The sequence below is a fragment of the Neovison vison genome, chromosome 12 (genome assembly GCF_020171115.1).
Source record: "Neovison vison isolate M4711 chromosome 12, ASM_NN_V1, whole genome shotgun sequence".
In the NCBI taxonomy this organism is placed as follows: domain Eukaryota; kingdom Metazoa; phylum Chordata; class Mammalia; order Carnivora; family Mustelidae; genus Neogale; species Neogale vison.
In genome coordinates this window covers 65,799,678-66,088,035 of record NC_058102.1, presented here as the reverse complement: position 1 = coordinate 66,088,035, position 288,358 = coordinate 65,799,678, and the positions used below count along the sequence as shown (strand labels likewise).

General features: G+C 38.6%; 3 protein-coding genes and 1 long non-coding RNA gene across 6 annotated transcripts; 2 read left to right on the top strand and 2 right to left on the bottom strand.

The window, feature by feature from the left end:
- Positions 1-60,771: 60,771 nt before the first annotated feature.
- Positions 60,772-67,098, bottom strand: LOC122892460. Its single transcript, XR_006381408.1, has 3 exons — positions 67,021-67,098; positions 64,684-64,789; positions 60,772-60,809 (listed from the first exon to the last, which is right to left on the bottom strand). It is a non-coding gene; the product is annotated as an uncharacterized LOC122892460 (long non-coding RNA).
- A 32,452-nt stretch (positions 67,099-99,550) lies between these two features.
- Positions 99,551-240,395, top strand: FAR2 (fatty acyl-CoA reductase 2). 3 transcript variants are annotated; one of them, XM_044228287.1, is made up of 12 exons: positions 99,551-99,726; positions 195,605-195,833; positions 211,307-211,482; positions 215,355-215,534; positions 223,952-224,129; positions 225,432-225,476; positions 227,678-227,796; positions 228,656-228,723; positions 230,775-230,946; positions 235,538-235,667; positions 238,460-238,587; positions 239,516-240,395. In XM_044228287.1, the coding sequence occupies exons 2-12, from the start codon at positions 195,645-195,647 to the stop codon at positions 239,676-239,678; spliced, it is 1,548 nt and encodes a 515-aa protein (XP_044084222.1). In that variant the 5' UTR covers positions 99,551-99,726; positions 195,605-195,644; the 3' UTR covers positions 239,679-240,395. The 3 variants fall into 3 exon arrangements, with proteins under 3 accessions (XP_044084222.1, XP_044084221.1, XP_044084220.1); XM_044228286.1 differs by lacking the exon at positions 99,551-99,726 and adding an exon at positions 157,625-157,822; XM_044228285.1 differs by lacking the exon at positions 99,551-99,726 and adding an exon at positions 182,360-182,503.
- Positions 152,977-153,361, top strand: LOC122892121 (60S ribosomal protein L37a-like). Its single transcript, XM_044228289.1, has one exon. It carries the CDS (start codon positions 153,025-153,027, stop codon positions 153,301-153,303), a length of 279 nt encoding a protein of 92 aa, XP_044084224.1. The 5' UTR covers positions 152,977-153,024; the 3' UTR covers positions 153,304-153,361.
- Positions 240,396-244,441: 4,046 nt separating the features above from the next.
- ERGIC2 (ERGIC and golgi 2) lies at positions 244,442-283,390 on the bottom strand. The gene is made up of 14 exons (XM_044228288.1): positions 283,319-283,390; positions 273,520-273,662; positions 271,665-271,773; positions 269,308-269,354; positions 267,944-268,014; positions 262,002-262,042; positions 258,454-258,555; positions 257,904-257,999; positions 253,691-253,746; positions 252,519-252,617; positions 248,647-248,744; positions 247,006-247,168; positions 245,870-245,952; positions 244,442-245,703 (listed from the first exon to the last, which is right to left on the bottom strand). The coding sequence occupies exons 2-14, from the start codon at positions 273,623-273,625 to the stop codon at positions 245,641-245,643; spliced, it is 1,134 nt and encodes a 377-aa protein (XP_044084223.1). The 5' UTR covers positions 273,626-273,662; positions 283,319-283,390; the 3' UTR covers positions 244,442-245,640.
- Between the last annotated feature and the right edge of the window lie 4,968 nt (positions 283,391-288,358).

Genomic DNA, 288,358 nt, shown 5'->3' with positions numbered 1-288,358 from the left:
AAAAAAAAAAAAAAAGAAAGAAATAATAGCTGAGAATATCCCAAACCTGGGGAGAGAACTGAACACCCCAGCTTATGACTTAGTAGATAACCCTATCTTTCAATGCAAAAAAGACCTTCTCAAAGACACATTACTATGAAAATGTCAAAAATCAAAGATAATGAGAGAATTCTAAAAGCAGTCAGGGGAAAAGAGATTATAACCTACAAAAAAAAAAAAAAAAACCGTTAGGCTAACAGCAGATTTCTCAGCAGAAATTCTAAGCCAAGAGGGAGTGGAATGATATATTCAAAGTTTAGAAAGGGGAAAAAAAAGTGCCAATCAAAAATACTTAACCCAGCAAAGTTATCCTTCAGTTATTGAAAAGAAATAAATTTCCCAGACCAACAAAGACTTAGAGAGTTTCACCACTAGGCCTTTCAAGAAATGCTGAAAGGAATTCTGTGAGCTGAAATAAAAAGATACTAGTCAATGACATGAAAACATAAAAAAGTATACAGCACATTGGTAAAGGTAAATATATAATTAAACTTCGAAAGCTCTGATTTATAGTGGGATGATATATTAACCATTTAAGTAGTACAGAGGTCATAGGAAAGGAGCATTAAAAATAATTATTAAAGTAATTTCTATAATTGATTAATGAATGCAATATAAAAAGAGATGAAGAAGGACATCAAAATTATTTTCAAAGTGGGGAGTGAAAAGTGTGAAGATTTTGTAGGCAATTGAAGTTGCTATAAGCTTAAAATGGACCATTTTATTTATAAAATATCTTTTGTAAGCCTCATGGTAACCCTAAAGTAAAAAACTAGAGTATATGCACAAAAACTAAAGAAGAGAAACAGAGCATACCATCAAGGAAAATAACCAACTTATGAAGTTAGGTGAAAGCAATAGAAATATTCAAAAAACAGAAAACAATAAGGTGGCATAGTAAGTCATTACATATCAATAACAACTCTAAATGTAAATAGACTGAGTTCACCAATCAGAAGACCTAAAGAGGGGATGCCTGCATGTTTCAGTCAGTTAAATGTCTTACTCTCGATCTCAGCTCAGGCCTTGATCTCAAGATCAAGAGTTCAAGTCACACGCTGAGGTCCACGCTGGGCATGGAGCAGGAATGGAGTGACTGGATGATTAAAAAAACAAGCCCAGGTATATATTGACTACAAGAGACTCACTACAGCTTTAAGGACATACACAGACTCAAAGTGAAAGAGTGGAAAAGATATTTATGCAGGTAGAAATCAAACAAAAGCAGAGGTAGCTATACTTCTATATAGACAGGCAAAATAAACTATAAGCCAAAAATGATAACAAGGGACAAAGAAAGCCATTATATGATAATAAAATTGTCAATTCATCAAGAAGATGTAACAGCCATAAATATATAAGGCACCCGACATTGGAGCACCTAAATATATTAAGCAAATACTAACAAATCTAATGGGAACAACAAGACAATATACAATAATAGTAAGAGATGTCAATACCCCACTTTCAATAATGAATTGATTATCTAGACAGAAAATCAATAAGGAAACTTTGGACTTGAACCATACATTAGACCAAATGGACCTAACAGACATATATGGAACATTCCATCCAACAGTAGTAGAATACACATTCTTCACAAGTGCATAGAGAAAATTCTCCAGGATAGACCATATGATGGGATACAAAATGAGTCCTAGCAAATTTAAGAAGATTGAAATCATACCAGTTGTCTTTATTCACCACAGTGGTTTGAAACTAAAAATCAATGAAAGAGAAGCTAAAAAATATACATATGTGGGAATAGAACAACACACTTCTGAAAAACCAGTGAGTTATAGAAGAAAACAAAAGGGAGTTCAAAAAATATCTCAAAACGATGAGGCCCCTAGGTGGCAGAGTCAATTAAGCACCAAGGTTAAGCTTGTTTTCAGTGCAGGCTCAGGTCATGTGATTGAGCCCAGTGCTGGGCTCTGCACGCATTTAGTGCAGAGTCTGCTTGAGATTCTCTCTCTCTTTCCCTCTGCCCTTGCCACTCTCATGCTCTTTCTTGATCTCTAAAATAAATAAATAAATCCATTTTTTAAAATATCTTGAAACAAATGAAAATGGAAACACAGCATACTAATATTGATGGGATGTTCCAAAAGCAGTTCAGGGAAGGAAGTTTATAGTGATAAATGTATACCTTAAGAATAACATAGAAAGATCTCAAATAAGCAACCTAACTTTATACCTAAAAGAAACAGAAAAAGAAGAGGAATCTAAGCCCAAAATTAGCAGAAGAAAGGAAATAACAAGATCAGGGAAGTAATAAATGAAATAGAAACCAGAAAAGGAATTTTATAAATCAGCAAAACTAGGGTGCCTCCCTGGCTTAGTCAGTGGAGCATGGAGTGACTGGATGATTAATCTTGGGGTTGTGAGTTTGAGCCCCACATTGGGTGTATAGATTACTTTAATCTTCTTTTTTACATTTTTTTTAAATTAACAAAACTAAGCTGTTTTAAAAAAATAAAATGGCCACCTGAATGGCTCAGTAGGTTAAGTATCTGCCTTCAGCTCAGGTCATGATCCCAGGGTCCTGGGATCAAGTCCCACATCGGGCTCCTTGCTCAGTAGAGATCGTGCTTCTCCCTTTCCCTCTGCTCCTGTACTTCTGTTCTCTCACTCTCACTCTGTCTCTCTATCTCAAATAAATAAATAAAATCTTTTAAAAACAATAAAAAGTAAAACAAAATTGACCAAACTTTAATTAGACTATGAATATAAGAGAGAAGATACAAAACTAGAAACAAATGAGGAAACATTATAATTGATACTAAAAAAATACAAAGGATCATAAAGGCCTACTATTAAAAAATTACATATCAACATTGGAAAACCTAAAAGAAAGGAAATAAAGTCCTAGAAATACACAAACCATGAAGACTGCATGAGGAGGAAATAGAAAATCTAAACACATGGATAACAAGGGAGGAGATTGAAACAGCTTCAAAAATTCCCAACACACAGAAGTCCAAGAACAGATGGCTATACTAGCAAATTCTACCAAACATTTAAGGAAGAGCTAAAGCCAAGTCCTTCTCAAACTCCTCCAAAAAACTGAGGCACAAGGAACACTTTCAAACTCATTTTATCAGGCCATATTTACCCTGATACCAAAGCCAAATAAAGACACTACAGGAAAAGTGTAGAATAACTATCTCTAATGACTTTTTAAAAAATTTTTAAAAAGATTTTATTTATTTGTTTGACAGAGAGAGAGAGAGAGAGTGCACACATAAGTAGGCAGAGCAGTAGGCAGAAGGAGAGGGAGAAGCAGACTCTTGGTCTAGCCCAGAGCCTGATATGGGGCTTGATCCCAGTACCCTGGGATCATGACCTGAGCTGAAGGCAGCCACTTAACGACTGAACCACCCAGGGACCCCTCTAATGACTTTTGATGCAAAAAATTCTCAACAAATGTTAACAAACCAAATTCAAGGACACACTAAGGATTATACACCATGGCCAATTGGGATTTATCCACGGGGTGAAAGTATGGTTCAACATATGCAAATCAATCAATGTATGCAAATCAATCAATGTGATACATCATACTAATAGAATGAAAGATAAAAATCATAACATCTCAATGGATGCAGAAAAAGCATTGACAAAATATAACATCCTTTCCTGATAAAAACCCTCAACAAATTTGGTATAGAAGGAACATAACTTGACATAATAAATACCATATGCTACAAACCTACAGCTAACTCTACACTCAAGGTGAAAGATTGAAAGCATTTCCTCTAAGATCAGGAACAAGACAAGGGTGCCTACTCGCACCACTTTTATTCAACATTCCAGCTTCCAACAGCTAGAAGTCCTAGCTACAGCAATTAAGCAAGACAAAGAAATAAAAGTCATCCAAGTTGGAAAAAGAAATAACATTGTCATTATTTGTAGATGATATAATCTTATATATAAAAACCCTAACTACTCACCAAAAAACTGTTGGAACCATAAAAAATTTCAGAAAAGTTGCAGAATATAAAATCAACATACAGAAATCATTTGCATTTCTATACACTAACAATGAAACAATAAAAATTTTTTTCCTTGAAAAATAAAGAAAACTATTTAATTCACAATGGCATCAAAGACAATAAAATACTTTGGAATAAATTTAATCAAGGAAATGAAATATCTGTATAGTAAAAACTATAAAACTTTGATGAAAGATATTGAAGAACACATAAACAAATGGAGAGATATCTCATGTTCATGGGTTGAAAGTATTCATATTGTTAAAATGTCCATACTATCCAAGCCATCTATAGACTAAACAGAATTACTATAAAAATTTCAATGATGCTTTTGCTGAAATAAAAAAAATCCTAAAATTTTATAGAACCACAAAAGACTTTAAATACCCAAAGCAATGATGAGAATGAGCAAAGCCACAAACATTACACTTCCTGATCTCATGCTGTACTACAGAGTATAGTAATTATAACAGTATGGTATTGTCATAAAAAAAAAAAAAGACCAGTGGAACAGAATAGAGAGCCCAAAAATAGACCCCCACATTTATGGTCAATTACTACTTGACAGGGGAGCCAAGCTCACTCCATGGGGAAAGGATAATCTCTCCAATGAATGGTGCTAAGAAAACTGGATAACCCAATGCAGAAAAATGAAACTGAATCCTTATCTTACACCACTCATAAAAATTAACTCAAAACAGATTGAAGACTTAAACATAAGACCTGATATCACAAAACTCCTAGAAGAAACATGGAAAAGGAATTACTTGACATTGGTCTTGGCAATGGTTTCTTCATCTGTGATGCCAAAAACACATGGAGCAAAAATCCACAAATGCATCTCCATATAACTAAAAAGCTGTTGCATAGCAAAAGAAACAATCAAAAACTGAAAAGGCAATTTCAGGGATAGGAGAAAATATTGGCCAAGCATATATCCAATAAAGTGTTAATATTAATATCCAAAATATAGAAAAAATTCATGCAATCCAGTAAGAAACAAAAAAAAATCTGATGTTAAAAATAGGCTGTTGTCACTAAGCATAAGGGAAATGTAAACCAAATTCACAACAAAATATTACCTCATATCTGTGAAAATGGCTATCACCCCAAAAACAAATTTTCCTCTCCCAGTTTTCCCCTCGTTGTTCTCCTCAACCCTTGGCCCTGGGTCCGAAAACCTGCAAGAGCTTTCTAGTTAGAACCCTCCTCAGTGACACACCCCCACATCTGTGCAGATTCAACTTACCTTGGATTGTGCACTGTTCCATGGAGGGAAATGGAAGAGGGAGTAGTCGATGCTTTTTCTTGTTTTAGACACTTGCTTACACCATTGCAGTAAGTAATTAAAGGCTTGACCATGACTTTCACTTTGGTTTGGTTTTTGATTTTTTTTTTTCAGTGATTTGCTCTTTTTTTTTTTTGAATTCTATTATTTATTTATTTTTTTCTATATATAAAATTTTTTTAATTTATTTATTTTCAGCATAACAGTATCATTATTTTTTCACCACACCCAGTGCTCCATGCAATCCGTGCCCTCTATAATACCCACCACCTGGTACCCCGACCTCCCACCCCCCACCACTTCAAACCCCTCAGATAGTTTTTCAGAGTCCATAGTCTCTCATGATTCACCTCCCCTTCCAATTTACCCCAACCCCCTTCTCTCTAACCCCCCATGTCCTCCATGCTTTTTGTTATGCTCCACCAATAAGTGAAATCATATGATAATTGACTCTCTCTGCTTGACTTATTTCACTCAGCATAATCTCTTCGAGTCCCGTCCATGTTGCTACAAAAGTTGGGTATTCGTCCTTTCTGATGGACCACATCTTCCTTATCCATTCATCCGTTGGAGGGCATCTTGGTTCTTTCCACAGTTTGGCGACTGTGACCATTGCTGCTATAAACATTGGGGTACAGATGGCCCTTCTTTTGACAACGTCTGTATCTTTGGGGTAAATACCCAGGAGTGCAATGGCAGGGTCATAGGGAAGTTCTATTTTTAAATTCTTGAGGAATCTCCACACTGTTCTCCAGAGAGGCTGCACCAACTTGCATTCCCACCAACACATGTTGTTTCCTGTCTTGCTAATTTTGGCCATTCTAACTGGTGTAAGGTGAGATCTCAATGTACTCTGGTTTGTTTTTATTCAGCTTCTCTGACAGCTGATGTCTCCCTCAGCTTCCTATAGCTCAGCTGAACTCCTGGTGCATTACTTTTTAACTGACCAAACTCAGAGAAATGGATTCCATTTTAGAGATGAGAATTGGAAGTTCTGGGGCACCTGAGTGGCTCAGTCAGTTAAGCCTCTGCCTTCAGCTCAGGGCATGGTCCCAAGGTCCTGGGATGGAGTCCCGTATGGGGCTCTCTGCTTAGCAGGAAGTCTTCTTCTTCCTCTCCCTCTGCCTGTCGCTCCCCCTGCTTGTGCTCTCTCTCTGACAAATAAATAAAATATTAAAAAAAGAAGAAGAAAAAAAGAATTAGAAGCTCTGAGAGGTTAGTTGCTCAAGATCATTCAGCTATAGTGATCAAAGCAGGATTTGAGGGGAGGGAGGAGCAAGATGGTCGGGGAGAAGGAGACCTAAGTTGTGTCAGATCCCAGGAGTTTATCTAGATAGTTATCAAAGCATTCTGAACACCTACAAACTCGACATGAGATCAAAGAGAAGAAGAGCAGCAATCTAGGAATAGAAAAGCGACCATTTTCTGGAAGGTAGGACATGGGGAGAAGTGAATCTGAGGCGATATATGGGAAGAGAGACCACTCTCCAAGCAAGTGGTAGAGCAGCGGAGCACAAAATCAGAAGTCTGCTCCACTGAGGGATGTTGCTCCAGAGGCTAAGTGGGGGGTGGAATCCTCACAGAAACAGTATGGTCTCAGGACCCATGAGGACACAAAAAGTCCAGGGGTGTCTGAGTGTGGCAGAGCTGCCAGGTATAGGAACAGGGAAGCTGGCTACAGAGATGGAGCCAAGGAAGGGGCTCTCAGCTCAGGGTTACCTTAAACTGTGATCCAATGCACTGTTGGGACTCTGCTCTTCGAGCAGGGACCCCAAAAGAGGCATTTCCAGGGAGACTCACCTTCCTCCTCCGGGAGGGACAGCTCGGGGGCACACGGCAGGAATCTGCTGGGTTTGGAAACTCCAAATGGAGTCGTGCACCAGAGATAGAAGCTCGGTCACAGGCCAGGTGAGCACGGAGTGCAGCCGGATACCAGAGAGACAGGAAGGATTGACTGTTTCTCTCTGAGAGCGCACTGAGGAGTGGGACCCTGAGCTCTTGGCTTCTCGGGGTTGGAGATTGGGGGGTCACCATCTTCATTCCCATCCTACAAAGCTCTACAGAAAGCGTTCAGGGAACAAAAGCTCCAGAGAGCAAATCCAAGCAGATTGCTTAGCCTGGCCCTGGGCAAAGGCAGTGCAATTCCGCCTTGGACAAAGTCATTTGAGAATCACTGCAAGAGTTACCTCCTCCAGAAGATCAGCAAAAATATCCAGGCAAGACCAAGTTTACTGATCAATGAGAACTGCAGAACTCAAGAGCTAGGCGAAAACAACACAGAACTCATGGGTTTTTTCCCCCATGATCCTTTAGTCTTTAAAAGTTAAATTTTTAAATTTTTATTTTTTTCTTATTCTATTTTTTAGATTTCTATTTCTTAGATTTTCTAGATTTTTTAGATTTTCCATTTCTTTCTTATTTTAACCTTCTTTTACTATTTTATCCATCAATACCTTTTTAGAAAATCTTTTTTAATTTTCATTATTATAGTCATATTCTATCCCTTCATTGTATTTAACCTTATTTTTTGTATATATATAGGTTTTTGTTTCTTTAAAATTTTGAGACACAATTTCTTCAAACAGATCAAAATATACACTAAATCTATATACAATATATACACAAAATATACACTAAATCTCATGGCTTTTTTCTAGTCTCAGCCTAGAATGAGACATTCTTTCCTTTTTTTTTCCAACCAACTTCTTATCTTATCAATTCCTTTTTCAGAATCTTTTAAAATTTTCATCTTTATAGTCATATTCCATCACTTCATCATGTTTACACACACACATATATATATATATATATATATATATATATAAGTTTTTCTTTATTTAAAATTTTGGGAGGCAGTTTCTTCTAACAGGCCAAAATAAACCCAAAATCAAGTGTGCGGCTTTGTTCTATTCACCACTCTAATATATATATATATTATAATATGCATTAAGATACATATTATACAATATATTATAATATATAAATATATAAAATATTAATATATTTATATATCTATTTTTTTTTCCTCTCCCTGGCTTCAGGTCTCTTCTGATTTGGTTAGTGTACATCTTTTCTGGGGTCATTGCTATCCTTTTAGTATTTTGTTCTCCCATTCATCTATTCTTCTCTGGATAAAATGATAAGGCAGAAAAACTCACCTCAAAAAAAAGAACAAGAGCAGTACCAATGGGTAGGGACCTAATCAATATGGACATTAGTAATACCAGAACTAGAGTTCAGAATGATGATTATCAAAGTGCTAGCTGGGCTTGAAAAAACCATAGGAGATACTAGAGAATCCTTTCCTGGAGAAATGAAATCCCTTTCCGGAGAAATAAAAACTAAAATCTAACCAACTTAAAATAAAAAATGCTATTAATGAGGTACAATAAAAAATGGAACCATAAGATACCTAGGAATAAATCTAACCAAAGAGGCAAAGAGTCTATAATCAGAAAACTATAAAGTACTCATGAAAGAAATGGAAGAAGACACAAAGAAATGGAAAAAACTTTCCATGATCACGGACTGCAAGAACAAATATTGTGAAAATGTCCATGCTACCTGAAGCATCTGCACATTTAATGAAATACCTATCAAAATACCATCAATTTTTTTTCAAAGAAGCGGAACAAATAATCCTAAAATTTATATGGAATGACCCCAAATAGCCAGAGGAATGTTGAAAAGAAAACCAAAGTTGGCGACATCACAATTCCAGACTTCAAGCTCTGTTACAAAAGCTGTAACCATCAAGATACTATGGACTGGCACAAAAGTCACACTAGCACATAAGTCAATGGAACAGTATAGAGAGCCCAGGAATGGACCCTCAACTCTATGGTCAACTCATCTTTGACAAAGCAGGAAAGAATCTCCAATGGAAAAAAGACAGCCTCTTCAACAAATGGTGCTGGGAAAATTGGACAGCCAAATGCCAAAGAATGAAACTGGAGCATTTCCTTACACACACACAAAAATAGACTCAAAATGGATGGAAGACCTCAATGTGAGACAGGAATCCACCATCATCTTTGAGGAGAACCCAGACAGCAACCTCTTTGACCTCAGCCACAGCAACTTCTTCCTAGAAACATCACCAAAGGCAAGGGAAGCAAGGGAAAAATGAACTATTGGGACTTCAAGATAAAAAGTTTTTGCACAGCAAAGGAAACAGTCAACACAACCAAAAGACAACCAGGGGCGCCTGGGTGGCTCAGTGGGTTAAGCCGCTGCCTTCGGCTCAGGTCATGATCTCAGGGTCCTGGGATCGAGTCCCGCATCGGGCTCTCTGCTCAGCAGGGAGCCTGCTTCCCTCTCTCTCTCTCTGCCTGCCTCTCCATCTACTTGTAATTTCTCTCTCTGTCAAATAAATAAATAAAAAATCTTTAAAAAAAAATAAAAACAAAAGACAACCAACAGAATGGGAGAAGATATTTGCAAATGGCATATCAGATAAAAGGCTAGTATCGAGAATCCATAAGGAACTTATCAAACTCAACACCCTAAGAACAAATAATCCAATCTAGAAATGAGCAGAAGACATGAACAGACATTTCTGCAAAGAAGACATCCAAATGGCCAACAGACACATCACTCAGCATCAGGGAGATACAAATCAAAACCACACCACACCATTGGTGAGACACCACCTCTCACCAATCAGAATGGCTAAAATTAGCACATCAGGAAATGACAGGTGTTGGTGAGGATGTGGAGAAAGATGAACCCTCTTACACTGTTGGTGGGAATGCAAGCTGGTGCAGCCTCTCTAGAAAACAGTATGGAGATTTCTCAAAAAGTTGAAAATAGAGCTACCCTACAACCCATCAACTGCACTACTGGGTATTTACCCTAAAGATATAAAAGTAGTGATCCAAAGGAGCATTTGCACCCAAATGTTTATAACAGCAATGTCCACAATAGCCAAACTAGAAAGAACCTAGATGCCCATCAACAGACGAATGGATAAAGAAGATGTGATATAGGTATAGATATAGATATAGATATAGAATGCATATATATATATATATATATATATATATATGCATGCATGCAGTGGGATACTATGCAGCCATCAAAAAATGCAATCTTGCCATTTGCAATGATGTGGTTGGAACTAGAGGGTATTATGCTGAGCAAAATAAGTCAGAGAAAGACAATTATCACATGATTTTTCTGAAAAGAGGAATTTGAGAGTTTGAGAGGCAGGGCAGGGGGCCATGGGGGAAGAGAAGGAAAAAAAGGAAACAATATGGGACTGGGGAGGGAGACAAACTATAGGAGACTCTTAATCTCAAGAAACAAAATGGAAGGTTGTTGGGGAATGGGAGGGAAGAATAGGGTGGCTGGGTGATGGGCATTTGGGATGAACATTTGTGCTATGGTGAGTGCTGTGAATTGTGTAAGATTGATGATTCAAAGACCTATACCCCTGAAGCAAATAATACATTATATGTTAAAAAAATAAAAATAAATAAATTTTTTTTAAAAATCAGGATTTTAACCCAGATCTATGTGCTATGCCTTTCTTTACTCAGAACAGTTTTTTGTAGGTCTTCAAGTTACATGTCATGAATAATTAGTGGCTCTTAAAAATATTTTAATTGTTTCAACGAGATTTGTGGGGGGGTTGAGATTTTATTTATTTATTTGACAGAAAGAGAGAGAGAGATCATAAGTAGGCAGAGTGGCAGGCCAAGAGAGAGAAAAGCAGGCTCCCCACTGAGCAGAGAGCAGGATCCGGGGCTTGATCCCAGGACTCTGGGATCATGACCTGAGCTGAAGGCAGAGGCTTGACCTACTGAGCCACCCAGGTGCCCCAACCAGATGTTTTAAAATAAAACAAAAAAGAGAAGATTAGATTCCATTGCAGATAGTAATGGCAACGACTGTTTTTTGGACACTTTAGTATCTAATATATGCCGTATTATGGGAATAGTCAAAACTTTTCAGCACCACTAACTTCAAAGGGTTTCTTCCTTACAACTCACCCTTACAAAAACCTGACTATTCTCCTTGGAGATAATAATACCCATTGCACTAGATTTCTGAGAGGTTTAAATATGACAGTATGGGTAAAGCCCCAACACAGCGCCTGCCATCTGCAATCCATCAGGCATTGGTGTGTATCATTGTGTGGAGAGCCTCCTGTCTATCTGGATGCCTACTCAGGGCTCCAGCCCCTATGCCCTGTGCCTCCATTCTGTGCTCTCTCCCTCTCTCTCTCTCTCTCTCTCAGAGGTCTTTGGTGTAGTTTGCAAAGGATCCTTATTCCCTTTCCCCTCTAGATTCTGAATCCAAATTATTCAGATTTGGATTATTATTCAGATTCAAATTATTGGTATCAGCTAAATTGCAGGCAAAGCTTGAACCCAAGACTGCAATGGGCTTCTCATTTCTCTGGCCTGAATTGGATTAACCTAGCCCTTCTCAGACAGAGCCAGCGCCAACCTCAGCTTCTCCTCCCCCCATGCCTGCCCCAGAGAGCTTCCCATGTGGAAATGAGGAGGATGCAGATTGCCTATAGGTCTGAAGAGGGAGCTACGGAGATCTTCAGGAAAGTCAGTGTGGCAGAGACCAACACAACAGCTTCCCTCCCACAATTTCCATGAGGGCAGAAATTCCTATTATAATTCCTATATTTTTCCCAGGGCTCCTATCATTTTTGTTCTGTAACCTAATATGCTTAAGCATTCAAGCCTGCTGTTTATGGCTGATTCTGTAGGGGAGAGTTCCCACAGTCTGTCAACCATCCTTCTTCCAATGTGGCCTTCTTCCAGTTCCAAAGACTGCTACTCTGTGGACTATACTGAGACCTGAGACATACATATTGACTCTGCTCTGAAAAGAATCAGACCAGGGCATACATTAAGGCTTCCACAACGCCACTCTGTATCAGAGGCCAAAAATCCCTATCTTTCTCCTGTTGCAAATAATAGCCAGCAACATACTCCAGTATCTCAGGAGAAGTTATGTCATGAGCCTAAATGACTACATATATTGCCCCCATTTACTATTATAAATTACAATAATATAGTGCCAGCAATATTAAAATGTCCTAAAATTTGAATACAAGCACCCTTCTAGTAATAAATTCCTTGAAAGAAATGAGAGCCAAAATTTTGATATCCTTCCTACTCTTTATATTAAAGCACAAAAACTTTAAAAGTAAAAACAAACAAACAAAACAAAACTTTGTTTCCTCATTTCCCCATTTCTTACTCTATTCAGTCCCAGCCAGAATGATTTCACTTAAATGTCTGGGTAGAATTGGGGTTCCTCACATAGCTGACAAGGGGGTATTTCGCTAGAAGGGGTGATTTGTTCACCATCTCTAAAGTTGAATTAATCTAGGGGCGTCTAGGTGGCTCACTCGGTTAAATGTCTGCTTTTGGCTCAGGTCATGATCCCAGAGTCCTGGGATTGAGCCTCACTTTGGGCTCCCTGCTCAGCAGGGAGTCTGTTTCTCCCTCTCCCTCTGCCCCTCCCACCTTGTGCGATCATGTTTGAGCGCTCTCTCTCTCTCTCTCTCTGTCTCTCTCTCAAATAAATAAATAAGAATCTTAAAGTTGAATTAATCAAATCTTCAACTCTTTTTTAAAAATTTAAAGAATATATCTGATAGATGAGAGTATCAGAGGACAGCCTTATGCTAAGAAAATCTAAAAAGCTTAATAAATGCTTATTGTAACAAAACAGCATTTTCCAAACCACACATAGTAAACCTTTAATCACATGAGGAATGCCAGTCAAACACTGGAAAAGCTATTTGTTGGACTCTTGAAGATACAGCCCTGATCAATCTGTCTCAATTCATCAGCCTATCAACATGAAGTAGTTCTGCATATTTTCAATGATGATTACCATCTTTGCTTTGTCAAGATCTAAACTCTAATGGGTAATGAGGTCGCTTAAACTTTGCAATTTTTTTTTATGTTTCACATCAATGCAATCAATGCAAAAAACGTTTTTTTTTCCCAGCTTTATTTTATGGCAGTATATTGGCAAATAAAACTGTAATCCAATGACTTTTTAAAAAATCTTGTTATTAAGATCTCAGTCTCATTTGGGGTCAAAATCTCCTTCTTCTCTACCTATAAAGCTTTCCCTCACCCTCCATTCCAGGCAGTCCCGAGCCACAGAACTTTTGTTTTGGAGTATAATTTTCTCTTTCATCCTCTTTGTCTTTCTTCTCCTCTTTTCTTACTCTTGTGAAGGATGGGTCATCTAGGGGGTGACCATTATTATATATAACTGCCTGTTAAGTTTACTCTCCTTTGATTTTTTAAAAATTACTTTTTGTCTCATATTACATACTTATTTATACATTTACCTATTCATCTCTCTTAATGAATGAAAAGCAATATCTGTCTGGTTTACTGCTCTGTCCCTTTGGAAAGAACAGTTCTTTACAAATAGCAAGTACTCAATAAAGATTTTGCTGAGTGAATGGATCCCCGCTCATCTACCTCCTATGGATTCTATATGTATAGGTGGCTGAGGGATCCAATCCCTCAAAGGTTTCTTGTGAGTAATCCTCTTGACAGCTGTAGTTAGAAGTTCTATCTGGCCACCAGATGGAGGTATCATGTCTCTATTCCTCTGTTTTGTGTGCCTTTCCCCCTATACTGTGGTAGTTCCTGTCAAGCCTGCAGAGTGTTAATCCCTATCCTCTACAACCCTAAATTGGGACCTATGGATACAGGATGGAGCTACTTTCCTGTGGAGGTTTGGGCAGGATAAAAGGGGCCTCCATCCTCTCTCCTTATGATTCTTCTCTTTTGCTGTGGTACTTGCACAGGTCACCATGTCCTTCTGCTCAGCAGTCATCCTGCTAGGAAACATAAAGACAGTCTTTGTTTCCTACAGACACCTACAAATTTCACAAGGAAGGTTCTTGGGGGGTCCTTGGCACTCTACTCCACAGGGTAGTTATTATTTCCTGAACTTTGCTCTTCTTAAGCAGGTAATAGCAACTCCATTGTCTCCAGCTGTGTGTGTGTGTGTGTGTGTGTGTAAGCTAAGGGGAACACAACTTGCTATGTTGATTCTTCCAGAATTCCTCTTTGGACTATTTTCACTGAGATAACCACTGTCAGTGACTCTGGGAGAATAGGAGAGGATTATGAGAAGTAACTCATGACTTTGTAATGCACTGGAGAAGGGACATAGACAAACAATATGACAGTGGAGTTATGTCACCATTTGCAGCCATGGCCACCAATCAACATGCTCCAGTTCTGCAGAGCTCACGTATGCTCCTCCTAGTGCTGCTCCTGGAATTTCCTAAGAATTCCAGTGAGAAGCAGAAACCCAGGCTATATACTTATCCCCAAATCTTGCTTTTTCAGCATTTAGTCCTTAGACAACAAATAAACATTCCCTGTGGCTATCTGAAACTCCTTTTCTCCCACTTGTGACCCTTTGCAGCAGAACCAAAGCTTTATGGTCTGTCTCTTAGCACAAGCTTAGAAACAAGATAAATCAGCTGGGAGATTAAAAGAAAACAATCAATTTCATTTTCACATCTTCATGCTCAGTACTCCAAAACAAATGAAGAGGCGAAGTCAGAGAGTGTCTGCTGTATCTCGGTGCCCTCACAGGCCTGACAGAAATGCTGTACAGGAACCACCACCTCTTTTGAGGTGAGAAGGTTCTAGCTCTGCAAAGGTGTCTGTTTCTTCTCCCTAAGCGATTTCAAAATCGTCAAAAAATAAGCTCGTTCTCCAGATTCAAGAGAATCTTTTCTGACTCATGAGAAGAAATTGCCCTCTCTTCCTGAGTTCAAAATCTACTCAACCAATTGAAGGCCCTAATTACTTTAATCCCTAAACTGAATCCCTTTATTTGCTAAATCTAGACAGGGATCCATCCTTGAAGAGATCAGACCAAAAATTGTGTTAATCCTCCAAATCTGGCCATGCTTTTAAAAATCAATCACATGCCTGCAAACACCATCCATAAATGGCTAGAACCCACAAATTCCAAGACTGGCAAGGCCTATGTTCAAAACAACCCCCTCCCTACCATGCCACTCCAAGACACGTTTTTTTGCTGTTTTATACATTATGTTGATCTCTCGGGGTTTCCAGGCTAATGTACCATGCACCCAGTTTCAGAAAATTAGATGACTTGTACTTCCAGATTCTGATGAAAGAACACAAAATATTTAGCCACAAATATGGCAATAATTGATTTAATCAAGAATCATCTGTAGAAGCTACACCAGTACATCACAGTTTGTTGTTGAATGGGATCAAACTATCCAGGCAAAGATTGCATATTAATTGCCAAGGAAAAATGATTCCTTTATTGTGGCAACATCACACAATCAAATGATCAAAGTTAATATCTTGAATGGGACAAATGCAGTCCACTGAGAAAGACTGGTCACCTATATAGTATCTCTGGAAAAAAAAATACAAAATCTAAAACTAATCATGAGAAAACAACAGATAACAAATTAAGGGGGCATTCATTAAAAAACTGAGTTCCATTTTTCAACTATGTCAGCATTGTGAAAGACAAATAAAGACTGAGGAATTCTTCCAGATTAAAGGGTAGTAAAGACACAAATGCAATGTCAATCCTGTATTGGAACACAAATCAGGGGGAAAAAAGTTGCAGTAAAGACATTTCTGGAGTAATTGGTAAAATTTGAAGAGGGGTTGTCTATTAGGTAACAGTGTTGTATCAATAATTGAATCTGAAAATGTTGAAAAAGAAAAACAAAGCTAGGGGCATCGTGTTGCCTGATTTCAAGCTATATTACAAAGCTGTGATTACCAAGACAGCAAGGTGCTAGCACAAAAACAGACACATAGATCAATGGAATAGAATAGAGAGCCCAGAAATGGACCCTCAACTCTGTGGTCAGCTACCCTTTGACAAAGCAGGGAAAAATATCCAATGGAAAAAAGATAGTCTCTTTAATAAATGGTGCTGGGGAAACTGGACAACTACATAAAGAAAAATGAAACTCGGCCATTCTTTTACACTATATGCAAAGATAAACTCAAAATGAATGAAAGACCTCAATGTGAGACAGGAATCCATCAAAATCCCAGAGGAGAACATGGACAGTAATCTCTTTGACATAAGCCACAACAACTTCCTTCAAGACACGTCTCCAAAGGCAGAGGAAACAAAAGTGAAAAATTTGGGACTTCATCAAGATTAAAATCTTCTGCATAGCAAAGGAAATGGTCTACAAAATAAAGAGGCAATACATGAATGGGAAAAGATATTTGCAAATGACACTAAAGATAAAGGGCTGGTATCCAAGATCTATAAAGAACTTCTCAAACTCAACACCCAAAAGACAAATAATCAAGTCAAAAAATGGGGAGAAGACATGAACAGACACATCTCTAAAGAAGACATACAAATAGCTAACAGACACATGAAAAATTGTTCAACATCACTAGCCATTAGGGAAATTCAAATCAAAACCACCATGAGATACGATCTTACACAGTTAGAATGGCAAAATTTAACAAGGCATGAAATAACAAATGTTGGAGAGGATGTGGAGAAAAGGAACTCTCTTACACTGTTGGTGGGAACGCAAGTTGGTACAGCCACTTTGGAAAAGAGTATGGCGATTCCTCAAAAAGATAAAAATAGAGCTACCCTATGACCCAGCAATTGCACTACTGGTATTTACCCCAAAAATAGAGATGTAGTGAAAAGAATGGCTACATGCAACCCAAAGTTCAAAGCAGCAGTGTCTACAACAGCCAAACTGTCAAAGGAGACAAGATGCCCTTCAACAGATGAATGGATAAAGAAGATGTGGTCCATATATACAATGAATATTATGCCTCCACCAGAAAGGATGAATACCCACCATTTGCATCAACATAGATGGAACTGGAGGGGATTATGCTAACTGAAATAAGTCAAGCAGAGAAAGACAATTATCATATGGTTTCAATTATGTGTGGAGGACATTAGGAGAAGAAAGGGAAAAATGAAAAGGGGGAAATCAGAGGGGGAGACAAAACATGAGAGACCATGGGCTATGGGAAACATGCTGAGAGTTTCAGAGCAGAGGGGGCAAGGGTTAGCCTGGTGATGGATATTAAGGAGGGCATGTATTGCAATGAGCACTGAGTTTTATATGCAAACAATGAATCATGGAACACTATATCAAAAACTAATGAAGCACTGTATGGTGACTAACATAGCATAATTTAAAAAATAATAATAATTGAACCCAGTAATAATATTGCAATTATGAAGGATAATGTCTTTGTTCTCAGCATACATATATTGAAGTATTTAAGAATGATGACAATGTCTTTGTTGTCAGCATACATATTCTGAAGTATTTAAGAATGATGGTTTATGATATCATCAACATGCTAATGGTTCTAAAAGGAGTAATTATATTAATATAAACATATTTACACAGAGAGATAAAGTATATGTGAAAAATGTTAACAATTGCTGAATCTAGATAAAAAGTATTATAGGTATTTACTGCCTTCTTCTTGCCACTTTTTATAGGTTAAAATTTTTCAAAATAAAATATTAAAAAATAAATTCAAAGGATATAAAAAAGTAAATCTAAAAAACAGACCCAAGAATCACATTAAAAAATCAGTCTTATTACTGGTAAAACTGGAGTGGAGAACATGAAGAGTAAAGGACAAAAATACACATCCTTTCCAAAGTGATTTACTGCAGACAGAGCAGTTGGAGAACCTAGGCTTTCCCAAACTTTCCTCCCACTTTCTCCTCCCCTGGAAAAAGTATGTTTCTCTAATGGGTTTAACCATATACAGTGTATTCTGTAGGTTTGGGGTTTTTTTTCCCCTAAACTTCGTATACAATCACTTGACACCCATACACAATGAATTTTACTCCTAGAGTTCTTACTTGATTTTGAAAAGTCTCTCTGTTCATTGGTATTTTTGATACTCATCGTTTTAAATGCATAATTTATCGTAGTATGGGAAATATTTTCTTACATTGTTTTTCTGCATCCTGTATCTGCCAATTCTAATGTCAATCTTTAGTATTTACATGTTTTGAATCCTGTTTTTGTTGACAAGCATTCGTTATGATGGCTTGACATCTCTTTTTTTTTTTTTTTTTTTTTTTTGGCCATCTTGTTTCTGAGCTATGCTTACTTCCATCTGTGAAAGCCTTATTCTGAGCCAATTCCAAGAAACTCTCCAAATTATTGTCAAACATATAACACCCCCATGCAGGGACAATCTTACAATTTTCAATTATTTTGGCTAAGGGCAGGTGTCCCAGACTCAGCTTCCCTCTCCTTTCTTTGCTTTTTTGAAAACTGATAACCTCTCAATTTCCAGCTTTCAGGAAATTCTCACTGCCTACTAGCCCAGATAAAGTCTCTGCCACTATGCATTGGCAGTTCTCCTTCAGCTGCTCCAGCCATTGCTCCAGGCCTCTGGAACGTTGACTTTGTTCCACACTTGTCTGGCTTCCACCTCAGCTCATGGCCATAAGTATCTAGGCCCTGTTCCCTAGAAAATCCAGGCTTGTCTTTGCTACCTTTTTTTAAGTGATTACTGACTTTAGTGATGCTCCTTCAAAGTGGTACATTTCCTTGTGTGTTATTTAAACTTGGATTGTTAACTCATCGTCACTGTTTTTTCTCTTCCTATGGAAGTCCTATATGCCCTAGGTTGTGAAACTATTCCCTTCAGTGTGGTTTTGAGTTTTATTCTTCAAAAGCCCCTCAAGATTTTAACTTCTTCTGAGTAATTTTCTAATCTGGATTGCTGATGACTAGAGGTAACTTTTTTTTTCCTGTGCACATTTCCAGGTGGATAACAAGCATTCTGCAGTTTCCTGTTCCTGGGTCTGTAGGTGGAATTGTTCTAGTCTTCTTTCCCATCAATGTGTGAGTCTGAAAGGCTTCCAGCTCTATGCAGAAGCTTGGTTTCAAATTCCTCCTTGTGAGGACTGAAGACCATATTATCTTCTGTCCCATTTCTCATATCTGGGACTTGTGTTCTTTTATAATGCTGTGTTATCAGTAAAATAAGAGAGTGATACATGAGGATATCCATGAGAAGGGAATTGTGGGCAGAGGAGCAAATAGCAAAGGCCTTGGGCTAGAGGCCTGCTCATCTAGTTGGTGGAAGAGGATGGATAGTGTGATAGGACAAAACAAACACAGTTTGTATACTCTTGGACAAATAAATCAACCTCTCCTGCCTGTAGTGTCCTCTTCTATAAACAGGAGATAACTTACTTCATCCGGCAGATAAAGGGGACTACACGTAGAAAACCTCTGACACATGGTACATGTCTGGCCAAAGATGATGGCTTTCTTTTAATGCCCTTCACTGTGGGTCCAGTCTTCACTCAAGTCATCTTAGGACACTAACTAACCATATGCTCAGTTTGCCTTTATAAACCCTTTTGGTTTGAAGGCAGCGGCTGCTCTGAAGTGTTCTCTGTCCAAACCATGTGGTTTTGTGACCCTTTTGTTCATGATCCTGTTACGCTAACCACAATCCACAAAGGAGGCTGCAACAAGCTACCTTCTTCACTCTGGTGGTTTTATTTTTTTTTGTTTTTTGTTTTTTGTTTTTTTTAAGCTAAGTGGGTTGTGTGGGTGTATGATATATGAGTCAAAGGTTCCAACCAGAATATAAATAAAATCCAGCCTTTGGTCAAAAGAAGCCAGTGTCAATTGGTGTAAACCAGACCATTCGATGGACCATAAACCCTTGTAAACTATTGAAATCCATTCTCCATTGACGTTTCCAACTATATTAGGATAATATTTTCTATTTGATTTCTATGTTACTAACTTTTTCTAAATAGTCAGATCTCACTTTATGCATAAAGTTTTACATACATATATATAGCTATATGCATATGTGTGTGAATACATGTGGGATGTGTTTGTGTGTGCACGCGTGTGTGTGAATAAATATACTAGTCTATGAATATTTATTTGCCTCGGCTTTTTATAGATCCTGTTACTGCACTAGTTTTCAACTCCAGCTCCACAAATTCCTTCAGAGCTATATGGAAGAAGATGTGGGGAGTGAAAATGTGTGTGGACATGGGCCATGTGCCATCACCGTTTTAATTGGAACTTCAGCTCTTATCTATTTACATAGTTTGTAAGATTTCATTTGAATAAACAGTCCTGCTAATTTTAAAAAAACACAAAAATGTCTTAGGATACCGGAACAAAGCCAAAGCGAGGTAAGAGTGTAGATATAATTAAACAAATTATGTATGTCTTAGTATCAGATGGTGAGTAGAAGAGAGTATTAGACCTTCCTGAATTCCTTATCACTGACAAGGGAGTTTCCCCTTCTTTCTAAGTTATTGTGTTAGATACACTTTAGGTATATATGGATGAAGCATTTACGTGAAAGAAGGAAAATCTAAACCATTGTGCAATTACTGTGAGAAAAATAGTTATACATTAAATATAGAAATACGTTATAGAAAAATATTATAACATGAATGAAGTCAATTTGGTCTTCCCATTTAATATTATTTCTGATTTACCAGTTGCATTAACAGGGAAATGGCTTTGCATTTGAAAGTATCCATCATGGGGCACCTGGGTGGCTCAGTGGGTTAAGCCTCTGCCTTCAGCTCAGGTCATGATCTCAGGGTGCTGGGATCGAGCCCCACATCAGGCTCTCTGCTCAGGAAGGAGCCTGCCTCCTCGTCTCTGTCTGCCTCTCTGCCTACTTGTGATCTCTGTCTGTCAAATAAATAAATAAAATCTTTTTTAAAAAAAGTATCCATCATCCCATAAAGTTATAACTCAGTTTCAAAGTTTCAGAGTCAACATTATATCACAAATGTATATGAACTAAATGAACAAGATTTTATTAGCAATAGAATTGTTGTTAAAATTCTGAGTAGGGTTACATTTCCATACTGAAATTTAGCCACGTTTTTCTTTTTAAAACTATTAGAATATCACTTTTTAAAATGAAGTTGGAAAAAGTCATTTGATGAGAAATAAGCATTTACTTTTCTAATCCACAACATTCCAGCCTGACTACCTTCCATTCTGTTGGCCTCTTCAGAGCATCCTTATTTAAAACAAAGAACTGGTCCATTTGATCTGGGTCCCTTCCAGCTCAAAAATGCTATGGTCCTATGAAATGTTTCCTTGTGGAGTTTTCCACAGCCCCCATAATGTTTGTGTTGGAACACAACAAGGGACTGGAGAGTTTCCAGCTCTTTTTACTGATTTGTTTTTGCATTTCCTTCCACCTTGATTCTGAAAGTGGAGGGAAGCGGGGGCAGAGCAGTGTGCATGAGTTTGAATCATTTTCTTCCTAAAAAACAAAAAATCCTAGTCTTAAAAATGCTTTTCAGAAAGAATAAATTCTCATTAGGAGTTTCCTGTTCTCTTACACTCAGTGTTACCTACCTTAGGTGCCAATTTTTCAAAGCCAGGGAAGGAATGAACTGCAGGAGATATCTGAGGCTCTCTGGTGGGCCCAGCCTGTGAGTACTGAGAATGAAGAGTGTGCTTAGACCCATTTCTGGGAATATGGCCCACTGGTGAATTGGATTATGCAGCTTCCTTATCTACCCTGCTCACATTCCTTCCGAAAGGGATACTTAAAATTTTGGTTGTGTCTGGGATCCTGCATAGACTCCCCGAATGTCTAAAACCCAGAGAACTGTGTATCATATCTGCTTTCAATACTCCTCCATTGGTGTCCTCTACTAATATTTCATGTGCTTTATCATATCAACCAAGGACTTTTGTTGCCATTTTAAAGTCTTTCTCTCCATCATTTTGAATGATGTCATCATTCTGGAGGGATTGATCCCTGAACTCATCTTATGATCTTGCCTCTTTATTTATTTGTGCCACCCATGCCCCATCCTAGTCAGACTAGAATTCCAGAGAGGGCAGAAACCTTACCTATGTAGTTCAACCCCAGAAACTAGCATAGCGATTGAACATTGTAGATACACAATCACTATGTGTTGTGTTAATCAATAATTCAATGGATATGGTCTATCCATCAACTGAGTCATTCATTCAAAAAATATGCAAATGAAATTCCTGGTTAGTGCTAGAAAAACAAAGTATAGCAGTCTGGGATACATTGGGATATGTTTCTATAATAAAGGTAATGTAAAAATAATAAGAAACCTTTATCAAATATATACTACGTGCCAGTCATTGTTCCAAGTGAGTAATACATCTTGTTTAATCCTTGAAACAGCATTATGAAATAAGTAATACTACCTGCATGTTACCAACGCATGAGCTGAGACAAATGGAGGCTAAATAACTTCTCTACTTTTGGGAAGCAAGTGCAACGGCCAAAATTTGAACCTACGTACCCTGAATTAAGAATCTGTGAAATGCCAGTTTTTACTGGGTTAGAGTTGCTTCTGTGTCTATATTTCTTTCTAGACCATTAGTTTCAGAAGTGAGGATACCTTATGAAGCTCGGTTAAACAAGTGAGGTTGTCCTTAAAGCTTTCACAATCTCTGTGTGGGTGAGACATTCTCTGTGTGGGAAAGGTAGAGGGCAGACGGGCACACACACAAAAAAATCACGATTGATGTAATTGGACTGTGAACAGAGCATTCTCAAAGTTCAAAGGAGCTTGTGATTCTCTCTTCCCTTAAGAGGTGAGGAGCCAAGCAAGCCTTTACAAAAACATGTCTATTTAGCTGGGTTTTGATGCCTCATAAGCCTCTATTTCTCTCCCCACTGGGGTGACTTAAATGTAAGAGTATGAATGAGAAATGGAGAAATAGTCATAATCAGGGTAGTTGGAGCATGGGCAGCTTGGGATATTTTTATAAGCTGTGGGACGGCAAAGTAGGTTAAAGTTTTACATGCCCTGTTAGAAAGTTTCAATATCATTTTGTGGTGGTAGTAGTGAGGAGTCTGACCGAATTCTGACTCCACCACTTCCTAGATATGATACTTTAGGTATCAGGTTCCTCATCATAAAACAAGGTTGACGATGGTGTCCAGCACACAATGTTGTTGTGATATTTAAATTAGTGTATATATCTAATATATATATAATTTATGCATGTGTGTATATAGATAGATATGCACATGTCTTATTTAATCCTTGAAAAACCATTATGAAATATGTGTATGTATATATATTCATATATATGTATGTATATATATACTAGAACAGTGCTTGACAGATAGTAAGCACTATGTAAGCTACCTATGATTATGATGTAACTTTCAGATACTTCTTAAAATGAAATCTTACACAGACTCCATATGGAGAGAACAAATTCAAAGAATAAGAAAAGAAACAAGAGGTTCTTTGTTAAAGAAGCACCATGCCCTTGTATTTTTCCCTCAATTTATTGAGTTGTCCCAGGGGTGTTTCCTGGGAATTCTTCAGGAGACGGGTTTGAAGTCCTCTGTGGTAAACATTAGAAAGATGGCCTAATTGATAGGGAAGGAAAGGCTTTCTTCAGCTTACATGTCACTCTTGAAATTCGACTCCAAGATTTGGTATTGACTGAAGCTGTGGCCAGCAATGTTTAATAGCCATCTCTAACATGTCTAAATAAAACTCTTGATTTCCTTCCCTTTGCCCCCACAATCAGCAAAATCCATTTCTCTCCACCATCTCCACGTTGTCAATGTCCCTACCTTTCAAATGGTTGTGAAGCCAAAACCTTGATTCCTTCCCCTCTCTTGCCTCATATTTAGTCTGACCTGCTTAAAAACTTTCAACCCATGCTGTGTATCACAAAATTCAAACCGATCAGTATGAGCATCAGAACTGTAAATGATTCGGTCTGATCTTTGTCTTATTCTCTAGCATTGTTTTGCATCCCTCTCTGGTTGCTTTTCCTTCCTAGAACATGCCAACCTGCTTCCTTTATTGGGGCTTCTCTACTTCGTATCACGACCCATCTATTTCAGTAAGGTTTCTATTATCTGTAATGATGCATATAATATCTGGATGTCTGGAGCTCCATCACTGACCCGACATTCTAAGAACTATCCTGTCTTACATATTCATAACTGTTCTTTCAACGGGCTCTTATGGCTTATAGATTTCCCAGTCACTTCACTTTGCTGCCTTAAGAGTTTTTGGTCTAAGAGAAAGGAAAGGCCAGAGCATGGAGAGGTTTTGTGATCTACTAAAGAACTTGAACTTGATCCTGGAGACTATCAGGTTAAAGTAAGAGTGCCTTGGTTAGATTTACATTTTAGATAGATTTCTCTTGTCACTCAAATGGAGGCTAGTTTTTCTCCATTTTACAGATGAGAAGTTTTATGTTCAAAAGTTCAATAAATAGGGCCCCCTGGGTGGCTCAGTCAGTTAAGCATCTTTCTTTGACTCTGATCATGATCCCAGGATCCTGGGATTGAGCCCCACGTCAAGCAGGCTGTCCCCCTGCCCCTTCCTGCCTTTACCCTGCTCTTGTGCTCTCTCGCTTGCTCTCTCTCTTAAATAAATAAATAAAATCTTAAAAAAGAGAATTTCAATAAATATATAGCTTTTAAGGGGAAGAAGTCAGACTTGAATCCAAATTTTCTAACTTCAACTTCACTATGATTTCCTTAGTAAGTCAAAGGAATGGTATTTCTTCGGCTAAATGTCTGTTTATTCTTTCCTTTAAAATCATTTGTTAAAATGCTTACAATACACTTTTCTATATCCTGGGAATAAAGAAATAAAGAAGATCCAGTCCCTTCAGAGTTCATGATCCTTTTATGTTTTAGCTTTAATTTGATGCCTCATAAGCCTCTATTTCTCTCTCCACTGAGGAGATGTCTTCCTTTCCCCATTCTTTCCTGGTGGAACAGAACACAAAGGCACAGTTTCCTTGTGTAGCATGTATATGGAAATTGCCCACGTTTCAGTCTGTGAGGAGCCTGACCATTCTTGTGGCAGATAAATTGGGTTGGAAGACAAATAGGAATTTGACCAGCAACTACACTTGACGTTGTTCCTACATCATGAATGAGTGTTCTAAGGATTCTAGTTACACAGACCATCAGAAAGTTTCCAAGGGAAGAGAAACTGAACCAAAGAGGATATGAACCTCACCCAAAAGGAGCATTTTGTCTGGAACACTAAATGGCTCCTTTAATATTAAAATAGAGGAAAAGAAAACATTTATGCATTCTCAAAGGTTTAAGCTTTTTTTTTTCACTGTGCCATCTCTGAAAATATTGCATTAACCCAAGGGTCAAAATAACATTTTTTGGTTTGAGGACTATTTTGATTATAGGAAAGATGATCTTATACAGTGAACAGTGTGGGCTCATATAGCAGATGCATAATAAATTCAATGATGGAAACTCATGATTAATAGTGCTAAACACTTAAATAAGACTTTCAGCTTCCTCAAACCACATTCTTTTTAACCTTGTAAGAACCCTGTGGCTAAATAGAGAGCAGGTAGCCATGTGACAACTGAAGAAAACTAAAGCACAGACATCTCAGTAAATTTTTTTTTAAGATTTTATTTATTTATTTGACACAGAGAAAGAGAGATCACAAGTAGACAGAGAGGCAGGCGGAGAGAGAGGGGGGAAGCGGACTCCCTGCTGAGCAGAGAGCCCGATGCGGGGCTCGATCCCAGGACCCTGAGATCATGACCTGAGCCGAAGGCAGAGGCTCAACCCATTGAGCCACCCAGGCGCCCCTCAGTAAATTGTTTTAAGTATTGATAGCTATACTGGAATTAAAAGCCAAGTCTGTGAACTTCCAGACTGTATTTTTTCTATTAAATTATATTCATGGGGTAGAGTCAACAAAAGCACAAGCTCAGAACATGGGCAGATCTAGGTACAGTCCTTTTTGCATACCGATTTATTTGTACCTTTAATATTCAATATCCTAGTAAAAAAATAAATTATAGAAAATTTTTTAAAAAATTAAAACCCTGGTGATTTTCTATAATCTGTATCTAAGTTCAGTCTTATTAGCTTTTGATTTGTGTTAAATATTGCTTTTTTCTTTATCTGGGATAGAGAGTCAGGAATTTGGGGTCAGAGATTTTAGAATGATATTAATTCAACATTTTTAGATACGAATGGAGGGACCACTCACATGTATCTTTGAGCTACGCTGCAATGATAGAGAAGTCCTAGAGAAGAGAGTCTTGAGTTCATGTCCTGACTCATTTTTCCTCTGTGAACTTGGTCAAGTGACTTAATAGTTCCACACTTAAGTTTCCACATATATAAAAATTTTAAGTCTCTGCTGTGTGAGATTGCAAGGATTAACCAATAGAATATATGGAAGATGCTTGGGTAAGTGCCTATCATATACTTGATTCTCAATAAATGGCAGTTAATATTGTAAATATTGTATTTATATTAAAGTAGCTATTACCCTCACATGTGACATAGCCACATAACTCTAGTAACTGGAAGTTTTCTTTTAATTTTAATTATTTTTGTCATATTTAATTATTTCCCAAGTAAAACCACACAATGGCAGCTAGTCCTCAGATAGTCCGTCTTCTATTCACCTGTCCATATAACTACCCCTGCCTTATAGACTTTAGACAATTGACAATAGTAAAGTCAGTCGACTTTGTTTTAGGAAGTAATCTTCCTTTTTAAAACAAATTCAATTTCCTTGGACATTTTCGCTTTACTCTGTTATGAGAATAAATCATGCCAAGGCCATACTGGGAAAATATTTATGCATGCTGAGTTTTTCTTGATTCAGTTCATTCAGTAAACAACAACTGAGCACCTGATGGTCCCTTCCCTAAAGAAATTAATAGTCCAACCGGGAGCAAAGCATATCAATAAACAATTCTAACATGTATTTCCCTCTTAAAACTGACTTTGTGATAAAGCCTTGCATGCAAGTGGTTTGTGAATATGAACCAGGAAGTAGGGTGAAGGACAGAGGGACTGAACAGGGGAGGAGAAAAAAAAAATGAAGCATGTATTAGAAAGTTGGCCATTGCTTCACGCACATCTTGCTTGATTTTGGGGATGGTCCAAAAAATTTTATGAAATAATGTCTCAGACCTATCTGCTCAGAAATCTAAAGGGAGATGCATTTTTGTCCATTAGCTCCTATATTACATTTGTCAAGAGTATCCCCAGCAACCTGAGTGTCCTGCAGTTTTTAATTGTACGCTGTGGGTGTAGAGCAAATATCCACGGATATTCCATACTCTTGTGTCGGAGGAACCATGGAGCCAAATGCAGGAAGTACATATCATGAAGTCCAAAATGAGTCACTGTCAAATTTCAACTCCATGGAGCTTGCCAAAATCTATGCAAATCTGCTTGCCACTACAATGGCTGTTGTACAATGTGAGGCTTAGAATGTATGAAACTGTGCACGAGGGTTGTCTGATACAATCCACCTCTTGCATCCCTCCAATCTGCTCAAGCTCTTCATTTAATCCAGTGTGTCACAAGGTCTGCCAGCCACAAGAGCTGCAAAGACTTAATACAAGGGAATTAGGTGGGAAAAAACTGAAGTCCTAGTTATTGCAACTGGCCCCAAGGCAATTCGCTATCTCCCTCCTCCACTATTTGTTTTATATTTTTCTTGCCTTTGTCATCTCCCCCAGCTTATGTATATTTCCTGGAGAAGTGATCTAGATTAGCATCCTTGAGACATCTAAACCCTTGTCTTTCTCTTGTTAGTAAGTGAATGCTATCATCGCTCATTCATTTCTAATGCTGGGCAGAGAAAGAGCACAAGGGTCACCTGATGAGTGAGTTCCAGACATCCTCTTCTCTGTCTACATTTTGTAGAAACAGCTAACCTTAACTCTCTCTAGAAATCAAGCTCACCACTGCCATCTTTTTAGTCATTTTGTTCTTTGCCTGCTGGTCTGATGGCATGTAGAACCAATGGAATTCTCATTCTGTCTTCTGGTAAAAGCCTCTATCCCTTGGGAACTAGGGCTTTTGATCAAGCAGGTTTTAAAGGTAATACAAGTTCCACAAGTGGTATCCAAAAGTGAGAAGGACCAATCTTCTCCCGTTTCTTGGTTATTTGACCTGTCTAGTCAACCTACTGAAGATATAGCCCCCCATACACTTACTGTTGATTCAACACACATACTATATCCTAGAAGACAGCACTCCAACCCAATACCCAACACCTGGTAGCACCAAGCTGGCACCAAAGTTGAACTTTGAATTGGACATTCCACAATTCTGATATGCCGTTTGGTTCAGGATGATGAGCTATATGGCTAGATAAGTAGTCCATTGCCATATACTAAGTATTGTACCTCTCTTACCATAAAAGAGGCCACTGTGTCTAAAACATGTGTGGGAGAGCATCTCGATGGATAACTTATTCTATAAGCTCTCATATGGTGGTGCTGGCCAAGCCACTATGAATAGAGAAGAAAAACCCAAATGCAGAATAGATCATTTTGTTGAGGATGAATCACTGCCATTTTTTAGGGTAGAAGGGATCTGATATAATTAACTCATTTCAAATAGAAAGTTGATTGTACCATATTAAAAGCCTAGTATTGGCCTCTTTGCTGGCAGATTGGAAATGCAACCATGGCAATAGCTAAATCCATCTTGATTAGTGGGATCCCATGCTTCAGAACCATGCATAACCTCCATCACTGCCACCGTAACTACGTTTATGGGTCCTCTGTGCAAAAGATGGGATGTCTGAGGATAGATACTGGCTGACATGCACTGTTAGTCTACCTGACATTTAATTGTTTTCTCAGTGGTAGATGCTCTCTATGGGTATTAATGTTAATATAAATTTCTCAGACTTTGTGCCCATTCACCAAAAAAAAAAATTAAAATAAAAAAATATATACCTTCATGCTGCTTTCCCAGATTCCATGGCCTTGTATCTTGCTCCTTCTAATCTACTTTCCACTGGCCAGCATTCTTCTTCCATCTTTACCATGAGCTGCTTCTATAACCACACAAAGGAAATGCCAAGTGCACCTCTCAAAGATTTACCCACATGATGGATGTCCCCACCACTGTCTTAGGACATTACTGAGTGGGCTTCAGTTATACAACATTCAAATTGCAACTGGAACATTTCCATAAAACTAACCCCTAATTTCTCTCTCTTTCATTAATTGGCATTAGGAAGCCTTCCATGAGGCATACTGTGAGTTGAGGATGAAACATTTATTCCATAGATGTGGGTGTATGGGAATCTGGGATACCAATTCAAGGAACTTATTTGTGCATTCTGGACCTGCCTAGGTCCAATCTTAGATATGCACAATGCATGTTTCTATGCCCATCTGATTTTGTTACTTCATGGGTATCCAGCGCATGATAAGCATATTGGTGCCCCATGACCTGACATTCACTATTTCCATGGGTCTGGTATGACACAAGAACCTGCTTTTCAAATGATGGGAATTCCCTACCAGAGAAAAGATAGCCTTCCTTCTCATGCCTAAGGGTATAAACTCCGGGTTTCTTACCAGAACTTGCTAAAGACCCCACACTGTAACCCACCATGGGATACTGTATTAGTTATCTACTTGCCCCATATTGCTACATCACTAAGTACTCCAAAATTTCGTGGCTGCAATTATTTTATCTTCCAACTACCATTTATTTTAAATCAAATGTCCCTACCTCCCAGTAAGTCCATAGCATACCCATATTGCTGGAACCGATATAGTCTTAGTGCCTTCTCCCTCACCCATTCTCATTTACATGGAATGGGAATTGAAAGGTAAAGACACAGGGCTCTCTCATCCACTATGGAGTAAATCATGTAGTAAGACATTTGTTACAATGTGGCTAAATTTAGCCAGGCCTGGTGGGTAGCTCCACACTTCCTTGTGGATATGATATGTGCTCCTCCTTTAATCCACCACAACGGATTGGCTGTTGATCCCTACTGTGAGGTTTTCATCTCTTCAAAAATGGCTATTAATTATAGTTCCTGTATTAACCCAAATATATTTTTCTCTCAGCGTGCTCAGCTATATCCAGAGCCAGGGATCCATACATGGATAACTAATTCTAAGTAAGAGTCTTAACAATGGCTCCCCAGGGAACTGCTTATACCCATCAATGAAGTAGTTCATTTGCTTAACTGTATATTCTCTAGTTTCTATATTCCCTTGTTCTACAGCATTCCCATATTTATCCTGCCTTTGATAATTACTGGTTAAACAAGAGTAGCTTCATCTCTAAAATTTTATCTGCTTAAATTCCCTTGACTGGAGCTTCATTTGCTGGCCAAGCACGAAAAAAGTTAATCTAGGTAATCTCTCATCTGGCAGCAATGCAGTGACTAACCAAATTCACACTTGGCCATCAATCTACACATCCTTCTTAGTTCATTTTTTCTATTTCTCTAGGCTCCACATGTATTATCTCTAAGTCCCATTAAGTTTTCCCCAACACAAAGCACAGTTTCTCCCTTTCAAACCAAGGATGACTTAGTAACCATTTCAGGCACAAAAAGCTCATTTTCATTTCTTCTCATCTGTATCAGTCTGCTCATGGTGCTAGAACAAAACAGCACGCTGAGCAGCTTAAACAACAGAAGTTTATTTCTCACAGTTTAGAAGACCGGAAATTCCCAGAGCAGGTGCAGCAGAGCTAGGGTCCACTGAAAGCATGCTCTCCTGGCTTGTAGGTGGCCACCTTCTTCCTGTGTGTTTACCTAGCCTTTCCTCAGTGTGTGCACATGGAGAGAGAGAGTGTGTGTGAGCAAGCTGTGGTCTCTCCGCGTCTTATAAGGAAACTAATCCCAAACTGAGGGCCCTACTCTCAAGACCTCCTTGAAACCTAATTACCCCCTAAAAGTCTCACCTCCAAATACAATGACATTAGGAGTCAAGGTTTCAATATATGAATTTTGAGGGACACAAGCATTCAATCCATGACATCATCTTCATTCTTTTTCCCCCAAAACAGTCTTAGCTACTTCTCCATATAAAGTGAGTCAGGAATCTTTTTAGGCATTCTGCTTCTGACACCAACAGCACTAATTTATGTTCATGGCACCTTTTTCAGTGAATTATTTATGTAAACATGTTCTAGCCATGTCACCAGCCTCAAACACTGAAACTCCCAGGTTCTACTGAAACCAGCTGCAAAGTCATAATTGGTAAATCCAATTACTATTACTAAACGATGTTAACGAGTAATTGCATTCCATCCCCAAACAACTTACAGATTCATGGTTATAAAATATAATTCATCTCAGTTAGCAAACTCTGAAGCTTTAGTCAAGGGACACAGTACCATTCTCCAGGCAACTCTGGGAATAACTATGCAGTCTGGCTGAGATTACCCCAAGCTATATACTAGGAGCCGACCAACTTCCTCTGTAAGGGACAAGATAGTGAATATTTTAGGATGTGTGGGCCATATGTTCTCTGCTGCAACTACTAAACGCAGCTGTCGTAGCATAAAAACAGCCATAAACAATGCATAAATGAGTGTGCATGGCTGTGTTTCAATAAAACTTTATGTACCAAACTAGGCAATGGATCAGATTTAGCCCACAGTTGACAGTCAGCCAAGCCCTGCCTTACACCATCTCCTCCTCTGATTTTAACACAGGCAAGTATCTTAGGAACTGTAATGTTCTCTCTGGCCAGCAGTTATGGCCATCCTAGAGATCCCCAATGCACTTACCACTGACAATGCCATCTTTACTGTTCCTGACTGGTGAGGGAGCCAGCTCTATCATCCAATTCTGATCATTGGCTTTTAAGGACCAAGTCTGTGCCAATTGTCTTAATTTGGGCTTCTTCAAAGCATTGGCTGAGACAGGGACTAGGATGAGGATAGTTTTTTGGGATACAAACCTAAAACATAGCAGTGAGGTAGGAGGATGAGACAAGGAAGGAGGATCATTACCAAAGTCTCTGCAGTGGGCAATGAGGGCATCAAGAGAAGCTTGCAAGGTATTTCCTAGAATTGTCCCTCACTGGTATGAAGAATAGTTGGGTGTGGTCCTTATATACTAGCTCTCCGCCCACCTGTATTGACAAATACTAACTACCCTGAATTTCTGGACTGAGCCTGTGCCCAAGCCAAGCAGGATCTTACAGGCCCCTTCAGAGTGGGAGAAAGCCCTGGAAGAGAAAGCGAAGGGACATGTGGTGTACTTGGAAATCGGATGCTGTCAGTTCAAGGGGACTTGAAGGTTGTGCTGAACTTCCACCACAATGAGGCCTGAAATCAGAGGCAGGCCAGGGCCAGTGACCCAGGATGCCAGCTATATAAAGTAGTGATATGGCCCATAAAGGAGAATTCACTTGTAGTACTAAGCAAAAACCATCTAAGGACACAGAAGCTTCAGAGGACTGAAGTCCTGGGTAAAGAAGAAGGGTAGCATCGCCCATGGAAGGGATGGGAAAGCCACTTCCCCCGGGGCAGCAGCCAAAGCTCAGACCAACTGTCTAAACTGGCTTTCACCTCCCAGAGCACAGTTAGGCCCAGTGGTCTGACCCAAGGTCTTAAGCCACTTTTTTTTTTTTTTAAAGATTCTCTTTATTTATCAGAGACGGAAAGAGAGAGAGCAAGCACAAGCAAGGGGAGCAGCAGGCAGAGGGAGAAGCAGGCTCCCAACTGATCAGGGAGTCCAATGCGGGGCTCGATCCCAGGACCCTGGGCTCATGACCTGAGCCAAAGGCAGATGCTTAACCAACTGAGCCACCCCAGCTTCCCATGCTACTTCAAAACAGACCAGATTCAGGGCAGTTTCTACCTCAGGGTTCACAATGAGGAGTGCCTATTTTCTTCTCAACTGCATGAAGCCAGAGATGCTCAGACCTGTCCTACTGCCCAGAGGGGCTGCTTGCCTTTCCCAAATGAGGCAGCCCTGAGAGTCAACACCTTACAGCCTCTCTCCTGGAACCAATAAGAACCCACTTTGACATACAAACCCAAGATAAGGCCAAAAATAAACAAACCCCAAACTCATTAAGAATAATATATTTAGTATAACTTTACATTTAAAACTGAAAAAAAAAACCTGTAACAAATCTAAATGTCAAAATTTAAATGAATTGGCACACGCATTGTTGTGTCATCGGTCATGTTTTAAAATCTTACACACTATCCAACTCATATTTTTTAAAAACAAGGATATTAAAGATGCTCAGTATAAACTCAAGTGTGAAAAGGGAGAGTATGAAAGTGTATATACGAGTATAGTGACTTCCTTTTCAGTGAAGAAGGTGGTGTAGACTCTTTTTATGATAGGCTTCTTACTGAGGGCCTTCCAAGAACACCATGATGAAGATTGTTCACAGGAACGATCACCTAAAGAAGGTGGAGCCAAGGGACCTTACTGGTGGCTTCCTGGACTCATATGTCTCTGAGATTGAAGAACTGAAACATTTTGTCCTGGCCACTGACCACAAACCAGAGGGAGGTAAAGAAGGCACAAAGCCACAGATGACTCAGAACAAGGCACTTCAGAAATGTCCACTAAGCTTATCAAACTTTTTGTGGCACAGAATGGATGATCGTACAGGAGCGTGATGACTTGTTGTCCTAAATAATGCTGAGAAAACTGGGACACTTTCGTAAATATAGTAACAGAAGTTATAAAAATCTTTCATAGCATAGGAATGCAGCTAGCAGTGACTAATGTCTTGTGGTTCTTTCTAGGATAATAAAATGTAATGTCTATGGAGTTTGGCCTGAAAATGATTTCAGCTATTTCAAGACACAGTCTTGGACAATTTGTTGACACCCTGGCAAAAGAAGGATCATTCTCAAATCAGTAAAGCGGTCTTCAGAAGGTAAGGAATCTCGATTTCTTGAAATAAAGACAGCGTCATAGATCTGAAGGGAATCTAAGCCTGAACAAGGAGAAAGGGAAGACAAAATCTGTAGGCTAGGATTTTGGAAAAATGACTGGATGGAAATTTTGTAATCAAAAGATTCTCATTTGTTGGGGAGAAGGGGGCTGGGCAGGATTCAGTTTCATTTTGAATTCTTGGAGTGATCTAAACTGTCTCCCTCTTAATTTGACTTTTTCCAGCATCCTCCTTGGGGTTTCACGCAGTCTCAGGAGTACTGATAGTACCAGAGGGGCAAACAGCAGGCCTCAGGCCTCTTATTTGAAATTCTCCTTTAGTTAGATCTGGCATCCCTTTAATTCAAGAAAAATTTGAGGCTTTGGTAGAATGTTTAACAATTATATTATTCCTGGCCTAGAATCATGAAATTTCTAGGTTCTGTGGGTGAAAAGAAAAAAAAAAAAAAAAACCTGCATCTGAGACAATAAAAAGAAATCTATTTTTTAAAATACAAAGTCTGTCTCTTGAAACCATTGAAGTATCAGGATAGACATGTTCTAAGTGAAGGAAAATTGAAATGACCATGTATTTGTATTACATTTTTTTAAAAACTAATATTAAATTAAAATATTAATGTTTTGTTCATGTTCATAATGATTGAAAAGAACACCTCAATTTTTGTATGAGCAACATCTTTAGACAGCAGGACGTGGGAGTGATATGTCCTTGAGCTGTCCTTAGAACCACTGAACCACCAGTAGTTCTCTGGTCAATGGCTAGCTCTCATCTTTCGACAGAGTGGCTATTTCATTCAGTGTGATTCTGTTTTGAGCTAATTTTCAGGGAAGGACAGGCAACATTATGAGTCTTCTCACTCGGAGCAAATGAGCTACAAGGGGAAAAAAGTGACATGTTATTAATATTATATAGAAACACTATAGTCTTATGAAGTCATCTACTTTCTTGGTTAAGAATGAAGAATCCAGTTTAACCACAAGCCATCACCAAATGGAAGAACTGCTACAATGGAACCAAAAAGCACCAGTCATAACAAGTTATCAAATTCACAATTTAGTTCCCTGAGAACTAAAGAAATGAGTGGCTGTCATATTTTACTGCCAAATGCTCAGAATTTTTGTTTATGCTCTATTCCAGAGAATACGGTCCTTCATTTATTATTTTCAGTGATATCTCTAAAATGTAACAGCAGCAACGACTCAAACATAAAATGTCAGAAGTAAGATGTTCATCACATATCACTGGGTGATGGTGCTTCAGGGGATTTGGGAAATTTTCCGACTGTTCAGGTCAGTGATTCCTCAAGGCACAGCATTACTCCATGTGTTCATTTATTCTGCATTTATCCACAAGGAGAGTGAAAAAGAGTAAAAATGAAACACATTAAAAAAAAAAGTGGCTATAATGTGAGAGTTGTCCTGGGGGGTACTGCAGAGATGACTAGCTGTCAGTCTCTGAGAAAAAGAATTTTAGGATTTAATATGGCTGGAACCCTGTATCTACCATGCACCATACAAGCTAGCACATGGTTAGTGCCACAAAGAGAAACTCCAAATGATTTGTGCTAAGAGGGATGAACAAAGAAGGGAGTAATTTTCAATGGCAATGACCGATGAGCAAAATTTCAGTGAGTGCACTGTGGCGGGGGGCACACTCTGGGCAACGTTGTAGAAGCGGGAAAGTGCACAGTACCTGGTAAGACTAGCCAAGAACGTCACATGGGTTTCTATAGGGAAGTAATAGGAGATAAGATGGAATGTGTATCAGTTGGTATTTACCCTTTTGGAAAAAAAGAAAAAGAAAAGCAAAACCAAAAAAGCAAAGAATCGAATTCAACTATTGCCTACTGGATGAATAGATAATATGTGAAATATGATGATGAGTTACGTAAAAACTTTAGCTCTGGACCAAACTGTCGAGGGGATGAAATTCGTCTTTGGTTACCACATTCTTCCACCTTCAGGCCCAAATGCTTTCCTTAATCCTCTTAAAGATCTACCTGCAGCTCTGAATTTCATAGGTAATTGCAAAACGCTGGTTATCTTCCACTCTTACCTCAGAGATGCTCTGTATATGTTAACTAGAATAAAAGGGCTATTAAGGATGAAACAGGAAATTCGAGCATAAATTAGTGGACGAAGAAGAATTTGGGAAGATATTCATTAATCGTCCCAGATTCTTAAAACCAATTAGTACACGTAAGGTTGAAATCTGCTCTATCACCTGGGATCTTAACCTTTCAGGTTAATTCATTTTTTCATTTTTCTCCCACAGCTATGTAAATCCTCCTGGGAGGAAATTTCAGACTGTGCAGAAGATGAACAATCCATTTAAGGAAGAAATTCTTAAATACGTGGTAGGGGATACTGGAGTATTTACTGCTGTTTGGTTAGCTCATATCCATTATGAACTAACTTTGTCCCTTCCACAGAAGCTAACGCTCATAAACTGATTTATCTACTGATAACTGATTTATCTACTTTATAACTGATTTATAGCTACAGATGACTGTGTCACATCCTTCTGGCCAAAGAGACTGAAGTGGAAGTCTGCTGGAAAACAAGTGGGAAACTTGGGCCTCATTGATAAAGGGGACAAGGATAGCCAGCAAGGCCTCTTCAAGACTAAAGCATGAACCCAATGCCTAGAGCAGCGGCAGTAGTCTTTTTAAAAATGAAGATAAAGTCAAGAGAGCTTTGAATTGCTGAACCAACACCAGTTGCCACATATGTCTTGTTATGTGAGAAAAATATACTCTTTTTATTTTTTTTTAAGATTTTATTTATTTATTTATTTGACAGACAGAGATCACAAGTAGGCAGAGAGAAAGGCAGAGAGAAAGGAGGAAGCAGGCTTCCTGCCTGGCAGAAAGCCTGATGCAGGGCTCGATCCCAGGACCCTGGGATCATGATCTGAGCCAAAGGCAGAGGCTTTAACCCGCTGAGCCACACAGGCACCCCAAAAACATACTCTTTTTATTCGAACCATTGCTAGCTGGATTTTTTGTTACTCAGAGCCAGAAGTACTCCTAACAATGAAAGGCCAACAGCAGAATCCACTGTGAACCTTTTACTGAGAACTTGTCTTTAAATATATTTATCTCAGGGTTGGGATCAGAAGGCATTAGAAATGAGGCATATTACACAAAAGCATGAACATACAATTCCAACTCATACAGCCCCTCACTTAATCGTTCTATCTATAGATTAAATTTTGGCACAGAGAGGAGTATCCCAGTTTTTACCAAAATCTTTAATAATCAAAGGTTCCCATTCTAAGTTGTCCAGACCAGCTCAGAAATATCCTACTGTATTATGAAGCACATTTATAAACATCATTCATAAACATAATTGGGAGAGAAACAAATAATTATTGAATACCTCCTAGGTACAGATATTTTGCTATTAGTTTTACTTATATTATCCCATAGGTTTCATAGAGCATTGTGAGATAAGTCTTTATCTTCACCATGCTCTCCTGCTCCTCTCCTGATGAAGATTCTGAGAGCCAAGGGGTTAAATGATTTGTCCTTATTTCTCTGGTCAGAAGCAGAATTCAGATGTGCTTATACTCTTTCCCTTACCATAATGTCTCCTCCATAATTTTAAGATTTTATTTATTTGTATTTATTTGAGAGAGAGAGAGAGAGAGAAAGCAAGCAGAGGGAGGAGCAGAGGGAGAGAATCTTAAGCAGACACCATGCTGAGCACAGAGCCCACAGAGCACATAGAACATGGGGTTCTATGTCAGGACCTTGAGACTGTGACCAGAGCCGAAACCAAGAGTTGGAGGCTTAACTGACTGAGCACCCCACTCCTCCAGTCACCCCACTCCTCCATAATTTTAAATCTTGATGCTTTGTTTATAGCCTTTGAGTTATAAAATATTAGAAAATATAAAAATTTGCAAATCACAAGATCTTTTAAAAAGAAAATGAAAACAGAATACTAGATAAACTCAGCTTCCAAACTAACTCTTTTTGCTCCAAGTTTATTTCTTTCTTTTTTTTTTTTGAGGTTTTTTTTTAATTAACATATAATGTATTATTTGCCCCAGGGGTACAGGTCTGTGAATCATCAGGCTTACACATTTCACAGCATTCACCATACCACATACCCTCCCCAGTGTCCATAACCCAACCACCCTATCCTTACTCCCCCACTCCCCAGCAACCCTCAGTTTGTTTTGTGAGCTTAAGAGTCTTATGGTTTGTCTCCCTCCCGATCCCATCTTGTTTCATTTCTTCCTTCCCTACCCCTCACAACCCTCGACCCTACCTCTCAAATTCCTCATATCAGAGAGAGCATATAATAATTGTCTTTTTCTGATTGACTTATTTCACTCAGCATAATATCCTCTAGATCCAATCACGTCATTGCAAATGACAAGATTTCGTTTCTTTCGATGGCTGCATAATATTTCATTGTGTATATATATCACATCTTCTTTATCCATTCATCTGTTGATGGACATCTAGGTTCTTTCCATAGTTTGGCCATTGTGGACATTGCTGCTATAAACATTCGGGTACACGTGCCCCTTCGGATCACTACCTTTGTATCTTTAGGGTAAATCCCCAGTAGTGCAATTGCTGGGTCATAGGGTGGCTCTATTTTCAAAATTTTGAGGAACTTCCATGCTGTTTTCCAGAGTGGCTGCACCAGCTTGCATTCCCACCAACAGTGTAGGAGGGTTCCCTTTTCTCCACATCCTCGCCAGCATCTGTCATTTCCTGACTTGTTAATTTTAGCCATTCTGACTGGTGTGAGGTGGTATCTCACTGTGGTTTAGATTTGTATTTCCCTGATGCCAAGTGATGTTGTTCCTCCAAGTTTCTTAAAATCAATATTCTAGTAGCTTTATGTTTCAATACAATTGATAATGCCATTCACTTTCTGATATTTCAGGTCACAAATGGCTCATTAATCAATTCAATAAAAATTGGGGGAACATGATATGGCAATCTGTCTTTGACTGTAAAATTTGTGACCCATAGAGCTCATTTTAGAGCTTAATTCTGAAAGGGAGAAACTGAGCTCCAGAGAGTTTCAGTGACTAGTTATAGGGCCCAGAGATATTTCGTAATATAACTAATTTATAACAAGTTTCTTGACATCTAGATTAATACTATTTTTATTTTGTCATAATTCTGGATCTTCTACTTGTCTGTGTACTTTTGGCAAGCTACTTAACCTCTTAAACTTCCTTTTTCCCCTTCTCTCAAAGTGGATAATAGTAATAATATTTTTTGTGGTATATATTGTGAGAGCTCTTCCTTTTCTCTCTCCAAAATAAACCTTTGATTTCAATTTCTTCCACATAGATTTAGTAACAGCCCCACTCTCAGGAATGTAACCTTAACAATCTAAATCAAGCTTAGAGAACTATCCCATTTATATATGTATATGTGTGTGCATAGGTATATATAGCACATATATGTACAATATTATACATAATGGTAGGATTAATTTTCTCCCTAAGATCAGGATTCCAATCTCATCACTACTCATTGCGTATTATAATGTGATTCCAAGCTTGTAATAAGAGAAGGAAAAGAAGGCAGGCATATAGATTAGAAAAGAAGAGGCAAAGCTGATGCTATTTTCAGATTAATGTCATTGGGTATATAGAAAATCCTGAGGAACCTATGAAACTACATATAGAACTAATAACTAAATTTAAAAGGTCATAGGATACAAGATTAAAATATAAAAAATTCAATTTCATTTTTAGATACCAAGAGAAATGATTGGAGATTAAATTAATATTCCATTTACAATAGTATCAAGTAACATAAAGCATTTAGGAATAAATTAAACAAAAGATATGTAGAATGTTGTCACTGAAAAGAACACGATATCGCTGAGAAAATACAAAGAAGACCCAAATAGATGGAGATACATACCATGTTCATAGATTAGAATACTCATTATTATAAGGATAAAAATTCTCATCAAATTATCTATAAATTCAATAACAAAATCAAAGAAACACATCAACAATAATACAATAATAGTAGGGGACTTTAACACTCCCCTCACTGAAATGGACAGATCATCCAAGCAAAAGATCAACAAGGAAATAAAGGCCTTAAACGACACACTGGACCAGATGGACATCACAGATATATTCAGAACATTTCATCCCAAAGCAACAGAATACACATTCTTCTCTAGTGCACATGGAACATTCTCCAGAATAGATCACATCCTCGGTCCTAAATCAGGACTCAACCAGTATCAAAAGATTGGGATCATTTCCTGCATATTTTCAGACCACAATGCTCTGAAGCTAGAACTCAACCACAAGAGGAAGTTTGGAAAGAACCCAAATACATGGCGACTAAACAGCATCCTTCTAAAGAATGAATGGGTCAACCGGGAAATTAAAGAAGAATTGAAAAAAATCATGGAAACAAATGATAATGAAAACACAAAGGTTCAAAATCTGTGGGACACAACAAAGGCAGTCCTGAGAGGAAAATATATAGCAGTACAAGCCTTTCTCAAGAAACAAGAAAGGTCTCAGGTACACAACCTAACCCTACACCTAAAGGAGCTAGAGAAAGAACAAGAAAGAAACCCTAAGCCCAGCAGGAGAAGAGAAATCATAAAGATCAGAGCAGAAATCAATGAAATAGAAACCAAAAAAACAATAGAACAAATCAACGAAACTAGGAGCTGGTTCTTTGAAAGAATTAATAAAACTGATAAACCCCTGGCCAGACTTATCAAAAAGAAAAGAGAAAGGACCCAAATAAATAAAATCATGAATGAAAGAGGAGAGATCACAACTAACACCAAAGAAATACAAACTATTATAAGAACATACTATGAGCAACTCTACGCCAACAAATTTGACAATTTGGAAGAAATGGATGCATTCCTAGAAACATATAAACTACCACAACTGAACCAGGAAGAAATAGAAATCCTGAACAGACCCATAACCAGTAAGGAGATTGAAACAGTCATTAAAAATCTCCAAACAAACAAAAGCCCAGGGCCAGACGGCTTCCAGGGGGAATTCTACCAAACATTTAAAGAAGAACTAATTCTTATTCTCCTGAAACTGTTCCAAAAAATAGAAATGGAAGGAAAACTTCCAAACTCATTTTATGAGGCCAACATCACCTTGATCCCAAAACCAGACAAGGATCCCATCAAAAAAGAGAGCTATAGACCAATATCCTTGATAAACACAGATGTGAAAATTCTCACCAAAATACTAGCCAATAGGATTCAACAGTACATTAAAAGGATTATTCAACACGACCAAGTGGGATTTATTCCAGGGCTGCAAGGCTGGTTCAACATCCGCAAATCAGTCAATGTGATACAACACATCAATAAAAGAAAGAACAAGAACCATATGATACTCTCAATAGATGCTGAAAAAGCATTTGACAAAGTACAGCATCCCTTCTTGATCAAAACCCTTCAAAGTGTAGGGATAGAGGGCACATACCTCAATATCATCAAAGCCATCTATGAAAAACCCATCGCAAATATCATTCTCAATGGAGAAAAACTGAAAGCTTTTCCGCTAAGGTCAGGAACACGGCAGGGATGTCCATTATCATCACTGCTATTCAACATAGTACTAGAAGTCCTAGCCTCAGCAATCAGACAACAAAAGGAAATTAAAGGCATCCAAATCAGCAAAGAAGAAGTCAAACTATCACTCTTCGTAGATGATATGATACTATATGTGGAAAACCCAAAAGACTCCACTCCAAAACTGCTAGAACTTGTACAGGAATTCAGTAAAGTGTCAGGATATAAAATCAATGCACAGAAATCAGTTGCATTTCCCTACAACAACAACAAGACAGAAGAAAGAGAAATTAAGGAGTCAACCCCATTTACAGTTGCACCCCAAACCATAAGATACCTAGGAATAAACCTAACCAAAGAGGCTAAGAATCTATAATCAGAAAACTATAAGTACTCATGAAAGAAATTGAGGAAGACACAAAGAAATGGAAAAATGTGTTCCATGCTCCTGGATTGGAAGAATAAATATTGTGAAAATGTCTATGCTACCTAAAGCAATCTACACATTTAATGCAATTCCTATCAAAGTACCATCCATCTTTTTCAAAGAATTGGAACAAATAATCCTAAAATTTATATGGAACCAGAAAAGACCTCGAATAGCCAAAGGGATATTGAAAAAGAAAGCCAACGTTGGTGGCCTCACAATTCCGGACTTCAAGCTCTATTACAAAGCTGTCATCATCAAGACAGCATGGTATTGGCACAAAAACAGACACATAGATCAATGGAACAGAATAGAGAGCCCAGAAATAGACCCTCAACTCTATGGTCAACTAATCTTCAACAAAGCAGGAAAGAATGTCCAATGGAAAAAAGACAGCCTCTTCAATAAATGGTGTTGGGACAATTGGACAGCCACATGCAGAAAAATTAAATTGGACCATTTCCTTACACCACACATGAAAATAGACTTAAAATGGATGAAGGACCTCAATGTGAGAAAGGAATCCATCAAAATCCTTGAGGAGAACACAGGCAGCAACCTCTTCGACCTCAGCCGCAGCAACAGCTTCCTAGGAACATCGCCAAAGGCAAGGGAAGCAAGGGCAAAAATGAACTATTGGGATTTCATCAAGATCAAAAGCTTTTGCACAGCAAAGGAAACAGTTAACAAAACCAACAGACAGCTGACAGAATGGGAGAAGATATTTGCAAACAACATATCAGATAAAGGACTAGTGTCCAAAATCTATAAAGAACTTAGCAAACTCAACACCCAAAGAACAAATAATCCAATCAAGAAATGGGCAGAGGACATGAACAGACATTTCTGCAAAGAAGACATCCAGATGGCCAACAGACACATGAAAAAGTGCTCCATATCACTTGGCATCAGGGAAATACGAATCAAAACCACAATGAGATATCACCTCACACCAGTCAGAATGGCTAAAATCAACAAGTCAGGAAATGACAGATGCTGGCGAGGATGCAGAGAAAGGGGAACCCTCCTACACTGTTGGTGGGAATGCAAGCTGGTGCAACCACTCTGGAAAACAGCATGGAGGTTCCTCAAAATGTTGAAAATAGAACTGCCCTATGACCCAGCAATTGCACTACTGGGTATTTACCCTAAAGATTCAAACGTAGTGGTCCAAAGGGGCACGTACACCCGAATGTTTATAGCAATAATGTCCACAATAGCCAAACTATGGAAAGAACCTAGATGTCCATCAACAGATGAATGGATAAAGAAGAGGTGGTATATATACACAATGGAATACTATGCAGCCATCAAAAGAAATGAAATCTTGCCATTTGCGACAACATGGATGGAACTAGAGCGTATCATGCTCAGCGAAATAAGTCAAGCGGAGAAAGACAACTATCATATGATCTCCCTGATATGAGGAAGTGGTGATGCAACATGGGGGCTTAAGTGGGTAGGAGAAGTATAAATGAAACAAGATGGGATTGGGAGGGAGACAAACCATAAGTGACTCTTAATCTCACGAAACAAACTGTGGGTTGCTGGGGGGAAGGGGGTTGGGAGAAGGGGGGTGGGGTTATGGACATTGGGGAGGGTATGTGCTTTGGTGAGTGCTGTGAAGTGTGTAAACCTGGCGATTCACAGACCTGTACTCCTGGGGATAAAAATATATGTTTATAAAAAATAAAAAAATTTAAAAAAATTATCTATAAATTCAACACAATCCAGGTCACAAATCTAGCAGAATTTTTTGGTAGAAACTCAAACACTGGTTATAAAACATGCACAGAACTGCAAAGAACCTAGACTACTCAAAGCCTGAAAAAGAACACATTTGTAGGATTTACATTATCTGATTTCAAGACTTACTGCAAATGTACAGTAATAAAAAGAGTATGGTATTGGCCAAACCAGAGAAAAATAGATCAATGGGATAAAATAGAATGCTCCAAAATAAATCCACACTTACATAGACATTTGATTTTCCACAAAGGTGCCAAAACAATCCAAGGGGGGAAAGAATGGCTCTTTAAAACATAGTTCTGGAACAACTGAACATTCATATGGAAAAAGAATCTTGACTGTTTTTTTACACCACACTCACAGATTAATAAGAGTTTAAAGGAAAACATAAGAGAACATATTAGTTATTAGTTTGGTGTAAGCTACAGTTTCTCAGGAAAAACACAAAAGCAGTGACCCAATAGTGCAAAACAATTTAGATTTTACCAAGAACGTATGCATAACAAAAGATGCCATTACAAAAATGAGTAGGCTAGTCTAGAAAAACTATTCACAAGGCTGACATTTACAGTATATAAAGAAACCACACAACTTTATAATGAAAGGACAAACAAAAATTTTTTAATCAACAAAAAATTTGAATATTTAACAAAGTAATATATACAAATAACCAATAAGTAAATTTTAAACACACTTGACATTATTAGCCTGGAAAGAAATGTAAATTAAAGTCACAATGAAGTAGATCCACCAGCAAAGACAACATTAAAAAATAAAAATAAAAAAGGCACCAAGTGTTGGTGAAGCCGTAATGAAACTAGAATTTTCTCACATTCTTTCATTGTTACACAATTACTATAGAGGGAAAAGGAGGTCTGGAAGATTATTACAGAACTAAAGACACAGCTTTAACAGAATTAAAGACACAGCTGTGACCCTGTGATTCTACCCTTAGGTTTTACCAGAGATATCAAAGACAAATCTGTAGAAAGACTTGGATAAGACTGTTCGCAATAACTCTACTCATAGTGGCCAGAAATTAGGAATAGTTTGAGTGTTCATCAACAGAAGATTAAATCAACAAAATGTGACTTATTTAAACAATGGAATGCTACTCAGAAATTTTAAAAAGGAATGAACTATTGATATAAGATGAATCTCAAAATCTCATTCTGAATAAACACAAGAATACATATTGTATCATCCCATCCTTATGAAATCCTAAAATAGCCAAAAGGAACCTATTATAGAACAAAATCAAAGCAGAGGTTGGACATGGAACAGAGGTAGGAATTAGCTGGTAGGAGACATGAGAGAATTTTCTGGAAGGAGGGTAATATTCTGAGTCGTGACAGATGTTTGAGTTACACGGATATATTCCTTGGTCCAACCTTAAATGTTCCCTTAATATTTGCAAATTTGTTTGTTTATAAAGGATGTCATGGAAGGAAAAAAACTGTTAAACAGATTTTGAAGAGAGTGTGCAGAAGTACTTAGGGAGAAGTATACTGATGTAGACTTTTTACCTGGACATGCATCCCCAAACCAAATGAACTGATGGATGAAGAGTAGAATGGATAGACAGATGAATAGGCAATAAGGGCTAGAAGGCTGGTGATAGAATCTAGATGATGGGCAACAGCATCTCATGTGTCTAACCTGGATCTAAGCCAGCATCAGAAAGCTTTGTTTAACTTGTCACTGAAACCTCTCTTTGAGCAGCACATCTTTTCAGGCTTCACAACCTGGAGATGCCTGTCACTGCTCAGCCTGTCAGAATCTCCATTTAAGCACAGAGTCATTCCCGGTGGCATCCAACGAGCAAGATATGATCCCAGACCTAGCACTAGTACACCACCCAGGACTATTTTATTCTAATAAGCAGACTTCTGGCTCATTGCTAAATGCCAGCTAAAGACAGAACCATCTGGAAAGCAGAGTGTAGAATGATCTCTATTTTTCCAAGCATCAAAGCAAGGTGGAACATTTCTGAATGAAACCATGGATGTTATTCATAAAATCTGGGCCACATGAGGTTAGAGGCATATTGATTTCCAGTCTAAGGATGAATTGGCCATCTTTGGCCTTTCCAGAAAATGACCACAGATTAAAATGATGAAGAACAGATGCTACTATTTGAAGCTTCAATTAGAAAGCCCTAAATGCGTTTAATTGGCAAGACAGCCATAACAACTGTGTCCTGCCACAGATTGACGGAAGGATGACAAATGTTTTAATGTGGTTAAGACAAATCCTGGGTCTAGCTGCTTCTGAATAAACAATCCGGTCAGTTTGAAAAGGTTTGAAGGAATCAAACTTGCCAATACTTACCAAGTTCCAGGAAGGTCTTAGATTAGTGTAATTCCATGTTAGAATTGGGCTTGAGGGGGGAAAAAAAAAAACTATTTTTTTTAAAAAAGTGTTTTCTTAGAAGAGCTCCTTAATGAGAAAATCTGTATCTAGCAGAGCTTAGAGAGAGCATAGCCATAGATCCGCCCCTGGCTTGTCTGGAAGGCTTCTGCCTCCCTTTTCCTACCTCTTCCTATCTCTCAGTAGCCCTCCCCTTTCCATTACCCAAAAGCCTCATCTTCTCACAAAGTCACAGAAAATATATATCATATAATATATGTATATATATTCACACTAAGTGACAGCTAACTGACTAATGTTGGACTATTTGTCTTTGTGGAAAAGTCTACAGTGCTTAAGACAGTAAAATGTATCACTAATGATTAAATTGTAGGCATCGGTGACAAACTGGAAAAATATTAGAGGCAAAAAGCATTCAATACATAGTCATTTATTCATAAACTAGGTATTAACATCCCCTCTTTGAACAGCTCTTTGTAAGTTACCATGAGAAATACAGTGAACTAGAAATCAAATTTCCTTCCCTCCAAGAGTCTACAAATAGAGGAGTTCAGTACATAAATAAATATTTGATCGATGCCTGATATAGATTATGTGATTAGTAAATATCATGTATTCTCTAGAAATTCAAGGAATGGAAGAGAACTTCTAAGTAAGGTGTTCAGAGAGGGCTTCAGGGAAGAGGTTCATAATGAGTTATCCATGAAGGGCTCAACTCATTCAGCTGAGAATAAGGAAGGCAGGCTGCATGGGGAGAGTAAGCAATGGTATGGAAGAAAGGCAGATTTGAGGAATGAGCATCACTAATTCTTAGGTGAGTGTTCATCCAAGGGTGTCGACTCACACCAGCCTTTACAGATCAAGGAAACTGCTATGGACTATTTTATATTCTCTGAATTGGCAACACTATCACGGGCTAAATGTCCCTGTATTGTTCTTCAAACTATTACTTTTCATATGAGACTCAACATTTATTGGGAGCCAAGGTCTAATTTATATATGCCACATTATATTTTAAAATAGCAAATACCCTTGAGGCAAAGCAGTCCTCTTTTGCTTTGTTTTGTTTTCCTTCTTTTTGCCAAAATTAAATAAGTTCTATACATTCCCTCTGAAGTTACCAACCCTTTGTTTTATTTCTTTAATAAAGAGAAAAACATTATGCTTAACTGAAGCCTCAAGATGATCCCCAGAGATTATCCAATCAACACTTCTTTTTTTTCCTTTTTTAAAAAAGATTTTATTTATTTATTTGACAGAGAGAGAGACTGCAAGTAGGCAGAGAGGCAGGCAGAGGGGTTGGGGGGCCTGGAAACAGGCTCCCCGCTGAGCAGAGAGCCTGATGTGGGGATCCATTTCAGGACCCTGAGATCATGACCTGAGCCAAAGGCAGAGGCTTAACCCACTGAGCTATCCCAGCGCCCCCAATCAACACTTCTGTTCTTAGGCATTAGTGTACTTATTTCATTTCATAAACAAAACGAGTAATACTAGTGATAATTAATAATAGTCTTATGAATAAATAACAACTCTGAATAATCCTGTCTTAACATAATAAATAGGAAATTGACAGAGCTCATTATTCTAATTATTTAGATAAGGATTTTCAATTTGCATGACAAGGATTCATGTCCTCTGCACTAACACCAGAATATCAAGGGATCGTTTTTGAGAGGATAATTATCATTGTTGGTATCATTTCCAGTTCTGAAGACTTGAGTAAATCACAGCCATCACAGGTAGGATGTCTACAAAGGGAATGTTCATTCAATGTGTCAAAGACAGTGCCTACTTAGTTTCAGCCTATTTGTACCTTCCTGACCTGCACACGTGAACACTTCAAGCCTGAAAGGGAGTGGGTTGTAGAGGAAAGAGAAAGCTTGGGCTTGGCATCAGGCTCTCACTAGCTGTTTGATCTTTGGCAACTGACCCAACTTTTCTGAGCCTCCATTTTTTTGTTCAACCCACAGTAGAGATCCAAGTGCCTATGCCATATGTGTGTTGGGAAGATTAGGGGATATCAAGTGTATAAAGCAGCTGCAGAGAACCCACACAGGCAAGCATTTCTGGGTAACTATTTTCTGAGGTTGATGATCATCAATGCTTAAGTCTCTGAATTAGTAACTTACTCAAGGATCTATTTTGAGGGTTACAGATGTGCCTAGGTCTACCTCTACGATCCCTCAGCCATCAGCCAATGGGAAAAGGGCTGATATATTGACACCTCATCTCACCACTTGAAATACAGTATTCACTCTACTAGACAGTGAAGCACAAACACCTTGCCCAATGACTGGATGATGTGTTTTACATAAAATTTAGATATGTCTTTCACTTTGGGGAAGAAAGAAAAAAAAAGCCTGTGAAAATAATGCTGGTGAAAGGAAATTTTCATAATATTATCTTTTCATAATCTTTGCAGAAGACTTGAGAATGATGCAATGTTATTGACATCTGCATAGTGTTGTTTATTACACCACCAAAGACAGCTAGCTTTATTTCTTCCTTTTTCTCTCTGAGGTAATATTTTTAAACCTGTGATAAACATTCATGAAATTTAAAATCAGAAACACAGGATTGTAGGTTTCCAAAACCTTCTATCTTCGTCACATAAAGTTATGTTTTCTGACGTAATGTGGTAAAAACTCAGACTTGGACTTCCCCTTAACCTGCTCACGAGATTTATCAGAGCTCTGAATTCCCAATATAAACATATGGTGCCTAGTAACTGAGTCTTACCAAATGCCTGCTTAATAGCTCTGATCATTCCTGCACTTACATTCTATATATGTACCAACACACATTTGTGTGATCCCAGACTTGTTTGTGCCAGTTAAACTTATTATTATTTCACAACTTAAATATTACAAAAGCTTATGAACCATGAGTGAAAAAAAATAAAGTTGATGTTTCTATGAAAGTTAAATAGAATGCTTTGGGAAGACCCAAAAAATATAAATGACAATAAAAAACTCAGGTGGAGGTAGACAAATATAAACAAATTAAGGAGAAATGTAATAAAAATCTAGGATTCTGCACTTAGAATATTTTTCCCTTTTTAAAGTCCTTGCTTCACAACAAAGAAACAAAACCTGAACATTGAAAGTGATACACAATGGACGTTGTTAATGGACAGGAGACAACACTGAACTTCAAACAGTGGACCCATACTCAAAGAAAAGATTTTAGATTTACAAAAAGAAAAAACTGTATATGGAGAGCCATTTATATGTATTAAGTTTATGTAAAATGCATATTAGGTGTAAATATTTCAGTTTAACCCACTTTACCTACTAATCAACTGCAGTTCTAATATATCTAATTTTAGAAGCTTCTGTTGTACTGAAATACTCCGGTACTCTTCAGTGGATTTTTATATGGTGACAAATCAATCTTATTTGTTGTATACTTTTAGCAGAAAACCAAGAGCATGAGATCTTAAGCATAAAAATAAGTTTAACAAAACTAAAGAAGTTAACACCTAATTGACAATGAGGTGTTTTTGATTGCCTGTCTTTAATGATTCCCCATGACAATGGACCTCCCTTGCTCCAGTGCTCTTCCTCCCTCCAGACATTAGTCTCCCTCTTGTCATGTTGCTTGTCATTGTAGCTGAAGCTATCCAAGATTCCCTCATGACTTAAATGACCATACATCCTGGGTGACAGAGGACAGTCCTGGTTTGGCTGGTGTCCTGACATAACTACTAAAAGCACTCTGTTTCACTTCCATTGGTGTTCCAGGCTGGATGACAGGTTGTATCAGCTCTCTATTCCTACGGTATCTCATGCCACCTCGTTCTCTGAATCTTTTACTTATCCCCTGTCTTATTCCCTCTTGTCCCCTTTCTCTACGTGTACTCTGTACTGGTGCAGGGGCGGGGGGATGTAGTTGCTCAGACATTTATTCTTGGCTTGTAGATCATTTTGCCGCAAGAAGTAGATCTTATTCAAGATTTGCAACAGGAGGAGTTTTTTGGAAGGATATACGGATATATCACAGAACTCCGATAGAAGACAGCATTTTCATTCCAAACAGAAACCATTAAGCCAAAGACCTGCAGGAGCCGAATCAGTCTGCTTTTTCTCCCTTTCTTTGCCCCTGCATGATCTCTTGTCTCATCCTCTCCTATGACTGATTTATTCTCCTCTTTCTCTGCCCACTAGCTTTTTCTGCTTTACTTTCACTTAACCCAAATGTGGCCATCTTAGTCCTGACTTTTTATCATTTACCAGCTCAATTATTCAACCCAGACAATTTCAACTAACACGGCCCTCCTTAAAATTCTCACAAGAACAAATGTAAACTCATTTTTATCCTTTATTCTGTTAATGTGGTGTATCACATTGTTTTACTTGCCTGTGTTGAAACATCCTTGTATCCCAGGAATAAATCCCACTTGTGTATGATCGTATTAATGTGCTCTCAAATTAAGTTTGCTAATATTTTCTTGAGGACTTTTGTATCTATGTTCATCAGGGATATTGACTTGTAATTTTCTATCCTTGTGGTGTCTTTATCTGTCTTTGGTATGAGGGTCATGCTGACCACATAAAATGATTTTGGAAGTGTTCCTTCCTCTTCAGTTTTTTGGGAGAGTTTGAAAAGGATTGGGGTTAACTTTTTAAGTGTTTAACAGAATTAACTTGTGAAGCCGTGTGGTCTTGAACTTTTCTTTGTTGAAAGGATGTGATTACTGCTTTAATCTCCATATTTGTTATTGGTCTGTTTCTATCTCATCATAAGTCTTGGTTGGCTTTATGCTTCCAATAATGTATCCATTTCCTTTAGGCTGTCCTGTGTGTTGTCATATCATTGCCCATATTTCATATTTCTGTGGTATCAGATGTCTCCCCTTTTATTACATGTTTCCTCTATTTATAATTTTATATATTTGTGTCCTATTGTATTTCCCTTGGTTAGCCTACCAAAAAGTTTGTTAATTTTGTTTATCTTTTCAAAAAGTCAACTTTTAGGGGTGCCTGGGTGGCTCAGTGGGTTAAAGCCTCTGCCTTCCGCTCAGGTCACGATCCCTGGGTCCTGGGATGGAGTTCCACATCGGGCTCTCTGCTCAGTGGGGAGCCTGCTTCCCACCCCTCCCCTGCCTACTGTGATCTCTGTCTGTCAAATGAATAAATAAAATCTTTTTTTAAAAAAGTCAACTTTTAGTTGATCTTGTCTATTGTCTTTCTAGTCTCTATTTCATTTATTTTTGTTCTAATCTTTGTTTTTCTTTCCTTCTGCTTTGGGCTTAGTTTGTTCTTTTTCTAGGAGAAAGAATAAAGTTAGGTTAAAATGGCATAAAGTTAGGTTGTTCACTTGAAACTTTTTTCTTAATGTAGACATTTACCACTCTAAAACTCTAAGAACAATTTTTGCTACACTGTATAAGTTTTGGTATGTTGTGTTTCCATATTCATTTGTCTCAAGACACTTTTGATTTTTCTTTTGATTTCCTCTTTGACCCATTGGTTGTTTAGAAGTGTATTGTTTAATTTCACATATTTGTTAATAGTCCCATTTCCCTCTTACAATTGATTTCTATTTCCACGTATCATTTTGCCCAGAAAAGATACTTGATATGATTTTAACCTTTTTAAATTTGTTAACACAAGCTCTGTGACCCAACATATAATATACCCTAGAGAAATTGCATGTAGACTTGAGAGTAATGTGTATTCTGCTGCTGTTGAATGGAATGTTCTGTATATATCTGTTAGGTCAACCAGGTCTATAGCATTATTCAAGTCTGCTCTTTCCTTATTGATTTTCTGCCTGGATATTTTATCCTGTTGTGGTATTGCTGTGTTTCTCTCCTTGTTTCTGTTAACATTTTCTTTATTTTGTTGCTCCAATGTTGGATATGTATATACATATACATATATAAATATATACACATATATATATATATATATATTTGCAACTGTTATATCCTCTTACTGCGTTGACTCCTGTATCATTATATAGTGACCTTCTTTTTCTCTTGTGATGGATTTTGATCAAAAGTCTACTTGTCTGATAGAAGTATAGCCAACCCTGCTCTCTTTTGATCATGATTTACATGAAATATCTTTCTCCATCGCTTCATTTTCAGCCTATATGAGTCCTTAAAACAAAACTAAGTCACTTGTAGGCAAAAGATAACTGGATCTTGTTTCTTTTCTTTTTTTTTTTTTTAAGATTTTTTATTTATTTATTTGAGAGAGAGAGACAGTGAGAGAGAGCATGAGCGAGGAGAAGGTCAGAGAGCGAAGCAGACTTCCCATGGAGCTGGGAGCCCGATGTGGGACTCGATCCCGGGACTCCAGGATCACGCCCTGAGCCGAAGGCAGTCGTCCAACCAACTGAGCCACCCAGGTGTCCCTGGATCTTGTTTCTTTTATCCATTCAGCCACTCCATGTTCTTGAGTAGAAAAATGAATTCATTACATTTAAAGTAATTACGAATAGGTAAAGAGTTACTGTTACCATCTTTTTCATTGTCTTCTGGCTGTTCTGTAGTCGCTTTGTTCCTATCTTCCCCTCCTGCTGCCTTCCTGTGTAATTTGTTGATTTTTTGCAGTGGTGTATTTTGATTCCTTTTCCTTTATCTTTTATATATCTACTAAAGAGTTCTCTTTACAGTTATTAAGTTTACCTGAAACGTCTTATAATTGAAAGTCTATTTTCAGCTCATAGCAACTTCAACCGCACTTCTACTTCTTCCCCCTCCCACATGTAATGCTACGAATGTCACACTTTACATCTTTTTATATTGTATATTCATCAACAAATTAGTTGTTTGTTTGTTTGTTTTTTCTCCAATTTATTTATTTTCAGAAAAACAGTATTCATTATTTTTTCACCACACCCAGTGCTCCATGCAAGCCGTGCCCTCTATAATACCCACCACCTGGTACCCCAACCTCCCACCCCCCTGCCACTTCAAACCCCTCAGATTGTTTTTCAGAGTCCATAGTCTCTCATGGTTCACCTCCCCTTCCAATTTACCCAAAAGCACATACCCTCCCCAATGTCCATAACCCTACCCCCCTTAACAAATTAGTTGTTTTTAATAGTTTTGTCTTACAACTTTTATACTAGAGATAAGTGATTTCTAAACCATCCTTATAGTACTAGAGTATTACAATTTTGTCTGTATATTTACTTTTAGTTGGGTATTTTATACTTTTATAAGCTTTCGTATTGTTACTTAGAATCCTTTCATTTTAACTCAAAGATCTCCCTTCAGCATTTTTCATAAGGCAAGTCTAGTGGTGATAAGCTTTGTGTGCCTAGAATAGATTTGTTTTTAACATGTCCAGTACCCATTTATTGAAGTGACTTATTTATTCCATCATATTGCCTTTGCTCCTTTGTCAAAAATCTGTTGATGGTATTTATGCAGCATTTGTGAGTATTTCTGGGCTCACTATTCTGTTCCATTGATCTATTTGTCTCTTCTTTTAGCAATATCACACTGTCTTCATTACTGCAGTAAGCCTTGAAGTTGGTAGTGTCAGCCCTCCAACTTTGTTCTTCTCCAATATTGAGTTGCTCATCTGGGTCTTCTGCTTCTCCATATTCTCTTTGGAATCAGTTTGTCAACACACACACACACACACACACACACACACAAAAACACCTTGCTGAGATTTTTATTGAAATTGCATTGCATCTATAGATCAAATAAATTGTGAAGAACTGAAATCCTTTTAATACTGAAAATTCCTAATCATGAACTTGAAACATCTCTCCATTTTTTAGTTGTTCTTCAATGCTCTTCATCAGAGTTTTATAGTCTTCCTCCTATAGATCTTACATATTTTGTTAAATTTGTGCCTAAGTATTTCTTTCTCTTTTCTTGGTGCTAATGTACATGCTAATGTGCTTTTATTTTTTTTATTAAATTGATTTATTTATTTTCAGAAAAACAGTTTTCATTATTTTTTTCACCACACCCAGTGCTCCATGCAGTCCGTGCCCTCTATAATACCCACCACCTGGTACCCCAACCTCCCACCCCCCCCGCCACTTCAAACCTCTCAGACACATGAAAAAATGTTCATCATCACTAGCCCTCAGGGAGATTCAAATTAAAACCACATTGAGATCACACTTTACACCAGTTAGAATGGCCAAAATTAACAAAACAGGAAACAACATGTGTTGGAGGGGTTGTAGAGAAAGAGGAACCCTCTTACACTGCTGGTGGGAAGGCAAGTTGGTGCAGCCTCTTTGGAGAACAGTGTGGAGATTCCTCAAGAAATTAAATAGAACTTCCCTATGACCCTGCAATTGCACTCCTGGGTATTTACCCTAAAGATACAGATGTCGTGAAAAGAAGGGTCATCTGTACCCCAATGTTTATAGCAGCAATGGCCATGGTCGCCAAACTATGGAAAGAACCAAGATGCCCTTCAACAGACGAATGGATAAGGAAGATGAGGTCCATATACACTATGGAGTATTATGCCTCCATCAGAAAGGATGAATACCCAACTTTTGTAGCAACATGGACGGGACTGGAAGAGATTATGCTGAGTGAAATAAGTCAAGCAGAGAGAATCAATTATCCTATGGTTTCACTTATTTGTGGAGCATAACAAATATCATGGAGGACAAGGGGTGTTAGAGAGGAGAAGGGAGTTGGGGTAAATTGGAAGGGGAGGTGAATCATGAGAGGCTAATGTGCTTTTAATTTCAAATTCTACTTCTGGATTGCTGGCACAATATTTTTAAACATTTTGTCAATGCTGGTTAACAAAGCTACTGATATTTCGACTTTGTAGCAGCAAAAAAGCACACCTGCTTTCACTTCAGGTGCCATTATGTTCCATGCATATTGTCTATTCTATACTTATTCTTTAGAGACTGAGCTTTCAGAGCTCAATAGATAAATTTTTCAGATATTTTAACATGAATTGATACCTGTTAATGTTCAGATCACCATGAGTCAAAGAGTTGTATTGATTACTAACTAACAATTTTGGAAATGATTAAGGAGTTACGATGAAATTACAATTTATTTTTACCATAAATATAGTGGACCTGAGAAAGACTGAAGGAGACCACAAAGTTTATAGAATTTAGGGCAAGTGGGATCTTAACCTATTGTACCTGTATATCACATATATGTGAGTTTATATATAGAAATGCCTTTTAACAATCTTCACACTTATCCAAAACAATTTTAAAAGCTTCTAAATACAAACGTTCAATTCTTCTATGTACAGAATATTCACTCCCCATAATCAGCCAGGTTATTCCTCCTACTGCTCTCTCCATGGCAAGAGATTACAGCAGAGAATCATAGAATCTTGAAAAAACTATCAAACATTCTGATTTAAAGTGATTCCTACCAATCTACCCTCTGCTGACCAAGCAAACAGAATTTTAAAGTGAGGAAATTTAAAACAAAAAATTGTAGGGATGCCTCGGTGGCTCAGTTGGCTAAGCATCTGCCCTCAGCTCAGGTCATGATCCCAGGGTTCTGGTATCCAGCCCCCTACTGGGCTCTTTGCTTGATGGGGAGCCTGCTTCTCCCTCTGCCTCTGCCTGCTGCTCCCCCTGCTTGTGCTCTCTCTCTCTTTGACAAATAAATAAAATCTTTTTAAAAATTGTAATACATGTTTTATTTATAATGTTGCATGTGCAATCAATAGTATTTACACATTACAAATGGGGAGTTTTCTACAGTCAGTGATAAGTGGGTAAGCAAAAGGAGTAAGTTAGCCCCCACATTGTTTTCCACATTTATTCTTCCACAATCCATTTCTAGACAGCCCACATGTCACTGCTATTGTGTAAACAAATTGTTTACACATGTACGTGAACTGATTTATAACAACTACTCATTTTACCTGCTGATAAATAATCCTGTCAATATATCCAAAATGGTGTATAGAAGCACACAACTGAGAGCCAGAAAAGATCATAGAGGTTACGTGGTCCAATGTGCTTGTTGCATAGATGAGGAAATGGAAGCTAAATAATAGTTAGTGGCTCACCCAATGTCACATAGTTTGAAGATATGATTATTTTTCAAATATCTTAAAATACAGCTATAAGATCATTTAATGCAAAGAGCAGGTAGGTATGGTTTGTTGAGAAAATTAGCACTTCAATTTATGTTCTCATATATTATGTGGCTTCATTTTAGTGGTCCACTGCATATCTTGATCCCTCTGAAAAACTTTCCAAGTCTGGTAATCATCTTCCAAAACCCTATTCAGGCTAAATGTCTTTCTGATAGTTTCCTGGACCCCACCCCAACACATTTAGCCATTACTTGATTATTTCTATACTTGGTATTTGCATTATCTCCTATGATTCATCAGATATCTCTTGTCACTTATTTTCCATGGAGATCCCCTTACTCCAGCCACTGCTGTTGGGACCCCTGCCATGAGTCATGGACTAGCTTTGCGCAAGTACAAACTGGTAGTGCCTCACTTCATGCCTTTGTTATATACCTGTCACTTCTTATCCTGGGGTTTCTTTGATGCAATGCATGGGTCACCTGTGGGTATCCACTCAGTACTCACACACATCAACTCATGGAAGTTAACCTGTATGTAATTATTCTTTGACCACTTGGAGATAAGCACCAAAGAATACATTCTCACCTCTTCATGCAATGGGAAGCCAATTCTTAGATGCATTTTTTTAACTTTTATTTTTTAACAACTACATTTTTTTAATTTTATAAAATATAATTTTTCAGTGACTTATCAGTCTCATCTAATGCTCAGTGCTCATTATATCACGTGCCCTCCTTAATGTCCATCAGATGAATTTCTAATGGCTCTTCAGACAGGCCTGCAGGATTGAACACAGTTACACATTGCACAGTCAACTTGATAATGCAACACCCACCTTGTACTACCCTCATCCCTTCCCTGTTTTACTCCCTTTATTTCCCACTATTGCTTCCTGTGTTCACTTCCCAATATAACTACCTACATGCAAGCCATTTTCGCAATAGAAAATTACAGCAACTCAATAAAGACTGGACTATGGTCTCAGACATTGCAGGAATGAAGGTTTGTGAACTGCACCTGTTCAGCTAAAATCTAGTGGAGGGTAAAGGAAATGTGAACCCAACAGTAGAATAAAAATTTGTGATAGTAATCTTTGTCCTAGCAACCAGATACAAAGCCATGGACTGTACCAATTTTGTATATTTCATGTTGATTGATTATTTTTCTCCCCTTTCCCTGCTACCCTAAATGAAAGATTGTGATGATGGTAAATATTATGATTAAAGTTCTCATTGAAATCATGACTGAATGACATCATGCCATCACTATATGGTAGTGGATGGAACTTAGTGTCTCCTCAATGTCAGGGATGATGATTTCTTCTCTAAATAAAGGGCAAAAATGGATGCTGTGGCAAAACTAGTGAACACATCACTGCTTGTCCATTTTCTTACTCAGAAGCATTCTCTTCCCTTTCTTGACTTTTCTGTGCCAAGAAGGCTGACCTCTACGAATTGTATCTATGAATTGTATCCCCCAATGACTGGTGTCTAGTATGTTTTGGCCAACAAGAGGAACGGACAAATGACTGGAAGACAGAGAAGAGAAATGTGGGGTTTCTTCCTGGCTTTCTCCCTGCCTGGCACATTATTTCTAGTGGTTGCTGCTTCCCTCTCAAGCACAGCTTCACCCCAGGCCCTGGTCACACTATGTCCTCTTCATGTGTCAAAAGAATAATAGTTTCTTGTTGTTGCTAGTCTGAATGCCAAACCATGCCTTGTTTGTCTTCTTAAGTGTGCCAACACTTGCCTATTGAACTCTCTCATTTGAAACATCTGAATGAATTCTGTTTTTTTTGCCAGGTCCCCGGCTGATGAACACATACTTGCTTCCACACACAAGCTCGTGCACATACACACACAGATGCCAAGACACAGAACATTTTCATTTCCATGTAAATGACTCATCTATGAAGAATGGTAATCAAATATTTTATGAGAATAAAAGAGGAGAATATAATGAGGCACTGGGACAATTTATTTAAGTAAAAACTGCTAAGCATTTTCAGTTGCATTGTCTGCTCCATTAACAACATTTTTATAGTGATTTCAAGCACATTATTTTGAATTGTCACCTCTTTCTCTTCTCTGGGCCTCCTTTGGTGAGGGAATAAAGATTGCATGGTGGTCATAATGTGATTGAAAGTAGAAAGTATTGCAAGTAAGGACAATAAGCCCCTGGAAAATTTGAATAGACTGAAAAGCAATCACTCCTACATACAATTCTTTCCCCTTAGCTCCCTCTCTCTCATGTAAATCTCTGTAGGGCTCTCTCTTCTTATACCATCTGTCCTGCCCGCTGATGGCCATAATGCACTTTCCCTCCCTTTACATTCAGATCCCGCACCCCCAGGCCACATAATTCACATACACGGTAGGACACAAGAGCACAACAGCTCTTAGGACAAGACTGAGAGATCAATTTATAAATAATTTAAAGATGCTTATTTCGTGACATGTCATAGACAGAGGAAAATAACCAGACATTAATGTGCCATTTTTCACCCCAAATGCTAAAGCACATATGATTATGGTATTTAACATAATGTGGTATCTAAGTTTACCGAACTTCATTTTAAATAAAGAGGCCCTATCTTCAAATTAAATCATCCCATTCCTCCTCTAAGCATGATAGGAATTTTCAGATCTGTATTCTGACCATTTGCCAAGTGTTGAAATAAACAACATGGTGTTTTAAATGGATAGACGGGACCTCTTTATTTATTTATTTAATTTTATTTAATTTTATTTTTTCAGTGTCCCAAGATTCATTGTTTATGTATGGGCCTCTTTATTTAAAATAAATCTTGGTAAACTCAGAAAGGGGCATAACAGTAAATAATATGAGAGAAAAGTGACCTTTACAAGTGTAGGAAATTAATTCCTGATCAGATTAACATTTTTTCCTACTAAAGTAAGGTAAATTCTGTGTGACAGAATGCTCCTGTGTTTGTTTACGTTACCGGGAGGCTGGTGCCATTGTCTGAAAAGGAGGAATTAAAGAAGCCGCTCACAATGTTCATTATTGACTCAGTGACACACTTCTCCAAGAAGGTGCCTGCGTGTTTCCTGTCCGTGGTTGTTTTGCAAACGTGAAGAGAAAAATTAAACAACTCAATACACTTTACCACATCTTTGAAATATAAATCAATACCAGAACCTTCTAAAAATTGTCCTGAAATAGTTATTTATAGCATTCCTTCTGCTTTTTAAAGTTGTTTCAAATAGAAACATTTCTGCCTAAAAATCCATTAAAATGTTATCACTCTGAAAAAAAATTAAAATTAACATTAAAAATAAAACAAATGTTAATCTCATCCCAAAACACCCTCACAGAACCATCAGAATAATCTTTGACCACCTGGTACACTGCCCACGTCCTTCTTACTTTATTTAATACAGCGTTAGATACAAGCCATACCCAAAGTCGACTTGGATTTCCAGTAGACATGCAAGAAATACAGAGATCCACAGGATGTTTTTCTGAAAACATCTCAAGAGATCTGAGAGCAGAGTGGTCAGAGAAACATGGTTGAAAGAGCTGATGAAGTCTAATTCCATTCTAATCTTTATTCCTGCCATATTATCTCTGCCTCTATTTCAGTGGTCCTATTCTATGTTCCTTGAAGACTCTAGATGAGAACGCCATCTTGGGTGGAGAGGGAGTTCAGGATAGACCAGAGCTCCTCTGAGTGGTGAATCACAGACACCCATTAAAAAGCCTAGAAACAGGAGCTTGCAGAGCAGAGGTGGTCTAGCCAAGGTGCTGGCAAGAAACAGGTGCACACAGTCTGTAGTTCATTTTAAAACAGTCATATAACTGATTAAATGTTGGACTTCTTTTTATTATTGCCATATGCTGGTAATTCTAAACAAAGTCAATGATATAATAGCTTTGCCCACCAAAAAAAAAAAAAAATTAATTCTACAACCCATCTCTCTGACCACTCCTAGGACAGAGGCTTTTAGACTATCTGTAAATATAGTATAACATCAGCATCCTATGTCAACCTCAACACGAGCAGATGGGAAATTCTATTCAATCATAGCATCTGTCTCCCACACATGAATCCCTGCACCTCACTGAGGGAGGAGGGGGAGGGGGAAGGGAAGCAGGGGCAGACTCCAATTCACTTTACTAAAAGCAAACTAAAGCCCAGAAAAGACAAAAAGGCCATGAGGACAAAATTTACCGTGGGAAGTTAACTTTGTTTTCCTTACTGAAACACCTACATGGGAGCATTTAAGCCTGAATGTATATACACAGAATAACTGCAATTTGTATCAGGGAGGAACCAGTCTACAAAATCAGGTGATCATTCCCTTATGAAAAATGTTGAAATATCTACACGGGCTGAGCACTCTTCTATTTTGGAGTCTTCAATTACAGCAGTATGTGATACAGAGAAGTATGAAATGCACACAGGCCCTACTTCTTTCACTACAGAACCTGTTAAACCAAACACGCGCACTCTTACCCAGCAGAGATACGAATTTCCAGTGACAGAACCATGTAAACCTATACAAGGAAGGAAATGTTTTCCTTTATTGCCTAATAACTATTTAATGTCCTCTTCCCTGGAAACATCGAGATCCATTACCATTACCGTGTAGAACAGTGTTCAATTCTGTTCTCTTCCACCCGAGGGCCTGTGAGAAAAACAGAGGAACCACATTATCTCTCAATAGCTGCTACCTTGGTAAACTCAAAAAGGACTTCAGTTTTGCAGTTCTAGTACCGACACAGATTATTTTTTTTTCTTCCATCTTCCATGGGGAGGAGGCATAGGGGAGGAAACAGAGAAAGCAGTGGTAAGTGAAGAAAGCCAGTGGTGATTTCTTCCAGTGTTTCATATAAATACACATGTTTGCACTGAGGGAAGAGAAAAACAAAAGAATGTTTCTGGTATAATAGACACATATTCCAGTCATGGTCATTGAAACTTAACATTACAAGACCTTTTGTCACTTGAAAGGTTCATTCTTGATCATTTTATGACTTACAGAGAATAGAATGCTGCAGAGCATTGAAGGTTGGTTATTGACTTTTTCCTCCAAAGCCAGAAAGAATTTCTCTTAGTTTGATTCAATTGAGACACCAAAAAACACAATTTTGAATTGCTCCAAAGGAAAAAAACAGATGCAAAATAAGAAAACCATGTAAGCTCCTGACACCAGTTAGCTAGACCGTGCAAAGGTGAGCTCTGTTGGCCATTCAGTCCTTCATTTCTCCAGGACTGAAATGCACTACAGAAAGGTGCCCTTGTGATTAAATGTGACAATGGTTGGGACCATTAGAAAGGCTTCTCCAGATTCTGCCTCATTAAGAGCCTCCCAAATTCTGACATAACTTGGATGGTTCTGGACCATGCAGAATCCAAACATGTGTGCTATGTTACACTCAACAATGTTTTTGTCATTTCACTCTTTCTGCTGCCTTTGAATGATTGAAGTTGCTCTCACGAAATCCACGCAAGTTCAATATCAGAGTAACGTAACCCCAATGATTACACAAAACACAGATCAAATTCAAACCTAGTATAGAAAAAAAGAGAAGGGTGCCTAGGTGGCCCAGAGGTTAAGCCTCCAGCTCATGATCTCAGCCCAGGTCTTGAACTCAGAGTCATGAGTTCAGGCCCCTCACTGGGCTCTAAGCTGGGTATGGAACCTACTTATAAGACAATGTTTAAAAAAGAGAATCAGGAGGAATGTGTACCCCTATTTCTCAGGGCATTCTAATGCCTCAAGAGACAGTAATAGCCCTTAAATGTAAATATCAATGGCAAGTAACCATTTTAATTTAGTAGGCAATCAGAGATGACATCATCCAATGCCCTTCCACCATATAAAAAAAGCACAAGTTCCTCTATGTTGATTAAACAAATGACTTGTAGATTTGAGGCCTACCCATATTCAGTAAGAAGTAGGACTGCCAAGAAGGAGAAATACTGTGCACACACTGGAAACACAGATGAAGAATTCTTCAACAAGTATCATTTCTATTGTCCATTTCAGACAAGATACAATGATCCTTTGTAACATCAAGATTTGAGGAAAGAGAATAAACAGTCAGGGAATGTAATTCTTCCATGACACCCATGGTGGTTGATTTTATATGTCAACTTAAGTGGATCAAGGGGAGCCCAGATATTTGGTCAATTACCATTCTGGATGTGCATGTGAAAGTGTTTTTGGGTGAGATTAACATTTAAATTGGTCAACTAAGTAAAGCAGATTCCTCTTCCAAACATGAGTGGGCCTTGTTCAATCAGTTGAACATCTGAATAGAACAAAAAGGCTGACTCTGCCCTGAATAAAAGAGAATTGCTCCTTCCTGCTGTCTTTGAACTGGCACATCGACATTTCCTTCCTTTCTGACTTGAACTGGAACATCCGGTCTTTTGGGTCTCAAGCTTGCTGGTCTTCAGACTGGAACTACTCCATGAGTCTCTGGTTTCTTGGGCCTTTGAACAAGGACTAGAGCCACACCGTGCGCTCCCATAGATCTCCACACTTCCAACCAATAGATCATCCATCCAGTAGATCATCCAACCAATAGATCATCCATCCAATAGATCATCCTGCAGATCCTGAGCCTCACTAACCACCATAATCGTGGGCACTGCTCCTTATAATAAATAAGTGAATAAGTGAATACATAAATACATACATACATAAACAAACACATAGACATATATATACCTCCTATTGATTCTGATTCTCTTTGAACCCTGACTAAATCAATGCCCAAGGGTATTTTTCTCAAGCACGAGTTAACTTTCTCCTTCCCTCCTTCCTTTCCTCCTCCCCTCCTTTCCTTCCACCAAAGAATAAGGTATTTACAGTTACCCCAAAATAGTCACTGAGTAGTGGATTGCATTTCTGGTGACCATTTTATCTTTTATTAAATCTCTGTATGCATGTAGGTCTATTTCTGGGTTTTCTGTTCCATTTCATGAGTTTATTCACTCATGTGTCCATACCACTCTCTTTATAAAAACTGTTTATGTTTTTAATTGTAGTACCACTCTTTTTTAATTATTGAGATTTTATGAATTTTAATATAAGGCCTCCCCCCCTCCACTTTTTTATCAACTTTCTACAGGATATTCTTTTGTAAATTATTTTTAAAATTGAGATATATTTCATATATAGTGAAATGCAGAGATCTTAAATATAAGTTTGGTGATCTTGGAAAATGTATACAGTCATACTAATTTCAATATACAAACTTGTGTTTTGATTTGTTTCTTTTATTTTGTTTTCAGAAGTGGTATCTTTATGTTGTTGAATCTTCCTATCCAAATATAAAGTATTTTTTTCATGTGCTCAAATTTGTTTTTTTTTTTTTTTTTAAAGATTTTATTTATTTATTTGAGAGAGAGAGAGAGACAGTGAGAGAGAGCACGAGCGAGGAGAAGGTCAGAGAGCGAAGCAGACTCCCCATGGAGCTGGGAGCCCGATGCGGGACTCGATCCCGGGACTCGAGGATCACGCCCTGAGCCGAAGGCAGTCGTCCAACCAACTGAGCCACCCAGGCGTCCCTCAAATTTGTTTTTGTGTCATCATATGGAAGGTCACTAACTGAGCATTTGTTTTGAGAGTGCAGAATAAACTTCTACTATGTTAAGCCACTAAGAATTTGGAGGTGTTTGTTACAGCAGTTAACCTATGCTGACCAATACAGTTAGACTTAATGTACCAGGTTTGGTTTACATTTTGCTGTCTTATATTTGACTATAAGATTCTAGTATACTGAGTGCTATTAATATTTAAGTATACTATTTCTCAGCATAAATGAATTTCTAGGAAGCACCACTAGGTGTCCTCTACTAATAATTTTCACTGAGCTGATGAAGGATAGACTGAAACTATTTTTCCCTATTCATGCATTCCTTTAGCTGCGTTGGCTGAATTTGTTAAAAGTTGGACTAAGGAGCACCCAGGTGGCTCAGTCATTAAACATCTACCTCTGGCTCCGGTCATGATCTCAAGGTACTGGGATCAAGCCTCCACATTGGGCTCCCTGCTCAGAGGAGAGACTGTTTCTCCCTCTCCCACTTCCCCTGTTTGTATTTCCTCTCTCTCTCTCTCTCTCTCTCTCTCTCTGTTAAATAAATAAATAAAATCTTTTAAAAGAATAAAAAATAAATAAAATTTTACAAGAATGTCACCCTTTTGCCATCACTGTTAAAACACAGACAAAATCATTAGAAAAATAGAAACTGTTCTTTATTTTTAAAAACATTGCTTAATAGCTCATTCTTCTCAGGAATAAAAGTATGGCCTTTATTACATTATAAAGATTAAGCCAGTACAGGAGACTTGTTGGTGATTTATCTTAGAGTTGCTGAAAAACAAATTTGGAAAAGACAATTTATACTGTACAGCTTCTTCCTCTCCAGCCTTTTTTTTTTTTCTAGCACCATAATGCAACAAGAAAAGGGTTCCAACAAGATTAGCCTTGAAAGAAGAAGCAATTACAGAGTGGGTGCATCTTGGAAAGAAGTTGTTGAAGTCATACCTCTTGACTTTATGTATTTGCTTGGAGGAAGGCATTGGAATTGGTGGAAAATCATCTTACAGGGCTCTTGGTTAAGCCACCCCATTTCCTACTGACTTCAATATTCCTATTTAGGAAGAGAATAAAAATGAAGAGAAGGAGATCAAAGGCTGTTGAGGTAGAATAGATAAGAACCAATGTTATCTAGAATACAGGCAGTGGCAGCGATCACTGAGAAAAGGAAATATATTTGAGAGGTATCCAAGAGAAAAAATCCACAAGATCTGGCCTCCATTAGGTGTTTGGGGTGAAAAGGAATGAGATGTCTATAAAATCTTCAGAGTTCCAGAGTCAAGACAACTGGAAATAATGGTGCCTCTTCCTGAGGTAGGAAAAACTAAAGAAGGAAAAAAACTGCGGTACAAGAAAAGAAGGAATATGTTTTCACTTTTTAATGTGTTGATTTTGATGTGTCTAGGGGACATCCAAGCAAAAATATCAGATAGACTGAAATCATTCCAAAAAAGATTTTTGGTTAAAAAAAAGGGCGTAGCAAAATTTTTACTCTTCTTCACTCCCTTAAACTCCGCCAAAAACAAACAAACAAAAAAGAGCAAAAATAGTCTATCTTCAATGAAACCTGGAAAAGGACATAACCACAGGCCACAAACTAGGAAACGTATTTGCCAAGTACCTGAAGTCTAGACTAAGATGAGCAAAGAGAGCCTGGAGAGCCAACCTTTGCCTCCTAGGATTTAGACCAAGATAACTAACTTCCCCAAAGTTCATGTCATCACCATAAAAATTACTTTGATTAGTGTATTGAGCTCTGTGTGTATAAGGAGTCCACAAAAAGGAGGAATGTCTTTGCAGAGACCAGGATGACATCTCAGAAGGCAGGGAAGGTGCAGTAGAAGAACAAATGTTGACCCAGCGTGTATATGCCATGAAGGGTGGGGGAAAGGTAGCTATGTTTCTGTGTGTGTGTGTGTGTGTGAGAGAGAGAGAGAGAGAGAGAGAGAGAGAGAGAAGAGGAAAGCATAAAAGGGAAGGGCAGAGAAGGGAAGGGAAGGGAAGGGAGGGGAAGGGAAAAGATTCACAATATACTATTCTAGCCAAGGATGACCTCTGGAGGTGAAGTGGGGTGAAGGAGGAAAAGCATTTATAGCCAGACTACAACAGAGCTTGTGACTTAAAAGACTTTGCTTTATCCTCAACCACTATTAACCACAGTATGTATGTATGTATGTATGTATGTATTTTTAGCTGGTGCCTGGCTGCCTTTGGAAAATGAGTAATAATTAAGTAGAAACCAGCATGGGCCAATACATAAAAGCTTTGCCAGAGAGAGAGAGAGAAAGAGAGAGAGAACACACGCATATGCAAAAGGCAGATATTACCCAAGGAAATAGAGGAATTACCCAAAGAAGTAAAAAAAGTGTAGCTCTCCATATGATATAAAAATGTTGTGATCTCTGTTTAGAAGAGACATGAATGAGCTAGGATTTGTCATAAATATTTGCTGGTCTGTTGCCTGGCAGCCACTTCCTCTTCTCTTAGTAACAGTACCAACCCTGCCCTCATGCAACCAAAGTGTTTGAAAGGAAACGACCCCACCCTCCTGGCTAGGGGTAACTTTTCAGCCAAAGTGGTTGGTACAGGAATGGACCTGTGATCTAAATTGGTCATATAATGAAGCCATTATTTCTGTGCAACATTTGGGTTGGAAAATCCTTTCACTCTTTTATTTCCATATGAATGAAAAATGTACTAGAAGCTGCTGCTAGCCATTTTACTACCACAAGGGGAGCTCTTGTCTAAGAATTGAGCCACCACAAAAGGAGCTAATTTGAGGGGGGAGAGAGAGAGGATAAATGTGAACATGTAGTTTTAACACTGGATAAATTCATTCCCTGCTCTCTTCAAGATCCAATCAATTTTCTTTTATTATTTAACATTTATTGAAACACAGAGATCAAGAAAAGAAATTTAGTAGTAATAGATAATATTCATTGAATGCTTGCTGCCAGGCATAGCCGTAAACACTTGATGTAAACATCAAGGCCAGCCTCTATAGTAGGTACTATTATTACCTCCACTTCATAAATGAGAAAACTAAGTGACCGGATGAGATAAATAATGTTTCCATAGTCACCAAGCTAGTAACAAATTGAGCAATAATTTGAACCAAGTGAATCTAACTCCAAAGACATACCAACACAGAAGCAAAAGATCATTTAGACAGCTTACGAAATTAAGTAGATATACCTAAAATGGAACATTTACCTAAAATGGAGCATTGTAAACTATGTCTTTTTTCTATTTCATCTGCTTTTGGTTTGCTTCTTGAATACTTACATGAAAGTTAGATCTCCTAATCATCTTCCATACATATCATCTTTTCTACAAAAATGTTCATATCCTTGTTCTTTTCCAATTAATTTTGTGAAATCTCTTTAAGATTCTTTAAAGTATCTTGGTGTTGTTTATTGGGTTTATTGAAATTTTGGCTGTTTTGCTGTTCTGTTTATCTTCCTGTTCTGGATTTTCATCTCATCTTCATTCACAGATGTCATGATTGCCCATGTACAAAATGCTATAAAATCTGTGAGAAAACTACTAGAATTAATAAGTAAGTTTACTAAAGTCAATGGATACAAGGTTGATATCAATTGTATTTCTATATACTAACAATCAGCATTTGGAGATTGAAATTTGAAAGGCAATACCAATTGCAACAGCATCAAACAATATAAAATAGAGATAAATTAAACAAAATATGTGTAAAACTTGTATATTCAAGACTATAAAACATTGCTGAGAGAAATTAAGGTCTTGAATAAATAAAGAGAAATGCTATGTTCAAGGATAAGAAGATTCAATAGTGTAAAGAAATCAGTTCTCCCTAAATTAATGTGTATATTTAACAGAATTCCAATAAAAATTCCCAAAGGCTTTTGTACAGAAATTGTTCAAAAAAATTGGGAGACTAATATTAACTAACTTCAATACTTACTATAGCACTACAATAAATAACACAATGAGGTCTTGACATGTAGATATAAATCATGCAACAAAATAGAGTACAGAAATAAAACCACAAATGTATAATGAATTGATTTTCAACAAAAGTACCAAGAAATTCAATGAATAAAATGACAATCTTTTAGCAAATCATTGAGAATAATTACATATAGGGTGCCTGGGTGGCTTAGTTGGCTAAGCGACTCCCTTTGGCTCAGGTCATGATCCCAGAGTCCCAGAATTGAGTCCAGGGTCAGACTCCCTGCTCCATGGGGAGTCTGCTTCTCCCTCTGACATTCTCCCCTCTCATACTCTCTCTCTACCTCAAATAAATAGAGAAAATCTCTCTCTCTCTTTTTTTTTTTAAGAATAAATACATGTGATGCCTGGGTGGCTCAGTGTGTTAAAGCCTCTGCCTTTGGCTCATGTCATGATCCCAGGGTCCTGGGATCGAGCCTCACATCAGCTCTCTGCTCAGCAGGGAGCCTGCTTCCTCCTCTCTCTCTCTCTGCCTGCCTCTCTGTCTACTTGTGATCTCTGTCTGTCAAATACATAAATAAAATCTTTAAAAAAAATAAAGAAGAATTACATTTACATATATAATCAAATGAATCTCAACTTAACCTTACACCACATACAAAAATGAAGATGAATTAGCTTGCCTAACTATATGTAAGAGCTAGGACTATAAAACTTCTAAAAGAAAACACAGGGGAAAAGTCTTTGTGAACCTGGTATAGTCAGGATCACCAATCTTGGCACAAATTTTTCTTTTTGAGAGAAAGAGCACATGACCAAAGGGGAGGGGCAAAGGGAGAGAAAGAGAGAGAACCTTAAGCAGGCTCCATGCCCAGTGCAGAACCTAATATGGAGGGTTGATCTCTCCTTCCCCCTCCATGACAGGGGGGATCATGACCTGAGCTGAAATCAAGAGTCAGTCACGTAGCCAACCGAGCCACCCAGGCACCCCATGTATAAATATCTTATACCATGTGCACATATACCAAATAAATCATAATGGAAAAGGTTAATAAATTACACTTCATTTGAATTAAAATGTGTATCCTTCAAAAAACAATGTTACAGAAATGAAGAGACAGCCCCAGATTGGGGGGGGGGGGAAATATTGCAAAGCATTTATCTGAAAATGGACTAGAATCCAAACCTCCCCCTCTGCCAAAAAAAAGTTCACAACTCAACCATAAAAAAACAAACAACCCAACTTTTTCAGGGAAATTCAAAGTAAAACCACAGTGAGCTATTACTCTATGTTCACTAAAATCTCAAAAACTAAACAGATTGATAACACCGAGCATCGGCAAGGATGTGGAGCAACTGAATCTACTTATACAACATCAATAGAAATGAAAAATGATAGACACTTTGGGAAACAGTTAGAAAGCTCCTGAAACTATACACATGCAATGCCAATAAAGCACAGAAATTCATACCTGAGTATTTCCCAGGAGGGAAAAAAATGCCCTGCCCACAACATTTATATAGAAATGTGAAGGATAAAAACTGGAAGCAACCCAAAAGTCAATCAACTAGTAAATACATAAGAGAAATGTGGTATGGTCATAAAATGAAACACCACTCCACAATAAAACAGAAATGTACAGGGGTGCCTGGGTGGCGTGGTCGATTAAGTGTCTGACTCTTGATATCGGCTCGGGTCATGACCTTAGGTCCTGAGAATGAGCCCCATGTCAGGCTCCCCATTCAGCAAGGAAACTGCTTAAGATTTTCTCTCTCTCCCTCAGCCCCTCCTCCCCACTCTCATGCTCTCTAAATAAAAACATAAAATCTTTAAAAAAAGAAAAAGAGGGGCGACTGGGTGGCTCAGTGGGTTAATGCCTCTGCCTTTGGCTCAGGTCATGATCCCAGGGTCCTGGGATCAAGCCCCACATTGTGCTTTCTGCTCTGTGGGGAGCCTGCTTCCTTCTCTCTCTCTGCCTGCCTCTCTGCCTACTTGTGATCTCTCCCTGTCAAATAAAAAAAGAAAAGAAAAGAAAAATAAAAAGAATGTACACACAACAACATGGAGGAATCTTAAAAGCATTATGTCACATCAAAGAAGCCAGACATAAAAGACTATACACTGTGTAATTCATTTATGTGAAATATTGCAAATATTGCAAAGGCAACCTCTATATTACTATATAGAGTGATAGAGAACAGTGATGGCCAGGCTCTAGAATGAGAAATGAGGACTCACTACAAAGCATGAGAAAACTTTTGGGTGGTAATTGAAATGTTCTGTATATCATGATTAGTTACAGTTGTTAACACATAGCTCTATGTTTTTGTTAAGACTCATAGAATTTTATATTAAAAACCATGGGATTTTTTAATGTAAATTATCTTTAATAAAATTCATTTTAAAAGTTGAAAAGACTCTTATCCACATATCATACCCATTAGACATGTAAAGATGGTGAATATTTTAAATGGCTGTTAAAATCTCCAAATGAACAACAAAAAAAGTATTTTGTTAAAGAAAAATCACACGAATGGCCAAAAGGTATATAAATGGGTATTCAACGTCACTAATCTCCAGGGAAATGTAAGTCCAAACCACAGTGAGCTATCCCTTCCCACCTATTAGGGAGGGCTAGTGTCAAAAAGTCAAAGATAACAGGGGTTGGTGAGGATATGGAGAACAGGGAACCCTGTGCATTGTTGGTAGGAATGCAAATTGGTATGGTCATTATAGAACATAGTATGGTGGTTACTCAAAAATTAAAAATAGAAATACTATATGATCCAGCAATCCCACTTCTGGGTATTTACCTAAAGGAAATAAAATTAATATCTCAAGGAGGTATCTCCACTCCCTTGTTCATTGCAACATTATTCACAATAGTCAAATATAGAAACAACCTAAGTGCTGTCAACAGATGAATGGATAAAGAAAATGTGACTGATACATATACACAAAAACATATATTCAAATGGAGTATTATTCACATTTTAAAAACGGGACTATCCTGCCATTGGCAACAACACGGATGAACCTGGAGGACGTTATGCTAAGTGAAATAAGCCAGATGCAGAAAAATATCCCATGATCTCACTTATATGTGGAATCTAAAAAAAAAAAAAAAAAAATAGTGAAACTTAGAGCAGTAACACAGAATAAAATGGTGGTTACCAGAAGCTCGGAAGTGGAGGAATAGGCAAGGTATTAATCAAAGTATTCAAACTTTCAGTTATAAGATAACTGGGTCCTAAGACCTAAGGTACATCATGGTGACTATAGTTAATAATAATGTATTACATACTCAAAATTTGCTAAGAGAAGAGATCTCAAAATTTCTCACCACAAAATAAAAGTTGATTGTGTGAGGTGATGAATATGCTAATGGGTTTGATTACGGTAATCATTTTCACAATTTGATTATTTCACAATATATAAACATATGAAAATATCACCTTGTGTACCTTAAATATATGCAATTTTTATTTGTCAAGCATGCTTCAGTCAAATTGAATGGCAAAGTCAAACCAACAAAAAGCTCAGGGATCAGGTTATTGCATAGCAGAAATTGTTGCCACAGGAAGGAAAATTCGCAAAATAAAATTTTGTAAAACTTCGATAGGTTGGCGAAATTCAGGAAATGATGATTGCTGCAAGTGCTGCCCAAAACAAGCAAAGCCCAGGATATAGTGAATGTTTTGTCATCCTATGCACATATCAAATAAAAAGTCTGTGCTGGTTTCATCTGTCTTGTAAAAAAATACGAAAATTTCAACTTCGTCCCTACACATTTCTTTCTTCACAGAGGGATTCTGGGTTCCAATACTTTTTGGAGTGAGAACAAAAAACCACCTGGATGATGTTACATGCTTAGCTCTACTGAACAAACACCACTTTGCTCAAGAACAGACCACTGTGAAAATTTAGACATAAATTTCCTGCTCCATACAGAAACCTGATGGCTTCACTGATGAAGAGTTCTTAATGAGTCATTTGCATTAGAAGATAAAGTCCAAAAGCAATTTCAAGAAGCTAGTAGGCTAGATGCTGCATGCTTTGAAGATAAAGAATGGCTGCAGAAAGTAGCCTCCTTACTTTTTCAGCTGATACATGCGATGATAATGGCTGCTGAAAGGCTAGTTTCTAATATTATACTCTGTGTTAACTATCTGGAATTTAAATGACAACTTAAAAAGAACCCAGCTGAACAAGTCTCTACAAAGCCTGAAGAAAATGTTTTTGCTTCACATGACCTGATTCGTGAACTTTAAAGAATACTCCGTCTTTGGGAAAATCATGTTGCAATATAGAATCTTTAAAATGCCCCCACCATTGCTTGGACTTGAGAGTGAGAGAAGATATGGTCAAGTTTGAAGTACCAAAACCAGTCTGGAGAACCAAGGATTGGAATTGAATGACATTTTCAATCTCTTCTCTCTGAATCTTCTGTTCAGCCTGAGAACATGACTGTGACAAAAGAAAAGATTTACTAATCTGCCCTAGATAAGTCCTGGATTTCAGGGTAAGAAGATGATCGTGCAAGTCGTGGGAAAATAGTGAACACTCTGCTGTAGGTTTTAACATCTTAACATGTGTAATCAGGTCTGTCTTGTTTAAACAAGCATTAAGAGCAAGAACAGAAATCTCATTTCAGTTAAAAAGGATATGTATGTGCCTATCTCAAGTTTAACACAGAAATGAGTTTCTGTGCAACAAAAATCAAAGGTTCACAAAAAAGAGGTAAATTTCATTCTTCACTTTTTAGTGTCAAAAATAACACCTTTTACACATAAATATTCTATAAAAATCAAGAATGCTTATATAAGAATTTTTAAACACCTACATCTATGAGCCTTATCATGCTTACTTGTAAGACACTGTTTTCCAAAGTATTGTGTAGTGTCTTAAATTGTGTTTTCATTCCTATCACTTCAGTTTACGGCTTGGTCATTTTACTGTTCAACAGTAAACAGTAAACTGTTCAACAGGATAGCGGGGATAATTGCACAACAGTGTGAAAGCACTTAATACCACTGAGTTATTCACCTAAAAACTGTTAAAATGTAAAGTTCATGATATGTTCATTTTATCACAGTAAGAAAAGCAAAAAGAGGAAAAACTTGTCTTTGTGTTATTTAGCTTTATCTGTGTTTCCAGTGATGATAAGTATGACCAAGTTGAACAATTATTTGAATAATCCTCATGCCCAAGGATTGTGGTTGGATCTGGCATAAGATTTGACAAATAAGTGGACTTTCTCTTTTTCTCAGTCTTTTTGTTCAAAGGCCTAAAATTCAATGTGAAATGTTTTCTGTCACTGGACAACCCATAACTTTCCTGATATGCTTCCCATTAAAACTGGAAAATTCAAAAGAGAACATCAACCTACCAACTTGTAGGTCTTGGGAGAATTGAATCCACAGTAATATTTATAAGAGTAGGGATAAAATTATAATAAATTATAGACAATATCTGTGATCCAATTTTCTTCAAACTAGAACTTTTCCCTTTGTTCTGACACATGAAAAAAATATTCATATATCCTCAAACATCCAATACAACTTATTGGAACATTCAAATGTATGAGCTAGCCCCCATTATCTTGAATTTCTAAGGTGTTAAATCATTAGTAAAATGGTATAGAAACTTTGCTGTATATTTGGTTTAAAAAAAAATGCTTCCATCCAACAGAAGCAGCACGCATATTCTCAAGTACACATGGAACATCTACCACAATAGATCATATGTTAAGACACAAAACAAATCTTAATAAATTGAAGAAGTTTGACATTATACCAAGCATTATTTTCTGGGCACAGTGGTATGAAACGCGACGTAAATTACAAGAAGAAAACTGAAAAATCACAAATATGTGGAGATTAAGTGAAATGCTCCTCAACAACCGAGGGGTCAAAGAAGAATGAAAAGAGAAACAAATTTGGTTGAAGCCACAAAGAAACTGGATAGCCAAAACAATCTTAAGAACAACAAAGGTATCACACATCCTGATTAATATATCATAAAGCCATAGTAATCAAAACAGTGTGGTATTAGCATAGTGACACATAGATCAATGGAATAGAATTGAGAGCCCAGAAATAAACCCATGCATACATGAACACTAAATTTTCTGCATAAAAACCAAGAATATATAACAGGGAAAAAAACCTCCTCAATAGTGCTAGGAAAAGTGAAATCCACATGCAAAGAAGTTAAAAATAGAACTTCCATATGACAATTTCACTTCTGGCTATCTATCTGAAAGACACAAAGTCATTATCTCAAAGATATATTTGCACTCCCATGTTCATCGCAGCATTATTTATGGTAGCTGAATCTGGAACCAACCTGTGCCCGCTGACAGAGAAAAGGATAAAGAAAATGTGGTGTAGGTACGTAATGAAATATTACTTAGCCTTAAAACAGAAGGAAATCCTGCTTTTGAGAACAACATAGAGAAAACTGGAGGGCATTTTGCTAAGTGAAATAAGTCACACAGAAAGACAAGTATTGTATGGCATCACATTTATGTGGAATCTAAAAAATAGTCAAACTAAAGAAGCAGAGGATAATGGTGGTTGTCAAGGGTTTGTGGGCATGGGGAAACAGAGAGGCTGGTAAAGGGTACAGATGTCCAGTTACAGATGAAAATGGTGTGAGAATCTAATGTATAACATGGCGACTATAGTTTAAAGTACTGTATTGTGTAATTGAAATTTACTGAACAAATAGAACAAATATTCTCAAAAAAAGTAAATATGTGAGGTGATGATGTATGTTAACTCGGTGGAAATCCTTTCACAGTGCATGTGTATTGAATCACCACACTGTATGCTTTAAATATATAACAATTTTATTTGTGGGTTGTATCTCAATAAAGCTGGAGGAAAAAAGAAATAGCACATTTGCTCCTTACAATAATCCTCTTAGGAAATATCACTGTGGACTTTTTCCAGGCAAAGAAATTGGAGCTTAAAGGATGTTAAGCAATTTGCTTGGGATCAGTAGGTAGTCAACAGCAGAGTGAAGAAATGAATCAGGATCTTACTTCAAAGCTCACACTGTGAATCATTACAAGATTTGCAAATATATCCATTGTGGTCCATGCCACAACATGGTATAACTCCTTCTACATATATTTTTGTTTTAAAATTAAAAGACATAATAATGAACAAATGAACGATGTGTGGTTTCCTCTAGTTCTTAGCTTTATATTTCCCTTTTCTTGCCCAGCATTAGTTCAATCTGATGCCTGAATTCTCTTGTATCCTGCTTTCTTCCCCTTAATTTATCTTTTCTGGTGGAGAAGTAGAGTATATATATACTCACAAATCTTTTATCCAGAGACAGAAGTGATACAAGAGAAAGTCCTAGTGCTTCTGACTCACCGTCATCAACTCAGGAACATCCTCATCAGCATTTGTCATTATCAGTGTTTGGGATTTTGGCCATACCAATAGGTGTGGAGTGGTGTCTCATTATTTTACTCTGAAATTCCCTGATGACATGGGGTGTTGAGCATCTTTTCACATACGATTTAACATCTGTATTTCATCTTTGGTGAGGTGCAGTTCTTTGGCTCACTTTTTGATTAAGTTGTTTATTTCTGTATTGTTGCCTTTTAAGAGTTCTTAATATATATTTGCATAATGGTCCATTATTAGGTCTTTTGCAGAAGTGTTTTGCCAAGACTGTGGTGTGTCTTTTCATTCTTTCAATAGTGCCTTTTGCAGAGCAGAATCTCTTCATTTTAATGAAGTCCAGTTTATCAACTTTTTTCTTTCAGAGATTGTGTTTTCGGTGTTGAATCTAGAAAATCATGACCAAACCAAAAGTCAACTAGACTTTCTATATTGCCTTCTAAGAGTTTGATAGGTTTGTGTTTAACACTTCAGTTTTTAAAGTACTATTTCCTACTACATTTGTCCTAATAGCTGAAAACTCCCGGGTGGGGGGGGTAGTGTTCTGGCCTGGCTTTTCCAGCTAATTAGTTTCTACTTTCTTTTATGGATTTAGATTGTTTCAGTCTATGAATCTGTGAAAAATGAGTATTTTTGCTTGCAATGGTTTTCTAGTTTCCTTCTGTTAATGGTGTGAGCTAAAAATAAGAGTGCAGAGGAGTGATAGAATTAGAAAGAACTATTATCTTTATAATAATGATGATATGCTTCCTGGCAAAACTTGACCTATACTCTAGTCATCTTGAGCACAACTGAATGATTGACTCTATCAAGGAGTCTGTGTTTGTCCAGGTACCATTTTCAAGGCTAGGACAGACCGGGTTGGGGCAAAAGCACATGAAAGCAGAGCAAGTGGAGGGAAACCCACCGAGAGGAGGTTTCCGAGGACAGAATCATTTGATAGTGCTGTACCCAGGACAGACAGAGAAGAGTATGAAGTTAGGCTTTGTGGAAAGATGTGTCATTACTTTCTTTGGATATTATTTTAAACTCTCAATAATGCTTTTTATATTTTGAAACATTTGGAAGTAGTTCTATTTTTAAATGCAGAAAAATAAATAAAATTACAAAATATAAATTCATAAAAAGATTTAAAAACAGAAATATTAAATATGTAAAAAATAGGTGGAATAAAATGAACTACTCGCATCTGTACTTCTCTTCATTGTCATCAGACAGACAAGGAAGGATACTGTGGGATGTGACGAAGCCAGCCAGAAATAATGGAGATTTTATTCAACATCTCTTGGCAGAGAAGCCTTTCAAATGTTGATAGAATCAGAGGTTACTAAAGGTATCAAAATTCTCATCACCAGTGAACACATGGCAGAAATACTGATGCCGTTCTTTGACTTTTTCTATATCTAACTTAACACAAGCTCATGCCAACTCTACAGCTTTGCCTCTTGAAAACTAGCATGCGTGGCAATAAGGCCAGAATTGTGTCCTTTGTAGAAAACACCTAACTTCCCTCTACTTTTTCCATTCTAAGGGAGGGTTTGCTGTTTTGTTTTGTTTTGCTTTGCTTTGCTTTGCTTTCTGTATCTTTAATGGAATAAAGCCAATATTTATGGTTTTAGTTGGAAGAGTGGTTAGTTTATCTGCAAACATCATTACTATTCCTCATTATGTCACCTGTTTTTCATTTTTCTCCTCACTCTGTGATGATCCTTGCTAAGATTTATAGACAACTGTATTTTATCAGGCATTGTGCTATGCCTGATGTGCTTTGATTTTCTTGCTTAATTTTTATAGGAACTGCTAAAAGATCTTTATTTTCATGCCCATGTTACACATGAAGAAATGAACGTTGGAGATTAATGACTTCCCCGGGGTCCCACAGTGGTGGCCCAGAATTCACTTGCAGACCCTCTGGTTCCAGAGCCGGTGCTCTTTACCACCTCAGTGCAGTATCTCCTCCTGAGTGGCACAAAACTAAAACTGAGGGGTTCTTTCCAGTACCTCCAGATGTCTCCAGATCTCTAACTGGTCTCTTGCTTTCAGGCTCGCTCCTCTCAAATCTATCCCATAAACCCTTCAAAGCTTCGGCATCCCCCATAGAATGAGATCTAGTGTCCCAGCAGCCGAGAGCCTCCATGTGAGCTGATCCAGGCTTCCTATCCCTCAGCGTTCCCTTCCCACAGTGACACACGACTGCATGGAATGCTTTGTTTCTCACACACATGTTCCCTTGTCTCTAATACCGTTTCTGAGACACACAGCTATTTTTCCTGCATGGGGGGTTCTCCCATGCGAGGCCTCCTTTCATCAGTGATACACTGCCTGCTCTGGCTCATGAGGGAAACAAAGGCAAAGAGAGATGCTGCTGCTTAAATTAAATCTCCTCATAGTCGGCAGCCCAGTGATAGATGTCTGAGACATGCAGAGCGTGACCTTCCTCAAGGAATCTGTGGCCGCCTTAGTGACTTTATGTTTTATTAAAGACTAAAGGTAACCTTATCTTAACATCAGCTAATCCCTCAAGGTCCTGAAAACCTTGCTTCCAAATCCCTTAGAGATTTAAATGCCATCCCCAACCCCCAGGAATGAAGAAGTATAATCAGCCACTCGTCACAACCCCCAGTACAGCTTTTTCTGCCTACAGGTCCTGCCCTCACGCTCTAAGAAAACCACCAAAAAGTCTCAAGAATTCTCTTAGCCGGGCACCTGGGTGGCTCAGTGGGTTAAGCCGCTGCCTTCGGCTCAGGTCATGATCTCAGGGTCCTGGGATCGAGTCCCGCATCGGGCTTTCTGCTCAGCAGGGAGCCTGCTTCCCTCTCTCTCTCTGCCTGCCTCTCTGTCTACTTGTGATCTCTGTCTGTCAAATAAACAAATAAAATCTTAAAAAAAAAAAAAGAATTCTCTTAGCCATTCGCTGACACACCCCAAAAGTTCCAAATCTCATCATCACCAAGAACTCTTTCCGTACCACACAGCCCTCTTGAACTCCACACTCTACTGGGCGATGCGCCCTCTTCTGCACTAGCTGACTGTCCCCTAGAATTGTGTTGATGTCACCGTGGTATAGCCTTCCTACAGGGGTCATCCTACAGGTTCTCTGAGGGCAGGCGAGGTCGCATTCACTTTGAATCCCATCGAAACCTTGGACAGTGAGGGCATGAGACTGAAACTGGCAGGTGGGAAAGCAACCCAGTGATCTGCCTGGTCCTTGAACCAGGTTCTGGGGCATTCAACCCAAGGCATTGCTTTAAGAGGGAAGGTTGGGGGCACCACAACTGCCCTGAGCCGAGACTGAGGTCTGCAACCTCCTAGGAGCTCACCGAGCCTCCTTTGTGTTACCGGGTCCGGAGCTGTTTGCTATAGGTGGGACCGATTCTTAAAAAGAGGTGCTTGATGTGTATTAAGGCGGAGCGTCCTGGTTTCAAGAGAGGTCAAGGGCTGGGAAACACACACAGACCCTGGCACGGAGTCTGTGTTACTGAAACTCCTCAATTGCACCATGCCTTCTTCAGAAAATTTTTAACTGAAAATACCCATGTTTTATTTTACATCATGGCCTTGCACATAACTGCCAAGTCTTTAATCTTAAGGCAACGGGCTTCCTGTTTTCAGTCCAAAGCTGTCAGGTTAAAAAAAAAAAAAAAAAAAAAAACTACACATACACAAAAGCCAGCTACATTTTGTGAGCTACGGAGTTACTTTTCTCTTCAGTTCTTTTTAGAATGAAGTGTGATCTAATAACACTTTCTCCTTTTGTGCAAACCTAACACTGCTCATTTACTTCTTGGTCTTAATAAGTCACTTGCTTCAGTGTGTCAATTTTTCCGAAGAGAAGAACAGCCCATAATAGAACTGTCTTGATAACTTAAAAATAAAGGCCAAGAAAACAATCTTTCAAGGCAAAATCCTGCTATTTTAAGTTCTTTGGAGCTATTGATGTCACATCATGGTATTGATATTAACCCAGATGACTTTAATTTCAATTCATTCCTTCAATAAGAAAAATTGAGTCCCTACGTTTATAATACTGCTCTAAAACAGATTGAAAGGCTTGTTGTCAAGGGACTTGCAAAATAATCTCCTCAACTTGAAGGCATGAATAGCTCCTGATTTGTACTGAATAAAGAGAATTTGTAGAACTGGAATGTTTACTCTTCCTTTTTATCAGTCAGGAGGGAAAAAAATCAACCCTCTAGAGATGGGAAAATAAGTCAGAGAATGGAAACAATAGAGCTAGAAAGAGAAATAAAGACCACAGTAACTGCTGCCCTCAAGATATAGTCTGGAACCCAGGTACTCCCTGACCTCATAGCAACGACCCCACAGGAACAGAAGGCCGGGCTGCTGAGTCAGCATTTTCGGGTTTCGTCTGTTTGTTTGTTTGTTTGTTTGTTTTCACAATAAAGTCTCAAATGAGAAATGTCCTGTTCAAACACCAGTGGAAAAGATATTTAAGAGCTGAAAAGATCTTTTCAACAGATTTTTTGATTAATCCCTCCATTAGATTACACATCCCTCTCTTCTCTTGTTTGTGAAATAAGAGTTGTTAGGTCATTTTCAAAGACGATAACTGTGACAAAACCATGGATGTAGAAATGCAGTTTTTCTCACGTTTACACTAACACACACACACACCATGCAACATTTCAGGCTATTGAAGACACTACTATCATCCTCCACTACCATCAGTTTTGGGTTTTCTATCCTAGCTATAATTCACCCCAATTAATTTTTTTCAGTTATTTCAATTATAAAGTGGGGATAATGATAGGACTTATTTCCTGGGGTTGTTGCATGAATTAAATAACAAATACACGAAAAGCACATATGATAATGCGCCACACACTAAGTGTTATTTAAGGGTTAGCAATTATTTTTGATCCAGGAACTTTACTATTTTTTGAAGCTGAACATTTCCCCTAGATTTATGTCCACAACTCAAATGGCATAAAAGCATGGACTGTAGGAAACCAAACCAACCCTGTCAATAACAAATAAGAGTTCATATGCAACTAAAAAGCTCATTTTCATAAAAAGATGATTATACAAGGAAGCTAGGGATGTATGTCTAGGTTGAATCTTAAATGTGTGAAGAATAGTCTTCATTATTTTTGAAAGTGACAAAAACCCATTTGTGCTACTCTGAAAATAAAGATGTATACTATGAAGAAGGTATTCTAAAGCCCTAAGTGATTGAGATTCAGTTAGGCCAATTGGAGGCCTACAAAGAAATTGGAGGTTGGGGAATAGAAAAAGAACAGATGAAGTACAGAATTTTTTTAAAGGGGGGGAGGGGGAATGAGGAGAGAGAGAGAAAAAGAAACTGGACCCAGCAGGCTAGGCAGAGATGTATAGAGAAGGAGCCATAGGAGAGGAAAAGCAAATTACCAAACAGGGGGAAAAGAGGTAGGAAACAGAAAACTGAGGGTAGGAGAGAGGACAGAACATGTGGACAGCAGGGAGAACGAAGACATGGGAAGTGGGAAATGGGGATCTGAACTCACACAAGCTAACAACAGGATGACAGCAGGCCCTACCTTAGAAGCAAAAGAAAGGGGAGAGCAGGAGGGATGGTTTAAATCAAAATATCTGAGTAATCATGGCCCCCACAATAGGATCATGGACTGCTTCCCAACATGGTGAAATTGCCTGACCTGTTTGAAACTTTAACATGTTAGATTCTCTTACTAGTACCTATTTTGTACCAGAATATTCACACATAAGAATAAAATGTAATTGTGCATCAGTACCATTGTTGGATCTTATTAAATGGAAGCTGGCAGAAACAGAGCTCAGCTGTGCTTGGGGCAGATTAAGGATTAAGGAGAATACAATGGAAATAGAGAAAATAGGGGGTGAATCGATGTCATTTATAAGATGGGGGAAAGCTGAATGAATATTGAAAATAATTCATCTAAAAATGTCTCTCCCTTCTCTACTAGAAGGATGGTGACCCTGTTGACCATGATAGGTCATATAGAAGAAAAATCAGGTCTGGGGAAAGATCATGGTGAGTTTGGTGTGAACAGAAAACACTTTAATACCTCAAACAAGAAGTGTGGCTAGTAGTATCATCAGAGCATTGTTACAATCCTATGGAGAGAATCCAAAAATCCATTAGAACAGTAGAGACCATAAGGCCAGCACCAAACTTAGACCTTTGCCTAAGGCGCCAGGCAGGCAATGAGATCAACATGAAGCTCTGGAAATCTGCATGGCAGGGGAGGCTGTTCCCCTCTGACTGACTTCCATGCCCAGAGCTCCCTTCAGAGAAAAGTTGCAGTAGGTGAATCTTTTGTTGGGGCTGTCGCAAAGCCTTCGCTAACGTGACACTGCAGCCTTAGTCATAACCAAAGTCAAGGTCACCAGGAGTTGGTGCCCCAGTCAAAAGCAGCAGCGGATACTGGTACAGGGGGTCAACAACCAGAGAGGTATTTTGGTACCAAATTCCACTCCTGGGGTCCTTTTATATAAGAATGTGACAAAATGTCCTCAGTCCCATTACTAGAAGTAAACTGTATTCAGAAAAAGCAGCAAGGTTAAAAGGTGCCTGTTCTGAGGGAACAGTAAAATGACTGGAGTAGTTGGGGAGCTGTTGTATCTTGTTCAGCAATGAGCTGTTTCTTGTGTTCTCCTTGCTATCTGCTATATGCGCCATCTGGTTCCAGAAGCCCTAGGATTCAGCCGAAATCCATAGCAGCTAAAGTTGATGCTTCTCACTTTTTGGTGAACCTCAGAAGCTCCCAGCATTTTATAGAACATGGGAAGTTCATTCCATGCAACCTTACGTTACTATAGGTAACCTAAGGATGAATGCACTAGGGAAGCCAGAGAACCAAAGTCTGAGGGAAAGCTTGTGTCAGAAACCAGAAGCCCACAGCCAAGAATGTTAGCACACAGCCAAATGACAGGGGAAAAACCTGAGTCATGAGTCACAACGAATCAGACCATGAAGACTGATAATGGGGAACGTAAGAAGAAGCACCAACAAAATTCACTTAACAGTGATTTGGGCAAGTTGCTTCTCTGTGCCTCATTTTTCTAATCTTGAAAATGGGGACAATCATAGTACCATCTGCATAGGTTGTTTTTTTTTTTAATGTATTTTTTTTAAAGATTTTATTTATTTATTTGACAGATGGAGACCACAAGTAGGCCGAGAGGCAGCCAGAGAGAGAGGAAGGGAAGCAGGCTCCCTGCCAAGCAGAGAGCCTGATGTGGGACTTAATCCCAGGACCCTGGGATCATGACCTGAGCCAAAGGCGGAGGCCCCAAACCACTGAGCCAGCCAGGCACCCTGCATAGGTTGTTATGAAGACTAAATATGTTAAATGTGTGATGTCTTTAGAGCTAGTAACACAGTAAACATTATGTAACTGGCTGTTAAAAAATTAACTGTTCACTTTAAAAGAAAATGACTTTGGGGCACCTGAATGGCTCAGTCATTAAGTGTCTGATTTCAGCTCAGGTCATGATCCCAGGGTCCTGGAATCAAGCCCTGCATCAGGCTCCCTGCTCACTAGGGAAGCCTGCTTCCCCCTCTGCCCCTGCTTGTGTTCTCTATCTCACTCTATCTCTGTCTGTCAAATAAATAAATAAAATTTTTAAAAAGAAAAAAAACAAACAAAGAAAATGACTTGAATCAGCCCATTTCTCCCTCCAGAGGGGTTTTAGACTCTGTGTTGTTTCTGACACACATCTAGCAAGGTTAACCAATTGCCAAATGCACACCAAGATTAGGACATTTCTCTATGGAACTTGTGGTTAAGCTTTCTCAATTTGGTTTATTTAACAACGGTACTCAGGCACATTCTTGGTTTGGAGAACCTGAGAAAATAGCAAGTTGTGCCGACACTGGACCTTTTGTTCTCAAGGTTTCGCGTTGGGAGAAAACTACCGTTCTGGTCTGACATTGTCCCTAAAAAAGACACCGATGAGCAGTGAAAGAATATATTCCGAAGCAAAGAAACAACTATTAATAATATTAATTGCTATGTATTTGTCATGTCTTTTAGTTCCATAGTCTAGTTTTATATTTGATAATAAGCATCTGCTTTGATATTTTTCTATATGCTATGCAAGTTCTGGTTCTAAATTTATTCTTCTAATTAATATATATGCAATTCATCTGGTACTTTTTTTTTTAAAGATTTATTTATTTATTTTAGGGAGGGAGGGAGAGAGAGAGAGTGAGTGCTTGGATGGGGGAGGGGTAAAGGGAGAAGGAGAGGGAGTCTGAAACAGACTCCGTGCTGAGCTTTCCATCTCACCACCCTGAGATCAGGACCTGAGCTGCACATTTAACCAACGGTGTCATGCAGGTACCCCTAATGTGATACAGTTTTTACTTGGCCAGAGGGAAAAAAAGGCAATTTCCATTGAGAAGCTACTAGAGTTTATGTACTATGCTGTTTGTTATTACATACATATTTTCTCTATTTAATTTTCATGGGGAGCTCATTGAGTTAATATTGTCATCCCCATTTTTACAGGTGAGAAAAGAAAGTGAGAGCAAAAACAAAAGCAAGCGAGTTATGAGGGGCCTGGGTGGCTCAGATGGTATCTGAGTGTCTGTCTTTGGCTCAGGTCATGATCCCAGGGTCCGAGGCTGAGCCAGGACTCCCTGTTTGTGGCTGGAGCCGGCTTCTCCTTCTCCCTCTACTGCCTCCCCCTGCTTGTGCCCTTTTGCTCTCCCTGTCAAATAAATAAATAAAATTTAAAAAAAAAAAAAAACAAGCAAGCAAGAGAGAAAGAGAAAGAGACAAGTTGGAACTATTGACTTCTCTTGTAATATTGCATCCAGAAGATTATATTATATTTTTAAAACTGTTTTGGCCCACAATTTTGTAAATGATAAATTCTACATTAACAATGAAATAATTGAAATAGCGTGGTGTTTTGTTTTGAATTTCATATTTATCTTCTGATTTTAGGCCTTTGTCTTCTAAGAACCTTCCAGGGAGTATTTGCTCTGCTTAACCCTGGTAAATGCTTGATTTGTGACATTTTTTTCTTCCTGCTGGACTCTTAGAGTCTTCCAAGAATGAGGGCACAGATTTGCTCCAAAGCAAGGATTTAATGTTGCTTTTGAACGTGATTCAATTCGAACCAATTTGGAGCCTGTTGATTTAAGGTTTAACAGAGAATCATGTGGGACATGTGCCTTCTTGTTTAAAAACACTCAGGGCTTTACTAATGCCACTGTTCCATTATAACCAAATACTTAACTGAAGCAACAAAAGGAGGAAAAGTTATCTAATTTTTAACCTTTTTATTTAACTTTGCAGATTTAGTTGAGAGGTATCCTTGGTTTTTAAGGATCTAATATTTATTGAAAAACTTGGCCTTTACCTAGTATATTCAATGAAACAGATTCAAACATTTTTGTTCAACAAAGTAAAAATGGTGACTGGAAATATCGAAATTATGATCCTCTTAACTCATCTTTCTTTGATATTTGTTCTTTGGTTAAGCCACCTAGAAACAACAAAACATATCTACTGCAAAAAATTATCACCTGATAAATTATATTAGTTAAGGGTTTTTTTTAATTAAAATAAATCTACCTAACTTGAGCAAAATAATAATAATAAATAACTTTATGGTAGTACTGTGACATTTCCTGCAATCCAGGAAAGAATAAAAAGTCCTTATGAAGGACAGGAACTTAGGAAACTCTGGGACCGAATAGCAGAAATTCGTGGAATTTCTCGAATGCTGTCCGGAATTCGTAAGCTTCCAGAAACTTGCAAAATCTATTTCCAGGAATTTCAAATTCCTGGAAAGAAAAATCTGATTGGTCTAGCTAAGGTCAGGGGATCACCCTCGGATAAGTCAGTTCCAACCACAAAGTCAGGGTCTTAAAGTCTTGCTTAAAACCCTTACATGGCACTGTTGTACTTCCCATCAAGTGTAAATATCCTACCAGGACCCCCAGGGCCTTCTGTCTTTTGATGCCTATCCATTCTCCAGATTCATCTCAAACCACAGACCCACAGGCTGAATACACTTCCCCCCTGAAATCTTTACGTTTTCTCTTGCCTAGAACTTTCCCTATTACTCTTTCTCTTTCCTTAAGTATCAACCTAAATGTCACTTGACAGAGTTGTTTGAACCTCCATATTTAAACCAGGTCTCCTCTGTTATTCTCTCTCATAGAGTTCTCCTCTGTTCTTTCATAGTACTTAACAAAATTTGTAAATGGAGATTTACTTCAGAGTTTGTTAAATTTGTCTTCTACCATTGTTAACTTACAAGGGGGCAGAGATTTTAATTCTTTTGTCCCAGTTTTGAAACTAAGACAGTATCTGACCCCGAGAAAATGATCCATGAGTAGTCATGAATGAATGAATGTTAACAAAGGATCACCTTTTGTTTCAGGGGCAGTTTTCAAAAAGAGAACCTGGGCATTGCCTTGCACACTATCTAGCACCTGAACGTAAAGACAACTGACTGATTAACTGGAACTGTGAAGGTGAATCAGGGCAGAATGTTACCCAAAAATGACTCATATGTAATATTTTATGAAATCCAAGTAATTTTTTTTACTTTGTAGAGCCAATTTTTCTTCTAAAGAAAAGCAATATTTGGCAATACTTATATGGGGGGATGTAGATAGAGATAAGATTCCTTTTGACTTAGACGTGCCAAACACTACAGTTAGGTGGCTGGAATAATGCAGAAGAAGTGTGAAGGTGAAGAAAATTCTCAAAATAAAATGTGTCTTTAAGTATTTGAAATTCATAAAAGCATGAAACAGTAATCATTAAGCAAACAACTGAAAACTTGGCTTCCATTTTCCTGCTCAGAAAAGATAGTAAAGGGGAGACAGTAGAAAATTGTGTGGCTACACATTTAACAGCCCATCTGGTCCAAAGATAGGAGGACAAAAGGTGATGATTTATATTGATGTCTACTTATCAACTGGAATTCTAGGCCTGAGAAATTCAGGCCCAGATCAGAATATATTCTCCATAGCCTGTCCCAACCTTTAATAAGACACACTGGTGGGGGACCAGCCTGTTTATCCTTCCTCCTCATGCCTATTTTCAAAGGCTGACATATTCTAGGAGGGTATAGGAGTGGGCATAAGCAGAGCTGGTGCTATGGAAGGAACCACAATATGTACCATCCACTATGTACGAGAATGAGCCCAGCGGTCTTCTTCCACCCAAACCTACATTAAACCATCATGGAAGAAAACTGCACTGCCTGTGACCACAGCAACGAGCAAAGCAAAACTTGTATTACTATTGAACCTATTCTTTTGATGTTATCAGTTACTGTACAATAAGCTGGGTCCAAATTTTTGCCTAGATTCTATCTGACTAAGGGTTTTCTTTGAGCAGGATTCAAAGCCTGGTAAACACCACTCATCTTTACCTCTCCTTGTCCCATCCACCACTTCTCAGGTTCCCATTATCCCAGGATAATGATTTACAATTCCTGTCTTAATGCTTAGTACCTCCCCTCACCATGGCTCTTTTACTCGTGCCATCTAAAAGTGGTTTTGCAGCCAAGCAAGAGGGTCTCCTTCCCCAGGATCTGCCTTCCAGAGAGTTCCGCATATCTCTCTCTCTCTCTCACACACACACACACACACACACACACCAACGTACTAAATGCATGAGTGTTTCCGTCATTAGGAACCCAGCAGTCATTACTGGTGGCACAGGATGAGGCACAATCCCAAACATCAACTCTCATGAGTAATGTCATTCAGGGCTCAGAAAATGCCAGCTCTCCTGCTATTTATCCTCAAAACACAATGTGCCTGCTTCTGAATGTCATGAAGGTTTGGGGTTGTGCCATTGCTGGTATCAGTAAAGAATACTGCTTTGGAACGTGAGGAAGATTTGAATGGCAGAACGTACTTAGATAACAGAAAAGACAAAATAATTCACACTAAATCCTGCTTCTCAGATCCCAGGAGTATAATAAACTCCTGCATAATCAAGTGTCTTTTCCTAGTAGTGCTGAAAGTGACATGCCCTGTTTCTCTTTGTGTTCTAATTTGGCAACAGTTGCTTTTCACTGCTGAGGAACATTCTGCCTTGTAGTAAGGAATTCATATTACTCTTAAGCATGTAGGGGCTCAGTGGGATGCATGGTCTGCTGGGACTTAAGGGGCCAGCTCTGGGGGTCCCTAATCCTACGTGAGTGAGGTTTTGAGGTCCCTATAGATCGTCTCAGGGGTCCACCCCTGTGCAGCAGGAGCTTTGAAAAACCGAACTGACAGGGGCAAGTCCAGGAAAATGTTGGCAACCTCCGCCTCCTCCTCAAAAGGGTGGTTTCCTCCAGATGGAGGAAAAGGTTCTTTTATTGCGATGAAGTAAATATAAAGTTGAAAAACCAAATTGTATATATAGAGATCTGAAAGTAATAACATGAAGCATGTTACTGGCTTGATCTTTTCTTTCTCACATTGACAACCGCAGAAACACTGAATGCTAGAATTGATAATAATCCCATTGGTATAAAAATTCTTAATAATATATATTAGCTTTTTCAAAACAATCTTCCTTATTTAAATAATTTTCATTTAGAAATTTGATATTCAATAATGTAATCTGAAGTTTAAAGATTTTATTTATTTCAGAGAGAGTGTACGAGTAGAGGGAGGGGCAGAAGCAGAGGGAGAAGGAGAAAAAGACCCCCAGCTGAGTGCAGAGTCTGAAGCAGGACTCCATCCCAGGACCCTGATGTCATGACCTGAGCCAATGTCAGATGCTTAACAGACTGACCCACCCAGGTGCCCCATAGTTTGACTTTATTTTAATAGATAACTTAAAAGTTTTGGCTAAAAAGACATTTAAAATACTTTTATTTTTTCAAATTTTCCATTTAATTTAATCCACATTTTTGAAAAATGCAAACTTCATCTCTTTTAAATATAATTTCACTTTCTTCTTTAATTCTTTTAGTCCTAATCTAAATTAGTATACAGGCAATGCTATTGTCTTGAGCTTAATATAATTAGGGATTTCTTTAAATGCGGGCAAGAAAAATCCATTTGTGAGAATAAATAAGAAATAACTTGTGAATTATGTACACCTTTATTTTATTATTCACCCCAATGCCTAATTCAACCCATCAAATGGACATCCAGATAGGCCCAATAATTATGATTAGTTATCTCAACACTTTGGCAACATGAAGTCATAGAAAAGTCCTAGCTTTACACATTATATTACTGCTTTGTCATTTGAAAATATATTTGTCAAGGTGGGAGAATAGAACTTATATAACAGTTCGTTAGCTTGAGTTAGGTTTCAAATATCTGGATTATTGAAGTTAGTCAATATTTACTTAAACTCCATTTGACTTTTGCAACAGACCTCTTAATATTAGAGGTGGATGTGGCCTTACGGTTTCCTTTTTAGAGCCCTTCTCTCTCTCTTTTTCTTTAAGATTTATTTATTTGAGGTGGGGAGGGGCAGAGGGAAAGAATCTCAAGCAGATTCCCCTACCAGGAGCACTGTGATCATGATCTGAGCCAAAATCAAGAATCAGACACTCAACCCACTGAGCCACCCAGGTGCCCCAACAGCCCCTCCTTCTTACTACCTTCTTTCCTGTGCTACTAGCTGAATCTTAATTGCAGCACTAGCCATAAGCATCACTATCAAATCTAAACAAACCCTGGGAGCAAAGTAAAAATGCACAGAATCATGATTCAGTGTTTGGAGAGACTTGAACTACTGGTACAAGCTATACCCATGCACAATGTGGCCCCAGGAAAATACTGTTGATTTAAGCTTGCACAGAGACACAAAGCATCAGTACCATAAGTACTCGTTCCTTGGAGTGCACTAAGTCTCACACTCCTCTGTCCATGACACATAAGGGAGATTCCTTCTGTGGCCCATAACCATTTGAGACTAGCTACCATCACAAAGTCCTTCTTTTAGAATCCTTTATCTTTAGAATTCCTTTATTGGGGGATGATAAAATAAATGAAAAACCACAGATCTTGCTTCAGGATTCTGCAGTTAGCCTTTTTGTTCTTCCCACAACTACCTTCCATTTCATTTCACACCTGACAAATAAACATACTCATGTTCAATTAATTAACACACTTTAATTAATAAACTTTTTTTAGAGTGGTTTTAGGTTCACAGAAAACTGACTGTGAAGAATAGAGAGTTCTCGTATACCCTCTGCCCCTCCCCACCACGCACAGCTACCCACATGTACACTACCACACACCGGAGGGAAAAATTTGTTATAATCGATAAATTTACACTGACACATGAATTCCACCTAAAGTTCATCTACAAAACAGTTTTACCCCTTCCTTTCCGATGTGTGCACCTTTTTTCCCTTGCCTTACTGAATTAGCTAGGACTTCCAGTACTATGTTAAAAAGCAGTGGTGAGAGGGAATATCCTTGCCTTGTTCCTGACCTTAAAGGGAAAGCTTCAAATTTCTCATCATTAAGTATGACTGCAATTATTGATTGTAGATGTACTTTTCTCAAGGTGAGAAAATTCCCTTAAATTCATGGTTTGCTGAAAGGTGTTTTTTGGTTTTTGATTTGTTTTTTGGTTTTTTGGTCATGAATGGGTATTGCATTTTGTCAAATGATTTTTTTTCTGCATCCATTGATATGATCATGTGATTTTTCTTCCTTAGCCTGTTCGTGAGATGAACCATAATTGATTTTCATATGTTGAACCAGCCTCTCATACCTAGATAAATCCCAGTTGGTTGTGGGGTGTAATTCTTTTTGTACATTGTGGATTCAATTTGTTAAGATTTTGTTGAGAGTTTTTCCACTTATGTTTCAAGAGAGAGAATCAGTTGGTAGTAGTTCTGGGAGTTGTTTTGTTCTGTTTTTGTTTTTGTTTATTTTGTTTTTTTAAAGATTTTATTTATTTATTTGACAGACAGAGATCACAAGTAGGCAGAGAGACAGGCAGAGAGAGAGGAGGAAGCAGGCTCCCTGCTGAGCAGAGAGCCTGATGTGGGGGCTCGATGCCAGGACCCTGAGCTCATGACCGGAGCCGAAGGCAGAGGCTCAACCAACCCACTGAGCCACCCAAGTGCCCCTTGTTCTGTTTTTGTAATGTTGTTGTCTGATTTTGGGATTAGGGTAATGCTGGTTTCAGAGAATGACTAAAGATGAATTCCCTCCACTTCTGGAAGAGATTCTAGAGAACTGATATAGTTTCTTCCTTAATATTCGGCAGAATTCACCTGTGAACCCATCTGGACCTGGTGATTTCTATTTTGGAAGGTCATTAATTATTGATTCAGTTTGTTTAATAGATATAGGCCTATTCAGTTGTCTATGTCTTCTTATGTAAGGTTTGACTGATTGTGTCTTTCAAGGGAATTCATCCATTTCAGCTACATTATCAAATTTGTGGGCATAGAGCTGTTCATAATACTCCTTTATTATCCTTTTATACCCATGGGATCTACAGTGATTTACCTTCTTTCATTTCTAATGTTAGTAATTCATGTCCTCTCTCTTCCTTTCTTTCTTAGTAGAAAAATTTTCTTAGTAGAAAAAAAATTTTTTGATGTTCTCTATTGATTTCTTGTTTGCAATTTTATTGATTTGTGCCCTAATTTTTTATCATTTATTTTCTTCTGTTTAATTTAAGTATAATTGGTTTTTAAAAAAATTTTTTTCTAAAGTGTAAGCTTACATTGTTGATGTTAGATCTTTCTTATATTCTAAAACTATGAATTCAATGCTATAAATTTCCCTCTAAGCACTGTTTTCACCACATCCCACAAATTTTGATAAGCTTCATTTTCATTTTCATTTAGTTCAAAATGAGTTTTAATATGTCTTGAGATTTCTTCTTTGACTTGTGTGTTATTTAGAAATGTGTTTTTCAATTTCTAAGTATTTTAGAATTTCCAGCTATCTTTTTGTTATTGATTTCTAGTTTAACTATAATGTGGTATGAGAGCAGACATTGTATGGTTTCTATTCTTTTATATCTGTTAAATTGTGTTTTGCGGCTCAGAATGTAGCCTCTTGTGGAGAATGTTCCATGTGAGCTTGAGAAGAATGTAAATTCTGTGGCTGTTGGATAAAGTAGTCTATAGATGTCGACTATATCCAGTTGATTTATGGTGTTATTGAATTACACTATGTCTTTACTGATTTTCTGACTGCTGATTCTGTCCATTTCTGATAAAGGAGTGTGAAGGTCTCCAACTGTAAGAGCATTGATCAATTTCTCCTACCAGTACTATCAGGTTTAAGCTCATATATTTTAACACTATATTTTTAGATTATTATGTCTTCTTGGAGGATTCACAGCATTATCATTAACTAATACCCCTCTTTATCTCTAGTAACTTTCGTTACTCTGAAGTCTGTTGTTTTGAAATAAATATAGCCACTCCTGCTTTCTTTTATTTAGAGTTAGCATGGACTATCTTTCTTCATCCCTTTACTTTAAATCTCTATGTATCTTTATATTTAAAGTGGACTTCCTATAGGCTAACATATAGTCGGGGCTGGTGTTTTGATCTGTTCTGACAATTTTTAATTGGGTATTTAGAGCATTGATTTCCAAGGCAATTATTAGTATAGTTAGGCTAGTATCTCCCATACTTGTGCCTGTTTTCTATTTGCTGCTCTTGTTCTTTGTTCCTGTTTCTATTTTCAGCATTTGTTTTTGTGGTTTTAATTGAGTATCTTGTGGTTTTAATTGAGTATTTATTGGAAAATTATTTTCTCTGACTTCTTAGCATAATAACTCGACTTTCTTCTTTACTTTTTTTTTAAGCAATTGCCTAAGAGTTTGCAATAAACATTTATAACTAATCAAGTTCACTTTCAAATAACACTGTCTAGCTTTATGGGAGTGTGAGTACCCTATAATAACATAGCATTCCCAGTTCCTCCTTCCTATCTCTTTGCTCTATCATTGCTATCATTCATTTCACATATCCACAAACATATATATATGAACAAATACATATAATCAAATACAGTGTTGCTATTATTATTTTGAAAAACCGTTAGCTGTTGGGTCAATGATGAATAAGAAAAATAAAAGATTTTATTTTATTCTCCCTGTATTCATTTACGAACACTCTTTCTTTCTCTATATAGATCTGAATTTCTGACCTAAATCTTTTTCCTTCTCTCTAAAGTACTCCTTTAAACATTTCTTCCAAGGCAGTTCTACTGGTGGGAAGTTGCCTCAATTTTCTTTGTCTGGGGAAGTCTGTATTTCTCTTTTGCTTTTGAAGGATAATTTTACATGGCACAGAATTCTAGATTGGTGGGGTTTTTTGTTTGTTTTTTTTCTCAACACTTTAATTATTTCACTCTACTTTCTTCTTGCTCACATGTTTGCTTAGAAGTAGGATGTAATTCTTATTGCTGTTCCTCTACAGCTAAGGCCTTTTTTCCCTCTGACTTCTTTCAAGATTTCTTTCTTTACCTGTGATTTTCTGAAATTTAAATATGAAATGCCCTATTGTAGTTGTGTGTTTTGTTGTTGTTGTTGTTGTTTGGTTGGTTGGTGTTTGTTTATTATCAAACCTTTATCCTACTTAGTGTTTTCTGAGCCTTCTGGATCTGTGGTTTGGGTTCTAACACTAATTTGGAGAAATTCTCTATCATGAATGCTTCAAAGATTGTTTTGTTCCTTTTTCTCTTCTCTTTCTAGTACTTCCATTATACATATGTTACACATTTAAGTAGTTGTCCCACAGTCCTTTGATACTTTGTTCTTTTTTCCTGTCTTTTTTTTTTTTTTCTCCATGCTCTTTAGCTTTGGAAGTTTCTATTGTCAAATCCTCAGAGATTCTTTCCTCAGCCATGTCTCATCTGTTTATGAGCCCATCAAAGGATTTCATTTCTGTTTCAATGTTTTTGCTCTCTAGCATTTGTTTTTGTTTCTTTCTTAAATTGTCTACCTCTTCGTTTATATTATCCATCTGTTCTTGCAAGTTGTCTGCTTTTTTTATTAAAGCCCTTAGCATTTGGGGACACCTGGCTGGCTCAGTTGGAAGAACATGCAACTCTTGATCTCAGGTTCGTGGAGTTTAAGCTCCATGTTGGGTGCAGAGATTTCTTGAAATAAAATGAACACTTAGAAAAAATTAATAAAGCTCTTGGCATTTTATCATAAGTTTTGTTTTTATTTTTGTTTTTAAATTCCTGGTCTGATAATCCCAACATTCTTGCTGTATATGACTCTGGTTCTGATGCTTTTTCAGTGTCTTCAAACTGTGTTTTTTTGTCTTTAGTATGCCGTGTAACTTTTTGTTGAAAGTTGGGCATGAGCACTGGGTAAGAGGAACAGCAGTAAATAGACATTTATTAATGTAATGATAAAAGTGTGGAGAAGGGAAGCCTTGCTATATTCCTATAGTTATATCTCAGTCTTTTAGTGAAACTGCGCCCCTAGGCTGTAAACTTCACAAGTGCTTCTCAGTCCCTTCCCCTCCCCCCTTAAATGGGATAAGAGAGCTGGAGGGGCTGGAGTTGGGTAATTCCCTTGTAACAGTTAAGTTAGGCTCAATAAAACCCCAACAGGTGAGGCTGTGAAATAATAGTTTCTGGTGAGGGTAAGCCTTGTTAAGAATAGAATGTTCTGGCATAGTTCAGGTGATTCCTTTTCCCCTCCTTCTGCTTGCAGTGCCAGGAAATTTTTGTCCAGTAGTCACCATGAGGATCTGGTAGAGGAAGTAAAACATAAAAAAGTGTGCCACCCTTCCATTCTATTAGTGGGCCCCCTGGAGTTTTAACTTAGAGTTGTCCACACTAAGTCTTCAGCAATTCATCAATTATGGTTTAGGTTTTCTTACTGGGCACTGGTTACTTGAAGGTTTCCTCTCATTCGTTTCTACTCCTGTCCGTTACTTTTTATATCCTCTTGTCTATTTCTCCAATTTCAGTGGTAGCTGTCTGCCTTGTGATTTCACTTCTCTGACAAATCTAAGAAGGGTTGTTTACTTTTCAGTTTGTTCAGCTTTTGACTTGTTAGGATGGAATGACAACTCAGAGGATTCTTATTGAACTAAAAAATTTGAAAAATGTATTTAAATAGATGCATGAGTGTGATCATATGATACCTTAATTTACATCTTTGTCCATCTTTGTCTTATGCTCCTTTCTAACTTCCTCCACAAGCATTAGTGTCTTTAAACAGTAACATGTTAACAACCTCACATGTATCCTTCCATGTTTTTCTCCATGCTTTCAGAGACCTATATGTCTATGTGCACAAGTACATAGTCACAGTTATCTGATATTGGTTTGACAGGAATGTGATCATATCACACATGTTTTCAGCATGTTACTTTCTTTCTTTATTTTATTTTATTTTATTTATTCATTTGACAGAGAGAGAGAGAGATCACAAGTGGGTAGAGAGAAGAGGAAGCAGGCTCCCCGCTGAGCAGAGAGCCCGATGTGGGGCTTGATCCCAGGACCCCAGGATCATGACCCAAGCCGAAGGCAGAGGCCTCAACCCACTGAGCCACCCAGGCACCCCCAGCATGTTACTTTCTTCACAAACCAAACATCTTGAAAATTAGTACAATTCAACTGACCTAACGTTCATTTATTCTTTTTAATGTCTGTGTAATAGTCAATAGAGAGAACCTGGCTTTAATTTTTCAGCTATAATCCTTTTGTGTTCTCATAATAGGATTCTCAAGAGCATCCTTGAAAGACTCTTGATTTTCATGACCCAAGATTTAAGAAACTGTCAGCTCAGAGTATACTATACTTGGAATCAGGAAATACTAGCCCACACCTGTTATGATTTTAGTTATCGATAAAGGTATTATATAGTTTTTAAAGACCTATATATCTACATAGGAAAGAGAAGATAAGAAAAAATTGGTAAGATCCATATCTAGCTGCTTCATAAAAGGCACAGATAATGAAAAACCATTTTCTTTATGCCAGAGAAACTCCTCAGTAGAGTAGGAAACAATACTCTGTTAGTGCTGACACTGCGACCTACCACCTAAGTGAGTGAGAGTAGCAGGATATATATATTTTTTATAGATTTTATTTATTTATTTGACAGATTTCACAAGTAGGCAGAGAAGCAGGCGGGGGTGGGGAGCAGGCTCCCCGCTGAGCAAAGAGCCTGATGCCGGGCTCGATACCAGAACCCCGAGATCATGACCTAAGCTGAAGGCAGAGGCCTTAACCCACTGAGCCACCCAGGCACCCCAAGAGTAGCAGGATTTTGAAAGACCTCCAGAATCACACAGTCTAGCTTACATGCTCTGTAGAGCCCCACCCCGTTAAACAGGTGGGACTGTGTCTAGGATGGGTTTCACTCTTGGGACTGCAAAGTGAAGGCCCCAAGTCAGCTGACTTTGAGTTAATCCAAGGGAGGCTATCCCAAGTGGGCTTCACATAATTGCAGCTTTTTAAAGGGTCAGAGATGTGAAGAGAGAAATATTTTCTTCTTCTGGCCTTAAAGAAGCAAACAAAAGTCCTATGAGAGTGTACATGGTTAGGACTAGAAGATGGCCTCTAAGAGCTGCAAGCAAACCCTGGCCAACAGCCAGTAAAAACATAGGACATCTAGACCTGTAGCTATAAGGAACTAAATCCTGCCAACAAACAATGAGAAGCTTGGAAGAAGACCCCAAGCCACAGAGGAGAGATCAAAGCCCAGGCTGACATGGGGCTCTCAGCATTGTGAAACCTTAAGCAAAGAACCCAGTGACTTCAGGTCTGGATGACCGACCTACAAAACTTCCGCATAGTTAATGGGTATTGTTTTAAAGCACTGAGTTTATGATAATTGGCTATATAGCAACAGAAAACTAATGCAGTGTCCAAAGACAAAACATGAAATCCAGGCTTTACCATGCTAAAGTAAGATAGTGGGCCTCAAGGACTAGCATTCTAGTTCCAGAATAATATATTTCTATGATTCTACTGAAGATGAAAATCAAACTGTTTCCTTAATGCTATCAGTCAACAGAAACAGTTTGTGTTTAAAGAAAGAGCATTCTTTTGTAAGACTGGCTTTACTCACAACTTCCCACTTCAGGGTGTCATTAGAATGATCTGATGTATTACTTTGGGTCTGGCACAGGCTGGAAGTATTTTGCATATTAAATAAAGACTTCCAGGCAGATTTATAAAGAAACAATTACTTTATGGGGTTGAACGAAATGGTAAGTCCCTGAGCAATAAATAGTGAGGGAGAAGAGACTTTTTGAAAGGAGAGGTCAGTCGTAATAGCCTATTTCTCAACATCGACCATGAACAACAATGGTTTTGAGATAAAACCCTGAAGCCTGCCCTCTAATCAGGCCAACATAGAGCTGACTCGTATTAGCAGGAGCTGACCATGTACCGTGTGTGGGGATCCAGAACAACAGGACACATTACACATAATCAGAACACTTTGTCGTTTTCACTGCACTTGAGCATCTTGGAGAGTTGATTTGGCAAGACAGTGAAATCTTTAGCATGTCCCCTGCCTACCCCTTCAAAAGTGAATGAGAATTTTAAGATAACGTTATTAAAATATCCTCTCAGAAAGGTCCTGGTCGGTATTATCTCTCTTTTGAGAAAAAACAAAAAATTAAGTATGTGAAATTCCACCACAGACAAATTTCTCCTACTCATTTCCTTGTGCTGCTGTAATAAATTACTGGGTGGCTTAAACTGCAAGAATTAACTATTTCACAGGTCTGGAGCTAGAAATCCAAAATCAAGGTGCGGACCATGCTCCCTGGGGAGGTCCTAGAGAGGAATCCTTCCATCTATCTTTTATCTGGTGGCTGTCAGCATTTCTTCATTTCCTTGTTTTGTTGTTGTTGTTGCTGTTGCTATTGGTGTTTGTCTTATCACTCCTATCTCTGCCTTGTCTCCACATCTCTTTTCCAGTATGTAGGGGTCTGAAATCCTCCTGTCTTTCTTTTATAAAGGCACTTAACATTGGGTTTAGGGCCCACCTGGATATCAGGATGAATTACTCTCAAGATCTTCAACTTAATTACATATGTAGAGACCCTTTCTTCCAAATAACGTAACATTCATGGGCTCCAGGGACATAAATACCTTTTAAGAGTCACCATTCAGGGGCGCCTGGGTGGCTCAGTGGGTTGGGCCGCTGCCTTCGGCTCGGGTCATGATCTCAGGGTCTTGGGATCGAGTCCCGCATCGGGCTCTCTGCTCAGCAGGAGCCTGCTTCCTCCTCTCTCTGTCTGCCTGCCTCTCTGCCTACTTGTGATCTCTCTCTGTCAAATAAATAAATAAAATTTTAAAAAAAAAAAAAAAGAGTCACCATTCAACCTATTACATTGCCTCTTTTTATTTTTACCTGTTTTGGGTTGAATCCTGCCCTTCTCCACCCACCTCCCCTGTTATATGTTGAAGTCCTGACCCTTGTTACCTCAGAGTGACCTTATTTGGGAATAGGTTGTTGCAGATGTAATAAATTAAGCTCAGACGAGGTCATTAGGAGGAGCCCTAATCCAGAATGACTGCTGTCCTTATGAAAAGGGGAAATTGGGGCATCATGAGAACACCGTGTGAACATGAAGGCAAAGATTATATTTCTATAAGCCAAGAAAAGCCAAAAATTACCAGCATACCGCCAGAAGCTAGGTGGGAGGCCTGAAACATTCTTCTCACAGCCTGCAGAAGGAAGAATCCTGCAGACACTTGTTCTTAGACTTCTAGCCTCCAGAACTATAAGACAATAAATTTCTGTTGTTTCAGCCACTCGGTCTGTGTACTTCATTCAATATGACGGCACTAGCAGACCAATACATTATCTATACGTAAATGTCATTTAAATGGTGATAATCCAATTACAATTTTGTAATCTACAATAGTGTTGCATTTTAGTTGCCAACATTCCACTAAAAACGTGTTTATTTTCTACCTTATAAATAATGTTATAATAAACTTGTAACTTTGTCCATAAGGCATTTCCCTTTTTTGGGTTATTTCCTTTGGATATATTCTAAAAAATGGGAATTCTTCATCAAAAGGTTCAGAACAATAAGCATTTTAGAGTGACTGAACATTTTATGCCTTGGAAATGTGTTGCTAAATTGCCTTCCAAAGAGTTGTAAAAATTTACCTTCTATCCAGGGTGATGAGGGATTACAACATAGTCTAACCAATATTTGACAGTATCATTTCAAGTACTGTCACACACGTTTTGAGAATACATTCTGATTTATTCTTCAGTGGGGGAAGGGGTAACCAAAAAAGTGTATTTACTTGGTCCTAACTTTTTCTCTCCTTCTCTTGCTTTTGGACAATCACCAGAGGAAATTAGCCACAGTGCCTTTAGGCTACACTTTGCTAGAGAGCCCCATAGAAGAGAATTCAAGATGGGTATGAATTCTTCTTAATGCAAAAGGAAAAAAAAAAAGCTCATTTCATTATCTCCATCCTTCATGAATTAAATTTTATTTATCTGTATGTCAATTGTTGTAATGAGGGCCGTGAAGACAGCTTCTAGGGCAATATTCATTTTGTTTTATCTTAACACACCGTATTTATTTGGGAATTTATCTTCCACCTTGTTCTAGGAAATGGGTTGGGCGTTGGCCCTCATTCAGCACTTCCCGAGCTGAGGACTAGAACGGCTGCACCCCCCGCCTGTCCGCCCCTCTACAAGTCTTCCCTCACGACGGATCCAGTTTTTCCGTTTAAATATTAACAATGACCAAACCAAATCTGCAAAAGCGCTACCAGGCTAAGAAGCAAAATGTCTTATTATTATTTTTTCCTTTTCTTTTTAATCTGTCGAAGCGCTGTTTCTGCAGCGCTCATCTCTGGTCCTTTCTAGTCTTCTCGCCACCTGCCCACTCCCACCCCGGGGCCGGACAGCGCCTCAGGTCTGCCCTCCAAACCCTGGGTCTGAGTAGAGCGTGCCCCCCCTCCACCCTCCTCCACCCCCCCCCCCCCGGATTTTAAAAAGGACGTTGCGGGCGCCTCCGCAGACTGGAGCAGATACAGGAGCATCCCTTCCACGGGGTGTGTGGTACCCACAAGCTTAGCGAACTCGGATTTTGAGGCTGTATTTTCTGTTAGGGTGGGTGGGGGGAAAGTGTGTCCTCCAAGCATTCAGAACAGAATCTTAGACTTTCTGCCTCTCTCTTCCCGCACCCCACCCCCCACTTTCCTCCTCTCTTTCTCTCAAGGTGTGGGAGAGTTTCTTTCTCAGACCAGAGAGGGGCGCCTTTCTAGTTCCCTTTCCCCTAGCCCAGCTTAAGGGGGGGGGGGGGGGAAAGATAGAAAGGAAAAAAAAAAAATGAAAAAAAAAAAAAAAAAAAAAAAGCCCGGGAGTAATAGCGAGCATCTGTGCTGGGTGCTCAATGAATGGAAGCCGCCGGGCGGGCCTGCGCGCACCGTGCCGTCGCCCCGCGGCCTGTTACGGGCCCTCGCCAGCCCCGCGCCCTCCTCCCGCCGCGGGCTGAGGCTGCCGCCGCCACTGCGTCCCACGCCGAGGCCGCGGCGGCGACGGGGAAGGTCGGAGGGAGGGTGGTTTCCTCCTGCCCCACACCCAGTCTCGGAGCCGGATATATAGAGTGTCACGTTTGGGAGCCGAAAGCCGCGAGCGCTTTTCCCTGCGGCGGGAGTACTTGCCAGAGCCTCGGGGAAGGAGCGGGGTTCCCGGGACCACCAGTTGAACCCCACCCGCGCCGGAGGAGCAGGTATTCCGGGGGCCGCAGCCCAGAGCTCACAGAGCCCACGCCTCGGAGGCCACGCGGGGCGGGGGCGGGGGCGGCCGGGGAGGCAGGCTCGGCGGGTGCGCGGGAGGGGCGGGTCCCCGCGGACCCCGAGGGAGGGTAGGCTCGCGGCCAGGAGGCAGGAGGGGAGCGGTTTGGGAGGCTCTGCCCCCCTGCGGCCGCCCCCCACCCCCAGCCGTCGGCCGGCGCTCTGGGCGCCTGCACTGCCCGCCGAGGTGGCGCGCGCCGCGGGTGGCCGTGGCGGCGGGCCGCGCCGGGCGCGAGAGGGTTAACGCGCGAGTCGCTCGGGGCAGCCAGGATGGAGGGAGGTAGGCGCCAGGCCGGGTCTGGCGGCCGCTGCCTGGGGCCCTGGGGCTATTCCTGAAGTGAGCGCGGCGATTCCGGGCCACGTGTGGAGCGGCGCCGGGTCCGCGGCCCTCCCTGCGCGGGAGAGAGCCGGCGCGCTTCCCGGCCCCGCGGCGCGTGCTCGCTCGCCCCGAGCCCCGCGCCCGGCCGCGCGCCGGGACCCTCCCACTCCTTCTCCCACCCCGGCATCGTGCAGGCCCCATCCCCGGCTGAAGGGCGCAGGGCCGGCCCGGGTGGGGTCTGCGGCTGTCGGAAGTTTGCCACCTCTCCCTGTGGCCTGGGCGTGCTGGGAAGAGCCGGGGAGCAGGTACCAGCAGACTCCAAATCGAATAGATGGCTTGCAGGAAGGCTGCGCACACCCGGGGAGAGGAAGATTGCCCGAGGGGGCAATTCCATTCAATTAAAAGGATTAATAGCCAACTTAATCCTAGAAACCAGAGGAAAGCTGCTCTCACCTACTACTCACCTGCCAGCCTCCCGTTTCACCTTGCGGGATGGGTAGAATTAATGAAAGCTTGCTCTTGGATTGATTAGGTACCTAGTGTGAGCAACCAGGTCCTCGAGGGATGGGTCTGCAGGAGCTTTGGAGGCTGGTTGAATCATGCGGAGTGCCCCAGTGTACCCTGAGCAAGGACAGAGCAGGGACAGCAGGGTGACCAAGAAGCTCTGGTTAATCGTACTTTTCTACTTGTTCGAATTGCATCATGAGAAGTTTGACACTGGGAGAAAAGAGATTTGAGAATTAACCCTCTGGTTTCAGTTACTCATCTCCCTACCCCCATTTCTGTGAGCTGGAGATCTGGCTGAGAAGCAAGCCTATTTAGTCTGAAAGGGCAAAGAGACTAAGTAAAATTTTAAGGTAACCACTCTAATTGGCAAGAGCAGGCTTTTGGCACCGGGCACGTTTAGGGATAGTTGTGTGTGAGACTTCCAGGAGATGGCTGTGAGGTTTTACCAGCCAACTCGAGTGTTGAAGTGTTTCACCTGTAGTGTTTCTCGGGATGCTGGTCTTCAGAAAACCCTTTCTATTTCTGAGGGCATTTTCTGCACCTGCTTTTTAAACAAATTCCTACCTGACTCCTACACTACAAGTTGGTAAATCTTGCAGTGAGGTATTTCTCCTTTTTCTGAAGGAGGGAATGTGATATCTAATTACAGAAGAGGGAGAAGCTTTCTTTAAGGGGGTAAAATTCAACAAAAGAGCTCATATTTGGGTATCCCGTTGGGGTTTATAAAGAATATATGGTCATCTTGAACATGTCACCATTTGCTTCCCTGTCATCCGAAGATGCATTTTGAGTGTATTTCTGGCAACATCTGGGCAACCTTAAGAATTCTTTGGTTTTTGCATTTACTCCCATGCAGTCATGAAAACCCACTCATTCACAAGCTCAGTCTCCAGAAGGATCATGCACAGGAGCCAGCATGCTCGTTCCTGGCATTGTGGGCTCCGTGAGAACATTTTTTACTCTTGAAGAGGCATTCTTCATGCTTTATTTTGTTAACAGACCACTTCAAGAATCTGGGGGAAAAAAAAAAAAGGCTATGGGATATGAAACACAAACACATGCACATTAAGAAAAAATTCTGCCTACATTTTTAGAGATCACAGCCTCCCTGATACCAAACCAAATGTTAGATGTGCAGAGGCCCTGGACAGGGCCAGCTTCACAGAAACGCAAACTGTGCAGGGACACGGGACTCTGAACTTAGAAGGCCCCCGCACTTGGTTTAAAGTTCTGCTGTCACTGTCAGCTCTCAATAATTTTCAAAGAAGGAGCTCCAAGTGTTCATTTTATACTAGATCCCGCAAATTCTTTAGCCAGGCCTGACCCCAGGTTAACAATCCTATTCTAGAATTTACTGAGTAACGGGGTTGTGATAATAGTGATCCTACATTTTAGGTGAATTCTACAACACAAACCTGGAAGTTAGCCAATTAGTACCTATATCATTAAGGCCCTCTTTCTCATGCTCAGTTTCCTTATTGACTGATTCAAGATAACAATATCTAGTACTCTGTTCACCTTAAAAGGTTGTTGTGAAGATACACTAGGTAAACAGATCATTGTGAAAACGTCTACTTTCCTTGAACAGTTCTATGCTAACAAATATAATACTGTTATAGACTTAACTTTCCTGTTCCATGTTTCAGAAGTAGCTTGAGGAAGGTTGGTGGCAGAACTTTCATAATAACCCTTGTATTTTGGTGAGGAAGAAAATAAAGCAAAAAGTAGCTAAAGTATTCAGCATTTTAAATATTCCTTAACAACTGTTATTTGGACAACATTGGAATTGGCAAGTAAAAGACAGACTAACTTCTTGGGTCCCAGAGATACTTCCTTAATTAGATGGGTGTTTGAGTCTAATTCATCCAAAAATCGAGTGATAAGAGACTGAGCTAATGACTGTAATTTTCTTGTTTCACGTAAGTTCTAAAAATCCATATTTCCAAGTCTTGAGCAAGTCATTCTTCTAAATATTCTAGGAGATCCCTAGCAGTATAAAGGATGCCTAGTCCTTTACCAAGTTGTCTTTGCCTCTTTCAGCACTAGAGGAGGAGATAAGAAACTTCAGGCAAGTTCTCTGTCCTCACTCTCCTCCCTTAACTACTCTTTATCCCAGCTTTCATTTCCAGTATGATGGCAACACACTCCAAAATGTTGGGGAAGAAAGCAGTGAAAGAAAACGAGTCAAATCCCCAGACTTAAGTGTTAAAATGGGGGCACTACAGGTGCCGGACAGAGACTCCTTTCATACAACTATGTACAACTCTGTGGAGGCATGCTGTGTACTTTAGGTTGTGAAGTATCAGGTCCTGTACTCGACAGACTTATGACATCATTGGTCAGACAAGCTGTAAAGAGAAGGTGTTCATTAACAATAGTAGATGAGTCGTTACAAGGCAATATAAGAGTACACACCAAATGAATGGTACAGAATATAAGTACAGTGATTCCCAAGAAGAGAATAAACTGAAATGGCTAGTGAAGCTTAAGAGGACAACTATAGGAGACGTCCCTTAGAGCTCTGCTCCCCACAGAGGTGAACGCATGTGTCTTTTGGGTGATTAGTGTGCAAAAAACGAAAATCTGGGTGGTGCTAAAGTTTCATGTAAGAAAAAGGCAGCAGATAAAACTATCAGAGAACTTTCCAATGGTGAGCTTCATTCATATAAAAATAATTATTAAGCCTCTTCTGTGACCAGACACAGTGCCAATTTTTCCACAGTTAGTGCTGAATAAAACAGATGCGTTCCCCATCTTGTGGAACTTACGGACATTTAAAAAATAAACATGTAATAACAAATTGTTGGAAGTAGAATGAAGAACAGGGTGCTATTTAAAAAAAAAAAAAGGCGGGCGGGGGGCAAAGCAGGAAAGGTGCTTGTGTGGCTTCATTGGTTATCATCCAACTCTTGATTTCCGTTCAGGTCATGATTGCAGGGGCATGGGATTGAATCCCTCATCAGGCTCCCAGCTCAGCAGGGGGTCTGCCTGAGCCTCTCTCCCTCTGTACCTCCTCTCTGCTCATGTGCATGCTCTATTTCTCTCAAATAAATAAATCTTCAAAACAAAACAATAGGAACTGATTCAGATTTGGTGTTTTGGGAAGGTCTCTCGGACAATGAAAGATTTAAATTGATAGTTGAAATAAGAATAGGGCTTAGCTTGGGAAAAAAGTAAGAAAAAGCAATCTGGGCAGAGGAAGTAACAGATGGGAAGGCTGTAAGGAGAGGAGAAGACTGGAAATATTCAGGGGTCAGAGAGGAAGCACATGTGGCTAGAGTTTGGTGAGGAGATGGCTGAGAGGCTGGACCCTGATCATGCAAAACCTCACAGATCTTGAAAAAGATTCTGAATTTTATTTTGATGGGAAGCCATTGAGGACTTTGAAGCCAGGGACCATTAATTTATGTTTTGAGGAACTCTTTATGGATGCAGTAAGAGCAAAAGACAAGAAGGATAAAGGGTTGCAGGAAGGAAGACCAGTTAGGGCAGAGTGCCAGTGACTGTTTGGACAGGGAGGGTGGAGAGAGGTGGACAGACTTGACATGTATTTTGAAGGTAGAATTGCTAGAACTTGTTGATAGATTTGATATAAGAGGTATCTGAGGCAAAAAGAAGTGTAAGAATGAATTCTTTTGGTAGATACTGCTGAAAGTTTATAATCCAAAGCAATAGACTCATGCCTATGATTTAGAGTTGCTACAAAAACTGAAAAATGAAATGGAAGCTGGTAACCCTGCCTAGTACGTCTAGAGAATATACCAGACTATTGGTGTAGAGGCGAGAGAGTGGCAACACACCATCATTTGCTTTTCACACCATCATGTGTACTGTTAGGATTATTTTTAAACCATCACATATTTTATCACTTCTTAAAAAGTTACCACAACAAATGTGGCTGTATTAGCTGGCTTGAGCACATGACTAGAATATAGGGTCATTTCCTAAAAATGACAAAAATTAGGAAAGAAAGGTCTGCTCCTTAACAAAGTTGTCAGTTCTAAAACATAATTCACTTCCCTACTTAAAATCTTTCCATTCTTTCCTCTTGTTTATATCAATGTTTCCCAAAATGTCGTCTGGACCATTAGTATTTTGGCATACAAATAACAGTTAAGTGAAGGAAAGGAAAAAAAAAAAAAATGGTTTCCTAAGAAAGTTTGAGAAACGCTTGACTTAACCTAGGTAAGCAGTTTTATTGCAAGAATCCTCAGAGCCTTTAATTTACAAATGCATGCTAAGAATCAAGAAAGAAGGGATATTTTATGACACACTTCCTAAACTTATTTGACCTTGAAATGCTTTTTTTGGCAGAACATCTAACAGTCAGCGCTCAGCATACCACGCTTTGGGAAATGTTGCCCTATATTAATAGAGTAAACCTTTTAACATTGACAGCTCTCTATTAACCATCAGCTTCTCTCATCCCTTTCATGCTACTTAGCTGGAAGGAAACAGGAGATCAGAACTGCCTCTGTTAATAGGCTTTAAGTTTATGATGAACCTATTTTGCTATATGGATAAAAGATAAAGAGATATTCATAAGCAAGATCGACAGTCTGATGAAAAATGAGTTTTTATTTGTGTTTTGCTGTTGTTTGATTTCTACGTTCATGGCAAGGCTACAGGCAGGCCCTCCCTGAGGTCCGTTTCGTCAAGTGTAGATTTACACTTGAGGAGCCGTAAGCATAGGCAGTGGGGAAGACTTCAGAGAGCCTATCTTGTTCCATGGTAGGTCTGGGCCTTATTTGATGTTTGTAATGTATCTCTTACAGGGCAACACAATGTGAATGCACAGGGTATCTGTAGGAACAATGATTTTGCAGTGAATTTCATATATCTTCTCTCCAGGACCCTAGTGCATTTGCATGGGGATGGGTTGGAGGCAGGAATGCAATCTATGACCAAAGAACAATACAAGCAAAAGAACAATAGAGAAGAAGAAAGTTCATACAACTATGGACTCTGATCTTGTGCTCTAGCCTAGGGTGGGCAAACTATGGCCTAAGGGCCAAATCTGGCCCCTGCCTGTTTTTTATATATTCCTTGAACTAAGAATGGTTTTTATACCTTCAATGGTTGAAAAAAAAAATCAAGAGAAGAATAATATTTTGTAGCACAAGCAAATGATATGAAAAACAAATTTCAGTGTCCATAAATAAAGCTTTATTGGAGGGGTGCCTGGGTGGCTCAATGGGTTAAAGCCTCTGCCTTCAGCTCAGGTCATGATCCCAGGGTCCTGGGATCCAGCCCTGCATCGGGTCCCTTGCTCAGCAGGGAGCCTGCTTCCCCCTCTCTCTCTGCCTGCCTCTCTGCCTGCTTGTGATCCTTCTGTCAAATAAATAAATTAAATAAATCTTTAACAAAAAAAAAAGCTTTATTGGAAAGCAGCCAGGATCATGTATCTATCTATTCATCACATTATCTATGAACTTGAGTGTTCTACCCAGTGAGTAGTTGTAACCAACAAAGCCTAATGCATCCGGCCCTTTACAGAAAATGCTGACCCTTGCTCTAGACTATTAAACTCACTGGCCATAATTTTAATAGATTTGTTTTTCATTTGTTTTCCATATTAAGGGGTAGTCTTAGATCATTCAGGCTACCATAACAAAGTACCATAGACTGGGTGGTTTATAAAAAACAGAAATTTATTTCTAACAGTTAGGGTGGCTGGGAGAGCCCACTTCCTGGGCTCATAGATGTTGCTGAGGCTGAGACCTATTTTTTTTTCTAGAAGTTTTATGGTTTCAGGATAAGAAATGTTTAATCCATTTTGAGATTATTTTTGTGTATGGTGTTAAGAAAGTGCTTCAGTTCCATTCTTATGCATGTAGCTGGTTAGTTTTCCCAATATCATTTATCAAATCTTTTCCCCATTGTATGTCCTTGCCTCTCTTGTCATAGATCAATTGGCCATACAAACACAGGTCTATTTCGGGGCTCCCTGTTCTATTCCATTGTTTGCAAGTGTCCATCTTTTCATTGTAACCTCACATGGCAGAAGGGGCGAGGGAGTTCTCTGGAGTCTCTCTCTCTTAAAAAAAAAAAATGGTATTATTGAAGTATAGTTGACATGCAATGTTATATTAGTTTTAGGTGTATAACTTAGTGATTCTACAGTTCTATACATTACACAGTGTTCACCATAATAAATGTAGTTACCATCTGTCACCATACATTATTACAGTAATGACTATATTCCCTGTCACTTTTTTATTGTATAACTGGAAGATTGTACCTCTGAATCCCTTTCCTCTCCCTTGCCCATCCCCCACCTTCCTCCCCTTTGACAACCACCAGTTTGTTCTCTGTATTTATGAGCCTATTTCTGATTTTTGTTTTTTGTTTCTTAGATTCCACATATAAATGAAATCATATGGTATTTGTCTTTCTTTGCCTGACTTATTTCACTTGGCATGATGTCCTCTAGGTCTATGCATGTTGTTGCAAATGGCAAGATCTCATTCTTTTTCGTGGTTGAGTAATATTTCATTGTGGACACACACACACACACACACACACACCCCCCTTATTTAGTCATTCATCTATCAATGGGTACTTGGGTTGCTTCTGTATCTTGGTTATTATAAATAATGCTGCAATAAACATAGGTATATGTATCCTTTTGAATTAGTGTTTTCATTTTCTTTGGGTATGTACTCAGGAGTGGAATTACTGGATCATATGGTATTTCTATTTTTAATTTTATGAAAAATCTCCATACTCCATATTCCAAACAAGGGAGTTCTCTAGAGTCCCTTATATATGGGTACTAATCGATTCATAAGCGTTCCACCCTCACAACATCATTATCTCCTAGAGGTCCTATCTCCAAACATCACACTGAGGAGTAGATTTCAACATATAACTTTTGGGGAGACTCATACATTCAGTCTATTAATTATAAATTGACTTCCTAGAAGCTCCTTCATTATTATTGGCAATGCTATTTGTTGTCTGACTATGGTAACTTCTGTTACATGCCAGTATGAGGAGCAGAAGATCGTGTGGAAGGTAGTCACTTTTGAGAGTTACTCAAACACTTGAACTCCTGTATAAAGGATGGGCACTCAGATACACATAGTGACAGCCCCAAGAGGTAGGGAGGGGAATTACCTCTGTTGAACGCTACTACCTCTGAGCACAAATTTACTATAGAGTATCACCTTCAATTTTTATTTCAACAATGAGGCAAATCTATTATTTATGTGCGTTTTTATGGATATTGATGGTTTCAGGGTGATAGTCTTAGTTTAGGGGTAATAGAAATACACATTTTATTGTCCCCACCCTATACTTACTGAATCAGGATTTTTGGCAAAACAATCCCCTGAGGCTTCATACATAACCAGCGCAGTTCAGATACAAAATGTGGGAACAACTGATCCAGGTATTTTCCATGGGACCTAGAACCAGAAGATCGGGGGTGCCTGGGTGGCTCAGGGGGTTAAAGCCTCTGCCTTGGGCTCAGGTCATGATCTCAGGGTTCTGGGATCGAGCCCTGCATTGGGTTCTCTGCTTAGCAAGGAGCCTGCTTCCCTTCCTCTCTCTCTGCCTGCCACTCTGCCTATTTGTGATCTCTGTCTGTCAAATAAATAAATAAATAATTCTTAAAAAAAAAAAAGAATACTTGAAGGCTGATACTTGGGTTTATTACTGTTATTATGAAATCCTTCCAGGTCAGTGTATATTCAGTGTGCATCGAACAGTATGAAATATGGGCTCCTTGCCAGGCACACTGAGCAAGACATTTTTTTTTTTTTAATGGCTAACTCAGAGGCTTACCTTTAAAAAAAAAATTGATTTCAGATAACATCTCAATTCAGTAGGCTTTTTTTTTAACTTTAACACCTATATCAATGCAAAGAATATTATATATTTCTTTGTGTAGTCAACAATGTGATTAAATAGACAGTAAAACAATTGTTCTCAGTATAATTATCAAACACTAAGAATAGCACATGTGTATAGTTTTCATCATGGTTTATTTTAAAAGTCCTAGATAAGTTTGTATCCTTAACGTCTGTAGTCCAGCGAAAGCATTTCCAAGCTGTCCACAACAAGTGGTCCCTGTAGCTTTTGGACATACTATTTTTTGTTGTTGTTTTTGAGGTATTTTAACATCGTAGGCTCCTCCAGACATGGCCTCAAACCACTTGAGGCAAGGAAGGGAAAGCAAAGACTTCCCTATGAATCTGTGTGGAGAAAACGAGACTGTGGCCTCTCCTACCCTCTCTGTGTTCTTCTACCTTAGCTGAGGAGTTGTTGGGTCAGTAATATTTGCTGGTGAATAACGGGATGACCGCAGGAGGCAAGAATCCTATTTCCTGAGCCAAGAAATGAGAAAAAGTCATTGTGAAAACACTGCACATTTTAGATCATTAAAAAAAAAAAAAGAGAAAAGAAAACAATGCTTTATTTATCACAGGTCAGTGAGGACATATCCCATAAACATCACACAAACCCTGGTATCTGTGAGGTCAGGATAGATGGAAATTAGGAAGCCCATTAAATTCTGTGTCTGGTCCCAACACCTTTGAAACCATTTAAGTCCTTCTAGTGGAGTTAGATCTGCCAAAGCACAACACTGCCCAGAACCTGGAGGAATCTGCTGGGAGAATTTGATAAACTGACCAAAAGAAGCTGTGTGTAACAATTCAGTAGGTGTGTATGTATTGGAGGTTTTGCTAATTATTTTCAAGAAAGGACATTTGATATTAAAAGATGTGTGGATAGTAACAGCATAGTTTTTTTTTCCAATAAGAAAATCATCTTTAAGATGGACAATAGTCATTGAATAAAACTACCTATTTTATTTCAAAAAAATAAAAATTTTTTGAAAAATTACATTTATCGAAAATATAAGAGAAATTATCCCCTTAATTTCACACAAAACCTAAGTGTTAACCAGATAAGTATTAATGAAATCAATTTCTGGTCAGTCTGTATATTTTTTATTTCTTTTACACCATAGCTGTTGTTTCATTCCGAATTGAATCGTGTTTCCGTTGTGTTGTGTTTATGCAAGACCTTCAGGACCTATGTGCCCTGAAAATGAGCAGATGAGCTAAACGATGGGACTCGTTCCCTTACTGAAAGACTCAGAGAACCTTGAGATCCACTCCTGAGACTGTTCTCGAGGTGGTGGGAATCTCTGATGGTCTGAAAGGGTTAACTTCTCTCATCCAAATGAGCAGTTGTACTTGTCAAAACCCTCTCCCTAGCAGAATTCTGACATTGCCTCTCTCTTCTTTTCCTCCTACTATTTTGGTCCAGTCCTGCCTGCAGCAATAACTACGCAAGTGCCACTGAGTGCATTACAGATCACAGGACCTCACGTTAGGTAAATGTAGGTCTCACTTTCCGAAGGACAGAGCAAAGCTTTCCCAAATTAGACTTCCGCAAACTCTTGGACTATATGTCTGGCACATACCACCCCATCTTACCTACTATACAGAGTGCACTGCAGATAGCTTTTCCTTAACTATTAACTAATACTCATTAGTTAACTTATTAGCTAATTAATAATTACTACTAATAATTAACTAATTAACTAATACTCCTAAGTGTAGATTGTCTGAGCACCTTCTCTATATGGAGTCTGCATTTTGTAGAAACAAAAAGTCAGTCCCAAAGACAGAGTGATCTGTCACACATCTATTTAATGGATGAATGAATTACACTAGTATCCAAATCTTATGAACTACAAATCCCATGATCATTTCACTCATTTATGCCTTCATTCATTCATTCATTCACACAATTTTTGGAGTGTGTGCCATGTGCCAGGAGGGGTGGTTAGCTCTGCAAATATGATGATGAGCAAATTATAGGACCCGCCTTTACACTTGAGTGCCTCCAACTCTTTGAGCAATGTTTAACCAGTTGTAGCTTTGGGGTTTGTGATCTTTGCAGTAAAGATCTTCAGTGTAAAATATAAAATACTTGCATGTTTTTATTTCCCCCTCTTCACACTCCAAACCAGCCCCAGTCAATGACTTAGCTTCTCATAGTCCTGCACAGGTAATGTCAACTTAATTATGCTGGCAAATGGAGTTGAAATGAAATACTAGAAATTCCACAGGGAAGAGAATGAGAATTTTCTCCAAAGAAATGATATTCTTCGTTGTTCACCACAGGTGAGCACTGATCAGTTTGTGCTTCTTTCCTCACTATTATTCCCTCTTTCCCCAAACCTGGCTGTGGACCGAGTTCCATCCTCAGGCCTCCCCTTTCCTTTGTGCCCCTGAAGAGAGACATACATTCTCTTTGCATTTTAAGTAATTAACTGCTAGTCACTGCAGAAGAAAAGATAAGGGAAGAGAAAAACCAACCCATGGGGGAAAAGTTACAAAGTTTCCAGAATGATACCTTTGAGTCTTGGCAGAGGACAAGTAGTTGCTAACTTCCTCTGAGATGACAGGTGAAATTGTCTTTAGCCATTATCTGTCGCCATCCATCTTTATTTCTAGAAGAGAGATCAAAAACCAACCCTCTGCCTTAAAAATCCTTACCTGTACTCTTAAATCTGGATGAATATGGGCATTTATCTGATGAAGGGATTTTTGGCTTTCAACGGATTCTCTAAGAGGTCCTGACTAAAGCGTGATTGGAACAATCCAGGGTACCATTTTACCTCTTGAAAGTACTTCAGACCCAGGCCACTGCCAGGTCAGAAAAATCCTCTCTGAGCATTCTTGCCAGGGTCTCCAGAACTGTTTGGGAGGCTTAGGTTCTCATGTTCCATCTTCAGTGCATCACATGACTCCAAGCATTACATTGCTTCAAAATAGGAAAAGGATCATTCCCTTGCATAACGCCTTCCATTATTCTTCCTTTCCTAGAGCAGCCTTACCAAGTGGGTGAGGTGCTAGTTGAAGCCGTGGGGATTGGGCAGCAGGTGCCCCTATTGCAGAAGAGCCTTTAACACCACCGTCCCTTCCTGTTATCTGGCTGGGTATCCAGAGGCACGTTGCTTCCCCTTTTGATTTTCCCAGCGTATTAGTTCACTTGGGTTGCTATAACTAATTACCACAAACTTAATGGTTCAAATAAAAGAAATGTATTTTCTCACAAATCTGGAGTCTAGAAATTCAAGATCCAAGATCAAGATGTCAGCAGCGTTGGTTCCCTCTGAAGGCTGTGAGGGAGGGAGCTGTTCCAGGCCTCTTCTGTTGGCTTGTATATAGCTATCTTCTCCCTGGGTCCTCATCTCCCCTCTGTACATGCATAACTGTGTCCAAATTTCCTCTTTTACAAGGACACCAAGCATACTGGAGTAGGGACCCAGCCTACTCCGGTAACACTTCCCTTTGACTTAGTTACATCTACAACAACCCTATTTCCAAGTAAGATCACATTCTGAGATATTAGTGATTTAGGACTTCAATTTATGAGTCTGGAGAGGACCCAATTCAATCCCTAATACCCAGAAAACTGACACTGGTCTCTTACTTACACAATGGAATATGGTAATGAAACAATTTACAAATACATTCTATGTTACTAAAAAAAAAAAAAAAACACAAACCAATTTGCATTTTTATGTATGAAGTGATAATGAACATAAGTAATGGTTGTTGCCCTTCACCAAGACTTTCTTCTCCATGTAATTTTAATTATTTTTATAACTTACATGTGGAAAAGTAAATATGTCATCAATATAAGGTGAAGCTGTTCAAGCACCTCTCAGATTCCAGCTTCCAGATCAGAAGAACAAAACATCACGGGCATCCGTACACCCTCTTGATGCTCCCATGCAGTCCTTTTACTCCACCTCCCCAAACTAACCACTCTCCTGACTTCTAAGTTATAGATTAGCTTCACCAGTTTTTGGAGTTACTAAAGAAAGTCCTATAGTACGCATTCTTCTGTGTCTGGCTTCACTCAACATTGTATCTCTAAGATTCACCCAAATTATGTGAATTTGTAGATTTTTCATTCTTATTTTTGCATGGTGCTCCATACCGTGGCTATCCACATTTAATTTTTTTGCTCCACAGTTGATGAACACACGTGTGGTTTCCACTACAGGGTTCTTAGCAATACTGATGCCAAGAACACTCTCACGAATGTCTTTTGTTGAATGTGTATATGCATTTCCACAGCGTATACCTAGGCATGGAACTGCTTTACGTAGAGCACGTTAATGAAATCCGCCAAAGAATTCTCCAAAGTGACTGTGCACTTTATACTCCCAGAGGCAATAGTCAGAGACCACATTGTTCCAGATTCTTATCAACACTTTTTTTTTTTTTTAAGATTTATTTATTTGCAAGAGAGAGAGAGCATGAGAAGGAGTGGCAGAAGGAGAGGGAGAGAGAATCTCAAGATGATTCCATGCTGGGGGCACCTGGGTGGATCAGTGGGTTAAACCTCTGCCTTCGGCTTGGGTCGTGATCCCAGGGTTCTGGGATTGAGCCCCACGTCCGGTTCTTCTCCCTCTCTCTCTGCCTGCCTCTCTGTGCCTACTTGTGACCTCTCTCTCTCTGTCAAATAAACAAATAAAATCTTAAAAAAAAAAAAATTATATGCTGAGTGTGGAGCCCAAAGTGGGGCTTCATCTCAGGACTCTGAGATCATCCCTGAATCATGATCTGAGCTAAAACCAAGAGTCAGACAGACACTTAACTGATCACATCATCCAGGTGTCTTCAACACTTCTTGTTTTTTGTCCTTTTCATTTTAGCCATTTTGGTGGGAGAGTAATTGTCTGGCTTTGTGGATTTGTTTGTCTTTCTTTGGTGACTGACAAGACTGCAAATCTTTTTTGTATACTTATTGGCCATTTGAATTTCTTCTCTTGAGAAGTACCTAAGTCCTTGCCCACTCATTTTTCTTTTTCTTAATTAGGTGTGCATATACTTTATATATTTTAGATATAATTCCTTTGTTGGATACATGTATTACGAATGTCTTCTTCTGACTGAGATTTCCTTTCTTAGTCTCTTAATTTTTTTTCTTTTGATGAACACTGCTTCTTAATAGAGTCCAATATACTAGTATTATTCTTAAATAGTTAGTGCTTTTTGTCTACCCACAGATCAGAAAGATGCTCTCTTGTAAGGGCTTTATTGTTTTACCTTTTGTACTAAGCTCTGTATCCATCTGGGATTAATTGTTATATGACATAGAGAAATAATGCATTTTCCAATTGGATGTTTAATTGACTCAGCACTATTTGTTAGAGTTCTGAGTACTGTTGCAAATCAGAGGACACAGTAGCAGTTTGGACACCTCAGTTAGAATGAACACATTTAAGTATAAAATCATTTAAAACACATCTCCCTCGAGCACCTGAGTGGCTCAGTGGGTTAAAGCCTCTGCCCTTGGCTCAGGTCAAAATCCCAGGGTCCTGGGATTGAGCTCAGGCTCTCTGCTCATCAGGGAGCCTGCTTCCTCCTCTCTCTCTGCCTGTCTCTGACTACTTGTGATCTCTGTCTGTCAAATAAATAAATAAAAATCTTTAAAAAAAAATCTCGCTGAAATGACATCTGAAACCCATGTGACTATGAATATTTGAGAACCTGCAGTGTTAAGGTCAAAGTATTTATTTGACCTGCTTATTTAGACCTAATTTCTGGTGTAATGGGCTAGATAAAATAACATAAATTTGTTTATTTCACACTCAAAAGTCAAAGTATAAAATTTAAAACAAATTTATATCTCAGATATGGATGGGAAAAACTACTATATTAGTAGAATGACAAGTTTATAACCAAGAGTTTAAGGAACAAAAAATCAAAAGGCTTATCTTTAGTTATTAAGGCAGATAACAAAGGGCTCACCTGTCTTCATTGAACTTACACATTAAATGTCTTATGAGTTACCCAAACTCACCTCAAGATTACAAGAGAGCTGGAATAACAAAAAATTGAAGGAAAGAAGATTAATTAGGTGACCATCCATTCTTCTATGTGTTCATTCAACAAATATTTATGTGGTGATTACTATTAGGTATTCTGTCAAGTCCTGTGAATATTACGAACAGTAAAACACAGTCACTGTCCTCAGGATGTTTGCAATCCAGTGGAGAAAGACCAATAAGTCATCAAGTATATACGATGTGTTATAGAATGAGGGATCTGAGGTTTGGGCAGATGAGACTTTCAACTCAGCCCAGAGTCAGGGGAGAATTGGGAACTGCTTCCCAAAGGATTTAAAACTAAGCCTCGCCCAGTAAAGGGTGGAGCAGGATGAAGCTGTATGGTCACAGCGTCTTGTCTACAAATGTGTATGGCATGGCCTCTGGTCCACAAGCTTAGTGATCTGAGACAAATGGCTTGATCTGTGCTTTAGTATCCAATTTGTAAAACGGGGTTTAAATAGAACATACCATTGAGTTCTTGCACTGATGCCCATATTAATGCATGTGAACCATCTGGAAGACTGTTGATACAGAGGGAGTGTTTGCTGAGCCCAGTTATTGTCCTGTGCAACAGTTAGAAAGTTAAAATGGGTTGTGAATCTCTAGAGAAACAAAGAGGTATTATCTATAGCATGAATCCAATGTGAAAACTGAAGCAGAGAAAGAAAAGACCAGAACTGTGGAATACAGATTCTCATCTGATCCTGGTCTGAGCACTCAGTGACTATGTCTGCCTTAGAACATGACTAGATTACCTGTACAGTTCCTTTCAGCTCTCGTGGCCTATGATTTTGCAGCTCCTGCTGACAAAGACTCAATACATATTTTTTATTCTTGTGGACTAGAAATGAAGAAAAGAAATAAAATTTGATTCTGAGATTTCCAGCTGAGTGACTGGGTGAGGAGTGATAGCATTTCAAAAGAAGTAGGCATGTCATGAACAGATTGGTGTGTAGAGACTGGGAATGATTGGGCACCAATTCGTGGAGAGGATTTTTAGGAGAAATTTTAATTCAGTGTGGTGGAGAGGCAGTGTATTTCAGGAGTTAATAACAACCACAGAAACAGGAGCCTGGTTGCCTGGCCTAAAAGTTTGACACTTTCTAGCAAGTTACTTAAGTGCTCTACATCTAAGTTCCTTCATCTATAAAATGCAGACAAAATGCAGGCTGCACCAAGCACCATTGCCATTTGTAGGTCAAAATGGTTGAGTTTTGGCAATTCCATGTGGTTCAGCCTATAATAGATACTTTCTAAGGGGCTGTACTGAGGCATAAATGAGTTTGTGTGTATCACCTGCAGGAGACCGTGCTCAACACAATAAGGTAACATAGAAGTATTTTCTTTATTATTAGTGCTCTTTGTCTGGTTCATAATCTCCTACACCCAGTTTCACTGAGCCGGGACAATTAGGCAGTGCATGGTATGGCTGTGTATGTCTCTTTCCCGAGTATATGTTTAGGCAGTCATGAGGCCTTGGTTAGGCCACTCGTCCATAGGATACGATTGTGTGCACCTTCCTTGAGGGAACCCATTGCCATTTTGCTTGTTTCCAGCACTTTCCTTGGTTTCTACTTCATAGGGAAATTTAACACCAAAGTTCCCAGGTTGATGCTAACTTCCTCTCCCTCTTCTTTTCTCCTCCAAACCCCACCAACCCTCTGCAGCCCAGTCCTTGGCTTCCATGGACATAGGGTCCATCTCCCTCTTGTAGCGTAGGTACCAGCCCTGTACCATCTGAGGGCCCTCTGCATTCCAGACATCATGCTGGTCCTGCACGGAGGGTGAGAAGAGGGGGGACACCCAGGAGCAATCTGGGTAGGAGAGCCAGAAGAGGGAATACCTGAGAGGGGGGTAAAAGGAGCCCAGCCAACCCTAAGCCATGAACTGGGGAGTGGACATGAAGCAGAGCCTGCTGGGGAGCCATGCTCTGACTACATGATTTTTGATGGGTATTAGTGGGTCTCTCTGAAGAGGATCCAACAGAATGTGAATGGAGATGCAGAGAGATGTTAGATAAGTAGCAAAAAAACAAAAACAAAAACAAAACAAAAAAACCCTAGAAACATGCCTTTCCTGAGTAAAAGTACAGTACTAGTACAGAATCTTACAAAATCGTTTACTGGCTATTGTCCAGTGTCACCCGTATTTTAAGCATGATTCACATTATTGGGTTGATCTATGTCCTGGTTTATGACTTGTCTTTTTACATTCTTTTTGGTGTTTTTTGAAGGACAGATATTCTTACTATTAATGTTGGGGAATTTACCAAATGTCTTCTTGTGTTGAGATTTTTGTGTCTCTAAATAGATCCTTCCCTACCCACTTCTTTTGTGAAGCAATTAGCTTGCGAACCCCTCCTCCATTAGACTGTGCTCTCGGACTCAGGGCTGTCATGATCTATTTCCTTTTGTTGGTGTCAGCGTGATGAATGGTGTATTCACACAAAGGAGGGAAATACTCAAATGATGAAATGCAGGTTAAGAAATAATGGCTGATTAGAATCACTTCTACTGTTTACTGAATCTTTGACAAGTCAAGCTACTGTGCTACGTAACCACTTTAACACTATTTCGTATCAGTCCTGGGGATTGCAGTTTACAGATGAAGCAAATAAGGCCCGCCCTGTTTAAAATATAGTCATTAGGCAAGCATTAACGTAAAAATACAGTCATCACTGAAGCATAACTCTAGTCAAGAGAGACCCTTCCTACTAAAAAATCTATTTTGAAGGGTGCTTGGCTGGTTCAGTCAGGAGAACACACAGCTCTTCATCTCAGGGTCTTGAGTTCAGGTCCCACATTAGCCATCAAGCTTACTTAAAAAAGAAAAAATCTATTTTGAGAGCGAGTCTGAGGAATGCTTTTGGTGTTGAAACACTTCCATTGGTTGGATGTAGTGGACACGCTTGTATTGCGTATCATCACATTTTCCTGAAAATCAACGAGAAATGATTCACTATTCATTTTTGATCGGCCGTTTCTCAGGAACAGAATTATGGATTTGTCTTTATCCCCAAGAGACCATTTATAAAATAATTGTGCCAGTAGGTAAATATTTGAAGCCTTGGAGAGGAAATTGGCTGTTGAGGATCGTCTTCTTGCAAATTCAGTATCTGAGCTCCTAAAGTTCTAATATTCTAATATAGAGCAGTTGAGGAAAAAAAAAATAGAACTGAGAGTTATCAGGTGTTTCTGTGTTCTAGATGTTGTTATATAGGAAAAGCAGGAACCAAATGAACACCTGGTGAAAAGTTTTGTGTTTTGTTTTGTTTTTTTTTTCCACTCACAACAGGAGTTAAGAGACTACTGTTTATTTGATCAAAATTTAAGTCTTGGCTCTGGCACTGGAATTGGCCTTAGCCAAATCACTCCATATCTCAGTTCCTCAGCTCCTACCTCTCTGGGTAATAACATCTACACTATTTACCTCCCAGATGGTTGTGAAAAAATACTAAAATGTGCACATGAAATGCTTCAAAAACTGTTAAGATAAAGTGTAAGATCTGACGAGAGTTGCAACTGTTAATAGTAAAGTAGGACTGATAGCATGTAAGACTAGTAATTTTGTAGTGCTGTGTGTGTGCAGGTTCTGATGTCTGTATGTATAATTTTGTATACAAATAATGACAGTAAATAATAACAATAGTAACTCTTTCTATTTGAGTTCTATTTTACACTCCTTGGAAGGCTTCTACATCCAATACTTCAGGTGACCCTCAGAACCTCTGCGAGGTGGCCCAAGTATTGTCCCACATTTCCATGTTGCTCATATGGAACTCTACATTCTCACCAAAGGAAAGCCTCTCCTCTGTTGCAACTTTTGTCAGCCCCTGTTCTAGTACCTTTCACCTCCAGATCCTTATCTGGTATCTGTCAAATCTGTAACTCACATGTTTGTGAGTTTCCAACTTCTAAGAGTCTCCTCAAGTTCCATACCCATGTGGAGCCCATGCACACTCTAGCACCTTGACCTCATGTCTTCATCAGCTTTCATGTCAAGCACTAAACCCCATATTTTTAGTTTTTTACTTTTTTTAAGATTTTTTTTTTGACAGATAGAGATCACAAGTAGGCAGAGAGGCAGGCAGAGAGAGAGAGAGAGAGAGGAGGAAGCAGGCTCCCTGCTGAGCAGACAGCCCAGTGCGGGGCTCGATCCCAGGACCCTGGGATCATGACCTGAGCTGAAGGCAAAGGCTTTAACCCACTGAGCCACCCAGGCACCCCAAACCCCATATTTTTAGAAACCACTTCCAAGACCCATCTTTGGGACTTTGGTATTGTTCCAGACTGCTACATCTAAATCTAATGGTTCACGCATGGGCACATATGGAGAGCAACATTCTTTCCTTCCAGCTCTCTTACTTTCTTTTTCCCACCAAAGCTCTGATTCTAATACAGGAAGACCTCGGTCATTTTTTGCCTCCTCCCTGCTACACACACACACACACACACACTCTCTCTCTCTCTCTCTCTCTCATAGTACCTTAGCTTTCTCCTGGCTTCCTTTTTTCCCTGCACAGCGTAGGTCCATGACTTTACTCTGTTTTCAGCTTCCTCTACCACCTACTTTCTCCATTTGTTTCCTCCTCAATTCATTGTTCATGCCCACAAATTTGGATCTTGCCAACAGTCCATTTTCCCTGCTCCAACCATAGGCAGTCAGCTGTTGCTGGAGAAAAGCAGGGATTTGTGTGAAATAGGAATAGGGCAAACTCATCTTTAACCTCAGCAGAACTGAACTGCTGCTTTTAGCTTCTTTGCTGCTTTCTTTTCTATTTTCTTTCCTATCTAAAGCAGTGGTTACAAACAGTTACTCCTTTCCAGGAGTACCTTCCTTTATTTGCAGTACTTTGAATCGACAAAAGATGACCTTGGCTCATGGTCATTAGAGAAAAGAGAAGTTACCAAAGATCTATCTCAAGTTCTACTCCAACCTCAAAATTCATGTGCCTCCCCACCCATTCTTACCTCTTTTCTTCTTATTGATTTATTTAAACACAAATTTTTAAGGCAATCTCTACACCTGAGCATAGGGCTTGAACTCATGACCAGGAGATCAAAAATTGCATGTTCCTCCAACTGAGCCAGCGAATTGTGTTCCCTCTTAACTTTTCCGGAGCCTCAGTTCCACTTATTCTCATTCTCTCCTTTCCTGCCTAATTCCTCTGAGACTCAGATGTTGCTCAAACATCCTATTTCACCAACAAATGAAGTTCCCACACATACCTTTATTTTTTGTCCTTCTATTCTCCTTTTGCTCCCCTGCCACCTTGCATCGCTTTTCCATGGTCAAACTTTTCGTGGAGATAATTTACTCTTGCTGTTCTAACCAAGTAATCTGCCTATCGTTGTCATATAAGTACTGGACTCAAAAAAGAGTTCATGAATTATTCCGACAACTGGGTATTTTGTCACTTTCTTCTTCCATGTTGATAGTTCACCTTACTTAAGAAGAATGCTTGCTTTGGATGAGTATGTGAAGTTGACTAATGACTGGAGATGGTATTAGAGCACTGTGAAGCCTCGTGTTGAAAATGAGAACTGTAAGGATAGTGCTGGGGACCATGAAAAAAAATTCTGATTATCAGTTGCTGATGTGAAATTCTTGGAGAAATGGTGCATCAAAAATTAAAAAAAAAAAAAAAAGTCAAAAGAAATACCTATATCCTTATAGATGAAACACAAGTAGTGTTTATACTCGGGAGACCAGACAGTATCTGAAGGTGAGTTCTTGATGTGTCAGGGAGAATTAAACACAGATGTCAGAGGAAGCCTTTCTTTACAGTTTATCCTGGCTTGAAACCAGAAGCCAACTGGGAGTTGTTGAACTTTGGTTCTTGTTCCATGAAAGGAGAGCATGCAATGGGATGAACCCTCACCTTGATTGACAGAAATTAGTGAGATTTATGATTCTAGGAGGGGTTGGTGGGATCTTTTACTGTTAGCAAGTGTCAGGTTACCCTGAAAGTATTCCTAGTCACTTCATTGTAGAGGGTAGAGAGTGGCATATTTGCTGATGGAGTAGGCCCCCTGGGGCATGTCTGCATGCTGCTGGAGCTCATTTCTGAAGAACAGTCTCAGAAAGAAATGAAGAGAATGTAATGCAAACTATAAGTAATAATAATTTAGAATTCATCTCATAAAAGTGTTAGAGTAAAAATTGAAATATAAAACAAAATACTAGAATTTAATATCAAGGGCAAAAACTAGGTGACCTTAGTTTATGAACCTTAAAAGAACCAAATGTTTAAATATTGCATCCCTTCATTTTTAGAAGACTGTGTGCCTAATAAGTTTTCAAAAGCATTAAACATAGGAGGCCACTTTGTATGACCATTGTCAAATTTTAATTTCAAACTCCCTAAACTGCCCTTGCCTCTAATGAAAAATTTTGGGGAAATGTTAAGCAACTTTGTTGAAAGAGAAAATTTAATTCCTGATAGATAAAAGCTCTTTGTTCTTCAGTAATTGCCAAAGGTAATCATTGCTACTAAAGCAAGGTGGTGTTTGTTTTTCTCAGTCATTTTACCACTGGGGTGTGCATTGTGTCATCATGGCCACTGGCCTGCCACCAAGCTCTGAGACAGAGTCCTTGCAATGCCAGCTGAGTTTAGATGAAAACAGCAAAAGCAGACAAGTGATTTGCCAGTGGCAGAGACAATATATTGAACATTTTTATTTGGTTTGCATTATTTTCTTCAACCTAGAAGAGAATGAGCTCTTTAAAGGAAAAAAAAACACACACACACCTCATTTCTGTTTGAAGGAAATGAAGTTTAGATGAAGCAGTTGAAACCCTAGAGAAGAACTAAGTAATAAGTATGGCTCAAACTGTCACTCTTGTAGTAGCAATTACAATAACTGAACAGAAACTCCGAACTGTGTAATTGTGTATGATGAAGACTGAAGAAATGGTACTCCGGATATGATATGCACCAAATGTAGGTGTGTCATCTTTACCCTAGATCTCTAATCCAGCGTGGAATCATCTAGGCTGTTTTGATTCTCTCATAGCCTCTGTGTTCACATGGACTTTTTCCCACAATGGTGTCATAGCCAATGATAAAAGGGGAATGGTACCTTAATCACCTAAATCCGTTTTCAGAGAAAAAGTGGTAGATTTGGTGGTAGGGAAGACAGAGACCATTGGCGAAATTATTCTTTAACCAACTACTGGTGAATTTCATGTAGCTGTGTTGCTATCCCACCCTTTGTGATCATAGTTAAGCAAAACAGACCTTCACATAGTGCTTACATCATAATATGAAGCAATGGCCAACCTTATCTAGACCGTTCTGAAGTGCATTTAACTTTAAATAATCCTGGGTGAGAGCCTGAAGATGTTTATGGTGACGCAACAATGACCAGAGCTAAATCACTTAGAGATGACATTGCGTGCCCTCAGAGGGCATCCGGACTTCAGACATTGGAGCAAACTTCATCAGTCTTATTCCAGTCTTTTCTGGCTGCACTGAATCCAGGGTAGCAATACTGGTGGAGAATCTGTGGCATAAATTTCCCCTCATTGGCAAAGCAGACAACTCTTGGCAGCTGTCTTGATTAGAGATTTTTAAGGGTGACTCTTTTTTCTTCTAATTATGCTTTTACTAGAACATATCATTATACAAATGTTTCGATGGAAAAATGTGGATAGAATGAAGAGGCTATTGAGAAAGATGCCAGAAACTCTGTTCACCATCACAGGGACATTTCTCCAGACAAGAATTGTGATATGACCACACTTTCTGTGGCTAGCATAGAAAGGGCTATCCTTGGGTTTTTCTCCTATAAATGGATGAGTAAGGAGGTATTTGCAAATAATTAAAATGCATTGGATTGGGGCGCCTGGGTGGCTCAGTGGGTTGGGCCGCTGCCTTCGGCTCGGGTCATGATCTCAGGGTCCTGGGATCGAGTCCCACATCGGGCTCTCTGCTCAGCAGGAAGCCTGCTTCCCTCTCTCTCTCTCTGCCTGCCTCTCCATCTACTTGTGATTTCTCTCTGTCAAATAAATAAATAAAATCTTTAAAAAAAATTAAAAAAAATAAAATGCATTGGATTGAAAAAGCATGGAAATGGCATCACTATGACACAGCAGCTAAACTGTCATCAACTTCACACATTCATAGACCTCACAGCCAGACAGAACCTCAACTGGGCATTGGATTTGGGATCTAGAAGATATCACTATCTTCATTTTACCGATACGTCCCAAGATTTCCCCAAGAGGACAGGTAATCATCAACCTTACAACTAAATAACAATTGTAATGTAAGCCTAAAATATTCAGTAGTTATATTTCTGTCCAGAAGATGGATTGCTTTTTTGAACAAGAAGCATGAAAAAAGAAGGAAGAAAAATTGAATTTATCTATGCTGCTACTATGACGTAAAAACAGTGGTGACATAAAAACAGTGGATCATCTACACCTTGCTTCCAAAGTCTCAAAATACAATCAGTAACATTTCCAATAAGACAGTTGCTTGTGGTCTGCTACATGGAGACTAAACCAATAATTTTCATCTGGTGGTCAGTGTAAAATTAATGGCCCTCAGAACTAGTGGTCTGAGTGGATGCTGGTCTAGTATAACAATAGCAACAGTAAAAACAACTATGGAAAAAATTCTCAATAAAATGGATTCCTAATACTGCCACTCTTTCGCATTCTTAAAACTTACATAAAGGAAAAAATAAATATTTCTCTTAGAATAAAAAGAGAGGACAGCTTTGTTTTCCTAGCATGGTGAGGCCCAGGTTCTTTCATATTGCTTCTTGGAATATAAGATAAAGCTAGAGAAACCCTATGCTGGACAACTTATTGAAAGATCGTCTTGGCTCTGTTGCAGTTGGTTAGCTCACTGGACTTCTGAAAGCTTATCTTTCCTTGTAGACAATGTATTCCTTGCTTTATATGCTTACTGAATTTGCAGACATCACTTCAACTCTATGAATTTGCCAGGGTTGTCATAGAAAGTAGCACAGACCGGATGGCTTAAACAACAGAAATGTATTTTCTCATGGTTCCATAGGCTGGATGTCTAGGATCAAGATGCTGGCAGAATCGCTTCTGTTCAAGGGCTGGGAGGGAAGGATCTGCCACAGGCCTTTCTCTGCGGCTTGTAGAGTCTCGTAGATTGCCTTCTCTCCCTGTCTTCACATCGTTTTCCCTCTGAATGCATTTGTATCTAAACTCCCTCTTTTTTAAGGACACCAGTCATATTAAAGCCTACCCTAATGACCTTATTTTAACTTAGTTACCTTCGTAAAGACCCTGTTTCCAAGTGTGGCCACATCTGAGGTACTGGGGATTAGGAATTCAACATTTGATTTTGGGGTAAGGCTATAGTTCAGCCATATATTTGCCTGTTGCAAGGGGAAAACTGAGACTCAGAGAGAACCAAACCCAGCCTGGCCCTTCTGTCTCCTCTGTTTGGGTGATCTGTCATCTGAGTCCATTAATCAGTTATAGACTGTAGTTATATCGGTCAATTATGAAGGTTTGCAGTAGGAGCTTGTTGATGGGAATGAAACAGGCCATTGTCCACATAAAATTTAAAACTCTGTTGTGTCTACTGCCGAGAAGAGAAAAAGGACTAATGGAAAATACCATGCTTTTCAAAGTAGGTGGGCTGGAGAGTAATAATATTTTTTAAAAGGATTATTTGTTTATTTGAGGTGGGGAGGGACAGAGGGAGAGAATCCTGAAGCAGACTCTTCGCTGAGTGTGGAGCCCTACATGGGGCTCAATCCCAGGACCCTAAGATCATGACCAGAGCCAAAATCAAGAGTTGGTACTTAACAGACTGAGCCACCCAGGCACCCCCTGAAGAGTAATAAGAGTAAATATTATTAATATTATTTAGTAATAATATTAAATATTGAAGAGATTATCTCATATTTGCAATGGAAAATTCTCTTTAAGAGGTACTTTGAAACAGTTAAGTAGTTTACAAGATCAGTCATGAAAAAGTGAAACCATCCAGCTTCAGAAGAACCAAATAAGAAAACTTCCTTCAAAGATTCAGTATTAGCAGCAGAAGGTGTGATGGGTATAGCTCACCTAAAGGCAAATTCACTGTTGCTGAACTAATGAGAGAATCCTTATGTGACACTACAGATATCAGTTTTCTTGATCCAAAAAAGGAATACAGGAAATGATATTCATAATATCCTAAATGTTTTACCAAGTAATAAGGGCTAAATAAAGGTTAAGTAGGCTTCTCTGTGAAAGCCTAGTACGACCAATTTTACCCTAGCTCATAAAGACATTTGAGGGGTTCAGAGTACCTCTGAGCTCTTCTTTGCTTCTTTCAAGATGGCTTTCCAGTGCCCTCATACTGCAAATGACCCAGCCTCCCAAATTATTCTATCTCCAGGAAGTCCTTCACTCTACATTTTTGCCCTTCAGGGAGTTCCTTCATTTAAATTTATCCATTCACTCATGACCCTACTAAATGGACTCTTATTAAACTAATTGCAAAATTATTGTAACCAGAGTGCATATATACAATTTAACCAGAGACTTCATTATCTTCAAATAGTACTTTTAGACCCCACGGATGACTTCCCGGGGAGAAATACTTGGTTTGGGGAATATTTCCTCTCTTTAAATCATGTGTCTTTTCTTAAGGTCATATGTATTATTCAGTGGGTTTATTACAAGTTAGCTAGTTAGCTATCATCTGCCTATAAAAATCACACAAAATATGAAAGACTAGAAAATCTAGGATTTACTGAGAGACCATTGGCTTTCTCATTCATTAATCCTTACACGTGCGGAAAGAATAGCAGCTTGTGATATATCCTCTTCCTACATTTTTGGTGGGGGAGAAGACAGCTCCTTTCACTATCTTTTTCAAACATATATATTTTTGCATAGTCAAGGCCCATTATATTTAGTTTCATTACCATTACATGTTCATTAATTCTTATGTACTTCTCCATAAAATATATAATTGCATTTTTATTGACTTAATGACTAAATGTTTATCTTGTCATTATGCTTACCATTTTTCAAATATATCATATAATAACTGGTAAACATTGAAGGATAGACTTTTAGATTAGTTTTCTTGAAGCTTATGCACAAAATTACCCACTAAAGATTGAATTTTCTCTAATTAACAGTAATCAAAATTTATTTGAAAGGTACCTTTTGGAATATAGGATGTTTATGCTTTTTTAGAAGCTAAATTGAAGAGCAAGGATTTGCTCCCTAGGGCACTCTCTAGTTGGAATTTTATATTGATGGTGAATAGCACCCTAACTTATTTGATTATCATCCATTTAGCAAGCATAAACATGTATCACTCATGTACTAAGTGGTTGTTTTAATGCCAAATGAAAATTTAATGGAACCCTTCAGATTTCCAGTCTCTGTACCATATCATTATTTTACTAGGAAACCTCACAGGAAAGTGTACTAAAGATTGTCCTAATTGCAAATATCAACCCAGATTTGGAACTTGGTAAAGGTGATGGCTTTGTTCCATTGTGATGTATTGAATGCTACTGAATTGTACATATTAAAATGGCTTACTTTATGTTATATGAATTGTACCCCAATTAAAAAAAAAAAAAACTGGGGCGCCTGGGTGGCTCAGTGGATTAAGCCGCTGCCTTCGGCTCGGGTCATGATCCCAGGGTCCTGGGATCGAGCCCCGCATTGGGCTCTCTGCTCTGTGGGAAGCCTGCTTCCTCCTCTCTCTCTGCCTGCCTCTCGCCAACTTCTGATCTCTGTCTGTCAAATAAATAAATAAAATAAAAAAATCTTTAAAAAAAAAACAACAAAAAAAAACAAAAAACTTTTTGACACAGAGGTAGAAAATCTCTGAGAGGTTTATCTCCCTCCTCCATAAAAGGACCTTACATAACTCTACCAGGGTAATGTCTATCCAGGCCACAGAAATAAATTTGAATCTGCAGTTCTGGGAGAGATTAGGTCAGGCTTTAAATAAAGAAGTTGTAGGCAAGTTAAATTGTCACTGAATTCTTAAATACTACTCAGAGTCCAAGAACTGTTCTTCTTTGGAATTATTTGTTCCCAGGAGCCATTGTAAAGCTTGATCTTCACCTTTGTTCTTAAAGGCCCCTAGAGAGAGGTGTTCTGTTTTTTTAAAAAAAACTTTTGTGGCATTTTCTAGAATTTTGCTCTGACCCTCAAAGTTTGTGAAACTCAGTTAAATCTCTCCCTCAACTTTTTAAATTCATTTCTTCTCTTTTATATTCTCAGTAGGGATAGATAACAGCTGACCTGAATGCCGCAGGCACCACTTCAAAAACTCCAAGGAGTGTTGCTGGTCTTCATTCTCCAACGTTCATAAGCTTTTCCTCAAAGGTTTTTTTAAACCATCTTGATTATTCATTTCTTGCCTCTTTTCAGTATTTCCATTTCACACATCATTTCATAGGATTCCAAACTAGATATATAATTGTTACCCAGATGTGTAATGGAAAAATTAATTTCTTCCAGCATGCTGTCCTCTTGTTCTCTAGATGGATAATAACTTCATATCATCAAGCACTATTGGCGCAATGAATTAAATGTGTATTCACACCCATCCCTCATTTGTTCTGTGTCAGCCCTGTGCTCTTTACTTGCAATAATGACACTAGCGTTGCATTATTGTGTTATACTCTGCTTTAGGATTCAGTCTGAATTCTAAATCTTTGGCTGTAACTGATGGCTCTTATCTCTCTGAAATGGTTTTAATTCCCTGTGTGTTTGCTATTAAAATCCATTCTATTCCCTTCGTTCCAGCTCTGCTGACTCTTTTGAATGCTGATGTGGTTACCAAAACATCCGTCCACCTGAGTCCTTGCTGGGAAGGGTTATCCTTAAATGTCTTATTCAGTTGGATGTAGATGTGTTGCTGACTGTGCATAGCTGGGAGCAGTACTGGAACAGAACAGAACAAGGGGGGAGTGGGGCGGGCAGGAAGACAGGTGAGGACGATCCAGGTCAGGGTCCCAACCAGAGGCTTAAGCTTGACAAGGAGACCATGTGTCCAGAAGAGCCACGAATACAGAGGGTAAACTCAAGTACAGCTACACCAGCTTCTTCACTGCTTGAGAGGGAAAATTCTGAGGCATGGTATGTTGGTTTGCTATTGTCGTCATAACAAAACACCACAGCTTGTGTAGCCTTAGCCTAAACAACAGACATCTATTTTCTTATAGTTCTGGGTGCTAAAAGTTGAAGATCAAGGTTTTGGCAGGTCTGATGTCTATGAGGCCTCCCTTCTTGGCTTAAAGATGGTCATCTTCTCATTGCTACTCATGTGGTCTTTGCTCTGTGTGTGCACCTTGCTGGTGTATCTTTGTCCACATTTTCTCTTCTTATAGAGACCTGAGTCACATTGGGTTAGAGCCTAATGCCCTCATTTTAGCTTCCTCACCTCTTTCAAGACCCTATCTCCAAATACAATCATATTCCGAGGTACTGGGGGTTAAAGTTTCAACATAGGAATTTTGAGAAGATACACATCAGCATATAACAGCTGGGTTTTATGCCATCTCCAGTGTTCTCCTGAGAAATTAAGGCCTATTTGCATGTAGTGGTAACTGGCTTGCTGTCATCCCTTAGTGGATGCTTTCCCATCCCTATATCACATCTCTATTCCCCTTCAGATGTTCTCTGCAACTCCCCAAGTTTCCACCCAAATCCTTCCCTTGGGGTCAACTTCTGTGGGAACCCGAAGTGGGACAGATACAAAGGAAGAGACCTTACAGTGCTATAAAGTGACACAGAAACCATCAGTCCAATGTCAGATGACCTGAATTCAAGTTCTAAATTCAAATTCTGACACTTCTGTCATCACGTTGTCAATCTACTTAAACTCAGATGATAATATCTCCTTTGTAGGATCCTTTCAGGTCTTAAATTATAAAGTGTATGTGGTATCAAAAGTTATTTTCAAATGCTATCTGAATATTATTATTACCACATTAAGACAAAATTCTCTGCCCTCAAATAATTCTGCTTACATTGGATAATCAAGTTTAATTCTATGAAATTTTTTTCACTGCACGAAGTAGCATATGGTTAAGTTTCAAATGAATGATATATTCTACCACCATTGTCACTGCTGAAAATATTGAATAACACCAGATTCTAACTCAATCCAGAAAGTTATCCTGACTGCTGGATCCCTTTACTTCACTGCTATCTATTATTCATATGTTGTGGGAGAGTAAGTTTGTATAAGAAACAGTTCCTGCACTAGCTTATGATCCTACTTGAAGCACTGGACATGTATACAAATGAAGAAATAAAACACAGCAAGTACTAAGTGCTAGAACACTAGAAGAATAAACATGAACTATGAACTTAGAAAATTATATGGGATAAACACTAAGAAATGGTTTTTTACTACAACCCTGTCATTAGACATTGGATTCATATATTAATAAAAAGTAATTTTTATAAAACTAAGACAAAAAAGGAGTTTTATAAAATAACACTGTAAAATCATAACTATATATATACATATACATATGTATATGCATATATACATATATATATATATATATATATATATATGGGTTTTTTTTTCCTTGTGTTTTTTTGTTTTGTTTTTTGCCTAAATCTTCAAAAAAAAAAATAACACCTCTCAGTTTGAACTCACCTGTATCTGGTAGCTCCCACCTTGCAGTTCTAGGAGAGTCTGTGTCTTTTTCTACACCATCTTTGTCTTTCATACAAGATGCATATCATAAGCAGCTGATTGGAAGACCTCAGCTGACTCCCGTCAACTATCCCTGTCACTGTAACATAGAAAGAAATGAGATTGGTCTGACTTAAGTGTTTTTCAGAAAGCCACAAGCGTGTTGGTTATTATTTTGTATTTTGTATCTTCTGAATCTTGTAAGCAATTGAAAATTGATTTCTTGATGAGTCACTTGGGTAATTTTTTAAAAAGGTATGAAGCTAAATTGACCATTTTATAATTCCAGACTTGACTTTTTTTTCTGGAAAGTATGCAGTCCTTTGCTATTTGCCATAATTGCTTTCATTATTTGGGATATTACCTGAACACAAGTTTCCAGATTTCTTGTCATAATTTTACACAGCTTAGTTGTCCTTGTGGCTTTGTTTTTTATAGTATTTTGCCTGGATTTCTCTTGCTGAAACTTCCAAAAGTATTACCACATTTCCTTCAGCTAGTGCAACTATTTCTTACTCATTTTTTTCAACAAAATGAATTTAATGTATCACTAAGTTCCTTCTGGCATTCTTTCATGCTATATTGGATATAGCCTTTTTGTCCCTTCTTCGTCATTTCTCTAAAGCTTGGTTATTAAATGATAAACATTTTGCTTGGGTGGCATATAATTATTTTTTGCGAATGTTTTATCTCTACTTGACTTTAAGAATATTCCTAAAGTAAAAAACACAAATATGCTTTTTAATATTTGGATTTCAAGTATAGGACATTTGAACTTTAAATACAGTAAGATATAGATTTTAAAATGCATTGAACCTATACACCTGTGGCTTAGATTACTAGATAGAGGAAAATCATATCAGCTTTTTTGAAAATTTTTTTTTCTGAAAATTTTTAAGGGAATAACTTATCCACGTTATAGTTGGAATTTGGAAACTCTATGGCCTAAAAGCAAACAAAAATAAGTGAATGTTTCTAGTCCAAGTTTTTTTTGTGTGTATTTTTTTTAATTGTCCATTTCTCAGTGAACATAGAGAGTTTATATTCCAGGCAATGGATCTATGTCTGTTTTTATTTAAGCTTTTTGGCTGAATTTTCTGTAAAGGTTCAGACTGTAAATACTTTAGGTTTTGCCAACCCAGTGGTTTTTGTCATAACTATTCCATCTGCCTGTCACTCTAGCATGAAAGCAACCCTAGACAATATTTAAAGGTATTAGGGTTTTATTTCTTTACAAAAGCAGACTTCATACTCTATTTGGCCCATGGACTATAGTCTGTTGGCCCTTGTTCTAGTTCTAGAATCATCCACTTCACTTTGACTGTATAGACTGGCTATTTGGTCCCCTATTATGATTCTGGCATCATGCTGAGTTGTTTTACTGAGCTTTGAATACAAAGTTCAGAGGTCACTAATTCTTGTCTGAATATGAAAATATATTTATTGTATTTCTAGTTTTCCTGCTACATGTATTTAAAAATCATTTGTACCTCTGCTTTTAAAGTGAAATCTATCCAGTGTTTATATTATTGGGTTTTTTTCCATAGTTCCCATAAAACCACGCTCAGCTTTGTATCCATCACTTCCCGTCTTTCGGTCCTTAATTTTTATATATTTTCCACTTTGAGTCCATTTGCTGCATGGTGAATGTTCCTAAATTTTCTGACTTACTTAGTGTACAAAAGCCTTCCAGTTTACCAGAGAGGATTTATTATAAGTGTTTCTCTATTAAAGTTAAGGACACATTAAAATGCTATTGGCTAAAAGGGGCAATAGCAAGATACATGTGGCTGAACCCATCGCCACTTAAAGAGCAGGACCAATTTGAAGAGCTTTCAGAAAGTCAATAATCATATGGTTTCACTTATTTGTGGAACATAAGGAATAGCATGGAGGACAGTAGGAGAAGGAAAAGAAAAATGTGAAGGGGCAGGGGGTTGGAGATCAGAGCTGGAGACGAACCACGAGAGACTATGGACTCCAGGAAACAAACTGAGAGTTTTGGAGGGAGGGTGTTGGGAGGATGGGTGAGCTCCCTGATGGGTATTAAGGAGGGCATGGATTGCTTGGAGCACAGGGTGTTATACACAAACAATCAACCATGGACCACTACATCAAAAACTAATGATGTACTGTATGGTCACTAACATAACATAATTTTTAAAAGAAAAAGAAGAGCTCTCAGTAGTAGAACCTAAACGTGATGCTTATGAAATACGTATATGAGTAAACCCAGCAAAAACAAATGCAACATAATAACCCAGACTTTTCAGTGACGGTAAGTCCCAGAGCTGCAGCAGAAATGTTTTCTCCAGCTATGGATACTCAGGTTGTTACTGTTGAAGTGGTGAGTGGCCAAGATACAATTACTATAGGAACTGTAACTGAAACTTGACCTTTGATACATTTATATGTTCAACCATAACATTGTATCAACAGACTCTTGCATTTCCTTGTGTTTATAAGTGACTTTGTTTCAGGCTCACAGAAATTAACTAGAAAAAAATTTTTGGGAGGAAGAAAGCAGAAAGCTTGATTTTTATTTATTTTATTTATTCTTTTATTTATTTTCCAGAATCTTACCCACTGCCAGCATCTAAGTTTCCTCCTGTAGAATCAGTTTGCGACAGTGCTTTCTGAGGCTAAGTAATGAATTCCCCTAGAGGACTACTCCTTCAAAGTAAATAGTGGACTCTTTATTTATCAGAAAGGCAGTTGCCTGGTCCATTGTGTTGGTTGATGAGAACATTGCTTCTGTCCTGTAAGCATGTAGATTTCCTGTGGCTTGTCAGAAAGCATGAGCAGAAAAGCAGAGGCCCCCATGAGGACCCATGAATGAGAAATATATAACAATCAATAATTCTTTCTTGCTCTTTACATCTAATTAAAAAAAGGGTGAGTCAACACACCAACTACCAGGTAGTAATTCTTCCTGGTTGTTTTGCTAGTGTATTTCCACAAATTAAACCAAAGAAACTGTCCTTTCTGGGTATGCCAATTTGAATGTTCTGAATAACTATGAATGATGAGGCTCCCGGAGACCTACAGCATTTCAGAAGTACCAAAACCCAAAGGACCAGACTAACTCAGAGATAAAAGCAGTTAGCATTTATTAAGCACTTCCCATGTGCCCAGTACTATGATGGATACTTACCTATGAAATCTCATTTAACATTTACAACATTCTTTGTGGATAGCTGAGTTGAATGAACTTTCCACAGTCACACAGTGGTGGAGCCAACGCTTGAAACTTGGGAGTTCTGGATAACTCCCAAGTCCTAGAGTTCTTTAAAGACCACCCTTGTTTTTGTAAATTTCTAGTTCAGCAAAAAATATTTGTTATGCGTTTTTCAGATAGCTCAAAGTTTCCATTAAATTTGGCCCTTGTGCATGAAATACCAAAGTCAACTAATATATCTAAATCTAAAGAGAGAGGCCCACTTATTGAATGTCAGCTTTTATAACAATGCCATGTAAGAGTCTGGTCAACATGAAATAAAAATGAAAATGGAATATAAAATAAGGCAGCGTTGAAAGAAGTCCTTGGTTCCTCCAGTGGCACTCTCTTCTCATTTATATGTATAAACCTGTAAATTAGTATCTACATTGTGGATATCAAGAATTTTTTTTAATTTAATTTGATAACAATGGGAATAAAATACTGGTATTTCTAGTTTGCAGCATTTGAACCTTAGCATTTACAGCAGCAGCTCAGAAGCTTGCCATGTGTTACCTTTTAAAGCACAGTAAAGGATTTTTTAATAGACAGTGTTACAGAGCCAGGCTCTCTTGGGTTGTAATACAAAAGCTTAGCCCATCTATTTCTCTTGCCTGTTCCAGTTAAGTTAACTACTGCCCCCCTTCAGGCATTCTAGTCTCCCTCTCATAAAGTAGAACTGTTCCTTCATAAGGAGTGTGTATTAGTTCTTACACATCATGTTTCTTACAGTTGTGCTTCCATGTGATAGATGAAAGCAAAAAGAGAAGATGTACTGAATGGTCCATTGGAGGTGTTACCATTCCCAAGATGAGTCTGCAACTTCTCAGTTTTTGACATTTAGTCTTGGCATCATGTTAGCATTGATTAGGTTTAATAGAATGGATTCCCAGTATATGAACTCACGAGAAATTGATTTTTTAGGTTTTTCTTGGAGGCAGATTTCTTCCTCAGATTAGGACCTAAGATGATTATGTCCTCATTGAAAGGGACCCTCTGTCCAGTATCATGGTGACTGGGTCTTGTGGCCATTCCACAGACTTGGGACGGATCATGACCCAAAATGTGGTTTGGATTTCCAAACCCATGATGCGACACAGACACAGACACACACACACACACACACACACACACACACACACACCCCTCCCACCCTCCCACCCACCTATGAAAAAGTCTTTTATTCCCAGAATGAGACTTTCTGGGGAGAGCAGGACAGGCCTCTCAAGTTGATCTGAAAATAGCTTGAAAGAACTGTTAAAGAAAAGAGACTGGCTCTGAGTTTTCATGGTAGTTAGGAGCTGGAACTGGAGTGAGGGTTTTAGTGCATGGTTTGAACTTACTGCTGGTGGCAAAGCACTTGAGCTTTCTTACCAGCTTTCCCAGATCTGAGGCAGAATGGATAGAGGGCGGGGTAAGTTTTGAAAAATACCTGTAATCAAACATCAAATAATGGAAAGAGACTCTTTATTACATTGTGTCCTCAGACTTTAAGAAAAAGATTATTTAGTTAACCTATAATTAGTGCAGGGCACCTGGGTGGCTCAGTGGATTAAGTGGCTGCCTTCAGCTCAGATCATGATCTTGGGGTCCTGGGATCGAGCCCCATGTTGGGCTCCCTGCCCAGTGGGGTGTCTGGTTCTCCCTCTCACTTTCCCTCTCTACTCTCTCTCTCTCAAATAAATAAATAAAATCTAAAACCAACAACAAAAACCATAATTAGTGCAATATGCAGTGAATATGCTTTAAATGGTTCAGACAGAGAAGTCTAAGCTGAAGCCCCCTGGGCTTCCAGTACATCGGGTTTTTATGTCTCTTTTTACCACTGTTGGGGGAAAAAAATCTAAATTCTTGTTCCTTACTTCTATTCATGAGATTTTGGTGAACACATTCTTTGTTATTAAAGAATTCAGTAAATTTTCTGACCCAGTCTTTCCTGCTTTTTAGCCAGTGAATTAACATATCTTTTTTGGTGATTTCTTCAGATTGGCAAAGCTCATGTGTTGTGGGCATAATTGCATTATTTTAATTCACAATATTCTAAGAAATTGTACTGTCACCACTTACAACCACCTTTTTTTTTTTCCCCTAAACTGGGTGATAGTGAATTTTCCTTCTATTGTTTATGAAGGCTCACCTTGCATGTTATTTCAAGAATGCTGACCTTATTCTCTGTATCATCATTTGAAATGAAAAGAATATGTATATTGTGGAATCTTGGTAACAGCAGAGAAAACTACTACAACTATTTAATGCATGCAGAGTAAAGCAACAACATTGAGATCAGTTCTAAATGATAGTCACCAACTGTTCTGTACCTCCACTGAGAAGAGAACAAAAGAATATACTCAAAACTAGAAAAGATGCAGAGTACACTTATATCTGTAGAAACAAGGCAGATTCAGAGAAAACCCTCTTCTAAAGGGCTTTCTTTTAAAAATGTATTTTAAAATCTGTGTATAAGAAATAAAATAGATCATGTGACTATAATAGTCTAGAGCAGTGGTCCTTTTTTTAAATCTTTTTTTTTTTAATTTAAATTGAACTAGCCAATATAGAGTACATCATTAGTTTCAGATGTAGTGTTCAATAATTCATTGGTTGCATATAACATCCAGTACTCGTCACATCATGTGCGCTCCATAATGCCTATCTCCCAGTTACCCCCATCCCCCTGACACCCTCCCCTTCAGGGACCCTCAGTTTGTTTCCTAGATTTAAGAGTCTCTCATGGTTTGTCTCCCTTTCTGATTTCTTCCCATTCAGTTTTCCTTCCCTTCCCTAATGATTCTCTGCCCTATTTCTTATATTCCACATATGAGTGAAACCATATGATAATTGTCTTTCTCTGATTGACTATTTTCACTCAGCGTAATCCCCTCCAGTTCTATCCATGCTGATGTAAGTGGTAGCTGTTCACCCTTTCTGATGGGTGAGTAATATTCCATTTTACATATGAGTCACATCTTCTTTATCCACTCATCTGTTGATGGACATCTGAGCTCTTTCCATATTTTAACTTGCAGACATTGCTGCTATGAACATTGGGGTGCATTTGTTTTGCTACATCTGTGTCTTTGGGATAAATACTAAGTAGTACAATTTTTGGGTTGTAGGGTAGCTCTATTTTTAACTCTCTGAGGAACCTCCACACTATTTCCAGAGTGGCTGCACAAGCTCACATTCCCATCAACTGTAAGAGTTCTCCTTTCTCTGCATCCTCGCCAGTATTCATTGTTTCCTGTCTTGTTATTTTTAGAGCAATGGTTCTTGATCTGTTTGGAGTCTTAGGCCTCAGGCAGAATTGCTGAAAGTCCTTGCTGGAGAGAAAATTCAGATGAAGCAACATTTGACCTATAAGGTACATCAGGTTATTCAGTAATAACTAAATGCTTTGTGACAAAAATCATTCCAAAGAGCAAGAACTTATTTCATAAGCTATTTGTCCCTTGCTGGAGCTGTTTCTCTTAGTTGCCTGGCTGTATTCATTTACAGTTTCCAGTGTGTCTCTAAACCTGTCTTTGTATTTTGTTACTGAACTCTTAACCTGTTTTTGAAACTGAAATATAAAATGTGTAGTTTTGCGTTTCTGCGAACATGTTGAAGATCCAAAGACCCTGTAACCGGGCTTACAAGGATCAGATATGCAAGCAATACTAACAGTCTTGGATTGAATGGTTACCGTGTACCAGTCAGAGTACAAAGCGCTATCTTACTCAATTCTCCAACAACGCTATGATGCAGTTCTTAGTCTCATTCACTGATGAGTGAACCGAGGCCTAGAGTCAATGATTTGCTCAAGTATTCACTGAGCACCTCCCGACTGTCTGACGCTGTAGAGGAAGATGCAAATGAAAGAAAACATGGACTCTGTAAGCTTTTAAAATGAAAAGTTTCTGTTTAATTTTTAAAATTCTAGTTTCACCTGTAGTGTTGCTGGTTTCAGGTGTGCAATGCAGTGATTCGGCAGTTCTGTCCGCCACCCAGTGCTCATCGCAGCAAGTGCACTCTTGATGCTCTTTACCTGTTTCACCCATCCCCCACCCCCCCTCCCCTCTGGCATAAAGAGCTGAGTTGTTTTGTTTTTTTTTTCCAATTTATTTATTTTCAGAAAAACAGTATTCATTATTTTTTCACCACACCCAGTGCTCCATGCAAGCTGTGCCCTCTATAATACCCACCACCTGGTACCCCAACCTCCCACCCCCCCGCCACTTCAAACCCCTCAGATTGTTTTTCAGAGTCCATAGTCTCTCATGGTTCACCTCCCCTTCCAATTTACCCAAAAGCACATACCCTCCCCAATGTCCATAACCCTACCCCCCTTCTCTCAACCCCCCTCCCCCCAGCAACCCACAGTTTGTTTCGTGAGATTAAGAGTCACTTATGGTTTGTCTCCCTCCCTATCCCATCTTGTTTCATGGATTCTTCTCCTACCCACTTAAGCTCCCATGTTGCATCACCACTTCCTCATATCAGGGAGATCATATGATAGTTGTCTTTCTCCGCTTGACTTATTTTGCTAAGCATGATATGCTCTAGTTCCATCCATGTTGTCGCAAATGGCAAGATTTCGTTTCTTTCACTCTGGAAAACAGCATGGAGGTTCCTCAAAATGTTGAAAATAGAACTGCCCTATGACCCAGCAATTGCACTACTGGGTATTTACCCTAAAGATACAAACGTAGTGATCCAAAGGGGCACGTGCACCCAAATGTTTATAGCAGCAATGTCCACAATAGCCAAACTATGGAAAGAACCTAGATGTCCATCAACAGATGAATGGATAAAGAAGATGTGGTATATATACACAATGGAATACTATGCAGCCATCAAAAGAAATGAGTTGTTTTTTTTAATAACTGTATTTTCAGAATGCCTATGTTTGAAACTATGAAATGCAGCTTCCAGCCTTGTAGTTTAATGATACCCAAACTAATGAAATGGAGAGTTGTTGTCTTGGAAAACTCTACAGGTGTTCATTTGGGAAGCGTTGTCCTCTGTCACAGGCTCTTTTAATAGTGGCAGCCCACCAAACAGACATACCCCAGATATTTCAATTCAAAACAAAACAAAATCTCAGACTTAATGCAAGGCAATTTTTATGAACCAAAATTCATCTCCCTCGTCTGTACATACATGAAATAATTGATATAGCTTAATGGTGACATTAAATGTACTTCAAATCAATGTGACATTGCCAACTCATTTATAGCTGTGAACAGCTGTGTACTTTCAAAATAACAAACTTTTTTTTAAAAACAACAACAAAAGAATAGAAGGGAAAGGGAAAATATCCCTGGAGAGCTTCTTTTTGTGCTTACTGTTTTGAAATAATTTTATATAAAGGCAATTTATATCCTCTCCCATTATTCTTTTATATTGAAATATTTTGAGGCTTTTAAGGTTTATCACTAATTTCCACAACTTTGTCATGAAGGACAAAGACTTTAGAGTATTAATCTTTTAATGCTTTTTCTTTTGTAAATTAAAATTTTAAAAAACTGAAGCATAAAAACATTAGGTGTCTCCATGAAACATGATGCTCTCAATACTACACTTCCATCTATGAAGGTAGAAAAAGCAGCGTGATTTTTTAATCTAAAGATCCTTTCTGCATCACAGTCACTATTTTCTTTCCTACCCCAGCTCTTCACACTCCTCACTTTTCCTGAAATTCCAGAAGTGTTTCAAGTTCATTAATTTCCTCTCCTTTCTTTCTTTTTGACCTATGCATTCATCCATCTACTTGCCAAATATTTATCCTAAAGTAGAAGATGGTAGGCAGGTGCTAGAGATGTAAAGATAAAGCCATATTCCTGTTCTCAAGGTACTTAAAGTCTAAAGAGAAAGGTAGATTTGGAAACTCTTGCAATGTGCCCTGGTAAAGACCACTAGAGTTCTAGGAAGAGCCACTAACCAGTCTGAGGATTACCCTGTGTCTAGTAAGAAAGCCAAATGTAGTGCACGTGGCTCAAGCGCACGTGCTCAAGCGCAGGCATATATTTAGAGAGGTAGAGGTTGAAAATGGAAAAACACGCAGGGACCAGCTCATGTATACCTTGTATGCCACTATTGGGAATTCAGACTTTATCATGACGGATATTAACAAGGCATGAAAACTGAAGTAGCTTTAGCAAGAGATGACATAATAATATATGCAATTTAGAAAGATCCCACTGGAGGCTATGTGGGTGGGGGGTGCAATGGACCACATTGAAGGAAAGATGGCGACTGCTAGAGGGGAGTGTGGAGAGGTCCCAAGCAGCTGCAGCAAGGAGGTAACAGGCATGTACACAGAAGGGGTTAATTGTGGCAGAATCTCTAGGATTCATAGATTGAAGTTATGTGGGGAGTGAGTGAGTTAGAGATACTTATCACATGCTGGCTTGAGTTACCAGGTGGATGGTAGTGGTGTTAATTGGGATTGGGGATCAATTCCTTTAATATGCTGTGTTTTTGATGCCACTGAAACATCGGAATAGAACTGTTTAAAACCCAATTAGATATGAATCTAGGGCTCAGGAGAGAAATCTGGGCTTTGGGTAATAAAATGATGCAAGAACCATATAGATGGCATGTAAGTGGTGGTTGAAACAATGTGTATGAAGAAGGTTATCAGTAGCTAATTAAAAATGAAAACAACAAAGATGGGCGCCTGGGTGGCTCAGTTGGTTAAGCACCTGCTTTCAGCTCAGGTCATGATCCCAGGGTCCTGGAATTGAGTCCCCCACTGGGCTCCCTGCTCAGTGGGGAGTCTGCTATCCCTCTGCCTGTCCCCCCTTCTTGTGCTCTCACTCTTGCTCTCTCTTAAATAAATAAAATCTAAGAAAGAAAGAAAACAAAACAAAACAAAACGAAACAACAAAGGGCCCAGGGTGACACCTAAGGGAAGTATTATTGCCTTCCTTGGGGCCAAATTAGGGAATGTCTAGGCCATAGGATGCCTTTGTGTGAATTAGAGAACAGCTTTACCGCCTTCATCCAGAGTTGTTGTCATCTGTTGACACATTTATGAGGTCTACATTGTGTATGGTGCCCTGTGGAGCCGAGCAGTAAAATGTCAGTTGTGAGGCTCATGAAGCTACCACCAAGCAGATAAGAAGACATCAAGTGGTACTAGAAACTATAGGAACAGAGTTCCTCAAGGCAGAAGAAAGGTCAACACCACCCCATCCACAGTGATTCAGGAGTCAGAGATATGGGGTCTGAAAGTTGTCCACAAATTGCCAGTTGGTCTTAGGGGAAGTGGTCTCAGACTAGAGCTCAGCTCGGGGCTCCTCCCTGCCCGAAGCTGGGATGCTCTCCTTCTCCTGCCGCTCACAGGGGCTTTGACCCCAGCGGCAGTTCTGCTTCCACCCTTATTACCATTTGACTCTCTACCCATTATCTTTCTGTCTTACTTTTGCTTTAAGACTTTCTCTTCTATTTTGCATCTTGATACATTTTGCTGCCCCCTCATTCCTTTGGTTATATACATCACCCGCTGACCCAGCACACCCGGTTTCCTGTTAGGGCTTTAAAAAAACGTATCATTTCAGTCACAATTCTTAGAGACATCAATGGCCCTTCAGATGCACATGTGAGCATACATTTATATTAGAATACAGAGACCTTCTGAACAAGGGATAAAAGGGAGAGTGGGGTCTTCCTAATATTCACTCTCATCTTTTTGGATAAGGAAAATTTTATCAGGCCCATTTTAGACAGTCATATCAAATCAGCTGGCCCCTCTTAACTCAAATGAGATTTCTGCCTTCTTCATCTAACATAAGAGTGAAGGGTGTAGAGAGAGGTCAAGAAGTAGACTCATCAGGGGCGCCTGGGTGGCTCAGTGGGTTAAGCCGCTGCCTTCTGCTCAGGTCATGATCTCAGGGTCCTGGAATCGAGTCCCGCATCGGGCTCTCTGCTCAGCGGGGAGACTGCTTCCTCCTCTCTCTCTCTTTGCCTGCCTCTCTGCCTACTTGTGATCTCTCTCTGTCAAATAAATAAATAAAATCTTAAAAAAAAAAAAAGAAGTAGACTCATCAAAGAAAAGGACTTCACTTTCTAATGTATATAACAGTGAGATTTGTGATAAGATAAATTGGTGAGTCATAAGTTACATGTATAATGCTGTCATTCATCTTCTTAACTGTGAATGCTGATCTTGATATATATAGGTCTAACCTGAGCTCCTTATTTCACTGGAACAGCACTGTCCAACACAGTAGCAACATCTGGATATGTAAAATTAAAATTTAATTATTTTAAATTACACTAAAGCTCCATTCTTGAGCCATACCAACCACATTTCAGGGGTATAGTAGCCACATGTAGCTATAGTGGCTACCATATTGGACAGCACAGTTATAGAACATTTCCCTATCATAGAAAGTTCTGTTGGGAGAGCATGACCCCAAAATAGTGTTGATTATTCCTGTTGGTTCTCCATTTCTGATGATTACTTTGAGGAAATAAGTCTGTCAGCAAGAATTCACAAATTATGTTATACTACATAGAATTGTGGGTTTTTGCTCTTTTTTAAAGATGTTATTTATTAGAGAGCATAAGCAGGGAGAAGGAGAAGCAGGCTCCCAGCCGAGCAGGGAGCCCAATGTGGGGTTCAATCTTAGGACTCCAGGATCATGATCTGATCCGAAAGCAGATGCTTGACTGACTGAGCCACCCAGATGCTCCTTTTTGCTTCTTTTTTATTTGATCTAACAATAACATATTTCCAATCAGCATCTATAAGTATTCTAAATATTTTGTGCTTACTATCTTAACTAATCTCCAGTAATCCTATGTTATCATTGCCATTTTACAAATGAGGAAAATAAGGTTAAGAGAGGACAAGTGGTAGAATCAAAATGCAAAGTCACACCTATCTGGTCCAAAGTCTGCTATTTAGTGGCTCACAGAAATCCCCATACAATGATTACATTTTTATTTTTCCAAGTAAAATATAGATATGTCCTGGGGTATACTCAAAAGATAATGGCAGAACCTTCTAGACCTTTCAAGGAACTATTCGTATTACCAAATGAATATTTATTTAAATGATGAACATGTTGGTAGTCAGGTACTCACACTCTTTTAAGAACTTACTGAGAGATTCATTCATTTCCTTACCAACAAAAAACAGATTCTGGCATTCAAGTAACATTCTTGTAAAGCAATAGTCCCAAATCCATTCTACCTATATCTTCATGGAAAGTCTGAGAAACAAGAAAGAAATCTCAGTAATATTTTTCCAGAAGATTAAGCTCTTCTGGTTAAATTGTCCATTCAAACCTGAAAATTCATGGAGACAAGGTAATACAAGTGATTTTGTAATTCGTTTTACAGATGACTTCTGAAGAAACAACAGATACTTGATGTATCATATTCTACAGAGAAGAGAAGCACTTTCTAAAATTTTGCTAAATTTTTTACTTAAAGCTGTGGTCTTTGTTTTGTGTGACATTATAATAAGCAAGGACTCTTCTCCTTAAGCCACAAAAAAATAAATGAAAATATAGTAACTCTCCCACCATCATATAATTATTTTTCCGTTATCATTTTTGCAGGAAAGCAATTCATGCTGCACATCTACCCTTCTTTGCAGAGAATAAATAGAGAGGATTCCTTGGTCCTTAGGTTTCCACTGGAGAACCCCCAAGAGTGAAGTTCCCAGTATAAATTAGTGGGAGGTGTCTACATACTTCTACTTGGGCGTCAAGGAAATCTTGAAAGCCATGGCAGTTGTATGGCCATCCATCTCTGAGGTTATTAAAGACTATTTCCCACAATCTTGTTTGGTCTGCATGAAAACTATGTGTGTATGTGTGTGTTAGTGCAGGAATGAAGGCTGTAAACGGGTGGGGCCTTGATCACCACCAGCACCTTACAACCAGCAGAAGACTTTGAGTTAGACAATATGTCAGAGGTAAAATGTAATCTTTCAGTAGGATTTAGAGGGCTAAGACCCAACCTGATTTCATAATCCGTAACTGGACAAATACCACAGTCAACTGACAGCAACTTGTTTCTTGGGCATAGCAGCAAATGAGAAACAGATCTGTGTCTTAAGAAGAACTAAATTTGTTCTTCATATAAGTACAGATCATTAGCTTTTTTCTTAAGGGTCTGCGCTAAGTCAGCACTAGGCCTCTACTGGAAAGATTGTGGAGACATGGACCCTGTCTTTGTTGACCTGATGTTCTCATGGAACGGCTGCCAAAAGAACATACAAGATAACACAATTTAAAATGCCGTACATTCCTTTTATGAAGGAAATTAACATGAATCTGAGAGAAGCAAGGACAAAGACTCATTTACAATACATAGGGCGTTCAGGAGGGCTTCTCTGGGTTTGTGGCATTTAATCTGAAGCCTGATAGATAGAGCAGGAACTAACTTTGTGAAATGTGTTCCCCACAGAGGGTCAGCCTATACAAAGGCCCTGACATCATGTACCTACACAGCTGCCACAGGCTTGGACAAGGTATATTTTTCTTGACAGAATCACCTGATGATTCTTTGTAATATTGTTAAATATTACATTGTTGCTTTCATGGAGACCTTTGAGGCTTTCCATCGAATTATTGTTATATAGTGAAACCTCTCATTTGGAAGTATTCATTCATTCCTTTCAGTCTATAAACATCACCCCATGTACCTGTGAGTGGGCATGTAGCAGAAGTTCATGCATTTTATTGTGTTCGGAAAATTGTTCATCAGGTCCCTACCACACCTGAATCATTGCAGAGATTTTTGGGGGTTGTAGAGAGAAAGATCTGTCAAACAGGAATAAAATGTTTATTTTCTCTGGTCTCAGCAAAGAACAGGCCTGGAAATTTTCAGTGTACTGATATGTTATACAAACCTTTGCTCTCTGACTCTGTTCTGCTAATCTGAAAGCACAAAATTTCCATTTCACAGTGTTTGTTGAATGATTAAATGGGAAAAGGGAGGGAGGGAAGGAAGGAAGGAGGGAAGGGAGGAAGGGGGGAACGGGAAAGAAAGAAAGAGGGAGGGAGAGGGAGGGAGGAAGAAAGGAAGGAGAAAGAAGAAAGAAAGGGAGGAAGGTAGGAAGGAAGGAAGGAGAAAAGAGAGAAAGAACCTATGTGATATTTGAGCTCTTGCTGTTTTGGTAAGTATGTAGCAAAAGAACAGTCAGTGCAGGGCAGGCTCTGAAGAAACAGAGACCAGTGAAATGGAGAAAAAGCTACAGATGATCTTTTAAATATGAATGAAATCATGGTACTGGCCAAACTCAAAGAATTTCACATAAAGGGAAGAACAAAGGCATCCTTAGAGCTTGAAAGGCTCTCAGAGACCAGTGGCATTCTCAGAAGCCTCATTCTCTAGGATATAGCTACTATGTCCTGTAGCTGAGCATCGAAGGAAGGTATAAGCAGGGAATTCGTGGTCTAGAGATTATTGATTTTTACTTTCATTTGTCTTTAAAGAAGACTGTATTTTATTTTTTCTGACTTGTGGCTACCAGCTGCCCATTATGAAAAGATATTTTTTTTAAATCAATTTCTTCTGTCCTGATGAGAGCCTAGAGACTGTGTCTTTAATGATTACATTTCCCAGAAGTAGAAGTATAACAAAGATGCCCTTTCTTAAAAGGTACTTCCCTCAGATATACTCTCTAACACTTGGCTCTGCTCCAAGTGTGTTCCACGAGAACACATCCTCATCCAATTAGAATGGTCTTGCACCACTGGTTTGTCTGCCTTTTTTTCTGGAGAACAGGGTCCAAATCACCAAAAGGTCTGGCAATTGTCACCTTTGTTTACAGTGGGACCTAGCACTTATCTTTCATCAGGTTTTGAGTCTCAGAAGACAGTGACATTCATACCTCACTTGAACTCTCTCAGATTGTTGCAATGTTCCTACAAAGTTCAGGACTCAGAACAACTAAGGTATATACTAGAAGTGACACCCAGATTTACCTAACACAGATTCTTGCCTCATCCAATTTGAGACTGATTGAGAAACTGTGCCAAATTTCCTAGACCTTGGCTTGTATTCCACTTGACACAAGGACGCAGACCCTGACAGCTATACCCACAACCCTGCAGGGTATGCGTCTTTCCCACTAAGCTCGGGATGTCATGGATAAAATTGTGTTTGGCTCTGCTTCAGTCCCTTTGACCCCTTTCAGGCAATCAAAAATACTTACTGACCCCTCACTAAATGGAAGTCACAGCGGGATTCCACTCTGTTTCCACCTCTAGTTGGGGGATGAAGATACACAGACATTTAAGGAAGGGAAAGAACAGTGAAAGCGCTAATAACCATGATGTGAAATGACAGGAAATCCCTTAGCATAGGCCAGAGGATTGACCTAAAGTGTGGCTGAGGTGGGATTGGCAGACCGGCCTGGATCCCGGAAGAACCCAGACAGGTATCATGGATAAAGCAGGATCTGATTTGGGCCTTGGATAGGCCAGCAGTTCTCAACCCCCCCTGGACAGGAGGGCCATCTGGGGAGGCTTAAGGAATGCCAAAAATGCCTGCACAGGCAGAAAAGAGGAGTGGGGGTGCCATGAGAAGGAAAAGAAGTTTAAAAAACAAAGCTTGTTTGGGCCCAGTAAAAAGTGAATGTAGGAGGAGAAAAAGCAAGAAGGCAGAAAAGTCAGATTTCATCTGATTTTTGAATAGCCTCGTGTGCCAGGCCAAGGAATTTGGGAAACATATTTGGGTCGGGATCATGGGGTATATTTAACCATAACACCTGATTTTTACAGCTGGAGAAGGATATCAGAATTCCTCTCTAGCTCATAACTCCTCATTCCCACTTCCACCCCCTGCTTGAAAGCCTATGTCTGACAGAAATTAAGTGTAGACACGTGCTAATACTATATACCTCATTCTCTCAGATACAGGATTCCCACTGTTACTGGGGGGGTGGGGGCTGGGGGGAGGTGTGGTGATTCATGCCAAAGTACAACCACTTGTGTAGAAGAACTCCCTTGAGTGATAGCCAGAAGGGGGAACCACTGAGACAGCAAAGCTGGTGTCTCCTGTAGGGTAAGTATCACAGATAAAGCTCTCCTCCCTTCGCCCAGGATGAGGGGACTCGGCTCTGGTACTTCCTGAATCTCTCGGATGCTTGCACCATGGCTTCGATCTGCTTGCTCCCTTGATTTTGCTGTCTCTCTGTCTCTTTCTCTTTTTCCATGTTTGAAGAGTAGGCCTGAGTAAAATTCCTATCCTATTACTGCAGATACTGGGCTGAGAGAGGTTAGATGGATGGAGGGAAGGATGGACAGATGGGTAATTTTTCTGATGTCCACCTGGCTAGAAGGAAATGGAGCTTGCAGCGGGCCTTTCTTAAGATCCTTTGCGATAAAAGTCTGTCAGATCTCAAAGGAGGTAGATTCCACACCACTGCATTGAATTTAGAACTGGAACACAGCACATTACCCATCAGACTCTGCTTATTCATATAAGAACTTACAAAGACTGTTTCAAGTACATCTGTGTTTTAGCATCAAATGTATTTCCTCCCTACTGAGCTAGAACCTTAGCATTTCCTGGCTGAGCAAGAGCGTTAAGCAGTAACCCAACCTGGGGGGCGGGGGCGGGGAGTGGTGGGGGCAAACAACCCACCACACTTTGAAAGCAACTGAAGTCTTCTTCCTGTGCTTCTTCCTCTAAATTGAAATTTGAAGACTCTGGATACTTTTGGTGAACTCCACGGAATGCTCTGGTTTCTGCCATCTGTTCACACTCATCTACTCATTACTGAGCAGCTGCAGACCAGAGGGGGAAGTTTTGGGCCCAAATGTCAGTATCACAGGGACTTGAGCCTGCCACTCAGTCCATTGAAACAGGACAAACAGGCCTTATCAGAGGCCAAGAGTCAAAGCATGTTCTTTTTTCTGTGTAGCCTTTCTTGACAGGATGTGACATGTAGCTAAACAAGTTTCACACTCGTTTTCTTCTTCATTCTTCATTTACACTTCTACAATAAGATTTTACCAAAAGGTTTATTATGGTTACTTTCCTAGGATGGAATGCACTTGTCTGATCTTCAGCTCTTCAGAGGTCGTTATTGAGAACTCGGGTCTGGAGCTGATTGCACAAGAGAAGAAAGACAAAAGGGTTTTGTTTTTTTTTTTTTTTTTTTGGCGGGTATCACTCTGGAAACAAAATTATAAAACATGAGCCAATTAGAGAATAAATACTACCAAAATGAGAGATACTTACAACAGCTGCCGTCCACATTTTGAAAAGGAAATGATCGTGTGCACTGGCGTGTTTATCTTAAACATGAGATTGGACTAATGAGGGGAATTTAATTTCCGAGTAGTGGGAGGAACAGGAACGAAATCACGGGAGGATGTTCCAGTGGCAAATGCAAGAAACTAATAGGACCTAATGTGGGAAAAGCAATCTGCACTAGGAGCACTAGGTGGATTAATATAGAGAAGATGAACAGAGTACTCTGCAAGGGAAAGCAGGGTGAGCGGGCAGACCAGTTAGGTGACTGCTGTAAAAGTCGAGCCAGCAGGTTATTTGGGCCTGAGCTAAGGTCAGAGCCCTGCACAGGCAAAAAAGGAGACGATCAAAGAGCAATTCCACTGGAAGAGTCCAAGGATCATGTTTCTAATTAAAAGGGAACGTTGGAGACCACATAGTTTAATGAATGACAAGATGTTTTCCTCTGGAATCGGTGCTTTCTGCAAAGATTTTTGCCTTTAGAACTGCTTTTGTCTTTACACGTGTGTGCCTCTAAAGTCTTCTCTTTTTGTTTGTTTGTTTGATGGATGGGGTGGGGTTAGGTCAGTCATCGGTGTATTGATTTTACAGTCAGATGAGCTTGCAGGGCTCCGGCTCATGTAGAGCTGAACGTGTGCAGCTCAGACAGTGAGGCCTTCCTTTAGAACAAGTATGTCTTCATGGTTCCTGAAGGCCATTTGGATCCGCTGTGGGAGCGGTGATTTCGCCACCTCAGACTCTGGAAAGAAGTCCTCCCTGTTGCTGAATTCCAGTCAGGCCTACTGGTCGAAAATTGGAAGTTAGGCCCTAGACAGGCTGGGTGGAAGTGAATAGTGGATTCAGTCTTGCATTGAAATAGCCTCCTTGCCACTAGTTAAAAACTGTATTAAGACTTTTCAGCTCTAAGAAAGGAATCACACACAACACACACACACACACATAAGCAAAAGTACAATGGGCTCAAAATCAAATGAGCTGATTTCAAACTCAGCCCTGTCCCCTCCACACTCACTCATAGACACTCATAGTGTGACCTTGATAAGCCACTTAATTTCTTCTTATTTCTTATATACTTCCCTTGCTTCAGCTCACCAGTATCATAGCAGTTGTTATTGTGGGTGAGACAGCTGATAAGTGTTTCTATAAGACAGACAAGGAGACAGAACCTTAAAAAGTTGTCCAAAGTCGGGTACTTATAAGTGGAGCCCAGGACTGATTTCCGAGCCTAGACTCCTGTGCTACCTCAAGCCAGGGGCGCCTGTGGTCAGGTAGAGCTTACGGTCATGATAGGCCAGCTCTCCAGTTGGCAGTAGTTGACTTTATTAGTTATACAAATAAAAAATGTTCAAGTCTGGATGCATTAGCGATGGCAATAGGAATGGTTGAGTCTTCCACAGCTTCTTGGACTTTTTACTAAATGTTTGTTTTGATCCTAAATTGTCAGAGAAGTGTGCTAGCTAGCCCAGATTTGATTTTTTGAATTTTACTCTTATAAAAGTGCTGTCATTTATATGGGGAGGGAAAGTGATTTACTACTTTCAAGTCTGAGATATATATGCATATATATGCATATATAAGTTTTCATTTACTAGACTGCCCTTCATGTGACTAATCTTTCATCTGGGTTCTGTTGAGTCACATTCTTCTTACTGATATTTTTAAACAACCCAGGCAAAGTTAGATAAGCTCCTTCTAGCCTCTTTCTCAGACTTTTACAAAGTGCTTTACATTTACAAAGTTGATACACATCATTGTGTTTCATTGACAACAATTGTCATGTAAGTGTGTAATAGCAACTTGTAGAGAAAAGGAGGAGGAGGTAAGGAGGTAAGTGATGTGTCTAATATGCAGCTGGCCCTGGTTCCATGGCTATTGCACTGGCTGGGCCATCACAATCAAGGGACTCCTAGCTGTAATGGTGACTTACCTGATGGTCAACTTCTTTGGAGCTTCCCTAATCATAGCTTTAGGAAGTTAGTTTGATAAAGATGGTGCTGTGTAAGCATTGTGAGCTGAATTTTGTCCCTCCAAAATTCACATGTCGAAGTCCTAACCCAGTGCCTTGGAATATGACTATATTTGGAAATAAGGTTATTGCAGATGTAATTAGTTAAGAGGAGGTCATACTGAAGAGGGGTGGGCCCATAATCCAACATGACTGCTGTCCTTAAAAAGAGAGGGAAATCTGGGGGCAGCTGGGTGGTTCAGTTGGTTCAAGTGTCTGACTCTCGGTCTTGCCTCTGGTCCTGGTCTCAGGGTCATGGGACTGAGCCCTACATGGGGCTCATGCTCAGTGTGGAGTCTACTTGAGATTCTCTCCTTCCTCTTCTCTCTCCCTCCCCCCTCTCCCCCCACACACTCAGACTCTCTCAAATAAATAAAATCTTATTTAAAAAAAAAAGGAAATTTGGAAACAGAGACAAACATACAAGGAGAAAACCACATGAAGATTGGAACTATGCTGTCACCAGCCAAGTCTCTACTAGGAGCTAGGAGAGAGGCCTGAAACAGACCCTCCCCCAGCATCTTGAGGGGGAGCATGGCCTTGCCGATACCTTGCGATACCTTGCCGATATCTTGTTGCAAAGAATGCAACAAGATAGCGTAAACCAGAGCATAGAATAAATTTAAGTTCTTTCTCTGAGCAGCAACACTGAGATCATTCAGAAAGTATATCTTTGGATAGAATCAAACGGTTTGAAACACTAAAGAAATTGTTGTCCTGATACACTCTAATTTGCTTCATGGATTAATAGACTTTCATGTTTGGAAGGAATAATAAGGTCACCCGGGTCAGCCGTCCATCAGATAATTATGGATCTCCAGCAATGTACCAGCAAAGTAGTTTTTCAGCCTCTGCTTGGATACATCTGCTAACTCCTGAGGCAAACTACTCTATCTTTAGCATGTCTGATGATTAAAATATGATTTCTTTTATAAAACGGAACTATACCTATCCACAGCTTTCAACCACTTATTATCATTTAGTTTCTTAAAACAAGAAAGAACAGATGTAATTCTTTTTATGTGTCAGTCCTTTCGATGTTTGACAGCTATCATGTCCTCTGTAAGTAATTTGTTCCCTAAACTTGCCCTTAAGTTCTTTCAACTATTGCACATATGACACAGTTTTTAGTGTTTTAACCTTTATGTTCAGCTTCATGAAATGTGTTCCAGTTTATCATATGGTTTTTAGAATGGAACATCCAAACTCTGGTTATAATCGAAATAGTGCGGATTAGAATTAAATACACTATTATTCTAGATGCTGGGTTTTTTGTTTGTTTGCTTGTTTGTTTGTTTGTTTTAGAGAGGAGGGTGGGACAGAGGGAGAGAGGGAGGAAGAATCTGAGGCAAGCATGCCTAGCCTAGAGCCTGTTGCGGGACTCCATCTCACAATTCTGAGATCATGACCTGAGCAGAAATCAAGACTCCAATCTGTAACTGACTGAGCCACCCAGGCGCCCCCTAGATGCTGTTCTTAAATGCAACCTAAGATCACATTCATTGGGGTTGGATCATCACTGTGTTCAGTAATATTGCACTGAAATTAACTAAAATTCCTTAATCATCTTTCCCACTACGTAAGCTGCATAATGATAAGCTCTGGCCTGATCATCAAGTACCATAAGTGGCCTGGCAGAAAATAGGAGTTGACATGTCATTGAATGAATGAATGAATGAATGAATGACAGATAGACAGATGGACTAATACAAAATCATGCATTCCCCTGAACTTGCCCAGTTGTTTTTTTTTTTAATTCAAAGGAGGGAAACTTACTGATTGTACTTTGTTTTGTTAAATTCAGGCAGAGAATAAATACTGTCTAGCCAATCAAGAATCCTACCATTCATCACATATCATCCAGACAGCAAAGATCTTGTTTACAAATTGTTTCCTCTGCACACTGCACACACACAATAGCATTGAGAAAGAAATACTTGACTTGTATTTGTTCTTCAGCTAAGACTTGCTTTATATTCCGGAACAGTATTTAAGCCCTCTGTTCTCTCCATCTATAAAATGGTGCTAATATAATACAGAGTGTATGTGTATGAATTTAGTAGATTATGTATGTGTATGCATATGCATATTTATAGGTGACTACATATCAGGATTTTGACACTAATAAAAAAAAAGGCTGTGTTGAGCCCTTTGTTAGTAGTTATAATTATAATGTGGTGACTTATGAGATCAGTTTTGTGCCTATATGTATATAACAAGCCAAAACTATAACTTTTATGTAAAGGAGAAAAGAGTGTGAGTTACATTCTATTTCCATTTTCCAAATGAATTATTCAATCTTCTAAAATAATTGAGTCGATCCCTTGTGCTAGATTTTCTATGTGTTAAATGAAGAAAATTCTTCTCCTTGACCCTCAGGGATATTAAACGGCCAATGGGATATATTCATAAAGCACTATATGAATTAGAGGAAAACGAAGTATGATAGTGTCTTCATAGAGACACGAACCCTCTATATACAGGAAAAATCAATGTTTCAGGTTCTTTTTTTAAATAAGTAATTTTTCACAAGTAATATTTGAATAGCTTGAATTCTGTACTTGAAATGCTTTGGCTGTCTTAGTTGCCTTGTTATCAAATTAATTTAATTATAGTCCTCTTAATAAGGAAATGTTTTGTGTTAGCTTTTTTTTTTAAATGAAACGTGAATATATCTTCAGTTTTCCATCTAAATTTCAATCAGAAATTCTAAAACAACATTAAAACAGATGTTCCAGAGGTTTTATTTTAGTGGCATAAGATGAAACCACATTCATCAACTAAGAGTACAGCCCATAAATGGTAATGAGCACCAACTCAATGGGCTTCCATTTTGTCTTTGTCGGAAGAGCTACTAAACTAAGGAAAGATGCCAGTGTGCTTTTTTTTTTTTTTTTTAAATCTAATGGAGAAGTCAAACTTTGCAGTGGGATATGACATTCTCTATAAACCACTTAGAGAACATAGAAATGAAGAGTGACTCATATACAGCTCTTTGGTAGCCCAGTACTACATATTGTTTAAATCATTGTCTATTTTGGATTAATGTGGGACTCCCTAGCCCAAACTACTTGACATTTTGCTCATGGTCATTTGTTATTTTCAGGTAAATCCAGCTGCAAATATTCTATTATTTCTGCAAGTATATCCTTATTTTATGAACCAGAATGCAGATCAGACATATTTTTCACTTAGTATATTGACTTTTTTCCATATTATTAAGTATGTCTAAAAATAACCTCATAGTATTCCATTACATGGCTAAGCTTATTTCTTGATTTTCCTATTGCCAGGTATTTATTTTCAGTATTTCTCCCTACTAGAAGCAATGCAATGATGAATGAGGACAAAAGTCTATTAGAGGAGATAGAAAATTAGAGAGCATGGGACCAGCCTTGTCAGGTCTTGGGAAACAGTAAAGGATAAAAAACCTAGGTGATATTGGCGGAAGCCTTGGAGGTATGATAATGAAAACAAGTGGACACCAGGAAGGGAGAGAAAATGTCAAGGATATAATTTACTGGCCAATACAGTCCTTCCCAAATCATCCTTCTATTTGTTGGGAGGGTGTCCTGGCTCTACCAGAACTCTGGGAACCTATCAACAAGACTTCACTTGACCTGAATAGAAAATATACCCATATCTGTGGTTGACATGTCCTTTGTTTGTAGTAGTAATATTTGGCTAACCACTTTTTAAAAATGGTAGCTAGAAATTCCCAAAGTATGTTTAGAAAAATTTTATTCTTTTTGAAATATACATTCAAGATAAAATAAAAATATGAGTCTGCACCTGAAACAATATAAGGCAAATACATAAAAATTTGGCTTCTACTTCTACTTCTGCCCTAAAAACAAAACAAATGTGTTCTCTTGAGAAAAAAAAAAAATTGCTATATCTGGTGACCCATTTCCAGTCTTTATTCTTGCCTATTCCATTTACCACTGCTCACTACTATCCTTGATAGGTCCTCTTCATGATTGTGACCTCTACTCTTGGTTTCTATTTTACTACTGTCACTGTTCTTTCTCTGACCCATTTTTCATCTTTATACTTAGGGTTACTCAGGATGCTATATCTTCTCTTGTTTCGTCTTTTGCCGTCACTTGATAAAGTTATCTATTTATACTCTGTTCCATATGCACATGACCCCAAATTTGTGTCCAGCCCTCACTTGTTGCCAGAACACCAAGAAGGAACTCAATTAAAAAAAAATTAGAGGGGTGCCTGGGTGGCTCAGTGGGTTAAGCCTCTGCCTTCAGCTCAGGTCATGATCTCGGGGTCCTGGGATCGAGCCCCGCATCAGGCTCTCTGCTCGGCAGGGAGCCTGCTTCCTCCTCTCTCTCTGCCTGTCTCTCTGCCTACTTGTGATCTCTCTCTGTGAAATAAAAAATAAAATCTTTAAAAAAAAATTAGAGCTCTCGGGGCTCGGACCTAGTTTGAGGCGACATGGCTAAACGCACCAAGAAGGTCGGAATCGTGGGCAAATACGGGACCCATTATGGTGCCTCCCTCAGGAAGATGGTGAAGAAGATTGAGATAAGCCAGCACGCCAAGTACACTTGCTCCTTCTGTGGCAAAACCAAGATGAAAAGACGAGCTGTGGGGATCTGGCATTGTGGCTCCTGCATGAAAACCGTCGCTGGTGGCACCTGGACCTACAACACCACTTCTGCTGTCACAGTCAAGTCTGCCATCAGAAGACTGAAGGAGTTGAAAGACCAGTAGAAGCGCCTTCGTTCGAAACATTGCTAGCCTATAATAAATGGGTTAATTTATGTAACAACAAAAAAAAAATTAGACACCTAGAAAATGCTATAAAACAAAGATAAAGAGAAAAATCTTAAAAGTAGCTGGAAGGGTTGGGGGGAGTTACATTCAGGAAAACTACAGTAAGAAGAAGGACTGACTTTTCTGCAACAATATAAGTCAGAAGATAATGGAATGATATCTTTAAAATGTTGAAAATAAAAATCTACCAACTTAAAATTCTGTATCTGAGGTAGGTACTATTATTACCTAGGGCTTCTATAAGAATTACATGGCTTAATCTTATAAAATCACTTGGAACAGGACCTGGCCCATAATAAACTCTAAATAAGTATTTGTGACATAAAACTACTTGGTAATTGGGACTGCAAATTGCTGCAATCTTTCTTGGAAAAAAAATGCTTGAAAAAAATGGGACCTCAAACATTCTAACATAGGTGGTATTTATTTTCTTCTTCATACTTTTCTCCAATCATGAACTAATACTATTAAACAGGACAATTCTGATGGAAGGTATGCTTCATGAGAACAGGGTCTTTTAGTTTGCTGCATGCTTCATCACCTAGAACAATACCTAATGTTCAATAAATTACCTCACACCATGGATATGAGAAAATCTTTTCTTGAAAATGATTTAAAATATTACATTGCAACTGAGTAGAAAGAAAAAAATGGAAGAACAATTAAAATTTAGATCAATTTAAGTCCTTAAAAATGATTTGCATAATGAGTAATTTTGCAAATGATTATATTTATAGTGCATATATCATCTCTCTCATTTTCAAAGTACTTTGGGGATGAATAATGGCATCATTTGTTTCCCTTTCTCAAAAAGCCTTAGCGTTTTTTATAATTTAGATGCAGACAACTTTTTTTTTCTTTTGGGGGGATTGAAAAATTGAATGAATAAAGGAAGCATTCAAGCTAGATTTAAAACCTAGAAGTCTGAAATGTTTAGGACCAAATCTCTTACTATGGTGCTTACTCATTATAAATCAAGAGTTTTAGAGCTAGTGGGGTACTTAGAAATCACCGTCCATACACATTACACGTGAGCAAACTGAGCTCAGTAAGTTATAGTGCTTATTAGAAACAGAGCAGGGCTAGAACCTGAGCTTTTCATTGACATTCAAGGTGAATTCTTTGTTTTTATTATTATTATTATGTTCAGTTAGCCACTGTATAATACATTATTAGTTTTTGGTGTAATGTTAAATGATTCATTAGTTGCATATAACACCCAGTGCTCATCACAGCATGTGCCCTCCTCAATACCCATCACCTGGCTACTGCATCCCCTCCTCTCCCTCCCCTTTGAAACCCTCAGTTTGTATTCTGGAGTCCATAGTCTCTCATGGTTCATCTCTGTCTCTGATTTCTCCCCATTCAGCTTTCCCTCCCTTCCGCTATGGTCCTACACGCTATTCCTCACGTTCCACATATGAGTGAAACTATATGATGATCGTCTTTCTCTGATTAACTTATTTCACTTAGCCTAATTCCCTCCAGTTCCACCCATGTTGATGCAAATGGTGGGTACTCATCCTTTGTGATGGCTGAGGAATATTCCATTGCATATATGGACCACATCAAGGTGAATTCTTAATGGACTGTGGCCTTGGCAGTTTTTCCTTAAAGGCCTCACTCACTTTCTCCATGCAGCCCCTTCTCTATTAGCTTTTTCTTGCTAATGAAAGATAGATAAATTACAGTATCAAACCTTTTTCTGGGAATACAGGGGGAGGTTTAGACGGTTTCTTCCCATGAAGCGACAGTGATAGGAATCCTAGGGGTATATTTTTTTGAGTATTAGGGAAAGATTTTTAATTTGCAGTAATACTAAAGGGAGGTAGAATTTAGTCTCATAAATGAGAGGCTGTTCTAATAGATGGCTTTGATACGATGGAGAAATCTAAAATTTGAACTTAAAATCAAACTTTTTACTATTTATAAGTACTTCAGGAAAATTATGATTTACCTCTAGGAACGTAAAAAATCATTCATGATGACTGCTGTAAGTATGCATTATTTTCTCTGCTCATCAATGTTTCTTCTCACCTCTTTCTCATCTCCAATTTAAGATTTCTGAAGACTAATATATTTTGAAAACTGTGTTCACATAGAAAAATACAACTATCATAACTACTTTTCAATTCCTTCCTCTCTTCAGAATATATTCAACTTGAGCTCAAATTTAATATTTTCAATCCCATCTGTTAAATTGATTTTTTTTCTTTCTGAAGTATCAAATTATTTTTGACACTTTATTTCTTGATAAATGATCTAACTTGCAGCCAGTTTTTTTCCCGATTTAATCCTGCCATCAGGCATGCTGCTATGTGCCTAAAAAGGTTATAACTTATTACCAGCAGTATCAGAAAATCAGTTTGAGGGTTAACACAAGTAATTATCTTTTATTTTAGATGGGAAAAACATCTACAGTTGATTCCTGGGAAGTAATCTAAGTTACCTATACTTGTTTTCATAATCTTCCCCTCTTCACCTTCATCATGCTACTGTCGTAAGGCAGTCTGTCTCCAAGCATCATAAACTCTTCCAGTCTATTTAATATTTTTCCCACTGGTGTATGTAGAGTAGGGATTGAATCATATTTCAATAATAGTCATATTTCCTTATTTCCGTTGTTAAAGATAAATTATCCTGGCACTTCTGGAAAATGATAAGGAAGACTTTATGCAAGACTATTGGGATAGGACCCAAGACTGTTGCTGTTGGGGAGGGATATTGAATTCAACTCCGCACATAAATAGGAGTGAGTGGGGATTTCTAGCCGGTAGACAGGAGGAGGGAGAGGATGGCAACTTAACGAGGAACTTATTTAGATAGTAAGTGGGGGTGGATTAGGAATCAAACTTGGTTGGAAATCAAAGGTGGAGGAAGAAGAGTTTGATTGGACCGAGAGTGGGGAGGATTCTTAATAAACTGGTCTGGCAGGATTTTCTGCTAAAACTGGGTTCAGCACGTCAAGATCAAGACCTGGTCAAGAAGGCGGCTCAGAGGAGTCTGACTAAAGTTTGGTTAAGTAGGGATTCTTTGTCACCATAACATATCTGAGTTTAGATTCATCCACTAATAAGGCTTAATTTAGAATGCTAGTGGTACCGTAGTAGCTCTTGAAAATAAGTGCCATCGTCATTCATCATGCTGCTCAGTGGGAAGTCTACTTCTCCTTCTCCCCCCTCAAATAAATAAAGTCTAAAAAAAAAAAAAGAAAGAAAGAAAAAGAACTGTGCACACACATTCATAATGCTAGTTTAGAGTGACACCAACTGTCCTCATCAGAACAAAATCTTTTAGTAGAACTGTACACACTGTGGGGCACCTGGGTGGCTCAGTCAGTTAAGCATCTGCCTTCAACTCAGGTCATAGTCTCAGGGTCCGGGGATTGAGTCCTGCATTGGGCTCCCTGTTCAGTGGGAAATCTACTTCTCCTTCCCCTCTCTCAAATAAATAAAGTCTTAAAAAAAAATAATAAAGAAGAAGAAGAAAGAAAAAGAACTGTACACACACTGAAAATTTGTTCCAAATGAAATGTAGGAAATCTGATCAGCCAGAGAGGATGATGGGAGTATTTGTAATAATTACATTGTGCTATTGGCCAGGCTCTCTCCTGAATCATCTCTGTAAATTAATTCTTTTAAACCTTGCTATAACCTTCGGAGGGAAGTACTGTTATTCTTATCATCCCAGGATTACAGACAGGGAAACTGAATCACATAGCAGTTACAAAACTGATCCAAAGTTACTTAATTGAAATATATGAAGGTTGTGATTGGAACTTAAACTTCATGACCTTGAGATGCTGCTCTGAACCACTGTGCATTCCTGCCTCTATAAAACCCCTTTCCATATCCCCAAGCAAACTTGTAAAACTGGGGGATGGGTGAGGGGGAAGTGAATGGACATGTATTTATAGAAGTCCCTAGCTTTTGTAGCCTTCTTCATATCAGTGCCTTCTGCTTCTACCACCTATCACAGTGCTTAATACGTAAGAAGTCATTAATAGTCTTTTTTTTTTCCCAGATGAATAGTGATTAAATGAATTACAAGATGATGTTCAGTTTCTGATTGTCAAAGAGATTACCAGGTTAGGTTTCTCAAACTCTGGCTTACAAGGCCTGCAGTGGCAACATTTTAGGACAGAAGGCATCGTCTGCATTTCACAACACACAGGTGGTTGCAGGTGTGCGTGGAAGCCCAGCCCACAGAACCTTCCAATACCAGCTTGCGGTGAGCTGGGCCTCGGGCACAAGGATATAATAGTTCAGTGAGCCTTTCTTCCTGAGCTCCTAAATCTCCTTGCATGAAAGGCTGCTGGTCGTGAGATATTCTGGGAGCCCCTTCCATAGCTCTTCAGACCTGGTTTAAATTTTTCAGCCATATTTCCTGCTCGGCTCTTATTCATATCTTCTTCTGGTCCTGGGGAAATCAGAAGTGAGAGAAATAGGACGAGAAGGTAAGAGAAAAATAAGCAATGAATGAAGTCCCAGATGTTGCTAAAGCTAATAGTAGGAGTGACAAGCTAAATGAGTGTTGGAGTGAGAGACCTCATTTTCACTTTGGCTTGGTTTCCCCTGTAGCTCACCAGAATTCATTTATCCTAAGAAATCGATGACTTATTTCCTGTGAAGTAGAATCAATGAGTCTGCAATGTTCTATGTTGGTTAAAAATGATTTATTGGTTTACTTTGGGCCATGAGGTACAAGCCAAATGATTGTTGCAAGTTACTTAGATGTTTGGATGAAGAAAGTGTTTTTTTACTCCAACTCCATGACATGAATGGCTGACCTTTCTGTGGGGCTGGAGGTGGGGAGGGTATATGGGGGAAGAGATGGAGACAGTTGTTCCCTGTCTCCAAAACTCAGTTCTGCCCTGAGTATGTGCATGACCAAGTGTCACTTTGGCACATATGGTGCAGATTTAAAGGCTAAGGGTTTTCATATGGGATTCAAACATGGATTATAGCAGAAAGAAACTTGAGAGCTCTGGGAAAGAATTCGATATTTCAATTGTATTTGATCATTTTATTAAATTTGCCTGGAAAAGTCAATTAAAAAACAAATTTAATTTTCATACTCAGAGCAAAGGTTATTCATTCCAGCTCATGCCTAACAATAGATGTGGGGCCTGGGGGGTAGGGGCAGTGCTTAAATAATCAACCCCAAAGTGCAGAAGGCTGCCTGTTCTATTCTCATTGGGTATGAGATTGAATTGGATTGAATTGGAATGGGACCTTCATTCTATAAACACTTCACCTCCTTTTGTGCTTCAGCTGGCTTCTCCATAGAACATTGTCAAATCATATACATCCCAAAGTAGTGATTTATTAGACTGAAACAGTGTTTTTAAAAGTTATTAATAGTATATTAAAATTGCAAAATGGAATTAATGTCTTGTATGAAAGGCGTGTGGTTATATAAATTAACAGAAGGGTCAGCAAGTGAGTGAATTGCTTTGTATTCTTTTTTGAGCAAAGGGATATAAAAATAATGTAAGTTAACAAGTAATTAGTTAACTTTATAAATAAAATCTCTCAGGCAAGTTACTTACCTTTTTTGAGCCTCCACTCTCTCATTCGTAATAATCATGTCTGCCTCACAGAATTATCATGGGGTTAAATGAGATACTACTTGTGAGGCCCTTAGCAGAAGGCTTGATATGAAGTGTCTTAGCTACTGATGTTATTGTTATTATGGATCAAAGTTTACAGTTATAGGATACCTCTAGATACATCATGCTCTAAACAATTAGCATCTCATTTTCCTGGTGGGAAAATTAGATGAAGGGGCTTTTGGAATGCTCTAGAATAATAATGTTAGTGGGGAGGGGAGGATGTCTCATGGAAGGATCAGAACTCACTCAGGTCACAGGCCTTTCTGGCTACCCAGTAAGACCATTGTTGGGGCACCTGGGTGGCTCAGTGGGTTAAAGCCCAATAAGACCATTGTTGATGTGGAATGTTGGACAAATGTTGATGTGGAAATTTGGAATTAAGCAGCCAATGACAGCAATGATATTCTCCCTGGACCAGTTTTGCTCAACATTGTCAATTAGTACACCTTTGAGCACCTCAGGCCTCCCCTTATTTCGGCTTCCCAAATGATTGCAACTTGCCTGATTTCCAAACTAAATACTACGTGGAGGAGAAGGTGCATGCTCTCTACCCTAGATAAGACTGAGCCAAGGTCATCTTACCGGCTTCCTGTAGAAGGAAACAGGCTCTGGAGACAGGGTTCCCGGGTTCAGATTCCCACTCCTTCTCCTTCAATAGTCAGACACAACTGTGTCAACTTGCATAAGTCCCTTAAACTTCCGGGCTGAGAGTTGCCATTTGTTACCTCCTGGACTTATTGCAAGGATTGTATGAGAAAATAAATATATTACCCATGGGATATTTGTCCGTACCATGGTAAGTGCTGCATAAATATTAGTGATCATTTTATTTATTTTGTTGGATGCTATTTGCCCTTTGAAGTGTTAAGAGATGAACGGAAGCATATTAAATATGTTAAGAGTTTATCTGAGCAAAACTAGAACTGGGCAGTGCTAAACCAGAACCAAAGCCAGGAAATTATTTGATTAGCTCTAGCTTATATGGTTGCATTATATGGAAAAGCCGAGTTGGTCTTTGTGATTAGTTGTCCTTAGGTTTCAATTTCTTAACTTTGAGGCATTATAGGCTTAGGTTTTGTGTGCTTGTATAGGATAAGAAGGCATTAAAGCCACCTCAGTCTAATGGCCTCTTGTTTAATTATTTTTTTTAAAAGATTTTATTTATTTATTTGACAGAGATCACAAGTAGGCAGAGAGGCAGGCAGAGGGAGAGGGGGAAGCAGGCTCCCCGCGGAGCAGAGAGCCCGATGCGGGGCTGGATCCCAGGACCCCGAGATCATGACCCGAACCGAAGGCAGAGGCTTTAGCCCACTGAGCCACCCAGGCGCCCCTTGTTTAATTATTTTAACAGAAGTCAGATATCGTTCTGGTTTTACTACTTCGTTTCCTCCACGAATTAAGTTGACTCAGAGCAAAGAAATCGAGAGAAAGGAAAATTAGAGATCTTGTTCCCCAAACCCATAGCCAAACCTCTATACTTGCTCCCTCTACCAATTTAACAGCACACGATCTGAAAATTGCCTTGAGTTTTAAACACTTGCTCTTTTCACTTCTAATAGTGAAGGCTCACGAAATACCGAAGCAAGATCTTTGTCACTAAAGTAACTGTAAGGAGTTAATTAGGGAAAGTTCATATGTAAATTCTCCTCTGGAGAAGCTTGAACCCTAAGTCCCTTTTCCAAACTATTTTGGAAACACAAACCTATTTTTGATGGTGAGTTTCTTTTAAAATAAAGTTTGATTGCATCCCAAATCATTTCGATGTAGTATTGTAGAGTAGGCCTGTATCTTCTACCCCTCTTCTCAAAGGGTTTGGATATATATCCAGTTTTCACACTGTTTCTCATTCCACCTTGAAATCATTTTAGTTCTAGTCTCATCCTGGCCTGGAGTTAGTGTGTGGAGCCTCTGAATCCAACTGACCAGATATTTTGAGTAATGATGTTTGAGACTACTACATTCTTTTAGAACTAAATTGGGGCAATGGTAGAAATACCCTGGGGAAGCACCATACGAAAGCCTGGTGAGGCAGTATATTTGAAAGAACATAGAACACAATTAATGTCTTTGTCTTACTTAGAGCTTGAAAAAATATGATTCAAACATAAAATTCAAAGCAAATGTCATTTTTCTTCTTTAAAAGGTAGTAACTTTTTCTGTCCTGGTAAAGAATGAGAGATTCCCTTAGAGTACAGAGGTGCCCTGATCTCTGTGCTGTAATTGTTAGATTTCTGACTTCTGGTGTTTGTCAACAGACTTGGCTCCTTGGTGGCTAAGAGCCATGGAAACCTGTTGTTCAAGGCATTTGGACTGGTAATATTTAAAAGAACCTGTTATGAAACTTTGAGAAGGGAATTTAAAGAAAATAGAAACATCACAATGAAGCTGTATGAAACAACTGTCAATACAATCAGATATGGCTCATCCATTATCCCTGATAAAGTGGTTTCCTATTATCTATTTAACTCCTGACAGCCGACATGAATTTTCCCCTTTTATCTTTCTTAGGGTTAATGAACAATGAATGGTCAATTTTAAATTACGCATAAGAAGCGGGTTCCTTTTCTTTCACAGTTTGCCTCTCTATTGAGCAGATACTCTGTGTATTTACAGAATTTGACCCAAAGCTTCCACATCATCCTTCTTGCCATTTGCCTTTTATATGGGGATATTACAATTGACCGTCTCTAAGTGATTACGTCGGGACAGATTACTTTTTTAAGCCATCAATTTTTCAAGAATGCTATGAAATAAGGAACTATAGTGTCAGCCAAGGAAATATCTAAAAAGCAACATTCTTTTGACTGCAGAGAAAAAGTATGTTTTTCCTAAGAATTTTTACGTTACATTTTGTTCTCCAGGACAATTAATACCTGCCCCATTCTAGACTTAACAGCAGGACAGAATAACAGCCACAAACTGTATATATTGCACTGGTACTTTGCTAAGACCAATATAATTGACTTCCATTTTGTTTTCTTTTAAAGAGTGTTTTTTTTTTTAATTTAAATTATATTTTGTCTTTTCAGTGTTCCAAGATTCATTGTTTATGCATCACACCCAGTACTCCATGCAATATGTGCCCTCCTTAATACCCACCACCAAGCTCACCCAACCCCCCAACCCCCTCCCCTCCAAAAACCCTCAGTTTATTTCTCAGAGTCCACAGTCTCTCATGGTTCATCTCCCCTCAGATTTCCTCCAACTCACTTTTCTCCATCTCCCCACGTCCTCCGTGTTTTCTTATGCTTCACAAGTAAGTGTAACCATATGATAATTGACTCTCTCTGCTTGACTTAGTTCATTCAGCATAATCCCCTCTACTCCCATCTATGTTGATATAAAAGTTGGGTATTCATCCTTTCTGACGGAGGCATAATTCTCCATTGTATAAATGGACCATATCTTCTTTATCCATTCATCTGTTGAAGGGCATCTTGGCTCTTTCTACAGTTTGGCGACTGTGACCATTGCTGCTATGAACATTGGGGTAGAGATGGTCCTTCTTTTCACTACATCTGTATCTTTGGGGTCATAAGGTAGATTAGGTTAGTAAAGGTAAAGAGTGGGTTTTTTAAGCCTTATTACCTTTACTAACATAATCTACCTTTTCCTCAGCAAAATATCCCAATAGTCCGACCTTTGATATAGATTGCTTTGTTTCCAAGTGAAACAAAAAAATCACCAGGTTTTTTATTATAAAAAATATTCAAGCATTGTTTCTGTTTTCTCTTCTGAAAATGGTACCTCCTCTTTTAGGACTTCATTTACTTTAAAGGTTTAAATGTTGAACAAGTTATTATTTTTAAGTCAGGTACTCCCAAAAACCCTATTTGAGAAACTTGCTATACAATTGATTATTTTTGGAGTGATTAGTCCAGTTTTTTCCCCCTCATATTCTCATAAAAAAATCCGAATCTTCCCTGAAGTATAGATATCCTGATTGGCATCTGTAACCACTTAGTGTGAAACTCCTTAAAGAGTGTCTTTGTTTCGAGGTCAAAGGGAGAACCCCAGGAATGAACTAATAGTTTGCAGTTCTAGGCTAAGACTTCTTTAAAGACAGCCTTTCCTGAACTTTCTCCTCCAAAACTAGAGCAAAGGACTCAGCCTGTGCATGTCCTCAAGTTTCCAACACTCCAGACTTCTGCACTGACCCTAAACCAGTTTCAGGCCGGTCTCATCCTTTCCACCCTGGCCAATATCAAAATTTCAAACCTCCCTAGTCATCTGTCCTCCTCCATATTCTCATAACCACATTCCTTTGTGCTTTCTTCCCTTCTCTTGTTTTTTTTTTTTTTTTCCTTCCTACTACATCCTTCCATCATACTCTTTCCATCATCTCTACATCTTTTACTTGCTTACTTTAAGTGTAATTTGAATATCCTTTAGGGACAATCTCTAGTAGTTCATTTTCTCCTTCCTAAGATCAGGAGAATGTTCAGCATCTTCTTATGGCCTAAGCACTGTCTCTTCAGAATCTTTTCTGTAGGCCATACCATCTGATTAGTGTTCTACCTAGTACCTCGCCATCTGTCAACATCACAGTTATTCTTCCATACTCTTTCATAGCTTTGGCATCTGAGTCCCCATCTCCCTCCTCACTCCAGATTCTGATATGTCAATGTGGATGACCCAAAAATTATACCCATCCCCCTCCAATGTCCTTGGCCTGTTCATTTCCAATGTTCATCAGGTGAACTCCTCAGGGACATTTATTCCCATAGCCACAGCATGGACCTTGTCATCCACAGCTGCTTCAACTCTGGAATCCTGAATTCTGGCAACTCTCTCCAAAAACAATCTGTCCCTGAAAAGTTGAAGCCTTCAGTGCTATCTTCACTATACCTATCATTGACCTCCAGGAGCGCTCTAGTCCCTTGACCATGCTCCCTCCATTTTCTCCACGTTGATCAGTCCTAGCCCCACCATAGCTTTATTTTCACTCCTAACTGGCCTAGACTATATACTTTTTAATCATTCTCCTAAACTGTTTTCTTAATTATACACTCAGTTTTCTAACTACCTTCCATACATCTCCTCCAGAATCCAAATCATGGAAAGACTCCCACATCCAGCCTCATTGTACCAATTCATGTACCACCAAGCTCAGCTGCAAAAAATTGCACATGCATGTGGACTGATGTTACTGTCTCCAATTTTGACTAGGCCCTCAATCTTGCTCAGCAATCTTTCTGGCTGCCCTGGTTATCTTCCTCTTACAGCATTCACAATAGCTCCTTCGCTTCCTTCACTGTCCCCCTCAAGCCCTCCACCCTGTAATTTCCCATGCTGTTCTCAGCACCTGACTTCTTTTCCCCTTTCCAAGGAAAATAGAAGCCTCAGGATAGGAACTCTGTCAGTTTATCCTCTCAAGGAGAAACTGCACAGTTCATCATCTTCTTTCTTTTCACCCCTTACCCTCCATGTACCTGCATGTGTTTATCACTATTTGCACCGAATTAATCAATGTCTCTCCTCTTGTCAAGAGTTAATTTGTGAACTCAGTTTGCATTGCATTTGCATTTCTCTCTTCTCTTTTGGGGGCCTCTCTCCATTCACGCTTTATAGTATTTCTGCAGTAGGAAAGATGATCATAAAGAAGCTGGGTAGGACTAATAGACTAGGATGAAAATAAAGATTCTGAGTCAGGATGACAGAATAAGCAGTGGTTGGAATTTTTTCAGTGCAAGTTCAAAAATCTCATCATATTTTCCCTGTAGTACATGCTGGGAATGCAAGTTTAGGAGCTTTGTGTGTTGTGGAAATGTACCTTTGTGCATCTCTCAGTACTTTTCCATAAGTCATTCATCGGAAAATTGACTATTGCTGAGCCACTTCCTGTAAGAAGTCTTGAAGCATGTGGTCAAATAAGAGATAAACTGTGGAGTCTGGTCTGGTAAATCTGTAGTCAATATACATTTACTAGTGGTTGGGCTTTCCTTCTCTTAGAATAAACCTGGAAGCCATACCAGAATCTGTCACCACACATTACCTTTTCTGAATGCACCCTGGCCCCATGTACCAGGCGTTCCTGGGCATAGACAATGCACAAAGCATCATTGATAGAAGGTACTATACCCTGCTCTAGGGGGAAAAATGTGGTAGGTGATGGGAGCAAATGAGACAAGAGTTATATTTTTGTCAAGAAATAAAGGGCTGCTAGTCAATACCATGTTGCTTATCCAATAATTCCAGTGAATTCTAGGTTGAACTTCAAAACAGGAAATCTTCTTTTTAGGATTCAGTCAGTCTATTGGGACACACGGCTGGTAGACCAGAGGTGCTTTTTTATTAAAACTTTAACATTCAGAAAGAATTTTCTGTAACCTTTTGACATGCTGAATTATACTCTGAACCAGAGAGGGACTCAGGACACAGCTAAGAAAAAAGGAACAGATGGATCCTTTGGTAACTTTGTGCCTTCCTTTCTGGTTTGGGGAACAACAAGTTCAAAATGTCCACATCTCTGAAACAGGAGAACCAGAGCAACAGAATATCAACCATGTTAAACTGCTGATACATTTTAGTTAAAGCTAGTTAGGTTGATCATAAGAATGTATTTCTGACCCTTGCTAATTACTAGCCCAATCTGAAATATAAAGAAGTTCTTTCTCCTGCCTTGTTTTAATGCATTTGTGTAATAAGTTAAAGTTAAGGACTTCTGTGCTCATGGATATTACCAGTAATTCTTTTCCACTTGAAAATACCTAAAGAGTTCTAAGAAAACCCAAACTGAAAAGTATTAAATCCACCTTGAGCTAAGTGCAAAAATGGTTGGAGTAGGGCCTCACATAATAGTTTAGATCAGTGGTTCTCAAAGTGTAGTCTACAGTGGGACACCTGGGTGGCTCAGTCAGTTAAATATCTGACCCTTGATCTTGGCTCAGGTAGTGGTCTCAGGGTCAAGAGTTCAATCCCCACACTGGGCTTTATGCTGACCATAGAGCCTACTTAAAAAAAAAAAAAAAAAAAGTGTGGTCTGCAGATCTCTGTATCTCTAGGATACTTTCAGGAATCCACAGGATCAAACCTACTTTCATAAAAATAGTAAGATGTTTTACTATGTTGACATTTGCACTAATGTTGCAAAAGTGATGAGGGGTAAAACAAGCACGGATCAAGGCAGTGACCCCAACTTGTACTAATATTTATTGTATTCTTGATTATCAGGCTCTCACAGCTTAAAAAAATCACCAGTTTCATTTAAGAATGTCCTCGAAGAAGCAGTTAAAATAGTTGTATTTCAACCCTTTCTTACATGTCTTTACTATTTCGTGTGATGTCATGAAAAGTACATATAAAGAACTTCTGCTTCATCCCAAAGGCTGGTTATCTCAAAGAAAAGCACTTGGGGGTGCCTGGGTGGCTCAGTGGGTTAAAGTCTCTGCCTTTGGCTCAGGTCATGATCTCAGGGTTCTGGGATCAATTCCCAGGTTGGGCTCTCTGCTCAGCGGGGAGCCTGCTTCCCTTCCTCTCTCTCTGCCTGCCTCTGATCTCTGTCTGTCAAATAAATAAATAAGAATCTTAAAAAAAAAAGAAAGAAAGAAAAGCACATGTGTGACGGGGTTGAGAACTGAACCAACTGACCATTTCACAGAACACCATTTAACTGCAAGAATGACTCACGGGCAAACTATGGTTATTCAGATTTGGGTATTTGGCAGACATTTCATCAAAATAAACTAAGTAAACCTGTCACTTGAGTAAATAATTGGCTGTATTTTTCACAATGACAAACTTTGAGCCTTCAAATAAAGATTAGAGTTTTGGAAGATTTGTGTCAGTCACTAAGAGTCTGACAACTTCCCAATACTTAAAAACTTCTCTGATGTGATTGGTGATGATATTAACCAATATGATTTTTTGGTATTACATAATGAAATGTGTCAACATTTGGAACATCTGCATAACTCTGAATTATTTTCCAAGTGACCAGTGCATAATGTTATAAAATTATGCATATGAGTAAAAGATGCATCTAAATATTGAGATAGACTAATAGATCTTAAAGTAACAATATGAAATGTTCATAGGGTTTTAGACTCCCCATTGTACTAAACTTTAAGAAACTACAATTTGCCAAGTTTCTAGTGTAATATAAAAATCCACAATTATTTGGAAAGGATTTTAAAGTACTCTTCCCTTTTCCAACTATATATCTGTGTGAAGCCAGATTTTCTTCATATATCCAAAGAAAACAATATCAACAGATTGGATACAGAAACAGATATGAAAAGCTAGTTGCTAAGGCATATATTAAAGAGTTTTGCAAAAATGTATAACAGTGCCAATCCTCTGAATGTAGATTTTTTTCATTATGGAAAATATAGTCACTTTTCAAAAAAATACATTATTTCTGTTAGCATTTAATAGGTTGTTGCCATTGTTTTATATGATAAGTAAATATTTTTTAAATGTCTCAGTTTTATTCTCAAATATGCTGAATATTGGTGGATATAACAATATACAAGCTCTTTGGGATACTCAAGAATATTTAGGAGTATAAGGAGATCCGGAGACAAAAAAAAAAGTTTGATAAAGCTGGTTTAGCTGGTCAAAATGAGAGAAGGACTGCTTTACTCGTGCTAAAACTGCAGGTACATAGAAGACAGCATATTTTGTGACATTTAATCCCAAGAGAAATAGAAGCAGTTTTGTTCTTTTTTGATTAAAATATGCTTCGCAGATTTCAACCAAGGAATTTTTGAAATGAACCAGCACTTTATCAGTCTGAATTCCTTGGTTGAAAGCAACAAGTTGGTAGGTTTCTGCCTCCGGCTTAGGTCATGATCCTGGAGTCCCAAGATGGAGCCCCTCCTCGGGCTCCCTGTTCAGTGGGGAGTCAGTGTCTCCCTCTGCCCCTCATCCTGCTCTTGCGTGCTCGCTCTCAAATAAACAGGTAAAATCTTGAAGAAAAAAAAAAAAAAAGAAATGAGCAAGGGCAACTGGATTAGTCTTCCATTATGTAAAAAATTACCCATAATTTACCAGTTTAAAACAACATGTAAATATTATCTCACAGTTTCCATGCAGTTTTAGAATTCAGGAAAGCTTTTTCTTCAAACCCAGGAGAAAGATCTCTCTTATGAAGACAGTCACTCATATGATTAGATCAGTTGGTTAAGGACCTCAATTACATCTCTAAAATCCCTTCGCCTTTGCCATATGAGGTAACGTAATCATGGGAGTGAGAGCCCATCACCTTTGCCATATTCTGTTGTTTAGAAGCAAATGACAAGTCCTGCCTTTTCCCAAGGGGAGGGGATTATACAGTATAGAGGGCATGGTCATAGGGGGAGGGGGGATGGTGTCATTTTAGAATTCTGCCTACCATAGAGATGTAAACAAATAAAAAAGTTACTGAAAGTAAATGAAGTAGTCACACAATGAAAGGAATGGCTGAAAACCCAGCCTTAGAATGGGCAAGAAGCCCTTTTCCATTTCCTATGAGCTCTCAGAGACTTACCTTTGGTATCAAGAAGACAACTACCAATTGACTAGTCAACATGCCACCACTAGATGAATCAACTCCATATATTTTTGTGTTTTTATGTTTATATATTTTCTATTTATTCTAGGTATCAATTTTTTGATATCAATATGTATGTATTTTTTTAATGTTGTGTTCCTTTATGCAAAGTTAAAAACCTACCCTTTGGCTAAGTGGGACAGAATATCTTGAGTAACAGCCTCATAAGGACTGCTCACGGTGGGGAGAGAGGTGCTACCCCAAAAGGAGGTTTTGACTAGTTGAAGCAGAAAGAGATGCTGGCAGGCCAATACAAAGTTGTCTACCAAAGTCATCATCATCACCAAAAATATCATAACTTTTCAAAAAGCAAAGTCAGAAATATTATCCTTCAACAATATATACTTATAATGTAAAATTTTCAAATCTTTTAAACTTATGAGCTGAGGTCATGAAAATTCTTTCAAATAGATAATTATATCTCCCTTGACTTGCTTTTGAATGACATAAAGTTTTGCTGTTGCATTTTGAATATTTCATTTATTATTTCTATGAAAGAGGGACAGTCAGCTTTTTGTGTTAAACGAAAAGATAATTTAAGAATTATTTATTCAGTATGTTCTTCTCAATGATTATTCAGTCATCTTGGTATTAATCCCGTGTTACTTTTATCCTATATTTGAGATGGTGTCTCCTGCCCTAATTTTTTAGCCTTATCTTTTCCATTATTCCAAGAACTTCCAAAATTATCCTTCCAAGATCAAGAAGACAAATGTTCATATTTTTCTAACTCCATCCTCCAACCGGGAATCACTGGATTTACCGTTGCTTACGCAAAGTATCTTTTCAGGTATTTTTATTCCAGGTGTCTGGTTGGAGTCCCCCTTTCCTTTAGTATGCAAATAACATAGATTAGAGCCCCTTTCCATGTTCTGTGAAATCAGAATTTGCACCCAAATTCCTCCCAAGGACTGCAGGCAAGCCGGCTGACATTCTCCTTCTCATTCTGACTTCCTGCCCCACAGAATGCTTCACGTCTCTGCTACTTCCTCACCACAAGTGCTCAATGCTCCTTCCAGACACTTTCCCCATAGGGTTCCACTAAATGAATAGCAGACTCTTCTAAGGTTATAGGGTAACAGAGAGAGATTATAGCACAAAATGGTTTGGGGGTTTTTTGTTTGTTTTTGGTTTTTTTGTTTGTTTTTTCACTTAACTGTTCATGCCTCATTTGGTACAGGACAGAAGGACAGATTTTGTTCATTTCTCTTTCCTTCTCCCACCATCATACTCAGGCCCCTTCTCTCCCCTCTGGAATTTGTCTTGCTCTTGCTCCCTTCTCCTCCTCCCCTGCCCTTCCTCCTCATCTCTCTCTCTCTCTTTCATAGAGTGGGTGAGAGGTGATGGTTCTCATGACTAAACTTGCCTATACTTTCCTGGAAAAAAATTGATCTCCCTAGAAGTTTCCTGCCTTTCTCTTTCCTCTGAATTAGAATTCTCTATGTGTAATTTATTAGCATTATTTTTTCTTCTCCTTATAAGCTTTTATTGAGAAAAGACTATTATCTTTTAAAAAAGTTTCTGAGAGGGTTGCCTGGGTGACTCAGTTGGGTAAGCATCTGCCTTTGGCTCAGGTCGTGATCTCAGGTCATGAGATCTTGGTCCTGGGGTAGAGCACGTGTTGGGCTCCTTGCTCATGGAGAAGCCGGCTTCTTCTACCCTTCCCCCTGCTTGTGCTCTCGCTCTCCCTCTCTCTCTCTGAAATAAATAAAATCTTAAACAAACAAACAAACAAACAAAAAAAAGCTTCTGAGAACATCTAGGCCAACACCAATTCCAGACATGGTTTTTTGATGACAGGAGGGAGATCCTATGTCGTTGGAAAGGGTAACTGAACTATGTCATTATTCACAGAAAAGCATGTACTTTCTCTAAAGTGCTAGGAATCTCATTGAATTTTTAAAGACTAGTTTTGAAAATGCCATTTTGAATTTGTACTAAAGAAAGATCAAGTTATGTATGTATTACGTTTATAAAGCTTATGTACATGGGTACACATATACTCTGTGATGTTTACTTACATATGTAAACATGCTAAAATGCATCTCCCCATTTCATTTTTCTTTCTCTAGTCGTAGATTTTTTTTTTACTGTATATTTGACAGAAATCCAAAAATACATTCTCAAGGACATGAAGGAGAAATTTCTGCAAATTTTAGATTTGTCTTACCTAGATAATCTGCAAAACTGTGGTTCTTATTTGTGTTTATATACTCCTCAGTTTCTGTCCTCTTCAAGGAAAAAAGATTGTTGTCCCCCACCCCCTTGTCTCTCCAGCTCAATCCTTTTATTTATTTTTTTTATTTTCACATTTCATGTTTCTGCAGACTTCATCACAACCTGATAATTTTCCCAACGTTTGCTCTAACGTTATATTCCGAATTACTTCTCAAAGAAAAAAAAAAGTATGAATTGTAAAATCATTTCTTTCCTTCCTGGGTTAACATTTGAAATGAAAAGCAAATCGTCTCCTCTTTCTTGTTGCAAATTCCAGCAGCAGGCCAGTGGCAGCTTCCTGCCTTTCATCCCTGAGGATTACCTTAGCCCCAGGAAGTGGGTTGATTTCCCTGAGGGCGAAGTCGCTGGGTGTGGCCAAGTGCCCTAGGGCGTGTGCTCTTACTCAGAGTCCTGAGAAAACTCCCCTCCCTCTCCAGCCCACAGAGAAATCTCTGAAGTCAGTGTACTCAGTGACAGAGAAGCATGGCGAATGCGTTGGGGGCCGGGTTGGGGGGGCGGGGAGCGGGCGGTCTGCTTCTGTTCTTGGCCTGCTGGGTCTGAAGGCCCAGCATGGACTTGCCTCGGGATATCTTTGTGCTTCGGTGGCAATGCAGAACATTTCATGTTGCACAAAAGGATTCACACAGATTTGGACACAGAATTTGAGGGATTTCTGTGCACTGGAGAGGAAAGTCTGTGTGAGTTTGAGACCTTACTTAACCTTGGAACCTTTACTCCATTAGAACTAGGTGGCTTAAAATGACAAAAGGTAGTGACTAAAAGGGAAACTTCTTTTCCTTAGAACTGTATTATCATTAATCAACTGTCTCTCTTGCTCTCAAACACCATTTTACTAGGATGTTTGCCCAGTACTCTAAACTGATAATTACACATGTGCTAAAATGATGCATTCGAGAGCTAGCCTCTTATTTTTAAACGCTTTTAAAGTTACACAGTGGTTCACATTCGGTAATTGCCCTCAGTCAGATGCACCAAGGTGGCCACTCTGTGGTCCCAAGGATGGGTGACAGCACAGTCAGAGGACTTTTCCCCCCACAAACAACTCATCTCTCTCCACCCATTGGGGTCTAGACCTGTTCATATATTCAAATCATGGTAATGAAATTCAGACACCATTACAACCCTGGATATCTCCTTAAGCTCTGCATCTGACTTGAACTTTCGTGTTTAACTACCAGGCCGGTAGACTGATACTCATTAAACTTGGATCACTTTCTTTGAAGAAAAAAATAAAAGGACTCCAAAAGTACAAATTAGGTTTAGCAGAGGACAGTGGAGGAGAAGCTTCTCTCATCTTTTCTACATTTGAGTAATAGTGAATAGAATCACTTTGGAATTAGTGAGATCAGGTTCAGTACTTTGCTCTGCCACTTGGACAGCTCCATTCCAAAGGGAATCTCTAACTTCCCTTATCTGTGAAATGAGTATAATGGTTGTGTGGAAATAAAGGAAGACTAACCAAATGAGAACACTCACAGGCTATTTGTTCTAAGCTTGCTGGAGCAAAGGAGTTTGGAAGGCACTAGCCCTTGCATTTTGGCACAGACTCAGAAGCAGGTGAAGGAGCTGGAAATCTTCCTGGTGAAAGAAAGGAAGGCTTTAGGTGCCCCCTGATTGGGAGCTATTGGCACAGAGAAGCTGTAGGTGGGCTCCTAAGAAGCAGGGCATCCTGTGGGATTGGCTAGTGACACGTATCTGGCTTTTGCTGGTTGATGCTAAGTTGGAAATGGGGACAAACATTAGAGAAGTGGCCAGTTATCCATCACATCCTGGCTGTTTTGGACCAGCCATCCCGGAGGTTAGAGTTTAGCTGGGTGGATGGTTACTAGAGATAGCAATTTGACTTCCTGCAAATCTGATGTATAGCAGGTTGGCTTTCTAGGGTGTTTACTGTAGATAAGGGTTTGGGTTCGTGGGCGGGTGCAGCAGGTTGTAGGTCAAAGCTCTGGTCTGATACATGCTCTGGCGGTGGCCCGTTGGTTTAGTCAGTCTTGCAGCTGCACCCATGAAAAGCATCATCACAGTGCACATCACATCACACCACACAGCACTTGCCCAATAAATAGAAGTATAGTCTCCACAGATGTTTGAAACCACTACTCTTCAGTGCATTTTTCATGGTATCACTGCTGGAGTTTGGATCAGAACTGGGTGGATGTGGGGGAAGCCAGCTTGTACTGGTGTAAGTAGGCCCTTCCCTGGGGAATTATGTCAGGGTTGAAATGGCATATCAGTTGAAGACAAATCCCCTGTGAATTCATTAGCAAAATCTGAAATTGTCCATCCCATTCATTTCACTTCTGGGAACTGTCCAAGCCCTAAAGAAGCTCCAGGGTCTTGATGGGTCTCTAAATTCATCTGAGTTTTAGGACATATTCTGGGGATACAAATGAGTTAAAACCATTGCAGGTGTTAGAAGGTCTATAACACCTAGTATAATGCCTGCAACATAGTACGTACTTTCAACCAGCAGTTGAATGAATGAGTAAGTGAATGAATGGGTGAATTTCCCAATTTACATCAAGTAGCTATTGTGAAAATAAGCCTTGCCCGCTACTTTCTACATAATTTAGATATTTCTGTACATTCTTTTTTTCACCAGAACTCCTAAAATAGGATTGAACTAAATCTAATCGAATGATCACTCACAGAATTTATAATGATAGGCAGAGTCAAGAGTGAGTATTTTGGCCACCTCCCCCCTCCTTCCAAATGCTGAATTATGGAAATGAACACATTAAATGGAATTTTAAAGCACTGTTCAATGAACAGGAAAGATGATTCAAAGTAACTTTTTATTAGCACCCTTCTGAAGTGGTACCAAATTTGAACTTTAAAGATGTTACAGCTATGCAAATGACTTCACAGAACTAATCCCAAGCCAGTTGGTTCACACAGGCTTTTAGAGACCATACACGTCAACCTGACAGGCAGAGCTTCTTGCCTTTTGTACGGCCGAGTCCCCGGGGACAAGGAGTTCAGAGACCTGAGACATGGCTTAGCATCTAGTGTGCCCTTCATCCTCACACATCGTTCATCCATTCAGTCTCTTACATAACATTGATTGGCCTTGTAAAGTTTCTCAGCCGAAGGGATAACAAGTGAGCCTACCATTCCTGCCCTGGAAGAGCTCAGGGTTAGGAGGTGAGCTCAGTGATGAACACGCGTGCAGCTGGAGACGGGGTCCAGCAGAACTTTTGCGTTCAGTGATAATGTCTGAGGCACAAAATGATGATTAAGGTCTCTGTCCTTTGTCGCCCTCGGCCCACAAGAACGACAACCAGCCTGGCATGGTGTTAATGCTTCGTCTCTTTATTTTGACAACTTTCTTAGCTTATATGTGTCAGGGTGACCAATAAGGGGCCAAACAATGGGGAGAGCCAATGAGAGTCCTGTTACTATGCTGATTAAATTTGAAACAGCCAATGACTTTGTCCTCCTTTAGGTGGGCTTCACCAGAAAGTTCACTTGCAGCGTATTTTGCTGGCAGTGAGCCAAGCACCATTGTGTAATGGTGGGGACTTTCCCGGCCGGAGGCGGTCCCCAACATCTCCCCCTTTTTTGTTTTATGGCAGAGATCGTGCCTGTCTTAGGTCGTCAGTAGCAGAAAACATCCTTACCCGTCATCAGACACAAGATATCGATGATCTCTGTCCTGTCTTAGGTTGGTATGTTTCTCTACTGATCTTACCCGTCTTTGAGTACCGATCTAGCATGCTTAGCCATATCTGGGGAGATGTCCCAGCCCCTATTGACATAAGGGCTTGTACTATAGCTCGGCTCTGCTCTCGCTGCTATGTTCTCCACTGGCAAACTTTTCTGAATAGAAGCAGAATGCCAATAAGAAGGAGGACAAGAAGACCAATTGTGCCAGCCCATTGTTTGGTAAACTGGAACATATTGCTGAATGTTTGAAATAGCTCTGGGAGGGAAGCTGGTTGCACACGCATACTATTTCACTCATATTAGTACAGGCTATGGGAGTTACACAAATTGCCGGGAAGGGTGCTATACATCCCAGTCCCAATAGGGCCCCCAATATGTCCACTTGTTCTTGAACCAGATCCACTCTCTGGTTGACTATCAGGATTCCTGCTTGCAGATGTGCATTCATCTGAATCTGTTTGAAGGGCAGCCGCCATTCCTTCTGCAAGGGTGTTCACAGCTTCCGCAGTGGGTCTAGTTGCAGCAAGTGAGACTGCTGCTGCCGTGGCAGCTGCTGTAGATATAGCCAATGCTGTCACAACGGCGGCTGTGATACCAAAGTCTCTCTTCTTTCTGGATAGCACCACCGGTAACTTGTCATCTGGAATGAAAACTGGGATAGGAACATGAGTAGGGATACGCATAATCACAGCCAGCTTGAAGGCCTTGACACTCCAGCACTGGGAAAGATAGCAATTCTTAGTGCAATTCAACCTATCATTCAGCTCACTAGCATTTGTTACGAGGAAAAGGAACAGTGGCGAGACCCATATGGGAGTGGGCTGATAAATATTATTATTGGGACAAGACACATTAACTGTTGTCTCAACGGTACTAGAGTCATTTTGTTTATAAGAACAGTTGAGGGATTTGCCACCATTTAACATGGACACTGCTGAGATATCAGTACATGCTCCTAACAAGTTACAGACCTGCCATGCATCAAAGGGAGAGAAGTGAATATGAGAGAAGAGTTAGTCACTGGTAAAGGATATAGCCACGCTTTAACCACTGCTCACAGCTCTCTGGCTTGAGTCTGCCGCAGGAGGTGTAGCATCCCCAGAGTTATCATCAGCGTCTTCAGCATCATGACTGGTGTTCGGAGGCAAGGCTGCACGCACCAGCCGCTCTGGGATCCAAATTGGAGCCTCTTTTTCCTGTGGAAAAACACATACAGACCCCCTAACTCCATACTAACACTGGATCTGGTCCATTCCACTTTCCTGTGAGGATGTCCTTCCAAAGTACTAAAGGCTTAGGGGGAGCAGCAGCAGCACTTGCATGTCTGTCTGCAGCTGATTTACCTGTTTTGTCCAACGTTAAAAATTTCAAAATAAAGAGAATGGTGTTGAGCTTATCTTTAGGGGACCTGAAGGTGTCCCCTATTCCCCCTTTTTGTTTATAAAGCACATTTTTTACTGTAAGATGCGCCCGCTCCACAACACTCTGTCCTTGTGGGTTATAGGGTATTCCATGTATCAAGTGAATGTCAAGTTGTTGTAGGAAGGCTTTAAAGGGTTGTGAGGTGTAGTCTGGACCATTATCTGTCTTTAACTGGCGTGGCTTTCCCCATGCCGCGAAAGCCTGTAGGCAATGGGCGATAACATCTCTGGATTTTTCCCCTGTATGCACTGAGGCAAAAATTATTCCAGAGCAGGTATCTACAGAGACATGAACATATCTTAACTTTACAAATTCTGAAACATGTGTGACATCCATTTGCCATACATGATTAGGTAACAGACCCTTAGGATTAACCCCCAAGGACGGTGCAGGTAGTAAAGTCACCCAATTTCTGCAGGAGACTACTCTGTCATGCCTGTGCTTTTGTTATGTTAAATTTGAGGCGAAGAGTAAGCATTCACATGGAACAGCTTATGATAATGTCTCTCCTGTTGCACTGGGTCCTCAATGGCAAAGACAAGCAGGGTTGTATTGTATTTGGGCCTGCTTTCCCATGTACGGTCCCATTCCCATTAACATTTCTAGGTCCCACTGAGGATTTCCAGCCGCTGCATTACAGGGGGCAGTGTCCTGTGAGTATTCTTACCAGGCTGTTTTCCATACTAGATATTGCCCTCCCGACAAGGTTGCATGGGCTAGATTACCCCAGTCTTCAGGGACTAAGTTCATTCCCACTATGGTCTCCAACAAAGATACCGTAAAGGCTGCCTGAGGGCCATACTGCATGACTGCTTCCTTTAATTGCTTAACTAGTTTAAAATCAAGAGGCTGATGATACCGCTGGTTGTTTTGGTCCTCTAAAACCGGAAAGGCAGAGGTCAGGTCATGATCTCTCCAGCTCGAAACCCTGCCACTACCGCATGTGGTGCAGCAGCTACAAGCTCCTTGGCACGTCATAGGATTATATGGTGGAGGGGCACTAGGCGTCGCTGGTGTCGACAGTTTCAACTGTTCAAACTTGGAGTACATTTTATGGTCTAACTCCTCCCCTGACATATCTTCTTCCTCTTCACTAGAACTACCTCCCTCTGAGGCACGAGAAGACCGCTCCTCTTTCACTTCCTCCAATGCCTCTGCTCCCTCTTGTAGAGCTGATTCACATTTGGGTTTAGACCCCACCAGGCATCCCCGGACTAAAGTCCATATTGCCAGAGTCCTGGGTGGCAAAGGCGCTTTATTGTCCTGTCTCTTCAAATCCTCCCCTAAGTGGTCCCATTGAGGTATGTTTAGCAAGCCTTCATCTAGGAACCATGGAGCCACCTTTTCCACTGTATTCAAAAAGGCCCGAGCAGTTTTTGCTTTTAGTGGAGTTCCACTGGCTTTCAGCAGGTCTTTTAAAGACCCTTCCAACCGCGCTTTAGATACTTCAGATCCCATTATGAACACACAGACAACAGACGCGGACGTTAAAGATACTAACTAACACATTAACTTTTTACGCACATATACTTCAGTCGACCTTTACTCCCCGCTTTACTGCGGAAGAAAATCCCGGCTCTATGGCCGCCCCGCTTCTTGTTGCGGTCTTGTACAAGATTCCCACCACTTTGATCGTGGTCCCTTCCCCGCTTACCTGCTGTTTTTCTCCTTGCAAGGTTTACTTACTCCTTAACGATTCCCGGGTCTCGGCACCATTTGTCGCCCTCGGCCCGCAAGAACAACAACCAGCCTGGCATGGTGTTAATGCTTCGTCTCTTTATTTCGACAACTTTCTTAGCTTATATGTGTCAGGGTGACCAATAAGGGGCCAAGCAATGGGGAGAGCCAATGAGAGTCCTGTTACTATGCTGATTAAATTTGAAACAGCCAATGACTATGTCCTCCTTTAGGTGGGCTTCACCAGAAAGTTCGGTGTTCACTTGCAGCGTATTTTGCTGGCAGTGAGCCAAGCACCATCGTGTAATGGTGGGGACTTTCCCGGCCGGAGGCGGTCCCCGACAGTCCTTAAAGGACTTCAACTCTTGTACAGCAGAGAACTCGTGTACACGGATATTCAAGATAGAACGTGTTATGTAGAGGCAGGCCCTTAGAAGGTAGGCAGGAATTCAGACTCGGGGATTCTCAGAACTTCCCTTTCATTCACCCCACGTCCTTTGTAGAATTTGGGGTAGGGTACATAGAAACAGAAACCAAGGAATCGAAATTTGTTTTTGACTGAGCAAGAGACTTAGGTGTTCGCTGTAGATATGAAGCAATAAATTGCATTGGCTTATACATTCTGAAATAATGGCTCAGATTTAGAACTAGAGAGCAGAATTCACATTGTGAAATGGCAGCTTTAATAACGTGAAAGATATTCTAGCCCTGCCCACAGTAAAATGAACAGAGTGGGTTTAATATTCCACTAAGACTAAAAAGCATGTGAAACGTAGGTGACTGGATTGGCGAGCACGCAGTCATGAACATTGTCAAAGAGTGTACAATGGAGTCCATATCCATTTAAATAGCATAGTAACTGGAGGAGAGAACAGAGTGCTTCTCTCACCTGTGAAAGTGATATTAAACAATTAGGCCAAGGACCTTGTCCCCCATGCAGCTCTGATGGATGACGACTTTCTGATGGCTTGCACTTTTGGTATACCAAACCTGTTCTTTTTCTTCTAGTCTTGTGTAGCCACTACCCACAGTTTCATTTGGACATGAAGTAATTTTTTCAGACCTCTAAAAACCTTCATTTTATAGACTAATGTCTGAAATTTTTGATGAGTTTAGTAGTAGACATTGTACATTATCAGGGAAGAGTGGGTGCTGTTTGTGCCTTGCTGTACTTCTGATGCAGAGTAAGAGCCTATGGAGAGAACTGGAAAGGGAAAGCATCAGCCTTAATTCAGAGTTAATCTCCTATAAAGGCCTAACTGCATATTTCCAAATAGTATATTTATATTTATTCAGATATTCCCTGAGAGACTGTCAATTTATTGGCATAGTTATGATCCGTAAATTCTATCAGAAAATAAGGATTTCCAGTTCACCATATGGATTCATATATAATTAACTGACCTTCATATTAACCTTTTTAAAAAATATATAATTTCCCATGTGGTTCAAGAATAATTAGTTGGTATGTGGCAATGACTAAACTCCTGGAATTTCACTATAGGAAGTGACTAGTGCTGTGTCTTTTCTTTGGATGGTACAGTTAATAATACCGCATCTAACCATTGACAGTAGCAAATATCGCTAACTCACATGTTTGTAAAACGGTCACGTATACTAGTGTGATATTTGGGAGCAGACAATAATTTGCGTTATGGTTTTGCAACCATTTCTCAATGTTATTCTGTGACTCAGTTGTCTTTTTCATGGATTGAGCTCATGATGTTCAGTAGATCTCCATTTAATCAGGTCTTGCCATCAAAGGTTTTTATATATTCCAACCATTTTGTTTCCATGTTGTTTCCCTGGTTCAACAAACAGGTTGAGATATGGTTGTCTGGACTGAGAGATAGGAATCTCCAGCCTCATTTGAAAACTCTACTTGAATGAGTCTGAATAAGTCTTTCAACCCATATAAGTGGTGGACTGCGTCTTATTAGGAAATTAGGATCCCTTGATATATAACCTTTCTCCCGCTGGGGTAATGCAATATGTTTATTTATCATTGGTATGCTGTTCTACTATCTGTGCATATAATTGAGCGATAATTTTAAAATTCCTTTAAATAGTTATTTGTTTCAACTTCTAGTTGAAGCCAGAACACAGAGGAAAAAATAATGTTTTAAAGGTTTGGTTAATGGGGCAGCTGGGTTGCTCAGTGAGTTAAACCTCTGCCTTCGGCTCAGGTCGTGATCTCAGGGTCCTGATATCGAGCCCTGCATCGGGCTCTCTGCTCAGCAGGGAGCCTGCTTCTCTCTCTCTCTCTCTCTGTCAAATAAATAAATAAAGGTTTGGTTATTTATTTGAAAAGGTGTGTCCCCATCCCACCTCTTACGATGCATGTGTCATCATGGGTTCCACCTGTGAACTCAGATCTGGTAGTAAATGTGTAGAAAGTCTCTCATCAAAATTACCTTAGTGCAAGCAGGGGGCAGACTAAGTTCAGACAAAGGCCCTGGCTGGACAGTAGCCATGCTTCGCAGCATTCTAACTCTGTTCGCCCCCTTCCACTCTTATTAGAAATAAGAATTCTCAAGTAAGCAGGTTATTTTATGTACTGTTTTAAGGGAAAAAATGAGTCAGAGGGACAGCATAGGCTTACATTAAAGATAAAGGCTAAGGTACAAGATGTGATCTGGAATCCCAGAACACACTTAGTTAAATTCCCTACACCCGCATCTCTCTTCCCCTGACATTTGAAACTGTGGACTAGTCATTAAAATCCTTCTACTTGGGCCCTACCTCTGACTTCCTCAATCAGAATCTCAAAAAATGGGGTCTGGTAAAAGGGCCATTTTAGTAAGCTTTCAGATGATTCAAATACCCACGAGGCTTTGTGAACCACCCTCTGATTTTTTATTCATTGATTAAAGGAATCAGGCCTTCAGTTCTGAGTCATTCATTCATTGATTTTTTTCATGGCACAGTACTATGTATACATACATCTGTGTCAAGTGTTTCACTATCTCATTAAGGTGACAAGATGTATCCTCAACATCTATTAATAAAGAAGCATGAGGTATTTGGACTCAGGGTCAGGGTAGCATTAAGAGTATAACATGTAACATACAGAGCAAGAGCAACATCATTCTGTTCTGGTCAGAAGACACTTGGAGTAATAATCTCACTTGTTCATTACTTCATTTGATTATTAAGATGGCTCGGAAGTAGATAGAATATTATTTGACAGAAGAGAAAGTTGAGTCTTAGAACGGCCAAGATTCAAGATTCCGAGTCACATGACCAATTAGAAAATCTAGAAATAAAATCCGCTCTGCTGCTAATTCCTAAACTAGTGTTCTTCTCACTGTGTCTGTATCATACCTCGCATAATTTTTCATTGTTGCAACTTAAGCTGAGTCTGTTTGTCTGTTTAGAGGTAAAAAATTTACGAATAATGAATAATTTGGTTGAAAAACAGAGAAAAAAATAATGCCAAATAACTAAAACTTCCTTCCTGTCAATATGTATTTTATGTTCAACCACCAAGCCATCAAGCAAGGATTCTGTTCATTAAATTTTGCGACAGAAGTCCTGCATATGGTGAATGTGTTAGGAGAAAATGTAATGGTTGTGATGGTTCATTTTATGTGTTAATTTGGCTGGGCCACAGAAATAAATTTGTGAGGGGAGCCCCAGCATCCCTGAAGAGCTCAGTGATCATTCTTTTCTGTATGCCAGAACTTACAGTGGGAACTGCTGTCATTAAATTGGGAAACCTAAATGCAGTGAGGATCCTGGTGTGGCAGGTGACCCTTGCACTAGACACTAGAATTAGTGTCAGTTAAGAGCCAGTGTTCAGGGACGCCTGGGTGGCGCAGTTGGTTGGACGACTGCCTTCGGCTCAGGGCGTGATCCTGGAGTCCCGGGATCGAGTCCCACATCAGGCTCCCAGCTCCATGGGGAGTCTGCTTCGCTCTCTGACCTTCTCCTCGCTCATGCTCTCTCTCACTCTCTCTCTCAAATAAATAAATAAAATCTTTAAAAAAAAAAAAAAGAGCCAGTGTTCAGTAATCCCTAAAAGCTCTCATTATTTTCTCTTTCCCCAAGGTACAGTTACCCTGGTTAAAGATTGCAGGTCCCTTTGGGGATGGCTGGGAAAAAGATTAATGGAGTAAATTTTTAGCAATATTCAGGAGTTTCAAGGGGACTTGGCTTCCCCTTCATTCGGTCTATAAACTGGCTCATATCTGGGGATTGATGAAGGGGGGCCTCATGCTTTGGTTTTATAGCTTATCTCCTGTATTGTCTTTTGGACCTGTTTTAGTAAACCTGTTTTTCACTTTATTAGATTTGGTCACTTAAAAATACAAAACTCGATTATCAAAAAAAAAAAAAAAATGATGACCCTCGAATGCCAAAGTCAAAGTGGTCATGGTTCCATAATGGACAGCAGGATAAAGTAGAAATCAGAATATTCTGACTTGTAGAGAGCTTGGTCATTGACTGGTTGATGATGGTGTTCCTCAAAGTGAAATATTTGGGAAGCCCACCAAATTTTTGCTTAATTTGTATAAGCAGAAAAGTTCTAGGTCAGCTGAACAAAATTTAACTTGAATCATAAAAACAGTTATGACCCCCTTCATCAATCCCCAGATATGAGCCAGTTTATAGACCGAATGAAGGGGAAGCCAAGTCCCCTTGAAACTCCTGAATATTGCTAAAAATTTACTCCATTAATCTTTTTCCCAGCCATCCCCAAAGGGACCTGCAATCTTTAACCAGGGTAACTGTACCTTGGGGAAAGAGAAAATAATGAGAGCTTTTAGGGATTACTGAACACTGGCTCTTAACTGACACTAATTCTAGGAAACCCAAAATGTCTCTGGTCCATTGGTCAAAAGAGGAGATTATGGAGGTCAGGTGATCAGTGAAGTTTTAGGTTAGAACCATCTCACAGTGGGCTCAGTAGATGTCTGAACCCATTCTGTTGTCATTTCCTCAGTTCAAAAAGGCGTAATTGAGGGGCACCTGGGTGACTCAGTCAGGTAAGTGTCTAACTCTTGATTTTAGCTTTGATCATGATCTCAGAGTGGTGAGATAGAGCTCTACATTGCTCTCGGTGCTGGATGTGGATCCTGCTTTAGATTCTCTCTTTCTTCTCCCTCTGCTCCTCCCCTCCACTCTGCTCACCTTCTATTTCTCTTGAAAGATGCAGAGGTAGTGATTCTCATCATATTCCCATTCAACTTGCCTATTTGGCTTGTGCAGAGGACAAATGGATTTTGTAGAATAACAGTGGATAGTCATAAGCTTAATGCAGTGAGGACTCTGATTGCAGCTGCTCTAACAGATGTGATTTCATTGCTTGAGAAAAATGGTGCCTGGTGCCTGGTATGTGGCTGTTGATCTGGCAAATGCTTTTTTCTCCATCCTTATTGATAAAGACTACGAGAAGCAGTTTGCTTTCAGGGGGCAGGGCCAGCAAGACACCTTCACTGTTCTACATCAGGGGTCTATCAGCTCTGCAGCTCTCTGCCAGAATTCAATTTGCAGGAATCTTGATCACCTTGCCCTTCCATAAGATATCATTTTGACCCATTACATTGCTGGCATAATGTATTGCATATATCTGATCAGACCCAAAAAAACCCTCAAGACACCAGTTATTTATACAAAGAAGTGGCCCAAGTGCCTATGGTCCCCACTGGTACTACACTACCTTTTCTCCCTTAGCCTGCATCTATGGCCTCATGAGGAAGCCCCTATAATCTGTTGACAGAAGAGATGATATGTAGGGATGAACAACTGCTTCTCTCTGGGACATCCTCTGAAGGACAGTGGTAGAAGGGAAAACCTTTCAGTGAACAGAATGTCAAGCAGTGCACCTGGTTATTCACTTTGCTTGCAAGGAGAAATGACCCAATGTGCAACTGTATACTGATTTATGACCTGTGGCCAGTGGCTTGACTGGGTGGTCAGGGACTTTGAAAGAACATGATTGGAAAATTGATGACAAGTGAGTCTAGGGAAGGGGTATATGGAATGGGCAAAGACATGAAGATACTTGTGTACCACATAATGTTTACCAAAGAGTGACCTCACCAAAGTAATATTTTAATAATCAAGTGGATAGGAAAGGATGACCTATTCTGTGAATACCCAACTACCCCTATTATGCACTGATAGCTCATAAACCAAGTGGCCATAGAGGCAGGGATAAAGGTTGGGCTCCGCACATGGACTTTGGCTCACCAAGGCGAACTTGTCTACAAATACACTGGTGAATGCCCAATTCCCCAGCATCAAAGACCAACACTGAGTCCTCAGGGTATAAGCCTGCTACCTAGAGGCAGATTGTACTTCTATCGTGGGTCGGTGTTTTGTTCTTACTGGAATAGAGGATGTGGATTTGCCTCCCTGCAAGTAGTGCTTTTACCAAAATGACCATGAGTGGATTTCTAGAATGCCTCTTCACCATCATGGTATTCTGCACAGCATTGCTTTTGATCAAGGAACTCACTTCAAAGCACGTGAAATGTGGCAATGGGCTCATGCTCATAGAATTCACTGGCCTTACCATGTTCTCTACTATCCCAAAGCAGCTGGTTTAATAGAAGGGTGAAATGACTTGTAGGAGACTCGTGTATAGTGCCAGCCGGGTGGCACAACAGTGAAGGGCTGAGGCAAGCATGTCTAGAAGGCTGTATATGCTGTGGATCAGCATCCAATAGATGGTGCTATTTTCTCCCATACCCCAGCTTCAGGAGTCTAGGAGTTCAGGGGTAGAAAGAAGAGTGTCACCACTCATTATTACCCAGGTGGCCCAATTGCAAGAAAGTTCTCCTTCTCCTCATGACCCTATGTTCTGCTGGTCTAGAGATCTCGGTTCCAAAGAGAAGAATGGTTCCACCCGGAAACACAGCACTGATTCCAACTAACTGGAAGTTAAGATGGTGGCCTGACAGCTTTGTACTCCTCATGTTTCTGAATCAACAGGCAAAGAGCGGGGAGGGGGGTGTCTCTGTGTGGGCTGGGGTGACTGATCCGGACTACCAAGGGAAAATTGGACTGCTACTTCACAATGGAGGTAAGGAAGAGTATGTCTGAAATAACAGAAGATCCCTCAGGGCATTTCTGAGTATTACCATGTCCTGTGATTAAGGTCAATGGAAAACTGATGACCAGACCCTTTACCCCACCAGGTAAAGAATCATGGTCAGCTGATGTACTTATGGAGGGCAAAGAAGATACAAAATACAGTATTTAACTAATCTATTAAGTAATAGAAGAAGAATAACATTACCCCAAAACTTTGCATCCTTCTCTGGAGAAAGGGTTAGTATGTTTTACTTGTATGCCAGGATAGTTGTATAATGTGGGGCAGAAGTATGAGTTATTATCTTTATTTGGAAATTATGGTTTTAAACAGTTGTGCATGGGTGCCAAGTTGATAAGAGTGGACTAATGATGTTTATTTTTATATGTCAACGTGGCTAGGCTACAGTCCTAGATATCAGCCAAACATTATTCTGGATGTTTCTGTGAAAGTGTTATTTGAATGAGATTAACATGTAAATCAGTGGACTTTCGGTAAAGCAGATTATCCTCCATAATGTGAGTGGGCTTTATCCAATTAGTTGAAGGCCTTAAGGGAGCTAACACTGACCTCCCCCCATGAAAAAATTCTGCGTTTGATCTTAAACTACAGCTCTTCCTTGAGTCTCCAGCTTGCAGATTTTGGATTTACCAAGCCTCTGTAATCTCACCAGCCAATTTCTTAAATCTACCCCCTATTTCTATCCCCATCTCCCTCTCTCCCCCACTCCTTCTTTCTGCCCCATCTCTCTCTTTCCCTCTCTCCCCCTCTTTTTCTCTCCTCCCTTTCTATCTCTCTTTCTCTCCCTCTGTCTCATAGGTAGGTAGATAGATAGATGATAGATGATAGATATTCTAGGTCATGTCATCTTAAAAAAAATCATCTTTAGTTCTAAATGGAGCATGGAAAATGTAGGTTGGCTGACTATCCATTCATTTGGGTTCCTTTGGTCATTGTGTTAATAATTCAACCATTCTTTTATTTATACCATGACCCAATGTATAATTCATCAAATCAAAATAGGAAACATCAATATTTTCATTTGATTGTAATTCTCTTGATACCATTTTAGAATCTTCACATGCTGCCTGTTGTTTGACTTAACCTGTAATCTGTAACAATGATACCATGTATTTTCAGAATGCCTTACTCTTTAGCGAAAATATTTACATATTAATGATCCACATCTAACATTATGTGTTGCTCATAGTAGGCAGACTGCACATCTATTTAATCAATCATGGTGAAATGATGAATTTAGCTTGTATCTTTTCCTTTTTCATTTTTTAAAAGATTTGTTTATTTGAGAGAGAGCGTATGTGCGAGTAGGAGGAAGAGCAGAGGGAGAGAGATTCTCAAGCAGACTCCCCACTAAGCACAGAGGCAGACAGGGGACTGGATCTTACTACCCTGAGATCATGACCTGAGCCGAAAGCAAGAGTTGGATGCTTAACTAACTGAGCCACCCAGGAATCCCTCCTTTTTAATTTTTGTTAGATTTGGAGGGTTTTTTTTTTTGAAGACTTACTAATGAGCTAAGCAAAAGGAAACTAGGAAGACTGTTATTAGGTATGTTGAAGTAATTAGTAAATTTTGTGTTCCTAAAGCCCCCCTGGGCTGTCCTTACCCCTGCCCAGAACACTTTCCAAATTGGTTTTTCTTGATTAGGGCCATTACTAACCTGATTAGTGAGAGCTGTGCCGCCCCCCCCCCACCCTACCAAGAGTTGCCTACAATACCCCTGAGGGTCAGTAGTCCCCGATCAAGAACTTAAACATTCTCACAGAGAGACTTTGTTTAACAAACCCACACAGAAAGGTAGCTAAGTTTATTGCTGAATTGTATAATTTGGAAACTAAAGCTAAATAAAAAAGAAAGAACTCTGATGAAAGTGCCTGACAAAGAGATATGTGACTTCTATACAGATTTTTAAAGCTTGGATTAATGAGGTCTCTGTAGTTTATTGTCAAAGGCCTGTCCATATTTTCACAAACATGCGAATAACAAGAATCAATATCCTACCCTTATCTGCAAAGATGGGAAAATGACACAGGTTTACTCCTGAATTAAGAAATATTGTCAAGTTATTTTACTCATCCAGAAATGTTCATGTCTCTGTTCATGTGTATTTGTGTGTGCATTAGTCTACTCAAGCTGCTATAATAAAATATTGCAGACAGGGTCGCTTTAACTTCCATTTATTACTTACAGTTTTGGAGGCTCCAAGTCCATGATTAAGGTGCCAGCAAATTCAGGTTCTGGTGGGAGCTCTCTTCTTGGCATAGTAGACAACTGCCTTCTCTCTCCGTACTCACATAGCCTCTCCTCCGTGTCTGTTTGAGGAGAGACTTTTCTCTGGTGTCTCTCCTTATTAGGACACCAGTCCTGTCAGATTTGTGCCCTACCCGGGTGACATCACGTAACCCAAAGGCCTCATATCCAAATACCGTTACCTGAGGGGGCAGGGTTTCAACATACGCATTCGGAAGGGACATTCCACACTACATTGTGTAATGTCAGTTGAGCCACACTTTTATAAACAATTTAAATACATTTTAAACTAAGGTTTGTTTTATAATGTCTTTGTACTTTCAGTACCCACAGCAAAAGAAGAGATTATAAAAATATTGGCAGCCATTACTTTCTGAGAACTTCTTTTGTAATGTATTATTAAATTACCTTTTAAATCATGGAAAGAAATTATAGACATGAAATGAGGCTCTTTCCCTTGAATCCTGTCACTCAGTCGTACAGCTAACATCATTTATTTCATACCCCTCCACCCCAGTCTTTCCCGTAGGGATTTTTAATGGACATTATGTTTTCACAAGTTTGTGGTCTCTTTTTATGCATTGAATAATATTTTATAAATGCATTTATGCAATTAAATCAGCACACTTGTTGAAAGAATTTCAACTGTTCAATTTTGATGAAGCAGAACAACTTTCATTTGCTGAATTTTCCAAAATAGCTTCAGTTTTCTTCAATAGATCAGCCCATATTACTGTGTCCATTGCCAACCAACACTCCATTTGCCAATGTAACTTATCTCTTAAGACACAGCATCTTTGAATCTTCAGAAAAAAGGCACAGAATTACATATAGATGATATTGGCTCAATTATCCATTGAATTATTAATATACAGCAACCGATACTAATGGCTTTTCCTCAGCTGGTCTCTCATTCTTGTCCAATTGCCATTCTTTCCTAAATTTGCCTGTAATCGGTTTTGATGGATAAAGTTGAGAGGTTCAGTCTGTGTGGAAGGTGGGGTTCATAGTCTAACTTAAAGCACAGAGACCAAAAGAAATTTGGTTAAATAAAAAGTGGGACATCTTTCTCTGAAGAAGTTTTCCTTCATCTCCACATTGAGCACAATTGGGATATGCCACACATATAATTTGCTTGGTAAATGTACGTACCTATGAAGGATTAAGCATAGGTAGTATCTATCCTATCTATCTTATCTAGTACCTAGTTTCACAAGCAGAAATTTAAGCCTTGAATCTTGACATTTTAATGTGGTGTGCTGAATATTATAAAATGAGCACTGAAGAAGGTCTAAGAACAACGTTTCTCTGAAGAAGAGGCAATTTTTCCCAAGAGCACGTTTAGCAAATTCTAGACATTTTGGATTGTCACACCTTACTGGGGAAGAGGGATATTATTACCGTCTAGTGAGTCGAGGCCAGGGATACAGCTTAGCACTTTGCATTGCACTGGACAGTGCCCCAACCCCGACCCCCGCCGCCTGTCCACCAAGATTTATCCCTCCCAAAATATTGATAGAACCAAGACCAAGAAACCCTGGTTAAGTAAGTTTCCCGAGGGGCAGAGCACCTTGTTTCTTTTTTAAAAATTGTTTTTCTCTAAAAAGCTATCATGAAATACCGGTAGGGGCGCCTGGGTGGCTCAGTGGGTTAAAGCCTCTGCCTTGGGCTCAGGTCGTGATCCCAGGGTCCTGGGATCAAGCCCCACATCGGGCTCTCTGCTCAGCGGGGAGCCTGCTTCCCCCCCCCCAACTCTGCCTGCCTCTGCCTACTTGTGATCCCTCTCTCTGTCAAATAAATAAATAAAATCTTAAAAAAAAAAAAAGAAAGAAAGAAATACCGGTAAACCTGTCTCCCTTAAGTATTTGAATCTCAATTTTTTGTTTTTCGGAAGAACTACTCAAAGAAAAATTTCCATATGCTGAAAACTGCAAAAAAATGTATAACTTGGCACAACAATCCTGATTCAGTATTTTAACATCTGTTCTCTAGAAACAAGAACAGCTTCATTTTACTACCAAAAGAAGAGTAAAAACCAGCTATTTCTACTCATGACCATGAGGAATGATCTTAAGAGGAAAAAAATGCTCCAGAAAAGAAAGGAAGAATCTAAGTTGCTGCCTATAGCCTATGCACTACTATTCCCAGTGTCTTGACAGTATCTGGTGCATAGCAGACATTCAATAAAAATGCACTGGCTAGAGGTGCCTGGGTGGCTCAGTGGGTTAAGCCGCTGCCTTCGGCTCAGGTCATGATCTCAGGGTCCTGGGATTGAGTCCTGCGTTGGGCTCTCTGCTTGGCAGGGAGCCCGCTTCCTCCTCTCTCTCTGCCTGCCTCTCTGCCTACTTGTGATCTCTCTCTGTCAAATAAATAAAATTTAAAAAAAAAAAACTTTATAAAAAAAATGCACTGACTGACTTTCATAGACCCCCCTCTTTTTTCATTCAAGCATCATATATCCTACCTTATACAGGATGGTTCTGAAAATTGTCAAAGTGGCTTAGGCTTCTCACAAGCCATATCATGAACGTGAGGAACAGCAAATTGTCCTTTGTTCTCTGCACTGGCAATCCAAAGATATGAAAGGCAAACCATGACTAGTCAGCTGGTCCTAAATATATTCCTCCTTCTAGAGTTTGTATCGTCCATTACTGAATGGGAGTTTACTGTAATTTTTAAAATAATTAGCTGAATTATTTTAATGAATTATGTTCAGGGTTAGTAATTCCTGGACCTTGCAAGTTTAATATATGGAACAGAATTCAGAGAGCCATTTTTTTTTTAAGATTTTATTTATTTATTTGACAGAGTGAGAGAGAGAGAGAGACCCCCTGCTGAGCAGAGAACCCAATGAGGGACTCGATCCCAGGATCCTGGGATCATGACCTGAGCTGAAGGCAGACCCTTAACCCACTGAGTCACACAGGCACCCTGGGTGCCAAATTTTACACAAGAGTTTCTGCGGCCAGGAACTAAGCCATCTGTGGAGAGTGGAGGCAAGAAATGGAAGAAACATCTCTGATACAGCTTTGATCTGAGGATGAGGAATTCTCAGACATTTTTCAGAATCACTGGCCTTGCTTACAGCCTTGGCTACACTCTTCTGCCACCTGCTCCTGACAGTCAGATAATGAGGGCCACGAAATGCTGGTTTGTTTTGTTTTCCTGTCCGAGAACTCCATGTACTCTGCCATGGCTTGGTTTTGCTTGAGAATTATCTGGACTCCCCACTGAGCAGGCAAATTCAATTCTTTGGGGACACATCAGGTCTTCGTCCCACAAGAAATGGGCTCATTAGAAATACATGACCTGCTTCCTAAAATTTTTTATCACAGGTTACAAAACTGTATCTGGGATCAAAATATCTGAACAATATGTTCACATTCTAGAAAATATGACTCCACTAAAGCATAGAAGAGTGCAAAACAAGGGGTGCTTGGGCAGCTCAGTCAGTTAAGCCTCTGCCTTCAGCTTCATCCCAGGGTCCTAGAATCGCCCGCATCTGGCTCCCCACTTGGTTGGAGGTCTGCTTGTCCCTCTCCCACTCCCCCTGCTTGTGTTCCTTCTCTCACTGTCTCTATTTATGTCAAATGGGTAAAATCTTTGAAGAAAATTTTAAAAGAGTGCAAAACAAGCATCTGATATCTTTAGAACAAGTGAGTTTGGGAAATAACCTTATCCAAACTCAGTTTCTCTTCTGTATTTTCCTGCCAACCATGCTTATTTATACCTAATATACTAAAGGAGTATGGTGCGGGAAAAGGAACTGGCAAGGTTCATCATCAAGTAGAGTTGCATTTGGGGAAAGCAGTTTACTTGGCGTGATGACTGACTGAGTTGTAAATCACCTCCTATTTCCAAAAGAGGGTGTATAAAATGCATAAGACAGAGCACTTAAAATAAATGTCAAAAGGAAAAACCAGGAACTATTAAGAGGAAAAATGTATAACCAGTGACTATATTAACAGCTAATACTTATTGAGTATATAGTATGGGTAACAAATATTTCTAAGAGTTTTCTTTTTTAATTGATAAATGATTAACATACAGTGTTCTGTTAGTTTCAGATGCAACTCTTACATTGCTCAGTGCTTATCATGATAAGCGTACCCTCAATCCCCTTTATCTATTTTGCCCATCCCCCCACCCACCTGCCCTCTTGCAATCCTCCTGGATTTTTTGATTGTCTCCTTTTTCTTTCTTTGCTTTGCTTCTAAATTCTGTATATGAGTGAAATCATATAGTATTTGGCTTTGTCTGACTTATTTCATTTAGCATTATACCTTCTAGGCCCATCCATATTGTTGCAAATTGCAAGATTTCATTCTTTTTTTGTATCTGAGTAATATTCCATATGACACATCTTCTTTATCCATCCACCTGTTGATGGACACTTAGGTTACTTCTATATCTTGGCTATTATAAATAATATTTCAATAAACATAGGGGTACATATATCTTTACAAATGAGTGTTTTTGTTTTCTTTGGGTAAATACCTAGTAGTGGAATTGCTGGATCATATGGTAATTCCATTTTTGATTTTCTGAGAAATCATTATACTATTTTTCTACAGGAGTGTCACCAAATTGCATTCCCACACTTCCCAGAAGTGTACAAGAGTTCCATTTTCTCCACATCCTTACCAACTCTTGTTATTTTTTGTCTTTTTGATTCTACCCATTCTGACAAGTATTAAGGTGAAAACTCACTGTGGTTTTGATTTGCATTTCCCTGATGATGAGTGATGTTGAGCATCTTTTCATGTGTCTGTTAGACATTTATATGTCCTCTTTGGGAAAATGTCTATTCAGATCCTTGGCGCATTTTTATTCAGATTATTTGGCATTTTTTTTTAGTGTTTACTAGTATGAGTTCTTTATATATTTTGGATATTAATCTCTTATTGGATATATCATTTGCAAATATCTTCTCCCATTCAGTAGGCTGCTTTGTTGTTTTGTTTTGATGGTTTCCTTTGCTGTGCAAAAGCTTTTTATTTTGGTGTGGTTTCAATAGTTTATTTTTGCATTTGTTTCCCTTGTCTGAGGAGCTACATCTAGAAAAAATGTTTCAGTAGCTGATGGCAGAAACATTATCACCAGTGTTTTCTTCTAGGAGTTAATGGTTTCAGGTCTCAGATTTAGATCTTTAATCCATGTTGAGTTTATTTTTGTGTATGGTGTAAGAAAGTGGCCCAGTTTCATTCTTTTGCATGTAGCTGTCCAGTTTTCCCAACACCACTTAATCAGTAGACTATCTTTTCCTCATTGTATGCTTTTGCCTCCTTTATTGTAGATTAATTGGTCATATAAGCGTGGTTTATTTCTGGGCTCTCTGATCTACTCTCTCGACCTATGTGTGTATTTTTTGTGCCAGTCAAATACTGTGTTGATTACTAAGAGTTTTAGTAATATACTGAGTTGTATAATTCTTTTTTTTTTTTAAAGATTTTATTTATTTATTTATTTGACAGAGAGAAATCACAAGTAGATGGAGAGGCAGGCAGAGTGAGACAGAGGGAAGCAGGCTCCCCACTGAGCAGAGAGCCCAATGCGGGACTCGATCCCAGGACCCTGAGATCATGACCTGAGCTGAAGGCAGCGGCTTAACCTACTGAGCCACCCAGGCGCCCCATGAATTGTATAATTCTTACCACAACATTATTATGTGGATACTTTTGTTATCCGCATTTACTAATGAGCAAGCTACAGCACAGAGAGAATAATAATGTGCCTGACGTCACAGTGCTAATAAGTGGCAGAACTTGGATTGGATTTCAGATAGTCTTGCGTAGAACCTGTGTGCTCAACTAAGATGTTGAACTGCTTTCCACACTTTTCTGAGCTTCCAGGCAGGCAAGGCAAGACTCTTCAGTACTATTCCCAAGGGATAAAATCTTTAGAAAGTGATTGGGTAGATTGCAATAGGAGTAACATTTTGCAACATGGTGAAAAAAAAACTATGATTAGTTGCTGTTTTGCACAAGATCCAAATGTGTTCTTCAGGGGCGTCTGGGTGGCTCAGTGGGCTGAAGCCTCTGCCTTCAGCTTGGGTCATGATCCCAGGGTCCTGGGATCAAGTCCCGCTCAGGCTTTCTGCTCAGCCGGGGGGCCTGCTTCCCTCTCTCTCTCTCTGCCTGCTTGTTATCTCTGTCTGTCAAATGAATAAATAAAATCTTTAAAAAATAATAATAAAGATCCCAATGTGTTCTTCAAAGTGATATTTTTCACATCAACCTTCAATAAAGCATTTTTTTAAAAGATTTATTTACTTCAGATAGAGAGAGAGAGCACATAAGTGGGGAGAGGGGTGGAGGGAGAGAATCTTCGAGCAGTCTCTCCACTGAGCACGGAGCCTGACACAGGGCTCCATCTCACAACCCTGAGATCATGACCTGAGCTGAAACAAGAGTCAGATGCTAAATTGACTTAATGACACAGCCGCCCCTAATAAAAGGGTTTACATAGTAACTCAGTGGATATAACTAACATGATTTGAAATCCAGATTTCCTAAACTGAATAGGGTTGATGATCGGATGTGATTTCTGTCATTGTTCCTTATTTTATTTGCATCTCTACAGTCTGTCATCTCATTTACGTATTTACCAACCTTTGTATTGCTGGCCTCTTCTGCCAGAGGGAGCACAAAGATCTGTTTGTCTTGTTCGTCTGCTTATCTTCAGAACTCAGTGCAGTCTGTCAGGGCAGGTACTCAAAATTTTTTGTTGAGTAAATTCATGGGTGAATTGAATGAATCCTTCAAAGGCAAAGAGTTCTGCCTAAGACCAGCCTCAAGATCCTTACAGTCTAAATTATGACTATTATTACGATCTGTAAATTATGGCTGTTGAGGAGATAAGGAGTTTTAAGGAGTTACTGGCAGGGGAACCTTCACTGGAGGTGACCAGGCAGGGTGCTAACTGTCATAGTTGGTGTTTTTTTTTTTTGTTGTTTGTTTTTTTTTGTTTTTTCTTCTTCTTCATGAGCTTTGATGTCAGGGCCGGTCCCTGGAGTTGAGTTCTGCTCAATCTACCCATCACCATCCAGCAGGTCTCAGGGGACCTATTATGACAGAAAGGAAGTCTGCACCCAGCCCACTGCACTGTTTCATTCAAAGCTCTCCACTGCTGCTTCCCATGGACCATTTTTTTTTTTAAATTTCTGTCTCTTTTTTTTAAATTTATTTTTTATTTTCAGCATAACAGTATTCATTATTTTTGCACCACACCCAGTGCTCCATCCCATGGACCATTTTGAACCCAAGCTTAGAGACAGACACTTCACGTGGCATGACAATAGCATGTGGTGACTTTTCTGGGAGGCCCAGGACCTAAAGGCTGCACCTGGCTTCCCACTCCCAGATCTGCTCTTTCTCTCTGCTCCTGGCAACGGCCTTAAATGGACAGAGCCCCTACAGTCACCCGGTGGTATCTTGGAGCTTCACAAAGCCTCCAGTCCTGGCTTCGCTTGTTCAACCTTCTCATTCCTTTGTCTTTTGCAGTGTTTCAGCCCTGAGAGGAACGCATGGGGGGAAGGGTGGCCCCTAGACACCTTTTCAGCCAAAGGAAGAGAAAAATGTATTTATTTGGAAATGGCTGGGTAGGCCAGGGCCTGTGAATTCAAGTGAAACCAGAAGTTATTTACTCCAATATTTTTTCTAAAAAAAAACTGCAACTGAAATACTAATTCTATCATAATTGAAAAAGAATGTGATGGCTGGGGCACCTGGGTGGCTCAGTGGGGTAAGCCGCTGCCTTCGGCTCAGGTCATGATCTCAGGGTCCTGGGATTGAGTCCCACATCGGGCTCTCTGCTCGGCGGGGAGCCTGCTTCCTCCTCTCTCTCTCTGCCTGCCTCTCTGCCTACTTGTGATCTCTCTCTCTCTCTCTGTCAAATAAATAAATAAATAAATCTTAAAAAAAAAAAAAAAAAAAAAAAAGAGTGTGATGGCTGTTCTAAACTTTGTTTTCATAGGTTATAGGGCCACTCCTAGCCTTATCACTGACGTTCCGGTCTCACTGACGTCCTTCTGTTTCCTCCAGGCAGTATGACCTGCCACACCTTGCACCTTTGCTCTCGCTCTCTGGGCTGAAACACCTTCCCCCACCGCCCCTGCCCTCCCTTCACAGTTTACCTCACCTTCACCCATCCGGGCAGACGGCTGGGCCTTTCGGAAATTTCTAAATCATTCTGTCCACCGGGCATCTGCGATCCTTTTGTTTTAGCACTCACATATTATATTCGGTGATCTATTTAGACGTCTGTCTCCTCTGTTAGTCTATGAGCAGTCTCTTTTTTTTTTTTTTTAAAGATTTTATTTATTTATTTAACAGAGAGAGATCACAAGTAGGCAGAGAGGCAGGCAGAGAGAGAGAGAGGGAAGCAGGCTCCCCGCTGAGCAGAGAGCCCGATATGGGACTCGATCCCAGGACCCTGAGATCATGACCTGAGCCGAAGGCAGCGGCTTAACCCACCGAGCCACCCAGGCGCCCCTATGAGCAGTGTCTTGAGAGTAGGAACCATGTCTTATTTTTCTTTTTTCTTTTTCTTTCTTTTTTTTTTTTTTTTTTTGGCCTGCAATTCCTGGCATAAAATCTGGCATGCAAAGCGGGCTCAGTAAATATTGATTAAAATGAATCGTGTTGTCAATAAAATATGATGCTCTCACTCTGACCTTTTTCTGCATCCAGAACTCCTGGAAGTGCCAGAAACATTTTAAATTGACTGCATTTTAGAACTTCTAAGAATGTAATGTTTTGTTATTCCTCTTCCTTTTCAGGAACCTCTTTCCAGAGCTATAAAACACCAAGAGAAGAATCATGTCCATGATTGCAGCTTTCTATAGTGGCAAGTCCATTCTCATTACTGGGGCCACAGGCTTCATGGGCAAAGTGTTGATGGAGAAGCTCTTTCGCACCAGTCCTGACCTGAAAGTCATTTACATCCTTGTGAGACCCAAGGCTGGCCAGACAACGCAGCAGAGGGTTTTCCAGATCCTAAATAGTCAGGTATGCCATAGGGGAAGAGCCTTGGGGCAGAATGACTCACTATAATGTTTCCTGACTTCCACAGACCTGAAGGTGGGGGCAGGGTGCCTGGGCAGGTAGAGGAGAGGAGACAGGACAAGATGGCAACCCACAGCTCATAGAAATCTGTGATTTTGTCCTGTAAAAGAAGGAGGAGTGCCTAGGCCCTGTCCAGGGCAGGTGAGCAGATACTCTGTGTTCTGGAAATTACTGAGGAAGAATCAAAATGCTAAACCCCCCAGAGTGGACTCTTCAGGCTTGAGATCTATCACTGTTCAACGGAACCCTTTCCAACCTTTCTCCTCCTCCTCTTCCTCCTTCTTCTCCTCCTTCTTCTTCTTCTTCCTCTTCTTCTTTTCTTTTAAAAGATTTACTTCTTTCTTTGAGAAAGGGCGCTCGCCCAAGCAGGGGCAGAGGGAGAGGGAGAGACAGACTCCCTGCTAAGCAAAGAGCACAATGCAGGGCTTGGTCCCAGGACGCAGGGACAATGACTTGAGCCGAAGGCAGACTGAGCCACACAGGTGCCCCGACCTTTCTTCTAAATTCAAGGTAGTTCCAGCACCACCCCCCATTTTTGGATATTCTGTTCTTTTCCCTGATACAATTAGTATACAAGATACAATTCGTAAGTAACCATGTGATAATACTTCCTATGGCCCAAACTCCACAAGGTTTAGTTGTTCTACACTTGATCTGGGTAGCTTGGTATTTCTGTTGCTATAGGTTCCTCTAAAGGGAAGACATGTAAAATGAAATCTATGTTGGGTGCCTGGGTGGCTCAGTGGGTTAAGCCGCTGCCTTCGGCTCAGGTCATGATCTCAGGGTCCTGGGATCGAGTCCCGCATCGGGCTCTCTGCTCAGCAGGGAGCCTGCTTCCCTCTCTCTCTCTCTGCCTGCCTCTCTGCCTACTTGTGATCTCTCTCTGTCAAATAAATAAATAAAATCTTTAAAAAAAAAAAATGAAATCTATGTATAAATGACCATTTGGGCATCAAACCCTCTCAGTCCTTAAAAAAGGATTATGCATAGCCTCCCATGTTTTACAAATTTGAAAGTAGTATTGGCTTTGGTCTCAAGCATGTGTGAGCTCAAATTCTGGCTTCTCAATTCACTGCCACTTTACCTTATATGTCCCAGTTTGCAGTGTTCAACATGGGAACAACCACAGAGACCTCCCAGGATTGCCACGGGAGCTGAATAAAAAAAGACACATGTCTGGTTTAGAGTTCTGTATGGAATATATTTGGGCATTTAGGGTTGACTAAAGAAAAATTTAAATAAGGTTTTTTTTGTTTTTGTTTTTGTTTTTTTTACAAAGTCTCCTTTCCCATGTGTAGGGAAAGGCTCCCATCTAACGGAGCTATGTCCGCTAGCCCAACACACCATGGATGCCCAGCAGCCCCACTGACCACATTTACCTGCAGACACCTGGATGCAATTTGGGTACGAGCGATCAGCAAGTGAATCAGGAAAGTTCTTCTGTGTCACATGGCCTGACACCGCAGTGGTGACTGCTGCTGAGTGCTTAGGACATGCAGACCCTATTCAGAGGCTTTTTTGTGCCTTACCTCGTTGACTTTTGCAAGTGAAGAAATAATGATTTGTATCCTCAGTTTTCATTTTATAGATGGAAAGAGCAAGACCTGAAGTGTTAACTTCCAGAGGTCACCCAGCTCGTAAATGAGAGTGGCAGACTTTAGATTGGCCCCTGAACCAGTACGCTTGCTTCTACCCTATGCTAGCAGGTTAACCCCACATCGTAACTAGTAGCTCTTAATAAGACCAAAAGGCTAAGTGGCACCAAGCCGAAATCTAGAATAAACTCGCAGATCCCTCTTCGGACAACTTCACTCCATTGGGTATCGCTAACAGATTTTGTTTTTATCACACAGCAGATGTGTTGAGCTTTGTAGCCAGCTTATAGATTTCTAGATAAAATTGTGGCAGGGAGTCTGGTGGTCAGCACAAGTTTTACCTACTGTTCTTTTCCATGACATAGCAACATTGTTTTTGTTCTGGAAGTCTTAACTATTATAACTTCTCCAAAAGCTGGCTTGGGAAATCTCTACACCTGTTTCCACTCTTGCTGTTGGCCTTTGTAAATAGTGGTTCTCAATCTGCAGTCTCCAGACCAGCGGTATCCATATCCTCCAGGAACTGTCATTATCGGATGGTCCCCACAGAGCGTGGGCTTCAAGGCAGACTGACCTGGGTTTGAATTTTAGCCCAACCCATTATTAGCTGTGGGACCAGGGGCAAGACACATACTTGCCTGAGGCTTAGTTTCATTACTTGTAAAACAGGGTCCTACTACCTTGCTCACTCAGGAGTGTCTATTTGGCTTGTCTATCCACCTCTCTCTCTCTCTCTCTTTTTCCACCCACTCAAGTCTTTCTGGATTCACATCCAAATCTGATGTTATTAGGTGTGGTATGCCTTTAACTGCTATCTCCTATAGCCTCACATTTTACTGTTAGGCTAATCAGAGTTTATTCTATGGATTTCTTTTCTCTGTAAATTTTCCCTGAAAGAATTATGGGAGGAAAGAAATCTGTTGTGCCTTATATGGCTGAAAAACTTAATATCTGTGGTTAAACCTCATGTCTGTGTGGCTCTTTTGTGGGTTTGTTTTTCCCCTTTTTCTAGTACTTTTATTCCTTGAGTGCCTTGGACACCTAAAAAATTTTGAGAAAGTTGCACACTATGTCTGATTACTTTTTAAGGCAACATCAGCCTCCATTCCGTGTTGTCATTTGTAACAGAAAGGTTTATTGCTAAAAAGAGCAGATTCCATCTAGAGCCTATCTAGTCTTTGGTTAGACAAATACCCGCTATCTTGGCACAATATGGAACTTGATATCTACAAAAAGATATTCCATGGGAAGAAAAAAGGGATGTGCTTTATTTCGGGGTCCTCCAAAACTGAAAATCTTCCACTACACAAATCATGAATGCTGGCCTCGGACCATGGAGACATGGTGCTGATCGCTGCCCATGAAGCTGGTTGGGGATCAGGGTAGCACAGTCCTTAGTTTCTGACTCTCTGTGATACACAAGGTATTACTGCTCATAATCCTTGTGAACCTAAAAATTCAAAATGCAGACAGACCTTCAGATTATGTTTTGAAACCATGTGAACGGAGGACTTTGGAATGGTAAACAAAACAAACAGAAAACTTTCCAGATTATCTTACTTTTCTTCCTTAGAGCATGTGGTTATTTAAATGCAAACGAATGATAATAATGAACATGAAAATGCAGTTTTTCAGACACACCAGCCGTATTTCCAAGCTCAGTGGCCCCCACATGCTGCCGGCTGCCTCAGTGCACAGGGCAGGTACAGAACACTCCTGTCATCGCAGAGGGTTTCAGACAGCATCCATCTAGATGATCGAGGGTACTGTGTAGGAAGACCATACCATGCTCCAGATTTCCTTCCAGCCCATCATTTCTACCAATCCCACACTTACTGAAGTGCTTACTTGGGTGTCAAATGTATGCTGGGCACTGAGGATACGAAGATAAAAATGAGATTTAAAAAAAAAAAAAAGTGACAGAGATAGTCCCATAAAACATGCTTGAATGTTTTATGAAAACGAGCTCTCCTGGGAGAAGAGACCAAAGGGCAGTCTGAGGAGAAAGAAACCACACTTGGAAACAGGTGACAGGTTTAGTGTATTTGCAAACCTCTGGGTGACTTCCTTGGCCCCAAACAATTTAGTTTTTAAGAACTAGAAAGGGATCCTGAGACCAGATCCAGGAAGACTACAGACAATTGTGTTATTTAGGTGACTTTCCTTTGGGAAAAACAAAACAAAAAACTTGGTTGAAACTGGCTTGCACGACAAAGGATAACATGCTGATTGCACAGTGGAAAACTCCAAGACCTTGGTGATGAGCAGTTGCCCGGAGCGGTGGCTGCACTGGTCTGTGAATCCTCGGCTCCGCCATTTTGTTCTGGCTTTCTCCCAGTTACGATAAGATGGTTAGCTTTTTGTTTTGTTTTGTTTTGTTTTGATAAGATCACTGCAGCCACTGGATAAATAGAGGCTGACTCCCTGAAGCTCTCTCTCAAAATGGATGAAACCTCTGTTTTGGAAATCCTCAACAAATTTCCCCTTACATGTCATCAGCCTGGGTTAGGTCACATGTCCATTTCTGGACCAACCCCTGTGGCATGAGGTATGCCATCTACTGAATTAGAAGCTCCAGATCTAAGCTAACCGTTGGGCAGAGGATAACAGAGCACTTAGATCAAGACACAAAAGGATAGATGTTAGGAAGAAATCTGCCTGCCAACTCTTGGAATAGAGGACCAGAAAAATGCCTCCTGATATTGAATACCTAAACATGGTGGACAAAATATCTGTTTGTAAAATAATCTTAATACATCACTGAGCTAGAGAAAAAACAAGAACAGAGGCAACCTTGAAAAATTAGCTACCGGGGAATTCTGAATGATCTTGGGAAGGATCTTGCATTGGGAGTGTAATAATCAGTCGTAACTCAATTAAGGTGCAGAGAGACCAAAGCTGACATTTGGGTTAAAAAAGCAAAATAGAATTTCTTTATGGGTTTTGTTAATGTAAAACACAAAATAATCAGTGTTTTACTTTGACTAATCCTAAACATAGCCATTGATTGGTCATCTCCAATGTAGAGATAACTAAACTAGAGCTTGATTGTAACTCAAAACCAACAAAAACCAACCAGCAGCCATTTGGCAAATCCCTGAATGCTTAGGACTCTCCATTTCTTTCCCTATAGGTACCTTCCTGGTGCCATTTTTAAACCTTTCAAGTGTATTAGATTGGCCAAAACCAATAATACATTTAGTACCCCAATGTTTTCACTTTCACTTTTACGTCTAAGACCTTTCTATTGTCTTTTCTTTATATCTTTCAAGATACTCCCAATGATTTGGGGTCCAGCACACAGGGAGCCTTCTGTAAATGCTCAGGCTCACATACCCACCCTCTGCTAAGCCTTTCTTCACACATTTAGTCTCCTGAATTCACCCTCAGAATAAAAGTATTTTTCTTTCTTTAATTAAAAGTCTGTCCTCTCCCTGAAGAAGATTTTACTGTTTATAGTGGAACTATTGGAGATTCACAGTTTTAATAGGAAATAATTACTAGAGCATCAAAATGCTCAAGAGATTAAAATATGGAAATGTCTTACATTTCTAGCAATTTCTGTTTTTGTAGCAAAGGCATTCATTATTCTTTCATAAATGTTTGACTTATGTTGTTGGATAGAGAATGGACAGAATGGACAGATCTTGGGCTTCTACCTAAAAGCAAAATAATGTAGTTTAACATTTTTGTAACCTCTTTTTTTTTTTTTTAGATTTATTTTTTTGTTTATTTGACAGACAGAAATCAGAAGTAGGCAGACAGGCAGGCAAAAAGAGAGGAGGAAGCAGGTTCCCTGCTGAGCAGAGAGCCCAATGCAGGGCTCAATCCCAGGACCCTGGGATCATGACCCAAGCCAAAGGCAGAGGCTTTAACCCACTGAGCTACCCAGGCACCCCTGTAACCTTTTTTTTTTTTAAATGTGAGACTATTCCATATGAATTCTAATGTTCCTCTATTCAGTTAGAATTTGGGGAGAAAGTTACAAGTCGATTATTCCAAATATGTGGGCTGCCACAATCGACTTTCTAAGACAGGGTTCTACTTCAGGGAATACACCCATAAAACTTTGATTTTCTAGTAATTCTATCTGCATTTATGCTCCCCTAATGTCAGATCCAGTGAGAGTAAGAGAGTCTTAGGTTTGGCAGATAATACACCATTTTCTCAAGTGTATTAGATTGGCCAAAACCAATAATACATTTAGTACCCCAATGTTTTCCCTTTCACTTTTAAGTCTAAGACCTTTCTATTGTCATTACTCTCATGTGTTACCACTGTCCACTCCACCAAATTTGGACATGTGTTACCACTGTCCACTCAAACCATGGGTCATGAACCAAATTTGTTGAATGAAGAAGTTTAGTGTGTTCCAGTTTTCCAGTGGCCTTATCTGGGCCCAGGCCAAGCGTTACTTCCATTATCTGGCCACTCTCGCCTCTGGTTTCCTGTCTGGGTTAGTGTTACTGTCAAGATTAGTATTATTTTCTGTCTGGGTTAGGATTACTTCCGGTAAGCCTCTAATTCTGCAGATATTTATTAAATATCCACGAATCAAGACCCAGTTTAGATTCTGTCATTTAACTTTATTTTGATGTAGGCAAAGTGACTGACATGCAGCCATCCCTTATTCCTAAGTAGGGCCCAGTATCACCTTTAAGCAATATTTCTCTTAAGCAATATTTAAGCAATACTATGTGTGACTTCTAACCCATTTTAAAGTAATTCAGTGTTCTTAAAGGTAGCTTAATCAGAGCGGGTGTGTGAGGCCTAGAAATATTTCTTTGATAAAGTAAAATGTTATCAGTTTGCCTTGATTCCCACTAAGTGCCCAGGAAATACGGTCAAGAGAACATCTGTTGTATCTATCAAAATTTAAGCATCTGATTCATTCCTTTCCTTTCATGGTATGGACAGCTACCCCCTCTCACTTCCGGGCTTCCTGTTTCCGTGCTTTCAGAGGGAGACAATTAAGTGGGAGATGTTTTGGAAAAAAAGGTTCTTTTAAATCGTTGGGCCACAGGGAACTGGGGCTTGAGAATCAGAACAGATCAGTTTTCTCATGTATAAGTAAGTTTCCTAAGTATGTTCAGGTCCCTTAAAGGAAGTTATCAATAGAGGGAAAAATACCTGAATTACTGACAGATTCTCGAGGACTTCCTCACAAAGATAATTAAGCAAGCACTCTAAGAAAACAACCAGAGACACACGAAAATTGTACAGATACCTTATTATAGTATTATTTATGGTAGCAAAAACTGGAACCAATCTGAATATTGTATAATATAGAAGAGATAAAATAAGCAATAATACATGTGTTAAACTAGTATAAGGACATTAAAGCTCATATTTTATAAACTATTAAATGACATGAGAAAATACTTATATTCAGTGCAAAAAAAAAAAAAACAACCCAAAACTATATTCAGTATAATCTCAACTAATGTCTTTAAATGCTGCAAGGATCTTGAATTAATTTTATTGATTTTTTTTTTTTTGGCACTTCCAAGTTTTCAAATTACAATTATAATGAGGATGTTTATTTTTATGGTGAGAAAAAAGGTGCCCTCTTTTGTAGTGAAAAAATATGAGTGGTAATCTTAACCTTTTCCAAAGTTTTGAAAATATAGTGAAAATGAACGTTTCGCGAGTAGAGTGGGGAAAGAAAAACCCAGTTTTTCTAAAGTAAATAAATAAGGCAGCAAAGCAATCATGAATTTCCAAAACTATATCCTCAGCTATAAGTCCAGTTGATTTTGAGTTTTGAAACTGATTATCAAAATTAAATAATTTAGCTCTATTTTTGTTAGAAATATGATTTCAGGTATTCAACATGATTCTTTTCTTAATCTTTTAGTATCTTTCCTAAAATCTGAGAAACTTCTAAGGAAAATAAGATTTCATGTGCCAAAATGTCAACATGCTCATCCCAGGTCCATGCTATTCAACTTGTGGGTCCCGGGGGCCCCTGAGCTGGCTGCATAATCTCTTACTTATGAAGAATGTGTTCATTTCATTATGCATCAACCAGCTTTTCATTGTAGCAAAAAAATTTTAGAGAAAGAGATCGATGCTTTATCTATTTTGTTGTTTTGCATATGGCCCTGCTTAACAAGATATGGCTGTTCCCCATGACAACAGATAATGAGTTGCCAATAAATCATTCAGCTGTCAAGTTCAAAGAAATGTTGAAAGGTTCGTTAGTGCCTTAAAGCTGTGTTTCTTTTTCCAACAACCACGTCCCATTTATACCCATTTAGTATGTTAAATTGGTCATAATCTACTCTTAACAACTGTTTAAGAAAACATCAAGGAGATAGTATCCATATTTGAAAAAGAAAACACCAGGTCCTTGAAATTATATGAAGAGTGAGGTTGTTAATAAGAGTAACTGAGAAATCAGTATCTAAAAAATATTTTATTGACAGAATCCTGAAAAAGGTTGGACAGTTCCTGCTGAACTGTAGTAATCAAATAAGGGAAGGGTTACAGTGAGATTAGGCTGGATTTAGAATTAATCATCTGAGAAGACCAGGCAAAATTCAAGGTTTCCAGGGTGGAAGTATCTTGTATGATGTCACCAGGAAATGGATTTATAAACAAAGACAGAGCTTGGCAGGTTGTGCTGGATACTTCAAGTTAACTTTTCTGGAAAAATGCGAATTACTCAATAAGCTCTCATTTGTCCATGAGATAAATCAACTTTGAAATACCCTGGAGAGTGGTGGTTAATGAATCATGCTGGGTCACACACTGGGCTCTCAGTTCACAGAACTAATCATGTTTAAGACAATAGAAGATAGTAACATTTTATGAAATACTTTATTGACTCCTTTCACAAAGCTGTCTCTGTGTAGTAATTTCTAGAAGGCATTAGATAAATTAATCCCTGAGAAGAAAAATAAGGCACTTAGATGAACTTTGAACCAAATAAACCTGCAAAGGGAAAGTCAGCAGTCTGACGTTGTTGAGTACTAAGGAGCTTCCAAAAGAAATGTTCATTTCATTTTCCGTACAAGTTCCTGGTTAATTTTCAAAGAGTTTTTCATAAGGAGAAAAGGATTTTCCTGTTTGGTTCAAGGTTACGGTGTAAAAGAGCTGCTTGTTACCAACCAACTTCCAAAATGAAATTCTGATTGATGTTGATGATGCTGTTATGTCTGTACAGAAGGCAAAGACAATTAGAAACAGAAGTTTGTATTTTAAATTCCCAAGCCAGTTTTGCTCCATTACTATTTTTTAATTTTTCCTAAGAAATGAGGCCACAAAAAAAACAAGAGGCTTCTATGAACTCAGGACAACTAGGAAGATATCATCTTGCCGGAATTTACATTTCCCCATGATTAACAAACACACTTTTAAGCGAGTGTAGCTGGCCGTCAGTTTGACAGGTTTTCAACTCAGAATAGTTGAAGCCTGTTAAGCCTCCCCACTGTGGGCCATTTTCTTCCTCTTAAAAGAAAAAAAAAGAAAGAAAGAAAGAAAAAGAAAGACAGAAATTTATTTGGTCCTGGGGATATAATAACAATCCCAGAAACAGAACCAATTTATTTTCTCAATCTCTTACTTTCTTTTACAATGCAATTTACTGGGTAATTCGATCACTGGCATGATTTCACACACCGGCTTCTTGCCTTCCTGTTCAATTTCTTCCAGTCACATCAAGTCTTTTCCTTAAAAGCTTCAAATTGCCTACACTCCTTTCACTCAAAAAGTCACCTCACCACAGGATTCAGCCTGACTCTGAAAAACAATTTGCAGAGATAGCTGCATCACGTGGTATCATCAGAAACCTTGCAATGCACGCACACGCACACACACGAACGCACAGCTGTCTGGTGAGCAGCTTTTGCAAACTGAGCACTGCTGTATATACCGAGTTTTCCTGTGCTCTAGAACGTACTAAGCAGCAGGCACTCTGCTAGGCATCTGACTTTCATTAGTCTATTCACCCTCACAAACCTCTGTGCCATGCCCGCTTGCTACCTCACGGAGGAGAAACTCATCCAGGAAAGTTGTTGCCTCTCCCAGGAAATGCCGAGGAAGTGACAAGGAATTTACAGGCGATTCTCTTACCTCTAAAGCTCACGCTGTCCCCACCACCTTGCATGGCCTTCCCTGAGAAACCACGTCCTGTAAGCTCTGATTCTCGTGCCCTGCTCACCAGGTGGTCCGTTTGCCAGTGACAACGACCACTTCCTTAGGAAGGGAAGATGATGGCCACTTCTGGACTAGGACCATGGCCTTTCCCATCCTTTCCCGTGGATAATGCAGGGATACCATCAATTGTGCTAGAGAGTTGGGAGTCCTCTCCAGATTGGTTTCCATCTTCCTGGCCACCCCTGCTCCTTTTGGGCCCCAGGAGCTTAGTTTCTAAGAACTCTGTGAAAAGGACGTTGGGGACACAAAACAGCAAGACCGTGAGCTGAGCACCATGTAGCGTTTGTTACAGATTTTTATGCAAAGTGTTCTAAGACTTTTTAATGCAAAATTGTTTTTAGGAATAGCAGATTATCTGCTGAAACATGAGTTCTCAGAGAACACAGAATGAGATAGTTTAGTGATTAGTGTTTTAGATAAATATGCAAATGAAAATACCAAAGCCCCTAGAGGTGAGTAACTATGCCCCAGTCACACCGCTAATAAACAGCAGAACTGGAATTCAAACCTGGGCCTCCCTGACTCCAAAGAGCCTGAGATCGTTCTCAGTGGCTCTCACATAGTGTGTATCAGGCTCACTGGAGAGCTTGTTCAAGGTACAGATGCCCAAGCTTCCACTCAGAACTGAGTTAGAATCTCCAGGGTCAGGACATCTGGGTTTTTGTTTGTTTGTTTGTTTGTTTGTTTTTAAAGACTTTCTAGTTTACCCTTCTACGTGCCAAAGTTCGATAATCACACTGCTACCCCTACTGCTTTATGGTCCCATAGAAATGGTCCTCATGAAGTAATAACAACTTCTAGGTTGATCCTGTCTAGCTTATGAGAGTTACTAGGGAATGAGCAAAACTTTAACATTTTGTAAGTTTTCATGAATCTTTATATTGGGTATGATAGTTTCTGCCTTAATTTACTTGCACTGATTTGATATATAATAGTTCTCAACTTAGATTACGCATCTACCTTGCTAATTCCTTGCAGAATCTGTTCATTTGCTTTCACTCGGCACTCCCTAATTTCTCTGACAAATGTTACAGGTTCTCTTCTGCTGTAGGACACCTGGTACTCCACAGAGATCACCTTTAGCTTAAGAGAACTTGCCTTCTGTTTCCCAATTAAAAATATGAGGCAAACTTTGATGGGCTACTGGAACTAGAGAATGTAGTTATATTCAAAGAGAGGAACTCAATATATTGAAGATCAAAGACTCTCAAGATTATTAAATATACAATGACTTTGGAGCTCCTGGGTGGCTCAGTCTGTTAAGGGTCTGCCTTTGGCTCAGGTCATGATCCCAGGGTCCTGGGTTTGCTCTCTCTCTCAAGTAAATTTAAAACAAAACAAAACAACAACAACAACAACAAAAAACAATGACTTTCACTGGTCTGTCTGTGGGGGCTGCCAGTCCGGGTACCATACTTGGTGAAAGAATGTGGGTATCTCCAAAGTGAGGTCATGTGGGTAGCTCGGTCTGAAAGTGTCTGCCTTCAGCTCAGGTCATGATCCCAGGGTCCTGTGCCAAGCTCCCCGCTTGGCAGAGTCCGTTTCTCCCTCTCTCTCTGCCCCTCGCCCTGCTCATGCTCACGTGGGCACGCTTTCTCTCTCAAATAAATAAGAACAAAATCTTTTTTAAAAAAAGAAAAAACAAAGTGAGGTCATGTGGATAACAAGATAGTTGTAGAAATCCGAGTTCAGGACCTCTACGTAGTTTCAAAAGCATAATATAAATGTCACACCCCCAACCCCTTGCCCAATTCCTGCTTCTAATAAAACTGCAATCATAGTGTCTGGCTACAAAAGTCATACCCAAGGAGTTTATCGAATCCAGAAAATTTCTCTTCCTGGTCTTCTTTCTGCTGAATTTTCTCACTTAGGATATGTAAAGTTTCTCTCCTGTGTCTGGGTTATCAGTAACTATTACCATATATGGAATGGTCTCTTGTGTTTAAAACAAATTACGAAAGGGAAATCCTTGCTGTGTAATGTCAAATCAATAGAACAGTCCTAGACTTCCCAAGAGAAATGTATAGTTTTGTTACCAGTTTGAAATAATTATTTTTTTTTAAATTTATTTACTTGAGAGAGACAGAGAAAGTGGGGGGGGGCATAGGGAGAGGAAGAGAGAGAATCTTAAGCAGGGCTCAAGGGCTCAATCTCACCACCCTAACATCATGACCTGAGCTAAAATCAAGAGTCGGACACTTAACTGACTGAGCCACCCAAGCTCCTCAAGTTTGAAATGTTTAGAGAGCCTCTTAGCTGTGATCTTTCAGTGACCACAGATAAGCATCCTGCCTCTGTCAAGAACAGGGTTTCAGGAAATGGGAACACAGCAGTCCCTCCTTGAGTCTTCCTCGATGGCAGGAGCTACTGTACTCTTTACCTTCTCAGTCCGATGCCATTACATAAAGACTATATGAAAAGGAATATGATGAACTCTTGAATCTAAAATAACTATATCAATTTCTTTATTGGTGGACCTTCAATGACATTTTTGAAATTTTATATTTTTTCTTCACTCACGTCTGTTCCATCTATTTTCTTCTTACCCTAATGAATGTCTCACATCAGCAAAAGGACTTTTCTGAGAGCTGGAGTCCACAGAGGACTCATTTGCAGCATTTCTTCTGTCCTTTGGTTGTGTCATTATTACAAAAGCAAAGGTTCTGCTCTGAGCCTTTTTGGTTTCCATTTGCAATCATGCAGAGACCCAAGGGGACACTTTGTTTCTTCTACCTGTGGTAGTGATCTGCTGTCTTTTATCCCACCAACACAAAAGAGCCAGGGAACAATTTCGGGAATCAAGCTCCCACTTCTGGTTCTACCACTGTTCTTACAGTAATTAATTTCAGTGTAACAAGCAACATTGGAGTCTTTTCAATGAACTGGGTGCTGTCCAGCATAAAATGGTAAACAAGAACCAAGGAGTTTACCAACCAGAGAGGGACATTTAAGCCCCAACTTTAAAAATGAATATTAATTTTCCAAATGAATGTTTCACCAAGTTTTTTGAAATTATATTTCTTTCACCAAGTATGGTACCCGGACTGGCAGACCTATCCGTTGAGCTGGCTAAGATGTACATACTTGCCAAACATACTGAGTCAAGGTCTCGGAGGGTAGAGTAAGGAAGTCATTTTTAATTGGTTCCTAGATCTTTCTTATGCCTACACAGTTTGAAAACCACTGATGTCCTGTAAAGAGAAAGGAGCCAAACACTATTGTTCATGAACAATTAATCCACGTTAACACTCCAGCTGGAGAAGTTCTCATCTTGGGACCAGTTAAAAACGACCAGGGAACCTGATGTGAAATGCAAACTCCTGGGTGTTCCCCAGTCATTTCTTCTTTAGTGGGTGGGGCCAGGGGCTGGAAATACACACTTTTAAAGTGCATCTTAGTGATTCCGATCCAGTTCGCTTGGTGGGTAACACTTTGAAAAGCACTGACCTATTGGATGACGGTTGGCTGTAATCTCAGCGGTCTATTTAGAATGTGGCAACATTTAAGAGGTACTATTTTGTTAGAGGCTGGAGCAAAATGGTGAGATGCCAGATGAGGCAAATTGTATTAGTGGGCATGGAGAGCATAGTAAAATGTGACCCTCACTTAGCCCTGTGGTTTGAATTGCTGCAGCCAATTCTCTGATTTATTTCAATTGACCATAATAAATCCCATCTGGATTAGAAAACTTAAACTTTAAAAAGAATTATACCATGTGCACTCGGCTGTGCCCTGTCATTGGAAAATATAATCAATAAATAGAATATAGCTCAGAACAGTTATTTCCTAAAATGGTAATTATCTCCATTGATCACATTTGCATAGGTGGGCTGGAGGTATAATATGGTGTAATGGGGTTCTCTGCCTTTTAAAGTCATAAAAACCAAAGGCAAAAGAAAAATCTGTACGGTAGCTTACATCATGTGGGAGGAACTCCACTGCTGGAAGGGTGGACACTGAAGTCATTTTCCACGTACTACTCTAATGTAGCCAGAAATCATCACAGGTCAAAGTCAAACACTCCACAGAACCTGAAATAAATTTCTTGTGAATAAAATCTGTCATGCAGACTCAGAACCTTCTGCAAATCAAATTATTAAAAATGGGGGAAATTGTGCAAATTTTAGACAAATTTATCCAAAAAGATCCAATTTGTTGCATGACTAACATGGACTATGGGAAGGAAAAGCTTTGATGGAGAAAACCAATATTTAGCTTGCATGAGCAAAATTACAAAAGCTGATAAATATCTTTCTGGAAGAGCCAGAATGACCTTTGTTGAGAATGTCCCTCAGACACTGGATCCACCGCATCAGTCCCAAATGTCTCAAAACCTTTGAGGGTTGATCTAACCTCCAAACGCTTTTCAGAACTCTAGTCCCATTGCTACTGCAAGGCTGCTCCTGCAGAGAAAAAAAAATCGTAGCTCAAAGGCAGAAGTGTAGTATCTCACCAGGTCAATATGTGGACTTGACCTCCTTCTCTGATCATCTTCACTAGATTCCCACAAGGGCCTCTGAACGTGGTCTTGCCTGATTCAGATGAGACATGATTTCTTTTAGTACCTTCGATCAATTTCTTATTAGCCAATAAAAGAGCCTAGGGTAGATCTCCAGTGGAGGGAAGAAGCCTGCTATTCAGGATCAAGGAAGACATGCAAACTGTCTTCAGGGGCAGAAGGGGTAAAGGGAATAGGCTCAGCTACTCTACTATGATTAAAACCACAGACTAATTTTCTCTGCTCCTAACCTTCCTAAACCTTTAGCTTTATTTTTTCTCACTGCTATTAGCCCATGCCAATACTACAGTAGAATTTCCTTTTGTCAAAACAGGTTAAAACCAAGAACATTTTTTTTAAACTACATTCTTTGAGAAAATGGAAAATACCAGTTGAATCTAAGAACTTGTGTGTGGAGGGGAAAGTAGAGACTGTTCCCACTGAACAAGGGTAATAAAAGCTAAAACTGCCAGGGCTCTTTCCTTTTCCTTTATAAAGAAATTAGAATATTAAGAAATCAATTAATATCCCATAAAACGTACATGTGCTCATGTAATTCTCTTACTAGACAATAACTGCCATCGATATTGGAATGAGATTATATAAAAGTTTTATTTGTTTTACCCATTACAGATTCACCGAATTTGTTATTTTCTAATTATGTTTGTGCTGCTAAGACCTACTACTGTTCCTCTGGGCCAGTTAACTAAGTTGTTTAGAACTTGCGTCCATGAGACCTCCCTTGTAAAGGCTAGTGGCTTTGCTGGTAATTTGCAAAGGCTGGTAATTTTGCACTGAAAGCCATATTTCCCAGCCAAAAATGGAAACAATCACCATATATAAACATGGGGAAAAGAGGAGGGGCAGGATATGGACGGCTCACTGTTATTCTTTCAACCCCGCAGGAAAGGATCAAAATACACTCCTTACTGGTTATTAGAAATGACTTTTTTGAATGTTTATCAAATTAAGAGGAGTGGAAATTATACCAAGCCGACCAAATTGCAGCAGGTAAAACAAATGGCGCTTGAGTAAATGCCTTCTTGGAGTGGTATTACAGATAAAACCAGTTTTTGAGAATTGCGATGGGACACGTCAACAACAACAAGAGCAAATTGATGGTGATGACTCTGTCTGCATGTTGATTTCTATTTGTGCTTTAGCTGTTTCAACAAGTCAAAGAAGTTTGTCCAAACGTGCATGAGAAGATCAGAGCTATCTACGCGGACCTCAATCATAATGACTTTGCTATCAACAAGGAGGACATGCAAGAGCTTCTCTCCTGTACAAACATCATCTTCCATTGTGCGGCCACCGTGCGCTTCGATGATCATCTGAGGTACGTGCCCACTTCCTGCTCATGGCGCACACGGGTGCGTGTGTGCGCGTGGACACACGCATGTCAGTTTCCTTGTGGTTTCTGTTAAAAAAGAAAAAAGATGTACGCAAGCGATGAGTCACTAAATTCTACCCCTGAAACTAATAAGATGCTCCATGTTAACTAAATTGAATTTAAATTAAAAAAAAAAAATTTAAAGGTATATTCTCCATGAAAATAAATTCAAAGGACTCAAACTCCCAAAAATCTCGCCACCCGGAGACTACCACTTAATATCAGAGAGAGCATCCGTTCCAGCTTTTCTTTACACATCCATAATAAAATAGACTTATGTTCAACTTCACCAAAAAATGGCATCATACTGATAATTTTTTAGCGACTTGCTCTGTTATATCTTTGGTTATCTTTCGTTGTGAATAGATATTCTTTATAATTTCTAATGACTGTATGACATTCCATTTTACGTGTCTATAGTATACTCCACCAGTTCTATATTGGTGGATATTTTTGGATTGTTCGAATTTTTCAGTATTATAAACAATGCTTCAGTGAACATCTCTGTGCTTGCTTTTTTTTTTTTTTTTTTTTTTAATACCATTGTGTGCTTTACTTTGGGTAAATGTCCAGAAGTAAAATTGTTAGAGATGTACCAGATGTGCCCAGGTTAGAAACGATTTACATTTTGACATATAATGCTACATGGCTTTCCACCTGGGCAGTATTGATTTCCGTTGTCCCAGTGCACATGAATCCTCATTTCTTTTTTTTTTTTTTTCTTTTTCTAAGATTCTATTCATTTACTTGACAGAGTGAGATCACAAGTAGGCAGAGAGGCAGGAAGAGAGAGAGGAAGAAGCAGGCTCCCTGCCAAGCAGAGAGCCCGATGCGGGACTCGATCCCAGGACCCTGAGATCATGACCCGAGTCGAAGGCAGAGGCTCAACCCACTGAGCCACCCAGGCACCCATGAATCCTCATTTCTGATACCCACAGGCATACTGGATTATCATTCTTTACTTTTAATGTTGGCAGTATAATGGGAATGCCAATCCGTAATTTGATTTTTATTTTGTTGATAATGAGAAAAGTTGAAGGCATGGAAATGCTGATTGGCATCGTATTCTTTTTTTTTTTTTTTTTAATAAACATATAATATATTTTTATCCCCCTGGGTACAGGTCTGTGAATCGCCAGGTTTACACACTTCACAGCACTCACCATAGCACATACCCTCCCCAATGTCCATAACCCCACCCCCCTCTCCCCACCCTCCCCCAGCAACCTTGTTTGTTTTGTGAGATTAAGAGTCTTTTATGGTTTGTCTCTCTCCCCATCCCATCTTGTTTCATTTATTCTTTCCCTACCCCCCAAACCCCCCACGTTGCCTCTCAGCTTCCTCATATCAGGGAGATCATATGATAGTTGTCTTTCTCTGCTTGACTTATTTCGCTAAGCGTAATACCCTCTAGTTCCATCCATGTCGTTGCAAATGGCAAGATTTCATTTCTTTTGATGGCTGCATAGTATTAGCATCTTACTCTTTTGTGAAATGCCTATTCGTGTTCTTTGCCTGTTTTTCTACTGAAACATTTTTTTCTTGTCAATCTTAAGACTTGTTGGAATATTTAGCATATTGATTTTTGGTCTTTTACAAAGCTAAAATACTCTATCATTTGTCCTCAACTATTTTTATTATTTATGTATTATTCATAATTTCTTCTACAATTTTTATTGCTTAATTTTCTCCTTTACATCTCTGACCCATTTAGAGGGTTTTTTTTTGCCTATAAAGAGAAATGGGAAAATTCTATAAAAAGGAAAGTGATGTGGGTGTAAATATAGAGTAGCTTTTGAAAAATTTCTAACAGATGTCTACTTCTTAAGAAACATTTATTAAATGATTTGTTTTTACTCTTTATTTAATGAAGCTCTTATAATATACTGAATTTCCAATGTTGGACTCTTCATTTTTGTTCCATTACTTAGGCTTTCTCTCCCAACACCACAGTATTTTATTACAGTAATTTTTTACTTTATTAGGCAAGTATACGCACATCATTCTCTTTTTATAGAATTTTCCTGACTATTCTCATCTGCTTAAGATAATTTTTCCAGCTTCTTTGAAAGCTGGGAATTTGATTAGGATTACTGAATAAGAACATGTCAACTACTTTAGAAAAACAACATATTTAAAACATTGGCTCTTCCTATCTAAGAACAATATATTGTTTATTCAATTTTTCTATAACCCTTAGTGAAGTTTTATTTTAGTGAAGTTTTATATAGTCTGTTCCTTTTTTCTTAACTGGATATATTTTTTTAATGTTCAGTTTTGAATATGTGCCTTTCTTCCACCGTATTCTCCAGTTTTTTCCTTTAACGTGACTTTTATAAATGGACGCATTACTGAATGAATCATTGCATGTCTCAGGGTAGGTTTTTTCATTGTTGGGGTTTTTTTTTTAGCTCCTTTGTTTGTTTCCCAGATACACAATTATGTAATCTGATGGGGATTTTTGTGACTGCCTTTACAACAGTTACATCTGCTAATTCCTTATGTTTTCCTCTCTAATTACCAGGTGGAAGTTCAGAGCAATATTAAGTAGTAGTAGTAATTGCAGCCATTCTTCTTGGCCCTGACTTTTTTTTTTTAAGTTTTTATTTATTTATTTGACGGAGAGAGAGAGAGAGAGAGAGAGAGAGAATGCACAAGTAGGCAGAGGGAGAGGGAGAAGCAGACTCTCTGCCTAGCAGGGAGTCCAATGCAGGGCTTCATCCCAGGACCTCGAGATCATGACTTGAGTCGAAGGCAGATGCTTAATCGACTGGGCCACCACCCAAGAACCCCTTGGCTCCCCTGACTTTAAAAGCAGTTCTCCTAACTTTTCACCATTAAACATGATACAGGCTAGCAAAGGGAAAGGGGTGTATTTTAATCATTTATTCTTATTTTAATGATTTTTTAAAAATTAAATTGGAAATGGATACTGAACATCATTTTAAAATTTTCAAAATACATATCGAGGATCATTTCATTTTTCTCTTTTTTATTATCTTTTTTGGTTAGATTAATAGGGTTCCTGATACTGTATAAACCTTGTGTTTCTAGAATGAACCATTTCATTGTCATCTCTTATTATACTTGTAGAACTTGGTATTCTATTAGCAAAAATTTGGGATTTTGACATTGATTTTTAGGTCTGACCTGGACCTTTGCAATAGAAATTTCTTTCTTTTTTTATTGATTTTTAATATTTTTAAAATTTATTTATTTGACAGACAGGGATCACAAGTAGGCAGGGAAGCAGGCTCCCTGCTGAGCAGAGAGCTTGATGCAGGGTTTGATCCCAGGACCCTGAGATCATGACCTGAGCCGAAGGCAGAGGCTTAACCCACTGATCCACCCAGGCGCCCCTGCAATAGAAATTTCTATTTCTCATTCTCTATCCACTGCTACTCTCCTACAATTCATTTGAATTTTTACAGCTTCTTGAGTTAGATGCTCAATTTATGTATCTTTATATTTTTAGTGGCTGCTTAAGAAACCCCTTTAAACATCCAGAAGATTGTGATTTTTTTTTTCCTTCCAGTTGATTTAGAACCAAGCTATCTCTAAATGCAATACGAATAATGTTTCAGTGACTAGGATTTATGTGCACAGAACACGGCATCAACTATAACACATTCCAGGCATCACACAACTGTGTAGCTATGATCTGTGCTCTTCTTCCTGAGCCTTTGGTTCAGCCACAGAAATGAGCACATACTCAATGAGCAGAAATGAGACGTACATGCCCATTATTGGAGTAGGTGACGTTCTAGCAAAGCAGGACATCGAGTTGCCTCATTGTACTTCTGCATTTCCTCCTGCAGACATGCCGTACAACTCAACGTCACTGCCACCCAGCAGCTCTTGCTCATGGCCAGTCAAATGCCAAAGCTTGAAGCCTTCATCCATATCTCCACTGCCTTTTCAAATTGTAACCTGAAGCACATCGATGAGGTCATCTACCCGTGCCCTGTGGAGCCAAAAAAAATCATCGACTCCATGGAGTAAGTTGGGTCACATGAGGGGGTCAGGAGGTGGGCAGATCGTGGTTCTCTTTGATTCTTTGTAGGCATCCATTAATGAGGTAGCAAAGTGAGGCACTCTTGAAGTAGCATGCTCTGCAAAGGTGCTTAGCTTTCGCTGTCTGATCCCTGCTGTTCCCTTCATCCCAGCATGGGGAGTCCAGTGCTTGGTGATGGGGAAGGACGGGCATGGGTAAATGCCACAGGGTGGTGGGTATCAAGGAGAGCATGCGTGGTGATGAGCACTGGGTGAACACGACGTCAGAAACTGATGGGGTATTATATGGTGGCTAACTGAACATCACAACACAAAAAATGCCGAGGAAGAGTTTTCTGAAATAGTTTAGGATTGTAATGGGCTCATGGGAATGCTTCTGTCACTCCATACTGAACTCAGCGTGGTCACTGAAGGAAGTAGAGTGTACAGTGTAAAAGTGAAGGAACAAGCCTTCAGCGTCCATCCGACTTGGCTTCTGCAGCTTCCTGTCTGTGTGACCTTGAGTGAGTTCCTTGGCCTCTCTGCGCCTCACTTCCTTCATTTGTGAAATGGGGGTGATAACAGTGCTCATCTTGTAATGATGATGAGTGATAGAAAGCAGTTGTTGTGCTTGGGAGTGTTTAATGGCAGCTGATCCAAAGGTTAATAAAGAAGAACTCAGATGTGGGACGTCTGGGTGGCTCAGTCGGTTGAGCGTCTGCCTTCAGCTCAGGTCATGATCCCCGGGGTCCTGGCATGGAGCCCTGTGTCAGGCTCCCTGCTTGGCAGAGAGCCTGTTTCTCCCTCTCCCTCTGCCTGCCGCTCTACCTACTTGAGTTCTCCTATCTCTCTGTCAAATAAATGAATAAAATCTTTAAAAAATTAATAATAATAATAAGAAGAAGAACTCCTAGGTAAGTGGAAATCCTCCCAGCTCTGGCAGAAAGTGCAAGTCTCTTGGGCTAGGAGGCTGAGATATGCTTTCCTTATTGTCTTGTGTTGGAGGAAAAATAACTAGCATTTTTCTCTTCCTGCCTACTAACATGAGCCACTTTGTTCTTAGGTCAGGCCCTCGTCTTAGAATAAGTGTTTTCGTTTTCTGGGTCTTCATTCTTCTGTTCAATTTAACAAGTTTATCTTGTTTAGAAAAAACAGCAACAACAACAACAACAACTGTAAAAAGGTATTCCGGCTGAGAAAATAGACGACTTCACCATGAAATTTGTCAGATTTTAATTTCATGTAATACTGTATCTCTATTTAAGGTAGACTCTTTAAAATGAAGCTTAGCTAAATCAAAAGTTCACTCCCTTCAGGGCAAACATTTTTATCTCCTACAGTCCTGAGAATAGATATTTTTACCTGTCATTTAAAAATATCCGGGACAAAGAAGAATGAAAGTCATCCAAAGGACCCGGAGTTTACCTCACGTAGCTCACAAGTGGTGACTTGCTTAAGTCGTGCAAAGGGACCTTCCGAGCGCAGAGCTTGTCAGGAGAGTCGAAGAAAAGAGGCTCTGATGCCCCACGTCAGTACAGGAGAGTGCATGTGGAAGGCCTCAGCGTGTTTTTGGGTGGAATCGATTTGTTTTCGGTTAGCTGCCCTCTCACAGTGTCGTCTCTTGGTCCGTGTGGTGTGTACATTTTTGCTGTGCCCAGGAAAGGGGCAGAGCTGTTTGAGTGCAGACTCTGCTGAGATCCCAGAGCCTTCCTGCACTGCTGACCCGTCTAGCAGCTGACACATGACAGCACGATGTGAGGCAGGACAGAGTCTTGCAGAGACTGCCAGAGAAAGGGGACAGGAGTTGAAGCTTCAGTTCAGCCCCAGGGAGGGGCTTCTCCCCGTCCTCCGCATCACTTCCTCCCTCCCAGACTGTGTCCTCCCAGGATCCCCAGGTCTCCAAGAAGAATAAACTCACCTCCCAGAAGAGGAGTTGGTTTCTCTTCAGGTGCCCAGCGCTTGCCATCCTCGCCCACTCCATGTCCCCTGAGGAAAGCCAGGGGTAGCTACATGATTGATGATCAAACCGGAATTGACATTTGTACAAAATTCAAGTCTCTCATTTACTGCTCCCCCAGGAATATAATTATTCTGAAAAATATACAGCCAGACAGAAGTAAAAATGAAATAAATTTTGTCTCAACAGAACCCATTTTGCATATAATTAAGAAACCAAGGTTTTCTTCTTTTTTTTAAAACAAGGAAAAGTCATAACCACAACTTATTCATTCAGAATTTTATATTCAGGACCCCCTGTCCAGCCTCACCTCCGCCAACCCTCCCTTTACATTTGTGCTGTGGTCGCACTGAAGTCATTACTCCTCTCGCTCATGCCGCTCTGCCTTGGCTTATGACAGTTCTGTTTCGAGAAACTACCTCCACCTCTGCTTCCCTGGTTAATTCCTCCTCTGACATCAGGGCTGTCCTCTGGAAGCCTTTGAACCTGAGGCCAGACCCAATTAGGAGTTCATGCTTCTTACTGGTATGACAATTGCGGCCATGAATCAGCATTAGAAAGGGAGACCTCTCCAGCTCTCACACCTGCACGTGTCCAACAGCCTCATCCCAGGCATTTTATCATGGAACTATGTCACTATTCTTCCCCGTCTCGCTGTCTTCTTATTTCTAGCTTCTGCAGTTGGGGGGGGGTTGCCTTTAGGAGCTCCTATGCATAAATGGATGAGGAACTACCAATGAAATCCCAGTTTTCCAGAATAATGGCTCATGTAGAATGTTTATTTTTTAAAGTGCACATAAGGGACCGGGAAAGATTGCTGCTTTCCCTCTTTTTCAGGCCAAGTTAACTACTCTTAGGAGAGAAGGAAAAGATTTTTGTATCTATATAAAAACGGGAAATAACGATAGCCCGAAACTAGAAAAATGGATCCATAAATCTTTACTGCTTTAGTTAGCATCCTTAAATCAATCTAGTAAGTACACATTAAGAGGGGAAGGGCAGCTCTGATCCATCACTGAGCAATTATTGTGAGTAAAGACACTTTCTCGGACATCGGTTCCTTTACCGTAATATTGTAGGGCTGGTGGTATGTGTTGCTGCTACTGGGCTAATAAAGGAACAGAAGCTCCAAAAGGCCGAGGAAGGCTTCAGAATTCTCCCAGCTAGTAAGTTACAGGGACACCATTTTTCTCCGTGGCCCCATGATTCGGGCACGCAGCCCTTTTCGGTACTCCCACGCATTCGACTGTATGAGAGATTAAAAGGTGCTTTCTTAAAATAGAGACTGTGTTCTCAAGGAGCTCCCAGTAAAACACAAAACAGGGCAGGGCAGCATTATACACGGAGCATGGTAGCAGAAGTTAGATGGAGTTGGTGGTGGCCGTGGAAAGACCCTGTGGAGACAGGCACAGCACACGGACTTGGGAGAGGAGGCACGGTGTGGCAGGGTCAGGTGGGCGCACAGACTAGGCACAGCCAAGGGAGCAGGAAGGCTGGAGGCATGCTGGGGGTACGGCCCTGGGCAGCGCAGTTGTTATTTATAGGAAAGTGGGGCTGGGGCTGTCCTGAGAGTTTTGAATGCCGTGGGGAGGACTGTATTTAATTCTTGAGGCAATAGGGATCCACGGCAGGAGGGTCACGCATGTGTGTGTGTAGGGGGGGTGGTTTTGATCGGTTGGTGCTTCCATTTTGTTTTCATCAAAAAAAGACTTGGATGAAAGCAGGCTTTAGGAATGTTAGTATGGTCACAAGGGAAGGGGGTAGATCTGCCTGGGCAGTTGTCAGAGGCAGGGACAGCTGTGACCTCCCATGTTGTGGGGTGAGACCGAGAACTGGGGAGTAACAACAGATACCAAAAAACACCTCTGTGTTCGGGGACAGGAGACTGAATGGGATGTGGCCACTGCTTTGCACGTGGGCTTGCACATACCTTCTAATCAACCCTCAGATGCCATCGCTAGTGTCCAGGATTGAAATCCTTTGAAGTTCAAGACTACTGAAAGTTTTACTCCAAGAAGTGATGCCCCGCTCAGAACTAATCCCACTTTGTTCAAGGCTAACATTTGTGGGGGGGCGTCCTTTGAAACTGGTGATCCCTCAGTTTGCCTGACCACAACAAGCACTGCCCCACTGGCTACAAATCAAGGTGATCAAGCTGTCACCCCTGAAGACTGGTTTGGAGGTTCTAAGATGATGCCCAGGGAGCTGAACTTTTGTCATAGGCCCCACATAAGTCTTACCGACGAGCAGGCAAGTTTGGGGAAAACTGCCTCAAAGTGCTTTTTCATGTGATGTCTCTCATTTGACACGAGGTTCATTCGTATTCCCGTCACCCACGCACCCCAGCCTCCCCACTCTCCTTGCTTGCCACCCCCCCATTCCTAGAGGCTTTCCCCGAAAGATTTGTACCTACTCAAAATTGTGCTCTTGAAGCTACCTGGCCTCCAGAAGCACAGTTAATCTGCCATGTGAAAAAAGGTGTTTTTGATCAAACGTGGGCAGCTGTCAGCTATGGCAGAGATATGAAAGGAAGTCAGATGTTGGAAAATAGTCTTGTCTGGGTGCTGAAGAACACGTTGTTAACACTAAGACAGTGTATCTACTCCAGGGGAAAGGAAAACACTCATTTTGATTTTGTCCATTTACTGTCAGAATTGTATAGGCTTAAGATGGCATCTACGCAGCAGACCAAAAAAACCCAGAAAATTCTGTGTACTTTTAGTGTTATCCGGCTTTAAATACAAATCAGAGCTGGGTTACACTGCTTCCTAGACAGACTAAATAATTTTCATATTATCAGGCCACTGGAGGCCAGAATAGGTGCTCAGTAGAAGCCAAGGGGGAAATGCAGAGGCCAGCTCACCGCCAGCATGAGGCACAGGAATACCTTTGACCCCAGTAAAAAGTGTAAATTTGCTCTGAAGCCAACTCTGCCACGTTGAAATTAGCCAACACGTAGACTTTCGGCTTCTCAACACTTGACGTCACTACCAGCTTGATATTTTAACTTCCAGTTTTGCTTCGTTCTCCAAAAACACATCCCCTCCCTCCCTTCCTCCTTCCTTCCTTCCTTCCCCACAGATTCCCTCCAGCCCCCCGCCACCCCCGCACCGCTACTCAGTTCCCGGGCTCTCCTGTCAATGTCCATCTCAGCTTCCCAAAGTGTTATTCAGAACACAAACCGGCCAGTCAAGACTGTGGTGTGGGAGAGCCCTTCAGGACTGAATCAGGGAGTAGGTGCCTGGATGGATAAAGTGACTGGGCACAGAGAGAAGAAACCTAATCCCTGCTCTCTGGGACTCATTATCAAATGGGGAAACTGACACATGAACCTACGGCAGGATCCCTGCAAGAATCAAGGGAAGAACCTAATTCAGACGGGAGAAGGAGAGAGCAAACATGACCATGGCCATGTGTCCAGTACTTGCTCTGCAGAAAACTTCACCCGAAGTACCGCTAGTCTTGCCCTCCCTGTTGCCTAAGGAAACTAGGGGGGAAAATTTATATTCCTCTTACTATTTCATTTAGAAAGTACCTAAATTATGAAATCATTAATGATACTAAGTTGATGCAGTAGGTTTCAAGCCCCGCCCCCCGAAAAGATAGTAATATTTAAAGGAAATGGTATGTACATTGCTTTCTGAAATCTTCACTAACTTTTTGCTTCTTTTGAAGCAATGTAAGTAGAAGTTTAGAATCTGGGACCTATGGGTTCGAAACATCTCAGGTACCCTGAAGAGCATTTGGTTAATTTTAGAAATGTACTTTTATTTATAGAATGTCTTTTCCATGCCAACTTCACTGTTTTAAAAACAAACTGAGAAGGGGCACCTGGGTGGCTTAGTCAGGTAAGCGTCAGCCTTCAGTTCAGGGCATGATCCCAGGACCCTGGGATTGAACCCGGCATTGGGCTCCCTGCTCAGCCGAGAGCCTGCTTCTCTCCCTCTGCCTCTCCCCCTGCTTGCATTCTCTCTCTCTCTCTCTTTCTTCCTCGAATAAATACATTTTTAAAAATTGTTCATCAAAAAAATTGAGAACAGATAGCAAATCAGACTTTCGTAAAGAAGAGCATTAACTGAATATAGGTCTCTTAAAGGGTATCACCACTTAACCAGTGGGTCTATGTGCTTCTTATACCAACGTCCTCTTTGAACCCAGGATGAGATAGGCCAAGGGCTGTTTGCTTGCATCAGAAAAGATAATTTAAAACTAACTGTTACATTTGTAGATACATGCCCCTTTGTTTTTACCAAACATCAAAAATTCCTTCGGTTTATGGGCTCATTTGGCTTTATCAAAGAGCTTTAAGTGCAGTTGTGAAAATTCCTGTTTGTTCTCATGATAACTTGAAAATTAGAACAGCTATAATGATTGCCATTTTTCACCAGTAAAAACTGAGGAATCAAGAAGCTAATTCAGTGGGATACAGAAAGAGCCACAAGTATAAGAGGCAACCATTCACAGAGCATGGCAACTTCTTTTACAGTTGTGTTCTTAGTAATCTATGAAACCAGGATTTTCTTAAAAAAAAAAAAAAAAGATTTATTTATTTATTTTAGAGAGAGAGTGTGAGCATAAGCTGGAGGAGAGAGAGAGCCTTAAGCAGACTCTTTGCTGACTGTGGATCCCAAACTGGGACTCATCTTCTGACCCTGAGATCATGACCTGAACTGAAACCAAAAGTCAGATGCTCAAACAACTGAGCCACCCAGGTGCCCTGAAACCAACATTTTCTAAGATAGGTGAACTCCCTTTCCATGCACACCAACATCAATGACCACAGCTGGTCCCAGCCCTGTGACATATCATCTTAGTGCCTGGTTATGTTCTCATGTATTCTTAAGAATTTGTTTCTTTACAGCCAGATCAGGCTGTATTTTTCCTGACCTGGTTTTTGAAGTCTGTGTGTGTTTGCATGTGAAAGAAAATGGTCTTAGTTCAGTTAATCCACTGTGGACCATCAGATAAAATGAGGTAATGGTAACATCATCATGAAATGGAGAGGTGCCTACATTATCCCACATGCTTTATCCCTAACCTCAGGGGGCCATATAATTAGAAAAGCTTCCATTTTTCTAGGTATGTGGAATTGCTTTTGTTCTAGGAACTTCTTGACCTTTTTTCCCTATTCAATTTAAATCAAACGGTATTTGAGTATCTAGAAAACACTCAGCACTAATAGCAGCAAAGCAAGGAAAACCAGAACGTTACAGACAGTGCTCATGTCCCACAGAACATCAAATGAGTGTTCTCAAACCTGAGGGTTGTGTCTCTGAATAAGTATTGGCAATAAGCACATCGTAAATGTCCAATGATTTGTCATGAGAGCAAAGCAGTAACAGCTAAGATTCTTCTATAATCAAAATAGTATGACTGAGCTCAGCCCTTGAAGGTAGGAATAAATGTACCAAGCCCATCGATTATAAAAATCACACTAACATATTTAGGTAGCCTGGTTTTTGAAAAATTATATTGTAACAAATGGTTAACCAAATAGGTCTGTCAACTAAGAGAAACATTAAATATTTAATTGACGATTTTATTGCTTTCTTTGAGAAGGGCAGATAGACTTTGGGATTATCAAAAGGGTGCTGACATCTTTAAAAAAGAGATTAGGCGGCTGTCATGGTAACTCAGTTTCTCATGATACATGTCCTTTTGTAAGGAGAGGTGTTCACCAGTCACTATGAGAGCTGCTTCAGAGTAGTACAATCCTGCCTCCTGACAGACTATTCATAGCTACTAGAGAATCTCAGAATTCAAGAGAAATCTCTGGAAAAAATTACCGAGTTATTACTATGACTGTAAATATAGCTTCAAAATGCATTCCATAGATTTGCTAAAACAGATTGTAGCTCTGCCAAATGTCGTTGCTTTTATTTGTTGAGAACTGAATGGAATTTTTAAAGTAAAAAGTGAAAGGTTGCAAGATAGGTGCGCTAGGTGTGAACAGGACAACCCTGGATGAACAGGGGCTCATCCCAGAACCCTGGGAAGCCTGGGGTGGGAGCCTCTAAGCTCCACGAACACAGCACATGGCATGCTCCGAGCACGGCTGGCACCCACAGGTGTCCTCATGGGTGTACTCCTGAGCCAGTCGAAGAGGAAATAACTGAGGATAATTAGAGATCGTGCATAATAAATTAGTAGATTGCATGGCTGTTGAATTTACCAGTCTAGGTGGGAGGAAGCTGGACTCAACTGGTAAGAGCGGGCCTCATGGTGCAGAGCCAAGAGCTCATTCAGCAGTCGGGGTTTGGACGGGTGCCCACTCAGCCTTGGTATCCTATGACTGTTCTGAATTCCAGGACTCAAGCGAGAAAGGGGACATCTTGTTTGATTGTGTTTTGTTTGGAGGTTCCTTCCTCCCTTCTTCCCTCCCTCCCTCCCTTCCTTCCTATCTTTCTTCCTGTCTATTGTCTAACATATGTTACTAGAATTCTTTTTGACTCTGACTACCCACAGGTGGTTAGATGATGCTATTATTGATGAGATCACCCCCAAGCTGATCGGTGATCGGCCCAATACTTACACGTATACCAAGGCCTTGGGTGAGATGGTGGTGCAGCAGGAGAGCGGGAACCTAAACATTGCCATCATAAGGCCCTCCATTGTGGGAGCAACCTGGCAGGAGCCTTTCCCGGTAAGTCCACTTGTCTGGATTCCTTGCTTTGCTTCCAAACCATCATCCTTCTCACCCAGTTACTTTCCGAAGATGTCCTTTTCTCTCTCTCTCTTCTCAGAACGTATAGTTAAGTGCAGCAAATCAAATACGAACCCATTATATTAGGACAAAATTCCACATTTGGTTCAGGATTTATCCAGCATGAGGTTCCTCTGGAGGTTCTACTGTCTGTCCCAGAGTTGGATGGAGGTCTTACATTAGCCTCTCATTCACTGGACTCTGAAAATTGTTGTAGCAGATAGTTTTAGTTCTTGGCTTCCCCACTATAGTTTAAATATACCAGAATGTTCTTGGTGGCCATTTTGGTAGTTTTATAACTGTCAGGGTAAATAAAGACCACAAGGATCTCAGTTTAGGAATAATTAATTTTTGCATCTGTGTATTGCTGTATCCTTTTGAAAGTACACCGAATTATACTATCTTTTTTGAAGCAATTCTGCGAAGCTTTAGGGCCAAAAAAAATTGAGCTCTATGACTTACTGAAAATTCAGGCTTTTGAGCAGTCTCATCTCTAAACCTAGGCTTATGCTATTTTAGCCCATTACAATGTGGAGAGCCAATCAAATGAGACCATGTACAAGGAGTGTCTCGTGTAGTGCCTGGTCCCTAGTCGAATAAATATTAGGTCTTCCCTCTTCTCTATTCTCCCTCCTCTCCTATTTAAACACACATTTTAACTTCACGGATGAAGAAACAGACATAATAAGGTCAACTGACTTGCTGAGGGCTTAGGAGACAAGCTCAAGAAGACGTTTTTCCTCCAACAGCTCCATAACATATTCTTCCCGTGAACATCTCTGAGCAAGCTAATGCAAATAGAGTATGGGTGCTCGACTTTTCAGATTTTCCAGAAATGGATCATTCCTACAAATCATGTTTGATATGTAGTGTTCCCCTGGAGAGTTAAAATCAGGCTTGAGGTGAAGAAAAGTGATGGCTAGTGACTTGGTTAACAAGTTATGATATTAAGTCAAGGTTCAGTTTAACCTCTAAGATGTCATAAAACAAACTGAAACTCCCCATGACTCCTCCCCCCCATGAAAAAAAGATGCTGGCAGAATTTTCATTCTTGCACAAGTGCAGAAATATCCAGTGCTTTGCCAGCGATCTTTGTGATCTTAGATATATTGGATGAGACTGTTCTATCAGCTGGGATCTCAGTGCTCTTGTTTGAAACTTACTAAAATCAGACTGCAGACATTGCATAGACGTATAATGATTTTCTGACATGTGTAACTAATAGAGATCTTTTTCTTTTAGGGCTGGGTTGATAACCTAAATGGACCTAGTGGGCTCATTATTGCGGTACGTATAATAACGTAGAAATAACTCCTCGGAAGGTGGTGGAGAAATGGTAATAAAATGCCTAGTGTTGGTTTAGCTTCATTGATCCAAATCCCTAAGTGTTACTTTATTAACTACAATGGAAGCCACTTAATCTCAATTCTGCTGGTTGGGAAATAGAGTCAGGATGAAATTACTTTTATTATTTGTAGATTTTATTATCAGGAAAGCAGAAGCACTGTGATATCATCAGTTACTCTTGAGGAGTTTTATTTTTGGAAAGTCTGAGCATCAAGGACCATGTCTGCATTTCCCTTTAATTACCACAAGAGGGGAGTGTTTCCTCCTTTTCGCTATTTATTAATAGCTTGAATTATTAATACAGTAAATTGGGGAGGCAACAAAAATCACATTCTCAAAGATTATTCTTCGTTATGATACACATTCAAGAGTTAATGTGTATGGATAGAAATTGTATGTATAATAAAAATACATGACTAATAGTCCTCAACAGATACAAGAAAGAGAATCACCAATTAGAGCAAATTTTTCTCCTATTAAAAATGAATGGAGAAAACGCTTTTCACCAATACTCCTCTCCCAAACAAGGAGAAACATCAGCAGTACCTCTAGGTCCCTGTGGTGAAGGCTGATCTAGGTGATGGGAGGCGTGCGCCAGCTCACAGTTCAGGAGGAAGCACTATAGGACCTGAACGGCCTCTCTGCTCTTTAGGATGATGAATAGGAATTCACTTCTCTCCCTGAGTGTAAATCTTATTAGAAATGCTGTACTTCAGAGCTAGGTCCCACGTGAACTAACATACAAACCTAAGAGTGAATTATGACTATTTGTCAAAGACAGCAGCAGAGAACTTCGGATTTCTTTCTAGCAGCCCCTCTCTTTTTGTTTCTCCACCTGTCTTCAACTCTTTCATTTTTTTTATTTTAAAAAGTATTTTATTTATTTATTTGATGGTGGGAGGGGGGAGAAGAGAGAGCACAAGCAAGGGGAGCAGCAGACAGAGGGAGAAGGAGAAACAGGCTCCTCGCTGAGCAGAGAGCCCTATGTAGGACTTGATTCCAGGACTCTGGGATCATGACCTGAGCCGAAGGCAGATGCTTAACTGACTGAGTCACCCAGGCGCCCCAAATCTTTCATCTTAAGATCTTAGTTGGGGTGAACATTTGGTAACTTAGAACATAATTATTTTTACATGGTCCTAGAGTGAGGTTTATTTTATTATTTACAAAGCTGCACATGGATGCAGATTTTCTAAAATCTTTCAGACTGATTTCTTACATAAAAAGGAAGGGGAATCAGTCACAAGAAAATAGAGATTAGAAATATAGGAAAGTGCTAACCACTGCAAATCAATGCTGGAAATATGCAGGGTATCAATAACTTCATAAAGTCAGTGAACATGACTATTAACCTATATATTTATTGGTATGACTTATTTATTAATGTGAATAATTCCCAATTCTTACATTTATATAACATCTTTGAAGTGAACAAAGTTACTTAACAAAAAATGGTGGCCTTTCCTTAAGTAATAAAGAGTATTTATGGAACAGTAGAAGTCTATTAACTTTTTAAAATGTTTCTTAGACGTCTAGAGGCTACTGTTGTTTGTAAGTTAGTGAGAATTAGCAGAAAATGGTGTCACTTAAGAAATGCTAAACTGAAGGGTGCCTGGATGACTCAGTTAAGTGTGTGCCTTGGGCTCAGGTCCTGAGATTGAGCCTTGTGTCTGGGCTCCCTGTTCAGCACAAGGCCTGATTCTCTCTCTGCCTCTCCTCCCCATTTGTTCTCTTTCTTGCTCTCTCTTTACGTTAAATAAATTTTAAAAAATGGTAAACGAATCTTAATGGAAAATTTGGGAAACCTTAGTTCTTAAGATATCTTATGAATTAATTTTTAAATGTGAAAAACTGTTCTTGGTGTTTGTTCATCAGCTGAACATACTAACCTCTCACAAATTGGAGGAACTCTACCCCTAAAGGAACCTGAGGACCTCTATGGAAATTGGCATTTGAGATGGACTTGGCGGGGGGTTGGTTGTAGGGGTGGTTGGATAGGCTGAGAGAAGTCAGCCTTAGCGTGTTAACCTGTAAGCCCTGAGTCAGTGTTAACTGTTGTTAACTAGCAGCATTAATTTAGTATTAGTCCCAGCTGTTACTTAAAACTTGGTTCAGTACTTACTGTTCTTTTTCCTATGCAGGCTGGGAAAGGGTTTCTTCGGTCCATAAGAGCTACTCCGATGGCTGTGGCAGATTTAGTTCCCGTTGATACAGTTGTCAATCTCACTTTGGCTGTGGGATGGTACACAGCCGTTCACAGGTGCGCATGTGGAAACCGGCTTTCAAACATTTGATGAGGAGGAGGGTGAATATGTTAGGCTTAGTTTCAAAATATGTGCGTTTGATTGTAGTAGACCCCAAATGTCAGAAAGGATCAGTCTCAATATTTTACGTAGTTCCAAATATGCCATCACATATGCATGGAAATATTTTATAAATACTGCTTCATATTTTGGATAAAGTAGCAAACTCTAAATTGTTTAACCACAAAATTCTTATAAACCCAAAAGGCTTTTCTTTCTAATCAGTAGTCTAAAATACAGCTCCCCTTTTTAAGGCAAAGGAGATAAAAGTGGGTGAAATAAGGGCAACTTTTATATTTTATACAACTGCTCATGTCCTGCTACATGCCAAAAGTTCAGATCACCATGGAAGAGGCTGTTTCCTAGTACAGGGGGAAGAAAAAAAAAGAAGTTTGTATATTTGACTCTGATAGTAAATGGCAAACAATTAAATTTTTATTTGAAGTCAGCCATTTAGATGTTTTCCAATACAACAGGGCTTAACTGAACTTAGAAGAAAACATAGCCTATATTTTGCCCAATAAACATGTCCAGAATTAGTGATATTATCTGCTTTCTCATTGTCATGGTACCTCCATCTGCTCCCTAAATACATCAACTTATTTGAGATCTCTTTCACATGCACACGCACAAACACACACATTCCTTGTCTTCTTCCATTTTGCATTTTTACCCAAAGAAGGAACAAAAGCTGGAAGTGTTGCCCTGGTTATGGGAATTATTGAAACATCCTTGCCTACATGTTGTTTTTCCTTATCTTTCTTTCATTCGTCCTCCATTTTGTTGTATTTATTTAATTTTTATTTCATTTTCCAGACCTAAGTCAACATTAATCTACCACTGTACATCTGGTAACCTCAATCCTTGTAATTGGGGCAAAATGGGTAAGTGCCTGTAGAGATATAACTACATTAACTATTAGCATCTGCCCACACAGTAGTAGTGTCTACCACAGGGGGAAATGTGGCAAAATGTGTCTTTGAGCTTTGAGTCTAATGGGAGGAAAAGATAAAAAATAAGTACAAGATAAAAGAATCAATAATTATCAATGTGTAAGAGTTAACTAGAATGTGCTGTGAAATATCAAAGAAAGGGTCAGCAGGAATAATATACATGACTGCAAGCAATAAGGGGTTCATTGGCTATGAAGATTTTTTAAAATACATAAAACCGAGTGAAAGTGAGCACTTGTAAATAACGTCAGTGAGGAAATGCCCCGCCTGCTGAGGCGGGGGCTGCTTCCACGCCCACATCCCTTGTCCCCTGGCTGCACCATCAAGACTGTGGGATCATCAAAAACAAGTAGATGTAGGTTACTGAGTCAATACTCTTCACTGATTTATACAGCGAGCCATAAGTGTCACCTTGAAAGTATCTTACTGAATGGAAGTAATTAACCCTGCATTAATAGAAAATTAGTTAATCAATGTTGTGCTCTGTCAATTTAGTTGATTTTCTGCAAATATCTGAAAATTTTAGATCATCTAGTCTTATTTAGATACTAGATATAGAAAAAAATCACTTGTACTTAATTTGTTAGAATCTGATTTTCATTTCAGAGCACTCTCCTATGCTATTCTATTTGTAAAGTTATTTCAGAAAAAATGAAATTATCTACTGGCATCAAAGCTCTTTAGATCATATATCCAGTAACTTAGATCATATATCTGAGTAATTCTGAAAACATTTGGAATTAAAAATACATCTCCTCTACCTCAGTAACAGGATTAAGGTATTAAGGTATTTTTTATTACTCATAAAAAGTGGCATTAAAGAAGCAAACAAGTTATGTTAAGCTTGTCAATAAAAAGATGCTACATGTAAACTACATTTCTGATGGAGTTCAAGTCTTCTTCTCGAAACCTCTTGTTTTCTGTTTATCAAAGTATACAATATCATAGTTGAAAGTAATCTTAGAAATAATCTAGTGGCCTTTTTTTATTTTATATATGAGACCCCAAGAGAGGAAGAGATCTATTCAAAATCATGTGGAGGGCTGGTACCTCAAATATGAGTAGAGGACAGGTCTCTGTGCAGTCCCATTCTGGGGGGAAAAAGAGTCCAGACTCCTGGGTCAGATGTTTCTTGAGAATCTCTTCTGTACAAGGTATATATATTTTATACAGATTTCCAAGTAACACACTTTAAGAAGGATAATAATCTTATTACCTTGATAACTGATATAGTTATCATAATGGAATAATGAACTTAGGTATATTCTTTGAAAATTTTACATTGGTAAAATCAATATTTAATTGGAATTAATATCTTTTGAAAAGAATTATTTATTTTATAAATATACATCAAGAGTCTTTTAACTTTTATCTAGGTTTTATCTACTTAATCATTAAAAAAAATGTTGTGGAAAAAAAATCTGGAGACAAAAGTGAATGGACAGTGGAGTCTGGGGTATCCCCAGAGAAGCAGAAATAACAAAGAAGTAAAAGACGGGTATATAAGTGAACCAGCACAAGGGAATCCTGCCTTGATATGCTCTTTTTCACTTAAACATTTATGAAACTTTAACCCTTTTAAAAGTTTAAAATATGAAGAAACTTTCCTGATGGTTCTACAATCAATGATCCTACTTAGGAAATGTCTTGGGGCTTTCGGAATAGACTAAATAACCTGGGAATCAAATGATGGATTTATGTTTTTCTGAACAATACTTCACTGTATTGACTGAAACTATTTCCCTCAAGAAGTTGTTTTAGATAAAGTTTTCAGGAAAAGGACCCACTTTGTAACCCATTTTCATTATTTGATTTTGTAGGTGACCTCTTGCCTTGCATAAATATCTTAACATTGTTCTTAGACATTGATTCTAGATTCTTCACAGCAATCACTAGTCTTTATCATTTTGACCCATTGCAAATGCCCTCCACTACAGTGGGCTTATATGCTTCTAGACTTAGTACTCTGTTTTCTTCCCCAGGACTCCAAGTCTTGGCAACCTTTGAAAAAGCCCCATTTGAGAGAGCTTTTAGGAGGCCACATGCAGACTTCACAAGCAACCTCATCACAAGCCAGTACTGGAATGCTGTCAGCCACCGGGCCCCTGCCATCATCTATGACTTCTATCTGCGGCTCACAGGAAGGAAGCCCAGGTGAGAAGCCAAGTCAGTGGCTTTAAGAGTGTTGTTGCATGGAAGATTGAGGCCCCAGAGCACAGCCCTCCTTTCATCTGGGGGTTGAAGATAACAACTGAATCTTGTATAAATTTAGGGCCAACTGAAGCAGTAGTAATGAGAAGTCCCAAAAATCCTCTATCATAATAAAGGAAAGTAAATGTTGAGAAACTTGTATTCAAGTATTCATCCGAAAAAGCAAAGCAAATGAGACTAAGTCTGGGGTTTTCTAAACTGTTAGATAATCTTAAAATTGTGCAATGATGGTCACACACACACACACGCACACGATAACGTGGGATGATCTCGTTTTCATTCGCACAACAATCCAGAGAGGATGTACTCATAACACCAATTTTACAAATAGGAAATAGAAGCTAAGGGAAGAATTTAAAGTAGTGTAGAAGTGGAAGAGGAGAGATCTGGAAAAACCTGAACTAGAGTTACTGCCATCTAGAGGCAAGTAAAGAAATTAAAGGGAACAAGGTAGAATGAAATGTGCTGTCGCTGAGGCCGCTCTGTCGCCATCTAGAGGTGAGACTTAGGACCTAACCCTTTCTTTCTCTCTCCCTTGAATTTTGTATTTGTCTGAAGAGCCATCATTATTAAAATTACCAAATGCAATCCCTACGAGCAAGCGTGGGAAGCATGAATAGCATTGCTTTCCATGCTAGTCTCTTTATAGGAGGCAGTCTCTCGTCATGTTTAATTTCCATCCTTATTAGTAGTGCAAATGGCTAAAGCTTAGGCAATGTTATATTTATCCAAATTTGCAGAGACCTTATTTAGAGCTCATAAGTCAGTAATCATCAGGTTCTTCTTGAGCATGGTGAAAAGGAGACACTGTAAATATTTGTATGGGGATTATTAAATAAAGGTGGGAAAATAAGGAATACCAAACATTATAGGAAGAAACATGGAAGTCTTTAAAATTTATCAGGGCTGGAAGAAGACCTGGATAAAGAGCAAAGTTCTGCAAGTAGAAAAGAAAAAAGGTGAAAGGGAGCCAATAAAAATTTTTATGGCAAAATGCAAAAAATGCTAGAATCCTTTTAAACTCTTTCCCTTCCCAAGTACGTTTGTGTGTAATCTTCTATGCATTTACAACCATATATAGATATATATAGTTTTGCTTTGAGGTGTGTGTGTGTGTGTATGTGTGTGTGTAATTCAAGCCTACATATTTTCCAACTTTTCCCCACTAATGTTCCTTGAAAATCTAAGTCCTTCTGCCTAGTGTTGTTTTTTCCTATTATGGTGGGGTAATGAATATCAGTGCACCTGCATTTTTTTAGAATGTACCACTGGGTCTGGGGTGGAGGCTATCTGGATTTTGTCACTACCTAGGTTGCCCTAAAGGAAGCCTCTGTCAGTTTGCACATCAGCACAGAAGGGTAAAAATGTGTTTTTAATTACCCTCATCAGTAGTTGACCAAAAAAAAAAAAAAAAAAAATGTTTTGAATTGTCAGATTAATGGCACTGAATGGCATCTCTTTGTTACTTTGATTTGCTTTCCCAATTGCTGGAGGGGCTGGGCTTTCATTTTTTCATTGGACATTCAAGGTTTCTCCTCTGTGAGTTGTCTGCCTCTGCTTCCCACCTATTTTTCCACTGGATTGACCATATTAATTTATAGAAACTCACTTATGTGCATAAATACATACTTCATGTATTTTCTCCAACTCAATTTCTTATCTCATAGCTTTATGAATGAATCTTTTTATAATACAACATGACTACATACAATGTAGGTCTTAAGAGCATGGAGTGTAGAGTCTGACTTACACATTTAAATCCTGGCTTCACCAAGGGCCATGTGAGCCCTAAATTACAGTCTGTAATACCTAACTGCCTCACCTGTAAAAAGGGATAGTAATCATACCTATTTTATGAGGTTTTATGTAACAGGGCATAGAATATAGTAATCACTGTTATTACTAAAGTTTTAGGGATGACTGGGTGGCACAATAGGTTAAGCATCTGTCTTCATCTCAGGCCATGATCCCAGAGTCCTGGGATCGAGTCCTGTGTCAGGCTCCTTGCTCAGCAGGGCCTACTTTTCTGCCTACCGTTCTCCCTGCTTATGCATGCTCTCATTATTTAAAAAAAAAAGAAGAAGAGAAAAAATCTTAAAAAATAAAGTAGTAGTTCTACGTTTTTTTTTAAAGATTTTATTTATTTATTTGACAGAGAGAGATCACAAGTAGGCAGAGAGATAGGCAGAGAGAGAGAGAGAGAGAGAGAGAGAGAGAGCGCGGAGGAAGCAGGCTCCCTGCTGAGCAGAGAGCCCGATGCGGAGCTCGATCCCAGGACCCTGAGATCATGACCCGAGCTGAAGGCAGCGGCTTAACCCACTGAGCCACCCAGGCGCCCCAGTAGTTCTACGTTTTTATGTGATAAAATGAATAAAGGAAAAGAGTCCTTTATAGCTTTTACATTTTGTGTTAAGAATACCTTCTGTGCTTGAAAGTCATAAATATATTCTAAGAAAAAATACTATTATGCTGATATATCCCTGTACATAGGATAGCATTCTACAATGCTTATTTTCAAAAATTAAAATAAATTTATTGAAATTACATCAATGACAACAGAGTTGTAGAAGGGAAAAAGACTGCCATTATCCATTTGGGCTGCTATAACAGACTATCATAGATTGGGTGGGTTATAAACAACAGAAGCTGATTTCTCATGGTTGCAGAGACTGGGCAGTCTAAGATCACAGTGCTGGTAGATTCGGCATCTGCTGAAGACCTGCTTCCCGGTTCCTAGACAGCCATCTGTGTCCTCACATACTGGAAAGGCTGAGAGATTTCTGGGGTTTCTTTTTATTTTATTTTATTTATTTGACAGATGGAGGTCTCAAGCAGGCAGAGAGGTAGGCAGAGAAGGAGAGGAGGAAGCAGGTTCCCTGCTGAGCAGAGAGCCTGATGCCGGGGCTCAATCCCAGGATGCTGGGATCATGACCTGAGCCGAAAGCAGAGGCTTAACCCACTGAACCACCCAGGCGCCCCTGGGGTTTCTTTTTTTTTAAAGATTTTATTTATTTATTTGACAGAGAGAGATCACAAGTAGGCAGAGAGGCAGGCAGAGAGAGAGAGAGAGGAGGAAGCAGGCTCCCTGCTGAGCAGAGAGCCTGATGCGGGACTCGATCACAGGACCCTGAGATCATGACCTGAGCCGAAGGCAGCGGCTTAACCCACTGAGCCACCCAGGCTGGGGTTTCTTTTATAAAGGGCTCTAACCACCTCCCAAAGTCTTCTCCATATACTATCACATTGGTTAGAATAGGTCTAAATATGTGGATTTGGAGAGGAGGATGGGAGATATATTGTCGATAGCAAAAATGTAAGATGATAATAGCCAAATGGAACCCTTTTATGATGCTTATATCGGGGGAATAATGAGTATACCTTCTGCCTAGGAATTTCCCATGATACAATGAGAGAAGTCCCGCAGAAGACATTAGGTAAATGGGTTATTAGGATTTGACCAGAAATAAGACCAAATTCCCAAAATAGCATCACAAGTCATTATTGGGTCAACTACAGTAATCACTACTGCTAACCTGGCCTAAAGTCAGTGTTCTATGGGCTAAAGTGATCCGTAGCCAGAAGATCTAGGTTGCTGCATTTGCTGTGTGACCTTGAACCTGTTAATCCTTCTTTAAGATGAATAGTACATATCTTTACTACCTGTGAGCATCAAATATGAAAGTTTCCCATAAATTGTTGTAAATTTGGCAAGTTCACACAGCGGAGCTGGTCACCGTCCTGACCACAGGGCGGGCAGATGCCAGCCATCAGAAGAAATGGGACACAAGAGTGATGAGATTACAAAAGCGAGGCTTTTTTAGGTCGGTCAAAACTGGGTTGGAATTTTCCTTTTGATGCTTGTATTATCATGGCCACTTAATCTATCTTAAGTTCACTTTGCCCATTCATAAAATGTAGATACAAAGCTACTTAGCAGAGATGCTATGAGAACTAGGTGAGATAATTTTTGAAGCATCAGCACAGTGCCAGACAGTGGGGTTATCACCTAGTAAGTTCTTTTCTGGTATCAGGCTGCACTTTTTAAATGTTTGCTCATTTTTTTTTTTTTGTTTTGTTAAGATTTTACTTATTTACTTGAGAGAGAGGGAGAGTGAGCACGAAAGGGGAGAGGGTCAGAGGGAGAAGCAGACTCCCTGCTGAGCAGAGAGCCCAATGTGGGACTCAATCCCAGGATTCCAGGATCATGACCTGAGCTGAAGGCAGTCACTTAACCCCCTGAGCCACCCTGGTGCCCCAAAATATTTGCTACTCTTGAGGAAGAGAAGGTAGTAGAGAGGAAGAGGAGTTCAATGGTATTAAATGACTAATCAAACTCCCTTAGAGTCAATATTCCTTCATTCAACAGTTAATGTGGACAGAGAAAAAAAGAATACGTGTTTTAATGAGGAAGTGGGGGAAAGAGGGAAACTTGTTATAGTTTTTGATAAGTAATTTGTCACACATCCTAAAAAGTAGTAACGGGAAAGCAGCCAGCAGTGGTGTGCTGGTATTTGCTGATATCTCTTTACCCCAGGATGACAAAGGTCATGAATCGGCTTTTAAGAACAGTTTCCATGCTGGAGTATTTTGTCAACCGGAGTTGGGAATGGAGCACATACAATACAGAAATGCTGATGTCTGAGCTGAGTCCTGAAGACCAGAGAGTAAGTAGAGTGCTGACAACCAACAGGAAAATCTTGCTCATTTGCAACTTAGAATTATTTGACCTGGAAATCTGACGAAGGAAGTTTTAGTTATATACACAGAATCTTTTTTTTTTTTTTTTTTTTTTTTTTGGCTAAGAAAACCAATCTGTGCAATTGATATAACTACAGGATATAAGTTAATGTAGATAAGAGACCTGGGTTCTTGACTGGTTAGATCCTCACTGCTATCCTGCAGTCACATTTCACATACTTTGCTTCAATCCCTGTTTGCCTTTGGAGGCTGTTTTCAACAAACCTCTCTATTTTCCCTAATCTCACAACATAGGACTTCAATGAAAAAAAAATCATAATTTTACTACTCATAAATGCATCCATTCTTGTTAAATCAAAATTGTTCTGCATCTTCAAAGCTACAGTTCTTTCCTTCTTTTTAAAGCTAAACCCTCCTCACATGTGCATCCCACTAAGACCTCTCTCCCTCCCTCTAGCACACTGACACCCAGACAGCCTCTCTCTCCCTCTAATGACCTGTTTTCAACAATTCAAGCATCTCTCAAGACATGCCTTCACTCTAATTGCTTAGCATCAGTGCCATTTCTTTCTTTACATTAGCTTCTTGGCAGTTGCAGACATTAAGTCCTGAGATCTTTCCATATTCTGAAATTCACATAGAAATCTTTCATACTTTGTACATTTGTACACAGCATTTTTCTTCTCAAGAAGTCATGTGTTCCCTGAGCAAAGACTTAGTTTTCAATTAAACTTTAAAGTTTTCACTCTTGATTGACATTATCTAATTTTTTAAAGAAAAAAGCATTTTTTAAAGATTTTATTTATTCATTTGGGAGAGAAAGCACAAGCAGTTGGAATAGCAGAGGAAGAAGGAGAAACAGAGTCCCTAATGAGCAGGGAGCCCAACACGGGATCAATCCCAGGACCCGGAGATCATGACCTGAGCCAAAGGCAGTCACTTAATTGACTGAGCCCACCAGGTGCCCCCCAAAAAGCATTTCTTGAGTTACCTAGTACTTGGCAGCATGTAAAAGAAACCAAGTCACACCAAGAGGGAAACATTAGAAGGCCATAGCTCACCCCACTTGCCAGCTAAGGGATTTACTCCTACATTCCAAACTCATAGAACATGATTCAAATCCAAGCTCTAGAATTACTTTGGGTCGTGGAACCTAAGAGTTACTTGCAAATCAAACACTGTTACAGTAAATACACCAGGTGAGATTTAGAGGGATGTTTTAACTGAAATAATTGTTGACCCTCTCTAAACCAGACATGACATAGAGCTATTTTCAGAAATGTTTACGTACCTTGTATAGACAAAGATTATTCTAAGCATGTGTTTGAAATGTAGAGCTAATGATCAAATTAGCTTATTTTTTTAAAAAGCTACCATAGATTATGTTTAAAATTAGCTTCAAGTTTTAGGTAGGCTTATTTTTATTGTATTCTCTCCATGGAATATATCCATCTAAATAATTCAAAAGGTAATAAGCATAGAGTTCCATTTTTTGACATACTACTATTTTAACCTAAAATGACCAAAAATTTTGTGGAAAAAAACAAATCGGCTATGGATTTTAACATATGCTTTCAAAATATCTTAGCAAAGGTAATAGTCCTGAATAACTGGATATAATTGCCAAACTCCGGCTTAGAATTGAGTTTGACTCACCCTATGGGATGAGAATTCTAAACTTTAGGGCTTCATTGAAATCTAACTTAGAAATGTGAAATAGTATAAAATAAAAGCCTCTATTTATACAGATGAATAAGTTATATTTAGTGCTACAATTGAAAACAAACATATCCAAAGTAATAAAAAAAATTACCTTTGGAAAGCATTTCAGCTGTTGGACAAGTCTATGAAGCCCTCTCGAACTTGTTAATCTCATCTATTTGTTAATACTCCATATTATTTCACAAAGATTTGGGATAACTTGCAATAAGCATATATAATTAAAGAACAAAATAGAAATAAAATATCAAACTAGGGAAAATTTTAAAACATGAACTCAAGGATAAGAAAAATAGAATGTCCATCCATGTGTAGTCTACGAGATCTTATCCAAGTCAGTGCAGTTAAGCAGGGACTTTGTTTCTGAACCTTCTGGTGGCGAAGTGAAAGGGAAAAATCTAGTTCCATGGCATTCTATGTCCAAGAGGAGGAAATGCACTAGTGTTCCAAGAGAAGCAAGCACTTCACTCATATCACTTAGCTCTAAATGTTTTTGAAGGGCTTCATTTAACAGCACACACAGTGGATAACACCTCTAAAACAAATACAGAATATAAATTCTGCTAAACTTTTCCTTAAGGCTTTGCTTATCCACAGTTTATCTTAATCTGCAAAATGAAGTAGGAAAGGATGGTAGGCCAAGGGACCACCACCAAAATTCAAGAATGGGAAAGAAAAGCACTCTTAGTTTTGTTCCCTAACCAAAGTTATTCCAACACTTTAAAAAATAACCTCCATTTACTTGAAATGAAATTAGCTTTCACCCGATTAATGCCAGTTCCTTTAAATTTCCCTTACAAGACTTCCCAAAAGTTAAATATTTGTGCTTGATCTATGCTTAAATATTTGTGTAAATGGTAACCCATAGAGTCAGTGCCTTTGAAACAACAGCTCTAATAATCTCCTTTGGAGGGGTCCAACCTAAGTCTTTCAAACCGAACGTCACTCATTTATGTAAAAGAAACTTCATCAAAAAAGACAAGGTGATTGTCTCCATCAGTGAAAATCTGGCAACCCATAATCTCATCTTGCCTTTCAGGTATTCAACTTTGATGTGCGCCAGTTGAACTGGTTGGAATACATTGAAAATTATGTTTTAGGAGTTAAGAAGTACTTACTGAAAGAGGATATGGCTGGGATCCCAGAAGCAAAACAACATTTGAAAAGGTAAGCATAATCAGTCAGTTAATATTTATCAAGCACTTACCACAAATACCTGATTTTATACCAGACATGAAATTTGAGCAGGGGAGAGGAGGAATTAACATTTCCCGAGCATTTACTACATTATAGGTCCTTCCTTATATATTCTCCCCTTGTAATACACTGTTTCAGCTAGATATCACCACACCTGTATGAGGGAGATGTTATTTTGTTATCCCATTTTTCTTTTTTTTAAATCAACTATTTAGACTCAAAGAAGGTTAAGTAACTTGTCCATAGTAAGACATGGGAAGTAGAGGAACCAGATTTGAATCCAAGTTTCTCTATTTCTTCTACCACAACCTATCATAATGTGAAATAAAGAATACCAAAAAGCAGGTAACTTAACTGTGCTCTTTAACATGAGCAAATCACTCAACCACTCTTGAAATCCTTAAACTGCCTTAAATTCCTTTCAGTCCTTATTCCACAAGGGGCAAAGAACCAGAACAGTCTGATATAATTCTCATAGAAGCAAAGGGCTTTTAATGCAGAGATTATAAGCTTGGAAAAGTAAATTGCAAACAGAGGAACCTTGAAGCAGGCTGAGAACTTTAGAACTTACCTTCTACTGAACAAGAACCAGGGAATATTTGTGATATGATAAAAGTATATTTAAGAAAGATTATGTTAGTCATGTTTGTAAGATTCGTCCAAGTAGGGAGAGGTATGGGAAAAAGAAACTAGTCAGGGGAATAATATGGAAATCTGATTATTCAGAAGGCATGTTGTGGAATAAGAGCTATAAAAATCAAAAGGTCATAAGGTCATGCCACGTACCTGTGGGCACGTAACAATTTGCTGGTCACAACCAGAAACAATACACTTGGGCTTCAGATAACACATTTGGGTCTTTGGTGTTTTAACTTTGGTTCTATGTGTCTGTCCCCAGGCTCCGAAATATTCACTACCTCTTTAACACTGCCCTCTTCCTCATCGCGTGGCGCCTTCTCATTGCAAGATCTCAGATGGCTCGGAATGTCTGGTTCTTCATTGTGAGCTTCTGTTACAAATTCCTCTCCTACTTTAGGGCACCCAGCACGCTTAAGGTATAAGAACATTCGGCAAGCTCCTTTTATCTGGAACCTTTTGGATACCTCTAAAACAGCAAACTGTGGTTCTCAAGATTAGGAAGTAACAAGGAATATGCCCAAGCTCATTACCTGTTAAAGTATTGTCATGTCTTCACCTCTGTTTCTTACCTCTGTATTTTATTTCAGTGAGAGAAGGAAAGTCATATCCTAGCCTATAATCATACATATCTTAGGAAAAATTATTTCCAGATTGCTTCCTAATACTCCATTCTGTGCCCTTGAATATAAAACACCAAAGTACATTCATCTCTCCATATTTAGGTTTTTTCTCTTCAGAGGACTAATTTTTAACTCAATGTACGTGGAAGAACACATGATATAAGCTGAAATATGCTAAAGAAAGGCAGTTCTAACCTTGGAATCATTCTGGGGTACCCAGTATAAAGGTTTAAAGTCAAGATTAAGTTGAGGAAGAATGATCTTTGCATCCTCAGAAATACTGTAAAAGAGATAATTCTCTACTGAAATCTCAGTGTCCTTTTTCTGTTATACCATGAAGACCTGTTGAAGGCTGGGAGAATTGGAAAAGTGGATTCACATCTAGCACTTCCCTCAACTATTTCTGAAATCTAAAAAACAAAACAAAAAATTAGGTGTAAATAATTATGTATAGAAGGAGAGCTCAAGCATAGTTGCATTGGTACCGATTATGCTTATAAGTAAAATTAGTTCTCATAATTTGAATCTGACAACTTTTATTTCTAAATCTTTTGAGTCACCCATTTTCCTGATAATCTTCTCTCAGGAGCTTCCTTTCTGTTCACTGAAGTCACCAAACCCCTTATATTTGTTTATTTTGCTCAGTCCTCAGAGCGAGAGTGACTGATGGAAGGTCCTAGGCTAGAATCTTGGAAAAAAAAAAACACAAAAAACACAAAACACAAAAATTCAGTCCCTTATCTTTGCCAGGGAGAAAGGCAAAATTTTAAATATAAATGTAAATGTTAGTTTAAGTCTTTTTCTGGGAAGTAGGGAAGATTACCCTTCTATGACCACCAGGACTTGCTAGTACCTTGATCATTCCAGTTACACAATGCTACCTGTGCAACGTACAGCAGAAGAGACTTCACTAATAGACTGTCACTTTAGAGAGTAAGTGTTGTTTTATTTAAAAATACTTTATGTATAATACCAATGAATTAGTAAAAACTATTTATTCTCAAATCCCTATATTAATAATATAACTGTTATCCTGACTTTACTTGCATTTGAGAAATCAGTGTATGTTGGATTGCAGCATTTCATGTTAAAAATATGGAATATTATTCAGATATAGTATTTGGGGCCTCAGCAACTAAAAAAAAAAAAAACCCAAAAAACCCACAACCCCTAGAAAATTACACAAGCATAAACTGGCAAGGAAGGCAGTGATATGTATACTCACTTTCCCGATTAATTGGTAATACTCAGAAAGCACGTGCACATAGTTGTAGTGCATAAGGCTTGAAGGGCAGCTTCTAGTCCAGTATTACCTGAGATTTTTCTGAACACCATAAAGGGCATTTGGGGGGGGAACTCTTCTGGGCAGTATCTTTTCTTGAATCTCATCTAAAGGTCTGGGAACTCCTTTCCAGAGCACACAACCCAGCTCTGAAACAAAGCACTTGGTGATCTTTAATTTGAGAGGTCTAGATGATATTTCTGAGCTACACTGATTGAGATAAAAACTCTAGATATGATAAAAAGAAATCAAGTTATAATTCAATGAGATGGGATAAAACATAATTATTCTAAGAATTTACTATCTTTTGATTGTTTCACCAATTCCATAAATTCCACTGATCAAGTATTCATTTTGCCTTTTGATTAAATGAAAGTTTGAATTAAAAAAATGTTTTCCTCTTCTAGTGTTGTATCTTTAACTGCTGACTACTACAGATTTCCTCCCTCCCCTGAGGAAAAAAGAATTTTCCAAAGAAACTACCAGATGAGTATAAATTTTAACACACAGATACTAATGCTTAAACATTTTCTGATACCATTAAGAGTGTTACATTTACACGCTGAAGCATGTTTTATCTGTGGCATTAAAGAAATTACACAAATAAAGTTCTGTGATGATTAAGCAGTAAAAATAGGTATCCGTATGAAAGAAAATCCCTAATTATTTTCTATCAAGACCAATTAACAATTATTTGAATGCCTAATACATACAATTATTACAATGTAATATGAAGAACCTTCTACTTTTGGGGAAAAGAGGATGGACGGTAAGTGCAAAGAAAAGGTATCTATGTTTAAAAAGAAGTTTTGGTAATCCTTATCTTCTTTACCCACAACATACCTGATACAGTAATGACTATTTCAGAGTTAAAAACAGTCACCACCCAAAGCAATTAATACTAGAAAAAGTTGAAGCAGATTGGTATACAACTCAGAAAAAACATTTAAGATAACTTACTAACTTTATACTCATCCAGCCCATCATCTCCAGTTAACATCTCATTCAAACAGCTGATTTAGAATCACTCATTCACTTTTTAATATGAAAATACAAAAGAAATCCAATCTCATACAGTAATTTGGCTCTATCTGGAGCAAAAGCAAATATAACAGAGTGATATTTAAAGACTGCCACAGTTTTCCTATGAGGAAAAAAGCTTATATATGAGGGACTGAGTCTTATTTGGGGGTACACGATAGTAAGAGGACAAAGAAATTTATATTTGTCATTTTACTTAGAGTCCAATTGTTAAGAATTGAGACTCTAAAATTGTGTATCCTCTTTTCTCTTAAAAACAAAAAACAAAAAAATCCAAGGCAGTTTGTTTCCTACTGTTACGACAATGCAAGGTGATTTTATCACTAACAAATATTTCAAAAGTGGGGAAAAACTACAATAAGGAAATACTGGGACATTAATCCAGGCATCATACCATAATGTAGTGAATACATGGTGATCAAGTTTGGATAGTGCTGACAAAGGGTGGCTCACTTTAGCTTGCAGAAGGTTTGCAATAGAGCTCCAAACAGAAGTGGAGGGACTTAAGTACTATGTTAAAGGGCATGATGAAATTTTAAACGTCATCTGGCTCAGGCATAAGTATTTTTAAACAATGAAAATATGCATCTTGAACTTGAGTTCAAGATTCAAAGTTTTAAATTTGAAGCAGACAAGATGTAGATAAAATTTCCTTTCTGGCACCTGAATTATTAACCCAGAACATAAAAAGGATGCATAAAACATCCCTACAGATACCATTAAAAAATTAGACCTTAAGTCATTCCTTTACAAATTCCAAAGTTAGGTTTATATTAAAGACTGCAAACCTTGCTTGCATTAGTAATTTTTCTATGAAAATTCAGTGCTATCATAAAACATATGTGAGAAAAATGTGGTATTAATCATCTAAACTGAGAATTAAAAGTGATTTTGTAATTCTAATACTGCGTTAAGCTTTTCCCAAGAGGTCATCTGTACTGTACAAATACCACAGCAGAGAATTATTCACCTAAATATTCATCTCTTTTTCTAGACCAAAGTATACAAAACACAGTTTTTTAAAAAACCTATTTCATATAAGCTGAAATCTCAACTTTTAAGATATTTAGGCTGGAATATATAAATATTATGAATAAAGAAAAAGGATTGAGTAATAAAGTTGGGTACCCTACTGAGGACACCCTCCCCCAAGCACAAGCCAAAGCTCCGTAAGAAGTAGGTCAGCACAGTGTTCTCTGCAATGGAAAAGAAACACTTGGTGAGGTCAAAAACTCCTAACAAATCCCAATATGCAGGCATACTTCATCAGTCACCATCCAGAAGACTGATCAGAATCTTACTACTTTGATGGCCAAAAACCTGACTTTTACTATTTGAGGAGAGTCAGGTGGCAAGTTTTCTTAACTATTAAAGTGTAAATCAATGGCAAAGCAAGATTTTGCTTTAAAGAAATGGTTTTTATAGTCAGCTTTAATGGGACAGGATAGTTACATTAAAATTTTAATAAGGTATTTGGAAAACATGGGAACAATGAAAAATCTTATGTAAGCACCAAAACAATTTAAAAATCCTTATTAAAGACACTTAACTGCTAAAATCCTAACTGAAAGAAAATAATTTTAAATCAATAGTTTTACCTCCCTAAAAAAAAAAGAAAAAAATACAAGACTCTGAAACTTGAATGAACTTTCTGGAAAGCAGATTCACAGAACCAAGATTCAGTCTAAAATTGCTAAAATTCTAAATAAAATTTCTTTTGAGAGATGTTCTATAGTTCCTTGTCTAACTTCACTGGAAATACTATCTTAAAAAAAAAAAAAATCAACAGAGAAAGCGCATTCGTTATTTAGAATTTTCTGGAACAAGAAAAATCTTTCAGAGCACATTATGTCACCTGTGTTAATCAGTCAACTTAATTGCTCTTAGTAGTAAAGTGTGTATTTTAAACAATAATGCTTACTTCCTGCAGTGCCATTTAACGTAAGCTTTACTTCAGAGCAGTTCCAACAGTATCTCTCTTCTCCACTCACATCATCTGTACCAACTACTTTCAAGAAAACATTTATCTTTTAAAAAAAAAAAAAAATCCATTTGTAAAACTGTAATCTGTGACATCCTATGTCCCCAAACCACCATTTTAAAACTAGTCTTTTAGTCTTGTCCTTCCTACTTACCTGGAATTTTATTTCCCCATTTCTCTGAAGTACTTCAACTGTTGGGGATTGGTAGTTGACTCTATCATTAAGTATTAAAAAAGGAAAAACTGATGTTGGCACACATATTCCAAATACAGTATTTAATGGCACCTGAGTGAAATCTCCCTCATTATTTTTAGTCTTTCATAATCTGCAAATTTAAAAGCAATCCTTAAATAATAAGGAAGCTAGAACAACACACTCTAATAACAAAATCAATCACATTCAGGACACTCTGAATGCAGACACTCATAATCCAGGTTTACAGCTTACCAGACACTGTTTAATGATAATATCTTAAATCTGACACGATCTTGCCTTATTTAAGTATTTGCCTCATGTTTCTACTTTATTTGCCTCATGTTTCTACTTTATTTAAAGTTACCCTGTTGCCTCTCACCCAAACATGTAGAAAATAGTCTATTTTTCCACTTAATAATTTACAAGCTGAGAAGTTTCCTCACCAGCAATGGACCTTTGTATTAGTCACCACCTGCTCCCAAGGTATACCAATAATACAAGTATCAGATTAGAAAACTGAGCAACTTTTTAAAAAATGTGCTTTCTTCTGCCTGTATAAGTAAGTGCCCACTATACAGTATGTGAATGATATCTGTTACATATTATAGCACCTATGCACCTGCCTCCATAAGAATTCACCTTAGTCTTCCACGACCCTGCCTTGAACAGTCAGAAAAAGCCAATAGCCAGAGTTTAAAGAAAATCAGTTACCTTCCTCAGACCAAATTATTGGATAAATGGCCTTGTCATTATGGCTTAACATTGATATGGCTATAACATAGGGACCCATCCCTGTTTTCCTTTATTACCTGACCACAACTTTTTAAAGTCTAGACTAGTTTTCCATATGTTTTACATATTTTATTCTGACAGATCTTTTAAAAACAGAAGGATGCAAACATTTGCATTTATAATCCCTTTTTCTTTAGATGTGGTTTGACTTCTTTACTTCAGGCTCTTTCACCAAGAAGCAAGCTCTGATTTCAATACTGCCCATTTCTATGAAAATATCAGAAGGGGTCATCTTCAAAGCAATACTTCAGTTAGGCTTATTCACTGATTAGCTGCATAATTTCTTCTAGGACATTTGTAACAGACACAACATATATAGGATTTCAGTTTGGGTTTTTCTTTTTTTTTCCCTAGGTATGATTCCCACTTCTCATTCATATTTTCTTTTCTTTGAATATATTGCACAATATTTTATTATTAAAAAAGGTTTTATGTCTCAAGCAAAAAGTTTTTCTCCTTCACTCAGGAGGTGCTAATGTGTATTATTCTCTAAAAGAGGTAAGTGGTTGTCTGTGTGGCCATCCTCAAAGGGGACCTAGGGAGAAGAAAAGACCAAAGCATTAGTTTTATTCCTTAAACATCCCCTCTAAACACAATGCTTTATTTTGGGCAATTTCTTTCTGAGCACCAAAAGCTACTGTTTAGGTTTAACAATGGTACTATGAGTTAGAGGTCAGCACCATTTCTACTATAGCACTTACAGAACTGACAGGTTTGTAGGATCCAAGTCTGAAACGACAGTAAATTATTTCAACTATAAATTTCCCAAATCCATGTAACATGCCTGCAATAAAAAATAAGTTTATGTTTTTAATTATATGATGCTTTTATTGAAATTACTTCCTAAATTATTTCCTAAATTATTACATAAGAATAAAAAAACTCCACTAATTATAATGGAATAGATTAAGAAAGGAAACAAGGCAGTTTGCTTTATTCATTTCAATGGTTAAAAACAGCTGAATTTTAAAACAAACAGATTTCAAAATCACAAGGCCACATAATTCATGAACTTGACAAAGCAATCTTATCAAGGGTGCTTTATATGTCTTACATTTATACCTTTTTGAAAAAATAATATCAGCACCCCAAATTTAAACAAACTGAAAGTAGCAACAAAGTCTTTCATAAGAAAACCTATTCATTCATTTAAAAAATAAAATTCAAAGTATGTAAGTAATACAGCTCCATGTAATACTGAAAAGCGTTGGGGATAAGTTTCCTTTCTTTATCTATTGTACTTAATGCTCAAATTTTCATGATTACAATTCTGCAAGTTATCTTTAAGAGAATCTCATAAGTTCAGGACAAAAAAGCCCCAAATCATAAAAACAGTATGGACTGAACATTTTGGTTGCACATATTACATGGTTCAAAGTAGGTAAGATTTGATTTTACATATTCTACAGTTAAAAATACCTTACATGAAAAAAATAATTTACATTCAAGTGTCTACTATTTCTAGGCATTTTCTCATCTAATCCTACAACACACTTGTAAGTTAGACACTTATGATTATTCCCATTTTTATAGATGAAAAAACAATTTCAGAAAGGTAGCTGTCCTATACTACAAGGCTACTACCATGTAAACGGCAGAACTTGGATTCAATTTTAGGATCTTTCTAGGTCACTAATCTCCCTAAAATCACTGAATGCAGTGAACTTAGTTATGTTTAATGTGTAATCAATGTAATTTTGGAAGTCTGGAATTAAATCTTAGAAAAAATTCTTTAAATACCAAAACATGGGAATAAATACATTTCTTGCTCCTTCTAAGGGAAAGCATCTTAATTTCAGTAACACTTTTAGAAATTAGACAAGGAATGAATTTTAACCTGTTGTTGAAAAGATTCCTCCAACAATACCACAGAGTCTTACAAAAAACTGCCAGAAAGGCATATGCTCCTCAGTGACTGTTACCATAAGAGAACTGAGGTCATATTTCATAAATATCCCAGAGACTCCATGGCTGCCTGCAGCATGGTTAATTACACGTTCCTAAAAGGAAGGGGAGAGACAAGAGAAGCAGAAAAATGGGATTCACATCATCTGGTTACTTGCACAGTTAATATGAAGCCCTGCAGCCCAAATGTACAAGAGGGATCTCCAAAATTCTTTATGAATTGTCCTACTAGACTAAGCTCTTCAGAGACAATCAAATTATTCTGTATTCTTTGTGTGATCAGCTTCTACAGAAATCGAAAGAGCAGAGACATTCTTTCCTATTTTCTCAAAAAGGTCACTTAAGTGTTCTACTTACTGAGCTCAAGAGCTTACAACTATATGGCATCTTCACTGACCAAATCCATAAAAGCCAGGCTCATATTTTGACATACACTTTGTTACAATTCTTTGCGAAGAATTTACAAAATAATTATATTTCTTGTCATTTCAATTATCAGATTTAGAAACAATTTCACTTTCTGTTGTTCATTTTACTTAAACTGTATGAAATACAATACAAGAAGAAAAGAGAATGCCCTCATTTGAAAGATATCAAAATTTAAGCTACTGGCTTAGTTTTTAAAAGTTTTCTCGGGGCGCCTGGGTGGCTCAGTGGGTTAAAGCCTCTGCCTTCGGCTCAGGTCATGATCTCAGGGTCCTGGGATTGAGCCCTGCATCAGGCTCTCTGCTCAGCAGGGAGCCTGCTTCCTCCTCTCTCTCTCTCTGCCTGCCTCTCTACTTGTGATCTCTCTATGTCAAATAAATAAATAAAATCTTTAAAAAAAAATTAAAAAAAAGGAGTTTTCTCTTGAAAAGAATGCAACTAAAATCATAAACCTACCATAGTGTGTTCACCAGCAAGAAAATACTCTATTTCATTCCATCTTGTTTACACTTCAAAAATCAAGTTTGCAAATCTTGGAACTCTTCAGGATATTAATATTTGGATATTTACCATTCTTAAACAATAGTAAGAAAACATGACCCCAGAATATATGAGAAGTCTATTAAACTGCCCAATTCCAAAACTCTGCTCCTATTTAAAAGGCCACTCCACCCTGAGATTGCAAAACGTTTGTCCTCTTAGATGAATAAAAAGCACTAACTTAGGAAGGCAAACCCTCTAAGTCTGCTATCTGAGACACAAGAATCATGCATAGCCCAGGATAGGAACAATAATTAAAAACTAACACAGAAATCAGAGTCCACTGGCAGATAAGAACGAATTATACCAATACAAGAGGAAACATTGCAAAATTAAGATATAAAGAATAAAGTCATTAATACCATCATAGTTTAATATTTTGTTTAAACCATATAGAAGATGTTCCAGATTTTTAAAATCTACCTCTTTTCTTGCTCTAAAGTATACTAATATCCATTTTTATTGGCTTAAAATATTAATGCATTTCAAAACTTCCACAAATTTTAAATGGGGGAGGATACCAACTCTAACTTTATTTTGTAGCTGGACTATTAAATGCTAAAAAAAAAAAAAAATCAAATCACTTTATCAGCTGGATTCAACTTACCCTTTCTGTCACAGAAAACTGATGGGTGTCTGCTGAAATTTTATATGTATGTAATTTTGTTGGCACAACTGTAATAAAATACTGGAACATCTGGTTGTCTAGAATAAAAACAAAATGTTTTCTTTTCATCAAAATAGCAACAACTCTACTGCCAAATCCACCCTCCTTCTATTAAATACACTTACCTTGATACATATATGACTTAGTGTTTAACAACAACAACAACAAAAAGTTTTAAAGCATCAATGAAATCAATATACTCATACTTGGTAAACAACCTTTCAATAAGCATAAATAGTCACATATACACATTAGAAGAGGTTAAAAAATGTAGTCATTAGATATCCTTTATAACATTATTATCCTTTTACCAAATGTGAAAAATAAAAGTAGCATTTCATTATAGTACAGAAATTAGTAGGAATAAAGTTATGATAGTATAATCACCACAGGACATTTTCAGTTTTTACTGATATCTTAAGATATACAGATAAAGCAAAATTGAATTAGCCAGCCTTTGGATATATACAAAGACTTGATACAGCAGGAGGAAGATAACTAATAAGCCTACTCACTGATGGTCCGAGGCTACTGCATAATCCAAAGGATCCTATTTATAGTCTTAAGGCATTTCCAGGTTTAATACAAGTCATAAATACCAGTTTATTACCAATTGTTAATCTTAGATAACAGTTCACGTAATACAAAACATGTTAATTTTCGAGGTCTATATTCTAGAAAATTTAGAACTAGATATATCTATCTGTAGTGAGAATTAGGTAATAGGCCTCATTACATTTGACATGAAACCATGTGATTCACACCACATAACTGTCTATGGAAACTGTGTACAGAAATAAAATATATCAACTTTAAATGTATGGTCTGATAAATTTTGACAATTGTATTCACCCACGTCATCACCACCACAATCAAAATATAAAATATTTTCACCACCTCAAAAAGTTCCTCCATACCGCTTTACAGTCATTCCCCTCTATCTCCGACCCTAAGTTAACCACTAACCTTCTATCAGCACAGATTAGTTTTGCCTATTCTAAAATTTTATATAGAAAGTACATAGAAGGGGCACCTGGGTGGCTCAGTGGGTTAAGCCGCTGCCTTCGGCTCAGATCATGATCTCAGGGTCCTGGGATCGAGTCCCGCATTGGGCTCTCTGCTCAGCAGGGAGCCTGCTTCCCTCTCTCTGTCTCTGCCTGCCTCTCTGCCTACTTGTGATCTCTCTCTGTCAAATAAATAAATAAATAAATAAATAAATAAATAAATAGTACATAGAAGGTACTTTTGTGTGTCTATATTCTTTTGCTCAACCTTAGTGAATTTTTATTTCAATCAATCCAATGTCTCCGTCTCTTATCTTAGTGTAATTCAAAACAGAGAAGGGAAAGGTAAACAAGACAGGAGGGAGAGGTTAAGAGCAATGGTGTCTTCAAACACTAACATTAAACAAGTTCCTAACAAAATAAAACAAAACCTGTTTCTACTTCACCACTTACTTCACCTACCACTTGTACCAATATAACTTTCAAAAGCATGAATAGTATTTGACTAGTTCTTTTATTATTAGGTTCAACTGAATAGCGTACATAATATCTCAGATATTGGGGAAGAAAAGTGTCAACCTTGTCTCCCAAAAATAGATGGCTTTTAATTATAGATGGTCTTCAGTTTCATCCTTTGAGTCATTCTTTGCTCAGGTGAATTGCTCTATCTATGCTTAGTTCTGAGGTGTTTTACAATAAACTCTACTATGTCATAAACAGAGGGAGTGAGCTGGAAGTGCTAGGAGAAAAAGGTGTTTAAGTCTTAAATAGTAATGAAAAGCAGATGAAATTAAGAGTGGCAAGGCAATAATCTACGCTGTATGCATAGGTGGGATAATCACTTGGGGGAAACGTGAAGGGCAAAGGGAATCTTGCCACATGTGAGGAGTGAAGTGCAATGAATAACACAAACCGTCAAAGACACGTGACAGGAAAAACTGAAAAACATTTAAGCTGTGGCCAGAGAACTACTAAGACCTTTATGTCAATGTTAATTCAAAGAAAGGCTATAAAGCTGTCAGATAATTTAATGGCCAAGTTGGGGAAAGCTGGGGATGGGGAGTGGGGGTTGGGGGAGGGAGGGGCGCAGACCCTGTTGAATGAAATTTGTTGCAAGGCACAAATTGTTCCAAAGGTGCTAGTTTGTCCAAACTGGTACAGCATTCAAGATGTAAACACTAAGTAATCCCCTAAACTTCTGGGGAACATCAAGGAGGGAGTGGTTACCTGATACAACAGATTAGTAATGCTGATTTTCCTTTTACTTTTTGGGGAAAAAAAAAAAACCAATAAAACATCTAGTAGTAAGGAGATGAGTACACCTGCTTTAAAGCTTTGAATAACCTACTGACACTCATCTGGTGGCATTTTATAATATAACTCTAAATACCTCTTAGTCTTTGTGAATTTAGGAAAAAGTAAACTCAAAAAGAGCCTTTTGAAAATTAATCTGTTTATATTTAGAACTGTTTCTGTACAAAAATTTAAGGTCATCTTAGCATCTTGAAATAAAGTATTAACATGTTTTCAATGATCATCTCATAAGTAACATCTAGTGTGTATCTGTATACAATGAACATGAACATACACATAAAGATAAGATTTCATACTGAATAAAGCTTATGGTTCTAGAATTTCCAAATTTAGTATACTCAAGTTTCCTTAAGTGAAGCATTCCCACACAAACATAAAATACTTAGGAATGTAACTCAGTATTCTAAGTAAAACATCTTTGATGTATCTGATTACAATACTATGATAAAAGAGTAAAATACTGGGGCGCCTGATTGGCTCAGTTGGTTAAGTGTCTGTCTTTGGCTCAGGTCATGTCCAGAGTCCTGGGATCAAGTCCCACATTAGGCTCTCTGCTCAGTGGGGAGCCTGCTTCTCCCTCTCCCTCTGCTGCTCCCCCTACTTGTTCTGTCAGATAAATAAAATACTTAAAAAAAAATAATGCTGAGAAGAATATTAATAAATCTGTTTTAGTTAATAAAAAATGAAATCCTTATTTATAGTTTTGCAAAGACTAGAATTCCTAGCAGCACATGACACTTGACATGTCCTTAAAATGTCCAATAGGTGGGGCATGTCACACAGTAGGACTATTTCAGTAGAGGAAAGGTAACCAAAAACCTTCAAGAAACACAAGATACATGCCTTGTTATAAAAATAAGAAAATAATCCATCCACATTTGGATAAACTGGAATTTTAAATGGAACAGAAGGTTAAAATAGTAATAGAAGGTATCTACCTATGCTATAATGTACTACTTCTGAGTTAATAACCAAGCTATTATAGAATACTCTAGGTTTCTGATATTTGTAAACTCCCCAAAGAAGTTTCTAAAATGGTAAATATGCATTTTAGAACTTTAAACCTAAAACAAAAACAAAAACAAAACCAAAAAACCTTTACGTCTATACAAAGAAAACAATTCTTCTTTTATGTTGAAACTTTAGTTCTTACTCTTTCTTTAGAGCGTATGGAAAAGGAGTTAAGGCCTAATAACACATTAACCTTTCATTTAGAGAGCTTTTAAATTCTACTGTTTCCTGCTTACTTATTTTTCTTTGTTTTCCTGCTTACTTCTTACTTTAATTTGTTTTGTTCTTATGGCTCATTTCTTAAGATAAGAGTAGGAAATTCTCTCTACATACATTCCCACATAAAATTATTAACCCCGTTAATCTACTTAAAGATTTATCTATGTATTTGTCACAAGAGGATTATTAAAAATGTGTTAAGTATTAAAGTTATAAAGGCAATTGCCTGCATGCAAATTCCGATAGTAATTACTAAATACTTACGATCTACAGCAATTTTTTCAGTTCCATCCAAAGGATTAATAATTCCTGGAACAAGCTCTCCAAAAGACAAATGATCTATTCTGTGAGAAAAGTTGTAGGCTAAGAGGAATAAAATAAAACAAATTAAGTATAGAAACTAAATTATTCAAAACTATAGGTTATTTATCTCAAATGAAACTATTTCAAATATGTAAGTATAATATAGTATTTAAAACTACATTATTTTGAGAAAAATGCATATAAATGTGTGGAATTAAGTGTGTAACAAGTACATACAAATAAAATGCTATATCTCAAATTTTATAATTACAAATTATCTTTTACAAAATAGTACATCTAATCCTGATAACTAAAAATAGTAGGCTTTCCTTGTCCAAATCATTATATAGTAACAGAACTGTCAGCACTAGAATGATGTCCATGCAGCCAAATAATGAAACCGATCAGATATATTTTTAATATAAATCATTGCTAAATGTGACAAACTGATTTTTTTAATGGGCTCTATTTCTTGTTTTTGTTCTCTAAAGAAGCCTTTGTTGCTGTTGTTTTTAAGATTTATTTATTTATTTATTTATTTGAGAAAGAGCGCAAGAGAGCACAAGCAGGAAGAGCAGCAGAGGCAGAGGGAGAAGGAGGCTCCCTGCTGATCAGGAAGCCAGACATGGGGCTTCATCCCAGGACACCAGGATCATGACCTGAGCCAAAGACAGACGCTTAATCGAACAAGCCACACAGGCACCCTCTAAAGAAGACTTTAAAAACTAAGTTTTATGACAATTATTACCTAAAACCAACTTGTATACTTGGTATGTATGCATGTGTCCAGATGTCCACTTACAAACTGAAATAAACTTCGAATAATGCTCTTCATTATCCATAAAAATTAGCAGAAATGTGTACAAAGTGATATAAAGCTCACCAAGGCTCTGTTCCCTAACCCTAGCAGCTTCTGAGCTAGGAATCAATAGAAACACAGGTAGTTTAAGGATAAGAGAAAATGGATTCGAGTCAACATATTTAATCATTTATTTTCTCCTTTGGATATCCGTTTTGACAACAGCCCACTTTGAACACCCTACCTTGCATCTGCACTCAAAACAAAACAAAAACCCATATAGAACACTTTTTTCAATGACATCTTCCTGTAAAAAATTTCAGAAACTGCTTACAGTCATGGTTGACAAGTGCTGCCAAATGTGCATGACCTCGGGGATGTGGAATTGCCCTGAAAAGAGGAAAAAAGATTAAAGTACTAATACTTAAATACATAATTAAAACCAGAAAGGAAATCTTTCCTAAGTTACATAATTGTCTTAATCTAAAGTAAAAACACAGTTGTCCTATGATTTACATAGGTAAGTCTACTCATCTCAGCCCTGAACCCTATGAGGTTCTTCTCGGTATTTCCTTTTGGAGCGTCATTAACATAATACACTGATGGACTGCTTGCAATTTAAGGCAGAATTTCCTCAAGGGCACAGTTAAATACATTTTGAAACGTGGAAATTTCCTTTGTACCAGCATCAAGGTAGGAAAACACTTCAGGAACTATAATTTGAGGTTGGAAAATAAATACAAGTATAAGAATGGAAATCTTCCTTCTTGTTTTAACTTTTGACAGTCAGGCATGGGAAGCATCAGTTGACACTACTTTTCACTGAAACAACCTTACCACAATGTTACCACATGAAACTTACCACAGTTTCATATATTAACCTGTTTTTCTTATAATTTCAGGCTAAATTCATTAAGAAACATGACCCAGTCTGCACAAACTTAACTTTTAAAGTTTGTTCAATAAAAACAGCTGACAATAGTTTTTTATTCAGAAAAATTTTAATCTCAGCCCTAAGCGCATCCCCCCAAATCACACAAAAAAAGTCCTAGACCACAACTAAGCTGTTAAGCTGTCATGTAGTAGGGCAAGTTGGAATATTCAGCTTTTCTTTCTGACAAATGTTCATGGAAATGATAATGTTTAAGTCCATGAGAGTAAATGAGGTTCACCATCAATATTACCAGTTCATTAATACATGACAGATACAAATATTTTCTGCAAAGTACTGCCAATGATACTAATGGATAGCCACAGGCTATAAACAACTTACATTTTCACAAGCCTTGAAAATTTATCCATGTAAGCCTTTTTTTTTTGCTTCATATATCAGCAACACACTGATGTTCTATTTCTTTAAAAAATGTTTTTGTGTGTAGTTGTTCCAATTACAATTGAATTTGATCAATTCAAACTCACACTGACTCCTCCAAACTCAAACAAACAGTATTGGTAACCTCTGTTCATTCAGCAAAAGCTAAGGAAATCCACTCACTATCACCTGCCTTGCTTTTGAACTATTGTGACACTGCTCTCAGTGTCTTCAGCTGCTAGAGCACTTTTCCCACCAAAAAGCTAATCCTCCAAAGCAAACTTACTTTCCCTGGATGCATTTCTTTGGTTGGTGCAAACACAAGCAATCTCATCAAGCTGCTGGGAAGGGGCTTTCCTTCCTCAGCTAACCAATGAGTCACATGTCAACCTACAGGGTTGCAATCTCACTTTCATTTTTATTTTTACAAAGAAATTCTGCTTGTGCTTATTCTTTTAAATTTTTAAATTTTCCTTAGAGTTAGTAATGTTGTGATGCGTGCTTAGTCCAGTAATAGTTACATATCCTATATCCTTTTAGCACAGCTATGGAGTCACTGCATAATAAACATGATGTTCTGAAGTCAAATTTGATAAAATAATCCACACTCCACCCTGCCTTAAAGTACATCTGAAACTCATATTTCTTTTTCTTTTCTGACCAAGTAATACAATAAAGAAATCAGATGTTGCGGTACAGTAATACGCAAGGCATTTGTAATGCTATCAAGCTGTAACTGTTACAACCTGTTCTAATTTGTAGTGCACCAAGTAGCAGCACAAAGCAATGAGTCATATACAGCCTCTGTCACTATCACGGTTACTCAAATCCTGGTTCTGTAGTGCACAAGGAGCCATATGTAAATAAATACCCATGACTGTGTTCCAGTAAAACTTTATTTTTAGATACTGAAATTTGAATTTCATATAGTTTTCATGGGTTGTGATACATTGTTCCACATGATTTTCAGTAAATGAAAGACTGTTTTGAAATTGAAAACTGGAGGGTCGGGAGGAGGCATTTTGGGTTTTCACAATTACTGGGGAGAATAGTCAGCATTTTGTGGACAGCAGCTAGGGAAGGCATCCCACAATGCAGTGATGCTCTCACACACAAAAATATTGTATGACATCTTGCATGACTTCCAAACACTCTAAGTGGCATTCAGGTAGGTGAAAAACCTATGAATAATGACCTGAGTCTAGAACTTAACTCCATTTAGTGACATGAAGTACTCTGCTGTAGTTTCAATATATATTAAATGCCCTAGGAAATGGAGGGAATATTTTACTTTTTTTGGTTTGCAGTATCACAAAGATTTCAGAATCAACAGAAATACCATCATGATATTTGAACGGCCAATACATGTGTTTCATTCTGCATGTGCAATCGATGTATACCTACTGATTCTACGTGTGTGTGGCAAGTATCTCTACACCATTACCTTACCTAAGGTACTCCTGCTCAAACATTTGATTTTTGAAATATATATTATTGTTGTAAATCGTGTTCTTTTTATTTCTTCTTTACATTACAGTTGAGGATGATATTATATCTTAGAGGTAACATGAGATCTTCAAAGAGATCAATACTGAACTCGGTAAACATAATACCGAAAAACAGGAGTGGGTTAATAAGATATCCCAGAGATAAGGATAAGATACAAACTGAAAACTTTTCTATCTGGCCTCTCTTATTCATGGCAGGAGTTATCACACACAGAGAGAACTGAAATTGGGAATAAAGGCCTTAATATAGATGCTCATGAAATATTAGTCGAAGTTTCCTTCTTTTCGTTTGGGAGTAGGATATCATTTGTATCCACAAGTGCAATAAAATTGTCTAAATTTTGTTGAGCCAACTATAACCTATTGTTGCATGAAACCAAGAAATTCTAAGCTATAGAACCAATCCTGGCAACAGCAAGGAAACAACAAAACATGAATGTTAAGAAGAATGGGACAACAAAGACAAATGTTTGATCTGATCACTGTAAACACTGAAATAATTCTGCATAAAAGACTTAAGCTATTTATCTCTCTCTATAAATATGAAGAAAAAAAATCTCCAGCAATGCTTTTTCCAGCTTAATGGCCTTTCCCTCAGCATGACTGCCCTGTCTCCTTTATATATAAAATTCCTAATCATTCACTAGCTTTCAAAGGTTTCCTCAATAAAGCCTCTGCTGATGTACAGGGTAAGTCAGGTAACCTATTACAGTTTCTTATCGGCCATACTTCTCCTATACAGCTTCAATACAACTATAATTAAATAATTATTAGTGTAACTCACCGTTCAAAGTTTGGACTGTCTCACAGAATGTCAGCACCATAATACAAAAACCCTTTCGCTTCACAGTTTTGTTTCATTTTATAATTTGAACTACATATCTTTTAATACATAATTAAGATGGATATTACACACAAAAAAGTAAAACGGTGGTTTCCCTTAAAATCTTTTTTTTTTTTTTTTTTCAGTTCCTTCCCCTTAAATCCCTTATGTAGGTGTGGCATGGTTTCATCCTTAGTATCTGGCATGGCATATGCCCTAGCCAAGTTCTCAAAAAATGTCTTTTACAATGAAGAATTGCTTAGCACGGGGACTCAAGATGGATGGAAGGAAGGAAGGGAATAAAGGAAGCAGAGAGAAAGGGAGAGGTCAAAGAATCTATTTATTTATTCAGAAATTTACCGAGTGTTATATCCTATGTCAACTGCTATGCTGGATGCCGCTCTTGAAAGTAGGTGATCTGACATTTTTCCTTAACTTTCAGCAACTTTATCTCAGGCACTACTCATTTCTAACTACATCAAAACACTTGTCTCAAATTAGCCAGGGATTACATTTTGGTGATAACTATCAAAAGAGAAAAACAAAACAAAATCCTAACACCATCCACAACATGAACAAATTAATGAAATGTCTAGGTAAGAGCTTCCTGGCTATCAAAACTTGGCAAGTAGGTTTTCATTCATATCTACCTACAGCTCATTTACTTTACTTATAAACTAAGACATAAGTTTTCCTTTTGTTTTGAAGCAGCTCTTAAAGTTAATAGTCTTCTCTATCCTGAGATTAAAGCCCTAAATACAAATCTCAAGACATCAAAAATATAGATACACAACACTTTTATCAGCCCTTTAGTAATTACATATTATCTGATTAGGAAAGAATTTACTTTTAAACCAAGCTGCCAACTTGTCTAAAGGATTTTCAGTAAGTAAAAAGAACATACTTGCCCACAGTTATGTGAAAATTCCCTGCTACTTTATTGACATAGAGATGACCACGAATTCTGCAAGCATCAGGAGGCTGTGATGAATCATCTTCCCTGTTACAACATGAGAGGAAGGATTACTGACAGCAAACTCAACACAGTCACCATTTTATGGTGGGAAAATTTTATAGAGGGGGAAAAAGAAACATTGCCAGAAGTATTTTATATATATATACTATAAAAGAGAAAAAAAGGAAATAAAAACAAAATTCCTAACCAAAATTCATACATCCTTATAAAATAATGACAAATGTAATCAATTTGTTCTTAAAGTCTAATTTTATACAGAATTTACCATATACACATAAGAGGAAATTTAGTGAATATTATTTGTGATAATCCTGATCAATATCACAGGCTATAAAATAAAGAGTAACAAGAAATCTTCATCATACAGAATGATTACATTTTCTCTAAGAAATATGGGATTCAGAGAATAAACAAATACTAAAACTATGTCATAGTAAATTCATAATAAATAGTTACACATTTAAAAATTACAGCTCACCTTGGTGGAAGTGCTGTTGATGCACTCTTAAAAGCACTTTTAAATATCACGTCTTGAAGTGAATGTTCTTCTTGCAGTCTACTCTGAATCAGCTGCAGCATTCTAAATACAACATAAATAAGCAATAGTTAGAAATACAGTAAGGTATGCAAGAAAGCCAACACTTTTTTAAAACTAACAATGGTTAGGTGACTTAGTTAACCCTTACATTTATTATTATAGGTCTTGATTCTAAAATAAAGTACCAAGTTTTCTATTGCCATTTCCTTAAAAAAAGGAAAAGGGAGGTAGGGTGGCTAAAGGTTGAACAGCTGAGGTCCCTAAGCATGTCTGACCGAATTGATGATGGATGTGCAGTCAGGGTCACTAAGAAGGAGATTCTGCTCACCTGAGTATCTAAACTCATCTTTCATGCCTGCATGCAGCTATGACAAAATTCTTACTTTTTCCCAGGTACTGAATAAAGTGTGATTGATACAAAGAATAAGAAAAGTACAACAGATCTGGTAGACTTATGTAGGAGATTTACTGGGGTTTATAAACCCATACCACAACATTTGATCCTCATTACAAAAGAGGCCATAGTGCCATTTAATATCACCTGGTGTCTCCTTTTACAAAGAAATCTAAATGTTATTCTATGACAAGACCATTCTAAACAAAATATTATACTCTATACTTTTTCAAAAGACTATCAACATCTTCAGATTTACACATCTAAAGACAAAATCTTTGGCTCTAATGTTAGCACACATTGTAAGTTTCTATTTGTTGTGTGTCTTGTATCTCCAGAATCCAATTTCAGTGCTGGGCAGTGGAAAATGAGGCTAAATGACATCAAACTCTATGTGCGTGCACGCGCGTGTGTGTGTGCGTAACTTCTGCCTCAAATATACCAATATCCAAGCTTATATTTCATATATGAAGATATGTTAAAAAAAAAATCTATGATGGAAAACAGCCATTATTTTAATAATAAAAACACAATCTCTGCTCCCACTTCTTACTAGTCTTGAACACTGAATAAAATTCCAGATGAAAGGAGGCTTCTCACTTTAATATCTCTGGATTAAAGTAATGTATTTCATCTCTGGATGGCTTTCTACTCTAAGTTCTAGAAGCCCAGAGATACCTAATATTCAGTTCTTTTGTTTAACTATATTTGATTTCTACCTTAATTTAAAAATCTCCCCAAATGATGAAACTTGAAATTAAAAGAGAAAGGCCTTTGAAATGTACTTGGGACAAGAAAGGGGAGGGGGGAGAAAGATGGTTACTTTTTTTTTTGCAATAATCTTAAATTAGGTAAAGCCTTTGTAAGCACAAAGACATAGGCTGGAAATCAAAGAGAAAAAAAAGCAGTATATGGGAGCAGGGATAGGGGAACCACTTATAAGAAAGGACTACCTTCTGTAAGAACCAAAGGATTATTTAAAACTATTTTTTTAAATGGGGCGCCTGGGTGGCTCAGTGGGTTAAAGCCTCTGCCTTCAGCTCAAGTCATGATCTCAGGGTCCTGGGATAGAGCCCTGCATGGGGCTCCCTGCTCAGCAGGAAGCCCAGCTTCCTCCTCTCCCTCTGCCTGCCTCTCTGCCTACTTATGATCTCTGTCAAATAAACAAATAAAATATTTTAAAATAAATAAATAAATAGATAAAATAAAATAAAATAAATAAAAAACCCCAACAACCAAGCAAAATGGGCATACAGCATAGTTTCAAAAGAAATGCAAACAAGGGAAAAAAGTCCACAAAGATATACAAATGACTCATAAAGAAATGCTAATTAAACAAGTGTAATACCATTTTTCACCCTCAGAATTGGCACAATAAAAAAGTCTGGTTATACCCACTGTTGTTGAGGTTATATGGAAACAGGTACTCTCATACAGTTTGAGTACAAGTGAAGATATTTTGGCATCATCTATCAAAATGTCTCTTCTTGGCTTTATTGAGATTTAATTGACATATCACATTATAGAAGTTTAAAGTGCACAACAAATGACTAGAAATCTGTATATACTGCAAAATGATTACCATTGTAAGTTAACAACCATCACTTCACAGTTACAAATTTTTTGTTTGTTTCTTGTGTCAAAATGTTAATTAAATATCCTCTGAAAGAGAAGTTCCATTTCTAGAAACCATACACACACACACACACACACACTCACATCAGTATGGAAGAAATTAGGTTCAAGAATTTTCATTAGGCATTGTTTTTAATATTAGAATCCTGCCAACAATCTAAATGCCAACTGATAAGGATCCTACTTAATAACTATAGTTTATCCATAAAATGAATACTCTCTGTAGTGAAATGGAAAGGTATCCAAAATATCAGGTTAAGTGGAAAAAAGCAAATTCTAGAACAAAATGATCCTATTTGGATTAGGAAAAGATAACATAAGGAAATATGCAAATATACAGAAAATCGTAAATGAAAAGAAAATTCTAGAAGGTGACACAAGAAATTTAGCTCTGGTTATTACTGCTAGTCAGTGGCACTAACAGTAATGATGAAGAGGCTTTTATTTATTTATTTTTTACAGACATATAATGTATTTTTAGCCTCAGGGGTACAGGTCTGTGAATCACCAGGTTTATACACTTCATAGCAATCACCACAGCACATACCCCCCAACTCATGTCCATATCCCCACCACCCTCTCCTGACCTCCCTCCCCCCAGCAACCCTGTTTGTTCTGCGAGATTAAGAGTCTCTTATGGTTTATCTCCCTCCGGATGCCATCTTGTTTCATTTATTCATCTCCTACCCACAAACCCCCCATGTTGCATCTCCACTTCCTCATATCAGGGAGATCATATGATAGTTGTCTTTCTCCTACTGACTTAGAAGAGGCTTTTACTTTTAATTTATATCCTTACTTCATATCCTTTCTATTCAAACTGAATTTTATTTTATTTTATTTTTTTTAAAGATTTTATTTATTTATTTGAGAGAGAGACAGTGAGAGAGAGCATGAGCGAGGAGAAGGTCAGAGAGCGAAGCAGACTCCCCATGGAGCTGGGAGCCTGATGCGGGACTCGATCCCAGGACTCCAGGATCACGCCCTGAGCCGAAGGCAGTCGTCCAACCAACTGCGCCACCCAGGCGTCCCTCAAACTGAATTTTAAATGATCTTTTCTCTAATGCATTCATAAATATATTTTAGTTTTCATTTAAAATCTTATTAGCTATTTAAAAGCTTATACAACAATATATGATCAAACTGAATTTTAAATGATCATATATTGTTGTATAAGCTTTTAAATAGCTAATAAGATTTTAAATGAAAACTAAAATATATTTATGAATGCATTAGAGAAAAGATTATACATGACTTTAAGATCCGATAAAATTTTTGAAATGGCAAAGATTGTATTAATTACTATATTCTCCTAATATTCCATCCCAAAAACTGCCCAGAGAAATATGTTAAACTACGAATAATTCACAATAGACAAAATAGAAAAAAAAAAAATAGACAAAATAGAGAAAACATGATCTAGATTTCAACGGACCACAATACTTTGTTAACTTATTACCTCTGCCACTCTTTTTGCTGTGGTGAAAGGTCAAATATTGCCTAAAATAAAGGAAAACATAATTACTAGTACTGTCAATTTCCCTCAGCTTTTATATCATAATTTAAAAAAACTTTTTTGAAAAAAGAAACAAATTTATAGTGTTGGCAGAAACAAATATTCATGATTTATATTTAATCTTCTGTAAGCAAGCTTAAAAAATGTAATACATATTATGCTTACCTAAAACCAATGTAAAGAAATTTTACTCATCACAAATATATTCCTTTTACAGTTATCCATAAAAATGACTGCAAGTTGGTAATCTGCGTATGTACAAAATGGTATTTTAGGACTTAAAATCATTTAAATAATACATGCATGAGCGATTTAAAAAAAAAAAAGAAAAACATAAAGCTCAACTATAATATCTAAGCATCCAAAACCCACAGTCTTGCCAGGAAAAATACCAGATGAAATCAACATTTTTTTTTTTTAAGTTTTATTTACTTAAGTAATCTCTACACCCCATGTGGGGCTCAAACTCATGACCCCAAGATCAAGAGTCGCATGCTCTTCCAATTGAGCCAGTCAGGTGTCCCAGAATCAACAATTTTTGGAACAAGCCAAACAATGGCATTGTAATTCCCAAATGTACTAATCAACAAAGAATAATTCACGATATTTAAGCACTATCTTCAATTCAGTCAGACGAGGGGACTTGTAGAATCAGAGGAAATGTGCAAGCTTTTCAGGGTTTGTGGCAATATCTACAATTTAACTTTGCAATAACAAAGACCACTTTTGGTTTTTATAAAGGCAATTCATAACAAAGCATATCGATTCTATTTTTAAATTTAGCAATATTAATTATCCTTCCTACTACTCTATAACCTTCCTAACCTACTACTCTCTCTCTATAAAATCTCAGTTCTTTAATCAAAGCGGAAGAATCCCTCATTTTGTCAAATAGTTCTACCTCTCTGCCTTTGGTAATTTAATTATACCACCCTGGAAAAACTTTCTCTCCTGTGACCCTCACATCTATCTAAATCCTATAAACCATATCCTCCAGGTTAAACTGCCCCATCTTTCTGATTACAGTGAAATTATTTCTGATTACTCCTCCTGTAACCTTATCTACAGCATGCTTCCCAAACTTTTTTCCACCATAGCGCACAAGGAAAATGCTAACATCTGTGAAACACACCATGGTGAATGGAGGAGGCTGCATGCAACTGCTTCCCAGTTACCTTGTAAACAAAACTTTTGACAGTGGGGAATATGATTCTTCTTGAATTCCTGAAACTGGGTAAAGGAACTACTGAGCAGCCGACTTCATGCTAGGTACTCTGCTACTTATTTTCTTCTCTCACTTAGCCTTCAGAACAACCTGTGAGTTTATTACCATTCTTGCCTTTTTTATAAGAAGCAGCAGCTCAACAGGTTCAAAACTTTTTCCAACATCACAAATCTTAAGAGCAGAGTATACAAACCCAGCTCTGTCAGATTCCTCACCTTTACACAGTTTTTAAATTCTTCCAAGTAAAGAAATAGTAATGAAATATAGCAGTAAATAGCAAAATATTAACTCTCACAGCATATTGTATAATCCTGACTTGGAAACTAGTAAAGTTATTAGGGCTAAGCTTTTAATATTCAGAGTGCCTATTAGGATAGAAAGTTTGAAAACATAAAAACAAGTAAAAAATCTCAAATAATTTTACATTAATAATTCTTATTTAATAGGACAAAGGAACTTACTTATTAGGACAAAGCAACAGAGAAATACTGTTGAACACTTTAGAAATTATTAATAAATTACTAAGAAATACTAATAAAAAGTATATAATTGAATATCTTTAAGTTCCTAACTGGTCAAGATATAACTTCTAATTATATGACAGTTAATTTAAATAAAACATTCCTATTCCACAAATGACTGGAAGAGATGGCAAAAATTGTTTACAATGGAATAATCAACAATCTTGTTACAATTACATAATTCTAACATATTCCTTAGTGCCTAATCCCTAAGAAGGCACTATACTTCACATTCTGTGAAACACAGAAGAATAAAGTTAATACTTCTCAGAGGCTTAAAATCTAGCTAGAGAGACAAGCTCTCCAGAAAAATAGATATAAACAAAAGATTTAACAAATATGAAGAAAAAAAAAAGAGTAGGAATGGGAAACACTCGGAATATGGAGACAATGCTAAAGAAAAAGCATGAGTAAATTTTAGGGGTTAAGTTCAAGATAATGATTAAAAGTCTCCTTATAACCATGTTTTCACAGTGTTCAAAGAAACGGAAATTGAAGACACACTCTATATTATCATTTTAAATGAGCATCCACCATGCTGGATATCTTCAAACTTATGCAAGACTGCATACAAGAGAGACTAAATTGAGAAAAGAGCCCAACACGTTATTCATTTCATGGCACAGAGATCTCTATGCAGAAAACAAGGGGAAGTCCATAACTCAGAGAAAAAGAAAAACAGGTGCTAAGACAATAAAATGCCTGAGGAAGAGTTAGTCCCCCACCCTAGGAGCACTTTCAGGAGTTCAGTCAAGTGCAAGAAACCACATGGTGAGCACACTGCACAGCAGTGTTATTCCTATTACACGTGGCCCGGACAGTGTTCTAAATTAAGCAAGACTACTACCACAGCTGGCTGCTAATGAGGACAGTCATGCCAGCTAAAGAAAGGAGGGGTTAGCCTAGCGAAATGTAGCCTGTCAAAACAAACACAGAAAAGGAAATTCTGGAGTGCCTTATTTAATCACTCTGCCATCCTGGACCCAATACTGACTTCTCCCTTCCTCTTCAAAAAGCACCTGAAGCTCTAATACGGCTTAAAAGCAGCACAGTATATCTAAACTTACAACCTCTTCTCCTTTCATCTAGGCCTGAAAAAAAAAAAAAAAAAAAGCATGAGCGCACACGTGCGTGTGTGTACGTGCTTGTTAGAGAAGGGGGTTAAGATAAAAACTGACGTAACTCAACAGTCTATGTCAACACTCAACAGGGCACTTATATCCTAATCCTAATGATGAATAATAAAGAAATGAATGTATAAAAAGATTCATTAACTTGAAAAAAGTGATCAATCTCAAATATGAGGGCTAATTTTCCTCTACAATACCATTACTAAAAATAAGATGTTAAGTTTTTCTAATTATTTCTCAATAAAATGTAGCATCATAAAGAGAAAAAAATGGAATGATCTGTAATATATTAAAGATATAAAATATAATCATTTAATTTTAAAATGTCATGAAGGCAGGGTGCCTGGGTGGCTCAGTGGGTTGGGCCTCTGCCTTCCGCTCGGGTCATGATCTCAAGGTCCTGGGATCGTGTTCCACATGGGGCTCTCTGCTCAGCAGGGAGCCTGCTTCCCCTGCTCTCTCTGCCTGCCTGCTTATCATGATCTCTCTCTGTTGAATGAATAAATAAAATCTTTAAAAAAAATAAAAATAAAAAAAATAAAATGTCATGAAGGCCCTGAAAAGATTGGCTCTGCTGGATCAAGGTAACCTCTCAGAACTCAAAGGTGAAGTTTGAAATATGCATCTAAAATAAGAATTGATAAGGATATTGAGAATCACTCCATGAAACTCAACATCACATGGTAACTATTTTAAAAAGCAGAAGTAAGGACACCGGGGTGGCTCAGTTGGTTAAGCACCAACTCTTGATTTCAGCTCAGGTCATAATCTCAGGGTTGTGAGACTGAACCCCGAATTCGGGAGCCCGCTTATGTTCTCTCTCTCCCTCTCCCTCTGCTTTCTCTCTCTGAAAATAAATAAATAAATAAATAAAGGTAAAAATGTTGCTTTAAACAAAGTAAAATAAATAAGCCAAAACAAAACAAAACAAAACAAAAACCACTTTAAAATTCAGATCATAAAGTGCTCACTTCGGCAGCACATTTACTAAAATTCAGATCACCAAGATCAAAACCAAAATACAAAAAAAAACAAAAAAGGAAAAACCCTAAACCCAAAGCTGATCCATACCTGGATATATGGGATAAATATTTGAATTATAAAAGTAAAAGGAAAAAAGCATTCAAGTAAATATGTTACCTACAAAAGAAAAAATAATTGCATCAGGAGACAATGAAGGAATGTCTATAAAGTTGTGAATGCAAAACATCATAAAGCAAGAATTATCTCCTGAGCTAAACTTACATGTATGAAGAACATACATAGCAGTCATGCTAGCATCTATAAAATATAACCCACATACCCACATATTCTACTGACAAAGAAGTCTCAAAAAGTCCTTCCACAAAATGATAAAGAATGGTAGAAAATAAAAGCAATAAAACAGAGTTAAAACTCAATAATTATTCTTAAAATAGTCTGAAATATAATGCATATGTTAACATACCTAATAATTATCTAGATCTAAATTTCTAGACAACAGTTTAAAATATGATAACATGGTACCTGAATCTGTAAGGTACCTAGCCTCATAAGAAATTACAGAGAAATAAATTTTTTTGGTTTTTTTTGAGTGGGAATACAGGAGTTAGGGAGCAGAGATATTCAGAATGACAATAACAAAGTTACCTTTTCTTTAGAAATTTATACTTAAAAAGTGTGCATCAAAAGGCATAGATATATTTTATTGCTATAAGCTAAAAATAATTTGGTAAGCAAACCAGACCTAAAGACTTCCTTTTTTCCTATGACACATTCAACTATCTCTAATCCTCTTCCATCACCTTTAGTCTTCACTTTGCAATTTGCTTAAAGAAGGGTTCACAACTGTCAATGATAAACCAAAGAACTAAAAAATGCATGGGTAAACATAAGTACCACACGCCAGCTGAATAAAGAGCAACTCAGAGTAGCTGGGAGTTCCCTTCCTTATTCTCTAAAGCTTCTTTAGAGCTAGTTACCATGACTTATCATCACCTGCTCCTGCAATGTGATAGTGTTATCTGACAAACTGGTTAGATTATATACAACCTGTATTATGGAAACAGGAAAATGTCAGAATTTCACTAGCTCTGGAAAATGGAGGTTTGAAGGAGAGGAAAAAAAAAAAGTAAATGCATAGAAGATGTCTCCTCTTAGATACTGCTTCATCATTCTTTCCTATGTTAAGAGGAATACAGTTCAAACATTTTTAAAGACTTAACTTTGCTAAAAGTAGAATAAAAATGGAACACAGAATTTCCAAATCATTGGAGGAAAAGAAGAAAAATTAATGATTATAGCAACTACAAGAAAAGAAAAAGGAAACTATTAGGAAGCATTAACAAAAAATATAAAACAGACTTTAGAGGCTTACTGAAAATGCTAACAATAGTTATCTCAAGATTTTGGTATTAGAAATCTTCACAAGGTGCCTGGGTGGCTCAGTCGTTAAGCGTCTGCCTTCGGCTCAGGTCATGATCCCAGGGTCCTAGAATAAAGCCCCACATCAGGCTCCCGGCTCCACAGGAAGCCTACTTCTCCCTCTCCCACTTTCCCTGCTTGTGTTCCCTCTCTCGCTGTGTCTCCCTCTGTCAAATAAATAAAATCTTAAAAAAAAAAAAAGAAATCTTCACAAAGAATATGGGTTACTTTTATTTTTTTTTTATTTTATTTTTTTTAAAGATTTTATTTTATTTATTTGAGAGAGACAGTGAGAGAGAGAATGAGCGAGGAGAAGGTCAGAGAGCGAAGCAGACTCCCCATGGAGCTGGGAGCCTGATGTGGGACTCGATCCCGGGACTCCAGGATCACGCCCTGAGCCGGAGGCAGTCGTTTAACCAACTGCGCCACCCAGGCGTCCCTATGGGTTACTTTTAAATTAAAAAATATATATAGGTTTATACATATATAAAACCCACATATATATTTTAAAAGCTAGCTCAGACAAAACTAAAAGTATCAAAACTGTCTCCAAGAAAATAACATGTCATAGGAAATTATTTAAAAATACATGTCCATTAAACTTACTGGTTCATAAACGAGACCATCTGCAGATGCAACCATTGTTTCTGCTAAATCCAATACATCTGCTCCAACATCTGCATAAAAAAAATTAGAAGTTGACATTCTATGTTCAGATCCAAACTATATCTTACATAAACAAACTGAAATGACTAACAGAAAGTTCAAATATACAAACATAATATAATAAAATAAATTCAAATACATAAAATCACTTTCCTACACCAATTATTTGTTCAAAAGTTAAAAGAGTCACATTTTTTTAAGTATTCAAAAAAAATCAATTAATCCTTTTTCTAATTCTTGTTCAGTAAAAAAGAGGACTCAAAATCTCATGGTAAAAAGCATAAATTTCAGTCAACTGCAGAGCTTTGCAAAAACTGTCAACAACCTAATCACATGTACTAAATTAAATGGCTGCCAAATAAAATATTAAATACAAAAATTACTTTTAGAAATTTTAAGAGAAAGTCACTGACAACTTTTAAAAAATCAACAAATAGGAAAAGTTTATTTGGAAAAGGTGAAAATTTTAATGGTCTTCAAATATCTAAAATAAGGCAAAACATGACATATTTAGTAGTACCAAACTCATAGTTTAAATATAGAGTGCTTCTTTACTCTTAAAACCACTACCATAAAGAAAAAATAAATGAAAAGGGAAAGAGATTAAAAGTTTTTCTGAGATTAAATCTCCCAGAAACTATCTCCTTAATTAAACTATCTTACACTTTAAAATATTTTGTCTCAATTTTGTCTCAAGACCAATTTGTGGTCTCCACAAATTCAGTAATTTAAAAGATATCTTCGGTAATTTAAAAGATCTTTCATGCAAAAAATCCTCAATTTTGAGAGCAATACTGATTCAAACATTATTTATCTAGCATAGTAACATTTTTCACTTCTACCAGTATAATCAAGTGAAGCCAGGGAGGAAAACAGAAAAGGGTAACACATTATTTAGTTAAAAGACTTGGATCCATATTTTAATACGCAAGAGTATAAGTTAAAAGCGACAAACCAAAACAGTGAAATAGGATATGTTGTAGAGCATGGGTATAAAACAGGTAACACCAAACAAGAAAGAAATGATACATCTAAATCAGAACTCTGACTCATGAATATTTCTTCCAATTTTCTTTTAATTATACTAATGTGAAAATTAAATATCTTCTCTTCGTGGAAAAGAAATCTGAAGAATATAAGCTGGGGAGCAAAGCAACTTGCATTATTAAATAACATTACCATAGCATTTTAAGATATCATAAAGGAAAAAATAGAGTTAAAACACCACCAGTGATTTTACTTTTTACTAACAATTATTTAAACCATAAACACTACATGGACCAACAAGTTAAAGGTATACTCACATTGACACTTCATAGCAACAGTAATATCTATATTGATTCTCAATTTGCTAAAAGACAAAAAGGAAATATTAGTACCTATCAAGTAATCAAGAAAACATGAGAAATACAAATCAACTGATCTATGAAAACTTGGATTTCAAACAGAATAAAATATATTGATTAGAACTTGGATAGTATTTCTTATGGCCAAAACAAAGGCACTTTAAAAGTAAAAATTCTGTACTTTGCAATTATTCTAAAAATCTTTCTAATTTAACAGGTTTTTGACACAGTATCCTTTAATCATGGTAACTCAACAATAACTCCAAGCAACTCAGAAAAGTCTACCTCTGTTTATATAAACCCTAAATGGAATATTCTTTGAAGAACTTAAAATTTTCAAAATCAAGAGTTAGGAATTACAAGTCTTTCTCTTCTATTTATCAGATATAAATATATCAGTCATTATGCCTGATGCCTTACAATTATTATCTTTTTTATTGTTTTTTTAAAAAGATTTTATTTGAGAACAGAGAGTGAGAGAGAGAGAGAAAGAGAGAGAGAGTGTGTGAAGGAGAGAGAGAGTCCACAAGGGAGGGAGCGGCAGAAGGAGAAGCAGACTCCCCGCTGAGCAGGGAACCAGATGATGCGCTCTATCTCAGGACCCTGAGATCATGACCCAAGCCAAAGGCTGACGCTTAACCAACTGAGCCACCCAGGTGCCCCATCATACCCAGGCGCCCCTATCATTTCTATTCTTTATCGTGGACCTATAAAGTAGATAGCTCTCCAGTTTTTCAGATAAGCCAATCGTGTTCAGAGCAGAGTACATGCCTGGCTGAAGATCCCATAACCATTGAAGCAGCATATTGGAAACTAAGTCTGAGTGTCTCAGGGTAAATGCATCGAAAAGCCAGGAAAAAACACTTCTGATGCTTGAAGTTTTGCGTAGTCATTTTAAAAAGTTCAGCCAGGGGCGCCTGGGTGGCTCAGTGGGTTAAGCCGCTGCCTTCGGCTCAGGTCATGATCTCAGAGTCCTGGGATCGAGTCCCGCATCGGGCTCTCTGCTCAGCAGGGAGCCTGCTTCCCCCTCTCTCTCTGCCTGCCTCTCTGCCTACTTGTGATTTCTCTCTGTCAAATAAATAAATAAAATCTTCAAAAAAAAAAAAATAAATAAAAAGTTCAGCCAATGCTGTATTTTCAAAGGATCGGTTCAAATCAAGTTACTTTTCAAATAACAGAATGAATTAAGCACCATAATAACAGAATGAGTGCAACCAATATCAGTCCCATCCTGTGCTTTCAATCAAAACTTTCTCCCTCTAATAATTTTTCTCTGGTTTCATTAGGAACTACAAATTTTTGGAGCTTCGTATGGTCTTAAAATTGTCTAGAATTCAAACTGTATTCCAGGCTTAGGAGATGCTGCAGGAACCACAGAATGAGGCCAAGTGGCCAGGCTTCTGGGAATCTCCACTATGCTTATGAGGTAAGCTATGTAATACTTCATTTGGAAAAAAGCAAAAAGAGATTCATTGGTGCTAAAAATGACAAAATTTAAAAAAAAAATTCTTTGAAAACTACTCGTATCTAGAATAATACTCATACTACTGATGAAGAAACTGAGGTCCAAAAGTCAGTTGTGTGATTTGCCAAAAGTTACAGAGCATTTACCAATATAGAATTACTTAATTCCCATTAACCCCATGAGGAAGATACTGTAACTATTATCCCCATTTTATGAAAAGGGAGACTGAAGCACATGCAAACATAGACTTACTAACTTCCCTAAAGTCACATAGCTAGTAAATGGCGGGGCTAGAATTAGTTGAGAAATAAAGTACACCTCCTTCCATCTAGTGCAATCTTAACATTATAAACCTGTTATCTCCAATCATTAAAAAATCCAAATACAAATAAAGTATATATTTTCAAAGGGTTAGTGATGTTATTTATAGTAAAACTGTATTTAGATATAATTTATAAAAATCTAGTTATAAGCATATACAATGTAGCTTTAGACAATTTATTTTCCAGCACACACAAGTCAGTAGATATTTCAAAATCTAAAGAGTAAACAGTTTCAAAACAAACAATTTGTATCATTTCAACACCTTTAAAAAAAATAAATTATGTTCTCTTAACTTTTTTATACAAGTCCATATTAAATCAAGAAGATCTCTCTTTTAATATTTAACCAGTACTGAAATGATTCTAAAATGTTTCACCTAATGCATGCAATTAAGGAGAATTTTTTTACGATGACTACTTCAGAAATAAAATAAACCAAGTATAAAAGGTTAGAAAAAAATTTCAACAAGATATGCTGACTTTAAAACAATTTGAAAACAGAGGTATTTCAAGAAAAAAAAAGTTACCTAGAAAAATCCTTATCTACTTCATATTCATACTTCATCCATGTATCTTGATATACTGAAAATTCCATTATGGTTAATAAAGCCATCGTGGTAAATGCTATTAGAGAAACTGAGAAATCAAACAAACAGAAAACCAGAATTAAAACAATTTTTTAAAAGTAAACAGCGGGAAACTATTTTAAGTGAGATTAAAATTAGCAAAGAAAGCCCTTTTATGATTGCCATGTGAATGGATACTACTATAAGGTTTTTCTTAAAGTGTTCATTACATATTCCTTTCTAAAACAGCTCAAAATTGAAGATTTAATGAGCACAACCATGAACACAAACATTTCTACTACTGAGAAGCATTTTATCTCATCAATATTAAGGGTATCTCAGTAATAGATCTGCCAAATTTTACAAGACACAAAAAAAACTTTTCCTTTCTTATATATAGCAATGTCACAGATATGATAAATGATGAAAGTAAGCATAAGTCTTACACAGCAGTCCCCTCATAATTAAAAACTCATCCATGCCTCTAGCCCAATCTATAAAAAACTAGACAAATTTGTAGCTCCTGAGAAGCCACGATAATCTGTGTACCAGAAACTCAAATAACATCTCCAAATCTCTAATAAAATTCCCATCTACTTTGGAATCTCCTAAATATACTACCTCATTATATATATATATATATATATTTTATTTAATGAATATATATATATAGTGACAAAAAAAATAATATATATATTATATATATATATGTATATATATATATATAGTGACAAAATACATTTAATGTATTGTGAAACAAGAACTTCCACTATTTTCATTTAAAAAACTTAATCACAGATTAGAAATGGCAAGCAATTTAACTACACATTTTACCAAATGAAATGTCAGGTTTTTGTTTTTTTTTTTAAGATTTTATTTATTTATTTGACATACAGAGATCACAAGTAGGCAAAGAGGCAGGCAGAGAGAGAGGAAGGGAAGCAGGCTCCCTGCTGAGCAGGGAGCCGGAAGCGAGGCTGGATCCCAGGACCCTGGGATCATGACCTGAGCCGAGGCTTTAACCCACTGAGCCACCCAGGAGCCCCTGAAATGTCAATCTTATGTGAAATATTTTATAAGCTCTTCATGGGGAAAGAAAATACTAAATACTGTCATAGTTGCATATTTTTCTTATATATTTCATATTTATTTTATTTAATGAACACTTCTATCTGTACCAGGTACTGAGTTAAGCATTTTATAAATATTACTTTACTTAATCACTAGAGTAACATTACCAGGTAAATGCTGATATTATCCCCATTTCATGGAAGAAGAAACTAAAACATAGAAGGATCAACTTCCTTAAGTTAGAAGGAGTAACTTCCTTAAGGTCAAGTAGTTACGAAGGGGTAGATGTGAGATTTAAATCCAGACAGTCTGGTTCCAGAGTCTAAGCCTTTTAACAATTACGCCAGGCTGCCTCTCTCCAGTAATGTGAAATCTAAGCATTTCTATTATAATGTCTAACTTGATTTATTCTTAACCAAAACAGGACTGAAACAGTTCAAGTTTGTTAAATAACTTCTTGCAAGTTCAATTTTATTTATATATAATTATACATAATTCAAGAGCACCAAAGCAGTAGAATTGGATTCATTTGTTCAATAATGTTCTAATAAATGCTGCTAAATGCATAGACTGCACTGGGTTGGATACTTGTGACAATAAAATTAGGGCAAAGAGAGGACAGATGAGTCACAAAGTTATTGTGCAATTCATTGATGAGTTCTTCATTACTACAGTTCTGTGTGTTGTTGACTGGCTCCCTAAGAAGCTGCACTCAGGGAAGCTGTTTTATTGGAACCCTACTCACCTGTACCCCCACTGGCTGAAGTCTCTACATAGCTCTCAGGAACCTTTGGAAAGGCATCCAACTCTTTTACCAAACTTAAGGTTTTTTTCCGATTCAGTCGCCTCATCTTCAGGAAAACCTTCTTCTTCTTTCATATAGTCATGCTAAGGAATAAATAATGAATACATGAATCTCTATAAAAGATACAAAGCTTTCTTTTAATTTTAGATAACTGACAAATGTTTTTGGAACAACTTAACATTTTCATACCTTTTTGAGGAATAAAGCTTAATACTTATCTGTACCTCTACTTTCTCCACCCCACCCTGGCAAAAAATACTAATGAAAGGCAATTTACACACACAAATACATTAAACAGCAAAAAAGTGGAAAGCAATTCACATTCAAAGTATTTAAATATACAAGGGCGCCTGGGTGGCTCAGTGGGTTAAGCCGCTGCCTTCGGCTCGGGTCGTGATCTCAGGGTCCTGGGATCGAGTCCCGCATCGCGCTCTCTGCTCAGCAGGGAGCCTGCTTCCTCCTCCTTCTCTCTCTGCCTGCCTCTCTGCCTACTTGTGATCTCTCTCTGTCAAATAAATAAATAAAATCTTTAAAAAAAAAAAAAGTATTTAAATATACAAAAGAAAATAAGAAATAATTTTTCTGGGGCGTCTAGGTGGCTCAGTTGGTTGAGCCACTGCCTCCGGCTCAGGTCATGATCCTTGAGTCCCAGGATTGAGAACGGAGTCCTGCAACAGGCCCCTGCTCAACAGGGAGTCTGCTTTTCCGTCTGACCCTCCCTCTTCTCATGCTCACACGCTCTCTCTCATAAATAAAATCTAAAAAAAAAAAAAAAAAAAAAGAATCTTTCTTCTATTAATTTAACAAATAATAAAATACATTCCCACCAACAGATGACAATGAAATAAATTAAACAGGCATGCTAATCCACTGCTAGCCAGAATATAAATAATCTCCATTCTCCTTTTGACAAAGTAAATTCCATTTTTAGGAAACTATCCTAAGGTAATAATCTTGTTGTCACCAAAACTTTTTGATTATGAGGATAATTCTCATTATGAGGGTAATTCTCACAGTTATTTTTAAATATCAAAGAAAGAAAGAAACACTGGGTAACCAATACAAACTATGTTGAATTAAAATCTCTGAATGTATGTAAACACTTAAAATCTTATAAAAGAAAACAGGTAATGATATAGGAAAATACTCATAATACATTAGGAAAAGACTAGAAGGTTGTATAAGTCCAGTTTTATGGGAAACAGGAAAGATATACAAGAAACCGATTCGAAGTCTATAGGCAAAAATGTTAAAAGTAGATCATGGGAGGATTTTAATTGTCTTTTTAACAGAATTTTGGACTTTCTAAATTATCTATTTTTATAATAAAAATACTGTTTAAAAATTGACTCTTTGGTATTCCTTTTTTGACCAATATGCCAACTATACCTAAAATATGTTACAAAGCCATAAACACAACTAAATTCTCAAATATTCATATAATTTTTATAAGAATGATTTATATAAATAATACCATAATTGATACTACAAAGCATTACTAGAAATCAAAATTGTATTAATAAAATCAACACCTAACAGAATAAATCAAATGGTTGCAGGAGCCACTAAAAGAAAAACAGTGTCTCTAGAAGACAGCAGAAAAGCTCATCTGAAATCCTGAGGGTAGGATTAATATGGAAAGAAAAGGCCATAGAAAGCACATCTGTGAACAAAAAGTCCGAGAAGTAAAAACTGGCAGTGATCATGAACACTGTCCATGAGACCAGTCCCTAACCGGGGGCACTACTAATCAGTCCATGAGGGGCCTACTGCTCCAAAGTGAAACTGGATGCAATAATATGTTGATTTCGTTTGCTATTAAAAAGACCCAACAGGGCGCCTGGGTGGCTCAGTGGGTTAGGCTGCTGCCTTCGGCTCGGCTCGGGTCATCTCAGGGTCCTGGTATTGAGTCCCCCATAGGGCTCTCTGCTCAGCAGGGGGCCTGCTTCCCTTCCTCTCTCTCTGCCTGCTTCTCTGCCTACTTGAGATCTCTGTCTGTCAAATAAATAAAATCTTTAAAAAAAAAAAAAAAAAAAAAGACCCAACAAACTTCTCTTTCCTATTCCATATGCACAATGTTGCCTTTAGATTATAATTTTGCTTTTCATGTGCATGTTTTACTTAAGGAAAAAGGAAGACATCTAGACATGACAGATGAGTTTCTGATCCCCATGACAATTATAAAACTGGTATTCGCAGTTGTAAATTAAGCTTCTGAGTATTTGTATACATAAATTGTGCTCCCTAAGTTTGTTCAAATCAGGGTAATCAAATTTGTTTTCTGTACCTGTTTAGTGGTAACTACACCAAGATTGATTCTTCTTCAATCTTTCAATTTCTACTCATTCCTATTGGAATTAAATATTAAACATATTCGAACTTCTCATCTTTAGAACAAAACGCTACATTAAATCAAGTCCAACTCCAACTATAGATCTCTGGCTGTTTATCTATAAGCCAAACTTAAAAGAATGAATAGTCCGGGGACCTGGCTGGCTCAGTCAATAGAGCATGTGACTCTTGATCTCAGGGTGGTCAAAGTTTCTGGGGGCAGACTTTACTTTAAAAAAAAGGGGGGGGGCACCTGGGTGGCTCAGTGGGTTAAAGCCTCTGCCTTCCGCTCAGGTCATGATCCCAGGGTCCTAGGATTGAGCCCCACATCGGGCTCTCTGCTCAGCAGAGAGCCTGCTTCCCTTCCTCTCTCTCTGCCTGCCTCTCTGCCTACTTGTTATCTGTCAAATAAATAAATAAAATCTTTAAAAAAAAAAAAAAAAAGAACTGTCCCCATTTGTACACTGTGACTACTTCCTCACTACACACTCACCCCTTACCTATATTTGATCTGAGCTAGGTCATTAACAACTTCTTTAGTATGAAATACTATAAATACTTTTTAGTCCTTATATAATTTTGTCTCTGAAAAAATAGTTTAACACTTCTTTTTCTTCTCAAAACAGCATCTTACCTTGGCTTAAGCGATACTATACTCCTGATTTTCATTCTACCTCAAAGACCTTCGGCGTACTGTACAGATTCTTCCTCCTGGATTCTGCACTTGGGTATTCCTCTCAACCCCAACATTTTCCCCCAGTAGTCTCCCATCCCTACAATTTTCATCCACATGCTGATTCCTCTCAAATCTTTATTCCCAGTACAAATCTCTTTTCAGACATGTATGCATTTTTCTTTCTATGACATTTTCATTGGGTCATTCCAAAGACAATTCAGATTCAACTGCTTTTTTGATTTTCTGTTTTCTCCACTGTGATGTCTGAGCAGGAGCCTGTCTCCCTTGATCTGTATATCTCGAATGTCTGGCACAATGGTACTTAATAAATATAAAGGGGAAAAAAGGAAGGAAGGAAGGGAAAGAGGGAGGGGAGAAGGGACATTTCCCAAAAAAGGAAGGAAGGAAATGTCCCATGACAGCACAACTTTGAATTAAAACAGTTATATAAGTAAATATATAAAAATATAAGATCCACAAGGAGAGCAATTTTTGTTTTTTCACTCTAGTAGTCCTAGTACTTAGAACAGTGGTTGGCACATAACAGGTATAGATAGCATTGTTAAGCAAATGAATAAAACTTAATTTTACTCCTAAACTTTATTTTTAGAAGCTTTATGAATGCTTTCTTTTAAATCATATATAAAGATAGGACAGCAACTGGTTTTACAAACCTAACAATTCAAACAGCTTATTCAGTACCCCTCCCACCTGGCTACTTCCCAGCCTCTATCTAGTAGTCTCCATTCTTATTTTCCACGATCACTCTTCTAGACTGGAGCACCTTGCCACTCTGCCACTCCTGTCCCATTCCCGTTAGATCAGCACTAACCTACATCTAAGAAATTCATTCTATCCCCAATACTTGCCACTCTACTCCACAGAGGCACTGTTCTGATCAATGAACCAATTATCCAATAACTTCTAGTTTTTCTAAAAGCATCCTTTTACCTGCTTTCTTCATGAAACTTGACATTTTCATGGTGACAATTCCCTTCAACTCCTCACTTCACTTCTGAGACTCATAGGGTTTTATATATGCAGCACATGTTTTATATATCATGACTTCTCAATCACCTCTTCCCTTCTACTTCTAATAATAAACACATATACTATACAGAATTATAGCCCTCATACGATGTGTTAGGTATTATTTGAAGGATTGTATATATTTATTCATTTACCTCTCTAAACAACTCTATGAGTAGATACTATTTTTGCTCATTTATAAAGAAACTGAGGTACAGAACAGTCAAGTAATTTTTTGAAGGGCTACACAGCAAGTGATAGAACCTGGATTCGATCCCAAGCAGCTAGTCTCCAGAGTCCATGCTCCAAACCACAGTGTACACTGACACTTGAGTACTTATGATCATCTTCTACTAACATCTGGATATATTTAAAATCTCCTTAATGACTCTAGCACCTGGATCATTCAATATGCTTCTCTTCTTCCCCATTCCATCACAATCCTTTACAAGTCATGACCCTATGACACTCATCCTCCACAGGATGTGAATGAATAGCATTCATTCACAATGACAAAGCTTTTGCCATGTAAGTGTGACAGATCTTCAATGCCCGTGACTTAGATCTATGCAAACCCACATACAGCAAGACCATGTTTTGGCTCCTCTTAACTTCTAGAACTGCTTGATTTCTAAAATCTAAAACACTAATTTTCCTCTCTGAGCAGAATCAATTATCCTTCAGGCTCTTTAATTTCCTAACTAGGACAGAATTTGTTCTTCATTATCCCTGTGTTTCCAACCCCTTGGACTTCTCCCAGTTATCCAGTTCCACTGCTCCCATTCCCAATTTATATGCTTCTCCATCTAGCTTGGTCAGTCATTTAAAGAAATGCATTTAGAAATACCCTAGATTAGGCCACCTGGGTGGCTCAGTTAGTTAAGCATCCAACTCTTGGTTTCATCTCAGCTCATGATGTCAGGGTCATGAGATCAAGCCCCACACTGGGCTCTGTTCTCCGGGAAGAGTAGGCTTAAGACTCCTTCCCTCTCCCTCTGCCCACACCCCTCAACCCTGCCTGTGCTCTTTCTCTCTCAAATAAATAAATTTAAAAAAGAAAGGAAGGAAGGAAGGAAGGAGGAAAATTTCCTAGATCACTGGTTTCCAGAAGTCACTGCCATTCTGTTATAAAATTTTCTTTTTTGAACCTTAATGAAAAAACCAAAGATGATACAGGAAATTTTCAAAGCTAAATATAGTCAACTTAAAAATCTTATATCCAAGATTATTTCCTTCCTTTTTTTTTTTTAATGTGTCAAAATGTCCTTTCTTTTATGAAATGATAAAGGTAGATAACAGACGCTTTGGTTTGTTTTGATTTTTGGATTAAAAGCTGCAATTCTACATCAGTCCTCAAATGTAGCCCCTTTCCCTGTTTTGTGTACTGGTCCACAAAAATAATAATTTACAAGCCACTGCATTTGATTCATTTGCCCACTGGTTGGTGTTGCTCTTCATACTTTTCCATTCTCCAATAACATACCAATTTTCTTCAATTTCTCCCCTAAACCGCCAGCCTAAACCGAAGCAAAACAAACGAAGTCCAGGGAGTCACTGATAACAGCGGAGACGAAGACAATGCTTTGAAAAACTGCCTAAAAAAATAAGAAACCACCTTTCATGCTGGAACACAGACACATACAATCATTACTCAATCTAAGTAATGTCATACAGCCCATATTTAATCATTGCATCCATCTGAATATGAGACTATGAGATGCTTACCAAAAATAAAACACAAAATTCATGACACCTTTTAGTCTGCTTAAGTTTAACTACTTCTCCAAATAAAAATGGAGAAATAATTTCACTCCTGCTACCCACATTTTATGAGCTAACTTCTATTTTTAATACATATTTGGCAATATGAGAAACATTTAATTGGTTAACACATATGACCATGTTGCAGGCTGAAGTGTGTTCACTAAAAGGATACAATGAAGTCCTAATCCTGGTACTTGTCAATGGGCCTTATTTAGAAATATTTGGGTCTTCGAAGATGTAATTAGTTGAGATGAGATCATACTGGATTAGGGTGGCCCAAAATCCAGTAACTGGTGTTCTTCTAAGAAGGCCAGGTGAAGACACGTAACCAGGAGAGAATGCCATGTGAAGACAGAGGCAGAGATTAGAAGGATACACCCCAAAACCAAGAAGAGCCAAAGATTACCCAGATGCTACAAGAGGCAAGAAAGGATTATTTCCCAGAGCCTTCAGGGGAACACCGGGGCCCTGCTGAGACCTTAATTTCAGTCAGCTAGGCTCCAGAACTCAGAGAATCCATGTTGAGGTTTTTAAGCCAACCAGTTTATGGTACTTTGCTACAGCAGTCCTATGAAACTCACACAAGCCATTAGTAAGAATGAGAAAGGACACAGGACAGATATTATTCAGACCATCAGTGAACTTCAGAAATAAAAAGCAAAACAACTTATCTGTAACTTTGAATTACTTGATTATATTGCATTAAAATACTTTACACTAAAATTTTATTATGAAAGATAACTTAGTTTCACTTGACAAATACTAGATATCCCTCCAAAAGTACTTCTTCTTTTCACTTTAAAACATTAAAGTTTTTATTGTTTTTACAATAACGTTCATGTCTTTAAAACTATTTATCCCAACATAATTCAAATAAATATAGTAACATTCTAAGTGATTAAAAAAAAAAAAAGAATACTTAGAAGCTGAGTAAGATGGTAAAAATACAACTTTTTTGTGACCCCAAAAAAACCTGGGTTAATATCTAGTCACTTACTAGCCATGTCACAAATTTGGAAAGATCCTCAACATCCCAGTATCTATTATATTTTACTTTTAAAGGAGGTAGGGAGGCATAATGACTACCTCACAGTTTCTAACAAAGATAAAAATGAGTCATTTGGTAAATGTTTCTTTTTTTTTTTTTAAGATTTTATTTATTTATTTGACAGAGAGAGATCACAAGCAGGCAGAGAGGCAGGCAGAGAGAGAGGAAGGGAAGCAGGCTCCCTGCTGAGCAGAGAGCCCGATGCGGGACTCGATCCCAGGACCCTGAGATCATGACCTGAGCCGAAGGCAGCGGCTTAACCCACTGAGCCACCCAGGCGCCCTTGGTAAATGTTTCTAATTCTCAAAAGAAATGCAAAGATTTGTAGGATATTTGAAATTTATCTTAAAGTCCTTGAGGAAAGTGGTATAGTATCTGAGATTATTTAATAGTATCATGAATAGACTGAGGCTGATATAAATTGATAGAAAAGCTAAGAGAAGAGGCTATATAGAGTGATGGCAACACAACAATTTGGAAGTGTCTGGCAGCAATGTGAAGCAAAGATAAATATAATCCTCCTCAAATAACAGTTTGACTATACTAACTACTCAATTAAAGTGTACAAAAGTGAAGTGAAAAAGGTCAGGTCAGGGACACATGAAATACATTTATAACAGAATGAATGTCTCCAAATACAAGAATGGGTTTACAAGGCACCAAGAGCAGAACTGACCTAGACTATAATAAGACTGTATGTAGTAGTAGAAAGAAGGAATTTGTACCTTAGTAACTGAAAGGAGAACAGCTTAAGAATGCAAGCCATTGGAAGATGGAGTTTACAAACATACTAACTATATAGAAGAAGAGTGTTTAATTTCTTTTGGGATCAGAAAGAAATTACAGGGGCGCCTGGGTGGCTCAGTGGGTTAAAGCCGCTGCCTTCGGCTCAGGTCATGATCCCAGGGTCCTGGGATCGAGCCCCACATCGGGCTCTCTGCTCAGCAGGGAGCCTGCTTCTTCCTCTCTCTCTGCCTGCCTCTCTGCCTACTTGTGATCTCTGCCTGTCAAATAAATACAATCTTTAAAAAAAAAAGAAAGAAAGAAAGAAAGAAATTACATTAGAAAGCACCTTCTTCAGTCTATATGTTGTCTAAGTACCAAGGAAATACCTTTTTTTTTTTTTAAAGATTTTATTTATTTATTTATTTATTTATTTATTTGACAGAGCTGACAAGTAGGCAGGGGGGGGGCGGGCAGGGGGGGAAGCAGGCTCCCGGTTGAGCTGAGAGCCCAATGCGGGGCTCGATCCCAGGACCCTGAGATCATGACCTGAGCTGAAGGCAGAGGCTTTAACCCACTGAGCCACCCAGGTGCCCCCCAAGGAGTTATCTTGTGAGTAACTACAAAGTTAGGAAACAAAAATTTTTAAATAACAAGAGTGAATACTGAATGAATGTTAACTGTATGACAGGCATTGATATGACAGGCACATGTGTTCACTCTTAATCCTCACCAACAATCCTATGAGTTAGATGTTATTATTCCAATTTTGCAGACAAGGAAACTAAAACACAAAGAGGTTAATTTGCCCATCATGACATTTAAGACGTAGAATCAGAATAAATACCGAAAAACTTGTTAAATAGTATTTGTTAGCTGGCAGACTGCCTAAATGTAACCGTCATTAAAAATAATTTTTTAATGTATTTCTTCTAGTTAAACCATTAATCCCTAAATAAAATAAATTTATATTTTTTTTCTAATTCTTTTTTTTCTTTTGATGTTCCAGATTAGGCCTGATTTCCTTTGAGAGATCTTTCAAGCTTGATATATTTTTTAAAGATATGTACCCTCAACCCACTTCAACTCAGTTGTGTACTAAAGTTTATTATCAAAAACAAAACAAAACAAAACTCCTCTCTTCCCCATTCCCCCCAAACCAGGAAATTTATTTTTTTCATGTTTTTCCTCTAGGACAACTGGAATAACTGCATCAATTTAAAGATAGCGATAAACAAAACAAGCATCTCCTGAATTCTTCAGTGAGCAGTCTGACTCATTTCTTTTAACGGCTATATACCAGAGTTTAACGTATCAGGCTAGGCAACAACTTAAATACAACTTCAAACAAATGAACAAATCTTGTTTTTAAATGTATCTTTAACTGCTTCTGAAAGCCAGTCTTGAAACATTTTAACAGATACTATGTAACTTTGCGTTGAGGGCACTAAATTCTAAATATAAAACTTACTTAAATAAGTTTTCTCAATAAACTATCAACTCCAAATACTACTATACCTAAGGCTATTTTCTACCTTGAAGTGAAAAGTTATCTTCCGAAGTTTTCTTAACCTTAGAAGGTTATAAGTTAAGTAGTAACACTCAAACCTCTCTCCTATAGCATCTCGCCAGCCCTGCCCCTTTCTCATTTCTCCAAGCGGCGTGGGAAACTCGTTCGAGGCGAGGCCAAGACCTAGGTCTTTCTTAAAGTGAGCAACCTGCTGCCAAGAATTTGGTATCTGCCTGAATGGGGGTGGGGAGCCAGACACCCGGGAGAATGGGTCCACGATCCGGCTGGTCTTCACAACACGGGACCCTTCTCCCTGAGGACCAGAGGACCCACTGGGGCACCGGACACTGCGAGAAGCAATGGGACAGGGTCAGCAGCTATCGGGGAAGCACTTAAACTCCTTCAAGTTGCAAGAGAGAGCAGAGACACAGGACTGGGGAGATGGGGGCTCCCAGGCGCAGCGCTACCCAGGGTCCTGCCAGCAACGCCCCCGGGGGAGGTGGAGCGGCTCCCCAGTCCGGCCCTCTTCCCAAAGGAGAGCGATGAAGACAGGGAGCCAATCTCGTGACAGATTCTCAGCTCCCTTAACCACAATCACGCCCTGAACAGCCTTGGAACAACAGAGAAAACAGCACCCAACGGGGTTTCAGTATTTTACCTTGTGTTACGGAATCAGCCGACCGCCATGTTTCACAGAAGCCCGGGTCGCCCGGGCTCCCGTTTACCCGAAAATATCGCGAGAATAAAAGAGACAGCCACCGCTGAAAACGTCAAATGGGAGGCAATGTAGACTTCTCGCGATATTTCCTTTGCTGACGAAGAGCTTCGTGAATCAAGAGGTGTGGTTAAGATGAAAGGGTGTGGCTAAACAGAACGCAGGTTAAAACGTAGTTTAGGTGTAACCACGCGGCCAATAAGCAATCAGCTTCTCCAGCAAGGGCTGGGTTACCTTCGGAAGGACAGCTATGGGCCGCAGAAGGAATCTCGACTCCTCACACGTTACTTCGTTGCTAATGTGAAACTTGGGAGCAGGATTGGTCGTTTGCAACCCTAATGAGTATCACGTCTCCAATCTGCACCACGTTTTGTGCCTTCTGTTTTAGCCTCCTCGTTTTCTTCCCGTCAAGAACGTTTAGATTTACTTTTCCAGACCTAGGTAATTCTTTTAATTCAGTGTTTCTCTTGACTTCTAGATAGTAAGTTCCCTAAGAAACCACATCTGTCTTCATCACCTTTATATCGCCAGTACCTCCTACGCACTCAAATATTTGTTAAGAAAGTTAATACTTCATCTTTTCCTAACCCTTTGTAGTATAAGAGATAATAAAGAGGAATATGGAAAGAAAGGATAAATGGAAACTGCGATAGAGTAAGCCCAGCTGTAATCAGATTTTCCAATAAAACATTGAAATTTTAGTTTTGTGATTTATTGACCAAAAAAGTCTTAATAACAAAAAAGTCATAATAACTAATGTTTATACAACAAGCACTGCTTTTTTTCCCCCTGTAAGCACTGTTTTAAAGCTTTACTTGCCTAATCCTATTTAATCCTTAAAAGTGTATAAAGATTGTTGGCAAACCATTATTTACCAATAATACAGAAATTGAGTCAAGTGGCAATTAAATGATTTACCCATTGTCAGAAAGCTGGGAGAGGCAGAGAAATCTTGACATTACTAAACTGCCCTTGGAAGGAGCAAGTCACACCATTTTATTTAGTGAATTAACTTTTATTGAAATACAAAATTTCACTGAATTGAAACTATCCCGGAAAATAAAAGTAGATCAAGCATTTCCACTGATGCAGATTCATTTCCAGATTTTTCATGTCAGCATTAGGACTTCCCATATTTAAGAAGTTTATTGTAGTGGTAAGAGGGTAGACACTGAGGCTGGAATTTCCTGGGTTAAAATTCCAGTTGAACCATTTACTAGCATGTGACCCTGGGCACATTATTTCATCCTGCTTCCTCACCTGCAAAATGGCATGATAATATCTCATATAATTGTTATGAGGACCAAGTGAGTTAATAAATATCTAAAGTGCTTCTTTACCTTTGCCCAAAGGTACCAGCAGCCCTTTCTTCTTTGTGGGTCTAAGATAATGTGTGTTCTTGCTTAGATGGAAGCTGGCCGTTGTTCACTTAGTTACACCTGATTGCTGGTCTCCAGCACTTGCAGGGTAATAACTCTCCTGTAAGAGTTGGATTTCCCTGTACTGCAAAACTGACTAATTTGATCCTGCTTATTTAAAAAACAACTCGCCATCTTCCAAGCTACTAAATGAAGACAAAAATTAATTTCTCCTGAAGATTGAACCTTGGCTTAACTTTAAAGAGGGTGAATACTTAATCCCATGTTGTCGGTGTTGGGTTTATATCTGGAAAATAATTTGCTTCCAAAAGAAAAAAAAATCCATTCTATTATATATTACCTGAGGAAGAGAACCACGAGATAGGTTTTAAATTGGAATTTAAACTGGTGCTAAACAACCTGTATTTTTATAAAGATGCTAAAAAGGTATTTTCATGCTGTTTTTTTTCTTTATAGTTTGAGTAAAAGTTTTAGCAAGTTAGCAGCAAAATTAAGATATATATATATATTTCCATATGAATGCCCCAGATACACCTCAAATTCAGTGTATTCCCAAGCAGATCTTATTATTTATCCCCAAATCTATTTCTTCTCTTCTGTGCCTAGGAAAGTCAAAGGCACCACTAACCTCCAATTCAATCAGGTTAGGTTCCTCTGTGTCTCCTCCTACTTCTCGCTAGCTACTAATCCTCATGACCAGACAGTCCCTTTTATAAGACTATTCTGTTTCATGGTATACATCAAACCTTCATTTTTGCTTGCTTTGATTTTAGGTCATTATCAATGTTAATTCAAATGTTGTATTTACATTTTTAAACATTGTGCTTTACACTTTTTTTTTTTTTTTTTAAGAGAGAGAGCACGCACCTTAGTGGTGGAGGAGCAGCAGAGGGAGAGGGAGAGAGAGGATCCCAAGCAGGCTCCTTGCCCAGCACAGAGCCCTTCATTAGGCTCAATCTCACAATCTTGAGAATCATGACCTGAGCTGAAATTAAGAGTCGATTGCTTACCCGACTGAGCCACCCAGGTGTTCCGTGCTTTACACTCTTAAATAATTTTTTCATCTGCCAAGTTGGGACTTAAAAACCTGAAATCACTTTTCATGTGCCAAGTTTCCATTTTGTATACCAGCTAATGGATAAATACCTTAAGTCTCTTTATAGGGGCAGCATATGCCACTTAATATCCCTATTTCAGTAGTTTCCATCAAGATCTGTAAAGTATTGTGCAATATTTCAGTATGACTAATAACAGATCAAAGGGACCACAGATCACTCAACTGAACCTGTGACTTGGCCATTCATAGAACAAATGTTCACTGAGGACCTTCTATGTGACAATAGGTGTGTTAAGTACAGAATATGACCTAGTGACAAAGCAGACAGCCCGGCCCTCATGGAATCTGTACTACATTGGGGTACACAGGTACCAAATAATAAACCCCAAAACAAATATGTGATTGTGGCTTAACAGCTTTTAGAAGTTGTTAACTGTTATTAACACATTATCTTAATAGTTACTAGTAAACTATTGTATTAGTTACTGATAATGTATTATGTGTATTCAACATGTTTTATTACAGTCTCCCATAAATCTCAACATAAAAATAATCTAGCTGAAATTTGTATTTTATACAATATCATTCTCTACATTGATTACAACATCTGAATCTGTTGTTTTAGTTTTCATTTCCAAATATTCTTTACTAATATTTTTTACCTTTGCATCATAGATACATTTTCTCATCTGTTTGATTAGCTATTTTTGTGAACTTCCAATATTTTAAAATAAATTGTAGCTCTTTCATATTTCTTAAGACTTCTAAACATATTACTAATTTCATGTTAACAATGGATGAAATTATTTAAGTGCCTAGGACATAGTATTATTAATACTTTCATGCACTGTATTAAAAAGAGGCAGCATACTTAATTCACATACTGTAGAAAGTCAAACTATGATTTCAATAATATGACAGAAATAGAAATGTCTGCCAGCTTTATCGCCTATCAAGCTCAAATGCCTACAGACAGATAACATGTATATTTCATCCAAAAGCTTTGAAAATCAAACTTCTTTAAAACACTGTGCTGGCCTCTCTGGGGTGCCTGGGTGGCTCAGTGGGTTAAACCTCTGCCTTTGGCTCAGGTCATGATTTCAGGATTTTGGGATCAAGCCCCCTATCTCAATAGGCTCTCTGCTCAGCAGGGAGCCTGCTTCCTGCTCTGTCTCTGCCTGCCTCTCTGGCTACTTTTGATCTCTGTCTGTCAAATCAATAAAATCTTTAAAAACAAAACAAAACAAAACAAAACAAAAAAAATACTATACTGTGCTGGCCTCTAAAGACACAAATGTAGCCCCCAGACCAAATGGCTGATAACATGTAAAACAGTCATTACCTCATTTTCATCTATTAATGTTTATAAATTCATAAATCCAGGTGAAGCTCAGAAGATAATATCTAAGAACAAGCACATTTGTGTGTGTGTGTGTGTGTGTGTTTATGTTTGCATAATTTTTATGTACATGGCAAACTGTCACAATTAGAAAAAAAAAAAACAGGATGCTATGAGAGAAAACATAAACTTTCAACGGAGTAGAGCAGAAGATATTTTCCTTTTTCTAATATGGTTATCTAACATTGATGTTGAGCTAAAAAGATGAAATAATTTCCATCCAATATATGAGATATGTCCCTACAAGTAATTTTTGTATCATGTAAAAACACACATAAACAACTAAATATATAAATATGGTCAGGATTCAGATGCTTTCACTAAAAATTCTGAATATATACCTTAGTATTATTATTCAAAAGGACCTCACTTGACAAATACTTTCATTAAACTTGTTTTTCTTTCCTTTTTTATTTTTAAAAGGTTTTATTTCTTTATTTTAGAGAGAGAGAGAGAGAGAGAGCACAAACTGGGAAGAGAGGCAGAGGGAGAGGGAGAAACAGACTCCCCTCTGAGCAGGAAACCTGATGCGGGGCTCCATTCCAGGACCCTGAGATCATGACCTGAGCCAAAGGCAGACGCTTAACCTACCAAGCCATTCACATGCCCCAATTAAACTTGTTTGTTGTTTGTTTGTTTGTTTCTAAGAATTTTTATTTATTTGGGGTGCCTGGGTGGCTCAGTGGGTTAAGCCGCTGCCTTCGGCTTAGGTCACGATCCCAGGGTCCTGGGATCAAGTCCTGCATCAGGCTCTCTGCTCAGCAGGGAGCCTGCTTCCCTTTCTCTCTCTGCCTACCTCTCTGTCTCCTTGTGACCTCTGTCAAATAAATAAATAAAATCTTTAAAAAAAATTTTTTTTAAATAATTTTTATTTATTTATAACAGAGAGAGAGAGCGAGGGGCAACACAAGCACAGAGGAGCTGGAAAGGGAGAAGCAGGCTCCAGGCTGAGCAGGGAGCCAAATATGGGGCTCGATCCCAGGACTCAGGGATCACAACCCGAGCTGAAGGCAGATGCTTTACAACTGAGCCACGAGATGCCCCAAACTTGTTTTTCTAAGTAAAGGATTGTTGAGCCAAAACAATAAGGTCCCCTCCCCTCTGGGTCTTAGAAGGAAAGAAGCCAGTGGGACATCAGCATTCCCCCT

Bases quoted from the DNA above. Each gene is read 5' to 3' on its own strand.
- LOC122892121 (XM_044228289.1), top strand. From the start codon at position 153,025: ATGGCTAAACGCACCAAGAAGGTCGGAATCGTGGGCAAATACGGGACC.
- FAR2 (XM_044228287.1), top strand. From the start codon at position 195,645: ATGTCCATGATTGCAGCTTTCTATAGTGGCAAGTCCATTCTCATTACT. The intron at 225,477-227,677 runs GTACGTATAATA...TTTCCTATGCAG, and splicing joins CTAGTGGGCTCATTATTGCG to GCTGGGAAAGGGTTTCTTCG. The intron at 227,797-228,655 runs GTGCGCATGTGG...TTCATTTTCCAG, and splicing joins TGGTACACAGCCGTTCACAG to ACCTAAGTCAACATTAATCT.
- ERGIC2 (XM_044228288.1), bottom strand. From the start codon at position 273,625: ATGAGGCGACTGAATCGGAAAAAAACCTTAAGTTTGGTAAAAGAGTTG. The intron at 271,774-273,519 runs GTGAGTAGGGTT...TTGATTTCTCAG, and splicing joins TTCAGCCAGTGGGGGTACAG to TTTCTCTAATAGCATTTACC. The intron at 258,556-262,001 runs GTAATAAGTTAA...TGTTGTATTTAG, and splicing joins CAGCAAAAAGAGTGGCAGAG to AATGCTGCAGCTGATTCAGA.